General features: G+C 36.0%; 1 protein-coding gene and 1 pseudogene across 5 annotated transcripts; both read right to left on the minus strand.

Moving 5' to 3' along the window:
- Positions 1 to 43,552: 43,552 nt before the first annotated feature.
- On the minus strand, positions 43,553 to 177,094 carry Tdrd3 (tudor domain containing 3). 5 transcript variants are annotated; one of them, XR_010041798.1, is made up of 15 exons: positions 176,909 to 177,094; positions 122,756 to 122,840; positions 118,615 to 118,683; positions 109,674 to 109,834; positions 105,939 to 106,080; positions 98,601 to 98,672; positions 95,785 to 95,937; positions 89,926 to 90,066; positions 88,969 to 89,125; positions 88,072 to 88,197; positions 78,907 to 79,751; positions 73,663 to 73,788; positions 64,637 to 64,723; positions 49,078 to 49,203; positions 43,553 to 43,770 (listed from the first exon to the last, which is right to left on the minus strand). XR_010041798.1 is itself a non-coding variant. In XM_063232697.1 (14 exons), exons 1-13 carry the CDS (start codon positions 176,947 to 176,949, stop codon positions 49,087 to 49,089), a joined length of 2,232 nt encoding a protein of 743 aa, XP_063088767.1. In that variant the 5' UTR covers positions 176,950 to 177,094; the 3' UTR covers positions 43,553 to 43,770; positions 49,078 to 49,086. The 5 variants fall into 5 exon arrangements, 4 of the variants coding, with proteins under 4 accessions (XP_063088767.1, XP_063088766.1, XP_063088769.1 ...); XM_063232697.1 differs by lacking the exon at positions 64,637 to 64,723 and having other exon boundaries at positions 95,785 to 95,934; XM_063232696.1 differs by lacking the exon at positions 64,637 to 64,723.
- Positions 97,515 to 97,659, minus strand: LOC111753752 (small nucleolar RNA SNORA40; annotated as a pseudogene).
- Positions 177,095 to 288,358: the final 111,264 nt, after the last annotated feature.

Here is a 288,358-nt window from a genome sequence, read left to right on the forward strand (position 1 = left end):
TATTTCACTTATGAGTGTGGTCTCAAGTTGAACCTATTTACCTATGAAAGGCTGAATGTGATCCCTCTTTGTAGCACAGTAGTACTGCATTGTATAAAAATACCACATCTTTTTTAATCATTCCTCAGTTGGTGGGCATTTAGGTTGTTTCTAAGATTTGGATATTACAAACTGTGCTACCATAAACATAGGAGCACATAAATCACTGTGGTATGATGTTTTCAATTCTTCTGGGAATATGTCTGGAAGTGGAATAGCTGGAACAAATGGGACCTCCAATCCCTGCTTTTTGAGAAATCTCCAGACTGATCTCCACAGTGGTTGCACCAGTCCACACTCGCACAAACAGTGCAGGAGAGTTCCTTTTTCCCCACAGCTGCTCCAGGATTTGTTATTGTGGTTTTCTTGATCCTGGCCACTCTTTCTGGAGGGAGTAGTTTTAATTTGCATTTCTCTAATGATCACTGATGCTGAACATATTATCCTTATTTGCCATTTGTATTTCTTCAACTGAGAAATGTATATTCATCTCAGATGTCCTTTTTTTGGAATTGGTCTTTGAATTTTGGGGGTCTAATTTTTTTTTTTTTTTTTTTTTTTTTTTTTTTTTTTTTAGTTCTTTGTATGTTCTAGATAGGAATCCTTTGTCTGAGGGACAGTTGACTTTTTCCCAATTTGTGGGTTTTCTTTTCACTCTGTTAGAAATTTCTATTGAAATGTAAAAACTTTTTAATAAGATGAGGTCTCAGTTGTTGATTCTGGGAAGTATTTCCTGTATTATTTGATTTTTGTTCATGAATTCTCTGCCTACTTCTAAGTCTTCAAGATTTCTACTTACTTTGTCTTCCAGCAGATTTAGTGCTTTTGTTTGAATATTTAGATTTTTTTTATTTAAAGAAAGAGAAAAAAACAGTAAAAGGGTACAAGTAATACAGAATTTCAAAAAAAATAAACAGTAAGAAATCACTAGTTAATAGATTACATATTGTCCTCTTAGAAATAGTTGTTCAAGATACAAAATTAAAGCATACAAAGTAGACATTCAAACAGTGATACTGCAACAGTTCTGTTCAATATTCCAACAAAAACTTAGTAATATGGGCATCTGTCTTATACACATAAACACACTTGCAGTTGTATCCTTTAGAGCACTTCCTTTTCCTCTCTATTTTACAATAACAATTACACATTTTGGGTTTTATTACTCCCACAGTTCTTATTTTTTTTTTGGAAGAGAATAAAACCAAATGTGACAAAACAAAACAGAGACAGTCAAAACAAAGGATGGACATAGTACATGATGCAAAAACAGAATAAAAGGTAATCTACAATGGTTACCATAATGCCTCTTGCTACCTTAAAAAGAATTGCCTATATCATCAGGTATAATAAAATTGAACAGAACAGTACAGAACAAAATCAATAAAACTGAAACATTGGAGACATTACAGGATTTCAAAAGAAGATAATAGTCAAACCAGAATGGGTATCATAGTGAATCTTATTGTCTTCAAAGTACTTGCCTATACCCTCAAACTTGATACTATCAAACAGAACAGAACAGAGTAAAATCAGTCAAAACAAAATGGTAAGTGCAATACAGGGCTTCAAATCAAGTTAATGGGAAATCAAAAAAAATTACTGTAATATATCTTGCTAATTTTTTTGAATTTTTCCCTTAATTAAACAATAATAAATAAATAAATAAATAAATAAATAAATAAAAGGGGGAGATTGAAATAAAAGAGGACATAACAACATAACAATACAGGTCAGAACAGAACAATTTAAGAAACACAGTGTTTCACCACAAGATAACCCGACTTAATAGTAGTTACCATAGTGTCTCTTTCCTTGAAATATTTGAGTATAACTTCGTATACTATAGCATCAAACATATCAAGACAGTGTGAAACCATTCAAGTGGATGACGGTATTACAAGGTATTTAGAACCAGCTAACAGAAAACAAACAATGGTTTCTATATTATCTCTTTGCCTATAAAAATTTTTGTTTATACTATCATGTATAATAAAATCCAATAAGATACAACATGATAAAACCAATGGAGACAGAAGAACAACAGTTTGGTGGGACTTCAAAATAAGATGATATTACATCAGCACTAGCTATTATGATGTCTTGTTTCCTTCAAAATAGCTGTTTATATCATCACAGACAGTAATACCAAACAGCCCAGAATAAAACCATTCCAATTAATGAGTGAAAACTTTATAAGGCTTCAAAGCCATATAATGGGGAATCATGATTACCACATACTTTTATGTACTTACATCATTTCTTACACTAGGGAAACTATTTAGTATTCATACATGTGAGTTTGATTTATTTCACTTACAAGTATGGTCTCAAGCTGTACCCACTTATTTATAAATATCTCAATGTGATCCTTCTTTATAGCTGAGTTGTACTCCATTGTATAAAAATACCACAACTCTTTGTTCATTCCTCAGTTGATGGACACTTAGGTTGTTTCCAAGATCTGGCTATTACAAATTGTGCTGCTATAAACATGGATGCACATATATCACTGTGGTATGATGCTTTCAGTTCTTCTTGAGAATATGCCTAGAGTATTTAAATCTTTGATCCATTTTGACTTTAGTGCACAGTGATAGGCATGGGTCTAGTTTTAGTTTTCAGCACATGGAAAGCCAGTTTTTCCAGCACCACTAATCAAAAAGTCTATCTTTCTTCCAGTGAACATGTTTGGCCTCTTTGTCAAAGATGAGATGGCTGAGTATTTTGTAGTTGTGGTCATATCTTCTAATCTATTCCACTGATTTTCCAATCTGTTTTTATTCTAGTACCATGCTGATTTTATCATAGTAGCTTTGTAGTATAACTTCAAGTCAGGGATTGTTATACCTCCTTCTTTGCCTTTGTTTCCCAGAATTGTATTTGCTATTCTAGGTCTCTTCTGGTTCCAGATGAATTTTAGGAATGACTTCTCTAGATCTGAGAGTAATACAGAATTTCAAAATGGTATTTTGATTGGAATTGCATTAAATCTATATAACAATTTTGGGAGAATGGCCATTTTTGCGATGTTTGTTCTTCCTATCCATGAACAGGACATGTCTTTCCATTTTCTGAGATCCTCTTTGATGTCTTTTTTCAGAGTGTGGTAATTTTCCCTGAATATATCTTTTACTTCCTTTATTGATTCCTAAGTATTTCATTTTTTGGATGCTATTGTGAAGGGTATGTCTTCTCTTATTTCTCTCTCAGTGAGTTTGTTGTTTGTGTACAGGAATGCTGTTGTTCTTTGAGTGTGGACTTTGTATCCAGCCACATTACTGAATTTGGTTATTTTAGCTAGAAGTCTTTCAATGGAGTTGTTGGGGCTTTCTATGTAGAGTATCATGTCATTTGCAAATAATGATAATTTAACTTCTTTCTTTCCTATCCTTATTCCTTTTATTTCTCTCTCTTGTCTAACTGCTCTGGCTACTGTTTCCAGTACTATATTGAATTGGAGTGATGATAATGGGCATTATGGTCTTGTTCCTGGTTTTAAAGTGAAAGGTTTCAGTATTTGACAATTTAATATGGTGCTGGCTATTGGTTTGTCATAGATGGCTTTTATCAGATTGAGGTAAAAGCCCATCTATTCCAATTTTTTGTAGGGATCTTATCATGAATGAGTGTTGGACTTTATCAAAAGCTCTTTCTGCACCTATTGAAATGACCATGTGATTCTCATATTTGGTTCTATTAATATGGTGTATTACACTTATTGATTTGCATATGTTGAACTATCCCTGCATTCCTGGGATGAATCCCCTTGGTCATGACTTATAATCTTCTTGATGACTTGCTGCATTCTGTTTGCCAGTATTTTATTGAGGATTTTTGCATCAATGTTCATTAGGGAAACTGACCTGTAGTTTTCTTTTCTTTTTTTTTTTTTTTTTTGGGGGGGGGGTCTTTCTCTGGTTTTGGTATAGGATAGTATTTCCTTCCAGGAATGAGTTAGGGAGAATTGCTTCTCTTTCGATTTCATTGAAGAGTTTGAAGAATGTTGGGATTAAATATTTCTTGAATTTCTTTGTAGAATTCCACAGTGAATCCATTAGAACTTGGGCTTTCCTTTGTTGATGAGGTTCTAATTACATTTTCAATTTTGTTAACTGAAATTTGGTTAGTCAGCAGCTGTACATCTTCTTGACCCATCTTTGGTAATTCTTATGTATATAGGTATCTGTCCATTTCTTCTGTGTTATCAAATCTATGAGAGAAAAGGTTTTTGAAGTAGATATTGATGATGTTCTGTATTTCCTAGGGTCAGTGGTGATTTCACACTTTTCATTTCTTATTGCATGAATTTGAGGTTTTTCTTTCCTTTTCAAAATAAAGTTGGCTAGGGCCTTATCAATTTTATTTATTCTTTCAAAGAACAAACTCTGATTCAAAGAACAAATTTTGATTCATTAATTCTTTGTACTGTTTTCTTCGTTTCTATTGCATTAATTTTTGTTCTGATCATTCTAATTTCCTCCCTTCTTTGGGCTTCAGGCTTGACTTTCTCTTCTTTTTCTAGATATTTGAGGTATAGCATCAGGTTGTTTATTTGTGTTCATTCTGTTTTCTTGATGTGGGAGTTTAGTGCTATAAATTTTCCTCTGAGGACTGCTTTCACTGCATCCCACATGTTCTGGTAATTTGTATTTGTATTTTCATTTGGTTTAGATATTGTTTATTTTCTTCTTTAATTTTCTCTGTGACTGATTGATTGTTCAGGAGTGTGTTGTTTAATTTCCATGTGTTTATGGAGTTTTTGCAGTTTCTTTTGTCATTAATTTCTAGTTCCATGGCACTATGATCATATAATATGCATGGGATAATTTCAATTCTTTTGCATTTACTTAAGCATGTTCTATGGGCTAATATATAGTCTATTTTAGAGGATGTCTCATGTGCAGCTGAAAAGAATGCACATTTTGATGTTATGTGGAACACTCTGTGCACATCTATTAAGTCCATTTGTTCACAAGTTTGACTGAATTGTGTTATTTCTTTGTTGATTTTCTGTTTATTTGATCTGTCTCTTTGTGTCAGTGGGGTGTTAAGGTCTCCTGTTATAATTGTGTTATTGCTTATTTGATCTTTCATTTCTATTAATATTTGTTTTCCCTGGCTACATAGTCCCATACTTGGTGCATATATATTTAGGATTGTTATCTTTCCCTCTTGAAGTTTTCTCTTAACTAGTATGTAAAGACCTTCCTTATCTCTTCTAATTATTCTTGGTTTGAGGTTCACATTGTCAGCAAACAGAATAGTTATCCCTGTTTTTGTTTTTGCTTGGTTCCTGCTGCATGAAGTATTGTTTTCCATTCTTTGACTTTCAGTCTATGAATTTCTTTTTGGGCTAGATATATACAGCATATGGTTGGATGTTGTTTCTTGATCCATTCTGCCAGTCTGTTTCTTTTAATTGATGAATTGAGGCCATTTACATGAATAGGTATAACTGATATATATTGGTTTACTTTTGACATAGTATCTTTCTGCTGTTGGTTCTTTACCCCCCTTGTCTAAGTGTTTTCCTTGCTTAGTGGTTTTTTCTGATGGTGTTCTTGAAGTCATAGTTATTTTTATGTCTACCTAAAATTTCTTTCAGTATTCTTTGCAGGATGGGTTTGGTAGTCATGAAGTTCTTCTGTTCTTTGTCATGGAAGTACCTTATTTCCCATCAATTTTTGCATGATACATCTATCTGGATTGGAAGTCGTTTCCTTTAGGATTTGAAATATTTCACTCTGTGCTCTTCTTGACTTCAATGTTTGTTTTGAGAAGTTTGCTGTGATTTCCTTATAGGTAATCTATCTCTTTTCTCTAACAGCTTTTAATATTCTGTTCTTACGCTGAATTTCAGGAAGTTGATTATTATATATCATGGTATAGATTTATTTTGGTCATGGTTTAATGGAGCTCAATATGCCTCACTTACCTGTTTATCAGTTTCTCTTCCCTTGTTTGGGAAATTTTCGGCTGTTACTTTTTAAGTAGTCTTTTGATATCATTTGTGTTGTCACCTTTGTCTTTTATACCTTTCAATCTTATATTGTTTTTCTTTGCATTGTCTTGCAACTGTTGAATTGTTATTTCCTAATTCTTGCTATATTTAAAAGATCTTTCCTTTCTTGTTCACTAGCTAAAATATTGTCTTTAAGGTCTGAAAGTCTGTCTTCACCTTCATTCAAGTGGTTTTGCCAGTTTTGATGGAATTTTTGATTTCCTGGATATTGCTTTGAATCTGTTTCTTGTATTCTATTTCTTTCTTATATTGATCATTCACAGTTTCCATCTTTTTGCAGTGCTCCTCAATTTTTTTGACTATGTCTTCTCTAGATATGTTCAGTATTTCTTTCATTACTTTAATCATTTCTTCTTTTACCTGGGAGATTATGTCTGATCTGAGTTCCTCTGCAGCTTCATGGAGTTCTTTACTTCAGTTATTATTATTTGAGAAGTTTCCGATGTATGGCTTACACTTTCTTCTATGTTCATGTCTCCTAGGCTTGTTTGGAATGGGCTGGAGGTTTGAGACTGCCTTTTGCTCTTTTGTTTTGTCATTTTCCTGTATTTCCCTGGGAAGCTGAATGAGACGCAGTCAGTTGCTTCCTGGTTTGAGAATGTCTGTCCGTACCACATGGAGTTCCCACAGTTAAGTGGAGGTCATTAGTCAGGCCTTATCACGTCCCTAGCAGCACTCAAAGGCTCCGCAAATGGGCAGAGTACCTTCAGCATACCCCATGTGGCACTCTAAAGCTCCCTGGCTGCTTGAGGTTGCTGGGTGGGACTCTACCAGGTTCTGAGTGGTGTACCAAGGCTGACCAGCTAAATGGAGTATTCTGTGCAGACATTCAGCTCATGCCACATATCATACCAAAGCTCCCCAACTGCTTGGGGTCACTGGGTGGGGCCCTAACAGGTTCTAAGTGGGGTTCCAAGGTTGCTCAGCTAGGTGGAGTCTGCTGTATAGGCCTTCCGCTCACACCTCTCAATACAGGAGATTCCTCTGCCACTCAGGGTTACTAAGCAAGGCTAGGCCTCAGCATCTGAATATCAATAACACTGGAACTCAAGAGCAAATACTTCAAACTGACTTTTTAATTTCAATTGACAGTATTATACATATTTGTGGCATGCAGAGTGGTAATTCTGTATGTTATATGATATATGGTGATCAAACCAAGGTACTTAGCATTTTTTATCTCCTGTGCTGGAAACTATCTCAAAGGGCCAGATAGTAAACATTTTAGTCTGTGAAAGTCATCCAGTTTCTGTCAGAACTCTAAAGTGTAGCTCACAACAGCCACAAGTAAAACACAGAGAAACCTTTCACATCTCAATAAATTTTTATTTACAAAAACAAGCAGAGTATTGTCTCTTAAACTTTAATGTATACATTAATTACTTGAAGATTTTGCTGGGAAGGAGATCCAGTTCAAAGATGAGCAGTGCAGTGCAGTTCAGTGTAGCCTGAGTCTCTGGTTCTAAAGTGCTCACGTTTGGGGTCACTAGTGCAGGTTCGAGGACAACACTTTGATTTGCAAGGGAGAGTACAGATTTCATTAGCCATATAATTTATAGTGATGTACAGAACAGCCCTAACTAGAAGACAAAAACACATTATGTTCACCTATAACAAATTTACGTTAATGATAATGCTCTTTTGATAATAGCTTTTTACTTTATACCATGTTTTATGGGAACAAATTAAGGACATTAAGAGGAAAATGGAGGGTTTAAATATTTAAAAATAGTTTGCTCAAAAAAAACAATTAGCTGACTTTTCTCTAGACAAAAGTAATTTATTTCTTCATTCAATAGGCATTTATTAGTTGTCTCTAAACAGTAGATTGCCAATTGCTTGGAAGACAAGAGTAAAGAAAACACAGTTTCTGACTACAAGGAGCTCTTAATTAAATAGGAGAGACAAAGGACACAAAGAGACAGTTTTTTTATTAAAATAAATAAGTGGACCCCAAATTAGAGTTGCCTGGAAGCATCATAAAGATTTTAGATTGTAGAGGTAGATGTCATCTAACTCTTAACAAGGCACAATGGTTTTTATGCAAATATCCCCTCAAAATTTGCTATACCAAGAACATGTTATGACATAAGGCAGATTTTCAGAGTCCATGACTTGCAGTAATCATGAGTTCACATTAAGCATAATAATTCAAGTTAATAATTCCTTAACTAATATCTCTGTTTGGGTCACCAATAGACATCACAAACAACATAATCAAAACTTGTCAAGCCCTCACTTTCCTATCTCTTTAATGGCAACCTCACCCTTCCTAGTGTTTGGGTCAGCTACCTTTCACACCCACCTTGTTTTCTCTGACACAACAAATCCTGTGGGTCTTGTAAGATATATCCAGCATCTAATCACTTCTCATGACTTCTGCTACTGCCATCCAGTTCAAGTTTTTCTTTCACAACTGAACATTTTCTTAGCTAGCTTCCTAGATTCTGCACTATCCTTGCTACAGCAGAAATCTTGATAGATGATCATACAGTTTCCTACTCAAAACTTTACATTCTACTTAGAGTAAAAGTCCTAGAAGACCTTGTTACTCCCTGGCAACCTGGTCCCAGATAATTTCTCTGAACTACTCTTCTCGCTGATTCCACCCCCCCCAGCTGCCCTCGGTTCCTTAGGATTAGTCAAAGATGCCAACCACATTCCCATCTTAGGACTTCTGCTCTAGCTTTCTTTGCCTAAAGCATATTTTCTTGGATACCTGCCTGGCTTATTCTCCTAGAATCTTCTATTCTTTGTGTACATTATCACTATCTTAACATTGCCTAGTCAAAGCACCTTCTTTCTCCTTCATATTGCTAATCCATTTATTGTGCTCTACTGTTATTTTTAATTTTATGGCATGTAACATAGTAGATAATGTACTTATATAACATATTTGTTACTTATTCACCCACATACACTTTGTGTAAACTTCACAAGGGCAAGAAACTTTGTTGTATTCACTTCTGTAGCCCCAGGCCCAAAGGAGCACTGCACAGGTTTGTTAAAGATTGAATGAGTCTGCACTAAACTAAAATCAAAATGGATCAAACATCTAAATATTACAACAATAACAATAAATCTCCTGGAAGATAGAATAGGTAGAACTTTTAAAGACATAAGTGTAGGCAAAGACTTAATCAGCAAAACCCTGATCACACAGGACCTATCAAAAAGAATCAACAAGTGGGATCTGATTTTATGAAAAAGCTTTTGCACAGCAAGAGAAACCAACAAAATGAAGGGACACCCACAGTGTTGGAAAAATAATTTTGCCAGCTGTTCCTCAGAAACTGTTCCTCAGCTTCTATAATATAGAAGGAACTCCAAAAAAAATAAGACTCCCCTAAACTTAAAGATCCAATCCAAAATGGGCATCTGAAATGAATAGAAATAGAAAGTAAATATATGAAACAATGTTCAAGATCACTGATTATTTGAGAGATGCAAATTAAGACAATGCTGAGATTCCATCTCACTCCCCAAAAAATGTCTGTCATGGAGAAATCAACCAATAACAAATACTGGAGGGGCCAAAGCGAAAAAAGGAACCCTTCTCCACTGTCGGCGGGAATGTAGACTAATGCAACCACTGTGAAAATCAGTGTGGAGATTCCTCAAAAAATTAAAATTAAAGGTTCCATTTGACAGTATTCCCCTTCTTGAGATTTTCCAGAAAGAATTAAAATCATACCACAGCGATGTGTGTACACATATGTTTATAGCATACAGTTTCTAATAGTTACATATTGGAAACAACCCAAATGCCCATCAACCAATGAACGGATAAAAAAGGTACAGTTTTTTCATACAAGAGAAGTACTCTACCATAAAGAAGAATAAACTTGAGATATTTCTATGTAAATGGATACACCTTGAGAACATATGTGAAATAAATCAGACACACATGTATAACTACCACAATATTTGTCTGGTATAAGAAACCAAAAGTATAAATAAGGGCCAAAATTGTAGTAGATATTGGGAAATGAGAAGAAAGATTCAAATGAGAAGGGAGCAAGGAGGGGGAGGAAAAAAGAGACATTAAAAAAAAAAAAAACGGAATAGGGGGCTGGGGATTTAGCTCAACGGCATAAGCGCCTGCCTTGCAAGTGTGCAGTTGTGAGTTCAATCCCTGGTACCAATAAAAACAAAAACAAAATTTTTTTAAAAAGCAGAATAGAAAGAAAAAAAGGAAAACAAAGCTCTTATAAATAAAGAAGGGAAGAGTGTTGGAGGGAGGCGGGGGAATGGGAAAAAACAAGCCGGAAGATATAGCATATACAGGTTCAAATTCCCTATGATGAATGTTATCGTTGTGTATATCTAAAATGTACCAATAAAATGAAAATGAAAAAAAAAATGATTGAATGTGTCTTACCCCACTACCTGTTAGAGGGCCTTCTGCACTTCTCAGTTTTCCCTGGAATTTGAAAGAAGTTTCACTGTGTCTCCCACGAATTCCTGGATCACCTACCTGCACACATCTCTGCCTGATCAGCACATATTGCTTGCAGTGACTGTGAGGAAACCTCCCACACAAGTCGGCCACCAGACCCACGGCCGCTCTCCCTATCCCTGCGTATTCGAGGAGGAGGCTGACTGAAGTTCCAAGCAAGGAGGCTGTGCTGTATCCTGTGTCACTCACTGAGCTGAAGGCCGTGTTCTGAAAGCAGGCATGTGCATTTTCCCTACCTGTGCTGACGCCTGTCACAGACATCGTGACAAGGCTGCACACAGAAGCCTGTGGACTAGTTGCTCCTCTGACAGCCCCCAAAGGCCTGAATTGCATGAGCAGTTGCAATATAGGGTCGGTGAGGACACCCTGCAACAAAGTTAGCATTCTTCATGCTTCCAAACTGTATTGATTGGTCAGTAGACACTGTAAATTTGTTTATATTACGATATCTGTCTGGTTATTAACTGCTGTTCTTAGACATACACAAGCCATGCATAACCTAAGTGCACAGAATATTTGTAGTTCCTTGAAAGAAAGACTCTCAGTGAATAAAGAAAATCTTTCTTGTTATATATTATTTAAAGTTAATTTGAATATACATGTTGTTATACATTATTCAAGTGCAACTTTTACAACAAATATTCTAAAATACCCCAATTCCAAAGGACATGTCAATATTGAATGAAGTTCATTCAGAGTGTTCTACTTAGGAACAATTAAGGGCCAAAATCTACTACAATTATATGTTGTTGGCTTTTTTCTTTTTGAGTTACATATAAAGTCTCTTTTCCTTACACTATTCTAGCTAGAACATTGATGTTTTTGTGGGAAGTGGTATAAGCATATCAGACTAGTTCTGGCAGGCATGGGCTCTGTGACAGTGGGCACCCTGCTTCTTCTCAATTTCTGTGCCTACAAAATGCATGGCAAGAACTGATGAATTTTTGAGATGGGGACAGGCCTGCTGTGATCATGACATGGGTGTATATTTGTCTCAAACTATCACACTGTGTCCTATAAGTAGGTACAGTTATTGTGTTAATGTTTTAAAAATTAAATATATTGGAAAAAGAAAATCGTTGGGTGAAATAACTTTAATTCCTTTTCAGAAATACATTTTCATAATTTCATGCTTTAAGAAAATAAGCACCCAATTTTAAGAGTTGTAATTGACTTGCTTTTAGTATACATTTAAACTCAAAGTTGAGTAATAAATTGTTATTTCAAATCATTGTTAAGAGTTCTAAGAAAATTGTGTGTGTGTGTGTGTGTGTATAAAATCTTAAAATTCCACATGTGCCAGCATAGGGTGGTCCTTGCCTACAATCACAGCACTCAGGTGACTGAGGCAAGATCACAGCAAGTTTGATCCCAGCCTGTTCAACACAGGTAAGCCCTTTCTCAGAAAGTACAAAAGGATCAGGCATGTAACTCAATGCAAGAATCGTGGGTTGACTCACTACTATCACAACAACATTAAGTCTGTCATCAGGTAATACATTGTGGACTGATTATTTCTTTACTGGGGTGTAAACCCAAGGTCTTTTCACTGACTTATATCCCTGGCCCTTTTATAGCTGTTATTTTGAGATAGTGACTTTCTAGGTTGTCCAAGCTAGCCTTAAATTTGATATAAATAACTAGTATTGCAGGTGTGAGCCACCATGCCAACCTGGCAATAGAACTCTGTAGTATGCTACACTAAACTAATCCTTTCATTTCTATAGATTCTTTCATTTGGTTGGCATTTTTTAGCAGTTACTATTTGCCAGGTATTTTGTTAAGTTTTAAGCAAGCAAAGTTACACTGCAGTCACTGCCTTTAAGCATTTAATAAACAAATTGTACAAGGTCAGGCTCCACGTCACACACCTGTAATCCCAGCATTCTGGAAATCTAAGGCAAGAGGACCCAAAGTTTGAGCACAGCTTGGACAACTTAGCATGACTCTGTCACAAAATTACAAGTGGCTAGATATGTAACTATCTTGGTTATTTTTCTCTTGTTGCTGGGACAAAATATTCAATACTCAAAATGAAGGAAGGAAAGATTTATTTAGCATCCTATCTGTGGATGTTTCAGTCCATAATCAGTTGGCTCCAGGGCAGGGTAGCATTGAACAGGGCAGCACTTCAAGGCAGCAGCCAGCAAAAGCAACCAGAACAAAAGGAGGAAATCTCATTCCCTCTTTTATATTGTACATATGTCACTACCCATCCCACCTCCAACTCAGGGCCGGTATAACACTCATAAAATCTCCTTGTCCTCCTCTTGCTGGAGATGGGGATGTTTACAAAGTAAGAACCCTGGCTCCCTGCTGTCTCTTAGTTAAACTTCTGACCTTCTCAAGTTGACACAATGTATCAACCATAACAGTAGCTCAAAGGCCCTAGATTTAGTCCTCCATACTAAAATATTTTTTTAAAAAATGCTGCAAGTGTGGGCTAGAGTAGAGTAGGGTACAAGGTGGATACAATGGAAAGAAGTCAAGCCTATCTGAAGGGACAGGCTAAGAAAGGTTTGCTGGAGGAAATGGGGCTTGATCTGTGCCTGACAAAGAGGATAATGCTCCACACTTTGACAGGACAATAGGATACAGAAAGGTAGTACTGCACGTGGGGAAGAGAGACTTCCAAGGGTAGCACGAGCTAAGATGGATATCAGGGAATGGAAGTCATTCAGTATGGCTGGGACACAGGTGAAGAGTCAAGGGAGAGGAGATGAGGAGCTTGATCTCCCATGCCAAGGAGTTAGGCTGTGCCCAGCAGCAACAGAGTGGTTTTAGGATGTTAAGCAGAGATATATGATTATAGGGTTATATGTATGTGGTGATTATGTGCACACTGCCTGCACTTTCCTGAAAGCCTCCTTTAGCACTGCTTTGGAAGGTGAATCAGATCAAGGCAAGGAAGGCATGGGGTCATGAATTAGCCTGTGTGACTGATGTAACAAGTACCAGAGACTGAACAGCCTAGATTACAGAGTTTATTTTCTCACAGTTCTGGAGGTTGGAGGTCTGCCTCTCTCCTTGGCTTGTGGCTGGCCATCCCTTCCTGTCTTCACCTTGTCTTCCATGTGCAGATCCGCGTCCTCGCTTCCTCTTCTTTGAAGGACATCTGCCATTGGTTTTAGGGCCCAACATGACCTTCTTTTACCTTAATTACCTCTTTAATGCCCTTTCTCCAAATCTCATTCCATAGTTCAGGGATTAGGATTTCAACCCATGAATTTGGAAACATGGTTCAACCTAACTTGGGGGCATTGGGCTGGAAAGGGAAGAGGTGAGGAAAGCTCCCAGGTCTTGGTTAACTGGGGTGCTCTTCATGGAGCACAGCAGGTCTGAGGACGCAGCATAGGAGTGAAGTGTCCATATGCTTTGGTATAAAATGTCTGCACAGGTTTTTAAGAAAAATTTTACCAGGATATAATAGGTAAACCTCCCAAAGTTATTCACTGCCAAGAGGTTTACATCAAAGAGAACTGTCATTGCTTCCTCCCCCACAGGGGGAGGAATATCATCCCCAAAGGAATCCTTTTTAACTCTTAAGCTCTTTCACCCAGCAAAATCCCCCATGTTTCTAATCTTCATATTCTGCCAAAGGGGCTCAGCGCTGCTCTGCCTCTCAAGTTCAGTGTTGATCGGGAGGCGAGCATGCGAGGCCGATGAGTGGATCAGAGTATCCGCTTGACTACTGGCCAGAGTAGAAGAGCTTCCCACAAGTGCATTCAGTTTAGCATGATCAGTCAGGAAGTTTTCCATCCCACCCTCCATAAATGAATTCAAGGGCTCAAAAACAAAATCAAGTAGAATGAATTTAATGATGTTAAGGAATTATTCTTCATTTTTATATCTAATTATGGTGTTATGGTTATGCTTTTTAAAAGGTTTATTTTCTTTTAGGAAAACAAGCTAAAATAGGGTAAATTACTTAAAGGCTTGATGAAACAAGCGTACCCACAAGTTGAAATTGGATGATAGGTAACCACACCTCTATTATTAATTTTCTACTTTTATATATGTTTATAATTCCCCAGAATTGAAATTTAAGAGAGAAAACAGTTAATCAAAGATGAGTAATTACAAGAAGTAGGCAGGGCATGGTAACACACAGCAGTCACCCCAGCACGCAGGAGGCTGAGGCAGAGGCCAATAATAACAAAGCTACTAAGAAACTTTGTAAGATAAGAAGGTAAACGTGATTGTCTTTGATTATTAAGAAGTCGTTTTTGGAGGCTAGGGGTGTAGCTCAGTAGTAGATGTCTGTCTATCATTTACACAGCCAGCACCCAACAAATACACACAACAGAAGTCAGGTGTGTGCTTTTTGCACAGATGTTATATATTTGATCTCTTCTCGGGGCTGGCACACAATGGTAAACAAAATGAACAAAATCCTCCCTGAGAGGAGCCACCATGTAGTGACACAGTGGCCTTTGTCAGAATAGTTTTAGTGCAGTGGTGGAGTGTAATCTTTGAAGAGCTATAATTGATAGACTTACTGGAAGATGAAGAAGTAAATATGAAAAAGCAGAGTCAAAGTTTCAAAGGCAGTGGATGTGGTAGCAGCTAGAGGAGAACGTTTTCTTTTTTCTTAAAATCAGAGGACTTTGCAAATATAAAGGCTGATGTTGAGACAGGGAAAAGGAAGAAATTCTAAAGCAAAAGATAGATAAATTCCTGCAAAGACCAGAAAGGAATTGGATATCATGCCACAATGGAGAGATTTTATTTGGATATACGAACAAAACAGTAATAAAAATGTCTTCTGTCTAAGGTGAAAGGGAGGAGTGGAGGCGGGTTCTGACCTCAGACCCCTTAGCCTGAGGCAGGTACTCACATGGGGTAGGAACTGTGCTGTGCATGGATGGTCTGACTCCTAGACCACGTGTGATGAGCATCTTTCCCACCCGTCCCCACCGTCCATCTAATTACTGCCTATCTGCATTCCATTTACATCCTTTCAGTTCTTCCCAGACCCCATAATTTAAATGTTTCCCTGCATATAAGTTAGAAATTCACTCATCTGAAAGTATCTGAAAGAACTCGCTAACAGAAGTTTACAAATTACAAGGATGCCCCGTGATGACAGGATGAAGATCTCAGGCTTGCTTATTCCTTTTCCGCAGTGTTGTACTTGGTGTTTCACTCTCAAGGTCACAATGAGGCTGCTTTAGTACAATGTGTAGCATGATGTCCCAAGCAGGAAGAAAAGGGAGTGGTGCCCAGTGTATCTGTCTTTTTATCAGAGAAAGTAAAAGTCTTTCTTCTGAGTGCTTGAGCAGACTTCAGCTTATAAATGCTGACAACAAATATGTCACTTGGTCATTCCTACCTGCAAGAAAGTCCAGGAGCTGAGTGCTTCGGTCTTTCAGTTTGCAAAACCATATAAAAGAAACAGACAAGAAAAACAGACTGAAAAACGTAAGTAGCTAACTGAATCTGCTATATCCTGAGTTTTGTTGTTTTTTATTACTTTAATAACTTTATTGTATTATTCACATTCCATAAAATTCAGCATTTTAAAATGTACAGTTCAGTGATTTTTAATATGTTTACAATATTGTTCAGTGATCATCACTATCTAATTCCAGAATATTGGCATCACCCCCAAAAGAAACCTCTTACTCCTGGACAATGGCTCCTTGTTCTTCCCACCCAACCCTCCGCAATGCCCTTTGTACCTTCTCACCAGGCAGCAGGTTCCTTGAGAGCAGGGATTGTGCCTGTGCCTCTCGCCAGCATAAACCCATCTGACCAAGCAGGCGAGGGCTCCAAAATTGCGACAGCGCGGAATCCATCCCTTCTTTTCATAACAGATTCTTAATTTTCCTCTTGGTCTTACCCCACACATATTCAATCTCGGTACAACTGTCATCCAGGCAGCCCATTCTTCCAACCAAAGTACACAGAGGGGCTCAACTTACCTATTCCCTCGCTTCCCAGAAAGCTGACTTCTAAGGAGCAGGAAGGAGAATAACACAGATTAGAGGCAGAAAAGAGTATTGTTCCAGCAAGTGGATCCCCAGAGCTTCCTGGACTCCCATCTTGGTGCCTGCTGGTCCCTTTTCCTCCCATTCTGTTATCCCCTCCTTTGCCAGAAGTTACTTATTATTATTATGCTCTTTCTGTGACTATATCAAAGAAACTAATTGACAAAGTAATTTAATAATTACTTGTTAAATGACTGTTGTTTTAACTAAAGGTAAACTCTAAACCAGATAATCCTGAGATCAAAGTGAAGTCAGTAAGTAAACTTCCAACTTTTATTTTTGGCCAGATTTCTTAAAATCTGTAAATTTTACTTTTGACAGTACAAAATGTTTTCCTTTGTCAGTCTCCATCTCAGATGTCAGTGATTGTGGTTTTTAGGTCTGATTTGATCTCTCACAGTGTTTCTTTCCAAATTTCCGCTGCCTGCTGAGCTCATGACCCCTTTGTCCTTCTACCTTACTTCCCTTGAAAGGCGACAGTTATCTCTAGACAAGGTGCTATCAAAGGAATCTCTTTCTCACACACAGCCCTGCAGGTTGTCAGAATGACAGTCTCTGTGGGATGTTATATCACCGCCTGCAACTCTGAAGGCTACATTCCCTATTTCTTGACTTTGTCTCCTGGATTTACTGTTTGAGATCATCTTTGGAAACCTTGTGTTCAGAGCCACATTCTCACTCAATGTTCCTCAAGTTTCGAATTCAGCCTGGCATAAGGTTAGAGGACACAGGACTTTGGGAGATAATTTCTTTCAAGTCCTTCCTTTTGTGGAGGAGGACAGGAGGCCCAGTGGAACCCATGTGACTTCCAGGAGGTGCTGTACTGAGTGCTCAGCAGAGTCAACACAAGCACCAGCCCAGTGGCTCCTTAGCTGTTACTCTTTCCAGCAGACTATTCTATTTTCTTGGTTTTGAATTTACTTTAGAACCCCATACCATTTAAATATATTAAAATACTTCTGCTTATATTCTCTACCCTCGGACCCTTATTATTTCCTTAACCTCAGCTAAAAGATATAGGTAGATTTCTCCTGGAATCAAACTCTAAGATAGGACCTGGTGTACAGAGTAGCAGTTAGAGAAGGGCGTGGAGCAAAAGCAGGACCAGAACCTGAAGAGGTGAGGAGTAACAACAGGCGTGAACAGAGAGAAAGATCAAGTTGAAGAGTCCCAGAACACTGGCCAAGGCCACAGAGCTCTGGAGTAGAGTGGCCTCGAGGAGGTGCCCCAGCTAGGCACAAATGGCTGGTCATAGTCACCCCCGGAAGGGTATGACCTTGGGCTCAGAGGCAGCGCTCCACCAGTCAGGTCATGCCTGAATGAAGGGATGATCCGACTGTCTGGCTGGTGCATCCCATGCCCACCCCTGCCATGTCCTCTCTCCTCACACAGCAAACACTCTCTGACAGCCTCCTCCAGGGAGGTACTGTCTCCGAGAGTTCTCACGATCCCTGACCTTGAGAAGCTTAAAATCTAGAGGGAGACACATTAATAAATCATGACAATGATGTGAAGCACAAAATTATACACATAAAGGTGAACAGACTCACAGAAGGATATGACTATGTACAAATGTAGAGAGGCGACAAAGGCTCCCTGGGTTCAGAAGGACCCAGGGACACAGGGGAGAGGAGCTGAGTGGTCTCTGCCTTCCGTCAGCAGGAGAAATCAGTTCTGGTTTACAAGTGATTCCACCCCCCCACCCCCCACCCCCCCACCCCGCCCAGTTTTCCTTCAATGTTTCTCCTCTCCAACCTATTTTGTATGGATAGAATCCTCTTAATTTCATTTCTCCCATATTTCACACATTTTCCTTATTTCTTTTAATGTCTACAGAGGCTATTTTTCCTCTGTCTAAAAAGCTGGTCCCTTAGCCAGTTTTAACTCAAGCTTTAAAACCTAATTGTTGTGGCACGTTTTTGCACATTTACTGTGATTGCACACCTGGCAAATGGCAACCTAGGGATCTACAGACTTAATAGATTCGAGTTTCAAATATGTACATAATCAAATTTCTGATCTTAATAAAAGATGATATAAGCTAGACACTAAGAAGAAATAAAATCCTGAAAAGGGAGGGGGATGGGGAACGGAGTCTGTTAACAAGTATTTATTCCTTAGGAGATTTCTAACAGGTTATGTTGCCAGGCTTTGAAAAGTTGTGTTGCAAAATTAATAAACAGATTATAATCAGAAATGCAAAACTGGGGCTTAAATTTCTCTGTCCTAAAACAAAATCAAATAAAGAGGGAAAAAAACCAAAAGCAAGTTGCCACATTTTACCCGGAGAACTGGAGGAAAGTAACACATCACGGGACACAGGAACATAATTGCAAATCCAAAACCTCAAAGCCTGGCTGCTTTCCACGCTGATGAAGGGGTATGCCAAGCCGCTAGGGCCTGGGGGACCTTCCCACCCACGGAGAGGACCAGGGAGGACACACCTGAGCCGAGGAGCGCCGTGCTGGCACGCTGGAGAGCCAGGCGCTTTGCAGCCTGGTGGCAGCTTTTTGGCAAAAGACAAATGGAAAGCACATCCCAGCATCTGCTGTCGTGCCAAGGGCCTGTGCATTCAGAAACCGAGAGGGGTTCTCAGCCTCCAGGGCTTGGGTGGGGTATGCGGCATCACCTTGACTCAAAGACCTCCCGGACCTCCGGCAGCGGAGTCAAGCCCAAGCTGTGTTTGAAGCCTGTAAGAATTTATAGCATTCCACTGAACTTTTGGGAAACAGGAGTGAAATCTTATCCAGGTTACTAAGCCTCCCCTGGAGGGCTTGGTAGAGGCCCCGGGACATGCCAGGGCAGTTTCTGAGGGGTCTGACCTTCACATTTGGAATCCCTTGGCTCCCAAGACAAGTATGGTCTAATAGCACAACCCAAAGGTGTGGCAGGGCTCTCTAAGTCCATGAATTGTGCTTGCTCCTGAGCAGAGGAAGCAGACAATTTTGCAAGGATTTAGGTTTTGGCATCTGTCCCTATTGCTTCTCAGCTCAGAGCAATACCCTTGAAGAGGACATAGAAAACCAAAACCTTGAGTACTAAGCATCACAGTAACAGGGAGCAAGTGGATGTCTGTGTGTGTGTGACAGGAAATGTGTCGAGAAGGCCATGAAACTAATAAGTGTCACCCAAAATACAGACATTTGCATTTAAATACTGCAGCTCAAAAAGTGATTTTTAAAAACACGTTATTCATGAAAATGGCTTCTGTGCAGGTGATATTTAGTATATGTAACTTTATCTTTAAAGTTAATCATCATTTGGGACATCATCTGTATATCAGGAATTTGTCCAGTGGTAGATGATAAACACATTTAAGCCCAAAAGTATTGATATTGTAGAGAATACTGACAAATTATTGTGTTCTCCATATCAGAATGGCCACGATTACATTTTCAGTGAAAACACTATGGCATCCTGAAGTTAAGCTCAGTGGTAGGACCTTGCCTAATATGTATGAGGTCCTTAATACATACCTCAGCACTCAAGGGAAAAACAAAAGGAAAGAAAGAGAAGACAACATAAGAAAGGAAATACAAATATCTTCTTCAAAGAAAAGCACTTACATAGAGCTCTCACATCTGCTCTAGAATATCCCCAAGTAAGGTCTGTTCCCTCACTGTCTTACTGGGCCACACGGGCAACACATGTGACATTGTGATGAAAGGGGAAAGCCCCAAACCTGGTCTCTGTCACTGTTGCAATTGTCGGATGTACCCTAAGTGAAAACAGGAAACTAAGAAAGGACATGGCTGATAGGAATCCATAGAACATTTTATTTTTGCTGTTATAAATATGTGTTTTTCTAAAAAGATCTATTTCAGTACTTGCAAGAATTCTTAAGTAGTTGCTAGAATTCAAGATATTCATCCAATATCCATTAAATACTTAATATGTACAACCATGGAGCTCAATGGTTTAGATTAACTTTCTAAAATAAGAGTCAAAAGAATTCAGTGCAGTAGATATAATTATTATCCTCAGTGAGAAAACATGTCCTTAGGAAGCTTGAGCAACCTGCCCAAGGACACGGTGAAAAATAGAATGTAGATCTAGAACTGGAGACTTTCATTCTGCAGCCACCTGTAGTCAACTTGGATTTCCTTATGACATCTCACTGCCAGCCAAGAAACACATGGAAGGATTCTCTTAAAAAGATTTCTAAGACTGAGTTGACAGATTCTCTATAGGACCTGTTTACGGATTAACAGTTGCCAAGGCAACCACAAATCCATACTTTCCTGGCCCCAACTTCCAAAGCAAAGGCAGCATGTTCTTTTCTGGGCTCCTTGTACCCTTCCTGTCTTTGATTGTCCTGTAATCAATGTATTTATTTGCTGATCTTTCTTCTCTACCTAATTGTTTCGAGTTAATAGTCTTTGGCTCTCCAGCACCTATCTCTGTCAGGTATATTGTATATGTTAAGTGAATGTACAAATGGCTAAGTGAATGGAGCAGACATTTTTTAAAAACTTTAAAAATCAGAATTAAAAGAAATCAGACAGAGGAACTAAAATTGGAATCTATTGAATATTTGCTATGTCAAAATACTGTGACTTGCTTGTTTCAACGCATGCTTAGAACAAACTTGTAAAGTAATGCTGTAACATCTCCACTAATTTATAGGTAACAGAATTAAAGCCTGGATGGCCTGTAAGCTTGCTGTCCCTGACCCACACAGCTAATAGGGAATTGCACCAGAATTTGAACCAGGGATTCTGGTTTCAAGGCCCATGATTTCTTCATTTGTCCTTCTGTCTCCTTTAAAGATGATCTCTATCTTCCTAAATGCTACCTCAGGTTCAAGGAAATATCTTTCTGAGTTGTACCATATTTCGTATTTTCTCTTAAGCTTTTTAAGAGTAGATTGAGAATGCCAGTGCTTTGAGAATCCAGCAGAGCCCCAGCTTTGAGCGATTGCTATAGCTTCGACCTGGGATACTCCTCCCATAGACCCATGTGCTCGAGTCTTGGTGGGCACCCTTGCCACTATTGATAGGTGATGGAACTTTGAAGAGGTGGGGCCTAATGGGAGGAAGCCATGTCACTGGAGTGCGCCTTTGAAGGGGATTTGGGATCCCAGCCCTTGCTCTTTTGCTGTTTTCTTCCTGGCTGCCATGAGGTAAGCATGTTCCCACAGTCATGCACTGGTTTACCAGAGGCCCCAAAACAGTGTGATCAAATGGTCATGAACTGACATCTCTGAAACAATGAGCCAACATAAAAATATCCGCTTTTTTAAGTTGATTATTTCAAGTATTTTATTACTAGGGAAGCTAAAAATTAAATTAGGAGGAGGCTGAAAAATGAATAAAATGATGACAGACGGAATAAAATGATGGTGGGTGAATGAATTCACTAACATCTCTTCCTTAGTGGAAAAACTAGGAATTAAACATTTAGCAGTGTTGTTTTCTTTACTTGTTCATCTGCATCATTTTGTTTTTCTTTATCTTTCTTTCCTTCTTTTTTTTTTTTTAACCAGGAATCAAATCAAGTTTGCGCTTACCAGGCAGGCGCTGTGCTGCTGAACTATATCCCCAGCCAAATGCAACATTTTCAGTGGCATTTTTTAATTTCTATAACTGATGTTTACCTAAGCATAAAAGTAAAATGCATTTTTGTCTCTATATTTTGAAGATGTAGAATTTATAAGAAATTTAAATTGCACATTTAGCTACTTTAAACTAGCTCACTTTAAAGTTCATAATTTTAAGTGAAATTACAACTGAGTTTAATAAAAACCAAAATCGTATTTTGGTAATAAGTGCCATGTTAAATGAATTCTCAGAGAACAATAAATTGCTGTTTAATAGTAAAAAAGCATGGCAACTTCCACTCATTATTTATTAAATTGTGGTTTAGAATATATAGTACATGTTTGAAAATTTTAATTTTGGCTTGTAAAGCAGTATTAAAATTTTGTTTACTACAACTTATTAAATAAATTGTATTAGGTTTTCCTCTGATGCCCACTAGGGAAAAGATATAAAAATACTCAGTGGGATAGGCGGGGAGCTGAGTAGGCACGGTGGATGATGGAAAACTAGTTGACTATTCAGTGAGCAAAAGACTAGGAGCCCATGGTAAAGTGTGATTCTCTGTAGCATAAAGAGTGACTTTAGAGGAGACAGAGTCTCCTGATCTGTTGTCACTTCTGGGACATTACCAACTCTGCAGGCATGAGAGTTCCAGAGTAACGTTCGATTCCAGGCACTGGGTGACTAGTCTGGAGTCTTACAAGGGCAGCTACCATCCGTCGTGAATCTATGTGGAGTACAGTCCAAACTGATACCTCACCACCGCCCTGTCAGGTGTGTTCAATCCCTACTATAATCTGTGAGCTGAAGTTCACAGAGATGGAGTAAAATGACCAAAGTCTCACCAGCAAGTGGTGGATATGAAATGGAGACCTCCAACTACGAGCTCACTGCATTCCACACACCGTGATGTATTCTAGAAATCCTACCACACCACGAAGATATGGGTCAAAATTTTCACTACACCCAGTTATACCACTGCATAAAGTATCTTCTGCAAAGACCAGTTCTACTACTAAGAATCACAGGTTCTTTGAGTTTTCTTCCAGGTTGTCCAAATGGCTTACTGGAAAAAGAATGGAGGTTGACAGACGAGAGCCCACTCGAAGCCCTGCGAGAAAGCAGTTTTATTGGGCAGTGGGTGGGCTGCCTTGCAGACAGCTGTCATTTGGCTTGGGGAAAGGGATTTTAAGGGATGGGGGGGGGTTCTGCAGCAAGCTGGGTGTGAGCAGCAGGGTGTGACAGGGTGGGTGGTCACTGGGCACCCCCCTGGGCATGGCCAACCCCTGCAGTTGGAATAGGTCTGGAAGCCCCCCTTGCCACAGCCCATGTGTGAACTGGTTGACCACCTGGGAAGTCTCCCATCCTACAACCCAAGCGTGAACAGGCTCCAGAGCCAGGCCGAGCCTTCAGAGGCAAAGCAAAATATCCTGAGAAGATCCAGCCGCAAACACACTTGTGAATTTGTTCTGCCTTCTTTGGGTCTCTTTCCACTGTACTTGAATGCAGCATTTATGGTACAAGAATTATGATTCTGAAACATTTGATGAATAATAAATTGCTATGTCACATAGCAGTAGAGCATGCAAAAGAAATACTCCTAGTGTTTTTCAAAATTTTAGGAAAAACATTTACATTAATTTGCAAAAGTGCATACACATAAATGTTACTTGTCTTGGAATTTATATAAACATTTTTCCACACCTAAAAATAACTATCAAGTAATATAGATTCATGATTCCGTATCTAAAATATTATCACCAGAAGTGTTTTGAATTAAGAATTTTAAAGATTTTGGTAAAATAATAGCATTTCACATGACACCTTCAGTGTTATGTGGAGCAGCTCACAATCAAACACTAAGGTTTCACCCATGAAAAATGAATACTCACACTATGTAGATAAATTCCATGTAAAGCTTTATATCATTTCACAGCTAAATTAATTTGTCACAAATCTTGAACCTGCAGAGGTTTTAAATTTCAGAGTTACAGATAAAGGTATGCAGGTGGTAATTTCTTGGAAAATCTCTATTTCACATTCTGGCTGAGGCTTCGCCAGCTGGGCATGGTGATGAGTGCCTATCATCCGCTGATACAGAAAAAGTTTAACTGCCAACCTGTTAAATGTTAGATGCACCAACATCCTGGTCTCACAACATTGAGGAATGAAGTCAAAAACCAAGGGAGCAAGTTAGGAGAGTTTTATTGGAAATAAGGAGGTTAAGAACAGCTCCTGGGTTTCTAGGAGGGGTTCTGAGTGGATGGTCACTGAGGCTCTTTGTCAAGGAGTTAATACAACAAAAACACAATGTGGATACAATGTGGATCAAACAGCAATCAAACTACAAGGTTAAAAGTATAATCACTTAAGTAATATTGATTCAGCAGAAAAATGAATTACGTAGCATATAGGTGTGGAGAGGATAAAGACATTTTGGAGAAAGAAGGAGAGGATGGGTCTGAATGTTCTGGTCACCCACCTATGTGCTGATGCTCAGCTGGGCCCAGTAGACCAGGTGGTGTCAATTACAGTGTAATTTCAAATTGGTGTTTATCTCAAGGGAGGTTTGCAGGCCTGGCTGTTGCTTCTCCTTCCTGAGACCTGCTTCTCCTCAGATTTGCTCCCAGCCACAACCCTCATATCTTCATTTTTTGAGGTGATTTCTTGGAGCACCTAATTCCTCTCTCACTACCCAGTGATTTCTATCATAACATTGCTCTGGGAGGCTGGAGCAGGAGGTCCAAAGTACATGCCCAGGTTGGGCAATTCATTTATCTTAAAACAAAACAAGGGCTGGGAATGTAGTTCAGAGGGAAGGCCCTGGATGCCAGTCTCTGTACCACAAATAAATAATAAATAATAAATAAATAAACCTGTAAGGGGCTTATAATGAGCAAGGGTAACTTTTTTCCTTTTTAGGTGAAGGAAATCAAGGATTTGTTCCTTATATTTTTCAGTACTGGTGATTGAAACTAGGTCATCTCACTTAGCTTCATCTCCTGTTTTTTTATTTTTATTTTGAACCAAAGTCTTGCTAAGTTATCCAGGCTGGGTTCAAGTTCGTGATCCTCCTGCCTCAGCCTTTCAGTGCTAGGATTACAAGTGTGTACTACTATGAATGGCATGGAAATAAGGCAAAAAATAATGGCAAAAAATAAATTTTTTTAATATAAAAAAAGACCTTGCCATAACTGACAAGTGTGACCCAGAAAGGCAAATGGCTTAACGTGCCACACTGAGATTAGGACTTTAATGGTGAGAAGGTGAAGCAGTAATTTTTGTCCGTGTAAGTGAAAATTTTATAACCTCCTGTTCCCTTTACGTCCTGTTATGTCTGAGGCAGGGCCACCAAGATACAAAACTGTCACAGCTTGAAACACTGCCTTCTGTCTGTCCACAAGTTCTGTCCAAAAGATCGGGCCTCTTAACCAAATATATAAAAGCTGGAACCTGTGCTTTGCCTCTTACTCACTGAGTCCATATACATCTAAAAACAAAGTCCTCCTGTCCCCCCCCCCCTTGGTCTCTCCTGTCTCTAAATTCTACAACAGAGGGGACATTTCAAATCACACAGCACTGTGCTGACACCTGTCAATGATCCATCCTAAAGGAACCAGACAGTGAGAGGGATCCAACAGGCAGAGAAAAAAAGTTTACAATGTGGCGAGGCTTTAATGCACATGGAGAGAAGATTTTAAACCATGTCAACCAACAAGGCAAAGGCACAGAAAGCTCACAAAACAGTGGTCCTTCCGGGGCTGGGGGTGGGGGTAATCTTTGCAGCATTCTTCTGAGACATCTGTTCTTCACAGTCCAGATTCCAGAGCCAGCAAACAAAAAAATAGCAATGCCCTCAGAGATGATGATCAGAATGACACTGAACCAAGAGCTAAAGACAGCTGCTAGCCAGTAAGGCTCCTGGAAGGTCAGTCTGCCCACGCCTGGCACTGGCTGTGCATCTGCTGACAGAAAAGCTGGCCCTTGAACAGCACGAGTAACTCAGCACCAGGCATAGGTGAAAGGACCTGAGCCTCTGAGTCAATGGGAACCCTCAGGCTGAGCATGAGGCGCGGAGACAGTGAATAAAGCTTCCTAAAGCTGTGAATTGTGTACTAGCTCAGTGCTTCTCCCATGAAAGTGGTGATAAGAAACATTGGTACCTGTTAAGAAAACAGCAAAAAATAAAATCTCCCATCAGCCCAGAAAACCTCTCTACAACAATGGCAGACACAAGCCGAGTTAATTATTGAATAAACATTAAACGAAAATATAATGTATATCACAAGCAACCTGGTATGAGATGGCAGTGACAGACATTTCATCCTTTTAGAAAACCAAATATGGCCTCTTTTTTTTGTCTTTTTCTTTTCATCAGTACCGGGGATCGAACTCACGACTGCCTGCTTGCAAGGCAGGCGCTTATGCCACTGAGCTAAATCCCCAGCCCCACAAATATGGCTTCTTGCACACAAATTTTCAAGATTAACAACTAGCCAGGCATTGTGGTACACACCTATAATCCCAATACTTGAGAGGTTGAGGCAAAAGGATTGCACACAATTTGAATCAGCCCAGGCTACATGGTGAGTACCTGGACTACAGAGCAAAACCTGTCCAAAAAGAATCAAAAGAAGGAGGAGGAGAAGAGGAAAGGTAGATAACTAGTTCTCCAGTACTAGGATTTGGCAGTATCATATGCCACCAGTAGTTTATCCTTAATCACCTCTTAGCTAAAGATCAGTTTATTTGCTTTATCCGGAGGAAAAGCACATGTCTCAGATTGTGGGCAATTTGGAACAAGGTGCCCTGGAAGCTAGGCTCCATTGTGTTAGACGTTAGAGAATCAAAGACGCTGTCCCCTCCGGGTGTATGGTTTGAAGAGACAGAGCCCCGGGCTTGGAGAAAGACATTCCTGAGTCAGCAGGCTGACAAAAGCCTACCTAGATTTCAAAAGGACACACAGACATTTCAAAGAGAGGAAAACAAGTACTTATAATTGCAGGTTTTCTAAAGTAGACATCTAGGAAAAGAAGTGAGGGAAAAATTTCTACTCCTGTTCCAAAGGGGAGAATTGAACCTTTTCCTTTTTTTTTTACCACGACCGTTTTTATTAGTGGATGTTTGTGATACACAATAGTTACACTTGTTTTGGGAAACTGGTATACAAACAGCATTTGTTGCTCCTGTTCAATCCCTTTATTCTGCTTATTTTCCTCCCTCTCCATTTCCCTTAATTTTTACTTGCCTTCCTACATCTCACTGCAAGGTATTTGAGTTCTTGACCTATATTTTTAAAACCCTCCAGGAGCTGGGCACAGTGGTGCATACCTGGGAAGCTGAGCAGGAGTATCACAATTTTGAGAGCCCGGGCTAAGCAATTTAGTGAGAACCTGTCTCTAAAAAACAAACAACAAAGCGCAGGGTTGTGAGTTCAATCCCCGGTATTAAAAAAAAAACCTCAAAAAGGTGGGGTTTTTTGTTTGTTTGTTTTTGTGCCAGGATTATTTTTTTTTCTTTTTTTGGACTGGAATCAAATTCAGGACTTTATGCTTGCCAGGTAGGCGCTACACCACTGAGCTACATTCCCAGCCATTTTTTTTTTTTTTTTTTTTTAGTAAAGAAGTAGAACACTGTGAGACAATTAAAAAGTCATGGTAGGCTGGGGATTTAGCTCAGTGGCATAAGCACCTGCTTTCCAAGTATGCGGTCCTGAGTTCAATCCCCGTACAAAAAAAAAAAAAGAAGAAAATCACGGTGAAACATTCGGCCTTTGAATTGACAGAGCAAAGCAAGAGTAAGAAGTTCTGATTCAGTTGCTTCTTGGCACCAATTTTTGTTATTGATCTAAGGGAAGAAGTTGCAGAGAAGAAAGTTAAAACACAGCCAGTCACTTTTGTATCTCCAAGCAACTGAATTGACTCAGCCATGATATCTAGTTTCACCTGGGATGTTTTTGCAGAAGATGGAGATGTCTGTGAACCGAACAGTACTATTCTTCAGCTAGTTTTCTGCAAAAGACAAGGAAAGTGGTTTAAAATCCTTATGCTCAAGCTTTTATGGCTCTTTATCAGAAAACATCCCTCTGCAAAGGCCCAAGAGATATGCTACTGAAACCCTCACCTACCACCACTATCAAAAAGAGGAGACTGAGATCACTGATGAGCCCTTCCTCAGTCTCCCACCTGTTTGATGGAAGAAACCACACTGGGAGGCCTCTTCAACCTCTTCCTTATAATCCTCAGACCGCTGAGGATAGCTGTGGTATCTGTCCCATACCTGCAGTGACTTAGAGATCCCATCAATAACTAGCTCCCTAGAGCATCCTAGTGCTCCCCATCCCCTCCTCATGTTTCTCAGATAGCTGTAAGCCTTGTAAAACGTACTCAAGTGTATTTCTTCCTCTTCCACCTCACAGCTCATCTTGCAAGTAAGAGTAGTCCAAGCAGTAGAGGGAACCACTCGAGCCCAGGTTTGTTTATCAGTGGCAGATGTCCAACAACTTGAAGGATGTTTAGAATGATTTTTGGAAGATCCTCTAAGGTTTTCAGATGGCTTTCAAACTTCAACCATTGCTTTTACCCCTCCTTGGCAAGATGTCAAATTTGTCTTACTCACTTGCTATATCCCAGATGAAAAATAAAGGATTCTACAAGAGGCTGGAAGACATGCAAACAAACAATACGTTGCAGAAAAAGAAGGGAATCACCCAGAGAGGTTTACTGTCCTGCTGACACAATTGGGACCATCGTAATGGAGATGGACTAAACATCAGTTCTAAAATGATGACTGCTCTGATCATGAGAATACAAAGATGCACATAGGAACCCTGCTAATTGTGAAAAGGTGAGAAATGTGACACAGGATAAAGAGGAAAATCCCCCTGTCTTTCCCAGCCAATTTGTAGAAGCTTTTTATAAATATAAAAATGCAGAACCATCTTTCAAAGAGGGACATGCACTAATGGAACTGCATTTCACTAGCCAATAAGCCCCAAGTATGCAGCACAAGTTACAGAAACTTCAGATGGACCTCCAGACCCCTTTGACCTGCAGCCTTTTCTGTGTTCAACAATCAGAGTCAAGAGGAGGATGAAAAGGAGAACCGACAACAAAGACAGACCAAAATTATAGCTATTGCAATTGGCAATGCGTTAAGCACACTCAAGTTGCCCGAGGGAAATCCCAGGGCCAATCAAGGAAAGAGTTCTCATTTTAAGTACAAGAAAACTAGACACTGGGCATGCAATGGGACTAGGCCACTACTGAGGCCCAGCTCCATGTGTCAGGCTGCTGATGTAACGGATTCACAGCACTGGTGGATTGATTATCCCTGAAAAGGGCTAAGCCAGCTAAACTCATCATCTTCTACTCTGATGAACAGAAGCAAGGGAACAAAAGAGATATTAAAAGGGGCTGGAGATTTAGCTCAGTGGCATAAGTACCTGCCTTGCAAGCAGGCAGTCGTGAGTTCAATCCCTGGTACCGATAAAAACGAAAAAAAAAAAAAAAAAAAAAAAAGATATAAAGATTTATGTATCACACACATGGAACCTGCATGGTGAGTAGCAGTTTTCCTGTACCCAACAGAGCCAAAAATGGTTTATTCTGCAACCAGATTACCCGCAGACACCCTAGTGGCTCTTAATTGTCTGACTCATATTTTCAGTAAATAAATAAACACACTCGCACACACACACACACACACACGCACACACACACACACACACACACACACGCACACACACACACTGAAGAGCTGAGCCAAGGCTGAGTTGGAGGTCAACAAACTCCTTGGGACCAGAGCAAGGCCACTGTGGCAGGTGTCTGGCCTTAATGTCCCCTCCCATTAACCACCTTGCACTTCTGACTCTCCATACACGTCTCCCCTTTTTACTGTGTATAAACAAAGACACAGGCCACTCTGGGCTGTTGCTGCCTGTCCATCAGGGAGGTCAGGTCTCACCCAGTTCAGATTTCTTTTTACTATGATTCTAGTTTTCTCTTAATCCCCTGTCATCCCTTCTCAGGACCCTACTGGCTGCACATGTCATGGCACACACATACACATAGACACACACATACACACACATATAACATACATACATATATACATATATGTACATACACACACATACAATACACACATGCATGTACATGCACAACATACATACACACATGCATGAAAAAAAGAAGAGAAAAAAATCTTTTTCTAAAGGGATTTTTCTTCCTTGTTTGGCTCACCAAGAATGAGATGTGAGATGGGGAATGTAACTTGGGTCCAGGGCCCTAACCTGGGAACTGTTACCCACTCAAAGTGAAGCTGTATCCACTTCCTGTCCTCGCTGGCTAACAGGATATGGAATGCACCCTCCCCTCATGCCCTACTCTTAGCCCTTCAAGGGCCAGGTATGCTACAACAAGTGGGGAAGGGGCATTATGATGGCTCCAAGGATGACAATAGCTGATGATGCATATTTTACACTGGAAAGAGATCCCCTAAAACATGAAGAAATCTCAAAAAACGCCATCGTCATGACACAGTGGAAAGTTATCAGTCCCAGATTCACCCCAGTATGCCATAAAAGTTAGTTCACTCTTTTGTGACTGACCTCTGTCAGACCTGTGTCTCCTCAGCAATTCCAAACTAAAGCCCCTACCCATTTTTTTCTTCTCTCTCGATTAAAGATCTTCCCTCCATGTTAATTTCTGTTATTCCAAACCAAGTTTTCATGTGCATCCTGTGTCTGTCTGACAAAGAGGACTGGCTTTTGCTAAGCTATGGAAAGTGGTGAACATTGTTCAAAATCAAATGAGTTAAATCTTCAGCTCCCAAGCTTTGAGGAGAATTATAAACACATTAAAAGCACAAATCCAGCAAGGCAAGAATTATATTCTTTGCAATTTGTAAATGTCTGATAAAATTGTTCTATGTCAAATTAAAAATGTTAAAAGCTGTTTGTTTTATTTTAATGTTTAGGGAGTACATACACAAAAATGTTTTAAAATCATAGCCACAAAAAACTGAAAGGTTTTAGAATTAGTAAAACTTAGTCCCAAATGAGACAACACAGCTCACAAAAAGAATAGACCAAAAGAAGAAAACAGAAATCCCATCCACAGCACCAGTAGCAGTAGCAGCTCTGTATTTGTGGTAAAAGTAACAGGTTTGTTAAGTACCCTAGAGAAGGCATGAATGCTGGAAATCCAACATGGTCCTGAGTAGAAACCAGGAAGAGATCAATATGGAAAACAACATCAAAGGAAATTCACTCATCACTTAACAAATCTTAGTAATTTCTTAGCAATATAGGAGTGTTTAAGATTTTTTTCCATTTAATATTTTATTTATCAGGTAAGTCTATCTATCACGATTTCTCTTGGATGTATACAATTGCCATAGTTTCCTTGAAACTGCAGTGGAATTTTCACAAGATGCAAGGGAAGTAATACTTCTAGACTCAGTATTCGTGACCCCATTTAAAATTAGGCACTCGGGCTGGGGATTTAGCTCAGTGGCATAAGTGCATGCCTGACATAAGTGCATCCAAGGTTGTGAGTTCAGTCCCTAGGACCAATCAATCAGTCAATCAATGAATAAAATTAGGCACTGATGAAGAACCCAGGAAATTTTTGTCTCTTCAGTATGCCTCTTTGTCAGTATTAAATTCTTTCTTATCTATCATCATAGAAGAGCAATCTTTTTTCCCAGTCTCTGTTGCATAATTTTCCAGTAGCTTCTGAATCTCATGTATCACAGGTCTATTTGTACTCTACTGAGCTAATGGTCCAAAGTCAAAGGAATTCGGTCATATTTTACATAATATCATTGAGGTTTTTTAGGTTTCTAGTCATTGAACTTTACATTCATCTCTTTTAATCTCTTATCAGTGTCCAACTAAAGATCACTAGAAACACAATTGTGGTTGAATATACTTGGGTTTACTGGTTAGTTGCCATGAAAAAGACCACATAGCAAGAAAACTGTGGGGCATCTTCATAAAAGAATGCTAGGAAGGATTGGTAGGTGTTGTAAAATATAACTGTAATTTTTTTTTCAACGGGGAGCAAATGGAAAAGATTGCCTTTGAAAACATGGTTTGAACATACCGGCACAAGTCTGTAATCCCAGCATTTTGAGAGGCCAAGGCAGGAGGATCACAAGTTCAAATTTAGCCTGATCAATCTAGCAATTTAATGAGACTGTCTCAAAATAAAAAAGGGAGATGATGTACTTTAGTGCAAAGGCCATGGGTTCAATTCCAGGACAGAAAAGAAAAAGAAAGGAGGAGAGGGAAGGAGGGAGAGGAGGACAAAGGGAAGGAGTTACACAAAAACATAGTTTATCAGAATATCTCACAGGAGAGAGACATGTCATGGAACGCAGGGTGCCAGGAAATAACGATGACATTGGCCACTGCGACAGCACAGCAGCAGAGGGAGTCTTTACTGTGGTTTCCCCAGAAAGGAATGGGCAAGGCCAACTAAACAGGCCAACTGACCAGGTTAAAACTGGCTGCCTTTATCACTTGAGCAGGCTCCAGGTCTTAAGGCTGCCTGTAGTGGGAGGTCTGGCAACAGGAGCAAATGGTTAGCATCCCACGAGTTAAGTGTTCTTTAGACTGATCAGTTTACATATGAAAAGCAAACTCAGAAATCTTGCTAAATATTGCATGTTATCAAAACCAGGGTAATTCTATGATTGGATATCTTAATGTCTATCTAGATGTTAGGCAAAGCATAAACAAGGAAAGCCACTAAATTATTCAAAAAGGGGTCTTTGTTGTGATTTGACTTGTTTTCTTGTTTGTTTTTTGATGTTCAGACATGACTATGAGTGATTTTTGTTTTTTCTTCTTTTGTCATGGTCACAGTAACCTCGTCTGATGTTGGTGTCTAGAAATTATGTACGGGCAACAAGAGAATCAGGGCCAGGCCAGCATCTGCTTTGTCAAAGGCTGCTTCTCTCTTCCTCACTTTACCATCCTACAAGGTAAGCTCTGCTAATAGCCTGTCTTCCGAATGGGAAACCGATGTTAAAGGCTAAGCTACATAACCGACATCACAAGGCCAAGTAGAGCCCTCGTTCCCAGAGACTTCGCTGTTCTCCTTGGTCCCTGCTATGAACACTGTGCAGCCGTGGTGGTCTCCTCTGGAAAACCGGGCGCTTAAAGGTGGCGAGGCTGAGAGAAGGGAGGTGCACTACAAAAGCAGTTCGAAGGGTTTCACTAGCTTCAAACGTGTGTAAGTGATTGGTGCAATGCTTATCATGTACTCTGATATACAAACACCTTTATCATTATCTAAAGTCTAAGCATCAGATTCAGGCTTTAAACCTAGGAAATTCCAACTGAGCAAGAAGACATGACTATTGCCATGAGGACTCAAAAAATTAGGTTTCCAGAATTTGTATAAATGATACTTGAAAGAAATAATCCCTGTTTATTTGTTTCACATCAGCAGATTATTCGTAACATGTGGCACAATTATTTATATGGAATTGATCAAGTTTGTGGAGGAGATTATTTTAGGAGGTAACTGAACTGCAGTCTAGCCAGCCCAAGATCTGTTTCTACCCATGTTGTGTTTGGACAAGAAAATAGCAAGTGCCCTGAGTACCCCGAGTCTCAGCAGGACTTCCAAACATTTTAAAGAAATACAAAGAACTCGGCAGGAAGCAATTGTATACTAAGGGTATTTTTCTAGCACCATGAAAACATCAAAAATTTACTTAGATTCAATGTGATACCACAATGTTTTATATAAAAGAACCATGAAAATCTTCAACTTTATGATTATCACATTATTTGATGTCCTCTATCAAGCTTGAGTTTTAGCATAAGTCCAAAGCAATAGGTTAAGATAAAATTAACATTTATTGAATGTACTTAAACCTGAATAGAAAGAACCAAAGTGTTCCAACAGTATGTAAATATTTCTAAGTAAGTATGCATACTTTAGCAAGTTGATATTAAATAGATCAAATGTGAATAGGTTGGGGAAGTTTACTTCATGTTTGAAAAAATGCCAGTTAAAATTTAAAATAATTCAGAGTATGATGCAAATACCACAACTAGTAATCTATTAGGAATATTTTTCCCAGATATCAAAAGAATTTATGAAATTAAAAGTATCTCTTAAGTAGCAATTAGGTATCTAATTTATTTCTGTCAGTACTTAAAAACTGAACAGTTATTACAAAGAAACAAAGGGCTCAGGTAATTAGCTGTTTCCTATCAAAACCCCTAGTCCTTTCAAATAAATTTCTGGGACAACTGCTAGTCTTACTTCTAACAATAGAAAATGTAGGTGCACAATCACATACACATAAAAACCACTTACAAGTTATTGTACATGTTTTAGTTGTAACACAATTAAAATAACAATATTATAACAATTTATTTGTTCTTTAAGAATCAGGAGCTTTACAAATAACAGTAACAATTGAAAGAGTCCATGCTTCTAAAGTGATCATGAAGCTATTAATAGTTTTGATATTAATATTTCCTTACAATGACAACTGTAAGCCATCATTACATTAATACCACAACCCAGTGAAGAGTGGAAAGCTATTTTTCTTGAGAGCAGCAGTCATGTTTGACATTATTTCAGTAAGTTAGACAAAAAGAAAACATTCAAATTTATTTATAATTGCTTTTTAAAAATGTAATTGTTTAGGTACGCAACTAGCCTATAGAAAAATGCACGTCTAAAAGGTATGATTTGATAAATTTTGGCATGTATATTCTCATGAACTTATCACCCAACCTCAATAAACTACCTATTCTCCAGAGAAACTTTCCTCATACACTTTGGTAATCTCTCTTTTATATCCTGCTATTTGCAAGTGATCACCCTTTGGCCTCTGCTATTACGGATTCCTTTCCATTTTCTATAGTTTTCTGTAAATGTACTGATACATGTTTCCTAACAACTCAAAGTCCTGTCCCCTTGTGCTTAACATGATTAGTCTGAGATTCATTCATCTTGTCACATTTATCAGTAATGTTCAATCCTTTTTATTGCTTGGTAGTTTTTCATTTGTGGATATACTACAATTTACTTATCTACTCATAATGGACACTGGGTTATTTTTAGTTTAGGACTATTACAAATAAAAATGGTATGAACATCAATGCATAAATATAGAACATCTGCTTTCACTGATCATGAGTAAAGAATTAAAAATGGAATGTCTGCCCCATACTATGGCCATATGTTGTTTGACTTCTTCAGAAACATTGTACGTTCTCCACAATGTATTAGAATTCTAGTCCCTTCATATCCTCATCAATCCTTAGTCTGGTGAATCTTCTCAATGATGGTCATGGTCAGAGGTGAGTAAAATGTCTTCCTTATGTTGTGAATTTTCCTTTTCAATTATGATCATGTTAAGAGACTCCCAGAGTGTTGTAATTATAGGTGTCACCATGTTCAGTGCCAAAAATTCTTTATATTTTTTTACATACATGTCCTCCATCAGATATGCAAATATTTGCAATCATTTTTCTCCAAATATATATCTTATTTTATTTCCTTAACCATGTCATTGACAGGTTTTCAATTAAGTACAACTTGTTGATTCCTTCTTTAATGGGGATCACATTTTTAGTTTTAGATCTAAAAACTTTTAGCCTATCCCAAAGTCACAGAGAACTATTTTTGTTTCCAGGATTTTATGGTTCAGGTAATAGGAGATGTGATTGAAAAAACATGCTATTTAAATTTTGGAAAGTTATTAATAAGACACATTCCATCAATCCCCCTCAAAACATTTCCCCTCTCTTTGAACATATTTATCCCATCATCCCTGCCATTTTCTGAAGCAGTTCTGACAGTCCTCTTCCAAGTTTTTAGTCATCCTGTCATGGCTGCTTGTAGGTCCTGAATCAACTATGCATGGTCACTTTGAAAGAACCAGAAGTTAGGTCCGTGACTAAGGTTGCTGGAGAGCCTGCTATAGTATTTTTATGAGCCTGCCTTTCCACTGAGTGGTGTTTGGTAACAGTTTTTACATTTTTGATTACATAAAAGATTTTTATTTTGATCACTCCTGAAGATGAATCCTCAAACTGCTTCAGAAAAGTGGCAAGCATGTGACAGGGTAAGTGTGTTTAAAGTGAGGGGGAGTATTTTGAGGAAGATTAATTGCAAGACCTTTTACTTTTTTAAAAAAATTAACCATCATCATATAATTTGATCACCCTTGTTTGTACATTAGGTCTACCAGTCACTTTTGTGGTGGTATTCTGTGTTACAAAACTTACTTACCTTGTCTTCCCTAAATTTCTCTCTCAACTTGGCCACTTACAGACACTGCCTGGGCTCCCCTTCTACTCCTCAGCCTCAATCCTTTCTCTAAGCAGTAACCTGGACCAGCTGGGAGGCTCATTTAGTTTGCTTTCTCCATCTCCCAAGAGTCACTGTACTCTGTTGCCCTGTATCTACAATCTTGAGCTCTGAAATTCCATGTTTTGTCCAGTTCTTCAACTGTTTCAGGCAGGAAATCCATCTCCTGCTGCTGTCTCCTTATCATATGCAGAAGTTCTGTGAATGCTTAGACTTTAGCAAAGCTGCCATTCTTCAGTAATGAAGGAACAAGAGTTGCTCGCCCAAGTTACAATAGGTCATTCCATTCCTCCAGTATGCTATTTTCCTATAACTCCAAAACACTTTAACAGCCTGTGTGACTATGTATGTCTCTGTACACTTTGAGCCAGCTAACACACAAATAGGTCTTTTAAAGAAAGTTCTACCTTTTTCATGCATTTCTTCTGCAGCTCTACCTACAGCTCTTCTAAGTTTATTATTTAAAACAAACTCCCTTGACAGGGTTAGGTGGGCAGCATCTCACAGTTTTATAAATGTCTCTTTGGTTGGCCTTGGCTGTTTCTGAATCAAGTCAGTGTTATTTAGGGTCATTTCAACAACTCTAAATTGAATCAGTATATTAAGGATATCTCAACATGAAACTTATGATGTCATCATAATTTTTTCAAGTTACAATGCTACCCTGAAATATGTGTGTACTTGATAGTATCAGCAAATAATAGCTTGATATTTTGGCCTATATTGTCAGTCTAAGTATTCTAATAAGAGATAGTGTTATTTGGAAAGAAGACAAATGAAAAACAGGAAGTCGTTACCATGGTGCCCCAAAAATTCATTCTGCTGTTCAGGACACTGTTGAGAGACTCCAGACGGTGGGCCTTTATGACTTCCACCGCTGAGGTAGGTAGGAGTTACCCCTCAAGCAAGCAAGCTCCTCTCAGAATGGGAACAGAAAGATGCTCTATTCACTTTTTAAGTATTTTCCTGAGAATCTTTTTCCTTTTTGGTTTTTTAAATGTTACTTGTTTAACTTCCTACCTTCCTTTGACTGAGTTCCTGGAAACTCTATTCTATCAAGAGAAGTAGTCTGTCCCTCTTGTGAACAGGACTTATATCTGTAATAAGCAACTCCATAAACTCTGTATTTCCAAATGACAGCCCCAGTGTTTCTAGCCCAGGAGGATCCAAGTCAGGCAGCAGGCATTATGCTGCTTGTATTTCTGAGCTACGTTCTCAAAAGGCTGATGCATTTCTTTATTAACCTTGCCATTTCTCAGATTTTGAAACACTTAAGCATGAATTAGTTTTGCTTCTCTAAGGGAAGCCCAAATATAACTTTCCCAGGTCCGTGACCAATGCGGCAGATGGTAAGTGGCCCTAGTTTAAGTAACATGCCAGCCCCTCCCTCTACACTAGTTGATAAACCAGGGAAAGGCAAAGGAACCAGAGCACAGAAACTGCGTCCCTCCTAAACCAAACCTGTCTAGGGGTTAGACGGTCTGTGCGTCTCCTGCTGCTGAATTTTGCAGGAACCTCCCAAGCTCAGTCCCGGAGCCAAGCCTGTGCTGCCATCCACTTGTCGGGCACTGTGGACAGTGGGCTGGAAATGTGGAATCCATACCTCTTGCTGAATACTGACTTCTGTTGACTCAATTTTATCCTTGTTTTGTATAAAGTGTATGACACAAAACTCAAGATTTTCCTTTTGCAGTTAACGAAAAATTGAACTAGGCTTGTCTGTTTATAAAAAAACATATTTGATCTCTATGGCCTTTTTAAAAGCTAATGTATTACCTTAATGAGTATTTCACCTTCAGTATTTTACCTCAAGATCTTTGAGTGAAGACAAAATGGGAAACATACCAACATTGTATATAAACTGAACACAGATTTATAGGGCCTACCTACCTGAGAAGGGACACCAGACAAGCAAGTAGAAAGGATCCCTCAAGCCCTGACACCCCAAAGTGTTAAGACACAGCCTGAATCTTGTTTCTGCATATGCCGGTCACCGGCCTGTGCTGCCATGTCTGTGTTGCTCTGCTTGGTCGTCACGGAGCATGAATGCCTTCTAGCAGTGCTAGCCATATGCTGCTTCCTTTCTTTCCGTGTTTGTTTGCATTCAGTTGGCGTAAGGTTAGCCAGGAAGTGTTAGGAGCCACAAAGAAAGGCTCGTGAGAAAGATACTATGGAAAAGGAGCCTCGCATGAGGCTGGTGGGTGTATTTATGGCCTGCACCTGGAAGGTCGAGTGACTACAAGCTCTTCATTTCAGAGGACAAAGACTCAGTCCTACCTTCGTAACCCTAACCCAGAAGTCAACAACTTAAACTAGGAAAGTGGGGAGGAAGAGAGAGGGACAAGGACAGCAAAAGAGACAGAGATACATGCTAAGAATGGACAGCATTGTGCTGGCCACTACTTTTCTTGGAAGTGTTATTTGACAGGATCTGAAGAAGTTCTTCAAAGAAAAGGTAAACGACCTTGTCTCAACCTCCACAGAGTAAGTTTTCCAATTCTCCTCACACACACACACACACACACACACACACACACACACACACACACACAGAAAACCATTTCAGAACTAGTCCTTAGAAGGCATGTAAAGTATTTACCGGGGAGCACACAATCAGGAGGGAGTGTGGGCATTCAGATGATATGATGTATTATAGCCTGGGGCTGGACACAATTAGAAGGACTTGGGGATACAAATTGGGAATTTTTGACTCTATGAGAAGAGAGGGGTTCGATTTATAGGTGAAAATGATGGCTCTTTCTATAGATGAAGAATGAAGGTCCATAAACCGGTGGGATAGGCCACTCATAAAAAAAGAGATCCGTTTTACAGGAGAAACTGGATGGCCTATTTACAGCTGAAAAGACGCATTTACAGCTAAAAAGCACAGACCCAGGCTTATCATTTCCTAAAGGCCTTTGGAATATTTTTTAGGGAAGCTGCATTTTTCTTAAAAATACGATTTAAAATTATTTTTCTGGAGAGTTAAAAGTGGCTCACTAAAGGAGTCACATCAGAGAAACTCAAAAAGGATCCGCTGAACAGGAAGGAATCTGGAAGGTAGGAAAGCTCTTACATGGAACAGAAAATTATTTAGAAAGATCATATATGCAGATCAAGTGAAAACTGGACAACTGAAAAATAGAAGCAGTGCATAACGGTTCATCATATGCAAATCAATAAATATAATACACAACATAAAAGCAGAATAAAACCATGATTACATCAACAGATGCAGAAACGGCTTTTGACAATATCCAACATCCACTCATGATAAAAACCCTGGAGAAAGTAAGTATAGAAGGAGCATATCTGAATTTGACAAGACACTTACGATAAACCAATAATCAACATATGAAATAGGTAAAAACAGAAAACATTCCCTCAAAATCAGAACAACATAAAGATACACACTATCACCATTTCTATTCAGCATAGTACTGGGAACATTAGCCAGAGCAATCAGCAAGAAAAAGGAACCAAAGAGACATATACAGAAAAAGAACTCAAATGATCACTATTTGCAGATGACATGATCTCTACAAGGAAGACCAAAGAACTCCACCAGAACTCTTGGTATAACCAACTTCAGCAATGTGGCAGGATGCAAAATTAACACATGAAAATCAAGTCTCTGTGTATCAACAATGAGCTCAATGAAAAATTAATTATAAAAGTATCACCAATGAAAAATAAATTATAAAAGCATCAATAAAAATTAAATATCTAGGAATTAATCTAATAAAGGACGTGAAAGATCTATACAAAAAAACTATAGTAACTTGAAAAAGGAGATTAAAGAAGATGTAAGAAAATGAAAAAATGTTTCCTGCTCCTAGATAGGCAGAAGTAATATTGTTTAACACCCATACAATAACACCCATACTTCCAAAATTGTTACATGGGTTCAATGCAATCTCAATGAAAATACCAATAGCTTACTTGATATATCTAGAGAAAAGAATCCTAAAATTCATACAGAACCAGAAGAGAGACAGAATAGCAAAAGAAATCTTGGGGAACAAGAGCAAAGCAGGAAGCATAACAATACTAGACTTCAAGCTATATGACAAAGCAGCCATAATAAAAACAGCATGGTATTGCCACAAAAAGATACATGTGGATCAATGGAATAGAACAGACAATACAGAAATACCCCCAGACACATTTAGCTATTTGGTCTTTGACAAAGCAGTGAAAAAGCACAAGATGTTGAAAAAGCAACTTATTCCACAAATGGTACCAGAAACTGGGCATACGCTTACAGAAGATTGTAGCAGAATTCATACCTCTATGTATTAAAGTAAAATCAAATGCATTAAAATCTAATCCTCAAAACAAAAACAGTGAACTGTAAGACACAGTAGGTAAATGCTTGAAGTCATAAATGTAGGAAATGATTTTTTTAGTATATGTGCTATGTAAGTGAGCACAGGACAGGATTTTTAAAATAGAACCCTAAGTGCAGCAAAAATCAACAAACAGAATTACATCAAATTAAAAAGCTTCTGCACAGCAAAGAAGTCCAATTAGCAGATGAAGAGACAACCTGTAGAAGTGAAAAAATAATTTTCCTCAGAGGACTAACATTTAGAATATATAAACAAACTCAAAAAAATTAAGACCATCTAAAATGAAAGTCAATTAAACGAACAAGTGAAATGAACAGACACTTCTCAGAAGTACTATTGGCCAACAAATACATGAGAAACTGTTCAACTTCTCTGGGCATTAGAGAAATGCAAATTAAAAGAACAGCAATGATCAAGAACTCAAAGGATAACCAATGCTGGTATGGCAGCGGGCAAGAGGAATCCTGCTGCTAGAAATGCTACTCATACAACAAGTATGAAAATCAGTATGAAGATTTTTCAAAGAACCAAAATTGGAAATTCCAACTCAGGTATTCCCCTTCTAGATACCTTTCCCTAAAAGTTAAAGACACCACACAACAGCAGTGCAGGCTTACCCATGTTTACAACAGCACAATTTATAATAGTTAAAGCCTAAAAGTATACCTGTCACCAAATAAATCAATAAAGAAAATGTTTTAACTCTACTTAAGGGAATATTACCTATACATAAAGGATAAATGACACATCAGTAAGAAAATAAAAGCATCTGAAAGATACAATTTTGTGTGACATAAATCAGTCATACAGGCTTAAACTACATTGTATTTTTCATTTGAATAAGGCTAAGCACAAAAATGAAGGACACAGGGACACAAGGAGATAATTCTCTTGGAAAAAAAGGGTTTGGGAGACAAGAGGGGGGGAGGGAGGAAAAAGGGAATTAAGTAGAATTAACATAGCCATGTACAGTAACCTAGTAACCTCAGGAAGTATGAACATTATATGCCGTAAACATAAGCTAAGAATAAGAAAAACAGGGAAAGGGAATTTAGAGGTAAAGACAGTGAGGTAGGTGGGAAGGGAACAATAAAAAGAAACAAGCTGTGTTATATGTATGTCCCTACTCACGATGAATGTAAGCACCATATACTACAAAAACATGCACTAGCAAAAAACATTTTTTTAAATATGAATTTTTGTCTCCTTTCTACTTTATCTGTTCTATCCTACTTCAGAAGGGGCTCTGAGGCGTGTTTGACACCATCAACTTAAGTTTACTTTATTAGCTCTTAGTTATTTCTACTCTATCTTAAAGGGTGCAAGGCGTATGGGTAAGAAGTAAATATCAATCCTAACCATTCTTCAAGTGGTAAAAGTTTGAAGACTCAGCTTCTCCCATATTTTTAGAGGATTTCTTTAGAAAACTAATACTTATGGCCTAGAAGGGAAAAACATTGTAAAATTAGAAATTTTTAAAGAACAAAGAATAGAACATAAAACCAGTGTAAAAAACAAGTTGGTCCCTTGCTGTTCTTGATACCTTTGGTTCAATTCCATGCCACATATATCCATGTCAAATTAATCTCAGTGGCTGCTGAATAATAAATGTAAGTCAGCACTAGTGCCACCTACTGACAACCTCCTGCAGGTTTAATACTGTATTAGGGTTATTGTTCCCATTTGTCAAGCAAGAGGACCTGGACTTTAAACTGCCCTCTGAGCTCAATGGCTTTAAGTTCTACCTCTTCCCTTACTGACTGAGCCGTCAAACTTATAAACCAGTACCTAGACCTACACTGTTCCTACTTGTGATAAAAAACAAAAATACTGTTAGCCCTATTTACTAGCAACTGTGAGCTAAAAAAGAAAAACAAAACAAAAATCTCTTAAGAGTTAGTAGGTCTTGAGAGGACGCCTAAGCAAAGCACATCTGAAATTACTTTGGCCAGATAATTTTTTTCTTCCTCACTGCCCCTCCCTTTATCCTTTTTCCCATTCTAATTATTCTAGCTGTTCATTTCTGGCTTCCTAAAACTGACACAAAAGCAAGCCTATCTTTGTCTATTAAATAAAGTGCCTGTAGCTCAGACAACTGGCCTGTTCCATGGGTTTTCTCGTTGCTTCAGAACGCGTTTGCATCTGTCCTCTTAGCAAACATCCTGACTACTGGATGCACGCTCTGTGTCCTCACGGATTACCTCAGTGCTAAGGCTGGAGTACTGATCAGACTTAAAGCAATCCACAGACCTTTAATCGCTTTGCAAGTTGTTGGGAGCCACCCGGTGGCCATATGAAGCAGCCTGCCTGCCGTAGAATTAAACTGACCCAGATGCAGCAAAAGTGAACAAAGATGAGTCATTGTCAACCCTGAAAGCCACTAAATTTCTGGCAGTGAAATGAGCCAAAAACTTACCTAAATGTTTAAGAGTTAAAGGTAATTTTTCTGTTACTCACAACTAAACACATCTTAAAGATCTAATGTAGTTTAAAAGGAAGGGAACATCTATTTGTAAATTGAATTATACCCGAAAAACTATTAGAGTGCCATAAATAACATATTCAATTTTTAATACTTCTTTGTTTCATGTAACAGCTACTAATAGGCAAAAAATTGCTATTTGGCTTCAGGTTGTTTTTGTAAGAAACGTGGCTGTGTAAGTTGGTTTATTCTGCAATAATTAGGAAAAGTTTTCTGGTAGGCTGCAACTGCTATTCTACTGAGTGCAGTTAGTACAGAGTTAAAACTAGATGAATGATAAAGATAACGTTAGGCAAATAAAACACACAGTAAAAGAATTTATGTAGCACAATAGTTTTATTGATGGCAGAAGAAAAAAAAAATCTTCCTTTCACTTGTAAAAGGTTTAACTCATGTTTTCCCCATTCTTGAATTTTTTCCCCTAAAAATCTGTGTTTTGTTTCTTCAAATAATGATATCCACTGAAGGGAAAGTAGAAAGTCTATCAGGAAGTTTTGACCAGGAGGCACTGACATCTCCTTTCTTCGCAAAGACTCTATTTAAAAGAGAAAGAACAAAAAAATGAACTTGGACTTCTAAAATAATTTGTCCATACTTTTTCAAAACATAACTCATTGAAACTTATTTATAAATGTTAAGTTTTTATATCAATATGAATAGGTGTTACCCAGGGCTTTGTGCATGCTAGGCAAGAACTCTACCACTGAAATACACACCCAGGCTCTCCGCAGACCTCAAGTAGAGTAAATTGGACACTGCTATCTATCTTATAAACTTAATCTCTATAAAGCAATGTATAAAGAAAGAAACAAAACTTTAAAAAAATGTTTTTTTTTTCCTTTTAGAAATTGTTCAAGTACTTCTCTGGAATTGTTAAGATGTTTTATTGCTAACATGTTAAATTTAGGGATTTAGATGAACTGAACAGTTTGCAATAAGAAGGGACCAAAAAAAGGATGTAGTCTGCCAGGGATGGGGATTTAGCTCAGCAGCATAAATGCCTGCCTGCCAAGCACTAGGTTGTGAGTTCGATCCTTGGTATCAAAAAAAAAAAAAAAACCAAGATGTAGCCTGCCAATGAATGTGCACCCCAGCTCCCTACCACCTCTCTCTTTTAACATCCCTGAACTGGGTTAGGCCCCAGAGGTGATTTTTTTTCTGCTCTGTCCCTTTCCTCTGCTGGATATGTCTTCACTAACAAAGTATACAACAAAAACTGGTGACTAGAAGAGCTGAGACAGTGAGAAAGAACTTACTCTAATCCTATTTGCTCAGCTTCAAGCAAAAAAAAAAAAAAGGTGCTTGGGTAAGGCTGACCGTACTGCTGGCTACAAATGGCTCATGGTTTTCTGAAATAAACAGTCTCTTGATCAGAAAACAGCTCTGAGTACTGCTATCCACACATGAGGCTTCACAGGGTTCTCTAACATCTAACCTTCTGGTAATCATTTCTTTATTTCTATGTCACTGATTTGAAAAATTCTGGAAAGGAATGCTAGACCAGATTGTGAAACAAACAAACACGAAAAATGAATAGAAAAAAAAAAAGAAACAAAAACAAAATCAACATTGGTGGGGGGTTCTGGAAATCAAACTCAGGGCCTGTGCTGGCTAGGCAGCCACTTATGCCATTCAGCTATATCCCTGGCCTTGAACATTTAAAAACACATCTTTTACTATCTAAAAAATGGTGTTAAAAACTGAAACTTTGGCAGATGTAGTGTGTACTCCTGTAATCCCAGCACTTTCGAAGCTGAGCCAGGAGAACTGCCATGAGTTTGGGGTCTGTCTGGGCTACACAGTTGAGTTCAAGGCTGGCCAGAACTGCACAGCAAGACCCTATCTCAAACTAAACCAAACCAAACCAAACCAAACCAAACCAAACCAAACCAAACCAAACCAAAACCAAAAAACTGAACCTTTAAAAATTAAGTCATAATACTTATATCTATGCCTAGCTATTGTTTTTCAAAGTTTCTGGCTGACATGCAACTATGAGGATTATTCTTCCATTAAAAAAAACTAGAAATGAAATACGAAGTTACTTAACAGTTATTAAATTACTTTACATACTGGGACTTAACCTCCAGCACCAAGGAACTTCTTGCTGATCTGTATTACAACCTCCTACACATTTGCAATCTCTTTTTTAAACCCAAACAAACTATTTAGAGTGAATCAGTGCAAAAGCTTCTTAGATTTATTTTCCTCATGATGCTGTAACATATCCTACAACCAATGGCAATATTTTTTCAGCTCAATTTTGATTTTTACCACTCTCTTACTCTACCAAACACACCAAATTCAAACTCCAATTTGTTAGGAGTTGTGTATATTGTTCTGTCAGCATCACTGAGTATTTCTAGCTCCCAGTCTTGGTTCACACACATTATTGCAACCACTGAGAGTACTTCTTTGGAGTACTGCACTGCTTTGGAGTCTGTTCCTTAGCCTTTTTAAGCTTTCCTCTACCTTTGCATGTCTTTAGAAGCCTTCACCATGAATGTGGGATTTAAACTTCACTTCCAAGGGTTGGTCCTACTAGTGAGGATCTAGCTCCTAGGACCCCACTTGAGCCAGAAGCCTCTCCAAATACACAAAGTTTTAGTTTCACTGACTAGGGAACTGTGCATAATTTCTCTATTCAGTATCTGTTCACATTTCCAAGTAACAATTCTCACAGCAAGTTTAGGTTTTGAAGTCTGTCTCCTAAAGCCCCAGATGGGATTTGCCATCCTTCTCTACTTCAGACTGGGGCCTAGTACCCTACTTTGCTAAATCTCTCACCCAGTCCAGATAATCTGGCATCTCTGGCATTGTTAGTCCGTGGTATTGGCCTTAGGACCACGCTCAAGTGAAATTTAGTTCTTTCTCCACGTTAGGGAAGTAGACAGAGGGGCCAGGAAGTGGAGAGACCATGACAAAATACTTTTTAGGACAATCGAAGAATGTGTAAATTACCCAAAACTTTCAGAACATCCTTATTTGATAAACACTTAATGAACAACTACTATGTGTCATTTATCACCTACCTACTCAAAACACACTAAGACTATGACTATAAAATTATAAAGCATTCTAAAGTGTTTATTAGCCAGAATATTTTTAGATAACAAAACCTTAGAAAAATTTCAGCATCCATTAGAATCCATGTTGTTTACATTTACTAGAACTCATCAGGTGTATGTTTTTTTTTATTTAACTTAATAGAAACTAGGAATAAGGAAATAAAAAGACTTTTTTGAGGAAAATAATATATTCAGTTGTTTAACAAGAACAAATAAAAATTGACTTTCTTATTGTTGAACTCTCCATTCAAAGACAGTATTTCATAAACATTTTGCTCTACTTTATAACATTTTAAAATTAAAATGCAAAACTAAATAATTTTCTTCAGCCAAGATCATCTCTCACTTAATTTTTTAAGAGTAAATCTTGTAGTTATTTTAATGATACCATCATGAGAAACCCCTCAAAAAATTCATTTTAAATTAATGTCAGAAATCCAAAATTTCCTTGTCACCTATTTCAATGTGAACAGCACAATCCAAAACAAACACTAGGTCAAGATAAGCTTTGTTGACATTTTTGTGTGTTTGCTTTTATAATAGTTGGGATTTGGTCCTCGAGGTCGAACTCAAAGCCTTGCGTGTGCTATGCATGAGCTTTACCACTGAGTTATATTCCCAGGCTGCAAGATCAAAGTTCTGACTCAAGAAACATATGAATACTGACATATTTAAGTTGATTTGAACTGTGTGCACTGTAATATATGAAATTAAAAAGCTATAGTAATTTATTTTTAAGCAGGGTAATTTTTAATCACAGGAAAAATTTTTCCATGGAACCTTAGTATGTAAAATACATTATATGAAAGAAATTCCAGCAAGACTTAAGAGTTCCTGCCCTCATTCATTTTCCTATCCTTGCTAGGTCCCACTTACTGCCAACAGTGCTAAACTTACTGCACAACAACCACAGCCCTGGAGCAGTCAGGAAGGTGACAACTCTGGTCTTATTCTAAAACTACTCGATGTAAAAGATTTAGAGAGTTACGCTGGGACTACATTTTTACTCATTTTTTTGAAAGACATTTAATTTGAAGCACATTAAGCTTATTTAAAAATACATATTCAATTCTGTATAATGCAAAATTCCTGAGGTCCTTACACACACTTTAATTTAAAAACAGTCATGGGCACTAGCTTAAGACCCAATTCTTGCATACTACAGGAAAATGCTCAGAGTCATTTGTGTGACACATGAACAATAGGTCATGGCTGTTTAGTTGAAGGCCTTGCACTACACACAACGAAAATCCAATGATTAAAAGAAAAAGGTTGCTACACTAGCTTGCTTGGAGGATTCAGATGTCTGATTAACATTAGGCTTCTGTGCTAGTGGGGTTACCACTAAGAAGTCAAGTACTAGAAAAAGAAAAAGTTCTTTACTTGGGATAGCAGAACTAATTTCTAACCCTGGAAGGTGCTTTGAGGAAGATGTAGGGGGTACAAAATTGTAATTCAGTCTTGTATAATTAATAGAAACATCATGTAAGACATGTATGTAATTTTAAATTTTCTGGCAGCCACATTAGAATAAATAAAAATAAGTAAGTTTTAATGACACTTTATTAAATTCAACACCCTTAAAATATCATTACATCATGAAAGACTGGGGATTTAGCTCAGTGGCATAAGTGCCTGCCTGGCAAGTGCAAGGTCGTAAGTTTGATCCCTGGTATCAAAATTATATATATAATTTTATATATATATATATAATATATTATATATGTAATTACATCATGAAGTCAATGTAAAATTATTAATGATAAATCTTTTACTAAAACTTTAAAATTTGGTATGTATTTTTCCCTTATACCATATCTCAACTCAGACTGGCTGCACTTCAATAACCATTGCTGGCTTGAAAAACTGAGTCATTTCACAGAGGAAAAATATAATACAGATGACAGCCTCAGAGGGGAAAAATATCTGAAATGAGGAACTCAGAACAATTTTTTTTAAATTCTGAGTGGTTTTATACTATGAAGAGACTGAAACACACATACATGCACAAACATACACATACATGCACAAGGTTCAAAATAGTTTAGGGTAGTATGTGATACAAGATGTAATCGAAAAAGTTTTAAAAAATGCTCAAAGTACTAGCGTAATGAAAAAAATAGGAATGTTATCAAAGATAGCAAAAGTATTTTCTTTCAAAAATACATTAAAAAGTAAGGTCTTTGTTTACTGGTACAAGATGGTAGATTAGTACAATAATTTCCTGATTGTTTTCTTGGTTCTCTTTTCTCTCTCTTACTATTAAAGATGATTTTCTGATAGTGACTCTTTTTGAAACTCTAGCATGAAATCTTATGGACCAACAAGATATCAACAGCCTCAAAATTACATTTCAATAGGCAATCATGTTTTCTTCATCCAGTTCCTGAAGATACTATGAAACATTTCTTCTTTTTAAAAAGTTTGAAATAAATTAACCAATAAAAAATAAAAATAAACTCAATGATCTTGGTTAGTGATTATTTTCATTTTTATTCTTTTATGTTCTTTGTGCTTTTAAAATTAGCTTTGTTAAATTTCATATATTGCTATCACTTCAATAGAAGAAGAAAATAGGACTAGAGAAAAAAGGAGATTAGAAACAGCATTTGTGGGAAATAAAACTTTGGTGAAAAAGTAGGATGCAACTATAGTATATTTTACATAACCGAAGTTGTATCTATATTTATAGTGAAATATCAGTCAATGGATTTTACATATTCAACATAGCATATATATTTCTTCATAGAGAAACCACATCATATCAATGTTACCTTTTCCAATTAGTTTCTAGCCCGGGGAGGTTGGTAAAACTGCTGGGTTGGCCGAGTGGACCGTCTTGGCTGCCCATCACCACCTCTACGAAACTCAAGAGTTTGGTCATAGGTGCCTTCTTCTTCCTATTGCAAAGAGTAACAATTCAACATGTTCAAAATAGCTCCAAGTTTCTTAAATACACTTTATAGCCTTTATTATAACAATCCTTCTTAAACTGCCCTGGCATTCACATCTGTCAATGTTTGACAGCTCAGGCTGGCCAGGGAAGGGGAAAAAGGAGACAGGCAAGCTGTTAAAATTCTGTAGGTCCTTGGTAATAGAAGGTAATTTATAGTTATAAAATGAGAATCACATTTAATTATAGAAAGGAAAATAATTTCCAAATAATAGCATGAGTGTCTCATAAAATAACTTGATACAGTATGTTGAAAACAAAATAAACAAAATATTATAACAGTTTCCTTCCATATTTGGGTTTCTAAATATTCTTAGATATTTATCATGGAAAGGAGTTTTGCTAAGTCATGGAAAAAGGGGTTGAAAAGCCAGCCAGAGAATGTTCACCAATTGTCTGTCCTCATCTGATGGACTCTCCAACACTTTTAAGAACTTTATATCTAGAGACAGAGAAAAATAATCAATTGGAATGGGGGGAAGTATACAATTTACATATACAGAAAGCTTCATGCACAACAGAGATCACTATAGTAAAACTCAAACTACTTGAGTCTTATTTTCTTTCATATGGTATGGATCTACCAGCTTAAGGAATAGCATGAGGAAATTAGGATAAGCAGATTAAAGAGCAGAGTGCAGTTAATTACAATATTTAAAAAGGACTTAAAAAGCAACAAAATGCAGCCAAAAGACACAGTGGTTTCTTACTGAGTGCTGCCACCCTATTATTTTAATGCTTTTGAAATAATTCAGCTATAAAATATGTGCCCTATGAGATGGAAGAAATTGGCTGAGTTTTGTTAATGAAAGATTACATCTGTTTCACTAAGTAGAAATATTGACATCCAACTAAATTATCAGATCACAATAATTTGCCTGATTTTGCAAACTTGTTCTCTTTATCTCCCTTACTTTATCTTTGCGCCCTATCTCCTAAAGATCGCTTTCCTTTGACCTATTAATAAAAGAAATTATATGAAAAACTAAGTTCTATTTATATTTTTACAGATCCAACTACTGTAATTTTACTTAATGGAAACAGAAAGCTGCTAAGATGATTTGAACAAATCATGCTACCAAGGATATTTACTATTTGGTAAAAACATAACTCATTATTAAGCATCCTTTACAATACTGGTAAAAACAAACTATTTTTACTTTATATATAAGATTCTGGAGTCCAGGAAAGCTTTGTGACTTTGCCCTAACACTTTTAAGACAAACTAGGGTTTTGAATTCAAACACAGCTGTTTAAATCTTTAAGTCTCAATCTCCATGCAAAAGCAATAAACTGCCAAAAAATAATGCTCTCCTTCCTGGAACTATCATTTCTAATGAGAGATTAGAGAAATCTGACAATAACACCTGATAAATTCAATATCCATCTTTTGGAAGCAAGCTTTCTCAACACCCAATTCATTAACAATCAAAAAGTAGTTAGAAGTATCAAGTATTACATTTATAATTTAGTAAAGCAAGTAAATGCAGAAGAAAAATTCAGAGTATTCATGAAAGGTGAGAGTTTATTATTATCACAATTCTGAATGATGATGAACATTGCTAATTTTGAAAAGAAGCTATTTGATTTATGTCATGTGACATTTAAAGCTTTGTATATTAACTTAATAGGATGAAAATATACAGTATTTGGCATTGTAGATGAGGAAGTAATTATTTCATCAATTAGAATGGAAGGGTTTTTTTTTTTCACACCCAGAACTGGTTGATAAAACATCTACAAGTCTCTACTTTTCAGATAAAAGACACTGTTAGAAAAAGGACACTGAATTTGCTGAGTGAGCTGAATTTATATAATAAAAATGACACTGCTATTTGAAAAGCTGTCTCTTCTGTGTTTAAAAGATTTAGACTGTACTAACCAGAGCCAATTAGTTTTTCAGAAATGACCAAGAGATTTCACTCACATAACCTGACACCTTCCCAATCTTTTTATACAAAGTACAAGCCAATAAAATAAAAATGATTCTGACAGTTTGGTTTTTAATTATTGTCACAGGCAAAATTTTTGCTTCATTTAACTTTTAAATACTCCTACAGAGCAGCCAAGGGCAAATCTGGTTACCCACAACTGTTTCTTATAATCTATAGCCAGTAATTTTTAACACAAATGGATACGTCTTTCCACTTTATATAGCACACAGCTTAATTTAATAGATCAGTTCATTTGAGCTATCTTTGAATGAAATCTGATGGTTCTCTTCTAACATTTCTTCCTTTAGGTTTCACTATTCTGTACCAGGTTAAAAACTCAAAAAAAAAAAAAAAAAGTTCTCTAGCTTCATGAGCATATTTTCAAAATTCTGACACTACACTAGAGCTCATGCAATCTTGAAAGGTCATTTAGTTCACCATCTAGAATTTGATGGACCAATGAAAAAATCTGAGGAGATGAGGTGATTTTCCCAAGGCACAGAGCTTATTAGAGGAAGAATTGAGACTAAAGCCATTTTTTCTGACTTTTAAGCAAGGTTCCTCATACAGCTTATAACTTCCATAAAAGAGGACGTGTACAATGCCATCTTCATCTAACCATTTGAGATTTAAGAGCCTTTCATCTGAACTGAGATTTCTGCTCACTTCAGCCATGTTACCAGATAAAACCTGTTTATAAAACACTAAATATATTCAAGATGAACCGTCTGTTAACACCAATATTAACCAGTCTGTTTTTTTTTCAAAGATTAAAAAAAAATCGCTGTCAAGCAAAATGGACTGGTTACTTTAAAACAAAATAAAATGAAAGCCAATATAAAAATAAGGTATACCAGCACTGTCATTAAAACACATTAGACAAGTCAGAAATGCATCTTTCCCATATATTGTCTTTAGTTTTCCGTTAGTATACAGTGTATCTGGAATAAAAATGCAAACAACAAATTACTAGTTACAAATGAGCTGTACGAAAGCATATTATAAACAGGTTACAGACCTGCAATATATTTCAGTAAAAGGTAGAAAACACACAAGTAATCTTCAGGTTCTCTTTTCCACAAAGGTGAAGTGCAGCTAATTAAACACATAACTGCTCTATGGAAGGGGCTAGAGCAGTGGTTCTCAGTGACAGAGCACTATGCAGTGCCTCAAGAGAGTTTATACTGCACCTAGTAGGAGAGAACAGGGATGCTGCTAAATACCCTGCAATGCACAGGACAGCCCACAGCACAGCTATCCAGTCCTACTACCAACAGTGCTGACGCTAAGAAATTTGGGACTCAGCAAACAAAATCTCCTAAGAACAGGGTAGCCTGGAAAAGAATTCTACAATTTAGAAAGCTTAGATTTGTACCTTTCTTTCTGAATATTTCTTTCTGTTTTTGCCCAGGTTTAAATGCCTTCCTCTGAAGGTGGGAGCTATTTGTTGACAATACTTACAATGATTTCCTCTACATTAGCTACATGCTATCTATTTAATATATCTACTTATCTTAAATTACTATTCTTTCAGCATTTTTCCACAATCATAACTATAGGAGACAACAGCATGTAAGACCAGGAAGTGAGGGTTAATTAAAAAATTGTTAAGATGTAATTCCTGTCCTCTAATAGTTATTTTTGCACATACTCAAATTTTTTCTAGTTTGTGCTTTTTAATGAATTGTATGCTAGTCACAAAACATAAACCAGCATATGAAATTCAATGTACTCTCAACACTCATCCTTGAAATTTACAAAATTTTGAACAATAAAATGTTCATGAGTACAGAGATTCACATGAACCACTTAGTCTATGAATTTCTAGGCCACCATTCACCTGCCACATTAGCTTGTGTTTATGGAAACAGAACACATTCATATAATATAAGCAAACTATCACATTATCATCTCTTTCCCCAAACATTATAGAATGGCCTCCCAAAGTAGAACTTAAAATACCTTTAAATCATGTTTTTATAAATTATATGATATTCTATTATATTAAATTAGCAGAAAAATGTCTAAGCTGAACCAGTTCTTATTTCTGTGAAAGGCATGGATAATCTGTGTGTCTATGAGAAACCGGAACTTCGTTCATCAGTTACCCTAGTTTAGAAATATGTTCTACTTCAATATTTAAAGTTTTACCATAAAATAAACCCAAGCCTGTGGTAGCCTGGAACTATAGATGACAAGACAAAATTTTTCTAAAGAACAATCCAACTAAGAAGTTATCTGCTCAAGTAATTAGTGCCGCAACATGAGCTAGAATATGTTTTGATTCACAATTCTGGCTGCTCTTTGCTGTGCTTCTGAGAGGTAAGGAACACAGACACCACTGAACTGAAGGCAATCTAATAAAGATTTATATTTTTTATTATTTTAAAATTTATTCTGGGAGTAATGTGGAACACTTCACTCAAATAAATTTTTGAAGTTTATTATGTAAGATAGACGGCTCACAGGCTAAAGCGGGTGTCTCCCTATGTGTGAGCAGCATTCCTTGGTTTTCTCCCCCTTCGTGCCACCAAGCTTTGTAATTCCCCAACATGCAAAGATTAAAAGCCCACTTCAACCTCTTTTCTACACACTGGGAGTCAACTGGATGGGGTACTTTTTTAGAAGAAAACATAATGGAGAATCAGGTGCCCTTCCTCCTAGAGCACCTCTAAGATACCTTTTTATGTACCATGCTGGCAATATTTTATTTAAGCAGAAAAGGAAAAAAACACACACAAGAAAACACAAAAGAAAAATCATATTCAAATATAATTATCAAAGAACTGCTCCAAAATGCATGGCTGATATAATGTAATGTTTTCATACTGCATTTCATAGAATTTCAGACATGATGCACTATTTCACCAAAGTTCTGATCATTTGAGAGACTTTATTTTCTAAATTATATTAAAATTAAAATGCTGTTGATTCTATAGGGTACTATGAAATCATCTGAATATCTAGCTCAGGGGTTTAATTCTATGCTGTCAGTCAAACAAGAATCTAACTAAGACAACTTCAACACAGAAGAATAAACAGGATTTTAAAATGGCAATCAAAGCAAATAACATCATTGTTCTTACTCTACCATCAGTAAAATCTTCTAACACTTGAAAAAAAATAAAGAAATGAATGTTTATTCTACTGTATGCCTACCTTTACATGTTATCTCACTCAGTCTTTGCAGTAATGCTTTGAATTACTTAGTATTATTTTCTGTAGTCCTGAGTTATAACCCTGATCCTAATTTTGCCATTTTACAGATGTAGACACTGAGGTTCAGCGTAGTTCACTCAAAAATTTTAAGTGACCATTCTTTAATTAGACTCCTATAACCGTTTTTAAAATCACATCACATTTAAATTTGTTTTCCTTATTATTTTCCTAATAGCTTAATTTTTCCAAGTTTTTTACTTTCAATTTTTTTGCCTTTACTGAAGTAGAATTGACTAATGCAAGTTGTATATATCTAGCTTGAAGTTTTGATGTGTGTACTTTTCTCAATCATAATTAAGCTATTTAACAGATCGATCACCAAAGTTACTACTTTTTTTGTCTTTTTGTGAGGATACTCAAGATCCAATTTCTTAGCAAATTTCAAGTGTACAATATTGTACAAACTATAATCTAAATTTCAGAATTTATTTATCTTGAATAGCTAAACCTTTGTACCCTTTGAAAACCATCTTTCCATTTTCCCTATCCTTCACCCCTAGTAATCATCATCCTACTCTCTAGTACTTTCATGAACTATTTTATATTTCACATAAAAATATTCATTTTATTTTACTTTTAGCATTGTGTCCTTAAGGTTCTATGATCAATTCTGAGTAAATGGATGGCACCATCTGAATGTACAATAAGCAACATTTACTCATGACCAATAATGAGGAGGTCACTTATAAAAATGTGCACCTCTCTAAAATGCATGGCTGGTCTTAGCTAAAGGTTAAACAGATCACAGAAGCCAGAGTAGAGAAGACATTCCTACTTCAAAGGCTATCAATCCACTAGAAGATTTCCTTGACAGGTAAGATAGTCCATTAGAGCACTGACATGTAAAAGCTGTCTTTTAAACCAGGTCTGAGTCTAGGTTTAGAGTCTATCACATTCTAGGGACATGATTCAGCCTTTCTATGTCTTTGTTTTTTTAATATGAGAAGATGGTTTATTAGGATTACAAGTGTAAAGAGTGTAGCTAACCAAAAGCAGTTTATGCTGTTGGTCTAAATTGAATAAATCTATGTGAATAAAATATACTTGTTTCCCTTAATTAAACTATATAGACTTAAAGACTTGCTGAAAATCAGGAACTTAGCTCCTTGTTAAAGAGCATTGTTCAAATTGCATTCTGCAGATAAAGAGAATGTAAAAGTCTAGAGAGGAGAAATCTTCTTACAACCTGCCTTTCTTTTGTTTCTTCAGAGGTTCAAAAACTAAAAATTATTTTTGGGGGAGGGGTACTGAAGTTTGAACTCACAACCTCATGCTTGCCAGGCAGGCGCTTATGCCACTCAGCTAAAACCCAGGTCGCTAAAAATCATTATTCATTCTACTGTTGCCATTGTGTTTGCTTTTTTTAGGGATGCAACCTTTTTTTCTTTCTTTCTTTCTTTCTTTCTTTCTTTTTAACTATGGAGTAAAAAGGGGAACAGAATAAAAGAAGGAATACAATTAACAACAGAGCATGACTGAAAATAATCAAAAGTTATAGACAACCATTTACATAAATCTGAGTATTTTAATATAGTTAAAAATAAAATGCTTAACCTTTTGAACACTGCCTTAGTCCACTCTTAAAAATTTTACAGTAAATGCCATAAAAAGAAACAAGTTAAAAATATTTAAAAAGTCATAACAATAATGATTAATAACAGAAAAAAAAATATGTCCACTTAAGTCTGTTGTTATGTTTTCAGGTCAATATCCATATCCAATATCCAAAAGTAACCGTACCACCAAATGTGCTGGCTGAGTATGTATTAGAATATTTATGGTTAACATAGATGAGCAGTAATTTAAAGTGGCTATTTCACTGTCTCATCATTTGTATCATTTTTAAACCTTAAATTGGTAGGTTAACATAAAATAAGTTGATGAATTCTTTCTCTGAAAGTAAAATACACCACAATAACAGACTTTTTTACTCTAAAACAGAACAATACATTTTATGTGACAACCAACTGAGGCAGATAAGATATGGTATGCTGTAGTAATGTGTAATATAGATACTGTACAAGAAACTGAGTTAGAAGACAAAATTTCACATCAGAGTGATAAAACACACGCCAGATCTTCGCTTTAAAACGTGCTGAGGGTTGAAGTAAAGAGGGGAGAGATTATGTGAAACACTTGACATCATTAAAAGAAAAAATTATCGTACCAGAAATGAAACAATTTGCCAGTGCTTTCAATTTGTTATTGAGAATAAAGGAACATATGTGGACAGAAAAAGAAACAAAAAATTTTGACATTAGAGATAAGAGCCCCAATGTAATAAACAATATCATCATATTCAACTCCCCAGTCATGCCCAGCAGCCCACACTAACACTGTGTGTATACAAAACTAGTTTTCCTTTTCGGGGAAACAAAGAAAGTATGTCTAAAAACTCTGATCAATGTTAGGCCAGTTAAGAAATTTAGTTTTAGAAATATGAAGTACCCCTAGATGTCACTGCTCTGATTTTCTCTGCAACACAAAATTTCTCCACAGTATAATATGTAAATGGTGGTTTTGCCTCCTTCAAGTAACTCTAGCTTGGACAGCCAATTTCATTACTCAGTATCCTTCACTACAAAGTATCATGCATTTCTATAACTTCCACCTACGTTTTCTAGTTATTTATTTCCTCTACCACATAAAAGATTTTGTTTACTAGTACCGGGAATTGAACTCAGGACCTCAACCTTGTCAAGCAGATGCTGTGCCACTTAGCTGTATTTCCAGGCAGACTTTAAAATGTCTAGAAGGAAGTATTACATCTCTATTTTGTTACTAAGAATAATTTCTCAAATACCATTATTTCCAGAATCTCAACATTTTGATCATCTTTTATACAGTTTAGCATTTCCTGTTCTACATAACTTAGTACTCAACATTCCATGTACAGCTTCACTTGAACATAACACTACTGCACATTTCTCATGAGGAAGGTACTCTCCTAGACAATATATAAATCTATTAGCAATTACTTTCATGTCTTTTATCAGCTGTTCAATCACTTCTTTCATACTGACCTTGCCATCAGATGAAACCCCTACAAACTTCTGGTCTTTTTCATCATGCATTTGTAGAGAACTATTTTCCCAACTGCTATGGATTGTGTCTAAACATTCCCCTAAAGCCTCATGCAGTTATAGGCTTTTTCAGAGGTGTCTGGATCAAGAATGTGTGACTGATTCATGGTGCAGCGCTGGGATTAAGGGTGTATGATTATTAAATCCACCCATTGATTGGTTTGGCACTGCCTTAATCCTGGTAACCTAAATAAGAATACCAAAGGAGCAAAAAGACCCTGTTGTGTTCTACATTCTGCTTACCATGAATATTTCTCCTCTGCTAAGCATGTCTGCTATGCCACCCTTCCTTGGAACCAGTCAACTAAGGAGTGAAACCTCTATAACTGTGAGACAAATAAACCTTTAATTTTGAGTGTCAGTTATTTTGTCTCAGCCATCAGAAAAGTAACTAAGACACTAACTTAAATACAAAGTTCTAAATTTAAATACAGTTGAAATGTGTGCACAACTGAAAGACACTTAGCATAAGATTATTATACGCTAAATAATGTATTATGTAATACTATATTAGTATTTCTCACAAAAGTTTTGATCATTGTTAGCCTTTATATCAAGTGTGGAAATTAAGGGGTGTATCACGTAAAAAGTCATATGCAGATGGGTACTTAAAATGTAGCTTAATCTTAAAACTAGATACCAGTGAAATTTAAAGGTTAATGATAAAGTCTGAGTATTTAAACTAGCAATGTGTAGCAATGTGATAGGTAGATTAAAAATAGATCAAAAAGAAAGAAAAGAAATAAATAAGTACAAATAGTAAGAGGTAGGTTTATTTCCTATCCTATGTAAAATGCCCTCTAACTCCTTTATAAGTATCAGCTGATACCTCTACCTGCACATCTTCAGTTCTTAAAATCTGTGCTAAGATTAAGCTAAATGATTAAAAACAACTTTCCTGGAACAATTTACCACGTAAGTACAAACTTACTCCTATGATGTACCTTTTTATTTACATCACTTCATCAAGCTGACAAAAAAAAATTCTCTAGGTTGGTATCATTTACTTCCATTTTTACCTAAAATACAGATTAATGTTCACTGGTACCAGGAAGTGCTAAACCTAAATATATCTCTGCAACGTACAAGCACAGAGATTTTAGGCAAATTATTAAGTACTGAACTTGTATCTTTAGTTTTCTTTGTGTATAAAATGAGAATACTAATATTTATTTCCTAAGTGTCTGATAGACATTAAATCAATTAATGTACATCAAGTGTTACACCTGGTACATGGTACGAAGTTTCAATCATGCTAAGCAGAAGGAATTCCAGGCTTTATATTCTCAACTATTTTCACTACTTTATTTCAGTAAGTTTACAAAAAAAAGTCATATATCATGCTGTTACCTAAATACATGTGCTTAAATTTTGTATTTCCCCTCAATTTGAAAGTGTTCAATATGTGAGGTGTTAACTTTTTTTAAAGTTCAATACCTGGTACCCAAAAAAACCCAAAAAACAAAAAAAAAACCTTTGTTTTTTTAAAACAAAACTTATTTTCTTTCCAAGCCTAGGAAACTTTATTATTTTTGAAGGTTAAATGACAAAGGGGAAAAAAAGGTATCACAATAAATATAATCATTAGGTACTGTAAATATGTATTAATAAAAATTTTTTAAAGGTACCAAAGATTTTCTTCAATAATAAGGGAGCCAAACTTATTTCCATTAACTGATGCATGTCAATTATATAATAATGTATTGCCTAATAAAATTCAGGCAATTTAATGTATTTTGCTGCAATATTTTACCTTTGGGTTCATCAGAATTAAAATTATGCTTTATTTCCCTATAACTCTACAACTGGAATATCTGAGATGTTCAAGAGGCTGGGAAATCTGATTACACAGTCATTAGAGTAGTTTGCTACTCATAAAACATAAAGAACATAATAAATTTTTGATTACATTAAATGTAAATGTTATCTTCATCATATTAAATATGTTAACTTCTAGTGAAGTTATATTTCCCCTGTGCTATTCATCCAGAGCTGGACCAATGACAGCAAGAGCAAGTTAGGAAAGCACAAAGTCTGCATTACAGGGGTGAAGATTTTCTTGGGCTATTAAACTAATTAGTATGTATCTAACTGAATGAAAGGTTTTAAGATAAAATATTCAACTTATTTTATTCTAAATTCATCCATAAAAGTACTCCCCACTCTGTGCAGTATAAATGTAAGTTGTGCATGAAAAAAGACAGCAAACAGATCTTCTGGACCAGAAGGGAGGGACACCAGCAATGTTATCAATACTGTATGAAATTTGCAAGACTAAAGGTTATAAAGGCTCAGTGAAAAAATTAAAAGGTCTGAGATACTTCATGGTATTCTGATAATTTACAAATGTCTTTGTTCAGTGTGCAAAAATGTATGACACAATAGTCACATGTCACTTTCCTCATTTCTGAGTAAGGGCAAGACAGTCTTAACAGCTACACAGAACTAAAGAGGAAAAACTTGTTCAGGGTTAAACACTGATTATTCAAAACTGGCTTTGACAAGAATCCTGTCAATGTCAAGCAGCAAATACAGTGGCTGCAGGACTAACTAAAAAAGCTTTATGTCCGAGCTAAAACAGAACTTAGTGATTTATGAAGGCTATTACAAACCAAAGAGTATCAAAAGTAGGAGAAAATGATTTGCATTAAGAAAAAACTGGAAATCTATAATTTTCTAGCCAATCTATTAGCTTAAAAGAGAATAGTTCTATCACTGTACTTATTAGAGCTACTTTAAAGTGTTCCAATGTAAAGCTTCATTAACAGGGTAATAGAAAAGAACATTTTAATAGGAAAAAAAAAGGAAATGAAATTATCTTGGAGAAAAGGACAGTACAATGAAGCCACCTGGGTTTTTGTGTGAAAGGAGCAATTTAGAAGGATATCCCAACTCCTTATTTCAATCAGTTGCTGCTACTACAATTCTGGGTAAACAAACATCACTTTCAGGAAATCTACAATAAAAAAGGCTGCTCCTTCCAAAGCCTTAATGGAAAGGCTAAAGAAATGGAACCAGCATTGATTAAGAACTCACGTGCCAGGCATTTCAATCATCCAGTGATCTAACGAAATATTTACTGAGCAGTTTCTATGTTCTTCATAACAATCCTGTGATGTTATATGTTGTTACTGCTATTTTTCGGAAGAAAAAAATAACAGGTTAAATGTCATGATTTTCCATATATCACACAGGATGGCTAAAAAAAGAAAATTTAGATCAATCACAGACTTCTGTGTGGTTTATATAAAAATAAAAGATTATTTTTCATGTCACATTTTAAATGTATAATGAAACTAGTAAGACACAGTGGACATGGTATTACCCAGATGCTACAGTTCTTACTATAAAAACAAGTTATTCATAAATACTGTCTATTCTGAGTACCTTCTCCATAAACAGCTACTATACTGCTTAAACAGCTTAGAGCTAAACTTTTATATAAAGGTGTAAGTGTTCAGTAAAGTAAGATATTATTATTAGTTCCCAAATATAAATTTTCATTTGTCTTAGTTCACTTTCTCTCATGGCTGAAACAAAATATGCAATGCTCAAAATTAAGGAAGGAATCATCCAAGGCATAAATAGTCACCCATGTCTTCTATAGCCTAGGATGCAAAACTGCTGAATCACTCAATTAAACTTCTAACCATCTCAAGTTCTCATTACATCTCTCTTTATAATGACAGGCACAACACAAAATTTTTCTTTTCTTGGTGTAAGTCAAACTATGTGATTATTTATCCTACTGAATAACAGAAGTGAAGAACCTAACACAATGTCAAACTAGCTCCTATGTGACATTTTACAAAATGATTTTATAATTTATTGGTATTAACAACCAAGGATGATATAATAGAAAGACTAAGAATCTGGGTCAAGTAGTTCATTTTTCTTTAATGAAGAAAAGAACCTAAAGGCAATCTTTTTCATTGAGATTATCCTACCAGTTTATCAAATATAACAGTCATTTTTACAAAATTCACTCAAGTTAGAGGTTTTCTCTCTCTTGGTATGCGTAAGCACACAGCATTAAGTATTCCAAGAACATGATTACTAAGAAGCAAACTATAATAAAGCAATAAAATTCACAAATACAAATATTTTCACAATAAATTCTTCACAAAGTACTGTATTTGCAGATATTAATCCTCAGAAACTCAGGTGAATATTAAGTAATTCTTAAATTTAAGAATCTGTCATTATACTACATTTTAAATAAAGGACATTCATATATTTCATAATTTGGCAAATCTCATAGTAACATTTTTCTGTTTAATGAGTACTATAATGTTCAACAGCATTAACTTTGACACAAGCTATCTTCATTTACTTTCTCTGGCCTGAGGGATTATTAACTGTTTAATTCTTTTGAGAAATTACTAATATTTGGTACAGTAACAACTAAAAAGGGAGCAAATGCTCATGATGAGCTACATACATCTTATAATGACACAAGATTTTTCCATGGTAGTTTATGGTTATAATAACAAATTAATGGTATAATAATACCTGCTGTTAATAGGATTACCTAGTTTCCTATTTAGATTGTTTTATAACCCTACAGCTGTCATACAAAATTATAATGAGAATTTTTAAATTCTCATTTAAAATTATTCTGCATTATGAAAATCTCTCCTAATGCATTATGCTTTAGGTCTAAAATGCCACCCCCCAACCCTTCCACCCCCCCCCCCACAATTTTCATGTATTTGGAAGTAGAACCTGGGGGCATGACCTGAAGCAGATATTTCTGTTCCCAGTTTCTCCCTCTCAGCCTCCTGGCTGCCACAGGTGGGCATCTTTCCTATGTCATGTCCTTCTGTCATACTGTTTCTGCCTTGGAGCTGATCAACCATGGACTAAATCCACTACAACTGTGAGTCAAAATAAACCTCTCTTCCTTTAAGTTGCAGGTGTTGAACATTTTGTCCTAGTGACAAAAAAATGACTAAAACACCATGAAAATCACTAATGGACAGGTCAGTAAATTAAACCTTATGAAATTAAACAATTTTAAAAAGTAATTTCCTTACTTACTTTCTTAACTCCTCCAAAGGAACAATTTAGCAAGAATCACAACTTTTAAGCACTGATATATCTCATATGCCCATGCATGTCTACACATACTTACATACACAGAGTGACACAACGTACCTCAGATTGCTTAGGTATCTAACATTTCTATATACTAAATGTATTAATATCCAGCATAAATATGAGCTTAAGAAGTCATGAAACATTAGTTATATTTATAACACTAACAGCTTAAAACTGCTCCACAGGACATTTTCCATACTGACAACACACATACTTTTACTAGACAGACTTTCAAATACAAAGTTCCTAACGAGAATCTTTACTGAAAATCGGTTAACTAGTTAGATATCAGTTTGTGCTTAATAAATATACAAAAGCTGTCTCATTTATGTGTCAAATACTTTTCTTTCTGAAAGACTAATAACTGAACTATCAGAGGATTTTTTTTATCTTGCCTTTTTTTGACTTAAAAGTGATTATAAAATTATGAAGTGTTTATAAAACTGAATTTATCCACATAACTTTATGTCCAGGGGCTGCACACAACTTTACTATTTTAATACAACCATTACATTGAATATATTTTCATCAGGCCTATGAATTCCCCATATATTAGTCTTCCTAATGATCTCTTATCATAGCTGTGTTATATTAAAATTAGACAACTCCTTACAATTATTATTAGACATTTAGGTAGCTTCTAGTTGTTTACTATTAGAATAATGCTGCAATAAGAATCTCAGTGACTAGTTTTTTCCTTTACTGTTTCCCTAGGAGACATTAACAACTATAGGATTACTAGTTCCAAATTTATGAACATTTTTTGGTCTTGGGAAAAAAATATCAAAGAGTTCATATCAATTTATACTGCTATTAGCAATGTGTAAGAGTGCCTATATCACTACATCCTTGCCAACATGTTATTGTTTAATTTTTTCCATTAGCTGATAATGTTAAATATACGTAATTGTTTCAATTTGCATTTGATTACTACCAGAGTTCAATATTTCTAATTTTCAATTATAAAAGATGACATTGCTACTTCAGCAAGAAACCATATTGAACGTAAGTCAATGGTTCAAGGCTAATAAAGTAAAATAAAATCTTCAAAATATAATCTAATCATGACATGAGTAATTGTTATTGCACTGCATGGTAATTAGGCATTAACGGCAAGCAGTTCACATTAAGTGGCTATTATTTCTCCATAGCCAGACTGAGCATCCTTCTCCTGTAGAGGGCTGGGCGAGAGAGTCATATGCAGCCCTAAGGAGCCCTTGATGTGAATCCAGGTGTGATCCAGAAGGCAATTCATTCCCAGGTCCTGCACCCACCATATACTGAGCACCCAGGATTAGGTATGTGTTAAGTTTGGCTGAGGATGGGCCAGCATTTATTTTACTGAGATGACACCACATCAGACATGACTCAAAGATCTGAACAAAGTAGTAGCAGGAAATCCCTTTTCTCTTTCTGATTAAATGCTCTTCAGATTAAGGAACTAGGTTTCCACTGAGACATCTGAAGAACTTTGAACTATTTCCATCTCTTTTCTCACAGAGAAAATGAAAGGACCAGAGGCCCATTTTTATTCTAGTTTTCCCAGTCAACCTTACTAACAAATAAGAAGCTGGGAAACAGGACCAAAGGACTTCCATCTGCGAAAAAATTTTCCCCTAGTATTGTCTGAATCTTCATGCTTTTAGAGATTCATTGTTTGATGTTTCTAAGCACGTAAGTTCAGGAAGATTAAAGAATGACAGAGTGGGAAGGATAAGAAGGGGTAATATTAATCCACACTCTATCGTGAAGATTAATTTAATCAACCTGGTTTTACATCCTTACAATACTTAACTCTGAGGCACACAGAGAATAAGAATAATAGCTATAGTATATAGAGAGGGCATAGGAAGAAGCAAAAGGAGTTAAGTCATTCTGGATTACTTTAAATGCATGGCTGAAAACACCAGAGTACAGAAGAATAGAGGAGGATTCCAAGCGTATGGTAATAAAAATTTATATTTCTGCAGATGTTGAAATAGATTATTTAATCCTTACAACAACTTGTACTGAAACTGAGACCCAGAGATGTTAAGTAACTTACCCAAAGTCACATAGGTAGTAAGTGGCAGAGCCGGGACTCGAACCCAGGTCTTCTGATTCTTCCTGTGCATTTCCAGCTCCTCTGGAGCTGAAGCAGGGGCAAAAAGGGAGGTGGAAGTAATTTGCCCAAGACCAGCCTCACCCGCTTCCCTTCTTCCAAAGGCCAACCAGAGCAGACATTCAATTCTCTTAGTGACCCTTTTCACCAAATTCTTTCCCAATAAAGCACACAGAAGCTGAAAGTGTTTCTCAGCCTTGGTTGCAAGAATGGCAGTAAGAGCTAAACAATGTCTGAAGTTGTTTTTGTTACATCTTGCTATTTATATGAAACTCACTGGAACTTTAAAGCACAGTTAAATTAATTTTAGAGAGTAACATTTTATGATTAAAATTATTTAAATAAGATTCTTTAAATTTCTTTTATCAATTTGTTATATCTTTTAAATTACACCATTACAGAAATTATTTTTGAAACTGCCAAAGAACTAAGACAGTAATGCATCTGTAGCCCACTCTGACTACTTTCAGCCAGTTTATACTATCTCTCTTCAGTGATTAGCATCACTAAAGAATGGAAAGGAATTTACATATTCAACAAACAGGCATATAGCATCTTCTTGAGATATTTTATATTTTCTAAATAATGCCTAAAATGCTCTTAATATAGTTTTATAATTATATTTTTATACAAAATTTAGACATTCCAATCTATAGTGTTTAGAGCAATTTCGTAATTTTTCTTAAAGGAGATACATATTTTAATTTCTAATCCTACTTATTTTTTTAAGAAGTTTCAGAGACATTCAATGAGGAGTTTAATATCCTTTGCTAATTTCCTAAGAGCAGAAGAACATGATTCACATGGACCATACTCATGATAACCTTCTTGTTATTTCTAGATTTTACAGTGATGAATATCTACACATTTCAGTTTGCAGATGTCTTTTCATAAGAACAAACATCAGGAAGCAAAGTAAGCATTTACATAAATCAGGGCAAACAAAGGCCTACCCCAAGAACACAACATCTGTACTGGAGCTTTCTGAGCTGTAAAGGATATGCTACCTAACCATTCTTCACTTGAGTAGCTGTCCTGTGTAAATAGTTAAAAGTCACTTGACACCTTTCATGATAGTAAGGCAGCAAACAAATGTATAAGGGAGGAAGAGGATGAGGAGAAAGAGCTCAGATACATAAAACAAAGGAGGAAGAGGGAGAGGGGGAAGAGGTTAGATAAGGAGGAAAAGGTGGGGAAGAGAAGGTGAACAAGGAGGAGATAAAGTTTCTCCCAGAAGACAACAAATTTAAAGTACTGATTCTTTAAAGTTCTTGACATGGCTCCTTTTCTCCATTGTTTTCAGATTTAATTAAGTCTAATACTCTTTTAGATATTGATACCAATTTTAGAATTCCCTGGTAACAGTAATATTTATAGTATTTGATCATCTTATAAAAAAAGTACATTGATGTACTTTCTTCACATTATTGTAAGCCTTATTTACTTAAGTCTGTTCAAGACAAAATGCCCATCAGTGTCCTAAATTATTTTAATGATATAAAAATAACCATAACACTTTAAAAAACTATATGCCCATAAATTTCAGAATTTGAACTACACAGAACCAGAATTATACTCTTTTGATATCTTGCTCTAATAAGCTCTGTTGATCATGAGTAAGGGGGATTGACAATAATTTACTAATCACACAATCTGGCCAAGGCAATCACATTTACATATGATTAAAATGCTAAACAGGGTTTTTAAAGTTAATAAGAGTTTTGGAACATCAATGTTGGCTTCCCACATTACTTCTCTTAAACTGTCCTACTTCGGTTAACATGTCCTACTTCTGACATTTAGAAAGGATTCTTCAGTAGTAAAGATGATGTTGAAGTATATACCAATTATTTGGCAAATAATTATTGACCTCCTTTTCCTATTTTAAGTATCAACCCAGTTCATGCACTAATAAAATTCTGATGCTCTAAAAGCAATGTTATAGTACTTAGTACATACCTACTAGTTTCTTTTACTCTTTTATTTGCTGATTTTCAAAAGTAAATTCTGCCTTATCACAAAAGTATCCTGAAGGAAGAGTTTCATAAAATAATATTTTCCCCTCTACATCCATCAAATGAGCTCTGGAATTAGAGCCAATTATGGGGTCATTTAATTCAACAAACAGTATCAGGAAAATAAGAACAGAAGATCAAGAAAAATGTAGAATAAGAATTTGTTTTCTAGGAGACTAACAAGATTTTATGTAACTGAAATAATAATATTAAAAAGCTGAGAAAATACATTAGCTTATTATTAAAAGGACAATACAAAGTGGGCATGGTGGTGCATGTTTCTGATCCCAGCACTCAGGGGCTGAAGCAGAAGGTTAAAGGTCAGCTTGGGCAGTCCCTGTCCTAAAAATAACAACAAAAATTACAAACAAATGTTGGCTTAAATTTTGGACCTTTAGGAATCCTCTTTTCCATTTAAGAATGACCACATACCTAAAGAAATGATCAAAATTATCTTACTACCAGAACATATAAATATCATGTGGGTATTAGGTGAGAATTACAGAAACACAGCAGTATTGTGAAGCTGCAAGTGGAGTCCTCACAATGGCAATTTCTGGAAGCTAATACATAAAAATTTCCAGATTTAGACAAAATCAAGGTCAGTGAGTTGGTATAATTACATGTAAAACAAATCCCTTTTTTTCCTTCAATGAGGTCTCAGCATAGACTTAACAGGGACAAAAAGAAAAGATTTTCAAATAACATAAAACTTCAAGATTATATTTTATGCTCTATTCACAGAAAGTAAAATGTCTTGAGATGGTATGTGAGAAGGAATTGGTTTTTATATAGTACTTTCCATTTATAATAAAAATACCACACTAGTGTTTGGAAAACCTAAAAAAATACATCTTAAAGACAAATGTTTCATTTTACAGATGGCAAATTCGAGAAGAAGGATGTTTTTTAAGTACTTCCTATAGGCCGTTTAGAAGAGTCAATTGGGAGTGGGGTTTCAAGTAAGTCTGTAGAGTACTGTACACCCATGGAGACTTACATTGCCTATTAACTTATCACTGATTCAATAAAGTCTTGCAACCGAAAGTGTACTTAATTCTTTCATCCACCATTTTCCAGATCTGTTTAACATGACGTACAATTCATGCTCTCAAATACACTGTAGAAAATTGATGGGATTAAACAAGAAAAAATGTGTATACAAAATAAGCTGCTTGACTGGAAGTTCTTCATTATATTTACTCTTTGTAACTTATACCAGTTTTTGTTTAGGGCAAATAAAATATTCTCACTGTTAAAGTATTTCCTTTCCTTCTGAATGGAGTTTTCAGCACATGACAAGCCACTAAGGCAGTTATTTCAAACCAAGGTGTAAAATTCTTAGTAATAGTTCCTAAGGTTTAATGGAACTGAAAACTGTATATCGCTGAAGTATTTATCATAAGGAAATAGGTCACCTCTCCTTTTTTACTAGAAGTATGATTGTTAAAACCTATCATAAATTATTCTACAAGAACTATACAGATAACTGCTATTCTACACACAGATGAAAAAGATGTGGGTAATAGATGAAGATACAAAGTACACCTAATCCAATCAAATATTATCGTAACATGTCTTTTAGAGGCATTGGGCTCAATCTGTAGCACCAAAACCACAAAAGAAAACAAAAACACATATAAAGACACTATATAGAATCCTCATGGCTTGTAATTTCAAAATTATATTCTTTAATGGGGCTAAATGAGCTGTACAATTTGTTTCTGCTTTACTCTGTTTATGCTACAAAAGCAAACAAGCATTGTCAAAATGGTAACTTCGAAGATTTCTTGAAGTATGTACAGTAAAAGAAAATGTATTTCAGTATTTCAGCAACCTTAACCAAATTATGTTTTAGCACAGTAATTTAAGTATGATAAATTATATGTAATAATTTAACAACTTATCTGTAAGAATGAAAAGCCTTCTGGACTATGATCAAAAAGCTAATTATAATTTTTACTAAATACTTGTTGGCAGAGTCTCATTGTTCATATTTCTGATCTTTTTTGAAATTAATAGTTTCTATAATAATTATCCTTTTTAAATATCTATTGTGATCTTTTATATCAAATAGTCTAATTTTATCACTGTCATTAAAATTATTAACATGACTTTGTTCTAGTACATTTAAGATTCATTTGTAATATATTAATTTAAGTATCCCAACTCTCCATTTCCCTTCAAATTAAATAGGTTTGGGTTGTTCTTCCCTGTTCTATGTATCTTTTCAATACTTTTATTAGTGGAAGAATCATTTATGGCTTTTTATGACTGTTGTCTCACTTCTGAAAGATAACTTTCAAATGTGCTTCCCAGAATGCCATTATTAAAAACAAAAACAAAACTTTGTGCCATTACTTAGAAATTAAAACTTGAAATTAAAGTGATTTTTTTTAAGTATCCTAACAAGGAAAATATATTCATCATAAGGTTTTTTTTTTGGGGGGGGGGTACCTAGCTAGGCATGCGCTTGTGCCACTGAGCTAAATCCCCAGCCTTCATCATAAGTATTATGAAAAACAGAACTTGAATCCTTCAAAAAACAAATTTTACTTTTGAATAGAACAAAGCAAGGTACAGTGCTGTGCACCTGCAATTCTGACTACTAGGAAGGCTGAGGCAGGAGGATAATTTGAGCACAGGAATTCAAGATCACCCTGGACAACAACATAGTGCTACCCTTATCTCAAAACAAATACACAAGATAAAATAGGTAATTATATAAGATTTTTAAAAATATATAAAATTTGAGGCTGGGTTCAGTGGCACAAGCACCTGACTGGCAAGCGCGAGGGCATGAGTTCGATCCCCGGTACCAAAAAGAAAAGAAATTAAAAATATATAAAATTTATTGTATTGCTTTTTTCCCCAATAACTTTATCCTCAAACTGAGATAGAATAAAATAAAGATGTGTACATTTACATTACTCAGCAATGGATTTTCTTTACTAGCATATGTTTTAAAGTTCAAGAGGTAAGAATAAAGATTCCAGAGAGATATATAAGTATGTTTTATATAACTGAATTTACAACTTTCTTACCATTGCGTAGAGGGTATAGATGTTTGTTTGTTTTGTGGATTTACACATGCAACTCACCAAACAAGGTCTGACACCTAGCAGATGTACAAGGTGTATCTGCTGAATAAATACTCTACAGTAAAACACTTAGGATGATCATCTATAAGATGATAACAATCTACCTGCCACTTTCTAGAATTTACTGCCCAAGATTACATGAATGGCAAATCTGAGAACTAACCTTTATATATACAATCATAATTTTTCTAGTGAAAACAATCATTGAACAGTGGTCATATCCTGCCAACAAGAAGCAGATACTATACATTTTTTAAAAGATTACATATCAGCATGATAACATTTCTTGGGATATAAGTCTCAATAACTTTCATATTCTGAACCTACTTGGAAAGTCAGAACCTGACAGTATTTGCTCAGTTAAAAAAGCAATTCAGAAGCAACAGCAGCCAAAAAAGCACAAAAATGTTTTGCACAAGCAGCAGTGCCAAGGTTTGTATAGTGCTTCTAAGTTGCCACTGCCATCTTTTTACTAGTTTCTTGGTGTTAGTTTTAGAGTTAAAAGAAACCAATTTGGTAAAGGCCCAACGGGAACACAAACAGTAGGTTTTCACTGTCCCTACTATTTTCCCATAACATGGTGAGAAATATAATGTTTTTCAGCTTATAATTTTATAGGTAATGAGACTCTACAATGCTTCATTTGCCTTGCTTAAATAAGGAAAATCCTAAAACAAAGAACCATTATTTAAAACAAAACAAATACAAACCTAGAGCATTTATCCACTTCACAATAAACTATAAATCTCACATTATGTGTGGTGTGGTAATTAGAAAATTCACTACAATAAGGACATTAACGTAGAATATGGTACTACAGTAGAACTATTGAAATATTAGTAAGATAACAACAAAAATAAGGATAACATCAAAAGTTTTAGAAAATCATTTTGGAGAAAACAATATTTAATCATAATCAAAATATATTTTAGCCACTTAAAAAGTGTCATACCTGAATATGCTTTAGAAGTAAAAGGTATACAGATGGAAAAGAGAAATATATATTTGACCTACACACAAAAGGCTAAAAATTCCTATATTTTATGAGAACAACATTAACACTTAGATTGAAAGTATTAACTTGATTTTTATTTTAATTTTTATACAACAAACCATTAGCCACTGTCTCTTAACAGTTCATATTTTTCATTTAATGATTTACCCTTAAATGTTTTGAAAAATAATACAAGCAGTAATTTCAATAAAGGCCTTTAGTTTTTATGCAGGCATTTTTTGATTTTTTTTTCTTCTACAAACTACTTTTAAAAATATTTACTAAGTGATCACTGGTACATTTAGGAAAACTTGAGAGGTTATCCAAACTCCTGTGCCAGTAATAAACATAAACCTTAATAAAAGATGGAGCATCACTTTACAATATAAAACACTAATAATGTACATATGTAGTGCAAGAGTTAAAAAATTAAAAATTTCTCAATTGATAGTGTAAATGAATAACTGTGCAAAGGCCTCTAACAACTCCCTCCCTCTTTGCAGCCCCTTAACTTCCCTAGTATGACTAGCCATCAGAGTTATATTAGTACAGTATTTTGACTTTGATAATTATGAACATCTTTGATTAATTTAAAAGTTGTTACAGACAGTCCCTGATTACCAAAGAAAAAGTGTTTATAAACAACAATATTAATACTCTCAGAGACTAAGAGAATTTCACACTAATACTACATTACATGTTCTGTCATTGGCATAGATTGTATTACTGGACAAGATGTTTATGTTTAGATATACATACATACATCATTTTTCAGTGGAGCTAAATGAAGACATGGTTGGCTTCTATATTTCAAGAAGGAGACCAAGTTAACCATTCATGGAGATAAACAAGAAAGAGGAACTTTTCCTCAATAATAATGTACATGATCCAAAAATTTCTGTTAATTTGTGCAAAATCATAAAAAATGAAAAATTACTTGATTAAAAAAAGGAATCACCTGGTTATCTGCAATTAGGAGAAAAGAAATTATGAAAGCCTCCAAAAGAGCTGGTCATTCCTAATTTTTTCTGCAAAATATCTTAAGCATCCTGCAAAGATTTATATGCTGACTGCAGAAAAAATAAGTCTAAAAAACATCAAAATTAAGCACAGATGAGTATTCATAAACAGGCAGAAAGAGTATGAAGTGGTGTCATTTAGAACCAAATCATTAAATGTCTGGGACATCTGATGAAATTTATTATCCATCTAAAATTACACAGATCTATAAAATCAAGGCTAAAGCACTGAGAACTATTGGGGGAATGACTGAAGACAGAAATAAAAGTTACTTCTTTGGGATCAAACATTTCTGAACAGAAGTGTAACAGTGAGATGTAAGAAAAGTGCTCATCGGCTGTGGCCACCCTGGACAGTAAAAGGAAGGGAAGAAGAAAGGAAGCCAGAAACCTATGTATTTCTTTAAGGAGAGCACAATAAAATTAATCTGTTACAGTCTTTTAAAAGAATAAAAAAATCCAAGTAATATAAAATTCCTGCTTTGACTCTTTAGGAGTTACAGTGAAAAATATTTGGGAGCATATAATAAATAGTATACCAAGATTCAACTTCTGAAATATAGATTCAATAAATAAATACCTTCACTATCAAAACCAGACTAAAATGTCTTGATGGATAAAAGGGAATAAAAACTGTCATGATATGAGAATCAGAAAACTATCAGATGAGATAAATCAAATTTTGCCAGAAAAATGATATAAATTAGATATTAATGTTTCAGTCAGAACTCTACAAATCTAAACTTATAAACCAATGATATTTTACTATAAAATGTAAATTGATAAATTATCTAGGAAATGATTATTTTCTTGTACAAAAAGGCAGAAAATAAAGATTAGCGGTTTAAAAATTACTTCTATTAGGTTTTATATTGTTATTTTATTTATATTTAAGGGTAAGGGCACCAGTGAACACATGATAAAATAACTTACAAGGCCAAAACTAAAGCACTTCATGAAAAGACAATGTATGCTGCAATAAGAAAGGCTACTGTCTGGAAAAATAATTTTCTCGTACATTTTGACATTATAGGAAAATAGCAACAAATTAGGGTTATAAGTTTACCAACAGCTAATTTTGCAGCCCTTTAATTTTTCCAGTATGATTTATCAGTCAATTACCTTCTTACTGGTACATGCACTGAAGAAATAAAATTAAATAAATAAAAAATTTATGAAATTAATTCTAATATATTTTGTCTTCTTGTTTCTCCTTTAATGTGGGTGGGAATTTATCTATATAATCCTACATGCCCTTTATAAAATGGACAATGAGCTTTAAATTATACCATCAATAACAGCACATAGTTTTGGCAAATACTTGGCAATATAACTAATCAACTAATTATTAACCAGAGATATAGTAATCTGTGTATGTATGTACATATATGTGTGTGTGTATATATATATATATATATATATATGTATATATGGCAAATGAAATGTGAGTTTACATGTACAGTGTTATTAATTTTACATGTAACTAAAATAAAAAGCAATATACACATATCCAACAGGTTCAATTTGGTAACTGTTGGACATAAATTTAATAAAATTTAAAGTAACACTTTGAGAAGAACAAAATATGCATAAAATCCCATTTTACATATACAAGTTTTTTGGCAAACATGTAATAAGGGTGCTTATTTCCAAAACATGATACAAAACATTATACAAGTAATTAAATCCATTCGTTTTTATTTTAGTATAAGTATTAAAGTAAAATTTTATGTTGGGTAATCAATTTTTTGCAAATTTTGTATAATTATGACTTATCTTTTAGAGCTATATATCTTCTTCAAAATGGCTTATGCCTTTGTACAGAATTTGTATCACATACCCATGCCTCTGTCTGAATAGGCTTGATGTTGCTTAGTAGCACCTCTTCATAATTTCCATAATCAATAAATTTAACGACTGCAGTCATACCAGAAGAATGGAGAGCTTCAACTTCTGCTCGGTAAAACTGAAGAGGCAAAAGAGAGTTTTAAAAATGACAGTTAATAGTATTTATAAAGGTAATGTTTAATGGAAATACAAACTCTTGAAGTAAAACTATAACAATGTGTAAAATTTTTAAGAAAGTAAACTCCCTTTAAGGTAACTCTTTGTCTAACACTGGTAATCCTTACACAAAAAATACAAATATATGACAAGAAGGCCATTGTTTCAGTCATTACAGATGCTGGGAGCGAGGTAAGGATACTGGACACCGAGTAAGCACATGACTCCGATCTAGGATTTCTAGGGTTTGAGACCCTGCAAAATCAAAAGCTTTCATTTTACATAGTGTTATCTGGTTTGAAGACTGATGCATATTAACAAATTTACATGACACTGCTTATGTAATAACTACAATTTAAAACTTTATCTGTAAACTAAAAGTAGATTACTGAGTTAAGAGTACTTCCCCAATATAGGTCAATTTATTCAGGACCCGGATTACAGGAATAAATATGGTTTAATGAATGTGAAATGGAAACAAGAAATAACTTGCTATGAAAGCATATCTTCTTCAAACTGGCAGGCAGATGCCTGATTATAACACTATCTACTCAACAGTATTTAATAGCTCACCAGAATCAAGGAATGCTAAAGCTTAAAAGAAAAATTCATTCTCCATGTTTTTCTAAAAATAAGTTACCCTAATATACCTCAAATACAGATGGTTTTTATCTAGTATATTCATTAGTAACTATTATATTTCATATTACAAAAGTTCAAGTGACTCCATGTGTTGTTTTTCTAGGTCCGGAAGCTAACAAATATGGAGATATTATGCTGGAATTTTCTTTATCTTAGAGTTTTTGTGAATGATTCCTCTTTCTCACTTTCTCCTTTATTTTTTAGTCTCATGGTATTTCATGAAATTTTGATTATATGTTTCAACTGTAAACTTCCCAAACTATGTTAGTTCAAGTAACTTCAACAAACAATTATACAATGTCCTAGAAAACTAGTAAGTTGATGTTTTCTTAGAAAACTTAGAGCTGAGTATTTCTTAGGATGCTATGGGGTAACTGAAAGAATAGGTATCCTATGTATCTGGTTTGTACCTTTAACTTCCCACAATACAGATCTGACACCAAAATGAGTTTTAACAGTCTCATTTAAAAAACTATGCCCCAAATAAGGTTGAACAGTTAATTCCACAAAAAAAAAATCTACCTTTCATTTTAATAGAGATGATCCACATAAAAAAATAACTTCTACATAAAGCATAAAGCACTATAATAAAAAGTGTAGCCATATGGCACTTAATAAAACTGAAGGATTCATGAAGAAATTTCTGAGTAGATGGGATAGATTCAAGGATGAAAACTGTTTATCCATGTGCTAGAACTACTTAAAAATACGGTTTAAATAAAAAACATTTATTACAGTAAAAGACATATTGCCAGTAATCTCGCTCAATATACTCAGTCTCATTTCAAACAGACCCCAACATTCTTGTCATTTTCTGAAGCAATTCTTGAAGTCCTCTTTAGTGTCTTTATGAAGTGTGATTTTAAAAAAAACAAAAACCACTGCATGTTGCTGCCAAGTGCCATCCAATAGAAAGGCGGGTTGATTAAAACATACTGGTGTGTCCCCATCTACCTTGTTCACCATATCTGGTACTAACTTCTGCCTCTTTCCCAAAACCAAAATGACTATGAAAAGTAAATGTTTTGAATCAATTCATGACATCACAGTAGGCACAACAGTTCGCCCGAAGATATTTACAAAGGACTTCCAAAATTGCTTTAGAGAGTAAAAAGAATAGAGATCAGCATGTGCAAAATGAGACTAAACATTCTGATGGGATTAATGGTCATTTGTCCTTTCCTGCTGCACACTGCTTTTTCAAAAATTAAATATTCACCATACTTTTCAATCAACCCACATAAATTACTGAGAAGGATGTTCAAGGAGAAGTTACAGAAACATAAAATATGAAAAGGAGTGTTAGAAACTAAAGGTTTTTAACTTATCACACCATCGTGTGAGAAAACAGCTCAACCAAAAAGAAATTAGTGTAAGGAAGAAAGGGTCAGATGGTGGAGAATATACAGACCTGCTAGAATCTGTATTGAACTCTACAGGTGGGAGAGTTAAATTAGGAAGAAGGACAGAACTTAAAACTAAGATGACAGTGGTGGCAGTATCAATGACAAATTTAAAGGGAGATGAGGTTTAATGCAAAGTATCTGATTCAGGATTTTACAATATTCCAGGCAAGAGAAGAGAAAGACCTGCACAGGTTTGGCAGTCTAGATTGAAGAATGAGAATTGCATCAGACTCTTTTAAAATGGCAAGGTATTGTGATGAATTTTTTAAAAGAAAGTATATTAACATTATCTTTAAAATATAATTACAATGCAATTAAGATTACAGTTTAATAGTCAATTCCTTTTCTTAACTTTCTATTCTTGTCTCTAGCTAGAAAATTAGAAAGTTGCCTATCCTTGACTAATCAAATTACCTCTTAAATTAGAGGTCAGAAGGTGAATAATTTCCTCATTCACAGGGTATTTATTTGCCTCAGTTCCAATAAAGAGTCCACAAACCTCATCCTAAAGTATACGTATCTGTTTAAATCAAAGTATTTACCTAAAAGATCATCTAAGTACTCTAACACCCCAAGAGATGGAAACACTAGGTTTTGTAAGGCGCTGCATTCTAGATGCTTTTGCACTATTTGAAATATATTTAACAGAGACAATAGTTGAATTCAGTAGTACTGACAGGAACTTGTCTGCTATCTGAATACACAGACTTCTTATTCTCTGTTGTTTTGTTTTTTTCTGGTCATTCATTCAAATCATTCTTTTTCCTTCTGGCAAGCAAAAAGAGTGAAAAGGGGATATCCCTGATCTTGTTGAGGGCTAGTTTTAGGCTCTGTACGGATGAACAGTTTCACATTTGTCTTTACTACTTAGGGAACAATCCTTATAGAGTTTCAACAGTAAGCCTAAATCATTTACCAAGCCTTTTAAGCAACCACTGAACTTGAACTCCAGTCACTTGTCAGGGTCACAAACAGTCTCCCATTGTCCAACACAGAACATACGTTTTCACCTCATCTTAACCTTTCACAAAAACATCGGACACAACGTGCGTCCCTCCACAGCAGACTGCACTTCTTGATAAAGACTTAACTTCCAGCTGCTTCACTTCTTCTGGCCTCTGCAGTGAAGGGGAAGTAGCTATACAAAACATCCTTTTACCCAAATCAAACAATACTTTACTTTTGGAAAGTGGTCTGGATAAACCACTAGGAAAAGTAAGAATCTGAATAGCAAAACAAAAACAGAAAAAAACAAGAAAAACCACCACGAAGTCTGTGTTTGTTTTCCATCTCTTGCTAATAGCCAGAGAGTGGCTATGTGAAAGTTCCAATCAAGAAGACTTAAATATAGACTTGTCACTATTCCTGGGAAGGCTTCTGTTTTTCTAGGGAAAAAATAAAGAGACTTAATTTTGTCTCTTTTCTGCTTTCTATCCTTGAACAAAGAAGTTCAACAGCCAGAGTTGCTGTTTCTAAAGGAACACTATCCCACATTCATACAAAAACTTTAAAGCTTATGCCATGCAGCACTGCTATGCTGTCTTCCTCTGTGTTGCTAATGTCAGCTAATGATTAACATCCTGCTTATACCTCTTCATTTTCTAAACACAACAGGGTCTAATTCCAGGTGCTAAATCCTACACAGCATCTCTGTAATGGTTCAATCCATATTCTTTAGTCAGAATTTCAGTTCCTTGAAATTTAGTTACTTTTATCTCCACTCTCCCTTTAGTCACACACTCTCATTAACACATCCTTACCTTATCAATTAAAATTATCCTAAGAAATATTTATTTCAAATACTTTACCTTTACCTGACCCTTACATCCACCCAAATCCCTCATCGTGCAACTCTCTTGTATCTGTTTTTGCTAGTATCTAGTCCCTTCACCACTGTATTTCTTTCCTACATAAGTATCTTCTCCTAAATTAATTACCAGAGTAAATAGACAATTATGAAATTCCTATACTGTAAGAAAAATAGGGCTATGGAAGAAACCAAACATACTCCTACTTTTAAGCAACTTAACACCAAGGTATGGGAAACTGGTATCAATCCAAGAATCAAAACCAAAGATTTACAAACTGTGCTATTTTAAAAAGTAAATAAAGGGGCTGGGGCTTTAGCTCAGAGGCATAAGCGCTTGCCTTGCAAGTGCACGGTTGTGAGTTCGATCCCTGGTACCGATAAAAAGGAAAAAGACAAAAAAAAAAAAGTAAATAAAGAAGGCACTGATTGAGAAGATTCCTGTATGAAAGAAGAGACAGAAGATAAAAATGCTTGTTCTAAGAGGTGATGTTGTTCTAAGGGTCCAAGAGCCAAGCCTTTAAGGCTAAGAAGAGCAGTGCAGGACGAGCACACGGGCAAAGGGGAAACCAGCAGAGCCGTGTTCTGTGCTGCGCCTCCTCTCCTCTTCCCCGCCCTGTTCTCACTCTGTCGGTCTCCCCGCTCTGGTCAAACTCATACTGGATACACTGTGCTCTCTCAATCTCATCTTTTTTTCCTTCCCCTTTTCCCCATGACAACCTTCTTTCCCTTTGGGCCATCTCATTGGGTAGAACTAAATAATGTCTAAATTATCAATCTAATAATTGTTAAATTACTTGTTACAAGGTAAACACATTTTTAGTTTTTTTTTTAAAAGGCTGATTGTAGTATACTCTATTTAAATGATATACTGATTTGCTTTTTTGTGAATCAGTAAAATCTAACTAAAAAGAAAAGCAAACATAATTCATAAAATGGTAATTGAAATAAAGTTGGATATTTAATCACGTTTTTAATACTTTTCTGATACATAAGTTAAAACCAAACTTGTTTTAGCCAAATTTTGAGAAGATTCTACCTAAGTATTCAGGAAAAAAATATTAAATATTCTATCTCACTTTTGTAAATTATGTATCCATAACTATTTAAAGACTTTAATAGGTATAACTGTAAAATAAAATTCAGTCCCATGGTAATGACTTTCTGTGAAGTCCCACCAGAATGTGACATTTAGTAGTATTACACATGCTTCTAACATCCATACCTTGTTGTCTTCCCAATAGAGTGCAAAACATTCATCTCCAGGTTTCCACATTTTTGCAAACTCCATAGGAATAGAAGATTCTAGCACTTTTTCTGGCTTAATTGGCCCAGATCTTCTCTTGGGCCCACCACTGTAAAATACTTTATCTTCATAGGGTACAGCTGTGACAGCTCCTGCTGGCTTAATTGGTTCCACTCTTCTCCCTTTCAAGGGCGTTTCTGTCTCTCCATTTGGAACGCCAATGAAACTATTACTTCGGACAGGATTCTGGTAATCAGTATTTGCATTAAAATGTTTTTCAATTTTTACACCACCAAAAGCGTCGTTACTTATTGTTCGTGATTTCCTGTCATAAAAATTATCAGGATTACCAGTTTGGCTTTCTCTTTTCCCACGTTTTTGATGATTATAATCGATGAATTCTGGTGGATTTTCTTTTGCCTCTGCATAGGACAGACCTTTTCCTGATCTGATTTGCATAGAGTTATCTCTTTTGTTAAAAGCACCATTATTGTGCTGAGAACTTAGAGGATATGAAGTATCTTTAGTTCTGTCATATCTAGAATATGGTCTATCACATTTGATTCTCTCCTCAGCCCATACTTCAGATCCTGAAGAAATACTTGGTCTTTCAGAAACTCTATTTCTAGGCAATCCACCGCCATCCAAAATTGACTTTGAATTTTGGATATCTCTTTGAAAACGAGGAGGTTTTTCATTTCTTGGCTGTCTGGTATCATTACGAGAAAGGTATCTTGGTTGATTATTGTCTTTTACTCCATTTTGTTCACTATTTGACATTCTGTGCTGTCCCTGATGAAGCTGTTGTGGCTGTGACTTCGGTTCTGAAAGGTAAAAGTAGATCACATGCACATTAAATGAAAACTACATTACTACTTATTTTTAAACACTTAGCATTATTACATTGATACAAAATTATCAAACTACTATTTTAATATCTTCCCACTTCATTATCTTAACTCCGCTCTACTTCCTTCGTGTCCCGTATTTCTAACATACAGTTTTCCTGCTTAGGCACATTAGAGAACTAAAGCAATGATATAATCTAAGAAAAAGGTGTTGAATAATCACTCATCACTGTCACTGAATGTTTTTGCTCTTACAGCTATCTGTACGTGTGACGCTGATAATTCATTTTCCGAAGAAGTAACTGAAATGGAAACAACTATGAAACTGCACAAGTACAGTACTTTCTCACTCCCTTTCTGAATTCTGCCCTAATCTAGTAATGTATATTCTAGCCTTCACAAATTTGTCTGGATCTGGAACTACTTTTTATATTACAAACAGATACCTTTTTTTTTAAATTTTATTTAAGGAGAAAAAAGAAAAAAAAAACAGAAAAAGGGTATAAGTTATACAGAATTTCAGAAAAAATAAACAGTAGGAAATCACTAGTTACATATTGTCATCTTAGAAATAGTTGTTGAAGTTACAAAATTAAAACATATAGAGGGGACTTTCAAACAGTGAGACTGCAAACAGTTTTGTTCAATGATGCAACAAAACTCAGTAATATGGTTATCTATCTTATACAGTTAAATATATATGCAGTTATATCATTCAGAGAACTTTCTTTTCCTTTCTTTTGTACAATGACAATTACACATTTTGGGCACAAACATATCTTATTAAAGAAAAGAATTAACAGATACTACTTGGAAATAGAGGGGGAAAAAGTCATCAAAACATTACTAAGCACATTAAACAATTCCAACTTGAAACCAACAGCAGCAATACAGTAAAAGTAAAGCAATAGATGATATCTTAATGCTTCTATTTCGGATAGTAATATTCATTGTATTCCTATTATGTCATTTATAGTTTCTTCCCTCACTGTTTCACATAGACGTCTGCAATATTACGAACAATGTTTCCTTTGTCATGCACCAGAATGAACACGAAAGTTATAATTATCCTTGTATCTCCCCAGGATCTCATTTTAAAAGATAGGTACTACTAACGTTTGACTAAATATGCTCGCTGCATTGTAAGAAAACTAATATCACTGACGCTCAAACACTAAATCCCAAAACACCCTCTCCTGCATCCCTCCTAGTCATTGTAATCACTGAAACTACATGTATTCCTGAACACCCACTGGAAGCAAAAAGTTATCTCATAAATTATTTACAACATATAAGTAAAATTCCATGTTGAATCAAACCACCCACTCACTAATTGTGACAAAGAATACATTTTTCAGATATGCAAGATTTCAAACCTTAGTCGGGACCACGTAAAGAGAAACTACATGCAAGAATATATACTTTAAACATAACACAAATATCTTAACAATTGCACTCAATTTTAAATTTTTGCTTGGTAGAAAACAAATGGTCTCTTTTTATTTGTGCCAACATTGATCTGTCCATAAGATTCAGGGAAGTGGTAACAGTTACGAGCATAAGCAGGGCACAATGAATACTTTCAATAGCAAGTATGTCTTGGCCTTTTTCCCTAGATATTAGAGAATAAAAGCAATAATCTCCATTATTACACTGAGATAATACCGCAATAGTAAGCTGGGTATAGTGGCACATTTCTGTACTCCCAGCATTTGGGAAATCAACACAGGATGTTTGCAAGTTTGAGCCCAACCATGGAGAACTTGATGACTTAGCAAACTTCTGTCTTAATTTTAAAAAGAGCTGAGAATACAACTTCATGCAAAGGTCCTGGGCTCAATGTGAACTACCACAGTTTTTATCTAATTAACTGATGTTTGAACCAAGTGTCCACAGCTGTGGCCCTGTCTTGCCCTTGTAAGCATGCATTTATTATTATAATAGTGATTGTAGACCTGGCATATGTGGCTGATTAGTCCTGTGCATAGTTTATAGTCTTGATGACTTCTCAAAAAGAAGGAAAGTAAAAAAAAAGTAAAATCTATAAAGGAAGTTAATGTTTAAAATAAGAGTATTAACTAAAGACAGATAAAAATGTGCTTTTAAAAGTTAATGTTTATACTAGAGAGAGAGGTTCTTAAATGGTTTGTTCCTTTATTCCCAGATTTCCTTAAATTCAATATATTATATTTTAGGTAATTAATAAAGTAAATATTTTGAAACTGAGCTAATCTATTGAATAAATAGCAAAATGTATACATTCAGTTACTAAACTGTGAGAAAGGGTATTTTAGGTAAATTATAAAATGTCTCACAAATTAAATGGAAAGCGAACTCCTCAGTTTTGTAGTCAGAAACTAGTTCCTTTCCTTCTTTTTGAGAAGCCATCAAGACTATAAACTATGCACAGGACTAATCAGCCACATATGCCAGGTCTACAATCACTATTTTAATAATAAATGCATGCTTACAAGGGCAAGACAGGGCCACAGCTGTGGACACTTGGTTCAAACATCAGTTAATTAGATAAAAACTGCAGCTGCAGGAATTACTCCTGCCTTCTCACTTCTACCATGTCTTCATGATAAGATAGTTCTCTAAAATTGACATGATTCATTACTTGGAGACCTCCTTGAAGTGATCCCAAGGTCCTGCTCATTGCCTGTGCTTTCCTTGGTTTCCCAGCCCTTTGTTGTTGGACCTAATAAAAATGGGCAGTCCAGAGAAGTCGTCTTCTTAGTTCTCAGAGTCTCAAACTCAGCTAAAGGGTTTTGATCCTCCTGGAGCCCTAAAATCATGCCACTTATCTCATTTTATTTAAGCCTTCACTGTACACTCATTAGGGAGATTGGGGAATCTAGGTCAGGATCTGATATGCCATGTTTAAGCTTGTGTGTCTGATTTATTTCACTATTTCATTATTTTTTTAAATGCTACTTTAAATATTATTAGATAATAATCAAACTGAACATGTGGTCTGAATCATACTTCATATTTTCTTCCCCATTTGTTAATTTATCAGAAACTCAGGCAAACAGGTGGTACTCAGTAAATATTTGCTACAAGATAGAACAATAAAAACACTGGGAATGGAACCAGACTCCAAGCTCAAAATTCTATGTTTAACACTATCACCTGTGATGAGCTAAGGGTACAACATTAAAAACAAAAATGTAGTGTCCTATTTTCATTCTCTAGAAGTGTGCACCAAAGCATGTGAGGTAGATTTAGACTGAGTTCAAATGATCACAGGCAAAGACTGCCCCAATACTCACTCACACACACTCACACACACACACACACACACACACACACACAGTTAGAAAAAGTCATGTTTGATTTGCTTAAACAATACCAAGTTTGAAACCAAATAAATTGCTTTCTACACTGGGTCTCAACGTCACAAAGAATCCCAATTTGCTCATTTATAAAGTCTGGATGACGATGCTAACTATAGGATTAGCCAGAAAATTTAATCTGGAAATATATGTAGGATTACTTTCTCTTGAGTCTACACAAGGTCTGTGGAATTAGAATGGCCACTCAAACTGAGTAACAGTCCTGCCTCTGTGTAAACTTGTAAAGTTGAGATAAACATGCATAACTCTTTCTTCCTTTCAGTTACTCACTACAGTTACTAAACACCAACTATGAATGGGGTCAACAATGTCCTAGTCACTGGGTATGAAGTTGTGGGTAAATTGGACATCTCTCTATCCTATGGTACATCAGTAACAATGGGAAGAGGTAGATGACAAACTGAACAAATAATGTGGCTTAAAACTGGGATTAATACTTATGACAAAAAATTTTATTATAAAAGTTAGAGGAATGTGGAGGGTACACTGATACATGAAAAAAAAAGACTGAAGAACTGGTTATTCCAGTTGAACTCTAAAGAATGAGAAGAAATGCAGTGAAAGTAGGGAACAGTAATCCCAGAAAAGAGAACACCACCTACCAAGGCCTTAGTTCACAAATTGTGAGTAAAACTTTATTCATCATTAATTAGTAACTTCAAAGGAAAAACTGTTTCATATCCCAAAATTAATGTCTATTTGCATTGTATGCAAAGCCATCATATATAAATTTAGTTTTACTCTAATATGGAATTTTCATTAATTATTCAAAGGCAAACAGTTGTTTTCCTATTCTCCTTAAATCCTCTCACACCTGACATACTAAAATGAAGAATAAGTTTAAAATAAACATTTTTATTACATTTAGTATTCATAAGATTAATTTTTAGTATCCCAAATCCCCTAAAAAAGGAGGGGAAAGGTTAACTAAAAACATTAGGAGGTTAACTAAAAACATTAGGGTTGTGATAGTACACACCTATAATCCTAGCACTATGGGAGGCTCAGGTAGGATGATCATAATTTTGAGTCAAGGATGACCACTTTAGCAACTGTCTCCAAAAAAGGCTAAGGATGTAGCCAAAGCAGATCATTATCACTACAAATGAATAAATCACAAAACTCTAGCAATAAACCCTCAGCAACAACACAATTGCAAAGTTTCTATCCCTGTCCAACGATGCTCAAAGAGCATACAAAGTCCAAGCTGGTCCTTATAAATACAAAAGGAAAAAAAAAAAAAAAAAAAACCTAGTCCAAGAAAATTTCTCATATAGTTAAAAAAACAAAAAAGATGAGCTTACTTCAGGGTATAATTATAAAATCATCATCAAACAGATAATGAAGCTGAAGAATCTCGACCAAGGTCATTTTTTCCAGAATCATGGACTACAATAATTGTGGCTTTACTATTATCTCTGCAACCACATTACTATAATTTCACTAAGCTATAATAAGAAAAAAAGTAAAATTCTTTAATTTAGGTTGGGTATCATGGCACACCCTGCAGTTTCACTTGGGAGGCAAGAGGATTACCATAAATTAAGGCTAGCCTGGGCTACATAATGAGTCCAAGAGTACTTTTGAATAAATGGTGAGAGCCCACCTCCAAAGCCAAAATACAAAAATAACAACAAAAAAGTAAAAACATGCTAGTGAAATTTCAACTCACTTTTTCTTTAAAATGGGGATTAAAAATTAATGAAGATTGCTCAAAAGACATACCAAAGCAAAGTCAGGTATTGTGTAGAACACACTTATCCCAGTTCTCAGGACACTAAAGTAGAATCACAAATTCAAGTCCAGCCAAAAAACATTCCATGGGCTAAGAAATGGGTTATGTTAGAGTGTAAAGGCCCTGGATTTAATCCCTAGTACTGCAATAACTACAGTATCAGAGAAATATCCACTTATGGACTCGAACAGCATTCTTAAAAAGTCATGGTATTCCATGGAACAGGTTACCTACTAGTATAAAAGTCGATACAAGAACAAGAGCTGAAATCTATTGCTTTACCAATGAAAGCAAGAGAAAAATCAATTACTGAAGATATTTGTTACAAAAACACAGCACTGATTAGCATATGTTTTCATAATTTTTTTTCCTATCTCAATATTTAAACCAATGTACACATTTAAAAACATTTTTCTGACAGGCCCTGGCTAAGTAATTTAGGCCAATCTTGAACTCACTACACAAGATAGTCTGGCCTTGAACTCACAGAGATCCTCCTGGCTCAGTCTCCCAAGTGCTGGGATTACAGGCATGTACTACCATGCCTGGCCTAATTTATACATTTTTATAACTCAAAATTATGAACTAATTTTTTTCAGTTACATAAATCAAGGTTTTTGTATAAAATATCTCTGCATATTGAGTATATATACATTCTCTATAATGATCACAGAATGCTTTGGTTCTAAAATTTTGGCTAAATTTATATACTTTGTTTCTACTATTTCTTCTATAAATATATTCTTTATGATTCTGAAATTACAAAGCATACAGCTAGGGACTATTTCTCATCTCTTCAAAGTATGTATGAACATAAGTAGCTAATAAGTGATTGTATTTCCCATATCTTACAAAAATAAAATAATATTTAAAAAGATATTTTGGGATAAGCAGAAAGAGAAATAACCCATTACCTCAAACCCATATGGTAAAACTTTCATGCTACACCAAATATGTTTTTTACTAATCTTGAAAATAATAATTTCAGTATGTACATATGATTTCATCTATGTATTAGTATTCTCCATCTTGTCATCTAACCCAATTCCGGCACTCTGGGAGAATGAGTCAAAAGGATCTAGTTGGAGTGTAACTGGGGCAACTTAAGGAGATTCTGTCTCAAAAACAGTGGGACAGAATGATTGCTGGAGATGTAGCTTAACACAAAGACCCTGCATTTGTACCCCTGCATGGCAAAAACAGAAAAGCCTAAAAAAACAAAACAAAACCCAAAACAACATACGCAAATCACCTACCACAGTTCCTGGCACATTGCAGATACTCAATTAATGACATTTCCCATTTTATTTTATGGTTGAATGTTTAGATGAGTGGACAATTGAGGAGGAAAAATAGAAGCATGGCAGAAACAATAAAGAGGCTTATATATTCTAGTATTCTGAAAAAAAGCAAAATCCTTTTTTATCAAACCTAAATACCAAAGAAAATTATTTATCATGAAATAAAACAAGTTAAAATAATGTAGACTTACTACACAATCCCTATCACACATAAATTTCTTCAAATCACTAATGTTCAATTTCATCAAATATAAACACAGAAAATTTCAAAAATTTAGAACAAAGTTTTTTGGACTTTTGAAGTTAAAGTACCTCTAATACTATTTTAATAAAACTGTGGGCCAAAAGAATTCATAGAACCTAGACAATTTCTTTTCTTCACATTTTAGAAACTAATTCTGCCAAGCCAAGTCCTTTGGGTTTGGCCCCTCATAATCTTTGGAGATATTTGTGACTTAGTGCATACATTACTAATCTAAAAAAATACTCATACGTATATATAATACCTTCAGAATAATTAAAGTCTCTGAAATAATTTGGCTTAGAAATCATTAATGCCTAGGCAATCAAGTATAGTACTAACATTAGCTACCTTTTAAAATATATTGACAGAGTTCAAATATTCCACAATGACTTATAATGGAAAGTTTCTGTTACTTTTTACAAGTTTTGGTCACAAGAGACAAAGTGACAAGTTTGAAACTAGAAAGCATAAAGAAACAGCTAGCTACAAGCTGGCTAAAATTAAGAGACGTTCTTTTCAACAACAGTGGTCCTCCCTTAACCACAAGGGATTCCAAATTTTCTAGTAAATGCCTGAAGCTACAGTATAAATTGTACCAATCTCTCTACACTGCATTTTCTACATATACAAGTTTAATTTATAAAGTAAGTCATAGTAGAGGGCTGGGGATTTAGCTCAGCGGCATAAGCGCCTGCCTTGCAAGCAGGCAGTCGTGAGTTCGATCCCTGGTACCGATAAAAAAAAAAAAAAAAAAAATTAAGTCATAGTATGTGGTGGCTCACGTCTGTAATCCCAGCACTTGGGAGGCTGAAGTGGGAGGATCATTGTGAGTTCGAGACCAGCCTGCGCTACAAAGTGAGCTCAAGGCCAGCCTGAACTGCATAGCGAGACCCCGTCTCAAAAAAGACAAAAAAATAAATAAATAAGTCATAGTGAATAACAGCAACTATTATAAAACAGCAGACTGTAACAATATACTTTAATAAAATTGCCACCATCATTGTCCATGCACTTTGGAGCCATTATTAAGTAAAAAAAAAAGGTTATTTGAAGACAAGCATTGTAATAATTCAACAATAGATCTTACTACTTTAAAAAGATTTACCATGTTCTACTCTTAGAGAAAATGATACATACTCAATATACTTATTTCTCTTTTCAATATTTATGCTACTCACTGAAGTACATCCCATTAAGAAATATATTATATTGTGAAAGCATATTCTTTGTGAATATTTTCATGCAATATCTGCATATGGAAAAAGACCACTTTTACATTCAAAATACTGCACACAAGATTATACAAGTTTTCAGGCCAGGGATTTAGCTCAGCAAAAGCACCTGCCTGGCAAGTGCGAGGTTGTGATTTCAATCCCTGGTGCAAAAACAAAAAAAATGTTACACAAGTTTTATAATACAATGTGTTTATACAGCTAAACCTGTCAGCTATTATGAGTAAAGGTGGGGGAAGCATGTTGGTGATATTACTCATCACATAATTAGGGGCAAAATGTAACAAACTTTTCTACCAAATAGGAAATTCACTAAATAAATTTGTAAACACTGAGTGTACAGGTTCATGTAGTCAGTTTCTTTATTAAACATTTTTGTAGCGTGTGATCTTTCAAAAAATGAAATCTGTATTAACGTAGCCTACCTTCTACAGTTAAATTCCCCATTTTCGACTCCAAGAAATCAAATAACGTGCTTGGTGCTGAAGGCCTTGCATTTCCCAGGTCCTCTTCATCTTCCAATCTTACTCGACCCCTGCCTTTCCCTCTACCTGAAGATTTCAGAGTAACATTATATACACACACATATTCATATATATTGATGTACTTGTATGCATGCACATACATCATATGAAAAAATAAAAGAAAATACACGAAAATAAATCAGTATTAATTTTAAACAGGATTTTGCATGTATTTCTTTCATATTTTTTATATCGTCTATTCTTTTATATTAAAAAAGCTCTCAAATCATACTAAATAGCACCTCTCATTTTCTAAATGATTTATCCAGAAATTTTAACTTACTTACATAAATTATCATTCAAGTAAAAAAAAATTTATAAAATTCATCTTTTATCATTTTCAAAACACAGACTTTAGACTTAAGTCCCAATAAAATACCTCTGCCCATGCAATGATTAAAGAGTAACACCAAATAAAAGTTATTTTCTTCTTAATTTAAAGAAGTTTACAGACAGTTTAGTTATTTGTGACTAAGTGACAAAATGGCATAGTTCTAGAAATGATACAACTAGTCACTTTATGTCATACTTCCTCTAGTACTCATAACAGGTAAAGTGCTGTTAATAAGTAAAGTTAAGCAAAGTGCTGTTAGACACGATCCACATAAAAATGAAGATAGAGTCAAATATCTCTCCAGCTCAAAAACACATGGTCTTTCCACCTATCACAAAGTTATACAAAGTTATACAAAGTTACAGCCCCTACAATAATAAAACTAAGTTTCTGTCAATAACATATCTTGCTCTAAAAAGCAAATAGTATCATTTGTCAATGTATTATTGTCTCGTAAACTATACCTCTTGGAGGGGGACCTGTAACAGGTTTCTGTTTACTGCTGTTAAGCAGAACGTTCAATGCTGCTTCTAAATTGTTGCCATTATCCATAAGAGCTTGCCTGGATGCATCCTTACTGAAACCCATTTCTGTTATATGCTTCAGTGCCTTCTCATCAACCTGTAAGGAATGAAGAGAAAAATGCTGATAGTTTGTAAGAAACCTAGGTATAAGATTTAAACCTATGTGTAAGATTTTAACTATTAGTTGTCTGTTAACTAAAAATTACACCATGTATTTATAGAAAAATGTCCTATCAATACAACATTTACTTGCTGTTTGTACACACTAATAGACAAGAAGGATTCTGTATGCTACATAGATAGGACTGTGCCACGAGTATTCTTTAACTTAGCAAATTCCACTGCAAATGCAAAATACACACACACAAAATTTTATATTAGAATAAACCTTTTGAAAATTAAGTGAAGAGGAAAAACTAATGGAAATTTTCAGGGTTAAAAAAAGGGAAAGCTTCTGATATTTTTCCATTGAAGAAAGGTAGCACATCTCTAAAAATACAAAGAAAATATATGTAATGAAAAGTTTAAATTTTAAAAGGAGAACCTAGTGAAAGGATTTTGTCCTAAATGGGACACTGCAGTGGTGAGAGGCTAAGAGGTGAAACCAAAGGGCTCTATCTTGAGGTCACCTTTCCCGCCCCTAGGCAATTTACCTATGGCCCGAAATGAATTCCAATGAGCTACTTGTGCATCAGTAATGCCCCTTAGGCATCACCCCAAACCTAAGCTATATGTGTGCCCCCACACCACTCGTCTGGCAAAGAAAAAGCCAGACCTCAGTGGTCGGGAGTTCTCTCTCGGTATTCTTAAAATAAAGGCCACTTTTATTTCATATTTCTGTCTTTTTAGCCACGCCAAAAATTCTATCACCTAGTAACCGTAATTCTTTAGCCTTACCAATTCTCTATAGACGCCTTCATGCTTCCCTTCTGATTTGGTTAGCTTTTCTTTCTGTAAAACTTCTCTATTTCGGTTCCCAACAGCGTTCATACTGAGATTACTTCTGGCACCACCCCCTGCTCCTCCAAAGGTTTTAGTCTTAAAGAAAGATACAACATACCATTAAGCATACAAGTAAAGATCATTTTAAAGTAACCATAAAAATTAAGCTACTACTAAAAAAATTAGTCAAATTAATTTTCTTGATGTTTTACTTGAAAGCATGAAATAACTTGCTCCTTGTAAACAATACAGGTTACAGATATCTACTATCATAATGTCTTTTCACAGGTACAGGTCTGGCCATGGAAAAACTATACGATTTATCATCTATAATTCTCTACAAGGCAGGTCACCAAAATAAACTTAAGTGAATGTACAACAATATAAAAAAATAAGCTATATAGACATCAGTTATTTAAGTGATCCTATATATGGCAAAATATCTTACATATGTGCTGGACCTATTCGAAATCCAGCTGGAAGATTACCCTTACCAATGCAAAAAACTGTCTAAGAATCAGTTACATTATGTCCATGGTCCAGTAATGACTCCACAATCTTAGTATATACCACATAAACTTGAATTTTATTTACATTAATTGTGAAATGTCATTTCTTACAGTGACATAAATCTATTTCTTATTTTTCCTGGCTTATTTGAAAAACAGTGCATACAAATAAATTTGAAAATCTGATTTGATTTCCTTATCTTTTCAAAATATTATGAAAAGACCAGACCAAAGGACTTCAAAATGATACAAATAAATGACTAAAAGGTATCACTCAGTTATCTGTATTATATCAAATTAAATACCTGATTGTAAACTTTATAGCCTATAGGTTTTATAAAAATAGACATTAATAGGCCAGGGGTGTAGCTCAGCATCACATAGCTCAGTGATACACTGCCTACCCAGTAAGTGTGAGGTTATGAGTTCGATTCTCAATACCAAAAAAAAATTTAAAATTAAAAGAAAAATATTATAAGTTAAAGTGATTTTTTAAATTAAAGATAGTGACTAGTATTTTTAAATGTTTATGATAATAAAACATCTTCTATACACATTTATACAATATTGGGAAATTATTTTGAAGCAGGAAAAAATAAAATAGAACCTGAAAAATAGAAAGATAATGTTAGATGAACAGCAATGGACAACACATTAATATCTCCATTAAGTAGCTGATACACTACAATATTATATTTAATTAAAGTCAAAGTTAAAACTACATCTTTCAACACCAGAGATTAATTACTGGATTCATTAAATTGTTTTATGAAATCCCAGAAAAAAAACAGATTTGAAATGTCTTGGTAGTCATTACCTTTCTTCTTTTTTTTTTTTAAATTTAGACAGCCTTTACTTACTTACTTATTTTTGGTGCTGGAACTTGAACTCAAGACTTCACACTTGCCAGGCAGGCATTGTGCCACTGAGCTACATCCCAGTCCTTATATAGCACTTAGAAGTGGGAGGTACAAAGCAAGTGACAAAAACATTACATAATTGGTCACATGCATTGAGTCTTATATTATATTGACAGGCAGGCTTTTTTTTTTTTTTTTAAAACACCGGAGATTGAACTCAGAACCTTGCACTTGCCAGGCAGGCACTTATGCCACTGAGCTAAATCCCTGGCCCAGGCAGGCTAGTCTTGAACAGATTTGTTGAAACAAAGGAATTGTTTGTCATAACACAGAGACATTCCAAAAACAAGTGTCGAGGGCCCTTACAGGTGTGTCCTGGACTAGCCCAGGGGGCCCTAAGGTATACGCAATTACTCAGACTCAGTGCTCATCAGAAGTATTACCTTTCCATTGTAAAGAAAACTATACATATTATACTAATATGACACAAAGTTTTTAGATGACAGATAATCCAGCATACTTACGTACATATGCTGCAGACTAGCTAGCTTACACTGATCTTCACTGAGCTACTTACTAGCTCCTATCCTCAAGCAAATCATACAACTGTTACATTTCATGTTTTATCATTTAAAGAGGTATGAGAAAAACCAACCATGAGAGGATCAAATGATATTATCAACAGGAAATGATTAACTCAGTAAGTGGCACATGGCCCTCAATAACAGAAAAATTATGTTTTGGATAATATATTAGAGGGGCTGGGGATATAGCTCAGTGGCACAGTACCTGCCTAGCGAGCATGTGGTCGTGAGTTCAATTCCTGGTGCCAAAATAATAATAATAATAAGAGTAATAATAATATACTAGAAACCTGACTTGTTCCAAATGAAATACATTTCTGGAGTTATGGCCCCTAATTCTAAAAGTATTTTGCCTTTTGGAACCAATGAAATAGTTCTGTGCTTATCATTTTCTATTTTAAAAATTAAGAAACAGGATTAATGAAATTTTCAGAATTGCTTTTCACTGTTTTAAAGCAGTTGTTACAAAAAATATAAGTATTAAGAACCATCACAATGCAAACATTACACATGAGGTAACTACATCATGTTTTTCATTATATGTGAATTAGGCATACTGAGATCATCATGACTGAAATGCAAGTGAACTCCTGATATTATCTGGCAGTTGTACTATATAGAGAGTGATTAAAAACTACAGTGAATGTTTAATTTTTTAAAAAATTCATTAAAAATATATATTGTCAATGCTAAAAATCTTTCTTGGTTGGAACACACTTATCCTTCTAAGACTGTTCTTTTTAAAGCTGTTCTAGTTCTCTTTCATGAGTGTCTTCAATTACACTGTCATGATCCTGGATCAATGAAAAATATTTACTTTTCATGGTCATTTTCATTTGTGGGAAACGCAGAAGTTGTACAGTGCCAGATCTGGTAAATAAAGTGAATGAAAACACACTGTACTGTTTTCATGAGCCTGTCTTTGCTGGATAGCACTTGACACCGTAATTCACTTCACTGTATCATACTTCATAAAAACACTAATGAAAGAAGATTTTCAGAAGTGCTTCAGAAAATGACAAAGATGGTGGCAAGGTGTGTTCAAAGTTAGGGGGAACATTCTGAAGGGAATTAATAGCAACTCGTCTCTTATTGTAATAATTTTTCAAAATTTAAATATTCACCATGTATTTTTATCACTTCTGCATTTCTTTAATCCATTCACCCTCTCATACTTCTTGACCATTATTTCATACATTCTTACTTCCCAACCCTCCAACACCTTCTCCCCTACTCTCACTTTTAACGTTGCATATTTTTTAAAAGAAAAAAATGGAACTTGCATAGCTTTTCATCTACCAAGAATGTTGAAGGAATGATTCCACACTGTCAGTCGTCATCTCATTGCAAGACTTCTCAGTTTCCCTTTATAAGTTTTTCACTCCCTTCACCATGATACAATTCCTCCCTTACTTTGTTTCTAACAAATACTATTGATCACGCCCTAGCTGGTTCAACTTTTTTCATCCAGCCTCTAACATGCCAACGCCACATAGTTCATTCCTTGCCCTATTCTTTCTTAACACTCATTCTTTGGTGACCTGATTTGGCCTGATGATTTTAAATACCTCCATACCCCTGTAACTCTTAACTACATGCATCTCTTTCAAAGCTGTTTCCAACTACACTCCTGCATTTCACTGCCTATTAAACATTACTATATGCATGTCTAACAGGACCCTACTTCAATATTCATACTTTCAAAATGAAACATGAAATTGATCTCCTTATATATATATGCTACTCCAAACTTTCCCATTTCAGTGTCAATGTCAATTTTTCAAGGTAAAATTTCCAACTCATTCTTGACATCTCATCTTCTCTCATGCTGTATATTCAATCTTTCAGAAATCCTGATGGCTATGTTTTTCAAATTTCAGTAACTGAGAACTTCATGAGAACCCACATAGCTGTTTTCTTTGCTCAAACTACCATCTTTTTTTTTTTTTTTTTTTTTTTGGTCCTGAGTTACTTTAGTGACCTACTAATTTTTCTAATTTCATTTTCCTTTTTTTACAACTCAGTGTAAGTGCAGTAGCCAGGATTAGTCTTTTAAAATGCAAGTCAGCTGCTGTTATTAATACTCATAGATGGCAAAAACTCTCCATTTCTCTCTCAATAGAGGCCAATCTGCTACTTCTCTTCTTATAGCTAATTCCTTCAACTTTTGACTTTTCACTATCTTGGAGGCCTAATCAGATTGCTACATTTAAAATTACAACATGCAGTTAACTTATTTTGTATGTTATAATGTTTATGACATAAATCTTTTACTACACTACACATAGATTTAGTTTAACATTGTCAGGGGGTAACCAGGGAAAAATCCCAAGTTTATTTGCTAGTTTTGAGACTCTATCAACTCTCTCACATATAAACTGATAAGTTTTAAATGTTTTAGTTTTTAAAAACTCTAATTCTTAAATTATAACATATTAGTAAACAAAATATCAAGTATTACTTTAAAAATGCAGCACATTTATAATATGTTAAATATAAAAAAGAAACAGTTTTAACTACATCAAATGAACTCCTTAAGAAGTCTGAGGTACATGTGAATAAAAAGAACAAGTTTCTCACAATCACTAAGGAATATGTGTACGCATGTGTTCTAAAACTCAACATGTCAATATTTTTTGAAAAATAAAGATTTTATGTCAACTATATAAAACAATAATTAAGTAATGTTAATTTTTTAAAAGATACTTTAGAATAGAAGAGATAATAAAAAATAGCAGTAGTGTCATTTTTCAACAAAGGAAGGGCATGATCTCTGTCATGTATTATCAATTTTAATTCACACAGCAACGACAGGTGATTCTATTGTCCCCAAATGCCATGGGTGAATAAAACTGGGCACAAAGTACTAAAAAAATTGATTCAAGATGTTCAATAGGATAATCAAGCTGTCTGATTTCACATGTTGTACTTTTGGTCCCTACACTAGAATAACAATGGAAAAAAAATGCCAAATTCCAAAAAGTATTCAATTTAAACTTTGAAATTAAACAGAAAAACAGTTGTTAAACTTCATTACAGGTTTTAAATAAAGGAAACTTTTTCATCTCAAAGGTTAAGAAAAGTCTAAGCGTCTAAATCATTAACTAAAATTTCTTATCGAATCCTAAAATAATCAATAACTAAAAAAGATACCTACTCCCAAAGATCAAGAAACTCAGAACAGAAAAAGAAAGCCTCTAGCTAAAAAAACCTGTAAAATGGAAGATATATACTATACTTTTTCCTGAAGATTGAAATAATTTTTACTCTAAAAGAAAAAATGACAAAAATTATAACTGTAGTCTACTGATTTATCCTTTGATTTTTACTCTTTTCTCAGAAGTTGCTCTTCCTCAAAGGATGCTATTATAGGGAAAAACTGTTCTAAGATAGTAATAACAGCCCAACTAATCTCAGGAAACCCTCTGCTATAATAAAAAAATGTTGTGTTCCACTGTTACTTGAACAACTACTTCTGAGAGAGCAATATGTAATATATTAACTAGTGATGATTTCTTGCTATTATTGTTTTTTTGAAACAATTTTTTTCCTGTTTTGCTTTTTTAAAATAAAAAAAATTTAAAAACTGAAAAGCAGAGGGGGAACAAAAGGGTGATTTGTCAACAAGAAAAATTTACTGGAATTGTCAAAGAGATCTGAAAAAAGAACATATAAATAAAATATGCAAAATTAAGGCCCCTTGACTCAGCAGGGCACTGTTTTCACTTACAGAATATGCAAGAAAGATAATGTCAAAAGTTGAATGAATTATTTATCTTACATGAAAAGAACAATACTGACCAGATATAATCTAAATACAACATAGTAAAAACGTAAGAGAAACTTATGACAATTTCTTACTTCTTTGCTCTTTGCAACTTCCGCAATAGCAGCAGTCCTTTGCTTTTCAAATTCATCATTATCATTTGCAGGTTTGACAGGCATTGTAACTTGTAATGTCTTTCTTCGATCAAGTTCTCTGCTATCTACTTGAACATGAGATAAACACTTCTGCTAAAATAAATAAAAATATCTCAATAATTCTAAGAGGTTAGTTTTCATTATAAAGTAACATTTCTTCATAACACTATTACATAGCACAGAACCAGTTTACTATTTTTCCTTTTATTTATTATTATTTCTTTTTTTTTTTTTTTGGTGGTACCGGGGATTGAACCCACTACCTTGTGCTTGCCAGGCAGGCACTTATGCCACTGAGCTAAATATCCACCCTATAGCATTTCTTCAAAAGAAGGTTTGCAGTACTTGAAATAGCTAGGAGTTCAGTAAAATGCAATTCTATCCCAAAGATTTACAAAAGAGAAGCAGAAAACTGATTAAACTAACTTTCAAATGGATGTAGCAAATATTTCAATTGAAGTTAAAAAGCAATATAAAAATGCTGTCATCTAAACCAGTTTAGGCACATATTTGACCAAGATATATTGGACCAAGAGAGCTAAACTTCACTTATGGCAATAACTGACATAATTCTACACTTCAAATAGTCTAACGAACACAAAAAGGTAAGCATGATTTCAAACTAATGTACAAGAAGAAAGAAGTCTGTAATTAAAACATTTCCACATTATGTCACGATATCCTTATGTGAGTTGGTTAGAATAGTTACTTTAACATATAAAAAGATATTTCTGCATTTAAAAACCAACAGCTAAACCCAAAAAGCTAAACCTCTGTCCAAGTCACCTTTGAAGTTTTGCATGTGTATTGTAATTAAGACAATAAAATAATAAAAAAACTTAAACAATACCTAAAAATAAGCCCTGAATTCTGGTCTGCATTCCAATTCTACCAATAAAATCCTATAAAATGAACTTTTATATAGCTCACTAATAAGCAGAAGAGGAAAAGATCTTGCCAAACAAGTGTGTTTTATATATATATATATATATATATATATATATATATATATATATACATGGCACATTTTTAGCAATGCAAGTATCTTATTGATATGGACAAGAGGCCACCTTTATCTGTATAACCCATGTATAACACTGTAATGCGCTGCGTAAGAATTTGTCAAAATGAACTTTATAAATAATACTATAACTTTTGTTGTACTTCCTAGCCCCCAAAAATTATAAAACATACTTTGATTCTTAATAATTAGACAATAAGTCTTTCTGGAAGAAGGTTATATCTTGAGTAATGAAAGAAAATATTTATCACAAAAACATCTGAGAGTAAATTCTCAAAAGTACGTCGTTTATTATTTTCAAATAAAACTTATCAGGATATTTGTACTTTGCATTCTGAAGGTTTTTATTGGACTGAGAGAATATCATCAACATGGGTCACACCACATGAGTTCACAGTTTCATTCCAAAAGACAGAACAAAAATGCACATTTTAAAAATACTTGCAAACAGCCTTAATGAAAGAATGACTCTAATCTGTTGAAAACAGGTATTCACACCTTCCGTCAGTTTAAGCTGTATTAGGCTATCATAACGTTTCGCTTATGCTTTGTTTTCGAGGCAGAGTCTCACCGCAGTGCAGGCTTCACTCCTCTTGCCTCGGCCTCAGGAGACCCAGGATAACACGTTTGCAGTCCTGCACCTGGTAGAAATACTCCTTCTTGTATGCATCAAAACTCTTTCTGAATAATGAGCTCTGGGTTGCAAAATAGAATTTATTTCTGCACCTGTCCATTAAGTCTTGGTCCACAAGTAAAGAAAGAAAAAAAAAAAAAAACAACAACACACAAGTGCCATCTAATTTAATCTTGACTAGATCTTATAAAGAATTTTCTGAAGAGGATTCCCATCAACTGATATAACTCATTTATCTTCTGATAAAGAAGATTTTTTTATATCAAAACATTTGAAAAATATAAAATAAAACTTGCTATCAGAATTTAATCTCTACTATTTACCTTTATGTTCCCAACTGACCCTCATTCTAAGTTGGCACTTTTAAAGAAAACTAAAAAGGGAATACAAAGCAGACAATCAACAGTTTCAGTTTTATGACAGCTGCTTTTTTCAGAGATTATTTCACAGGAGTTATTTTAGAGGGGTAAATTTTGGTAACAACATGAGCAGAAGAGCAGACAGCCACCGAGATTATTCTCAGACTTGTCAGGGACAAGTCAGAGAAGGGCTGAGGACACTCTTACGAATGCAAGTCTGACACTAAGCATGATGAGGAACACACGTGACCTAGCTAGCTAAGGGACGAGCGAAGGGACGACCTGAAGATAGCACCTTGTAGCAACAGGAAGTTGAAAAGTAAGATGAAAAATCTGTGGTTTATGTCTAAGAAGCAGGATTCCCACTGTTGAAAAGGAAAAATTAACTGGAAGACAAATTAAGTCCCTGACTGAGATGGATATTCAGATCGAGGCAGTAGAACAGAATCTCAGGAAGAAATTATGGGCTATGTTTATCTTCTTGCTTTTGAATTTCCCATTAAAAACAACTTAAAACCACCGTTATCCTTTCTTGAGGAACTGTGATTTGCTTTTCAAATATGGCTCTTAATTGTTCTAATCTTTGAATGAACAGCAAAATTTAATTCCATGAAGTTAACTATTTCCATACAATTTAATGACCTCTGAACAAATAGGTCAGCACAAAACTAAGCACAGCTTAAGTATAAATAAAAACCACTTTTCCTGATTTAAATTCATCTGCTAAAATGAACATCATTACCTGTCCAAAAGGCACAAAAGGAGGTGGTCCACCTTCAGTTCCAATGTTGCTTCTACTGTGTTTTGACAAGCTCTGTGAGAAAAAAAAACAATACCCATCATTAAAACAGAAACTATAAACAAAAAATGCATTGATAATATAGCAGGAATCTATTACTTAGATTATTATAAGAAAGAGTAAAAAGCATTCTTGAACTATTTTAAACTGTAGCATATAAAATACTTTATTCTTCCTTTCAGTAACTACACACAGGCTTTCTCTAAGCTCGCCTACCAACACACATTTACATATACTTTTGAGAAATGTTTATCAACCCTTTCTCGTAAGGAGAAAGTTCTCCCCAAAAAGTAGCAAAGTCTAAGACAACAAACATTGGCAACAAGAATTTCATTAAAACACGTAACAGACAAATATAATCTTGAAGCTTCAAAGTGAAGCTTGAAACATCAAATTATTAGCAAACAACATATTCATAAATGTTATTTCTAATTATTTCAAGAGATCCTAGTTATAATACCTAAGGTGGAATTCCTTTTCAGTTTTCACTTATTATCTTAAATTATACTTTGAAATATTGAATTGTTTAATAAAAATAAGTTTCTAAACTACTAATTTCAGGGTTGTTTTCTCAAATTGTCACAGTATTAGAAAAACAAAAATGTTTCTGAAAACAGAAATATTCTTCTAGCAAAACCAAGTTCTCAGATTTGAAAGTCCTTTCAAAATGCCATAAAATTCTAGGACAATTTAAAAAAAAAAAAGAAAAAAGAGAGAAAGAGAAAGGAAAAAGATGCCATAAAGAACCTTCAACAGGTCTCTTTTACTGCACCCAATCCTTAAATGATTTGCTATATTAACATTAACGTGTATTTGTTAAGCACTTCCTATTTTTACCTCTTTCTGTACTTTTAGTAATTATTATATACTTTTGGAAAGATGCAGAATGGTAAGCAGCAGAGAAAAAGCCTCTCTAATGTTTTTTTTGGGCTGTTTGTTTTGTTTTGTTACCAGGGACTGAACTCACAAACATCGCTCTGATATTTAGAATCCAGATGCTGGACTATAGCAATGTAAAGAAGAGACAGCAGGAAGTGGAGCAAGGGTCTATAGCAAGAATTAGGCCTACAAGGGCAGTGAAGAGAGGCCGCAACACCAAAGAGGGAGGTGGCAAGCAGTGCTTTCTCCTTGAGTCCGGCCTCGTGCAGGGGAGGAGCAGTTTAAGAGGCATGCTGAGTACTGGCAACCCCCGAGGCCTCCCTGGAGAAATGCACCCGTGGAACAGAGCCGCGGAGGCTGTGGACTGCAGTGACTATTGAGTTATTCAGTTTCAGATAACCTCCCGTGAGAAAGCGGTAGCTGGTACCCATTTTGGAAAGGGGTCAACTGAAGTCAGAAACCACAAACAGTAGCAGTTGTTGGCTCCATCTAACAACTCCAAGCCAAGATGCAGAAACAACTCCAACCACACTTGGCTTCTTTAGTAAACGGAGCTGCTTGCCAAAGATAAAATTAGACCCATATCTCACCATGCATGAAACTAAAATCAGAATGTTCCAAAGCTAATCTGAGTATTACAACAGAAACACTAAACACTGGAAGATAGACAAAACTCTTGAAGACATAAGTATAGGCAAAGACTTTATGAACAAAATCTCAATTGCACAGGAAATACCACAAAGAATCAACAAGTTGGATCTCATCTCATTAAAAAGCTTTTGCACAGCAAAATAAACTATCAACAGTGAAGAAACAACTCAGAGTAGGAAAAAAATTTGCCTGGTGTTCCTCAAAGGACTACCACCTAGAACTCAAAAAAATCAGACCCCCAAATCTAAAGATCCAATCCAAAAATGGGTACCTGAAATGAACAGACACTTCTCAGTTAAAGTTGGAAGGGCCAATAAATACATGAAAAAATGTCCAACATCAGGGGTCACTCAAGAGATCACAGTAAAACAACACTAGAATTCCATCACACTCTAGAAAAAATGGCCATTATAAACAAATCAATCAATATCAAATGCTGGAGGGCTGTGGGGAAAAAGAATTCTTCTCTTCTGTTGATGGGGTACAGACTGGCGCAACACTGCATACATCAGTGTGGAAAGTCCTCAAAAAACTAAAATTAGAGGTTCCATTCAGCCTAGCTATTCCTCTTCTTGGTATCTTCCCAGAAGAATTAATATCATCATACCTCAATGAGTGTACACCTATGTTTACAGCAGCACAATTTGTAATAGCTAAATGCTGTAAACAGCCCAAAAGCCCATCAACCAATGAAGGGATGAAGAAGATGTGAGTTTTTTATACGATGGAGTACTACTGTGCCATAAAGAAGGATAAATCTGAGATATTTCTATGTAGATGGATACACCTTGAGAATATACTCTAAGTGAAAAAAAAATTGGACACACATGTAAATACTTCATTGTTTTGTTGACATGAGAAATAAAATATAAATAAGGGACAATTAAAATAGATACTGTGAAATGGGAAGAAATGTTCAAATAGAAAAGAGAAGTACGAAGGGGAGAAAGGAAGGAAGGGAAAAGGAAAAAATTGAAGAAAAAAATGAAAGCTGTGTAAATAAGGAGGAGGAAAATGGGTTGAAGGGAGAGTAAAGGAATGAGAAAACAAGAAGAAAAAGATATATCATGCACAGATATGAATTCCATATGATGTATGAAAAAGAAAGAGAAAAGAACCAGAGAACTCTTGCTTTATGTTTAAAGGCATGATGGAGACAGCATGGAAAACTGCAGAGAATATCAATCTCACGAAAAGATGTTTCACATGACTAAATATCAGAAATGCAAATGAAAACCACAATGAGATTCTATTCCACATACGACTAGAATGGCTACTACAAACACACACACACACACACACACAAAATAACAAATTTTGGTGAGGATGTGGAGAAATGGGAAGTCCTATACTTTTGATGGTGAGAACATAAAATGATATTTCTACTGTGGAAAATAGAATGACAGTTTCCCCTCTACAAAAAATTATCATATGACAGCAATTTCATTTCTGAGCATTTAATACAAAGGAAGTGAAAACACAAATTCAGACAAGTATCTGTTCATGCAGGATTATTCATAATCCAAAAAGTGGAAACACAAATGTCCACTGATGATGAAATCACAACAGTAATATATAAATGTATTGTTCGATATAATATGTATGTACATATAATGTATTGATCATACGATTCAGCCTCAAAAAGGAGGGAAATTTTGAAGCATGCTACAACATAGATGAACCCTGATGTTATTATCTTAAGTGAAATAAGCCAGACACAAAAGGGCAAATACTACATGGTCCTACTTGCATGAGGTACTCCGAACAATCCAATCATAAAGACAGAAAGTTGGGTAAGACTGCCAGGGACTGGAAAAGTGAGGAGTGGGGGGTTAGCAGACAAAAGTTTGGTTTGAGGAAATGAAAATGATGGGGAAACCGACAGTAGCAATGGTTCCACAACAATGTAAATGTAACTAATGCCACTAAGTTTCACAGTGAAAAACAGCTAAAATGTTCGATGATACGCTATGTACACTTTACTAGAATTTTTAAGAAGAAGAAAAAGATCAAACATTTGGGAGCACTAAAATGTTACAGAACTACACTATTCTGCAATACAACTAGTATAGAATTGTACAATCCTACAAATACAAAGCACTACCATTGAGGACGCTTTTCTCTTTTTCTTTACCATTTTGTAAACACCACCTGCATGCAGTTTCTCTTTCCCTAATTTACAAGATTGTTCCCTTTCCCTGTAAGAATATTTAGGACCTGCTTATATCTAAAAGTAATTCTATGATTTATGATTTTTATGCATATGTTTGTTTTTATGTGTACCACCTGCTAACTACATAACAAACTATACTCTTTATGTTTCCTTCATTTCTGTGGTCATCAAGTAAGAGCTATAGTCATAGTAAGATATTTTAAAACTAACTGAAACATACATTTTTATTATCCCTAACAAGATACTAATATAACACTGAAGTGCAGAAACACACAATAAAACACTTCAAGAACAGCTATTAAATGATTTTAAACTCTGTGTGTGTGTATGTGTGTGTGTGTGTGTGTGTGTGTGTGTGTGTGTGTGTGTGTGTTTTGAGTAGGGTGAGAATGTCCCTACAAAGTTTAAATGACTTAATCATATTAGTGAATACGTTTAAGTATTTTGGCTGGGACATGGGAAAAATATCTCAGCAGCTGGTCTGACTTGAGAACACTTTATTGCATTTTAAAGTATCTCTAATGATAACAAAAATATAATACATCAACTTATAACAGTTAATATGAAACAGTTGGGATTTCTCTAAGAAATTCAAAGTTTATAAACTCAGCTGTTTATGTAAAAACTATTAAGCCACTTCTGAATCTTTTGTAATATTTTCAATTAAACAATGCAACTGTAGAACATTATTTATACTGCACAGTACAGCAGTCCAAAATGTGGTACATTATAACTTAAGGAACAACTACTCAGAAATTAGTCCTAAACACAGGTACTTACCATTTATCTCCCAAACACAGGTACTTTCCAATTAAGAAGCAAGGACAAAGTAACATATCATAAAATACCAAAAAGGTGGAAATATTGCCAAGCCCTTGGCTAGTTCCTAAGAATACACAACACCAAAAGGTGGCATTGGAAATTCAGTTTGAAAAGCAATTAACTCTGCATGCTTTGTAATTCATTCCACAACTATTTATATGGTATCTTTTATATGTAAGACTCAGGGCTACTACTTTGGAGAGAGTATAGGCTGCTCTGAAACAATTTTAAACAGAATTTTAAATGATCGCGATGCTCCTGATTTTCTAACCTACACAAGCATTGGAAATATACCTGATGAAAAGGATTGAGGTCCTTAGTAGAAAAAGCGGAGGTTCACTAGGCCGATGGGGAGGTCTTCAATAAATGAGACCTCAGTGGAAGTCATGGATGCTGAAGGGAGCACTGTAAAGGACATAATTGTTGGGTGAAGTGATAAACACATCCATAGCCACCAGTGAGCTCAATGAAAAACACAGTGACAAAGGGTCAGGACATTAGGGTGTGTCTCTCTGAAATGGATTGTAACATCATAAGGCAATGGAGCACCACCACTTTACATATTTTGGATCTTTCCACTTGACTCTTCTGACTCTGATTTTACATTTTGTAGTGATGGTGTGCTTGTGGTTACCAGTTTACAAAGCAAGAACTCACTTTATCTGTCAGAGATGAGAGACACACTTTGGATTCTGATTTGGGGCCTGGCCACAGCCCTGTTTCTCATAGTAAGGGACTGTGAGCAAATCACTATGAAGACCAAGTGGATGTGAGTTTATAATGATAAGATGCTAGTGTTTTCTGACATTCCAACCTCAAATGCTTTAGTACTTCATGTGCCTACTTATCAAAACTTACAGTAACAACAAAATTATTGTAGATTTTGCTCAGATCTATAACTCACCCATTAGCTGTCTAATCACAAAGTAAGCTATTCAACACTTTTTAAGAGTATATTTTTTGATTATATGGAAATGATGTCTCCTTACAAAGAAGAATCAGGGAAACACAGATTCAAGAGCCCAGCACATTTACGTACTGTGTGAAGATTAATCTTTTTTATTTTTATTTCTATTTTTATTTTAGATAAAAAGGAATAAAACTACTGATGCTAACTCTCTGTTAGCATCAAAAAAATCAGTCTGGGCCAAGAATTTAGCTCAGTGGCATAAGCGCGTGCCTGGTAAATGCAAAGTCATGAGTTTGATCCCCAGTATTAAAAAAAAAAAAAATCAGTTTGAGCTTTCATTGTTTAATCTTGATTGGTAATTTGATTATATTAAGAGACAACTAGAAGATTAGTAAAGCATACTTACAGGTGTGTCTGAATAGGATAATTATCACACTATTCAACAAATATTTGTAAAATTGAACAAAGGTGAGACAAATACAAATCCTGACCCTCAAGAAAATTATAGTCTCAACACATTCTCAGTTGAGCTATAATTTGTACATCTTGTTAACTGGTGGCTTGAACCACCAGTGGTGTATTTTTGACTGCTCCATTAGCTGGCTTTTTATTAATTTATTAGTAAAAAAAAATCCATAAAGGTGATTAGATCTGTTTGTATCATCAGAGGTACAAACCACCTACTGGAATAGTCAAACTCATACTATTGGTGGTTCAACCCAACAAGAACATATTATAGGAGATGAAAAATAAAATAATTTGAGTGACAGAGTAAAACTATTATTAATATGGAAATTTTATGGAAAATATGTTTCCAAAATTCGTAAAGGAACAACTACTTGCTAAGCATTTCATCTGGGTCTAAAAAACATGGAAATAATTTGCCTAGAAATAATTAAGAGAGAGAAATCAAGATAAATGACTTAAAAGTAGGAAAATCGTCTTTGTCAAAAAAGTATAACTGAAGAAAGCCTAAAGAATCAAAGGAGAAGTATTTTGGCGATCAGAAAATCTACGTGTAAGAATTCAGAAAACTACAAAGGTAAAGGGAAACTAGGGCTCGGACACGGCAGGCCGTGAAGCTTAAATCAAGCTTCTTGGAATAAAAGCAGGATGTGACATGTTCTGAACTACGCTGAACAAAAGGTAATGTAACGAAGCCCTGAGATAAATTAAAAGATAAAGAAAGGAGATGCAGCATGACCAGGAAATAGCAATTCGTGAGTTCAGGCAAGAGCTCCTAAACATGTACACCACAAGAACAGCACTGGAAACGGACAGCAAGGATCTGATACGGGATTTGGCAGTTACAGATGGAAGAACTAGTGGGCAGAAACACAGTGAAGAAACAATTACAAGCTAACCTCCGTAACTCGCAAAAAAGGTACTCGACACATGGCTGGGGAAAAACGCCAACTAATGCAACAAGGAAAACAAGTGCAGCAAGAACCACTTCAGAATTACAGTGAGATTCGAATGTGCCTTTCTTGCATGCATGTGTGTATGCAGTAAAAACGAGCACATGCACACTGGTATATGCACAGACGTTTGTCCTTCGCAGAAAGAAATATACAGAGATATACACAGCTCATAACTGCTATCTTGGCAATTTTGAAACTTGTCTCTAAAGAAAGATTTTTTTATATGTAATAAAATGTACCACTTTAAAGGAAGGATGTATTTAGCAAAAGTAGATAATTTCTCTAAAGGTCACCATCTATTCATTGCATTCTACTCTGACAAAAGAACTAAATTTATTACTCCTCTTGGGGAGAATTCCTTCAACTAAGAACACAATAAAAATAATGTAATGTTTTCAAGTTCATTCTTCTTAGATTATACTCACTCTCTGTAACTCCCATTTCTCAACAAGGTGTTCCACTTCACCACCAAGAACTGTGGTGTTAGAGTCATTCAAGAGCAGGAATCCGTTTTTTATGTCAACATTGCCTGACAGCTTGACTTTGGTTCCAGGTGGTGTGTTTAGGCTAAAGCAAAGGGGGAAAAAAAAAAAAATTAAGGCTCCTCCACAAAAGCTAGAATTCAGTCTCATATGACTTAATCAAGTTCTTTAAAATGTATTAACAGAATAATTCTTCAGGAGATTAGCTAGTTATGTATGAACATATCACCAGGGAGGAAATTAAAAGACTCACATTTCCTAGCTCAATAATAAAAATATCACCTTTAGTTTTCACACGGTTTTAAAAAACAACGTGGGGGCCAGTCTAAATATGTCCCCTCCTCCGGCTGTTCAATCTGGAATCCTTTCCTATCACTTCTTCCCTCCCTTGATAAGGGCCAGCAAAACTAAAGTCTCAGCATTTTTGCTTACTTTCTAATTGAAGTCTTTTACTGTAACTTTTTGCTTTAATTTTGACTTTCACTATTACTAAAGGCAAAGAGCCATGCTTGCTGGCAACAAATTTTGGCATGCAACATGAGGTTGTTCCAGCCTGTTACAGTGTTCACCCAAACCTCATAATTAATGGAGCAGTCACAGTACTGAATACTGTGGATGACTGAGGCCCAGCAAGAACAGGAGCCCTATAGCTGGTCTTCCAAACCTTCTCCTTCCCCTAGATTTCACTGTTTGCATCACTTATCTAAGACCTATCTTTTCTTCAAAACCACTTTTATCCAATGATTTCTTCCAGAATTGTAAATCTGAAAAATGTGATGAGAATGTACACATACCCATGTTTATAGAGTGCAATTCATAATAGTTAAATCTTAAAAGAGCCTATGTATCGTGTCCTTCAACAGATGAATGGATTAAAAACGTGGTATTTATATGCAATGGCGTAATCATCTGCCCTGAAAAAGGGTAAATGAGTAATCTGTAGGAAAATGGATGCATCTTTAGGCTGAATGTTGATTAACTCAGACACATGAGCTTAAATATCACATGGGTTCTCTTACAGGAAGATATATGAATATTACAAAATAAAAGATAACAGGAAAACAGAAAAAGGAAAACAAAAATAATGCAATCCAGTGTGGCCAATGTACCTAAAAGTGTATCTTGATTTAATACAATTGCCCTACATGTTTTATATATTCTTCGGTCTACCAGTCTGCTTTTCAATCTGTATATATGACAATTAACTTTATAAGGTCTTATGAATAAATGAATCTGATGGTAGAAAAACAAAATGGAAGTGGCGGGAAGGGGTGAAGAAGGACACTGAGGTGTGTTATGCACATGTACCAACCCCCACAGTGAAAGCAATCATTATGTACTGCACACATGCACTAATAAAAGTTTAAAATGCAGTGACAATTACAAACATTCAAAATTAGCAAGATAGAAAACTGTGTAATTTAAGCAAATAACTTCTATGTAAAATGAATACACCATCCTCAATTCTCCCAAATAGTAAAAATATTTCACAGTGGACCTATAACTTCGTTAGGACAACTGGCAGAGTACTATAGTACTATAGTACTAGCATGTTAAATTAAATTATAATAAAAGAAAATTAAGAGGTAAAATTTTAATGTAAGTGTTTACTAAATTACTTCCAGGACCATAATTAACTCTTAGACAGCATATCGTGGTTTAACTGCTATTCTAATTGGCACCACAAGGCAACTTTACTCTTTCTCACTGCAATGAAAAACATAAAAAATACCAGTAATAAGTGGGGCAGGAGGTAGGAAAGAAAATACAAAGAAGTATCTTAGATAAATGCAATGCTTGTTTGAAGCAACACATTCCGTATCAACATCTGGTTTATCCTATTTAAGGGATTCTTTTACATGCCTTCTAAAAACCACTAACCAAATTCAGGAAATAAAGAAATTTTGTATCTTGTTCATATGCACACACAATTTTGTAAACTACCATTTTTGTGCCTCCTCCCAGAAAGAGGAGTATACTAAAGAGCAGTATATTACAATATACTGCTTCAATGATGAGTGAATTACCATACGATTTGTTTTCAGTTGTCAAACTACCATAAATCCAACAAAAGAGGACAGTGAGCACTAGTAAGCAGAATCTCCACTGCAGACTAAATCTGTGTTTTCATTTACCTCTGAAAATACATGGCTTTAGTATCAGAAAATAAGCTACTATATGGCAAGTCTTCACTGTGAACTCTCTTGTAGGGGGTCTCACTAAACTTGTCAAAGAAAGGCTATTTTTCCACAAAGGTATAAATCCTTCAACTTTTCAAAAGAAGACAACATAATACAATGTCACTAAGAAATAAGTATTTTAGAAAAATATGTATTTTCCAAGGCAGAAGGCTCCCTTATCAAAGAAAGACACCAGTTGAATGAAGACAAAATGGAAATTACTGAGGATGGAACACAAGGCCTCAACCTGCGTTTCCTCTCACATACAACCGTTCCACATTACGTATACGTGACCAGACAGAACTTCTCACTCCCTTATGGTCAGGATATTAAGTCTCCTCAGCTCTCAAAACATCTGCTTGTATTTTAAATTCAACTCCTTACTTCCCCAGGTGGAACTAATGTTCTAAGCTCCAGAAAGCTAACTGTACCCCACGCACCTATCTTGCTAGCTGGAGAGTTACTGGGAAGCGAAATCTACCTTTGTATCTCCAGCAGTACCCAGAGGAGTTCGAATATAGTAGATGCTGAATACTTGATAAACATTTGCTCAAGAGAAAAATGTGGTCTAAGAAGGAGTGTATATACAAAGTGAAAAAGCTCAAAGGACCCAGAGCAACAAACATGACAATATAAAATGACTGAGAAAAAATAGGAACAGTGATATAGTTTGCACATATCTAATGAGAGTTTTCATCTCACAAAATAGAGCTCAGCTCAGCCTAACAGGGGATAGGATAAAGGAGACAGTTTCCCTTCCTCCTCATTCCTCCAAATAGGCATGACTCTAAACGCCTCTCATAAAAATAGCCAAAAGCAGGCTGAAGATACAACTTAGGGGTAAGCGCTTGCCTAGCACGTACAGCGCCAGGTTCAAACCCCAGTACTGACTTAAAAAAAAAAAAATAGGGGGTTGAGGATTTAGCTCAGCAGCATAAGCACCTGCCTGGCAAGTGCAAAGTTGTGAGTTCGATCCCCAGTACCCAAAATAAATAAATCAATAAATAACCACAAGGACTTGAAGAACCATTGCTCAGCAGTTCTTCCTTGTCTCAGCAAGTGAGGAACATGTAAACCGCTCTAGCTTCAATCATTTCCTAAGAAAACTCATTAGACCACAAGATATTGCTAGAACACAAAATAATATCAAAGACATACTTACACACAAAAGATTAGCTACTAAGAAGCCATAATGTCTTTAAAGAAATTGTGAACAATGAATGACCTAAATTTTCTTTGAAAAAAGCAGAAAGACTCAATCTCCATATGAGGACATATTAAATATGTTTTTAATTAACCCTGAATCAAAGAGTAACTAATTCCATGCTTAGCGATTTTTTTATACAGATAAACCTAAAACACAAAGGTCTATAACTTCTTCTGAAAAATTATAACATGCATTTGAGTTCATTCCTTCTCTCCAAAGTTATTAAAATCTATTTTGAATAGCACCTTCAAATAGTCTTTTAAAAAATATGTATAGTAAAGAACCAATCACCTTATTTTTGACATATAACTAAATTCTACTGCTGTGCAACTGATATGACCATCAGTCATCTGCAAACGCAGCATCCTTGGTGCAGCCTGAGATTCTTCGTTATCCTTTGGTGCAGCAACATTGCGAATTTTTTGAATTTGCAAAACACAAGGACCTTCAAGCTGTCAAAACACAAAAGAATAAAAATCACTTCCTATGTTTTTGTTTATAGGGTTTCTCTTTTTCTTAATGATCATGCATTATGATTTATAAAAATAATTTCAATTAGTTGAAACTGAAATACTGTATAATTAGCCATTACATAAATATAGAGATCTATCAAGCAGCTTTTTGGTATTTACAGATAAATTTCAAAAGGGTTCTCTGAAGAACAATTTAAAACAAATCCTAGAGCCGGGCATGGTGGCTCACGCCTATAATCCCAGCACTCGAGAGGCTGAGGTGGGTGGATCATTGCGAGTTCGAGCCCAGCCTGGGCTACAAAGTGAGCTCAAGGTCAGCCTGAACTGCATAGCAAGACTCTGTCTCAAAAAGATTAAAAAAAAAAAAATTCCTAAATTCATTTTTAGATAGTAATAAGAAATAAAGTTATATTTTGGAATGAAATGTTTATTAATGCATGCTTTCAGTCTTAGGTGCTCTAAAGGCCCAATATATAACCTGCTCCTCAACCTCCTCTTGTTGGGGACAATAAGGGACATTATGGAAATAAAAAACTTGGAAGTTTCTTAAGGACATCTGTTCCAAAGAATGCTTTCTGTTCGGATATCAGATTGAAAGTGCACCCTCTTCTGGTATAAATGAAAAATACAATATCCCAAAGTTAAACTATAAAAAGTTCAGGCTAGGGATTTAAATGTGTGGCATAAACACTTGCCTGGCAAGTGGAAGGTCAAGAGTTCAATCCCCGGTACCAAAAAAAAAAGAAAAGAAAAACTATAAAAAGTTCAAGAAATGTGAATTATACTTGACTTATTTCCATATTTCCTTTTTAAAATGACATTAAATCTAATGCTGTATTACATGTGCTGACAGCAGGGAAAAGAAATGTTCTGTCTGGCCAAATTTCATTCAAAGACAAAAAGCAATGGGTTAATTAGCTCTAAAGTTGAAAGTTTATATAATAAAATGCTCATGACAAAGTTGAGAAATTACAGTAAACTCTACTTAAACAAATTTAACAAAAATATTTCCACATAATAAAATGTATACTTATATGGTATAATACTTTAAAGGAAGAGGCTATTTTTAATTACTCAAGTAAAACATTTTTGTGCATATTAAATTATGTTTTTAGTAAAAAGTTTGGTAAAAATTTACTTAGTTTCTTGAGCAAGCATATTCTTCAGCTGAAAAATCTTAAACCTTATTTACCAGTATTTTGTCTGCAAAAACAATTCTGTTATAAATTTAGATCTAGAGAAATATTTTTTTAAAAAAGAACCTAAAATTTCATCTTCCAATTAGGGAAAAAACTCCACGCTAAAATAAGTTCAATACTCTTAACAAGGGTAGATAAGCTGCTAATTCAGAATGAATTTTTCTTTGACTTTTGTTAATGTTATTAAAATAAGGACATTTAAGCTAAATTATAGGCAGGTTGTGGCTATCATAATGTTCAACACTCTACTTTTTTCCCAATATTCTTAACCTAGGTACTGAAAAATGTCTGGCATGTGCTGTCTAATGTCCCCACCAGTGACATATGACTACTTAAATTTTCATTTAAATTAAAATTAAATGAAATTAAAAATTCAGTTGGTCACTTGCACTAATTATATATCAAGTTCTCTGTATTTGGGTATCACTGTGAAAAGCCCACTAGTGGTGATCTAGTTTTATTAGTCCCAAAGTTGAGCTAATGTATCCTATATATACATTTTCACTGTTAAGTGGGAGAAAAACATTTGCTTCTACTTAATTCTTATTAAGAAAGAAATTAAATTTTACTAAGTCACCTGCTTGCTGCTTTGCAGAGCAACTAGGCCACCCTCACTCAGTACACAAAACATAAAAGGTCACAAGGCATCATCATACATTTTGGGAATACTATACTCTAGGGCTGTTACCATGACACCTTCACTGGTTTGTTTGCTTTTAAACTGTAACAAATTATCTCTTATTCATGAAGTTAAATAGGCTACATTATCTAATTTTAACCAATGATGTTTCACAATGTAGACACGTTATAGTACCTTAAAAGATTCTACCAAAAAAGAAAAAAAAAAACCACACAAATTAAATATATGCTAACAATGCAAAAAAGGCTAAGAATAAAACTATTTGTTAATCTACAACTGGCTGACCATCAGAATAAAAAGCTGGCAAATAAGAATCAACAAGTCCTGATGTTTCCCAGCAAGCAGTTTCTTTGTTAGTTAATCTAACTCCTGGTCTCTCCATTCCTTCTGTATTCAACACTGGTTCCTCCAAAAGATAAATTCACCTGGAACTGAGAACGTGACATCATTTGGGTAAAGGATCTTTTCAGATATAATTAAAGATCCAGAAATCCAGAGCTCAGAATATCCTGGATTAGTGTGGGCCCTAAATAAATACCCTTAAAAGGGAGAATAAACTGAAGGATAAATACGACACAAAATGGAGGTGAAAACTGAAATTACCCATCTACAAACCAAAACTGGACACCAAGTACCCAACAGCCACCAAAAGTTAGGGGAGAAGCAAGGAGCAGATTTTTCTCAGGGTCTTCCGTAGGAAACAGATCTGCTAACACCTGGATTTTAGAGCGCAAGCCTACAAAATGTGAGAAAACAGATTTCCCGTTTTAAGCCACCATGTTTGTGTTAACTTGTTTTAAAGCCTCAGCTCACTAAGATACCCACTATGGAATGACTTGTCTATAAATAACAAACTGTACATGATCTCAACCGCTTCCTCCTTCCACCTGTAAGCTAGTCAGGAGCCCTGGGGAAGGAAGCACTGACTCAGCCTTCAACAGCAAATGCCACAAATAAGTGTACAAGTCCGCCTGTTTGCGGTTCAATGAATGGGTCTCTCTTAGCCACGTCTTCCAAATAAACTATTGTTAGTAATGAAGTTGGTACTCTGGGCTACTATTGCCACTTTAACTTCCCCACTGGCTCAAAGCAGAGTAGAAAGGTAGGTACTGTTTATTAAATAGCCCCAAGAGAAACTCCCAGATTACACAAACTCTCTTGATAGTCACTTCTCAATTTGAATTATCAAGTCTTAATGTTAGTAGTTCCACAATTCAGAAATACTCTATTAAGCCATCAAATATAATAAAGTTTTCATTATTCTATTCATAATATATGGTTTATTATGCTCCACGGGCAAAACATAAGAAGTACTAGACCTAAATAAAATATAAACAATAGAATAAAACATGATGACTCTAAGACTCTAAAATCATCTAAAAGCAGCCATAAAAATAGGTGGGAGAACACAACTTGGCTACAAAAGGACAAACTTCCTACAAAGACATTTGTAGGAAAATGGAAGAACTTAGAAAATAGAATGTTGACTAAAATAAATCAGACACACAAATTTAAAATACCATGTAGTATCTCTCATCTGAGTAAGGCAGAGTATAAACTAAAAAAAGAATAAAGGAAGAATAGAACGAAAGACACGGAGATGGACCCTTGCAGACGGGAAGGGATCTAGGTGACCAACGGGGAGAGATAAAGAGAAAGGAAGGGAACGGAGTGAGGATGCACCCGACACAGGAGCTGGTAACCTCAAGGAAGGCAGACACGGTCTGCACAGGCCTGAACTAAGACTGGCAATATCAGGAAGAATGAAAAAGAGGAAAGGAAAACTACAGAGCAGGGAGGGTGGCAGACGGAAGGGCGTTAGAGAAGAAACAAGCTATATTATGTACATGTACCAACTCCACAAGACGACCAAGTTTCTAGCCTTTAGGAATTTCAAAACATTTCATAAATGCCTGGTAACTCAAATAGACAATATAATCTTGAACAAGTTTTTCCAAAGGCAAATCCTATAAAGTTAAAAGCATCCATTTACCCAGCAAAATAAAAACAGCCAACAGTTTGCTCTTGTGCAATAACTTAAGAGTAATTATAGCAAATGAAATGGTAGTGTTGCAAAAGAAGCTTCCTCCTCTCTGTCATTTGTCAATTTCCCATCTCTGTTCTTTACCTCTTTCTGTTTTCTGACAGGAAAAAATAAGGCAAAAGAGATTATCAAGAGCATCTTAGTAATATACAATGTCTTAAGTAGTCTTTTAAATTCCACAGAAGTCCTACTAATAATTATAAATCAGCAGTTATACATAAAGTATAAAACCATGTTTACTAATTCATTTTTCTGAAAATGCAAGTTCACGTTTAATGGCTCACTAAAATAGATGTTGACAAATCACAGTATTTAAAGATTAAACATAAAAACATTTAAACTAAAAATTGAGACTTTATCAAATTATTTTCTATTTTTGAAAGATCTACTTTTTAGACTCCAAGTGAGATGGCAGTAATTTCCTTTAAATTTTAAGGTGGTGTAGCCATCTTGTGGTTAATATTGATATTGCTGAGACTCAGTCACTAGTAAAATTTTGCCACCTGGTTCACATTTAAAAGAATAGAAAATCTATCACTATCAGACTTTTTAAATAATTACTTTTATTAGTACATATTTGTAGCACATAACAGTTACATTCCTCATGGGGAGTTGGTACAAGTATGTAACACACTTAATTCTTTTTATGTCCCCCCATCTCATAGGAAAAAAAATCACAATATTGAAAGCCCTTTCAGTACTGTGAAAGGGGCTCCGCAGCACCGCACAAAGGTCCTGAAGCAGTTGGACTTCTAACAAAATATTTTTATGCTAACCTGTCATTTAAAATTAATGTTTACATTTTGGCTTAACAAGCTGTCAAATAACTACAATAAAGCAATAGAGGTAAGTGTGTAAAACATTAAAATCATACCTCCTTCAAGGCATGAGTGGAAAGAAAAAGATCTGAGGAAAACTACTATATTAATTATTAAAAAATTATTTGCCATTTTATTTTCTAACAAAATAATCAGTGATAACAAAATTATTAAGACTTAGTTTCTGAACTCAAATGGCAATGTCTTTCTGAAGCTCTCACTAGAGTGGTAAATTCAGTGTATTCAGGGTTGCCTGTCTTCTAGCAAGAGTCTTACAACCTTTCTTACTTAGTCATAAATCCATCAGTTCTCCATTTTCTTTCTACTCTCAAATTTCCAAATGCTGAAAACTGTTATCTAAGGCTTACTAATTACAGAACTCATGAGACTACTTTCAGCCTTGGGGGAGAGGAATCTAGAGATTTCTCCCTATACTCTTGAACACTTGACCTGCTGTGGAGAAGCTCCAGTAATCAAGTCTGGGCCTCAGGCCCCCAGAAAGAGTTTCCAAGAGGGTCAGAAGACACATGACACACACGGGGAGGGTCTTTTGTCTTTTTCCTCTTCTTCCTCCTTTTTTGGGACAGGCACTTTCAAAAGCACTACTCAAGACTAGCAGAGGCTGTGCACTGCCTACTAAGACAACAGCCTCTTCTGCTCTCCTGCTTCTGAAATATTTGCTCCTTAAATCCTAGGGTAAATACGAAGTCTCATTCTTTCTTTGGCTTTCTCTCTCTTACTAGAAATGGTAGTATCACAGATAGGTTTGGAATTTAACAGGATCAGTCAGAGCAGAGGTTTGAGCTCACATTGATTCTATTATAGAGATCAGTCTAACACAAGCAGTAGCGTTCTGTATTAGGGTGTGAGGCCAACACCAAGGTACTAATGATGCATTCTTTTGCCTTACTTCACTCACTGAATTTCCTTGGAGATCTCTCAATAACCAGAAACCCAGCTGAGTTAATGTAGATTCATGCATTTTTTGATTTCTAGAAAAAAAACATCATCCTAAATTGCTCAGAATCCCCAAGACTTTTTCTGTCTGTTTTTCTGCACTACATTTAGACATGAACATCATCTCATTTAGCTCTCCAGTGTCACAGGGAATAATGTTTGAATAAAAAAATTAAAATCTAGAAAGACTTCACAATTTGCTAAGTCACATAAACTAATAAACAGGAGAAAACAAATTTCATTCCTGGGCAACAATGTATCTGTATCGTTCTAATTTGTTACTAATCCCTAAAACTTTATTCTTTTCCATACTCCATTTCAATCATGCCTTCTCTGACTCTAAGAATGGCTAGTCTATAGTGTATTTTAAGTTGTCTGTCTAAATTAGTTTTCAGAAAGTTTGTTTATATGCACAGGAAAGCAACTATGTAGTTCATTCTCTCTCTCTTCCTTTCCATCTTCCTGTCCTCCACCAAAAACCTCCTCCCTTCACAGTTTCATTCTTAATATAAAAAAATTAGAAAATAATATTTCAATAAAATTTGGTAGGGCCAAGAAATAAGCAATTACTATTCAAATACCCCACCAAGAGCTCTATGTACAGATTAAAAGTTATTTTACACTAGAACTATAACATATATAATTTAGTGATCGCTGATTCTGGAATCATGCCTATATAATAGTTATTAATACGATAAATGCTGACTAACAAAACATCCTCATAAGGCACAAATAAAGTACACTTACTGCACTTAGTCTTATTTTACAAAGAACTCAAAGTAATTAAATTCACACAGGAAATATATTTAACATTTATGTAGCCTAAAAGTAGTTTTACTGTTTTGTTATTTTGGTAGTAGAGAGTGAATGTAGCACTGAGGTATGTTCCTAACCACTCAGAGACAGGGTCTCATTAAGTTGCCCAGGTGAGACTTGAACTTGCTATTCGCCTGCCTCAGCCTCCTCCCAAGTGCTGAATTATAGGCATCCACCATATATATATATATACGACACTTCTTGTCACAGCAGGTAATAAAAAGAAAAGCATAATTACAGAAGAAGAGCAGAGAGAGGTAACTGACAACTGTTTCATGTGAAAACGGGCTTATTTTATAACTATTCATTTTGTGTATAAAGTCACAGCAGCATTAAAAATGTTTTAAAGGATAAAATTTGGTACAGAACAATCAGAAAGCTTGACTTTTTTATTGTAGCTAGTTACATTTGAAGGAATTCTTTAAAAGATTACAACACAAATCATTAGAAACAAAAATGCTCTGAGAAAGTGAAGGGTAGCCAGGTGTGGTGGTGCACAACTGTAATCACAGCACCTTGGAGGCTGAGGCAGGCCTGCACTAGTAGTGAGTTCAGGGCCAGCCTAAACTACCTCGAAAGACCCTGTCTCAAAAAGTCAAAAAAAAAAAAAAAAAAGAGAAAGAAAAAGAAAGAGAAAGAGAAAGAGAAAGAGAGAGAGAGAAAGAAAGAGAAAGAGAAAGAGAAAGAGAAAGAGAAAGAGAAAGAGAAAGAGAAAGAGAAAGAGAAAGAGAAAGAGAAAGAGAAAGAGAAAGAGAAAGAGAACGAGGTACTACCACCACTACCCTATGAGCTCATAGCAGAGATGGGTTCTCTAAGGCCACAGTGAACTAAAGCAGAAATCCCCAGTATTTTCTTAAGTAAACTACTATAAAGAAGTACAGCTACTATTTTGATGTTACTTACTTTTCCCATAAAGAATTACTGGACTCATCAGGCCTAAATTACAAGTGCTGCCCAGTCTAACAGTTTATAAACCACTGCTTTTTTAGGTATGCTTACCAGACCAATAAAACTTGCCCAAATGCAACTTCCTGGGATCCATCCTAATTCTACAGAAACAGAAACTCAGGCAAGGACAGGGCTGATTTGAGGTCTGGTGGTTTCTCACTGGGTGTCTGAGCAACTCTAGTGTATAAAGAAGTCTAAGTACTTTTACTAGCACTAGCGAGGACTCTGAAAAGTGTAAGAAAGATGACAGTTGAGATTGAGAATAAACAAAAGAATCAAGATACATGATTTTCGTAAAAAGACAACTGACGCAATGACATTCAGGAGTCTTCAAAGAATTATTCGAAGTGATATCACCAAATGTTCTCCATTTCCCCAGAGGAAATATAAAAATATTATAGACTTTAAAGTTATGATATAAAAAATTTAAGTTAAGACACAATTAAAGCTTGCTCACAGAGAATGTTGTTAAACATGAAAATGAATTTCTGAAGGAGGCTGTAGAAGCCTGTTCCCTGGGTATCTGCCTCCCAAAAACAGAACAGATGACCAATCCTCTTTTCGTGCTCATTACCGGTATCAACTGAAAAATGATTTAATATTTATAAAATATAAAATATTTTATTACATTAAAGGCCTTAACTATCCACAATTTAAAACATCTGAGGTTAACATATTTTAAAATGAGTGAAAGTAAAAATAGAGTACTTATTCAAACAGAAAACATACAAATTAAAATCGTTTCTTCAAATTATAGATAATAATGTTCCTTAACAATTAAAAAAAGTGACCAAGAGCAAATATTAAATTCTTAGCTTACACAATTTACATGTACTTTCAAATAAAAAAAGAAAAAGCCCAACATAAATAAATAAGAAGTAAGACTGGATGGATGATATCCCAAACATGTATTCTTGTGCTATATTTTAAAAAGAAATTACTAAAAAATATTACTTACATAAATACATTTATGTATAGTACAAAATGATGGCACATGCATTCTTACATTATTATACTAAAAAGTTCATTAAATAAAGTTAACAATAAAAAGATAAGAAGCATTTGCCTTTAGCTCTGATAACATATTAAGTCTTACATGTAAACAAGTATGCTATGTTTGTATTTACAATTCTTGAAACTAGTATGTTTACAAGTCACAAAAATTTAACTTTTAATTACATTTTTTGTGCAGAAAAAATCATCATAATGATAATCTATAGACAGGTTCACTTCCAAAATATTTTTCCAGTTTACTGAAATAAAAAATTCTAGTAATTTAATAAACGTTCGTATTTATTGTAGTTGGCAAAATTTAAGAAGCTAACAGTTTTCTTTACCTTTTCTACCTTTCCACCACTGCTGATGTCACTGGGAAGAAATTTCTTGCCAATTGTTCTCAGATCTGTCTAAAATAAAAATAGAATTAAAAATTACAGAAAAAATATAAATCTAATCTCATGAACAAAAAATGAAATTACTTAAGGTATGTGACTTTGAGACACATTCTTGTAATTGAGCTTTTCAAATAATATAATCCCATATATACATTGTTTAAAACATTTCTGTAAAATGAACAGTAACACACTGAGCCCCATACTTCTTTAGGTAACTTACTATTCTCTATTAAAATTTCACACTTCATTTTATATAAGTTGAGGTGTTACTAAAAAACTAAAGCCATAATCCAAAATCAACAGCTTTTGAATGCATAAACACAGTGCATTTTTAACAACTGAATTTCATATAACCTTTATTATGCAGAGACATAAAAATACATTATTCCAGAAAGCAACATATAAATATACCAGGGAACAGTACCACTGGTTATAGCATAGAAGTAAGACTGTATTATAATAAAAAATGACTCCATCTGCTTACACAAAACAGAAACAAGCTGGTAAACAACAAACTACATGAAAATGCATAAATATGTACAACTCAGCAAGCCAAAGGAAAACATAAGCATTAACATTAAAAAGTTGTAACATGTTTGACAAAGCAACAGAATTTTTCAGAATTAAGTCCTCCTGAAGTGAAAACCTAAAAGGGAATGGCATGAAATTCATACAAAGACAAACGAATCAGTACTCAGTACTGATGAGAAAGGTCCAATTATTTACACCAAGAAATTATCATCAGCCAGGAATGGTGACACATGCTTGTAATCCAGCACTTGGGAGGCTGAGGCAGGAAGACTGCCTCAAGTTCGAGGCTATCCTGTGCTGCACAGTGAGTTCAAGAACAGGAAGACTGATATTCACTGAATGCTTATTCTGTGCAAGTTACTGCATTTAATGCTCACATTTATTAACATTTGATCTTTAAAAAAATCCTACTGAGGGGAAGCTAGTGTAAAAAATATGTGTATCCATGTATTACTCAGCATTTTTAAAATGAAAAGGCATACAACATAACATCCAGTTAATGACTTTTTCACTTGTTAATGGTTTGAAGCTGCAGAAAAAAATCATAAACTTAAGGATTGTTACATAATTTTTTGCATTTAGCTTGCCTGGCAGTTTTATTTGGTAAGTTTTAGGTTAGGGGTCATCTTTGCATTGTAACTACATACTACACTACACTATGTAGGTTCACTACGCAGCTCAGGCTGGGCTCAAACTCATGACAACCCGCCCAAATGCTGGGATTATAGGTCTGTGCCCCCTCACTAGGCTCTCAGTGTGCTTTTACAGCAAGATAAAAATTGCATTCCAAATCCAACATCCTAAACTCAAAATTACTTTATAACAACAGCAATGTTATTATCAGATTTTCTAGGACAATGGTTGTGTCCCAATACTTTATAGTTAATACAAAAATGAACTCAGATATATAGATCTATGAAAAATATTTGTTTTAAAATATAAAAAAAAATTAAAAGTTTTGCTCATAATTTTCAAACCACCTACCTACATAAGCAACACACATACACATTGCTGACTATTCAAGTAAGTAAATTTAGGATAACGCCTCCTTGGTAAACCATTTTACATAGAATTTCTAGAGAAATAATCCCTGCTTTTACATTTTTACTTAATAAATAATGTTTACTAATGGAAGATTGTGTTATCTTCTGAGTAATTCACATTTGAACCAAAACCAAATGCAGACTTCATATCATTTCTTAATATTCTCATTCTTTAAAATGCAGGTAAAAAATTACGAACCTCCTTTTCCTTTTTTTTTTTTCTTTTTAATCGGTATCGGGGATTGAACTCACGACCATCTGCTTACAAGGCAGGTGCTTATGCTGCTGAGCTAAATCCCCAGCCCCCGAACCTCCTTTTCAATTAAAAATCTAAGCATAAAAGAATCATAAGAAAAAAAGGTCGTAAGGCAGATTTAATGTAGTTTTGTATACAAAAAGCCTCCATACAGTGGTAAACCTAAACTGGTCCTGGGAACTTTGTACTCCAACCATTCTCTAACTGAAAATGTGATTCACTGCCAGGACTCTTGATATAAATACCTATACACAGTGAATACCTACTTTGGGTGTAAGGAAGAAACTGTGTGTTTTAAGGAGAGAAAGGGGCTTATGATCTGGAATTCTGGTACTCCCTAAGCAGAGGGTTCCTTTTAATAAGCAGCACAAAAAGCTTTGGGCATTAGACACTGTGCATGTGTTATTCAATTGTTCACTGCTTGATAAAGGAACAAGTGTCCAACAGAGGAACAAAAGATAAGAAAACTTCTCCATGGAGTATTCTTCAGTATAAAATATGAAAAGCACATGTGTGTGCGTGTATACAGAACAATCAGTAAGACATCTTTCTCAACTAGTGGTTAGTATCTCTATCTTTCAAAAGTTGAAAATCAATTCAACTGGATACTATAAAGGATGGAATCTTATTAAAAGTGATAATATTGAAAAGTAAATTTGTCTGGTATAGGTTTCATTCTGATAATTTTTTTTCTCTTTCTATTATCATACAGCATGATACTTCTAGAGTACAATGTCATGTATTTCAGAGGAAATGATAAACACAAATTAATGCATTCAGATAACGATCATCAAGTTCTTATGTATATGACCCAAACATTTAATTTTGCTTTTTTTATTTTAAGTTCACACCAATTATACACAGTTCATTTGTTATTTTCCACAAGTAAATAAAAAATAAATAAATAAATAAATAAAAGAACAGGGGATGATGGTGCCTGCCTGGACAGTATAAAGTTCTGAGTTCAATTCTTGGTCCAAAAAACAAAAAGAAAAAGAAAATCAGTTGTCATAAAATCCTATATCATCTTTAGAAAGCTCTTAGCTAGGCATGGTAGCACACTTCTGTAATCCCAGCACTTGGGAGGCTGAGGCAGGACAATCATTGCAAGTTTGAGACCAGCCTGGGCAACAAAGTGAGCCCACAGCCAGCCCAAACTGCATAGCCAGACTCTGTCTCAAAAAGACAGGGGGGAAAAAAAGCTCTTCTTAAATACATAAGAAATAAATTTATTTACACTTGAATTCACTAATTTGGGGGTGCAAATCAAAGTTAAGAGTTTCTTGAGATTTCTGCCATTGTAGTAATAGATAATATAGTTTATAACCAATGTTTACTACAGAAAATCTGTCTTTTGTTTGTTAAACATTTCGATTCAGAAATAAAAAGATTTTATCTGAATCTCACTGAATAAAAATCAAAGCTATAAAAAATGACTTTGGAGTTCAGAACATAAATCTTATGTTTAAACAAGCATAATTCTAAAAATATTAATTTATAATTTGTATATTTTAATTATAAAAGAAAATGTTAGTTATACATTTATTGATATTTTAGTATTTTTATTATACAGTATTTCTGCTGTTAATATGAATGTTGCTGGAATCTGATGATTTCTCAGACAATAGTTCTTTTACAAACCTCATTGGTCGTCTATCACAATGTATAAATTGGATTGTTAATAACATTTATTGTAGAAAACTACCAGAAGAGTAACTACCAGAATTCAGTATCTGCATACTTATATTTTTATTTTAATTTCTAAAAGCTGTATCTTAAGTTTCCATTCAAATTAAACAGCAGTTTGTTTTAATAAATGGTTCTATTACTAAGCAGCTACTATAATGTTACAAAATTCTATAACTAAATATTAGGTGAAAAAAGTACTGACTGAATTTTTCCTTTTTTCATCGTATTCTTTACAACAGATGTTAATAATTGGCTAATATGAAATTATCAAATTCAAAAAATATCACTACAACTTAAAATGGATCAAAAACTGGGCATGGCTATGCATGCCTGCAAGCTCAGTGCTCAGGAGGCTGAGGCAGGAGGATCTCTGCAAGCTGAAGGCCAGCCTGAACTACACAGCAAGAACATGTGTTAAAAAACCAAACCAAACAAAAAGGGTAGGGGATCGAAAACAGATGTTGTCCATACTCTTTATCCTAAAATCAAGTTTATCCTATGAAATGTTTTTCATAAATATGACTTTTAGATTTAACATGTTTATAAGTTAACAAACATAACCTACATTGAGAGCAATGAGAATGATGTCATTTATATTGACTTTGTCAGGAGAACTTGCACAAGCTTCAATGCCTTCATCTGAAAGATACCTGTTAAAATAAATGAACAACAAAATAAATGAACAACAATACTTAAATTAAATGTAACCTACACAACGAATATATATATACTTTTTTTCTCTTATAAAATGTTTCTACTACATATACAAGGAAAGACTGCTGCCCAAGACTCCTAGTTTGTTTATTATTTCTAAAAGAAAAGAAAGGGCAATTTGTACTTTTCTTTGTATTCTTAAAGGTATACTCTTTCAATACAATTATTCACATCCTTTCTGAGAAAAGCTATTTAAATATCGACATACTTAAGGAATGTATGAGCTATTCTTTGCTATTATAAATACCTAATAATCTGAACTAGTAAATATTTTGTAAAAGAGATACTCTTGAGAGAGACTGAGAAAGCAGCAAAAACAGCATTCAAGCCCACACAGCTGTGAACAGCCCTGTTGACACTCCTACTGAGCCACTGTCACATGTCTTCTTCTCAGGTTCCTTTTCTCAACACAACGTTCTCAAGGATTATTCAATAAACATCACGGACTCCAAATTACCTATCACTTTCTGTTTTTATTTGATGTCTTATTTTGTCTTTGTTCTTTTATCTAGTCCAAACAATCCTGCAACCATCAGAAACAATTATTAATTCAAAGTACAGAGATTACTGAACCCAAAACTAGGTGGGGGGATCATCTTTACCTATCCACCCAAAAACTACATGACATGCTGAAATGTTTGGTTAATTCTGCAATTCAAGTTAAATATACCAAGCTCACCTACAAAAATGTCCATTTTTTAAATAGCATAAACCTGTTTAGTCAAGGTGTGACAGCCACCATGACCGTTATAGACATTCTCCTGCTGCCGACACACCTGGCACTGTTAGTCTAACAGCACTATCTCAGGCTAATTCCTGACAGTCAGTCAGTCCACCTCCAACACCAAACTGATGACGAGACACCTGACAATGTAAACCCTGCAGAACACGCAACCAAAAAACATGTGCTACAGGAAAACAGTGAAAGATTTCTTGAAACAAACAAAAAAGCAATGAAAACAAACATGAATAGTTAGAACCATACTAAAGCTCAGAAGACTGAAGTCAATAAGCCTATGAGCAAAATCAAGAAGATAAACTTCAAAAAGGATATACTATATAAATCAAAGCAAGAATGTTAATATTGGGTACTACTAAACACTTAAGACTACAGCAGCACTTTAGTGATTAATAAACACAAGTAAATATATAATACAAAGTAAATAGGATACTAAGCATCTACATGAGTCATAATACTAAGCAGGCATGTTAGTCAGCAAGAAGGAAGAGATGCAACTAGAAGGACAGTAACGAAGGGACCGTGGAACAGATGTTTGCAGTTGACTTAGTTAAAGCACTGCTTTAATTCAAAATGGCTCTAGTAATTTCCTTATTATTAGGTTAATTTTTCTCTATTCATTGTCATAACTGTATCTGAAATTCTAAGTGGTAATCTCCAAATTAAGTTTTATAAATATTAATTACATAAAAATTATTATAGGAGTCAGCAATAAGATTAGAAAAATAATGAAAATTATATATATGCCTTTAAGAATTTTATAGTCTCCTATACAATGTAACACATCAACAGCCCAAATAATTATTAATGAAATGTGGGGCTCAAAGTGACTTGGATATAAGAAAATGTATACAGAAAGGGAGTAATACAAACAAAAATATGAACATAAAGAAAAAGAGTGAAATAAATTCTAGAGATAATGCCTTGGGGGCATTCTGGTTTAAAAATGAAGAAAGATTAAGCATAAATTGAGTCCAATTTTCAAAGGCAACAACGCAGAAAAGGATACAAATGATATCTTAAATGCAGATTGAATGACTAAAAAAAAAATATTCAAACTCCTAAAAAAAAAAAAAAAAAAAAACTCCTGCACAAAGGAAGAAATTACAAAATTCCTAATACAATTTTGTTTTCTAGAAAGGCAATTCTTTCAAACTAAAAGATCACATGATGTCAGAAGAATTGCAGTAGACATTTAAAAATAAAGTTCACATCTTCAACTTCATAGAGGACAGAAAAGAATCCTAGAAATGTTAATATACTTGCTCCAAAATACAAACTTTGGTGATGCAAAGTTTAAAACAAAAATGTCTCCTAAATCCTAGTTCAGTGGACTTTACGCTACCATATAACACTTGTATTTATCAAATAAACTAGTACTAGGAATATAGTCTTCTCATAAATCAAAGCAAATATCCATATAAACCATTTTCCTTATCAATCTAATCCTTCACTGACACACACATACAAAGAGAGAGAGAGCCAGAGCACAAATTTATAGTCAATGAGCTCCAAAGTACATTAAACAAAGTCTAATATCATAGTAAAAGTTCTAAGAACTAATGATTAGACTCAAAAGTTGTCAGACAGTAAAAATATCCACCCCTACCAAATATAAAAAAGGGAAAATCTAACACAAATTTTAAAGTCAGAGCAGTAGGGAGATAGGAATGTGTCATTATACGCATAGAAGTCAAATATGATGTGTCTTCTTTCAAATAATACCTGTATAAGACCTTCTGAATATAATAAATTAGAAACATGATTCAATGTCAGTTTTCAAGTATCACAAGCTCTCCTCTTGCACATTTTTCATATTTAAAAAAAAAAAAACCTAAGTACTGAAGTTACATAGTTTTTTTTAAGTTATATAACATCTCCCAACGTAATGAAAGTGGTTGGATCTTGGGACAGAGGTAAACACCTACTGTTAGCCACACCCATAGGGCATCACTGAAAACCGCACTAACTAAAGAAATATACATATTAGCAAAAAAACGTTTTTCTACTATAATTGGCCCAGGAACCTTGGGAGTGGGGGTGACAGCAATGAGGCAAGAAGACAACAAAACACCTCCAAAAACTGACAACTCCTTCAAAACTGATGCATGGGCATCAATGGGAAGAAAATTACAAGCCACCCGGAAGAATTACTCAAAATGATAAAAGAGGAGGTTTTAAAAAAACACATCAATAAAGTGCTCAGCAAGCTCAAACAAAATATAACTAAACAAATAACAAAATGATACAGAACCTGAGTATCAGTTGAGTCCATGAAAAGGTAGCAAACAAAAAGCCAAGAGATTAAAAATCTGACTGATACCATGGGTAACAGTGTTACAGAAAATGGAACCACATGGGAAGATCAGGCACCAAAGCTCAGAAGACAGTTTATCTATTGCATGGGTAGCCTGCCTGGGATTCTCTTCCAGAGAGTCAAGCATGCCACCTGGCAGTGTTTCAGGGCTTTTAAGGGGAAAACAAGAAAAAGGTACAAAAAGGCAAATTTGACACACTGTGATTAGAGGGTTGTTGAAAGAATTTAAGATTCTCAAGCTACAAGGCCATCAGTTACACAAAGGCAACAAATAAATTTCAAGTTATACTGCAAGGCCATCAGCTACACAAGGGCAGTAGGGATCACAAAAAGGAAGGAATGTCATCAGGCTTGCCTGGACATGTCTGCTGGGTTTTGGCAGGCATTCTTGGCAGGTTTTCTCAGCAAGCTTTTGTTTGAAATTTTAAATTCTCTTTCATAGTGACTAGTGTGAGATGGACTTAGAGATCAGCACATCAGCAGCCTCACTCCCTCATGGCTTCACTGACCTAGGATTGAATGGAACATCAGCCTCCTCCCCTCCTTGCTCCAGGAGCCCACAGAAAACTAGGGACCATTTGTACCACCTGCAGAATCTTGGTGAGCTGGTGGGGGGTGCCTCAGCAACCCCTCACCCACACAGAGGCCCTCAGGGGGCTTGCAACAGTGCAGTGAGTTTTCCCCTCAAATAGAGGACCTCAGTAGGTAAACAGGAGCAGCAGTGAACTCCTCCTCAACTGTAGGACTTCAGCCAGTCTGGCAAGAGTGTGGGTGAGTCCTTCCATACAGAAAACACCAAGTGGGTTGAAAAGAGTGCCGACAAGGCCTCCCCTAACACGGAGGTAGCAAAAGGGCCTATGAGACACCCAGTGGCATACTAGGGTCCCAGCTGAAGTGCACACTATCGCCAGGTAGACCTGACAGGCTGGAACAACCTGAAGCTACAGTAACAATAGGAACTAAGGGTTGACTTACATCAATACTCCTAGGTTAGTCATCCTAGGAAGAATACAGGACCCATCCAACCGGCCCTGCAGGAGGAACTCAGGTGACTGGCCCCTCCCCTTCGTTGTGGGACCCAGCAATTGGACAAACATCAACCACACAGTAGGACCCTAAGAAACACATGATAGACAGTTGAGACTAGTGGTATTGAAAAGACCGAGATATTAACCCAAGAGGCAAAAATGACAAAATGAAAAAGCAAAATAGAATGTCAAATGTCTAGTCCATCAGGAACAAATAAAGGCAACATCAAAATAGAGGACATTAGCAGTCATACACCTGAAATTTCTGAAAACATAGCAAGTGAAATAAACATAGATGAGGCTAGAGGAAGTCACATTAGAAACAATCTTTCACATAAAGAAATGAAAACCTTGATAAAGGAGTTGCTCATCATAAGTAATGATATAGATTTTAAAAAATATATAAGAGGATGGGAAGATGATGAAAATCTTGAATGAGCAATACAGAAAATAAGTAGAATGCATGAAACAAATTCAAAGAGATATCCAAGAAATAAAAAATTCTACTGAAAGCTGGTGAAACCATTCAAATGAAGCTGAGAATAGAATTTCAGACCTTGAGGACAGGAGCACAGCTAGTGATCATGAAAAGAAAGAACTTTTAAAATTACCAAGACAGCATGAAATGACAATTCAACAGCATCAAGATGATGCAGAGAAACAATGTAAAGCTAGTAGGCATCAACGAAGATGAAGGAGTAAACACAAATGACTATTCACAAAAATAATAGCAGAAAATTTCCCAAAGATGGGAAAAGAAGCAGATATACAGATCAGTGAGACATATAGAAAGCCAGTCGTAAGCAAAATAAATCTACATTCAAACAATATAATAATTAAGATACCAGAAATTCAGAATAAAAACAGAATACTAAAAGCTGTTAGCGAAAAGACACAACTCACTTATCAAGGAAAGCATAAACCCTCAACCTAAGATGAGCTTGGAGTCAAATGTTTCAAACTCTGAAAGAAAACAACTTTCAACCCAGATTGATCTACCCTGCAAAACTTTCTCTGAAAATTAATGGAGATATAAGATACTTGTATGACAAAGAATAACAGAAGAAATTTATGTCCACCAAACCAACATTAGAAAGAGTACTGAAAATCATTACTAGATAGAGATAAAAATGACTACAATTTCCAGAACAACAACAGAAAGAAACCACTAGACAGGGCAAGCAATTAAACAATAGAAGAAAACAGAAAATCAACAGCAGGAAAATAACATGACAAAGTTAAGCCAGTACATATCAGTTATACCCATCAATGTAAATGGCCTCAATTCATCAATTAAAAGAAATAGGTTGACAGAATTAATCAAGAAACAGGATCTAACAATATACTGTATACAAGAAACACATCTGACTCAAATGAAACTCATAAAAGTCAAAGGATGGAAATCAATATTCCATGCAACAGGAACCCAGAACATTCTTAACCCAGGACTAGCTATTCTGTTTGCAGACAATGTAAATTTCAAACCAAAAATGATCAAAAAGGTTTTTAAAAAGGTCACTACATACTTGTTCAGGAAATAATTCAACACGAAGAACTAACAATTATAAATATATATGCACCAAATAAATATAGGAGCACCCAACTATGTAAGACAAATACTAATAGACATAAAAAACCAAATACACAAGTACACAATTGTAATAGGGGACCTTAATACCCCATTGTAACAAAGAAGTAGATCAACTACACAAAAAGTCGACAAAGAAATAACAGAACTGAATCAAACTTATGAACAAATGGATTTAGCAGACATTTACAGTGTTCCACCCAATCACATCAGAAAACACATTCTTCTCAGCTGCACATAGACTATTCTCTAAAATAGACCATATACTAACCCACAGAATATATTCTTAAGTAAATGGCACAGGGACCGAAATTATCCCCTGCATATTATCTGACCATAGTGCACTGAAATTGGAAATTAATGACAAAAGAAACTATAAAGCCTACATAAATACATGGAAATTAAATAATAACCTCTTTAACAAGCAATGGATTACAGGTGAAATTAAAGAAGAAATTAAACAATACCTACAATTCAAGGGAAATGCAGACACAACATTCCAAAACCCATGGGAGGCAAAGAAAGTGGAACTAAAAGGGAAATATATAGCAATGAATTGTCACATCAGGAAAACAGAATGCACACAGATAAACAACCTAATGCTACATCTCAAGCTTCTAGAAAAAGAACAAGTCAAGCCCAAAGCTCATAGAAGACAGAAAATTATAAAGATCAGAGCAAAAATTAAGGCAACTGAGACCAAGAAAACATAAAAAATAATGAATCAAAGAGCTGGTTCTTTGAGAGAATAAACAAAAATTGATAAACCTCTAGCCTACCTTATCAAGAAAAAGAAAAAACTCAAATTTATGCAATAAGAAATGAAAAGGGGAAAATTACTACAGGGAAATTCAGAAGATCATGAATATCTACTTTGAAAACCTTTACTCACAAAAGGTGGGAAACACAGAGGAAATGGACAGATTTCTAGAAATGTATGAATTACCAAAGCTGAATCAAGATACAACAATTTTGAATAACCCAATATCAGCTACTGAAATTGAGAATGTGATTAAAAATCTACCAACAAAGAAAACCCCAGGTCCTGATGGATTTACAGCTCAATTCTATAAGAAATTTAGGGAGAATTTAACACCAATACTCCTTGAATCTTTCAATGAAATTGAAAGAGAAGCAATTCTTCCCAACTCATTCCTGGAAGTAGGCATTACTCGGACATAAAAACCAGAGAAAGACCCACCTAAAAAGAAGACATATAGGCCAACCTCTCTAATAAACACTGATGCAAAATTTTTCAATAAAATATTGGCAAATGGAATGCAGCAAATCATCAAGATTATGCATCATGACCAAGTGGGATTTATTCCAGGAATGCAGGGATGGTTTATACACAAATCAATAAATGTAATATACCACATCAACAGAGCCAAAGACAAAAATCACATGATTATCTCAATAGACGCAGAAAAAGCTTTTGATAAAGTCCAACATTTGTTCATGATAAAAATCCCACAGAAACTTGGAATAGACAGTATCGCCTCAATCTGATAAAAGCCATCTATGCAAATCAACAGCCAACATTATACAAAATTGACAAAAACAAAGTTTTCATGCTAAACTTAGGCATAAGACAAGGATATTCACTATCACCACTCCACTCAATATAGTTCTGGAATCATTAGCTGTTGGAGATCACTAGGAAGCAGCTCTGAGCAGGATGTTAAATTAATGAATTGGCTTTCTATGTTTATCTGTGAGTCTGTCCTAGGCCTAGGCCCCTTGCTTGGTGATGGGAGCTGATTCATAGTAAGTGAACCTCTATGAATCACTGGCCTGGCTGAGGCCTGTAGTGGCCTGTGAGGCCAGAGGTACCTCAAAGGGCAGGATAAGGCCACAACTGCGGACACTTGGCTCAAACATCAATTAAGAGACAGAGACTGCAGCTGCAGGAATTACTCCTACCTTCTCACTTCTACTATGTCTTCATGATAAGACAGTTCTCTAAAATTGACATGATTCATTACTTGGTGACATCCTTGAAGTGATCCCAAGGTCCTGCTCATTTCCTGTGCTTTCCTCAGTTTCCCCGCCCTCTGTTGTTGGACCTAAAATGGACAGTCCAGAGAAGTCTTTGTCCTACCCTTAGAGTCTTGAGCTCAGCTAAAGAGGTTTCACCCTCCTAGATCCCTAAAATCATAACACTTGTCTCATTTACTTAAGCCTTCACTCTATACTCATTTAGGAGACTAAGGATCTAGGCCAGTTCTCCCAATAGTGCTGGAAAAATTGCTTTCCACATGCTGAACGCTGAAACTAGACCCATGTTTATCACTATGCATTAAATTCAAAATGGATCAAAGATCTAAATATTAAAATAGAAACACTAAATCTACTGGAAGACAAAGTAGGTAGAAATCTTGAAGGCATAAGGGTAGGCAAAGAACTCATGAACAAAACACAAACTGCACAGGAAGTACTTCCCAGAATCAACAACTGGAATCTCTTCTTATTAAAAGGTTTTTGTACTTCAAAAGAAATTACCAACACAGTGAAGAGAAATCCCACAGAATGGGAAAGAATTTTAGCCAGTTATACCTCAGACAAAGACCCAGTCCAAAAACAGGCATCTGAAATGAACATACATTTCTCAGATGAAGAAATATAAATGGCAAATGCATGAAGACATGCTCAACATCACTAGTCATTCAAGAAATGCAAATGAAAACAACATTGAGTTTCCATCTCACTCGAAACAGAAAGGCTGCTATCAAGAAGTCAATGAATACCAAATGTTGGTAAAAGCTGTGGGAAAAAAACAGTTTTCCACTGCTGATGGGAGTGTAGACTGGTGTAACCACTTCGGAAATCAGTGTGGAGATTCAAAAAAAAAAAAACCCTGCAAGTCCCATTTAATCCAGCTACTCCCCTTCTGGGTATTTTCCCAGAAAAACTGAAAATGTCATGCCACAAGAGATATACTGGCACCCATGTTTACAGCAGCACAATTGTAATAGCTAAGTCTTGGAAACAACCAAAATGCTCATCAACCACACAATGGATAAAAAAGATGTGGTATTTTTATATAATGGAATATACTCAGCTATAAAAATGGATAATCCTGAGGCTTTTATAGGTAAATGGAGGCAACTTGAGACCATACTCATCAGTGATATAAATCAAACTTACATTTATAAATATCGTAGTCTCCCCTATTATAAAAAAATAAAAATCTGAAAGACTACTAAGATCCAAAATATACAATAGATATTGTAATAAAGGGAAAGAAAGTGCTCAAAAGGACAGAACTACTGGGATAAGGGAAAGGAAAAAAGGATGAAAGGAAAAGATTGTATGTGTGTAGGTAACCATATATATATAAATATATGTATGTATATGGATGCTAGACAAATAAGTACACTACTAATCTCTCTTAGTTCATCAAAAAGAACAGTTTGTGCTGTCATTGATTGATCACTTTTGTGTCTAGATGTGATAACCTAACAACTAGTTCTGAGACAACAATATACAATATATTAACCAGTGTTAATTCCCTACTTTTTTCTTTTTTGAAATTCTGTATCATTTCTACTCTTTATTGCTGTTTTGCTTTTTAAAATAAAAAAATAACTAAATAAATAATGAAAAAACTTAGGACAGAAAGTCACAATTAGAAAACAGAGCTGATATCTGTGACTGATTATTCAGAGATACCTTAAAAACAAGAAACCATTAAAAATGGACCCAACAGCTTCCTGGTGACACAAACAAGGCTAATCCAATAGCTGGAATTACTGACAACTCAGGAAACAGTACAAACAGCATTAAATAAAACCTGTTTACAGAACTTGTAGCAGAAAACTTTCAAACTATGGCAAAAGACTTTTATATACAGATAAGCATATAAAATCACAAACAGCCACAATCACAAAAGAATTTCTCCATAACACATCATAGTGACACATCATAGTGAAAATCCCAGAAGTCCAACACAGGACAGAATCTTAAAAATCGTCAGAGAAAAGTAACAAATTCGTAAACCTTCAAGAATTACAGCAGACTTTTTAACACAAACCTTAAAGGCCAGAAGAGTTTGGAGTGAAGTGTTTCAAACATTAAAGTAACTGATGAATCCTGCAAAATATCTTTCAAAATTGATGGAGTAAATAAGGACTTTCAGTGACAAGAGTATCTTAAGAAATTCATGACTGTCTTGGTTACTTTTCTCCCACTGCTGAGACCAAAACACCGGCTGCACAAAATAAAGTATGGAAAGGTTTATTTAGTTTATAGTGTTTGGAGGTTTCCGTCCACACTCAACTGGTTCCAAGGCAGAGTGGCATGGCTAGTGAGCAGCTGTTCATGCAGCCGCAAATGACAAGAGTGACAAGAGTGAAAAAGGGAAAAGTATCCATCCTTCCCTCCCTTATATTGTATGCTGGCTACTTGCCGCTGGGCAGGTGCAGCACTCACAACACCAATCCCAGCACTACACAACAAACCAGTCACAAACGCTAGGCACCCAAAGCTAAAACGGAAAGGTATGTTTAACTCACAGTTTGTGGAAGTGTCAGTGTGTAATCAGCTGACTCCAAGGCAGGGTGGCATATGACAGAAGGTACCATTCACAGTAGCGGAAGACAACAAAAACAACAACACAGAAAGGGAGGGATATAAACCTCTTTCTGTCACTTAAAATATATGCAGGCTAATTGAATGAATACCTCAGGCAAACCATGTAGTTAAAAAGAAGTGGAATATTTTAAAAGCACCAGCAAACCCAACTTCATAAAATGTACAAGTAACATAAAAGTTAGATTCGCATCAACATAATTACAGTGGGGTCATCAATATCCTACTGTAATAATCAACAGTTCAACTAAACAAAAAAAAAATCAACAAAGAAGAAACAGTTAAATCACATCTTCAAAGAACTAAACATAATAGGTATCTACAGTATTCCACTCAACAGCGGAATATACATTCTTTTCAGCAGCATATAGAACTGTTTCCAAAATAGAACATATACCAGTTGATCAAGTATGCTTAAATACAAAGGATTCAATTTGCACTGTGTATACTATCAGATCATAGTACAATGAAACTAGAAATAAATACCTAAAGAAACCTCAGAAATTATGCAAACACACAGAAATTTAAATTTAAAAATACCATCTTAAATAATCCATGGGTTATATAATAAATCAAACAGTTCCTGGAGTCAAACAATAATTCCAGTAAAACATTCCAGAAACTATGGGACACAATGAAAGCAGTCCTAAGAAGGAAGTTTATAGCTGTGAAAGCAGACGTCATAAGAAGAGCAAGCCCTAAAAAACAAGAGCAATTCAAATCCAAAGCCAGTGCAAGGGGATAAAATTATAAAGAACAAAACAGAAGTTAATAAAATTGATACCAAAAGAAAAAATACAAAGAATCAATGAACCCAAATGCCGTTTCTTTGAAAGAATAAACAAAATAGACAAACCCTTAGCCAATCTCACCACACAAAAGAAAAACTCAAAGTACTTAGAAATGAAAAAGGTAAAATCACTACAGACACCACCAAAATCCAGAAACTTACTAACAGCTTTGAAAATCTATATTCCAAACATTAAAAAATCCAGATGAAATGAATATGTCCCTAGACAAATATGAATTACCAAAACTGAACTAAGAGGATATAAAACCCTGAATAGTCCAATAACAGGCAATAAAGTTGAAAAAAGTAATTTAAAAAAACTACCAACTAAGAAAAGTGCAGGACTCAATGGACTTACTGCTGAATTCTACAAGAACCTTGGGAAAGATCTAACACTAACACTTCTCAAATTCTTTAATGTAACTGAAAGGGAAGAAATATTCCTAAAGTCATCCTGGAAGCAGCTTTAATTCCAAAGATAGACAAACACGCAACTTGAAAGAAAAGCTACAGGTCTATCTCTTTAGTGAACACAGACACAAAGATCAGAGAGCTGAATGTGCTTATGGTTGTTTGTACATCCTCTGTTCTCAACAAAATCCTAGCAAACAGAATGCAAAAATCATGAGAACAATCATAAACAAGTAGATTTCATCCCAGAGATGCAAGAATGGTTTTATATATGCATATCAATAAATGTAATTCGTCACATAATCAGAAACAAGGACCAAAATCAGAGTCACCTCAACAGACACAGAAAAAATAACAAAATTCAGTATCTTTCATGATAAAAAAAATTAAGGGAAATAGGTATCTCAAAGAAATAAAAACTCCGGGCAACTTATTCACCCGTCCTCTCGGTAAGCCTCTGCGACGCAGGCCAGGAGAACAGAGCTCCAGAGTTCCGGCCATGGAGGGATTTGGGCAGCTTTTTCACCTGCCCTCTTGATAAGCACCTGCAGTTTGGGCCTGGAGGAGAACCATTACCTGTGAGCCAACTTCAAGCACCCTTCTTCCACCTGCCCCCTCCCCCCTTACCTACTGGGGATAGATATTTCAACATCTCTTGAGAGGATGACCATATGCAGTATAGCAAATACGGGGGATTTCCTTCTATCTTCTGTTTGAAGGCATAGGTTGTTTTTACTTTTTGTTATATTTCTTTTGCTCTATTCAGTATTCTCAATTCGTTTTACAATGTTCTATTTTTGGTTTGATTTAACAATACGTAGTTGACTGGATAGCTATTGTTAAATTAAAGAGATATACCATAGTACTTAGTACTACTATCCCAGTATCCTACTGTAAATCGTGTACCAATTTTACAGCATTGTCTCGATTGGCTTTGTTCTGTCTTACGCTGTTGCACAATTGCTACTTTCAAAATTTAAAGAAAAAAAAATACATGTTAAGACCCATGCATGTGTAGAATCTATGAACAGTTTATGAGAACTGATCTTATGACAACTGATGAAATGAACAGATACTCTGAAGAAAAGGAGACACTAAAATACCCAGTGCTGATCCTGGAGTGTCATAATGTGAAACCCAGCAACAGTGTTATTGTTTGTTCAAAGTGATATTAGCCTGCTTGGGTTTATTGAAAGTCAACATAATTGAAGATATAGGTAACTGCATATATGTTTAAGTGTAGAGGATTGATAACCATATTTCTAAGTTTTTGTTGGATAGTTGAACAGAACTGGTTGCAGTCTCACTGTTTGAATCCCCACTTTATATGCTCCAATTTAGTATCTTGAATAACTATTTGTAAGAAGACAACCTGTAATCATCAACTAGTGATTTCTTACTGTTTATTTTTCTTTGAAAATATGCATTATTACTACCCGTTTTCTGTTTTTTTAGTCTTTCTTTAAATTCAGTTTTAAAAAGAAGACACTACAGTACCCAGTGCTGATCATGGAGTGTCATGAAGTGAAATCCAGCAATACTATTATTCTTTGTTCAAAATGATTTTAGCCTGCTTTAGTTTGTTTAATCTAAATATAAATGAAGATATGGATAACTGCATGTATGTTTAAATGTATAGGATTGACAACCATGTTACTAAGTTTTTGTTGGACAGTTGATTAGAACTTTTTGCAGTCTCTCTGTTTGAATTCCCACTTTACATGTGCCATTTTTGTACCTTGAACAACTATTTGTAAAACGACAACATCAACTAGTGATTTCTTACTTTTTTTTCCTCTGAATGTATATACTATTTCTACCTATTTTGTTTTGTTTAATCTTTCTTTAAATAAAAAAAAAAAGAAAAACTCACTTAAAACAGACATACTGCTAGGATCATATTAAATAGGGGCAAAACTTAAAAGTTTTCCCTCAAAAATCAACAATACAGAGATGTCCACTATTACCAATATGAGTCAAAAATAATACTTGAAACATTATCCAGAGCAATCAGGCAAGATAAACAAATAAAGAGGATACATATATGTAGGCATAAAGTTAAACATCATTATTTACAAGACAACATGATTTCTTGCATAGAGCACCCAAGAAAATTCACCAAAAGACTCCTAGGATGAATAACCAAATTTAGCAAAGGAGCAGTATACAATATCAATACACAAAAACTGACATCATTCCTGAATACCAACAGTGAACTCACCGAGAAAAAAATAAAAGAACAATAACATTAATGATATCATCAATAAAAATAAAATACATTACTTAGGAATTAACCTAACCAAGGAAGTAAAAAATCCCCTATAACAAAAACTGCAGTACTCTGAAAAAAGAGATAGAAAAGGACATCAGAAATGAAAAGCTACTCCTTAGTCCTGGATAGGAGGCAAAATGACTGCTACACAGATTTAGTGTCATCTCAATCAAAATACCAACAGCATTGCTCACTACAGAAAACAGTCCTAAAATTTATATGGATTCCCAAAGAGACTCACAATAGCAAAAGCATTCTTGGGTAACAAGAGCAAAGCAGGAACTAACATAATGCTAGACTTCAAGTTATATCACAAAGCTGCAATGATTTAAGAAAGAAAGAAAGAAAGAAAAGAAAAGAAAAAGAAACCAACACCACAAAAAAAAAAAAAAAAAAAAAAAAAAAACATGTGGATCAACGGACAGAACAGAGGATGTACAAACAACCATAAGCACATTCAGCTCTCTGATCTTTGACAGGGGGCCAAAAGCATACACTGAAGGAAAGATAGCCTCTTTACCAAACGGTGCTGGGAAAGTTGGTTATCCATATCAGAAAATTGAATCTAGACTCGTATTTCTCTTGTACTAAACTAAAATAGAAATGGATCAAAGATCTAAATATCAAAACAGAAACAAACTAACAGAAGATAAGACAGGTAAAACTCTTGAAAATATAGGCATAGGCAAGGACTGCATGAACAGAATCCCAATTGCACAAGAAATAGCAGGAAGAATCACCAAATGTGATCAAATCAAATTAAAAAGACTTCCACAATGCTAAGGAAACAACCAACCAATGAAGAGACAACTTGTAGAATGAGAAAATATTTTTCCCAAATATCCCTCTGATGCAGGCCTAATATACAGAATATATAAATACCTTTTAAAAAATTAGACTCTCTAAAACAAAAGATCCAATCAAAATATAGATAACTGAAAAGAATATACTTTTCAGAAAAAGTAAAATGTCTAATAAATACAAAAAATGTTCAACATCCCTGGCCATTAGAGAAATGCAAATTAAAAGAACACTAAGATTCCATCTTACTCCAGGAAAATAAGACTATCATCAAGAAATTAAATAATAAATAGTGGTGAGAAGCTGTGACAAAAAGGGAACCCTTCTACACTGTTGGTGAGAATGTCAACTACAACTACGAATACTGAAATCAACATGAAGATTTCTCAAAAATCTTAAAACAGAAATTCTGTTCAACCCAGTCATAGACTTCCTAGGTATCTTCTTGAGTTAAAGCATCATATTCCAGTGACACAGACATTCTCATATTTATAGCAGCATAGTTCATAATATAATAAATCTTGGAAGTGGTCTATATGTCCATCAACAGAAGAATAAAGACACTGTGGTACTCTTTATAATGTAAATACTCTTTATATACTATTCCACTGTGTACAGAGAATAAATTTGAGACATTGTAGGAAACTGAATGTACTTTCAGACTATAATGTGAAATAAATGAGATAAAAACTTAAATAGCACACGGTTTTTCTTACATGTGAAACTCAAAGTATAACTAAACAGCGAAATACAAGATTGGTTATAGAAAACAGATATATCCTTTATAAAATGGGAAGGGACCAAGAGATAGAGGGAGAAGGAAAAAAGCCTGGGGATGAAAAAACAAGTAAGGTGTGTTATGCACATGTACCCACTCCTCACAGTGCATGTAGTCAGTACTGCAAAGACATATCAATAAAAAATGAAACAAAAATTTAATTCTCAGAAAAAAAAAAACCAAAACAAGATTCATCAGCCTTACTTGTAGTCACTAGGAAAGAAAGGAATTGAAAATGAGAGAAGACACAGCACATGTGGCCTCTGCAAACACTTGCCCAGTGGACCTCAAGAGGAGAGAACTACAGTTGGTTTCCATGTGCCATACTTGAGTTAATAATACTGAAGGGTATGGACACTAAAAAAGAAATAGACCCCAGGGAACTACTGTTTATTAAAAACCCAGAAAAAAAACAAAATTCTTCTCTCTCTAGCACAGGTTTATCAGTATTATAAAAACTTTCAATATTATTTTGAACTATTAAAAACCCATCCAGATACATTTTTCTTAAAACAAGACATTAAGGGGGTACATTCCTGTATAATATAGAACAGGTTAATATTTCTAATTTTACCCTCAAATAATGCAATTTGAAATCACCAGAATTTATTAAGTGTCACAATTTTTTAAAGGTAATTTTAGAATATGCTTCCTCTTCTCATAAATAGAAAATCTCAAAAATTCTTAGAGTCATTTAATTAATAAGCCCAGACAACTTTAACCTCAGAAATAATAGCTTTAAAATTAATCCACCACTGGCCCCTCCTATTGTGCTCTCGGAATTCAAGTGAACAGCACCATGGGAAGGCTTGGAGACTGGCAGCTCCTGGGATCCAGGTGAACAGCACCTTGCCAAGCCCAGAGCAAGACTGGTGGCTGCTGGGATCCAGGGGAACAGCACCACAGGAAGGCACAGACCAGTCCCACCCACTGTGGCTGCTGGGATCCAGGTGAATGTCAGGGAACACACAGAGACTGGAGGGAACCTTAGCCATACAGTGGGCCTCAAAGGCAGAGTGCACAGGCTAGACAGGTGGGGCTAGCAGTTTGAAATTGTGAGAAGCAAGAGTAACAATATGAGCCAATAGATGGATCTGGGATATACACAAACCAAGAACCTCCTACCTACAGGAGACATCCATGAAGAACAAACCTTACTTAGAGAGGCCTTGATACTAGTGATAAAACTTATCAGCATCAACACAGAAAACAAAATGAAAATTGTTGAAATAAAAAATGACAAGATGCAGAAGCAAAATGAAACCTCAGACATCTATTCCACAAAGAACAAGTCCAGGAGACAACAAGAGAAGAGGAAAATGGAACACACACACCTGGTATTTCTGAAATGAAACCAACCAAACTAAAGAAACAAATCCATGAAGATATAGCAGAAATCAGATCAGAAACAATCTCTCAACTAAAAAAAAAAAAGTCATTTCTAAAGGAATTGCTTAGCAAATCTGGAATAGAGATGCATTAAAAAATACATGTCAATAGGAAGAGGATGGAAATCGTGAATGATCAATATAGGAAAGAAATAGAATGCATGAAATGGATTCAGACAGATATCCAGAAACCTAAAAATTCCACTGCACACTGGCAAAACTGCTTGAATGAAACTGAAGACAGACTTTCAGACTTTTAAGACAGAATCTCAGCTAGGGATCATGAAAGGAATCTCTTGAAAATAACAAAAGATCAGGAAATAATATTCAACAGCTGTAAGATGACTTGAAGGAAAAAAATATAAGAATTACTGGTGTCAATGAAAAGCAGGAATCGACACAAATGAAATTTTAAAAATATTATTTGCAGAAGTAGCAGCAGAAGATTTCCCAAGCAGGAAAAAAGAAGCTGACATACCAAAGTGAGACACATACAATTCCAATTAGCCATAACAAAATAAACCTACACCCAGACATACAATAATCAAGATCCCAAAGATTCATCACAAGAACAGAATTATTAAACGCTGTAAAAGAAAAAGAAAAATCTCTGATAAATAAAAGCCCCTCAGAATCATTGCAGACTTCTCATCACAAACGCTCAAGGCAAGAAGAGCTTGGAGTGAAGTATTTCAAGCACTGAAAGTCCTGAAAGAAAACAACTTCCAACTTATATTGATGAACCCTGCCAAATTGTCTTTCAAAATTCATGGAGAAATAAGATACTTCTTATATTTCTTTTGACAAAGAACAAAAAAGAAATCTCTGATCATGAAACAAACACTACAAAGGATACTAACAGATATTCTAGACAGAGATAAAAATGATCACAATTCAAAGAACAAGAGCAGAAAAAAACCACCAACCAGGGCAAGCATTAAACAGAGGGCAAAAGTAGGGAAGAAACACCAGGAAAATAACATGATAAAAATAAGCCAGTGCACATCAGTTATATCCATCAATGTAAATGGTCTCAATTCACCAATCAAAAGAAACGCACTAGCAGAATGGATCAAGAAACGAAATTCAACAATATGCTGTATATAAGAAACACATTTAACTCAAAAAGAAATTCACACACTGAAAGTCAAACTATGGAAAACAATATTCCACATGACAGGAACCCCGAAAAAAGCAGGAGCAGCTATTGTTTGCAGACAATGTGAACTTCAAACCAAGAATGATCCAAAGAGATAAAAAAGGTCACTACATATTTGTTAGGGGAAAACTTCAAGAAGAGGAGTTATCATAATGCACCAAATCATATACACCAAATACGGGAGTACTCAGCTATATAAAACAATTATTATTGAAAAATCAAAGAGCAATAACACAATTGTAATGAGGGAATTTAATACCCCACTGTCACAAATAGATCAACCAGACAAAAGAATCAACAAGGAAATTATCAGAACTGAACTAAACCTGTGAACAAATGGACTTACTAGACGCTTACAGTGTGTTCTATCCAAAAGCATCAGAATACACATTCTTCTCAGTTGCACATCTATGTGCATCTATGACAGACTTACAGCCAACATCATACTAAATGGACAAAAACTTAAAGCTTTTACTCTAAAATCAGGAACAAGACAAGGATATCCATTATCATCACTCCTACTCAATATATTTGTGGAAACATTAGTCACAGCAATTAGACAAGAGAGAGAAATAAAAGAAATAGAGATAGGAAAGGAAAATGACAAACTCATTATTCGCAGATGACATGATACGCTACATCAAGTTCCCCATGACTATTAGATTTAATAACCAAATTCAGTAGCATAGCCAGATACAAAGGCAGCACCGAAAAATCAATAGCATTCCTGTACATGAGCAACAAACTAAGTGGGAGAAAAATTAAGGAAACCACAACCTTCACAATAACATCCAAAAAAAGAGAAATACTTAGGTATCAATCTAACGATGGAAGTAAAGAATCTATATATTGAAAATTACAGTACTCTGAAAAAGGAGATCAAGGAGGATATCAGAAAATGGAAAGATATTCCTTGCTCATCTATAGGAAGAACCCACAGTGAAAATGGCCATAGTACCAAAATTGTTATATAGATTTAATACAGTCCTGATCAAAATACCATTAGCATACCTCACAAAACTAGAGAAAACATTCCTAAAATCATCTAAAACCAGGAGACAGCACAGCAAAGACAATCCTGGGCAACAAAGGCAAAGGAGGAGACATCACTACTCCTTACTTGAAATTATACTGCAAAGCTGCTATAAACATCAGTGTAGTATTGGGGAAAAAAAACCAGACCTGAGGATCAGCTGAACAGATTAGAAGATGTAGACACAACTACAAACACACGCAGCCACCTTAATTCTGACAAAGGAGCAAAATATGTTTACTGGAAGAAAAATAGCCTCTTTTTAAAAGGTTGCTGGAAAAACTAGCTCTCTACATGCCAAAGACTAAAACTAGACCCGTGTTTATCACCATGCACTAAACTAAAGTCAAAATGGATCAAGGATCTAAATATTAAAACAGAAACACTATATCTACTGGAAGAGATAATAGGTAGAAATATTGAAGACATAGGTATAGAGAGTTTATGAACAAAACCTACACTGCATGAGAAATATTTCAAAGAATCAACAATTAGGATATCATGTTATTAAAAAGCTTTTGCACAGGAAAAGAAATCACCAACAAAATGAAAAGACAATCCACAGAGTGGGAAAAGTTTTAGCCAACTGTCCCTCAAAGGACTTCTGTCCAGAACATATAAAGAATTGAAAAGAATCAGACTCCCCAAATTCAAAGACCTAATCTAAAAATGGGCATCAGAAATTCTCACATTTCTCAGATGAAAAAATAAAAAATGGCAAATACATGAAAAAATATTCATCATCATTAGTCATTAGAAAAATGCAAATTAAAATCACACTGAGATTCCATCTCACCCCATAAAGAATGGCTAGCATCAAAACAATCAACTAATAACACACACTGAAGGGGTTGTCAGGAAAAAGGTTCCTTCCTCCACTGCTGGTGGGAGTAGACTCATACAATCACTGTGCAAATTAGTATCCTCAAAAAACTAGGACTACAGTATCTATTTTAGCCAGCTATTCTCCTCTGGGTATCTTCCCAAAAGAATTAAAAAATCACACCACCACAATATATGTGCACCCATGTTTATAGCAGCACAATTTGTAATAACTAAATCCTAGAAACAACCCAAATGCCCATCAACCAACGAATGGATTAAAACGTGGTAGTTTTATACAATAGAGTACTACTCAGCCATAAACAAGGATAAACTTTAGACTTCTATAGGTATATGGATGCAACTTGAGACCTCACTCATAAGTGAAATAAATGAGACTCACATGTGTAAATACTACTGTTTCCCTGGTGTGAGAAACTGAAAGAGTAAAATAATGTCTAAAATGTACAAAAGATATTGTGAAATGGGAAGAAACTGTTCAAAATGGAAAAAAACCAGGATGGGTCAAAGGGGAAAAGACAGTAAGGAAAAGGGAAAAAAATGCAAGTGCTTCTTAAATCATCGAAAAGAAGGTTTGCAATAACATCGGTTGCAGACCCTGAGTAACTACTTTAAAGATAACAACATGTGGGGGCCAAGGATAAGTGGCATAAGTGCCTGCCAGTCTAGTACAAGATCCTAGTTCAATTTATGGTACCAAAAAAAAAAAAAAAAGCTAACAACATGGAATGTATTAATTATTGACTTCAACAAGGTAAGTTACATAATCCAAGTCCCACTTGTAGAACTGTCTGTAACTTTAAGTCACTTGGCATATAAAACAGATCACAAATCACAGGTAATGAATCTTAGGCAACAGAAAACTGTGATCACTGCTGTCATTTTGATTTCATGTATTGGTTCCAGAGAGAACTACCTACTACCATCATAAGGAAAAAAACCCAATTTACATTTGATCCCTTCCTTGGAAAACAGGTACAGCCCTGAGGTCATATTTATTCACAGGGCATGACACATGCTATGGCACAGTAAAATACAAACTCCAGCCGAGAGACATCCAGAACTACATTCATTGGCTGTCAGCATGAGGATGGGAACAGCAGTTATTATCAGATTTGATTTCCAGCTTTCAGAATTCTGCATTGTAAGTTACAAGCCAAATAAAATATATTTCAGTCTACATGTGGTACGTATAGTTTGTACTTACTAAGTGCATTGGTTTAAGTTATCTGAATATTTGCTTCTGTTCACTTTCAAGTTGTTTCTGATAATAAGCACTGTATCTAAGTATCTCTTAAATGATACAACATCTGTAGCTAACACCTCTTTCAGGCAAAAGAGAAGTAAGACATCTTTTAGGACACTCTGTAGACAATGGGACTGGGAAAGCAAACACAATTATCCCCATAACAAATGTCCATACAGCAGCTGTCTACATCAGACTAAACACTGTCAAGTCATTTGGGTTAGCTTTTGCCCAAAGTATTATACATACTGAACATACATTGAAAATGTATTCTTACTTCTAACTTCCAAAACTGAGCATAAAAGCAAACATTAAAATAAGTCTTCTCTTCTAAGAAATTCCACTCACAGAAATAACAAAAGCACATGCAAAACCGAACTAAGATTGGAATTTCCAAAATAATCAAAGACAGAAGTAATCCATTTTACACACTGATGTAAAAGAGCAGATGACACACAAAAACTCTTACAATGCCAATGAAAAAAGCCATTAAAACGTTCTTCCAAAATGAACTGTAACTTATCAAATAAGAGGATTATGCAAACAATAACATGGTAGTCTTAATTTTCTCTGAATAAAACATACATCAAATGATTTCATGTGGCTATTTGCCACCACACTACGTTTACTAGCCCCTATGTGATATTCAAACATTAAAAGAGAATTTACTACGTGAATTTTTTTCTTATTTCCAAGGAAAGTAACTCATTATGAATTACCCAGCTAACATGGGGACAGAAGAAAATAAAACAGACCAAAAAAAAATCACTATGTTAAAAAGGTAATATTTTATTTTAGCAAATATGGAAGTTGTGTTATCCTGCAAACTGCCAAAATATTTAAAAGTATCTAATTACCTAAAGATTTCTCTTTTCCCTCAATTGTTTCCATCTCCACTGTTAAAATGTTTTGTAACACAACTGCCAAAAATTTGCTTTTTCTATTATTTTTCTAGGCTGCTGCTGTAGGAAGTTAAAGAAACTTAAATAATTAACTTGTGGTTCCCTCCTCTAGGGTAGAAAGAAATGGCTTAAAAGTTCCTGTTTTGAATATAACTTGAGAAAAATATAGTACTCGGTTATATTGAGTAACAAGACTAGCAAGGTAATGTGGCTAGTAAGAATCAGGGGACAAAATAAGCTTTATGTAACATGAGACTGAAGAAATAAATGCATTTAATACTGATTACAGATACAGATAACACAAATGGGTGTGCCAGCAGCAATTTCAATGAACACAGAGAATTTCATGGCCAAAGTTTCTAGTACGCCTTAAAAAATGGAGCAGAATTCTATAAAAAGTAATTCAAAGGAGTAGTACTATGACAAATGGTGAAAAGGAGAAAAGACCCAGGTCTTTTCCGCAGCAACCAAGTACTTCTTCTACCACTCCATTTTCATATTCACATGTACTAGCTATCCAGGATCCTGAAAAATGTCATCATCTTTAACTCAACAATTACTGTAAGAATCTCAGCCAATGCTAGCTCAAAATCTTTCTAAGGTATAAGATCAAAAGTATTTATTATTTAAAGTACTTATGAGAACTTGGTGTTGATCTCAGTCTAGTAAGCTACAAACAAGAATCAGATTTTATCTATAATAAACTCTCTTTAAAAATGTATTATTTTTCAGTGTTTAGGTTCCATGATTTCCTCTAATATACAAATCTATTTTATTTTTACCATCTGTCTAATCTATGACACTGATTTTTCTGCATATACATACCATAGTTGTTAAACTTAATTATTTCAAGTTTGACTGTCTTGGGAACTGCCTAAGTAAAGGACCTGTATGGGTGGACTATCCAGGTGTGACCCTGGGTACTCTATGCCCCCCTCCTCCCGAACATTACTCTCTAGCATTATTCCTGGCCACCATAATAAGCTTCTTTCACCTACCACATCTTTGCACTATAATGCTTCTGCCTTGCTGCCAGCTAACTATAAAGTGAATCCCCTAAGACCACAAACCAAATTAGGTTGCTATCTTCCCCTTTAAAATGTGGGTGTTGGGTACTGTACCTCAGCTACAAGAAAACTAATACAAACCAGTCGTGGTGGTGCAGGCCTGTAATCTCACTGAGGCAGGAGGATCATTGCAAGTTCAAGACCAGCCTGGATACAAGTGAACTCAAGACCAGCCTGAACTGCATAGTGAGATCCTGTCTCAAAAAGACCCCCCCCCAAAAAAAGAAACAAAGAAAACTAAGACACATACATACATGAATCAGAAAATCTATTTTAATTTCTTGTACCCTAGTTCTTCAGATTATCATATTACAAAAACAAAAACACCAAAATCAAAGACAAAATAATTATAAAAATATTAACACTACAGAAACACCTTTTATCCTGAGTAAACAATTTCTGGATATAAGATACAATATGAAATGTCTTCCTATACATAAAATGATTAATATCCACACCAGTTAACTTTCCACACTTCAGCATACAGACTAAAAAAAAAAAAATTAAAGATGGAAAGAAATTAGGAACAGTCCTTGGGAAGATCTCTGTAAAACTATTATCTAATTTAATAACATTCAGAGAATTTAAATTTAAAAACACCTACATTTGTTTTTCTTTCGCATTTTTTATAAAGATAAAATTAGCTAACTCTAAAAGATGTAATACTTGAAAACACCACTAGATGACAGCCATGTTTCACAAAATACCTTCAGAAGCCAAGACTGAAAAATGTACTAAAATAACGTTCTAAAGGTTTCTGTTACTTGTTTGTTGTTGTTGAGTGGTACGAATAATAAAATAGATTACGATAATTTATGCATTGTGTTTAATAAAAAAATCATTTAGGGTTTAAAAAAAAACTTACTCAGTAAGCATTTAAAAGATACTGCCCCATAAAGGAAAAAAAATGAAGTATACTAAAAGACAATAGGGCCGGGAATTAGCTCAGTGGCACAAGCACTTGCCTGGCAAGTGCGAGGTCGTGAGTTTGATTCTCAGTACCAAAAAAAATAAATAAATAAAAGACAATACGACTGGGGATATAGCTCAGTGACACAGTGCCTCCCTGACAAGTGCCAGGTCTTGAGTTCAATTCCCAACACCAAAAAAATTAAAAAAGAAAATTTTCTCTCCTTTCCTACATCCATCCTTTGAAAATATGAAAATATAAAATAAAGTACTACACACATTATTTACTAATTCCTTTCTGTTGGCAAACAGTTAAAACTTTCAGTATTATTTCAACAGTAGCTTTTCTCTAAACAGCATGACAATTGTAGGATAACAGCTACACAAAGATAAATAACAAATCATAAACTTCTATTTTTTGGCCCATATACAAAATATTTTCCAATGCAAAATACACTATCATCATTTTTGCCCAATTTATGTCAAGGCTTAAAACAGTGATTCCAAGAAACACATACAGGGAAATATATATAAAATTACATAGTATAGGGAAAAATAAGACATTGTACAGTCCATGCTTAGTTTAGTAAAACTAAAGTCATTCACTGAAAACTGTAAAACTGGAAAACTACAATTCATTTACTATAGCCAATTATGACAAATATCATTTTGGGGGGAGTAAGGAGGTCTGGGAAATCACATATTCATCTAATAGCATAAAAATGCTTTATAAGTTAAAATGAAATAAAAATGAAAGAGGTATGTAAAAACGATGTCATTTAAATATAATTAGTTAAACAGGTAAATATTAAACAGATAAATTTTTGTCAAATAGATAAAATAGCCCTACATATAAAATCTACATATAGATTTTATGCTACAAATAAACATAATTTTAAATTCCATTCTTTTCAAATATATCTTAAATAAGAAATGCTCAGTATTAATTAAATTTTGAAGTTGAAACGGTTCAAGTGGTACATTTGTAGCTTAGCAAACATAATTTAGCTATGCTCCTGTATGTCTTTGTAGAAGCCAGAATAGTAGCCCACACAAAAAAAATACAGATTCTTCCAATGTTAGTTTATTTGAAAAAAAAAAAAAAAGTCTTTACAAATCTAAATAGCATCTTGAGATAAGGAAATCATCCTTGGTCCTTAAATCCAAATGTCATTATAAGCAAGAGACAAAAGGAGTTTTCAGACAGACACAAAGAGAAAAGAGACACATACAAGTGGGAAATGTCATATGATAGTTTAGCAGAAATTACAGTAATGAAGTCTCAAGCCAAAGAATGCCAGTAACCACTAGAAGCTGAAAGTAAGTCACTGAATTCTGCCCCAGAGTCACTGAAGGAAGGACAGCTCTGCAGGTACCTTAATTTCACACCTCTGATTTCCAGAATTGTAAGAATAAATCCGTGTTGCTTTCAGCCCCCCAGTTCATGGTATTACATCAGCCTTAGGAAATTAATATGCCACTATGAATTATTTGAGAAGTATTGATTCAATTAAATAAACATTTTTTATAAAGGCCCACCACCCCTTTGTTTAAACTCTATGGAGGACATTTTCTATTCAGTGTAAAATGACTTGATACTTAAATGAAGGCTTTCATTGAACTGACTGGTTGGCTTAAGTCGATAAATGATAAAATACAAACTACATAAAGGTATAATAAAAGTGACAGTGTTATTATACAGAGAAGGCGAGTGAGTAAATGGGAGGCACTGGAGAGTCTGAAGAATCATGGCAAAAGAACCAGACAGGGCATCCTACAGCTATCTATTCAGGTCTTTAACTGACCTTTATATGACACATGTGCAGGAAAAACTAAAAACATTATAGCTGAAGACAAAAGATGTGAACAAAGAACAGAGCTGTTTACAGGGTAGGAATCTACAGCTCAAAGCAAGCAAGGGAAATAAAACAGTGCTTCTGTAACAAGTAAACATTCATCAGTGAAAATGAGTCTAACTTCTACAATTTAATTCTCATACCACCCAGAACATGACTCAAATCCCAGCATACACAGGACCAAAAAATAGAACACAATCTCTAGGAAAAAGAAAATCAAAACTGATCCCAGGGTATCAAATGCTAGAAGAAAAATGTTTTAAAGTGGATGTTGTAACTATTTGCAATTAACAAAAAAAAAACCATTTTCAATACATAAGAGCTGAGCAGAAAAACAAATTTCAGCAGAGAGAGTCAACTTTATAAAATTTAGTAGAAATTCTACAGTAGAAATGTATGATAGAAGCAATGGTAGAATGATCGTAATAAAGAGATGCTTAAATACTTCTCTTTCACATTTTAGGTAGTACATTATTAACAATAAACACAAAATATAAATGATAAAATGATCAGGATAATAAAGATCCACAAGAGTAAATTAGCAAGAAATAAACGTGCTAATGATGCACATGCGTAAACAAGAAGACTGCTGCTCCATAAAACAGAAAGCCAGGTAGAAAAAAGGCAATATTGGATGCTGAACTATTTCTATCACATTATACTACAGTGTTTTGTTACTTGTGCAGTCTGGGTGATTTCTCTGAACCTCTGATTTTTTTGATTAATCATAAAATGAGTATCACAGTACCTTCCACAATGGGTTACAGTTGAGGAATAAATACCATGACATATAGGAAATGGTCACAATAGTACCTAGACGATAGGAGAACTTAAAAATTAATCTTTAGGGCTGCAGATTTAGCTCAATGGCATAAGCGCCTGCCTTGCAAGCGCATGGTCGTGAGTTTAATCCCTGGTACCAAAAAAATAAATAAACCAAAAAATAAATTAAATAAAAATTAATCTTTAAATATAAATGCATAAAAGTAGGCCTGCGAAAAAATCTGGGGCCAAGTTACAAAGAATACATGCTCTTCCACCACATTCTAAAGTGTGAACTAAAAACCAAATGCCATGGACAACTAAGAAAAACTTACAAGATAAAAGAGAGATCAAGAATAAAAAGGAGAAAATGCCACTAAACGAAAAAAGAGATAATTTGCAGAGCAGAAGAACTCGACTTTCTTCAGAGACTCATAAAGATAAAAGAAAAACAGCATCATCAAAAATATTAAAGAAAGAGGGTTTCTAGAAATTTAAAAAATTTGAAAAGATTAAGGAATTCTTTCGGAAGATTAATGGAGATAGAGAACATGATAAACAAGTAAAAAAGCCACTGATAAACAAGTGGTCTAAAAATGGTTCATGTTATATTACATAAAATTTTCCTTGGTAAATGTTTTTTAAGTGGGAGTAATCAGCTCATATAACTTAAAAATCAAAAGGTAGCTCTTTCAACGATTAAACAGGAATGGATCCCAGGGCCTTAGATTATTTTGAAAATTGAGAAAAATAAAATTATTGGTTCCAAAATGTACAACACATAAAAAATGGAAAAAGTTATAAACTCTTAAAACCACAATTTTAAAAACAGAAATTTCAAGGACTAACTTGGTCATATCTAGATAAATTTTTTTCTTTCTTTTTTATTTAAAGAAAAGGAAACAAAAAAATACATGGAGATAAAAAAGGGTAGAAATAATACAAAATTACAGAAAAACAAACGGTAAGAAGTCGCTGGTTGATAAGTTACATATTGTCATCTTAGAAATAGCTGTTCAGGTTACAAAATTAAAGTATTTAGAATGACACTCAAAAAGGGACACTACAAACTGTTCTACTCAATGATCGAACAAAAACTCAGTAATATGGTTATCAGTCCTATACACTTGTTTTACATCTCAAAGAGGGTAAGATTAAACATATCAAAACAAAACAAAACAGTTAAAAAAACAATTTAAAGAAATACAGATTTCAACGCAAGTCCACTGGAGATCTTCACTGTCTATCTAACTGTCTCTAGTTTCTTACAAATAGTTGTCCCCATCTTCACCCACTTTATATACTTATTGCATATTATAGAACTAATCAAATCATTACAGGATGATGAAGGCTTTTTAGGTCTTCAAGACCCAACATTAGGGAAGACAATAATAACTACCATCGCATCTCTCATTCTCTTCGTGGTAGCCGTCCCCATTTCTACATACGCTGAAATTGAACTCAAGAGACCAGACCAATGTCATTCTAATCAGCGAACAATAGTATTGCTAGAATTTATATCATAATGCTACAAAATTAGCCTCGGGTTTCTTAGCGTCTCTTCTTCAGAGTATCTGTTCATTACATCTTGCATTATATAATCTGTTCCCATAAATAATTTTTTTAAAAGAAACTCATGTGTGAATTTCTACATATATATCTATCCTCTCTGTATTATAGGGAAAACCAAGTCGTAACAAGACAGCAAAACAAATTCCTAGAAAAACATGCAATGGATAAGACATATAAGACTACAATATAGGTGATCTTCCGTAGTTACTCTGTTTTCTCTTGTTATTTTCAATAGATTTGTCCACATCACCTGCTTAATATAGTTAAACACAGTATTACCTATTTTTATAAAAACACACTTTGAAAGCATTGTAGGATTTGAGAGCTGTTAATAGTTAATACTAGTATGGATATCCTTTACATCTTGTCATCTTCAGAGTAGTTGCCTCTACTTTTAGGGTTGATACTAACAAGCACACCAAATTCAAATAAAATCAGCTGAGGCCAACCCATGGTCTTATGATTCAGATTCAATTAAGATCAGTCATAGTAAGACAATGTAAGTAATACAAGATTTCAGTTTAAGTTAATAGGAAAGTAAGGATAGTTACCATGGTATAACCTGCTATTTTTGGGTCAGATGTCTGTGCCCTCAAATCTGACATGAGTGGACAGACCAGAATAAATCAAATTCAAACTATGGCGATAAGACTACTGTGTCTTTTAAATCCTGATACACTTTTAACAATGACCTCTGCCTTTTTTAATGTTTCAGAGCTGTCTATACTAAAGACTACAGCTTGCCGTCTCTGCCTCATGTCTGCTACCCCACTTTTCTGCTATAATTTGTCCACCTTATTCCCTCATTCCACGGTCTACCCCGTTCATTGAGGCCTCTCTGTCACTGTTGCTGGAATCCTGGTATCCCTTCCTCTCTTTCTCTGGAATGTCCTTCAGCACTCTCTGTAGGGTTGGATCGGTGGCCACGAACTCCCACATTTCCTCCTTGTCTTGGAAGCATCTTATTTCTCCATTAATTTTGAGAGAGAGTTTTGACGGGTATATGAGCCTTGGTTGCATATTATTTTCTTTCAGAACTTGGAATATTTCTCCCCATTCCCTTCTTAAGAGTTTGTGTTGATAAGACTGTTGTTATTTTGATAATTTTCCAGTTGTAGGTAGTCTGCTTCTTTTCTCTGGCTGCTTTTAATATTCTGTTCTTTTGGTGGATTTCTGGAATCTTGATTATTATATGTCTAGGCGTAGATCTGTTTTGGTTGTAGGTAGCTGGTGTTCTGTATGCCTCTTTTATCTGGACATCATTTCTTTTCGCTATACATGGGAAATTTTGCTTTAATATATCTGTGAATATTCTTTGTATTTCATTTTTGGTTGCTCCTGCTTCCTCACTCACATTCTTTATTCTAAAGTTATGTATCTTTTTGTCATCTTCTAGCCTTTGAATTGTTTCTTTCTGGTTCCTTGTTATTTTTAAGAGGCTTTTTCTTTCACGATCATATGCCATAAATCTCTCTTCAAGTTTCAGAAGGCTGTCTTTAGTTTCTATCAGGATATTTTGCCAGTGTTCAATGGAGTTTTTAGTTTCCTGGTAATCTCTTTAGATCTGTTTCATGTATTCTAAGTTATGTTTAAATTCTTCTTCAGAAGTTTCTCTTTCTTTTCTGATTTCCTCAGTTCTTCCATCTGTGTTCTCTTGGGAGGAGCTTGTCATTTCTTTAATTAATCTCTTTATATCTTGCCTCACTTGGATCAGGAGTACAGCTTTAAATTCATCTATGAGGTCATGGAGGTATTTTTTAATTTCGGCTGATGCTGTGTCCAGTATTGGATGGCTACTGTGATTGTTCTCTTCAGTGTTTATTTCTCCTGGGCTTAGTTTCTCATGTTGGGCAGCTGGAGATTTTTTTTTATTTTTATCTCTTGTCATGTTTCTGGATTCGTTCAGACTGGAGTGTCCTGGGGGTCTCTGGCCCTCTCCGTATTGCTTAGGGCCTTTCAGGAGCGTGCTGACTTGAGTTTTTGCTGTCCTCCCCAATTTGCTGTTATCTGGGGTAGGTTGGGATGCAAGGGTGGTACAGGCTAGCCTCCAGCCTCTGTGCCAGTCAATCCGTAAATTAGGCTGTACTTTCTGGATGTCACTGAGTTGTGACTATTTTGTATCTGCTTATTGAGCCCCAAGCAGAGGCTTGGTTCAGCCCCAGCAGATCCTGCCAGTTCTCTCTGTGCCAGAAGCAGCTGACTAATGTCACCGTGGCACAGGGTTCTGCCCAAATCCCAGCTGTTCTCTTCCAGACCTCTCTGTGACAGGATCACCAGGACAGCGGGTCTGCCCAATTCCAAGATGTCTTCCACTAGTTCTCTGTATGATGCTGAAGCCAACACGGCATTAGGCTCTGCCCAATTTCAAGATGTCCTCCACCAGACCTCTCTACAGGGGCGACTCGGTGATGTCACTGAGCCGCAGGTTCTGCTCAACTCTAAGATGTCTTCCGCCAGACTCTCTTTGCTATTGATGTCCCCATGGTGGCGGGCTCTGCCCAATTCTAAGATGTCCTCTGGCCAACCACAGCAGCCATGAGACCCAATCCCTAGTACTCACTGGGATTCAGTGCAGGTCTTCCTCTTGAGTCTACTGCACACCACGCCGCATCCCCTCACTGTGCTCCCGGCACAGCATGGAATGGTCAGAAAACTGCACAGAGTTCGGCTTTGGAGCTCCAGAGCCTTTCACAATCTCCTCTGGTGCAGTGGGGCAGTCCTGGCTGCTTCTCGGGGTACCGGGTCTCAATTTCCAGCAATCACCAAAAGCCAACACAGCTTTTCCTGTTGGGTCCACTGGTCAGTTTGTTGCATTAAAGACGCGGGATTTGCAGCCTCCCGTGATATCAGCCTTCGCAGTCTCAGCACGACTTTAAATCCTCCAGCTGCACGGTCTTGGTTAATAAGAATCGTTATCCATTCGTCTGGCCCTCTCCATGTTGTCACATTCTAGCATCTAATATGATTTCTCCAGAGAGACTCTCCGCCCGATCCCCTAGCAAGCCGCCATTTTAGGATCTCCCATATCTAGATAAATTTTAACGTTCCTTATAACCCAGCAATTTCAACTCTAGGTACCTGATAAAGTTTCAAACACAGAAGACAAATATAAAAATGTTCCAAAGATTTTTTAAAATAAGAAGCATGAAATAAGAAATAACCTAAACTTCCAACCTGTAGGGCAGTGAATAAATAAAATGTGATAGGTGGCACAATCATATATGGTTACATGTCACACAATACGAGTAATACATCATGAGAAACACATTTTTAGATGATCCACATGTTACGTGAAAACAATATAAAGTATACTTATGGAGATGTAGGTACAACTACTATACAAACAGGCTGCAAACAGGTATGTGTGTGAGTGAATGTATGTACATTATATATATATAGTATGTGTGTACACATATTATACACACATACACATAGCAGTATATACAAGTATACGTATATACATATATATTCTTACAAACTCACATACAGTATAACCTAGCACAAACAGGCTGATTTCCAAAATGTTAAGGCCTGTCCTGACACAGATCCCTGTGAGATATCCCAATAGTAATAATATCTTAGGGCAATGATAAACAAAACAATGTAAGATTAAATCAAGGATAAGAAAAAAACTGATACTATCAACAGACAGTAAACACAAAATGTATGAAGTTGCTCTCCTTGTAAAATACCATACTGTTATGTAAACTTTTTAAAAATCAATACACATTAAAATAATGAAAAATGTAGAACACAGTAAATATATAAACTAGTAATATGTTCGTTTATTATCAAGCTTATGTTTTCTACATAGCTGTACATGTTATACTTTCATAGACAAGGAGGGGCACAGCAGGTTTATTAGTATCAGCATCATCACAAACATTTGAGTAATACAATGTAGTATGAATGTTTACAATGACCAATTGTCACTAACAGATAAGAATTTTTCAATCTAGTATACATTTAAAGAACCATCATCGTATATGTAATCTATGAATGATCAAAATGTTACATGGTACATGAATGTACTTGAATACTAGATAGTTAAAATAAACCATATTAATTTGTTTAAGAAATATGTATGAAGTGGCTAATATGGTATAACAAATACTGTTCTGTTTGCCAGGGATTTCACAATGAGCAAGATAAAATTCCTGCATGCAGGGACCAACAGATCTGCATACACAACCATGAAAAGAGGGCAAACATAATGTTATTGAGGAGAAAAAGTATGGAATGAAATAGTAAATAGAAATAGTAAATGAAGTAGTAAATTCTTAAATTATCTTCCAAATAATCCTACATAACATTTATGTATACATAGAGGTTAAATTTAGAGATGAAATGCAAAAACCATAATGGGAATATGATCAGGAAAAGAAAGGGAAAAAAAGACTAAAGATGTGAATTAATGAGCCAGGCATGGTGGTATACGCTTTCAATCCCAGGACTCAGAGTCTAAGGTAAGAGGTTAGCGAATCGGAGCCCAATTTAGGCAGCTTAATGACAGCAGAATCCTGTTGAATTAAAAAGGAATTGGAGTATCTCAATGCAACAGCCTTTGTTTCAATCCACAGTACTGCGTGAAATAGGAAAAAAAAGTGTGTCAAATGGTAACTTACAAATTTTAATTGTAACTTTAAACTTCTACTTGCAAGTTATTAATTAGAAAAAAGATAAAATATCAATTACCATAATGTTAATTTTTTTTTTTTACCGGTACCGGGGATCGAACTCACGACCACCTGCTCACAAGGCAGGTGCTTATGCCGCTGAGCTAAATCCCCAGCCCTTTTTTAAATTTTTTTTAATTGCCATAATATTAATAACTGTCAACTGTGGGTATTTGAAAACCTGTAATTTATTATATAAATCTATGTTTTTTTTCTTTTGGTACTGGGAATCAAACTTGTGCTTGCCACACAGGTCCCGTGCCACTATATCCCTGGCTTACACTTCATTTTTTGCCAACAATAAACTTTATTAGAATTTAAGAAATAATCTAGAGACTATTAATTCAAAAGACAGAAAATAATATAGAGAAGAAATGAGCAAGCAAAAATATAAAAGTATTTTCCAAAGCTAAAATAGGAAATTGGTAACATTACTTGTCATACCCATCTGGAAAATTCACAAAATAAATGGAAGGAGGGCAACAGAATACCCAGGTAAGCATCTGATAATTTTCAGAATACCAAGGATGTACAATAAAGTTTCCACAGAGAAAAAAAAGACTGCTAAGAAAGAAGAAGTCTGGCACCAGACTTTTTATGGTTAAATCTGTCAAATTGTGAAAGAAAATTATTTTCTCTTATAATTCTATAGCCATCCAAATTATCACTCAGATGTGAAGGAAAAGTAACCAGTTTTAGATACGGAATGTCTCATACATTTACTTATATCCACTCATTCATAGAAAATTAAATTACCTGAGGATGTGATCTAACAAGGAAATGAAATAAACCAAGAAAGAAAATGGAACTAGAAAATGGATCCAACCCAAATGAGTAATAAACTGAAATTCTAAAAGAGATCTGCACAGAACTGAATAATCACTTCACAATGGAAAAAAGAAAGGAGTATTTCAAAGGGAAACGTCAGAAAAAGCTAAGGAAGATTGAATTCTACATGTGACAATTTGTTTTTAACCTTGGTACATTAACATTTGGAGCTGGATAATTCTGACACACCACATTATTTAGATCAATAATGTCCCCCCAACACTCATGTACTAAGAAGTGAGTGGATCTTGGTGGCAGTACTCATCAGTGGATACGTGTATGAGCTCAAATCTAAATGTATTGTTAGGAAATGTGGCTGGAAGACCTGAGAGCATATAATCTTCCTCCCCAGCTCCTTTCTTCTCTCTCTTTTCTGGTCTCCAAGATATGAAAAGCTTCCACCAAGCTGTTTTCCTCTGGGAACCATGGGATTGCAGACTGTAACCACAAGCCAAAATAAACCTGTCTCCTCATTTTAGTTGTGAGTGTCTGGTTATTGTGACCCAGCAAAGAGGAACATGACTAAGATATTACTGAAGGCTTTTCTGTGCATATCTAGCAGCATTTCTGGTCTTTAAATCTAGATGCCAATGGCACTTCTCAAATATGACCACCAAAAACGTCTCTAGACATTACTCCCATGGGACATTTGCCACCAATGGAGAATGTCTGCCTTTGAAGAACTGAAGGATATAATAAAGAATACAACACAAGGAAAAAAAGTGGCAATTAGAATCAGCACACTAAACTGGATAAGGAAATGAAAAAGACCTTATTTAAAGAAAATCGAAAGTTAATGTAACAGAAATATTGTAAATTTCGTATGTCGTAAGTTGACTGTATCGTTAACCAATAAGAAGATATAACACGGTTTTACTCTATAAAAGTCCCTGGAAAAGCCAGAGTCATTGGCAACCTGCTCGGGACCCCTTCTGTCTCTCTGACAAAAGCTTTCTTTTTCTCAATAAATATATTCTACTCTTAAAAAAAAAAAGGAGATATAAAATAATTACAGCCACATGACAGAATGCATACATCATTCACTTTGGCACTGGAAAAATACAAATAAATAGGGAATGCAAATGAGCTGCTAAAAAATAATGTAATTTATTAGAAAGGACAGAGCATAGAACAAAACTAAATTAAGGCTTATAAAATCAAGCCAGGCTGATAAGAAGACATTATTTGGAAAAGGAAGATCACCATCAGAAATATTTCAATATTAAAAGTAGGAAGGATAAGTGAGAGACAGGTACAGTAGGTACTGTAGATTTTATTATGTCTTTCAGAACAAGTTTTTTAAACTATAAACATAACATTAGTTTGATATAAATTTTAAGTCATTTTTTAAAATATTAGTGACTGTCATTACAAAAAAGAAAAAAACTCATTAGCTACCTAAGTGAAAACAGTATAACTAACCAAGAATACAATGGAATGTCACTGTACACTAATGTTACAAAAGAAAGACACCAACTCAGTTAATTCAAAAGTATCGAGGAAAACCCAAGCATGATAGTGCATGCCTCTAATACAATGCTCAGAAGGCTGAGGCAGGAGGATCACTGTTTGAGGCCAACTATATACTGAAGGCTGCTCTGAACTACATACTCTGTATTTTAAAAAAAAAAAAAGGATGAAAGAAAGACAAATGAAAAATCCTTAGGAAAAAGAAACCTATTACAAATTTTGAATGGAAAGGGAATCTGGAGAAAAGGGAAGTGGTGAGGGCAGTGGGAGGAATTACAAAATGATTAAATGTGCTATATATCGGTCTTTATATATGTATATACATATAAATATACTAATTCCCCCAGATGATTAGTTATTGTGTATTGTGAACATGTCCCCCAAATTTTTTAAACATTTCAGTCAATTCTCTATAAAGATTTCACTGAGTAGGCAAGAGAACTTAATTTCCAAGCAAGGTTGTGAACAGTGGAGAAATACAATGGAGAGTGTCCTGACTTAAAATTCTAGTTTAGGTAAACTAGTCTGGAAAGTATGAATTAAACAGAAATTAGGGTAGATGCGTCAGTTAGGAAGCCGTAAGTTTCAAGTGCAAAGTAATGAATAGTACACAGAATATGGTGACAGAATGAACCAGAGAGGATTTTGGGATGGGGATGATGCTGATATAATGACAAGGGTAACAGCAAATATTTACAGTACCTTTAAATGCAAGATAATTCTCTAAATATTTGATTAAGTATTTCATTTATTCTTCATGGTAACCCTAAAAAGAAAGTATTATTTTACCTTCTTTTTATATAAAAAAAAAATTCATATAACTAACATACTGAAAGTTACACAGTTGAACAGTTAGAAAGAAATGGCAAACCTGTACAAATGAATGATTAAAGAAAACACTGAACACAGCTATATTAACATGCCTTAGAAACAATATAGAGCTCCAAGCACTGACCAAATCTCACCCCTCTTCAGACCATAAAGGAAGAAAGGAAAAAAGAAATAAAGCAGAGAGCTGAAGATAGAAGGAAACAGGAAATTTTAACTCTCATAAGTACATTTATGCCAGATTTTTTAAAAATGCGTACTGTAAAATTCCTTATAAAAGGAACAAGAGACCATAATTATCTGTGAGCACTTATATCCAGATCACTATTTCTTAAAAAAGAATGGGGAAAAAAAAAATCCAACGGGTGTATTTTCTTTAGACTAAATAATAATACATACCTTCTACTAGATTTAATAAAATTCAGCTTTTAATTGAAAAACATGCTAATGGAAATATCCTTTTATGTTTTAAACCCCTGAATTTAGCACCCTATCAGGTAGAAAGGCTTGTATCTCTCAACAGCCTAAAAATTATCTGCACTCTTCCTCCTCCTAATCATTTATTAAAATGTTAAACAAACATGTTGTCACCTACTTGTGGGAGACTGTACCTTATACTTTTATGTTTCACCACCTAAACTAGTGGCGGTTATTTTCTAACTACTTGTTACAAGCTGAAATGAGAGTTAGCTTATTTCTATAGTTAAAAGAAACAGTTATTTGCATTAGAATTTTATAGTTTAAAAAATTGAAGTTTAAGAATATATTGTTGCAAAACATAATTTAAATACTGAAAACTACTAATCTACTTTAAATAAATCACTAGATTCACAATATTAAAAACAGCTTTAGTTAATGTCAATGTAACACATTAAATCCATTTATACCTATAATGCAATTTGTTACAGAAGAAACAAATACAAATAATTAGCACCCCAGAGAAATAATCTGAATTTTTAAACATTTTAAAATTCAAATTAAAGCCTGAAAAAAAAAATAATATAACCACCACAGACTAAAAATTATAAAGTGGAAATCTAAAGCATAAAAAAATTATGCTAGAAAACAAATGAAAATGCAATTATTGCTGATAACTACAAAGTATAATGAATCTCATTATGGCCAATTAGAACACAATAATATTTCCCATCAGTAGGAGGCCTGGATTTCATGAGTACAGCTCCATGTCACAATGCTCAAGAGGTACATTGAAAAGAACCTTCACTCAGTGATAAAAGGTAAATTTTATTACAAACAGGAGACATGGTCATTTTCTACCCCACTATAAAAATGATAGTATTTTAAAAGATTCAAAGAAAGATTATCTTTTTTACTTTTAAGAGGAAAGGTTCTACAAAATTAGAAACATTAAGAGAAACATGGAGATCTAGAAAAAAGAGTATCACAAACAAGAATCAGATTTTTAAACATGTAAGAGAGCTGAGAACACTGAAACATGTATGAACTAAACTCTGGCGATGATAGGCCTTTCACAGAGAGCAGACAGTCACAGCTCCTCATCTCTGCAAAAGTAAGCAGTGGCTACCAGCAGTGGCTACCACAGCATAAAGGAAAATCAACCAGGCAGTGTAGTTTGACAGGGCAGAATCCCAAGGATTTCCTGTAACAAGCAAGTCTGCAAATATCTGCCAACTCTCACACAGGCCTTCAAGTACTCAGGTGGTGTATGCCAAAAGCTGACATCAGGAGAGAGAGAGAGAGAGAGAGAGAGAGAGAGAGAGAGAGTGTCAGTCAAGGCAAGGAGTCAAAGTTCCCTTTGATAAACAAGGTTTTCAGCTATTAATGACTGAAACAAACTCACCATCTCTCTCCATTCTCCACACTCCTGTATTTCCAAGCACACTAGACTTTCAACTTTCAAAACCAGGTAGGAAAACTTACATAGACCTTTCTAAGTATCTTAATGTTTCAATAAGCAAGGTTCTCCTAACAGCACTGAGAGAAACCACACTGAGGTACTTCAGGCTTTAACAGAGGAAATAGGTGAATGGGGTTGAAGATCTCGAGGCTCAGAAAGCAGAAAAAGAACCATGCACCTAGTAGTTTAGTAATAAAACTGAGAAAAATAGATCCCTCAGTTTCAAAGTTGGCAGCTTACCTCTGGGATCTACCAATACTTAAAGAAAATAACCACAAATCTAGCTGATTCGGTTCTTCTCCCCTCTCTATATAGCTCTTTTGTATAAAACGTCTCCTAGCATACAATAAAAATTAAATCAACACTGCATGAAGATTCACACAACAATCAAGAAAAGAAATATTTGACAGAAGAAAGCTCAGAATGAGTCAAATTTTGAAACTGACAGGCACTTAAAAAAATCATGGTATAAATAAAAAAGACTTCAGGGAAGAACTAGACAGCAAACAAACATGAAAAATTTCAAAAGGTACAAGAACTATAAAAAATAGAAATACTAAAAATGGAAACTAGACGATCAGAAATAACTTCATATCTAGGATTTACAGTAGGTCAGATAAAAAAGGAAAGGCTTAGTAAGCTTGAAGATAAACAAAAAGTGGAAAATTAACAGAATTTGTAGGATAAAAAAGCCAACAATAAAGTATTATTACAGCCAAGAAAAAGAAGAAATCAGATAAAATAAGAATGAAAAAGTGGACAAAAGATAGCACATTATAAGCACAGCCATAAAAAGCAGAAAATGGTGGGATGAGTATGTGACAATAGCAAAATTAATGATCAGACAGGAATGAATAGAATAAGAATTCTTCAGTATTAGAGACAGAGAAGGAATAGAGAATTTCAATAATGAATACAGGCCAGGCATGGCATGCATGCCTGTACCCTAGCATTCTGGGAGGCTGACACAAGAAGACTGCCAGTTCCAGCCCAGCCGGGCAACCTAAAAACTCAATGAAATCCCATGTCCCCACCCCAATATTTTTTAAAGGCCTTGGGTTCTATTCAAGTACTGCCAAAAAAAAAAAAAAAAAATGTAAGTTAACTTACAGATGGAAAAACTGTCCAGTGTAGCAAAAAGGTCAGCAAAGAAAGGCCTAAAGGCTATGTCACAATTGGGAGGTCACTGCATACTACGGCAAAAGCATTTCAGTAGTGTAAAAAAGTAAAGTAGTGTTAAAAAAGTACAGCAGACAGGAAGGAGAAAAGCAGGGCTACAAAAGACAAAAAACACGATGCAAATACTAATACAAAAAATATATACACACAATGTATGATCAATGTTTAACTTGTAAAAAGCTTATTGCAGCAAAAGACATTTTCATTAATCTTGCTCAAAATCCTCCCTCAGTGGAAGCACACATATCCTGTTGTTCTTCCCAAGTTCTGCAGCAGCTCTGGAAGTCCTCTTTTGTATGCTTTTACCAGGCATGCTCAAAACTATGGTGAATGTAGCTGTCAAGTGTCATGGAAAGGAAGAGCAGGCTTATAAAATCGTGGTGTCCTCATCCATGTTACTCTCCACTTCTGGTGCCATGAACTTCCAAAGCCAAGACAAGCTTGAATGGTGAACATTTTGATTTGATTCAGAACATCAAGGCAGCCACAAGAGTGCAACTAAAGACACAAGGGAGGACTTCAAGAACTGATTCAAGGAGTGGCAAGAGTGATGGAATGAGTGTTTTCAACAGCAGGTAGAACATTTTGAAGGCAATGGCAGTGTGTCGTTGGCTGCAGAATTTTAAAATCTAAACATTTACTATATTTTTTCAATCATACAAACACAATGATACTGGTTCTCAACATTAAAACAGCAACTCTCACATCGAAGAAAAAATCTTTACCAGGGAAAAAGCCACAAAATATTTCCTAAAAAAGAAGTTAAGATTTTGAAGGTGGTGTGTATCTACTTGTTAAATCAATGTTTTAAATACATCTTCACTCACATACTTGTTTGGAAATAACATTAAATAACACTAAAATAAAACTGCAATTAATAATTGATCATATTAGCTCAGTGATGGGAAAGGTGAGAACAAGTATTCTCATCTGTCAGTAATCACTGTTTTGTAAATACGTTGTTAAAACTAGTTAAAAAAAAAAAATCCCTGCAACTCCTTAGAAATCTGTAACAGAACTATATAATCCTCATCTTCCTTTAAAAATCTTTTGGACAAAGATACTGAGAAAGATTAAAGTCAGTAAAAGCATAGATTATTTTTGATGTGATGTTACATTAAGTCAACTTATAAAGCACAATTTATTTTTCCTTTTTGAGACAGGGTCTCACTATGCACTTCAGGTTAGCCTTGAATTCATCACATAGCTCAGGCTGGCCTCGACTCAGTGATCCTCCTGTCTCAGCCTCCTGAGTGCCGGGATTATAGGCATTAACCACCACACTGGGTTTATAAATTTCAATTCTGAGATATTCACTACAGTTGATTCTTAAGTAAAAGGACACTGAGAAATAACCAGCACTAACACTAAAAAAATAAACATTATCAATTTGTTTTATTTTTGAAGAGTTAGAAGAGCCGGGGCTGGAGATTTAGCTCAGCAACATAAACTCCTGCCTTGCAAGCAGGCAGTTGTGAGTTCGATCCCCGGTACTGATAAAAAGGAAAAAGACAAAAAAAAGAGAGAAGAGCCAACTCATAATTGCTGAATACCAGAGTTCTTTATTCAATTTTACTTTGCAAAAAAATTGAAGTGTATTTTTTTAAACTGTCTCTGCCTAAGTCTTGACTGAAAGGGTTTTGGCCCAGACAGGACATTGTAGCCAGAAAAGCCTCAACGGGAAGCAGGAAGCCTCTATCTCCCCTGCCCCTAGAAATTTACCTGTGACGCCATCTTCCTGCCCCTAGAAAATTTACATATGGCGCCAAACCTAGGACCAATGGGCTATCTGTGCATCCCTAAGACCCGCCTTAGGTTCCACCCCAAACAGAAGCTATTTACATACCCCCACTCCACGTGTCTGCCAGAGAGATCGCTGGACGCCAGCGGTGGGGGTGCCCATCATCTCTCTCCATGTTCTCAGAATAAAGGCCGCTTTTTATTTTATACTTCTTATCTTTTGGAAATATTTTTCATCTTTTGGAAGTAATCCTAGCATTGACCTAATAGTCCATCCCTGAAGAGCCAGTGTGAATCTTTATAAACTCAACAAATCTTTTTTTTAATATTACTGATTTAAAACTTTAAATGATTACAGGTTAAGGTGACTCCCAGGGGATTCATCAAGTTACAAGTTGGCTATCTGAGAAAAGCAACAATTTTATTTGCATATATCTCACAATTTAGTAAGTAAAATTAATAAAAAATTTTACAGAAAAACTACTATTCTTCACACTTCTCTTAATCATTGCATTAACTTAGCAAAAATTTAGTACATACTTATAGAATTAGGCTGTTACTATTTACACTTGTAAAACAAAAATGTTATCACTATTTTAACTATAGTCCCAATACACTAAAGTAGTTAAGTATAAAAATTCTGATGAAATAATAATGCAATTTTTATAATCAGAATAACATTGAAAATGGAAATTGTTCAAGTGGATCCCAGTAATATGAATTTACATGGTGAAATGGTAGCTCTACAAATTTGGCACACGTGCAAAAAAGGTGAAAGCATGAGTAAGAGCACAACAATGGCTATGAAGAACTGTTTTTAGACCCTTTGTGCTAGAACCTGAACAGTTACAAAATGTCATCGACCTCTGTCATAATACGTCAAACTGAGACTTCTTTTTCAGTAAGTGAAATTTCTAGAGAAAATAAGCCAATCCCTAAATCTCGTATTAATCTAAACATAAGTGGCTACCAAATGTATTTTGTTATTTAAAAACAAACTCCTAAATTTTATTCAGGATTGATATTAACAGGCTTTTCAACTCACAAGTACTTTTATCTTACTTTAAGTACTGATTTGGTTTTTAAAAACAAAACTATCGTCCACATTTTCTATAAAATCCAAAAGTTGTCCAACTGGCTGACAGAAATGCTCAGCCAAAGTCAATAAAGGATTTCTATCTGCCCCAGAGCATAATGGAAAAGTTCCATTAAAATCAGTAGACTATTTCAAAAATACTTGTCGTTTGTATTCAATAGAGAGCCCCCACTGCAAATACTGGTGCATTTCTATCAAGTAGGATTAACTCATCTGTGAGGCACTCCCATTCAGAGCAGTCAGTGCAAAGAAGGATTAGAACAAAGACTGTCACTGTTCTGGCAAGTTATCTTTGACAAATACTGGAATATGCAGCATGTCCTACTTGTTTCAATCTCTCTCCCTCCCTCCCTCTCTCTCTCTAAGTAATAACGCACTAACACATTTATGTCATTAATTAGGGCTAAGATCAACCAACTTTCTCAGTTCAGAGCCACAGAGTAAAACTTGTAGGCTTTCCAGACCATACGATCTCTGTCACATATACTCAATTTTATTTCTTTAGCAGAAAAACAGCCATACATAGTAATTGTATGAATAGTTCTTCTTGTATCCCAATTAAATCTTATGTACAAAAACACAAGCAGCAGGCCAGATTTCACCCACTGGTCATATTTTGCCAACTCCTCACTTAGAGTTAACTTAAGTAATCCATCTTTCTTCAAAACTTAGACTCAAAAGATACATCCTTTCCTCTCAAAAAAGGGAGGAATAAAGATAAAAATCTTATTAGTCTTAATAAAACTAATATTGTCCCATAACACTATATATTGTATATTTTGTTATGCTCAAATAATTTAATTTTAGAGGACATTCCATTACTCGAGCAAAATATTTATATACAAAACTAAAAGGCAAATATTAATAACAATGCAACACCTCCAATGAGAGTGTGAAACTAGCCACCTTTAGCTTGAGTCTTATTAATTCATGCCCACATTAAAACACTAAATATTAAGGCTTTTTCTGAAATTTTCTTTTCTTGTACAAATGAAATAATATAATATGAAATATTCAATGTTCCTGCATTACTTTCATCTTTAACTTGAGAGATTACCAAATCCCAATAGCAAAATACACTTTCATTAAGAGATGTCATGAGGTAACAAGAAAGTATATCTTTTTCTCAGTTTCAAACACAAGTTGATTCAAGCCTTCAAGCCCATTTCTCAGTGATAGTTTCACAATGCTAATTTATTACTGGCCCATTTGTTCATAGGTACTGGGTACTTGGTAGGAAAAGAAGAAAGAAAATTGCAGAAAATAATACTGCATGAGAATATTAGGCAGGGTATAATGGCAACAAGCAAGATGAATGCTAAGAAAAACATTCAGGCACTAGCCTATTTTTCATTTTGAAAGTACAAGTCTTAGATTACATAAAGATACATAATCGCATATTTTTACATATACTTTTGCTTAAAACATTAATAATAACTATAAAGAATTCAATTTCCACATAAAAAGCATTGTTAATAAGGCAAAACATTTTAAAGGAACACAATAGCCCAATTTCATTTTCCATGAAAACATGCCGAAGCAGAAATAATTCAAGTCAAGTAGTAAGCCAATATGATGACACAAATAAGTTTTGTAATTCCAGATTAAATGAGTATTAATTCATAACTAAAAGAATCAGGTACTTAGGAAACAATGTACAAAAACACTATCATAACAAATGTGACTATTCTTTGATGTGTCATGCTAGGTGTAAGCAATATGATTAAACCACCAAGGCTTGCAGTTCTTTATTATAAGCAAATATATGCTAGTTATTATGCAATGCTATAGGGAAAAGGGCTTTGCAAGATGAGAAGCCCTTACAAATATAAGATTATCACTAAAAGTACTTTTAAAGTAGACTAAGTAAATTAACTGAAACAGTATTAAAGGTCAATAAATAGAGCTTCATTTATTCATACCAGTTTACTCAAAGTTAGCAGAATTCCAAGAGTGTCAATGAATGAAAAAAACAATGTTCAAGAAAAACAGAATTCTTCAAGCATCTGCGAATACAAATTCATGTCAATCTACAAGCTTCATTATTGCTGCAAATGGGATGAGTATAGAAACTGCGTATTTAGAAACTTTCATAATATGATACTACCACAGGTTTTATATTTTACAATAGTTTATGACAAACTGGAAAATTTTTTAAATAGCATACAGGATGAAAATCACTGAGCTATACCAAAGTACTTAGAATCTCTTTCAGGGAGATGTGAGACCAAAAATATGATAAAAGACACCATTGCCATCAGTGATTTGACATGATAACTCTCTGATGTCCTCTCTCCAGCAAGCTAAACCCCAGATGTGGAATGAACATGTATACTATTAACATGAAGAATGACATGCTCTGAACATGAAGATAATGACTATGCCCTAAAGTAGTGCTTTTCAAACTTGAACGTGCAAAAAAAAAAAAAAAAAAAAAAAAAAATCACTGAAGAAAACTTCTTATAGTACAAAAACTGTTTTATTAAATCTCTGATGAAGACTGATTCTTTGTGTTTCTAATAAACTACCAGGTGATGACAATTTTTGTGTTACATAGCTCATACTTGGAAATGAAAAGACCAAAAACCAAAAAACAAAAAAAAAACCAGTAAAAAGCAACACAGGTCCCTAAATAACAACATAAAGCAAAACCAACACTGAAGTGGTTTATGACAGAGGAGGAAAAAAAGACTATGTAAATCAGGCCTGTATAAAGTGAGGTCTCACCCAGCCTTCAACCTAATAAACATAGAGCATTTTTAAAAATATCAAATAAATGTATCTCAGGCCAGTTTCTATACTCTGACTAAAATAACAGCAGTGAAAATGCTTATTTATAGACGTTTAAACTGGTAAAAATTTCAAGGAACTGTTGCCATTTCAATGCAACCAGACTAGACAATTTTTTGCTTATCTTTTAACTATTTGGTCCATTTTTCACTATCCTGTACTTGTTAAAGATAATGACACTGTACTCTTTTCCATGATATGAAATCAAAATTTCAACTTAAACTCTCAACCTGATTAAGGAACTATATAAAGGTATCTTTAAATCACGAATTATCACTGCAAAAGAAGTCTTCATAAGCGTTAGAAAACTTAATGAGTACAACAGCAACTGTTTTTGTACACAAAGAACAATTAAAGATATGTTTACCAACAAAGATAAAAGTCATTTTTGGGTAGTCACTATATACAAATAAGGATTTAAACAGACACAAAAATGGGCACTGACATTTCATGGTTCTCGTGTTTTTTTAAATTTTGTTTTGTTTTGTTTTGTTTTGTCTTTTTCCTTTTTATCGGTACTGGGGATCAAACTCAGGACTGCCTGCTTGCAATGCAGGCGCTTACGCCGCTGAGCTAAACCTCCAGCCCCAGTTATCATGTTTTTTAATACATGTAATATGAAAACTTTCATTCTGCATCAATCTTTAATTAAAAACCTAATTAATACACGCTTCCAAAGATTTCTGATGAATGTGTAATTAATTACATTAACAAGGAAGAAAAGTAAAAGCAGAGCAATAAAATAAAATCAGAAAACTCAGTGAAAAAAAAAAATGTATGAGCAGCAACCAAAATAAGGGAATAGGGACCTTCTGATTTTGCTCAACTTCAAATTGTACCAAAGTAATTTCAGTGAGGCCTCAACATCATCCATCCTAAAGAAGCAAGACTGAGCAAAGAAGTCAAATCAACATAATCCTGCAGACAGCTCATTTGCTTTGACTGGAATGCAGTTCATCTGGGAAACTCCTGTGGAGTTTAGTCCCGGTTGTGAGGTATTAAAGAGGGTAGATATTTAATCCTAAATATAGTGTTTAGGTATGAAGCCTTTGGGAAGATATTAGGATTAGATAAGGTTATCAGGGTGGAGCTCTAATGATTAATATTGGTGGCCTTATAGGAAGAAAAAAAAAAAAAACAGAAAGACCCACAGGAACAGTTACACACATGCTCCCTGTCTTTTTGAATGTGTGGTAGCTCATACCTAAATGTCTTTTCAGAAGCCTCATGTGTTCATAGATGAGGCTTTGGGGAGGCCACTCAATCATTGGTGTGATACTCAACCAGTCCACTGATGGGTTTATAATTAGACAAGATGTTGGGAACTGAAGCCTGGTGAGAAGAGGAGGGTCCCTGTGGGCACGGCCTGGAAAGGTGTTCAGTACACATCCTTTCTCTTCCTGTAACGGCTCCCTACTTTCTCCCTACCATGCCATGAGCTCTTTCTCCTACGCCATGCCACCATGAAATCAGGGTGGACCGAAACCTCTACAAACTGTGAGGTAAAACAATCCTTTTCTTCCTTTCCTTTGTGGGAGTCTGATATTTTGTCTCACCAATGATAAAGTAATCTAGACAGATTTTAGTACCAGGGTGGGGTCACTGCTATAACTGTATCTCCTAACTCCTAATTCAGATCCCACAATTAAAGCAAGTCTGAATTATAAATTAAATGAATAGATGCTTTGCAGTATATCTCATAAAACAAATGTGTAAAGAAAAGAAGTTAATTCTAAATCCATTATAAAATATTTAGCAAATGTTTCCATCAATATCTGTTTTATTTTTTTGTTGCTGGGATAAAATACCCAATATCCACAGCTTAGAGGGGAAAAGGTTTATTTTTTGTTTACAGTTTGTAAAGTTTTCAGTTCACAATTAGCTGGCTCCAACCAGGCAGCACAGCAGAGGGACAGGACAGAAAATAATCAGTCCACAACAGTAGAGGCAGGCAGAAGAATGGCAGCGACGGTGGTGGCGGCAGCAGGCCCCCCTTTTTATATTCCATTTAGGCTGCAAGCCTGGCGGTTGGGTGGGCTGCGGTCTGCACTGAATCTGTTCAGTCACACCCAGAACTACCTTACTACAAGTCACTGCTCTGGTTCGGTTATCAGCACACCTTCACAAGCGTCACATTCCTATTACCCAGCTACATGGGGCTTTGGGAGCAGGGAATAGCACAAGCAGTAACAAATTTAGTATTTCATATTAGATATTTACAAAATCCACCTTTATTAACATTCTAACTCTATCTGGTTCAACTTAGCTAAATAAAAACATTTTTTCTTAATTCTGCATTGAGTACCCATGACAGACTACTGTATAAAAACCTGCAGTTGATTTTTTGAGTTTTATATTTAGAGGAATGGGGAGGTAAATCTTCAAATATCTAAATTTATAATGAATGATTTCAAATCTCTCTTTAATATCAGCAAATCAATAAACTAATATTGATCTAATCACATGGTCTTAGTGAAGAACTCTTAAAAGATAATCCTGTTTTTTTCTTTAAAAAGTCAATGACTTTCAGGGATTGAATTTACGACTTCATTTGCCAGCCAGGTGCTTGTGCTGCTGGGATAAATCCCTGGCCCACTCAATGACTTTTTAATGCATTCTAAGTTTTTCCCCATCTGATGCTTCTTTAATAATAATTCTCTACAAAATGCTTATTATTTAAACCTATTCTTTTACTCAAAATTTGATCCTTGGACCAATAATATACATCAGAAAAACAATAAGACGTATGGAAGTCAATTTTAAATTTCTGGCTGCCACATTTTTTAAAAAAAGGAAAATTCAGAAATATATTTTAACACAATACGTTGAAAATATTATTTCAATATATACTTGATACAAAAATTGAGACCTCTGCATTTTTTTTGATATTAAGTCTTCCAAACCCAATATATATTGGATATATAAGCACATATGAACTTGGACTACACACATTAGGTGTTCAGTAGCCAAATGCAGGCATACAGCCTTAGATGACTTCATTCATGCATTGTTTGAATCACTAGCTATACCCAAGTGACTCCAAATTTATACTTCCATATACCCTGGTATCTTCTTAGGATTCATATATACTAATGCCTAGTTGGCATCTTATTTTAGATGACTCAGACACCCCAACTTAAATACCCAACTTCAATTCATGATGTAAAATGTGATCCCTTTTTGGGAATGTGGTCACAGGTATACAAATGTAAGACCTGGAAATCAACCCCTTCACACCCCTGTCACTCCCATACCCAATTCATCCAAAAGTTCTGTCCATTTACCTCTTTCAAAGCAATCTACTTTCTCTTTCTCAACCATCACCATTTACTTTTGCCCAGTTCCAATTTTCAAAAAAAGATACCTCAAAGCTAGCTATGTCATCCCTACCTTAACTATCCTATCTCCTGATTAAAACTTCATTTTTATAGAAAAAAAAATTGATTTTCTACAGGATAAGAACAAAATATAGTAATCGAGGTCCAGCCTACATGACCCAGCCCTTGTTTCCCACCACTCTGCCCCTCTTTCTTTCCCTAGAGTCACTCTAATCCCTCACGCGTTTGTATGAACCATGCTCTCTCTGACCATGTAACCTCTGCAGATGCTGTTCTCCCCTTAGGCTAACCGTTCCCCCTCACCCCTAGATCTTAGGGATGCATTTTTTGCCATAAAGAAGCCAAACTCCCTCTCAAGCACATCTGAAGCAATTAGTGTGCTTCACTAGATATAATACCTATGGACATGTAATGACTTTCCCTCTCTAAGACTACATCAGATTACACGAATGAAAGTACCACGACGCAATGTTCAATACTTACTTTTTAATAGGCACATTGATGAACTTGCCTTGTTTTTTTCCTAGACAAAAACTACATGAAATATTAAGAGAAGATATATACAACAAACCCTGTTTATACATTACACTGGAAAGCTTTCCAGATTTCCCAAGTCTGAGTTAACAGCTCTCAAATGTGTTTCAAAAGTGCCTCACCAGTAAAATACCAGTTTATAAATATGTTTAAATTCTCTTCATCACTCATCGCTACATCCCAGTAATAAACAAAGTGCACTGTATACAGGAGGCATATTTAACAAATGTATTTCAGAACACACATGATTGAATAGGTTTATATATTTCTTTGCATTGATTACTATAAAGATACACATTGAGGAGCACTATACTAAAATAAAAGTAGCTATTTGTCTTTCCTTTAAAGGCCATAGAAGTATAATATATGTGAGAAGGCTGCACAAACATATGCACACACATACACTAGAAACATGTTCAAGTATATGAGTGAAACCTGAAAACATTACAGGTACTAAAGGATAAGGAAGGCTCTCTGTCCAGCCTTTAACTCCTTATTTTCCATCACCAGTGTTTTGGGTTTTTTTTGGTTTTTGTCTTGTTTTTCTGTTATCAGTGGCTGATTTTACACCCTTTTTAATTTGTTACATTATTCCACACATTTTTGACCCTTCATCTCTACTTTTGTTTGCTGTTCAATGGATTTATAAGTGCTTTTTCAAATTTTTACATTAAAATATTATTAGAAGCATAGTTTATTTCTTCCAAAAAGTTATCTAGAAGTAAAATGCTGTTCAATTACTTCCAGATCCTAGACTTTTCAAAAAGTAAAAACTTGTAGATTGGTAGGACTTAACAGTAACATGATAAATCACAATGTCAATATTCTTCTTTTCACAAAAGGAGAAAACATAGGCTAAAACAAGTTGATGCAGTCATATTTTTGTAGTTCTTGGAATGTTACTATGCGATTTTTAGTTGATTTAGCAAATGCTGCTGTGTAAAAGAAAAAAATTATTTTCAACTTGCTGAGGTAGCAAGTTTCTTTTTATACCTTCTTTATGCTTGAGGCAGTCAAGTCTAGAGGCAGTTGAAACTAGATTTATAGGTTAGTTACCAAAAAAAAATCACTGCAGACAGAACCTTCAAACTGAAGAGTTTAACAAACTAGAGTACCCAGTCATTTTTAGTTTACAGTATCAACAGAGGCAGCAAGGCAATGTGTAACATTATTTTGAGACAGAAGGTCTACAAAAGCACACTATTTTGATCATTTTAATTTTGCAAATAATATAAATGAAAGAGATATCTACAAATGTTCATTGAAGGAGGAGGAAATACTTCAAAATAAAATATGCCTCCCTGAAAGCCAAGTAAAAAGCAAATGGTTTCTTCTCACTTTCTTCAGCATCTAAAATGTTATTATAGTTCTGATTCTTTCCCAAAAAAAGGTGTATTAAGAATATTTATATTAAAATAATAGTGAAAAGATATTTTATAATGCTAGATAAAAAAATCTTGGACTACACAACCTTAAAAGAACTACCAATATTATTTACAAATATACCTACTCCTAAAGGGGTATGCTCTAGTATGAGGGAACAAAAGTTCTTTTATTCTTCACATAAACTTTTATTACCTAATGATTACCTTATCTTGTAAGAAGGTACAGTCACATTGATGTTTCTGCAAAGGTTAGTGTTGCTGCTGTCGCTGCTACAAAAATGTTGGTTTTTATCTGAAGATTAAGATCTAAACAAGACAAGCACAAGCAACTGGACTGCAGAACAGGAATCTAATTTTCATGGTTTGTTCATGAGTTTTTCTAGGAAGAAGCCAGTGTGTAGTGCAATGTGAAAGTAACACCTCCAATCACTGGGTAAGTCAAAAGCTAAGAATTAGAACTTCCAGCAAAATTGTCATAAATTTGTTACCCTTCTTTCCAGTGGCTACCTCAAGGCAACACTTGGATTAAGATATACTCTTTCAAACAAGAAAGCAATCATCCCTTGATAATACACACAGCTGTGTTTATTTTCTCAACTTCTCCCATCTGGTCTTCTCCAGTACTACTTTTAAGATTCTGATAAACTACAGTTTTCTTAGATGTTTAAAGGTGAAATGAAGGGAGTAAGTACAGTGCAGTGATACAAAAACTGTCAGTACAGTGTCAGCACCAGTAATAACCTCAAAAAAAGTAACCCGTGTTGTGTTCAATCATTCTATCTCTCTTTCCTCCACCCTCTTCACAAAAACAAAACACAAAAACCTAGAGCACTCTGTGGTAAACCTTGGTTATTGGAATAGTAGAGTTTCTCAGAAAATAATTTTTCAAAAATAAAATGACACTATAACACTACTTACAATGTCTTTAGTTCAAACTGCTAAATAAAGCAAAAACATACCATACAGCACCTTACTTTTTCAGATACTCCTAGCTTCAAAAAAAAAAAAAAAATAAGACTAATCAACTAGGTGTAAAAAACACAAGTTTCTTTGATCCTAATACTATGACCTCAAAATAAGTTTATCTATTCCAAATAAAAAAAAGTAAATTTACACAAGATGTTTTAATCTAATTCCCCATCTTTTTTTTTTTTTGGTCTTTTTCCTTTTTATCAGTACCGGGGATTGAACACACGACTGCCTGCTTGCAAGGCAGGCACTTATGCCGCTGAGTTAAATCCCCAGCCCCCTAATTCCCCATCTTATAATGTATTCTTTTTGATCAACAATTTAAATTAAAACCAAAGCTCGCTGAAAATGAGTATTGAATCTTTACTACAAATATTGGGCTCTAGTCTTGTTTCCGCCACTTATAACTGAGCTGAATACTGATATTCCAAGCTGTGGGTCTCCTTGTCTGCACACAAAAGGAATTAAACTATGCAACACTAACTTCAAGAACAACACCTTTCCAAAAGCATAAACACAACTCACTAGGTCTTTTTGACCTGAACTGTATAAGAAAAAAAAAAAAAGCGGATAAACTGTTCTGACCACCTTTACTAGAAATTGACAAGTCCCCCTAAAAAAGTAATAAAGAAAACCAAAACTGCACAGTAATGCTGCCATCTAAACAAATACTGTCAAATGTGTATGAAGTTATTCTGCGGACACAAGCATAGTAAAGTGCCATTTAGTGAGTGCTTTAAACATTACCACTACATCGCAGATGTCGCCAAAACACTTAGGTTCAAGACAGCAAATCTTAATCTTTTGTGGGCTACTGGCCATTAAGGGTAAAACAAATTATAAAGGTAAAACAAATGCTGACCTGGTTATTGTTGAGGTTATATTTTAAAATATTAATTTTTGTAATGGTTAGACATTAAACACTAGTGAAAAAGTAAGTACTCAAACTCAGATGGGTCTTTTGTATGCTGTCAAAAATATTTTCAGAAGCACAAGCTTTTCAGCACTAAATATTTCTTTACTCTTTCATAAATGAACCTGACAGAATAATTTGCTAATACTGCAGGTGTTTTAGCAATTGCTTTTAGGCCCTACAACCACAGTAATTAAGTATATAGAAGACTTGAGTACTACAAAAATTTTAACAAACGTTTAGGGGTGGTGGGGAACGTGCTTTGTTAGAGACAATAACAGAATCCAAACAAAAAAGAGAAAATTCAGGATATCAGAATTGAAATGATCAAAAACCTACTACCTTTCAGTCAACCATACAGAGGCAGCAGAGATTGTTACAAGAAAGAAACATGTTAACTTGCAATCTAAAGTGGCAAATAACATTTCTAGAGATTAACAGTCTAACAAAGCAAGGGAAAACTAACATTCTGTAGTCTTCTTTAGGAAATTCTGGCAGCCAGGGGCTTACCAAGGTCTCATGTTATCAGCCTTTACAGAGACTCTACAATGTATAGTACTCTCCTTAGCATTACAGATAGAAAGAAAAATAAGGTAAGGTTCCCTGACCTTAAAGAGCCTAAGAATCCAAAGAACTCAAATTCAGCATGTGTTTGTAATCCAAATAATACTGTTTGTAAAGGAGATGGGGTGATGCTAGAAATGCAGCAAAAAAACTAATTTTATAAATGAAATCATATTACTAGTTTGAAGACCTAAGGCTCCGCCTAAGAATGAGAGAAATCCAAAATAGATGATCAAAGATTATTCAAAAGTCCTGGGAAGACACTGAAGCAAGAGATTCCTTTGAAAAAAAAGTGAATCTGAATAAGGTGACTTTTAAACTGAAAGACTGGGGATTGAACCCAGTCCTCACACTGCGCTACACCTCCATTCCTTCAATTTGTTTTTCAAACATGTTCTCACTAAATTGCTGCTTTTGCAGTCCTCATGCTCCCAAAGATGTGGTTACAGGTTTGCGCCTTGTTACACTTTGTTGCGCCAAGGGGTGCGGGGGTGCATAAAGATTATTAAAAGCACAAAGTCTGGGACCAAATTCTCTATATTCAACTCTGAATTCCATCATTTTCTAGTCACTTTATTAGGAGAAATTACCACTTAGTTCTCTTAATCTCTACACATGTGAAAGGGAGTGAATAAGTGAAAATAAAACCAGGAGTATCTCCAAAACAGGTATGATTTTTATCGCTGTATTCAACAAAAACTTCATTTTCAAAAATCAAATTCACATCCTCTAGATAGTGGCAATGTGTGGAGTTTATCTTTCTTTCTGGCCTTAATTCCAATTCAACATCCTACTTTCACGAACCATGATCTTGTATCAGTTCTACAAAACAATATGCACTTCACTGTCAAGAAGCCTTGCTCACCACCTCTCAAGCTCTCTGCTCAACTCCATAGTTTACCACACTACTTGTGTTTGGTCTTTCAATGTCTCCCTCTCGCTTCTCATTACGGTAGTAATTTCAGAATTGGGATCATCTTAGTCCTCCTTCCTATTCACCAGCCCAGACAGGGCGGGGGTATGGAAGGTTGGGGAAAACTTTGAATTAAATTGAATGTTTACAACTATAATGGCCTCAGTTCCAAAAACTGCTTAATATTACACCATGTTAGTAGCTTTGGGATCCTAAAATCTTGATACCAAAAGCCTGTAAAAGTCAAGACGACGCTATCCTTTCAAGAAAAGTTCTATGGAGCACCCCCGCGGGCTCCGCGCCTCCAGTTGACCATGCGGTCATCTTAGCTTCCCAAGTTGTATGTACGCTGCGGGGAGGGCAGCTACACATCGGCTGGTGCTGAACTTTGAAATAAGGACAGAGGCGGCGGCTCCGCTCAACTTCCTGCGGCCCAGCCGCGCTCGCCCCTCCGCCTCCACCCCGTCCAGCCGCAGCGCCCCAAGGCCAGGTGCTCCGCACGCGGGGCTCTGGCCTACGCCGGCACCAGGGCGCCCCGCTGTCGGGCCGCCTGCCCGCGGCCCCGGGTCTCGGCCGGGCCCTCCGCTCGCCGCCCGGCCCAGTCCGCGGTAGCCGATGCCGCCTGAGTGGAGTGGGGGACTCGCTGGGCCCCGCGAGGCGCCGGGGGCGGAGCCGGCTCGAGGCCCCAGGAGGTGCCGCGGGCAGGCGGCGGCCTCCGCCCACCCTGAGGCGGAACCCCCGCCACCCCGTCCCAACCCCGACCACCCCATCCCGAGACCCGGCCCGGGACCAGGCCTGGCCCGGCCCTGTCCGGCCCGACCTGGCCTGGCCCGCCGGGACGCACCACTTACCAACCCGCCTGGGACAGCAGCACGCCGGGGCCCTCGGCCATCGCAGCTGCCTCGGCTTCAGGGGACGGAGGCCGGGGTGGGTGGGAGGGAAGCCGCTTACTTAAGATCAAAAACGGAAGAAAAAAGAAAAAAAGAAAAGAAAAGAAAACTCCTGCGGTCGGCCCTACGACTGGGCATGCTCAGTGCGGCGGGCGCTTCCGCGTGCAGGTTCCGCTCGCCGCGTTTTGCGAGCGGCCGCGGGGGCCGGGCCGGGGCCGGGGCGCAGTGGAGTGGAGCGGAGCGGAGCGGAGTGGAGGCCGCGCCGCCCGGAGCGCCTTTTGGTCCGGCTCGCTTGGGATCGCGCGCGTCACTGTTCTTGGTCGCACAGCTCGGAAACCGGCGGAGGCGCTTAGTGCAGCACCAAGTGCAGCCGCGCTTCCGCCGGTCCCCGGGATGGCGCGACAGGCCGCGTCTGTGAAGCGAAACGTGAGGACGGCCGGGCCGGACCCACTCTCAGAGGAGGGAAGCCCGTCGCCAGCCCAAGACTCGCGCCATTCACCTCGCCTGGCGCCCCGCGGGGCCTTGAAAGCGTACAGCTCGGGCTTTGGAGCCCCGCTGAGGGATACCAGTGAGAGTGAATGGGCCACCGAAAAACACCTGCACTTAGAAAACGTGTGGACATCGGGCATTTGGGTCAGCGCGTTTTTCTTTGCCCCTCTGGGAGCGTCCACATCACTGCGCAACCCTGGGACCTGGGCACGGGCCCCACTAGACAAGATGCCCTCAACCCGCCGGCCACTAGGCGGAAAGACCGGAGCGCCGCCTCGTGCGTCCCGAGTGGGCATGCGCGGGGACGCTTGCGGGAGCGCGAAGGACGCTCCGGCACGATTGGGCGGCAGCGCTCACGCCGGCCAATCAGGGAAGCGCAGCCTAAGGGTACGTGGTGCCGCAGTCTGTGTTTAGGGGCCCCAAGAAAAAAGTCTTCTGTCTGTAAGTGGCACTGTCCCAAGCTGACGCGTCTGTGTGACGGACTGCTTAGAACTTGCAGTCCATCGCTGCTGTTCGCCGTGGCTGAAGCCTTCGTCACAAACAGTCTTGGAGCAGAAGCTGCAGAGCAGGCAGAGCCTTTCTTGGAAATAAGTTGGCTGTTAGAGAAGAAAAGGGAAATTATTTTTTTGGTCTTTTTCCTTTTTATCGGTACTGGGGATCGAACCCACGACTGCCTGCTTGCAAGGCAGGCGCTTATGCCGCTGAGCTAAATCCCCAGCCGAAAAGGGAGATTATTAACCGAAATAAAGCTAACATTCTACAACTTAAAGTTTTCTAATTTTAACTGAGGTATTCTCTTGAACCTTTGACATGGTGTACAATCGCAACTTCTTTAGGTTGCCCGATTTGAAATGTGTTTCCTGTTTTCAAAAATCACGCATAATTCGTTGGATGTGGTGGTGCACGACTGTAATGCTAGCACTCGAGAGGTTGAGGCAGGAGGATCACCGTGAGCTCAAGACCAACCTGGGCTACAAATGAGTTCAAGCCTAGCCTGAACTGCATAGTGAGACCCTGTCTCAGAAAGAGATACATACACACACACACACCAGATATAATTCTATCTTTATCCCTGCATTTTACAGGTGTATATATGCTACAAGTATAATTCAGTGGATAGGCACCAATCATTGTATTCAGGAACCAGGAAAACAAATTTAGAAATAAAGAGAAGACTTAAAGTTAGTTTGCTAATATTTGTAGCTAATTAAATAGAATATCCTGATGATTATTTGTATTTTGAAATTAGTATAACTTGTTAACTGTGAAAATGATGTGCCAATTTCTCAAATGAAAAGCCTTTGCACATTTGTTCTCAAGTGCAATTAAATGCAATAAAAACATTACATGGTCTTATAAATTCTATAAAATGCCCATAAAATACTAATTTTCCTTAACTTTTTAAAATTTCCCTAACTTAAAGAACTTTCTACTGGAGAAATTTGACACAATGTGCATCAGAAACATTAATGACAATAATTGACACCACACATTGAATTTTTAATGTCTTGAGTTCAAAATGACATACACACAACCAAGGGAGGGAGATTGAACACACCCTCTCCCACTACTAAAATATAAACCTTTAAAAAATAATAGAAAACTCATAGTTTTTCATTTGTAATTGATTTAGGCAAAGTTCACCAAAGGATACTAAAAACTACTGAGTGAAAAGTTGAAAGAGTATGGGATGCTTACATAGTTTCAAAGAATCAAGCATCAGGTATTACAAAAAGAAAAATGTGCCTTTGGCATTTAAAAAAAAGCCTTTGGCATCAAAGCTAGAATCTGAATAGGACAATCCAATGTCCTGTTCTTACTCATGTAGTACAGTGAGATGTAAACTTCATTTAAGAAATATTTTTGCCAAAATTACTTAACAGCAATCAAACTTCCCAACACTGACTCCCGCCGCAGGCTGGAACCTCAGCTCCCAGCCCGATTAGCAATGTCTGGAGACATTTAGCTTGTCCCAACCTGAAAAGGATAGATGTCAATTGTATCTGATAGAGGTCAGGGAAGCTGCCATACAACCTACAATGCTCAGGACAGTTCTGCAAACCCAACAAAGACTTATTTGGCACAAAATGTCAACAGTGACAAAGTTGAGGAACTTATATCTAGATGGAAACACATTTAAAGGACGTATAGGGCAGACATACCAGAACAAGATGGACATGGCATAAGTCCAGAACATGGCATATTCTATAATGTAACATGGAGTATAGCAATAAATACAAAGGAGAGGAAAGAAAAAAATTTCCATATTTTAAAAAAAAGTAAAATTGGGCATCATAGGTGCTGAATAAGTTATTTGTGAAGTAAATGTACTAAACTAAATATAGTTTTCTTTTGAAAGATGAAAGAAACATGATAATGAAATTCCTGAATCTAAGAATCAAAGGACAATTATTTGTGGCCAATTGCAGAAATTTGAATGTGGACTGGACACTGGGTAATGGAATGGAATTATAGTGTGATAGTGCTATTATCATTAGAAATGATAATAGTTTGTTTTTATTCATGAAAATTTCATACCAAAGCATTATGGATGAGGAAATGTGTCTACAGCTTACTTGCAAATGATCCAAAGGGGGGAATTGTGTATGTATTGTGTATATGTATGAACATGTGTAAAAATATACATTTAATGTATGAATGAGAAGAAAAATATGGCAAAATATTAAGAATGAATCAAGTGCAGATTCTGGTACTCATTTTTCTAAAACTTCTCTAGGTTTGACATGGCTCAAAACAAAAGCTAAAGAAAAATATAGGTTTACTATTTCTCATCAAAAATTTTAAATTGACATACTGTTCTGTGTAGATAAATAGTGCTGTGGAAAATGATAACAGCCAAGTAGATGAAAATGTTTATTTCCATCTTTAATTAAATAAATCATTAATATACAGAAAATACAAAGTGTACAATGATTTGAAATCAAAAGAAATCCTAAGAATAGCAAAAGAGTGTTGTTAGGTTTAAGAAACTGAAGAGGAGGAATTAAATATATTTGGAGTCAGTGGTGTAAGTTAGATTGAACATCTGTTCACATCTGTTTTGCCTGTATCATTTTCTGTTACAGAAAAGTTTCTCAAAATGAAAAGAACAGAAGGATATAAGTTAGTAGGAATCGAAGCTACAATTTAAAAGAACAAGACGATCTGAGGCAACTAAATCTTTGAACCTTAATTCATTTATTTATCTAGAGAATATTACAGTTACCTGTGAATGATACATACACATATACACACACACATTTCCAATAAACTGCAGTAATGGAAATTTTCTACATCTGTACTGTCCAATATGATACCTACTGTTTATTTGTGGATAAATCCTGGACATAGCAGCACAAATATATTTCCTTGTATGCCTGGATGTGCAGATACATACATTTGTATATAGAAGTGAATATATATATTGAGAGCTGCAAAACAAACACAGAGCACTGGTTGATTTTGTGCAAGTAAAGACAAGAAAAATCTGAATATATTTATCAAAGAGAATGTTTTGTTTTATCCTTAAAGCTTATTTCTTTAAAACATTAAAGCCCTATGATAATAGTTCTTATTGCGAATATGGATGTTTTATATCATTATTTTTTGTGCTGTATTTCAGAAAAGCAAGTTGCAACATTTGTATTATATTGTATTATACACTTTTATAATACCGTACCATATTTTCTACAATATATCCTGTTACATTGCTAATATAATCACTATAACAAAAGAGAAAGAAAAAATAAAGTGACAGGAAAAGTACTATAATAGTACTTTCATAAATTTGAGACTCATGTGGAAGGAAATTTCAACTTGTACTTGTCAGTGTCAGTGTAGTCGTAGAACTAAGGCAGAGAGGAAGTCCATTTGTATAATAATGAATGTTACTCTTGGAACAGTCCAACAAGTAAACAGGCAGTCAGTCTTAGAACTGAATGAGTTCAGAGTTGAAGGTATTCAGGCACCAGTTAGAGGTTCAATTGGCATGAACATGATAAAAAGGAATCCAAATGGTTAAACCAGTTCAGTGGCTTTCAAAGGGATTTTTTAAGAGTTCCAGGGGCTCCAGTACAAGGGACCTCCAGGAGGGCAGTAGAGGCAAGGAGAAAGGTCAGCAAGCTGCCTTCTGGCCTCCTAAGTGCCACTCAGAGTAGTCCAGGACTTTTTTTTATTCGCTGCATTTTTATGAAAGCACTTTGACGTACAATTCTACGAAAAAATATTAAGAATAGGAGGCTAGATGAACGAACCAGTCCTTCATCCTGCAGAGATTTATTGAGCCAACACTGTAAGGTAGTCCTGGGCCCTGCCACTTCAGAGTGGTAAGACCAGCAATCATGATCTCTCAGGACAAAAATATTAAAATATTTTATGCACAGTTTGTTGATTGCAATTGCAGTAAATGCTAAGAGATCCAATTAAACTTGGGATTGTATCATAGTGTTAATTCATGTTTTCCTTACTAAAATGACAAATTTTTCACTACCTTGATTTTTTGCCATGTATTTTATGCATGTCCTTCAAGGAGTCTATTGTCTTTTTTTTTTTTTTTTTTAATAGGATCTCATTATGTAGTTTAGACTTGCCCTGCACTCACTGTATAGCTCAGGCTGGTCTCAGACTTGCTGCTTCATCCTCCCAGGTGCTGGTATTACAGGTGTGTACCACCATGGCCGGCTCAAATATCATTTTCTTTTTCTTTTTTTTTTTTTTTTTTTCTGTCTTTTTCCTTTTTATCGGTACCAGGGATAGAACTCACGACCGCCTGCTTGCAAGGAAGGTGCTTATGCCGCTGAGCTAAATCCTCAGTCCCTCAAATATCATTTTAATAAAAATGTATTTACTTAGGCTCTAAACATGGAGAAATAGCAGTGAAGAAAATAATCTAGATCTTTACACTGACAGATTTAATTCTAATATTTAGGAAAGAAACTTACTTAGTAAATTGAATATGACTTAGCAGTTATTAAGCCGTATAACAGTATATGAGAATAATGGGCAATAAACACAACAAAATGAACTCTAAGTGAAAAAAAAGACTGGAAGGAGATGTATATATAACTAGTGTAGATCTCTGGGTGGTGGCAGAAATGATTTCATTTTCCTCCTTAAATGTGTGATGGTTAATTTTGTTTGTCAGCTCAACTGGCTTAAAGAATGCCCAAATATCCAGTAAAACATGATTTCTGCTTGTGTTTCTGAACGTATTTCTGGAAGACATAGCATTTAAATCAATAGATTAACTAAAGAATATGGGTGAGAGTTACTCAGTTTGTTGAGCAGTGAAATGTAAAAATGGAGAACATGTGAATCTTTCTCTCACTGAAGCAGTACATCATCTGCTTATGCCCAGGAACATCAGAATTTTTAATTCTCTACCCTTTAGATTTAGACTGAATTACATCACTGGCTTTTCTGACTCCACCTTGAATCTTGTTGGTTCTGTTTCTCTGGAGAAACCTAATACAAAATACTTGTTTTTCAAAATTAGTATTTATTGCTTATAAAAATATAAAACTATTAAGAATATGGTAGGGTACATTTATATGGCACACTACACTGTCTGAAACCTTTGTTTCACATATATAAATTAATATGATTGGCAGTTGTATGAATTTGACAATTCCTTTATCCTTTTAAAAAAAGTAATATTTGATCTAAGGACTGGTGATTTAGCTCAGTGGCATAAGTGCCTGCCTGGCAAGTGTGAGGTTTTGAGTTCAATCCCAGGCACCACAAAAAAAAAAAAAAAAAAATTATCTACTATAATACAACACTTTTCATGGTACATATTTTATATTTCTTATTGTAATTTGTTTGGATGTCATGAGTTATATATTTGAAAAACTATTTCTCTAATTTGATAGCTAATCTAGATAGTCTGTGTATCCTTTTTACTAATCATTCTGACTAGTCACTGATTCAGATACCTTTTATGGTTCATAAAGCATTTCTAAATCTGAACAAATATTGTTTTGTTATATCAAATTGAAGTTTAGCAGACTTTAGACATATAATCTCTGATTTCAGTAACACCTAATTTAAGCAAAGATAAATAAAACATCTAAAAATACAGGCGATTCCATGGAATTCAAGAGTACAAAAAGTACTACACCTAAGAGATGTAGCTGAAAATCACTTGATTGACCCAGGCAAAAATCCACATCTATGTCTCTACTATTTCCTTCCACATCCTGTTCATTCTTTCTTCTTATGTCATAATTTGCGTGGAATATATGTCCTTGACTCCTGAACTTTTATATCACAGTTCAAACCCCCAGAGAGAGTAACACTCCCCTTGACAGTATGATATGAGTAAGGCGCCTACCCCATATTCAAGCAATGTGGTTAGAAGGTGGGGTCACATTTTATATAAAACCTACCATTCTGTGTAAAAGAAACAGGCAGTCAAGGGAATAATTTACCCTGCCTTACCTCAAAAGCTAGTCACTTTGGATGGAATCCTTTTAAAGGTATGTGAACCAAAAGATTTTAATAGTATATTTTATGTTGCTTGAAGGACCTAGTCACACACTCATAAAATGTCATGGAAGCATCTTACTTCTCCATCAATGTTAAAGGATAGTTTTTCAGGGTACATCAGTCTGGGTTGGAAGTTGTTTTCCTTTAGGATTTCACTCCATGCTTTTCTTGACTTCACTGTTTGTGTTGAGAAGTCTGCTGTAATTCTGATAAGCTTTCCTTTATAGGTAATCTGTCTCTTCTCTTACAGCTTTTAATATTCTGTTCTTATGTGAATTTCTGGGATGTTGATTATTACATGTCTAGGTATAGATTTATTTTGGTTATGGCTAATTGGAGCTCTGTATGCTTCACTTATCTGTGTATTGGTTTCCTTTCCCATGTTTGGGAAATTTATTGCTATTATTTCTGTAAATAGTTTTTTTTTATATCATTGTGTTGTCACCTTCTTTTCATTTACACCTATCAATCCTATATTATTTTTCTTTGCATCATCTTGCAACTGTTGAATTGTTATATCCTGATTCTTTGTTATTTTTAAAAGATCTTGGGGCTGGGGATTTAGCTCAGCGGCATAAGCACCTGCCTTGCAAGCAGGTGGTCATGAGTTCGATCTTCAGTACCAATTAAAAAACAAAAAGATCTTTCCTTTCTTGTTCACTAGCTGCAATCTTGTCTTCTAGATCTGCAAGTCTATCTTCACATTCACTGAGGTGGTTTTCCCAGCTTTCAATGGAATTTTGGATGTCTTGGATATCTCCTTGAATCTGTTTCATGCATATTATTGCTTTTTTTTATATTGTTCCTGCAAGGTTTCCATCTTTTTGCGGTGCTCCTCAATTTTTTTTTTTAACTGTGTCTTCTTTAGATGTGTTCAGCATTTCTTTTATTATGCCTATCATTTCTTCTTTTACCTAGGGGATTATTTCTGTCCTGAGTTCCTTTACAGCTTCATGGAGTTGCTTCTTTACTTCAGTTATTATTATTCAGAAGTTTCAGATTTATGGCTTACACATTCTTCTAGGTCCATGTCTCCTAGGCTTGTTGAGGGGGGGCTGGAGGTTTGAGATTGCATTTTGCTCTCTTTTTTTGTCATTTTCCTTTTTTCCCATGTTCCCAGTGGCACATAGAGGCTCCCCGGATGGGGATGTACACTGTGTGGACTTTCAGCACTCCCCATATGGCAGGCCCTTACCAGGTTCTGAGTGGCATACTAAGGCTGAATGGTATATGGAGTACACCGGTCACGCCTTCAACTCATGTCACGTGGCACACCAAAGCTCCCCAGCTTCTTGCAGTCTCTCGGTGAGGCCCTACGAGTTTCCAAGCAAAGACCCGTAGCTGAACAACTAGGTAGAGTTTGCTGTGGTAGGCTTCAGCTCACATGCTGTGACCTCTGGCTACCTGGAGCTTACTAGGCAGGGCCCAGCCAGAACCTCAGTGACAATCCAAAGGTCCTGGACTGTTTGAGGATGCTGGGTGGGGGCCTACTGGGTTCTGATCAAAGACCTGTGACTGTAGCTAGGTAGGGATTGCCATGGCAAGCTTTAGCTCACACACGGTGGCTCCCAGCTCCACACTCTTGTAAAGTGAATCACCACAATTTAATGTATTTTCTGGGCTTATTTCAATTTCCTGTATTAACTTTTATTTAAATGAAAATCACTCACTCTACAACCTGCCTTTTCAAAATTAGGTGCATATTATAAGGCTGTATACATTTTAGTTATTCATTTCAAGCACTGAACTATGTTCTTTTCCTGAGAGTCATTTAACTAACCCTTTCAACTACTTAGCACAGAGATCAAGTCCATTTTTTGTTCACAAAATGATCTAATACATTGAATAGGATAACCTGTTTCTAAAGAGAAGGGAAAAATGGCCTCAAAAAATTTTGCAGACTTTTGCTGAAATATTTGTAATTAATGAAATTAGCAAAATTAATTCTGTAATTTCCTCTCTTTGTCCAATATTACCACAGTCCAATTGTTTTACAAATCAAGTTTACTCTTCAGAGTTTACATTAATGCCTGCCCTATCTTGCAACTGCCTCTTTACGCCTTACCAAAAACTCAACGACTGTCATTCATCCTGGCTGTTTGGTTCTTAGCTGCCTTTCAATACACTGTTCAAGCTCTTATCAAACTATTTTGAGTTCATTTTAGAATTAATGTTTCAGAAGAAACCACACAAAAGAAAATACGAATATGCTTTATTGTGTGCCTTCTTTTTTTAACTAATATTAACTTCCAAAAATATAATATCTACATTTTATTGTGGTCTATTTCATCTACTCTCCAGTTTTCTTGAAGTATTAGGAAGTTAGAGCTACATGTAAATAATCTTGTTGCTGAATCATTTTTCATTAAATTGAGAAATGATAGAGCCAAGATTCCAGATTATTCTGACTACAAAACATCTGCATTTTAGTTCCTACATTCACAAGAAACTGAAAGAATGGTGAGCTTGTTAACAAGAAGAAGATGAATGTGTTGGTTTTAAATTTAAATCTAAATCTACAGTGACAAGACATGCCAATTATCAAGTAGTTTCTCCATAAGCAGATGAAGGGCAGACTTGGAGATACTGGGGTTTTTTTTAATCATCTTACAAAACATTGCTATAACCTTAAAAATGAATAGGCTTCTAAAAAATAGTTTAACAACTGAAAAAAAGCTTTAAAGATTGAGCCTAAAAAACATTCACTATAAATAATAAGGAATAAGTTGCAAAGCATATAAAAAGTCATGGGCAGCCCATTAGAAGAACTGTGATGCTAAAAGAAAAAATAATAAGCGAATTACTAAAATGAATAAAATAAAACTAAGCTAAATGTATTTGCTTCACTACCTGTAGACTAGCCTTAATAAAATACATGTATCTGTATATTCATCTCCCTTCCTTATCCCATCTTATATATCAATATTCATATTACCAAATTTTATCATCATCCCAACAATATTTATTAAATATATTAAATAGTTTCTAAATAAAAAGAAATAAGATCATAAAGGTAAAATTACCTTTTCAAAGTAGCTAGGCCATTAAATGATGAAGTTGAGATTTAATTATATGTCTGTCCAACACTCAGACCATCCTGTTAACCAGTATGTTAATCCTAAAATAGAAAACAGGTACAGATAGAGATCATTTATAGATTTGTGGATGTGATCTTAAGTAACACTCACTCAACAAATATTTGTTAAATTTATCTCACAGTGAGAGTTACTCTTCTTTCCAATTCTTAAGTTTGTTTAATGACCTCAAAAAGGTTTCAGTTTGAAGAAATTATTGCTAACAAACCTCTAACACTTGCCAAGCTCCATTTAAAAAAAAAAAAAAAGGCCTGGGATCAAAATCTTCCATAGACGTATAATTTAAAAACATAACTTCATTTTGTTCTATTTGTTTTTTAGCATTACTTTCTACTTATAACAAAATTATTTTGATTTTCCACTTATAGTAATGAATAAAATTTCTGGTTTAAATATATATATTAGATTTTTGTTAGAAACATATACTAAGTAAAAAATAACATAGGAAGTATGTGTATGTTCCAAAATTTTGAGATAGGCTATAAGTAGTTAAATTTAGGGAAAACTACATTATGTTAAATATCTTTGCTCATACCATACGTGCTGGTGATCAGTTATTTATTTTCCTCTCTCCACTTCTGTATCTATAGCATGGACCTAACCAGTAGCTTCGAGGTGATTTTCTGCCCATTTACTTACCTTCCTTTTTTCTTTCCTCATTTCCTTCCTTCTTTCTTCCTTTCTTTTCTTGTTTTCCTTCTTTGGTTTTTTTTTCTTCTTCACTCTGTCAGAGCTGTGCTTCCACGGGATGTTTATAGGCCAAAACAATGTTGAGCTAGACCTAAAACCAGCTCACACAATCCAACTATGTCCATTGGCTTTCCAGGGCTAAAAATATGAACAGTTACAAAATGTCATCGACCTCTGACACCAGCCAGGAGTCATCTCTACTAAAGGAACCGATCTCATGACCTCACACTTACCAGGCAAGCACTTGAACCACTGGGCTAAATCCCTATCCCTGGAAGCCACCTACCTAATTTTTCTTTTAATTACTTATGAGTGAAATGTTCTACACTTGTAAGAAATAAAGCAGGGTACTTGCATTAAAAAAAAAAAAAACCTCAGTGATAAAAGACGACTGTTACTTTTCAAAGCTTGTGTTGTGTCATGATTTATGTTGGTGGCCTCCAGGCCTCATGCATTTGCACTATGCATTTGTGATTGGTTCATTGTTTAGCACTTGGATTGGGGGTGTGAGTGCTACACTGGCCTAGAGGCTGAGCCAGGATATGATGTAATGGCAGGAAGAAGGTGTGTCTCACTCTTTTGCCCGTGTTTGCCTTGCTGTTTGTGGCTGCCATGAACTGTGGCCCAGCCATGCCACCCTGCTTTGGAGCCAACTGAGTGTGGACTGAAACCTCTAAAAACTGTAAGAAATAAACCTTTCCTTTCCCAACTTTGGGCTTCAGGTATTTTGTCTCAGCAACCAGTAAAAAGTAACTACGACATGTTTTGTTTTGTTTTGTTTTAAACTTCTCTGCTCTTTTAAAGCTACACAATAGCATGTATGTTGCACTTCTCAAGAAACATGCAGATCAGCTCCTCCAGAAGAGTATCGAGTGAGCAAGGATTAAAGGAAGCATGGAAAAGAGGTGTCACTATCCAGTTAGTACTACTGAAGGAAAAACTTGACTCATAAGTCTGCTATGACCCAAATAATGACTGTTACAAAAGCTTTGCACCTTTCAATATATTACCTCATGAAATCATAACTATGAAGTTACTACCAGGTGCATTGGTTGTGACAGGATCTGTGGATGTGCACCTGAAATCCTCATTTTGCAGATAAAGAAACTTAAGGCTCAAATTTGCATATTTATTCAGTGGCAGAGCAGAAATTTGTAATTAAACTGCTGATAAGATTTTGTCCACCCTCTATCACCTACTAAGTCCACTCCACTTGCACAAACTTTCAAACTGTACTTTTGTGACATTTGTAAATTTTCAAAGCCACCATGGATTTTAGGTGGCAGGAGACTTGAAATTTTTAAGATGGTAATAATCTGGGAATATCAAACAATAAAATAGTAAATAGGGCATCCAGACCAAAAAAGTCATAGACCTTTGAATTCTAGCAACAACAACAAAACACCTACAAAGATGTTTTCAAATAGATGCATGCACAAAAGCTTTTGTAAAAGGGTGAAAACTGGAGAAATTTTATAGGGTTTCTGATTGACTTACTGCAAGGAAAAGAAACTTGCAATTCCGTTTTTTTAGACAAAAATTATCCCAACAATTCCTACAAATATCCTTCAAAATTCTAAAAAATCAAATAACATCATTGCTAATTAAATGTTAATTATAGATAATTTATTAGTCTGATCAAAATGTTCACAGGCCTATCTGCCTGCAGGTTCAAATGAGGCTTCATTAACATTTATACCCAGATTTTACTGTCACTCTTCACAATGTAACCGCAGGATTTAAGCATCACTTTCCTAATATCCCCTGCCAGGCAGTAATTCACTGCAGTTTAGCAAGGATTCCTCAGGAGCTGTGTAACGACACACGGGCAGCAATACTTCACGCCTTTCTCTTCTGGCCTTTGCTCCTAGTCACTGCTCACAACCCACTAGAGGAAAGTACCTGGGTATTACAATCGCTGAGGTGACTTCTTTGGAAATGTTTCTCTGCTTCGGAGACTGTGTATTATTACCTCCCAAACCTGCATGGCTTCCATTTGTCAAATTGCCTTGTGCTTCCTCCATTGTGTCTGTACATTCAATGGGGCTCCTCTCCAAATTCCAGTTGTGCTTGGATCACCTGCACAACTGGAATTGGACCCAAAGCAGCTCTAATCACACCGTGGTCTCATGAATTCTTTTTGAAACAGCTTTTGCTTCAGCTCTCTGGTTCATGGCAGCTCAACTAAGAAGCTGCAGCGTTGAGGAACAGGCACCACACTGTCTTGCTGGAGCTGCCCCATACATAGCTCTCACACAAGCAAATGTCGGGGAGCTCACAAACCAGTCTGGTTTTGTTAGTTTTAATAATTCAAATTTTTTTAATATATAAGAATTGTTTTGTTGAATGCAGAGGGAGAGTTTAAGTATAATGAGCCTCTTTCTTTTTATAGATGGTGCTTTGCTGTATTGCCCAGACTTCTTAAACTCACTATCCTGTGGCCTCATCCTGCCAAGTAGCTGGGATTATAAGCATGCACCACTGTGCCTGACTTAAGCCTCTTTTCTAATCAATGATCAAACAAGGACACATTTTGTAAGATAAATTGATTTGGAATGGAGATTCAGCAAACTTATTTTCAGCTCTTGACAATGAAGGAACTAATTGAATGGCCCCACTCAGATAATTTATTTATCTGGCACTGTATTTTATTCAAAGGATCGCCTTTCTTGAATACATAAATTAAAAATTGTCTAGAACCTCCTACTTTCACAATTTCAAATGAAACTTTATTATTTAAAATCATTGATGGGTTGGCTAACTGTGCTTTCCCAAGATAACAGCACCAGCACATAGCGCATCTCATCCTCCTCCATCAGTGTGGCATTCCACAATAGGTGAAGTTCAGATTTCCTCCTTTTGGGTCTGTAATTTTGTGCTCGCTTCAGAAGCACATATACTAAAAAAAATGGATTTGCAATTTTTTTGACTGTTTGAAAGTGGCAGAAGTATGATTTCAGACGGCTTAACTTCTTTTTTTTAAATTTTTTTTATTTAAAGAGAAGGAAAAAAAGAAAAAAGAAATGACATAAAAAAAACAATGCTGTAAAAGGGTACAAATAATACAGTATTTCTAGAAAAAAATATATACAGTACGAAATCAACAGTTAATAGGTTACATATTATCTTCCCAGAAACAGTTGTCCATATCACTAAATTAAAACATATAAAGTGGACATTCATACAGTGAAATTGGAGACAGTTCCATTCAATGATCCAACAAAAGCTCAGTTATATGGTTTTCCGTCCTACACTCTCGAACATACCTGCTGTTATATCCCTTAGTCCACCTTATTTTCCTCTCTTTTTTACAGTAACAATTAGACTTTTAGGGTTTTATTACTCTCACGGTTCTTATTACTTTTTTGAAGAGAATAAAACCAAATGTGACTAAGCAAAACAGAGTCAGTTAGAACAGAAGGGTGGGCATAGCACGTGATGCAAAAATAGAATACCAGGTGATCATAAGTGGTTACCATTGTGCCTCTTGCTATTTTTAAATTGAGTTGTCTATATCACCAGGTATAATAGAATTGATCAAAACAGTACAGAACAAAACCAATAAAACCTACACTGAGGACCTTATAGGACTTCAAAAAAAAAAAAAAGGATAATAGTCAATCCATATTGGGCATCATAGTATATCTTATTGCCTTCAAAGTGATTGCCTCTACCCTCAAACTTGATACTATCAAAAAAATAGAATATATAATAATCAGACAGAACAAGATGGGGAGAGCAATACTGGGGTTCAAGTCAGGTTAATAGGACAACAAAAAGTTACTATAATATCAGACTGCTTAACTTCTGAGGCTGCATCATAAAAGGAAACACTGCTGTGTAGTCTGTCTCTCTCTCCTCCTCCTCTCCATCTTTCTCCTTCTTGCCTTCATCCCTGGCCTCTCTCAGCAGGTATCCATCTGTCTTCTATCCCGCTTTTTCACTACTTACTCTTAGAACCCAAACTGCATATTGTGAGAAAGCTTACGTGACACTGAGGCCATCTGGAGGTGTTAACAGACCACAGCTTGAGTTAAAGCCCCAGTTAGGCCAGATGTATGAGTGAGTGAACCTTCGATGATTCAGCCTCCAATCTACGAAACTTTCAGCTGAAATTTCGATACCAAGGAGTGGAGAAAAGCTGAGCCTATTGTTTTCCGTCTAGTTTCCTGATGCACAAGAGCCATGTAACAGAATAAGTAATTATTATTGCTTTAAAACACTAAGTTTAGGGCAATTTCTTAGGTCACCAAAGTAACCTGATACTATGTAGGTTGCCTGCTCTATGCCAGGCTCTGATGCAGGGCCCCAAATTTGTAACATTTTCCTTAGTCCACACTATACCTCAATATTTGCTTATATGCTATATTCTTGGATATGTATGTGATTTAACTTATACCAAGTTTCAGTAATGCAACTCCCAGATATCATTGGCCCTTGAGGAAAAACAAGTACTATTTTGAGATGTTCCATTTCCAGAAATGCCCAGTGATATCTGACCGATACAAATGGAAAACTACCATGAGGTAATGCAAATCTATTTTAGGGTTGATGATCAGAGTGAAATGGTTTGATAATCTTTAGATCAGTTTTTAAATGCTTAGAATTAAACTCTCAACTGCCTCCTATCTATAAGGTTTAATTCTATAAATTTTTTTCAAGTTCTGCTTTATAAAAAGAATTCTAGTTACTATTTAAAAGTATTTATTCTTTTGTCATAACTAATACCTATTTTTCTTAAACATTGTTGCAAGTAAGTATAAGGGAAAAGTGGTCAAATTAAATAGAAGAAGTTAGTCTTTTAATTTTTAAAAAAATACTTTATACCAGATTCTAATTTGCTACAGAAATTTAGCTAGAGTTTACAGTCAGTATTTAAGTAAGAAATCTATTTCCCCTAGTCAATTTCTGTTATGCAAAAATTTAAACAGCAATATGGAAACATAGTGAAGTTTTGTGCATTCACCTAGATAATGCTTTCTATCCTTAATTTTATGCACTAATTATGATTGGTGCCAGTTAATGTCAAACAAATATTATTTATAATACATATCATAAAAGGTATGCAAATACTATTATTATTATTGAAATATTTAGGTCGCAAATTCTACCCATACTGAGTTCTAGTCAGCAATTCAAACTGCTTTGTTTTATCGGCCATCAACAAATGCAACAGATGCAGTATTTTGTTGACAGATAACATTCACTGGTATATTGGATCTTGAGCTAGAAACACTGGTGAATATTAAAGTCATAAATAATTCAATCCTTTGTAGCATCAGTGTATAACCTCAAAATGACCCTATTCAATCTGAAGCCATTGTAATGGCCCAAAGTTCAGCAAGGCCAAATCATACCCTGCCATATATAGTAACACACTATAATATAGAGTTTCAACAAAGAAAATACAGTTAGCATAATAATGAGGCATTAGCTGAAATGCACACAGAGTTGTTGACCTGAAACAAAAATTCCACAGAAAGGATTTGTTCTGAAGGATGCTGACAAAGTAATTAAAATAACTAGAGAAATAGACCTAGCTTAAAACTTAGCAAGTCGTAAGTCCTGTCTTAGTCACTTAACCTCTAACTTATGCTCTCTGATCCTTATAGGCTATTTTATTATTCTGTTATTCAACAGAGTAAATTCAAAGCATTGCTGTATTTAATTCCAGTGCCCCTGTCACAAGCACCTCTACCCCATTGTCAGACTTTGCATGATTTCCATAATGCATTAATATCGTCTTCTCTTTGGTGGCTCTTTCTCTACTGTGCTGCCAGCCTGAAAAATCTCTCTCTCTTTCTGTCTCTGTCTCTCTCTTTTTTCCTGCCTCAGATATCACTTCTGTAACCCCTTGTCTGTTTTACATAAACTGCTTCTTCTGCCTCTGTTCACATGCCCATTATACAGATCCACTTTCTGAGGTGGATACTATGTACATTGACATAATTTATGTTTGTGCATTGATTTCTGAAGTATGAACTGCTCAACGTCAGAGACCATTATTTTACCCTTGCATTCCCCAGCATAGTCAAATAATTCGGTGTGGCCTTGGAAATTAGACATCCAAGTTTGAATATCAACTCTGTCTTTCATTGCCAGTGTGGAAGAGCTACTTAACTTTCTTAAACTTCATTATCTTTTAATGGACACTCTAGATAAGATTACTCTGGGGATTAAATAGATAAATACAGGTATTGAACCCATATAAAAGTTTACTTGATTAATTACTAAATTTAATGTGTTTGTCCTAATATGATTGAGATTTTAAGATTAGATCAGTCCAAAATTAGTGTAGTGATAGCATTCATCCTTTGTAGATTAAAAGAACTTCAGGTACTTATGTATATCCAACAAACATTTAAAGCTTCATAGAAAGTAATACAAATAAATCTCTAATAATTTTGAGTCATTGCCTTTGATGTTGCAAGATATTCTTAAAATGACAAAATGATCATCATCATCATCAAAATAATAATGAATTATACCACATTCACTCCTTTATGATTTTTCTCTACTAATTATGGGAGTGTATTTGTTAATTAAATGCATATCAATTAATACGCTACAATATAAATATGAAAATGGATACATGTCTACCACTATAGTGCTGCTGTATCTTATGCATGAAAGATCCAAAATTAACAGTTAATATATTCAACAGTTAATAATGATAAAGAAATGGAAACTATGGCAGAATAGTTTTAAATTGCATTTTCTTACAAAATAACATTGCTGTTATGCTTTGCCCTATATCAAACATGAAAGTCACCATTCCAAAATATATATGTGTAGGCTCGCATTAAATGTAATTACACAGCAAAGGGCACAGACCAGAATGTGAACTGTCCCCTGCCCAGCAGGCCAAGTGAACTTGGTGTGAAACTTCACTGGGCCCCTGGTAGAGGTCTAGGAACTTGAAACATTTTGCATTTTTCAGCATGAAACTTTTACTGAGAAGAAATTTCATCTGGATAATTGACCAGTAATAAGTTAACCTTATTCATAGCCCTGGACAGTAATAATAATGAGCTGCCAACTGCCTGCAGCCATAGTTCTGAATGCAGGACGGGGGCTGAAAGAAGGGGAATTGTCTGTGCAGGGTCAGAAGTCCTTTCTTGGGGAACTGGAGAGTGTTTCAGAAATAGAGCAGCAATGAACGTTGTCTCTCCCATCCACGCCAACCTCTTTGTCTGATGGGGTCTAAAGATATTTCTCTCCTCCCCATTAGAAAAGAGGGCGTGCAGGAGGTGGAGTGTGGGAGCTGAGCTGAATAATAACCCTATCAGCATCCCTCCATTACCACTGCCTTTCATTTCCTCTTACAATCAGCTCCTTTTAGAAATGTCAAACTCATAGCCAGTACGGTGTTAGCTCAAAATGCTCATCCTATGTACGGTAGTAGGGAATTTTGACCCTTATTATGTATAAACTGTAAGACTTAAAATTCAGGACTCTGGAAAGCTGAAGTAAATTCATTCATTCTGAAATATAGGTCTTCTGGCAAATAACAGCTTAAAAATTATCTTGTCTTTAACAAAGAAAAATGACATTTGCAAGTAAATAATAGTAAGTAGAATTAAATATAAAAATGTAAACATTAATAAGGCCTTGATTTTATATCATCAAGACTCAAACTGTTTTTTCTTTATAAGCAGCATCATTATCTTAATTTTATTAATAAAAATATACATCCATACATATAGGAGAGGGGAGTAAGGTAACGATCTCTTGGTGATTCTGAATAAGTTAAAAGGAGAACTCAGAGATACTGAGCAATTCAAGCCACCAAAAATATTAGCTGTCATAAATTCTCAGCTACTACTGGCTACAAAGTTATTTCTAAATTTTTACTTCTTTGCTTGTTTATTTTAGCTCACCATGGCGACAGTCTAGGTGATTGTGGGTGACGTGAAGTTAGGGCTCCCAAGAGTAGATTACTGTAATTGCAGGAATGTGGGGTATAAATCACTTTTCTCCATGGGGAAAATATATTCACAGACATGAAGTCAAAAACTTATCAGGAGTAGAAATAATAGTGCGAAGTGTTTTTCACAGCAAAACCTCATTGAACACTTGCTCAATTCTCCTCCATCCTCACTTGTCTCTCCCATTTTGCCTGATTCATTATAACTTCTCTTATCAAAGTTATTACAAACTGCATATTGCCAAATCTAGTGCTCAGTCTTTCCTTACTGTTTTTGATGTGTCAGTTATCAAGGAGCACAACAAAATGCCTTTTCTTCCCTGATACACACTCTTCACTCACTTGTGAGATACCATTTTTTAATTTTAATTTTTACTTTCTGGTATCAGGAATCAAAGTCAAGACCTGGAGCTTGTCAGGCAGATATTTAATACTGCTGAGCTATATCCTTGTCCTGAGATGCCATATTCTTACAATTTTTCTCATACAAAACGGAAGCTTCATAGAAACTGATCTGTTAAAAAAATATTTGCAAATATATATCTATTCTCAGGAAGTTATTCTTTGCTAATGTCCTAAATTCCAAGAAATCTCACAATCAGTGATGTAAAGATTTGCAAAATTATAAAAATAAAATTATCTGCATCAAGCTAAAGAAATATGAACAAAACAGGAGGTAGGAAACCTACCATACAATGAAATTACCACTTAGAAGAAAGCTGATGGTCAGGCTCCTACTTAGAATCTCTTGTTATGGCTTCTCTTTCTACAAAATGGGATCATTATCTTAACTGCAGATACTCACTGAACATAGCTCTTGCCTCTTCACCTGCAGACCATGTTCACTGTGCTGTAAAATAAAGGCCAAGATGAGGGCCTTGAAACTGAGGACTGGAAAAATAAAATGGAAACTAAAGTAATTGCTAAGAAGTACAAATTCTGAGGTTCTAAGTTAAAAGACTTTAATTTAACAAGATCACCAGAGTCTTTGGTTAATCCTAGAATTACAAAGTCAGAACCAATTAAAGTCTTAAGAAAATTGCGTAGCTGAAAGTATCTTCAACTTAGTAAACAAAAACTGGCACTTATTTAACCTCAAAGACCTAAGTAATCCCTAAGCTACCTTTTAGTGATGTCCTAGTATCTTGGTTGCATTTTTCTTGTTGCTGAGACAAAATACCTGGTGCCCAAAATGAAGGAAAGATTTATTTGGCTTACAGTATTTTGAGGTTTCAGTCCATAGTCAGCTGGCTGCAAGGCAGAGTGGCCTGGCACTGGGGCAACACTTCAAAGCAGCAGCCAGAGCAAAAGGGGTAAAAAGGGGAAAGCTTGTCTCCTTCCCTTCCTTATACTGTTTGCTGGTTCCCTACCAGCAACACTCACCCAGTGAGTGCTGGGTGGGTATAGCACTCACACTGCCAATCACAGCCCTAGACAACAAACCAATCACGAACACTAGATCCAGCCACCTCCATGACTGCATGGGATTTGAGGGGCTATCCAAACATAAACCATAACACCTAGTAACTGCATTTTGAGTATATGGAGAATTATTAAATTTATCATTTATTCTTATGTTTTAGAAACAGAGTTTCCAGACATGGTGGGGCATGCCTGTAATCCCAGCACTTGGAAGGCTGAAGCAGGAGTATTGCTGTGAATTTAAGGCCAGCCTGGGCTATATAGTGAGTCCAAAGCCAGCCTGAATTACACAGCAACACACTGTTTCAAGCAAACAAACAAAAATAAAGTAAAATGCACACATCTTTGAAAACATGTATAATGCAGATACCCTAGATCTACACTTAGATGCAGTAACTGTATTAAATGCAGTTGTCTCTGTTGTGAGAGGCATGAGTACACATGGAAGTATGTCTTTATGTGCCAAATTAAGGCAAGTTTGGGGTTTTATACAGGTCAAAAAAGTGCATTGGTGTTCAGTTAATGAAAAGGTAGATTTCAACTGATTTTTGTCTAGCAGTTGCCTCTATTATGTTAAAAATATTGTATTTTGATTTATTTGGGGATACCATTTCTCTCCCATTCTCTCCATAAGGTTCAAGTACAGTTTCATCCCAAAGTATATGACTCAGACTTGCCAGTCAGGCAATTGATTTCCTTTAGAGCAATTTGATCTAGGGTGAACAGAGGATACCAGCTAGTGTAGTAACAATTGGAGTTGGGATTCCTAGAGTGATTGGTAAGAAATATTTTCTATTTATCCCTAGGCTTGAGTCTCAGAAGATATAAGCCTGCAGATGACAGAGCCACTAATTGAAATCTTAAAGGGATGGCCCACCATAGACAGCATGATTGAAAAAGACAAATTAATGTATTTTGGCCCCTGGATCAAGCCAAACCTGAAGACATCAGATCATATTAGCCAGTAAGTCCTTCAGAATATGTAGACTGGATTTTCTACCTCTTCCAACTATTGTAAGTACTTTTCTTAGCATACTTCAAATTGAAGTAAAAAAATTTCACTTGATTATAGAAGTTGTATATTTTAATATATATACTCCAGCATACTCCCTCAGCCACAATCTGCTTCTTTAATTAAATGGAATGCTATCATTTCATAGAAAATCAAATCACATTTAGGAAAGTGAATACTGATTACTTTATTCCCAATCGATACCTTTTCAAAAGCTAGAGAAAATTAATGTGTAAAACAAACATTGGCATATTTTGTGTTTACCAAATTAAATTGAAAAGCTGAAATTTCCCTAGTAGCTGATCTCTCTGACATTATCCCAGCTCTGTCATTTTATGATGAAAATGTCTACTGCCATCAGAAGTTTGTCTCTGCTGTGTTCAACCTGATTTCATAGACCCTCAGACCTGTTAGTTTTTTGTCAATACAGAAATAAAGCTGATAGATATTTTATATAATTAAATAATTTACATTATCATAAAAGGAGGATGTGCTATACTAAAATGTTCCCTTTTTGCCATGACATAGAGAATATTTTGGATCAAGCTGATCTGTTCGTGCCCCTCCAATCAAAATTGCACTGGAAACTAACACTTTGTAGAGTTATTGCAATAATACTCATGATTTCTTTTTAAACAAGTTAGAAATATGTTTTAAAAGAGCATAGGATTTTAATTATGACAAATCTTTGCTTATATTAAAGATGATTAAGTGTCATGTGATATAGGTATATTGTAATGCATACATAAATTAGTATATTTATTTTTAACATAACATAAAATAATCCATGACATAAAATAACATAACATCTATAACATAATGTTTGACCTTCATTGTACAAGGGTGCTACATGTTCTATTTCTGCTTTTGAAAATACATTTATGTAACATTTCATGTTTCCATTAAATTCACAAAAAGTGCTTTGTTACCCCTGCTGCATGAGGTTCGGTTACTTTTCAAAGTTGGGTCTTGAAGCACTGTACCAGAATTCAGTTGGTAATTTCAGAAACACAATAATTAAATGGAAGAAAGCAGAGAATTTGGCAAATAAGAAAGAAAGGAATTGGACACCAAACATATCTTAAGAAAACTATTGGGCTGAGGGTATCACTCAGTGGTAGAGTGCTTGCCTAACATGTGCAGACCTTAAGTTTAATCCCCAACACCACAAAAACAAAATAGAGCAAAAAGATAGAAGGGAAAATATTTAGGCATTTAATGGGATGTAGAAATACAGGGAACTTTACTCATTTTTGCTGTTTTTTTTTAAGAATATACTTACAATGTATAATAAACACATTCTTCATGAGGAGGTGTTACATACACAGATCACAGCCTGATCCTTTTTACTCCCCCTTTGTCTCTTTCCCATCTCCCTGTCTCACCAGATCCCTTTTCCATTTTCACTATGCCTATCTCCCTGTTTCCTATCATCTAGCTTTCATTTTGCTCTTTAAATTATTTGTACTTTCTATTTATTATAAGAGAAACCATGTGACTTTTAGCCTTCTGTGTCTGATTTATTTCACGTAGCCTTATGGTCTCAAAATGCACACATTTTCCCATAAATAACTCAAATTTATTCTTCTTTATGACTAAGCAATACTCCATTGTGCATTTATGGCAGAGACCTTTATTTTTAACCTGCTGCACTATGGCTTGACAAGCATTCATTTAGAGCTTAGAGGATACTTCCCAACAAATAGATAAAATGTCTCAAATTTCTTTTCCTTGATATAGAAGTGGATTTGTTATTCATTTTATAAAATTTGTAAAAGTGGGATATTCTAATCACTATTACCTAAAATCAATGTCTCTTTCTACTCATGACTGGAACTGTTGTTATTTTGAGGATTCTCCAAAGGAGAACTATGTTGGGATATAATTAGTTAAGGTTTGGTGGCACATACAATATTTATGTGGCCTTTGGGTACTTCCCTACATAGCTGTCACAGTTCTCTGCATCAGTGTAGAGTGACTTCCAGGAATCTTCTGCACTTCACTGTGCAGATCTACCCTAAACTTAACCCAAGGACATCAGTGACAAATTGGTTAATGAATGTTACCTGAAAAAGAGAGCTAAACATGTTTTAAAATCTTATACCTCATACATGGAAGAACCTGGACAAAGGCTTCCTAAACTTACCTAACTTCCTAACCTAAAATTACATATTGATCTATGAACAAGAATGGTGAATCTGAAATTTCTAAACATTCAATAAGAATTAATAGGTTTAATTGGGAGCTAAAGATGGGGGATCAGTAAGCAGCAAAATACAGAGCCTCCCTGAGAGAAACAAATCAGATGCTGAAACAAAACATCCTGGAGAGGACCAGACAGAGGGAGATGGATCCTCTCAATGCAGGAAGAAACTAAAGGGAAAAGAGCTGGTCAAACAAATGGTCCCAGGGCTACCATCAGAGCAGCTAAGATTAGTGGCCACAGCGCTTTTGCTGGAGCTGCCCAAACTCGCAGTGCTGCAACAGTTTGGAGCCGCAGTCATGCTGAAGTTGGGGGTTGGCAAGCCCAACAGAGAATGGAGCCAGCATGGAGACCTGCACTAACCCACAGTGAGTGCTCAGAGTAAGACCCTCCAACAGGAAAGGGGCAACCAACTGGACAACATGTTGGAATCGGTCAAGATGGGCATGAGCAAGGAATGGCAGTGACTTCAGTTGGTTGCTCCCTATCCAGAGCAGATTGGTGGGATCTGCTTGGCCTGGGTCACTATCTGGGACCCAATAAATTGTACCAAACCAATCATGTACACATGGCACACACTAACATGGTACAGACCCTTACAGGTTGACTGACTCACAGGGGAGGGGCCAGCATATGCCACCCCTGCTTGCCCCTCAATGACCAACAGCAAACTGGAGAGGGCAGAAATCCCTAGCTAGCAGGCTTCAGAAGACCCATAACCAACAAAGAAAGGGGCAGGGACCTCTACTATATACCTGCATGGGAGAAACCAAAAACATGAAAAGAGAAAGAAATAAGAAAAAGTCCCAAACCTCCAACCTGGCAAATACTCATCCAGGAGAGGTAAATTCAGAAGAGATTGAGGGCAGCAAACATGCAATATCAGATATGGCATCGGCAGACATAAAGAGATATTTTTGTGACATAATAGACGAGCTCAAAACTGAAATATTAATTCAAGTAAATCAAGATATAACAAGATTAATAAAAGAAATGCTAAGCACCTCTGAAGCAGACACAGATGGAAGAATGGAAGAACACAAAAGAAGGAGAGAAATGTTCAATGAATAATATAAAGAAAATCTAGAATACTTGAAAAAGATTCAAAGAGATTACCAGGAAATTAAAAACTCCATTGAAAGCTGGAAAAATTGTCTGACAGAAACTAAAGATAGACTAACAAAAGCTGAAGATAGGTTTGCAATGTCTGATCATGTAAGGAAAGATCTCTTAAAAATAACAAAGAAACAGGCAGTAACAAGACAAAGTGTAGAAGACGACAAGATCTATAACTTAAGGAAAAAAAAATGTGAGTGAAGAAGCAGGGGTAAACCCAAAGGAAATACAAAGGGTATTCACAGAAATAATTAAGGAAAACTTCACAAGCATAGGAAAAGGAAATGATATTCAGATGTATGAGGCATATAAAACTTCAGCCACCTACACCCAAAACAGAGCTACAACCTGACATATGGTAATCAAAATCCCAGAAATTCGTCACAAGGACAGAATATTAAAAGCCATCAGAGAAAAGAAACAAGATCATCTATAAAGGAAAATCCATCAAAATCACAGTAAACTTCTCGACACAAACCATCAAATCAAAGAAGAGCTTGGAGAGAAGTATTCCAAGCCCTGAAAGAAAATGACCTTCAGCCCAGATTGATGTACCCTGAAAAACTATCTCTCAAAATTAATGGAGAAACAAAATGCTTCTATGACAAAGAGGAACTGGGGGGATTCGTAACCACTAATCCAACCTTACAAAAAATACAGAAGGGCATCCTAGAGAGAAAGAAAAAAAATACCAGAATTACAGGAACAGTGGCAAAGAAGCTTCAGTGAACAGGGAAGACAGTGGAATAAAGGAGAAAAGTAGACAACCAATGGCAGAAAAATAGCATAGCAGAGATGAGGCAGAGAAGGTTGGCTATAATCTCTAACACAGATGGCCTTGATACACTAACAAAAAGAAACACAGGCAGAGTACCAGGAGGTAGGGTGCATTGCAATGATCTGTATAGGAAATATAATTAACCTGAAAGAGGGTTTATGGACCAAAAATTAAATGTAAGAAAACAATGCTCTATGTGACAGGGAACCAGAGAGAAACAGGGGCAACTTGACCAACACCTGCAAATAGGTTGGAAGACATGATAATTTTGTGCAGCAGAGAATTACACAGCTATACGGAAGGAAAACCCTGAGGCTTTCACAGGTTAAGGAATACAACTTGAGATCAAGTCCAGGAGAGAGAAGATTCAGAACCACTTAGGTAAATATTAGATTGCCCACCCCCACCGTCTAAAAACTGAGAGAGCTGGTGGGACTCAAAATGTGCAGCATCCTGTGGGAGTGAAAGGGGAGGAATAGTCTTAAAAATGAAGGCAAAGGATATTGTTAATAGTGCATCAGGATTTAAAACCCCACATTACTCTGTTTAGATGTACTATATTCTGTTCCAGTTTGTCTACTTGTACTAGATTTGAGGGCACAGACAGCTATCCAAAAAATAACAGGATATAGTACAATAATCATCCTTAATTTCCTATTAACTTAATCTGAAGCCCTGTATAACTTACACTGTTTTATCATGACTGATTTTAGTTGAATTTGGTTTGTTAGATTGCTGTTTTGTATTGTTTGATTTTATTCAAATCTGTTATGATAGATAGTATCAAGTCTGAAAGTATAGGCAATTACACTGAAAATTACAAGATTCACTAGGATACCCACTTTGATTTGACTATTACCTGCTTTTGAAGTCTTGCAATGTCTCCAGTGTTTCATTTTTATTAATATTATTATGTACTGCTATATTCAATTATACTATGCCTGATGATATAGACAATTCTGTTGAAGATAACAAGAGAAATCATAGTAACCATTGTAGATCACCTTGTATTGCGGTTTTATATGACTTTTTCATTTCACGTTTTTCTACAAATTTGTTGTGTTTTGTCTTGCTTTGTTTTGTTTTCCCCTCTAATACAGAAAGGATAGATATACATGTAGGGACTCATGCATGCATAGAACTGATTATATAATGCATGATAAAATGAATAACTACTTTGAAGAAAAAGAGACACTATAGTACCCAGTGCTGATTCCATAGCATCATGATGTGAAATCCAGCAATACTATTATTCTTTGTTCAGTGATTTTAGCCTATTTTGTTTTGTTTAATTTCAACATACATGAAGGTATGGACAGCTATTTTGAAGAGAATGAGAGACACTATGAGAGCCATTGTTCACTTCCCTAATGTCTGGTTTTAAAGACCTAAAATGCCTTCATTATCCTGTTTGGATCAGTTTTATATTATGTTGTTTTGTATGAATTCACTGTATGTGAAAATACTGGCAACTATTTGGAAGAAAACAAGAGACAATATGATAGACAATGAGGATCTCTGTCTTGCTTTGAAATTTATGTCTTTATTGCTTTCTTATGTTCTGTTTTGTTGTGTTTAATTTTACCCTTGTTAAAATTTTTTAAAAATGTAATACATTTATTAAAAATTAAAAAAGAATTAACAAGCTTAAATCAATTATGTTAGAAGAGAGACTGGATTATCTGTCTTTTCTTGGGATAAAAAATAGTCTAAAATTTTGTTATAGAAAAAGACAATTCATAACTACCTAAAAAGCATAAGAAAAAATTATTGCAGAGATTTATTAGGAATTCATTGATTTAAAATAGTTTATTAATTTTCTAGAGTTTAAGATCTTTGTGGTATTTTTAGTACTGTATTTTGAAATTTATAATTAGTTGTGATTTTCCTTACCAAATATTGCATGCATAATTTTGTATTCCTTATTCAAAAGAAGCTTTTCTTCTTTTAATCTCTAACTTGTATATTCTGTGGTGCAAATAAACTCTGGATCTATATATACCTTCAAGATAAATACAATATGATGTATCTGAATGCAAAATGAAAAAGTATGTCTATTATTCAAGAGTTTCCAAATATCAACATGTTTGGCTGATCTTTTAAAAAGTCTTATCAAAATGTTTAGCATCAGGTACCACAATCAATGGCTGGTATTCTAGGAACAAACACAAGAATGATTTATAACCCCTGTCAGTTTCCCAGAATGTGAAACTTCATTTGTTTGAAGTTCAGTCTCACTAAAAAGTAAAAAACATTGGAATTACTCTGGTTATTATGGAAGATCATTTCTGGTTCTTGCTTCCTTGTCACATGGTTCCTCTCATCTAAACACATCAAGTTCCTCTTTTACATTTTTATTCAGTATCTTTTGGCTAAGCATAAAACAGTATCAATTTCTCACCAGCTCCTGAACATTCCTAAGTTGAAATTATTTTAAAGTAGTTATTCATGGGGCTTGCAAGTCAAAATGAAAAAGCACTGAAAATCAATTCATTACAAGCTTTGAAAAAAGGATGTTGCATCAAAAACCTTGACTGGTTGGTAGGTGGTATTTATTTATTTTATTTTGGAATGCTACAGCACAGCAACTTTTAAACCAGTGAAAAACCCATCTGGTGATTTTCTGAATGCATTCCCTGTACATAATCAGGGAAGTCTCAGCTTGACTGGGTGTTTGCACAGAATTCAATGAAAAGAATACATCTGTATTATTTCATGGCAGTGACTTCATTTATAACATTATGCACTTCTGTTCTCATAGTGACTGCTTTAGTTAACGATCCTGTTCCATAGCAGGTTGAATATCTTCCCTGGTGGGTATCAAAATAGTGAGACTAACAAATGGTTCTCAAAACCCTGAGGACAGTTCAAAAATCAAAGCTTACAGTATTTAATGGGCCAAAAACCTGAGGCTTTAAATCCTAGCATACATAAGCAATGCAGTGTGCAGAATAGCAATCAGCATTCAGAAATGTTTAAACACTAAAGTATCGGTAGCATACTGAGAGAAAAGAGAGCTCTTCTCCAGCCCTGTTCACTCCAACTAGTAAAAAGAATCAGGGATGAAATGGAGTCCCAAGTATACTCAGCCCAGTTCTTGGTAGCAGGAGGATGTTTTAGTGGAAATTTCAGATGCAGTCCATAGAATTCTAATAAGACCACGAGCCTTACTTCTTAGGATTTAAGCTGGTTTCCTTTGTTCTCCTCACTGTGACTAGGGGGAACTAGCCATGTGGAACTTCCTATATAGGAACACCACCTCACCTGTTATGGATTGCATTCCAAATGTCTCCCAAAAGGCTCATGTATTTATGGGAAGTTTTTGGGATGTGACTGGATCGTGAAGTCACTAACTGGATTCATTAGTCGGTTCATAGCTGAATGGGCTGCCAGGAGGTAGGGACTACTTAGTAGATCACTGGTGGTCTTTCTTTAAAGGTGTATCTATTTTTTTTAACTTACTGAGGATTTAACCAGATCCTTCACACGTGAGCTACTGCCTCAGCTCTTTTTTAACTTTTAATTTTTTATTTTGAAACTGGATTTTACTAAGTTTTTAAGTTGCCTGGTTAGGCTCAAACTGAAAGCCCTCCTACATCAGCTCTTAGGGTGCCGGCATTATAACAGGCACCATCACATTTGGCTTTTACAATTACCTTAAAATAATCAAGAAGAGCTTGAGTGAAGTATTTCAAACCCTAAAGGAAAATAAGTCTTCAACCCAGATTGATGTACCCTACGAAGCTATCTTTCAAAATTTGGAGAAATTGTTCAAAATTGATGGAGAAGCTGTTCAAAACGGATGAACTAACTATTTATTCAAAAGAAAAAACAAACTGTAGTGGGGGAAGGAGAAAAGAAAGAAAGGATAAAAGAAAAATACATTATGTATATGCAAGATAGTTAAAATAGTTATACTGCTAGTTTCTCTTAGTTCATCAAAAAGAAAATTTTGTGCTAATATTTTTGGACATGATATCTTGACTATATCTTGTACTCTAAAGAACTACTTTGAAGGTAATATGCAATATATCAATATAACAACTATCGTAACTGTCTACTAACCTGTTTGAAACTCAGTTTCATTGTTATATCTATCTTTTCTTTTTCTTTAAAAATAAAAATAAGAGAGGGAAAGGTAGGTAGCTCCATATCAAATACTGAAAACATCATCTAACCTCAGGTTAATAGTAGTTAAGTAGCTAATGATGTCATTTTTCAGAATCTACATCTTATTGCTTCTATCCAGTACCTACCTTTTTAATCTTTGCATCTATATACCTATAAAACATAATAGGCATTTAAAGAATACTTACTTATTTATAGAAAAAATGTGAGGATGAGGGAGTGGAAGCCAGAACATAAAGGAAATACCAGATTAAAGACTATACTCAGGAGATAGTACAACCTAGTAATCAAATATGTGGACACTGGTCTTAGACTGTGTGGGTTCAAATCTTGGCTCTGTCCTTAACTAGCTGGGCAAGTTATTCAATCTTCCTACTACTTAGGTTCTTTCCTTGAAATGAAGATGATGACAATGTCCTACCTCAAAGGATTTTTAATATAAAAAGCATAATGTAACAAGAACTCACTAACAAAGAGCTTGGTGGACAGCAATGCTACTATTCATAACAAAAATATCAGTGGTGTTATTCTCACAAATCTCTATGGTACCATGTTTTGAGAATTCCAGGCCAGTAATCTTTATACTACTAAGTCATGTTGTTAAATGTAGAATAGTAATTGCTATCAACTAAAATTAACAGAACAAATGCAAGAGCATAATTCTCACAAATGTTTGGAGTTCTTCATAAATAGAGTTGTTTGTTAAATACTTAGTAAATACCAGATTCTTTATGGAGCACTTAATTTGCATGCACATTTTACATGTGCAAAGACAAAACATAAGGAAGAAAGAAAAAAGAATTCAAATAATTTGTCCAAAATCAAACAATTTAAACTTGAAGAAATCAAATTTTGACTTGAGGTGCTACCTCAAGAGCCCATGCTTTGATGTGCATATGACAGTTGCTCGTTTTGAGGAAATACATAAAGATAAAAGTCTGAACAAGGACCTGAATACCAAAGACTGTATGCAGGTTACTCAACAGTACGCATTTTATCAGGCAATAGAAGCCAAAAAGTATGAGGAGGAGCCTCGAATATTAAGATAAATTTTTTATAATGACTATCTTATTGGTTGAGATACAGTTTTATAAATAAAAATACATTTAGATTAACTTTTAAATGACCAAACTGCTTTTCAGAACAATAAACAAAATGAAGAGAGAACCAATGATTTTTTGCCTGTGAAAGAATGTAACTAGTGGAGACTTGTCACTAGATACCCTTTTGGCTCTTCTTCTTCTTCTTCTTCTTCTTCTTCTTCTTCTTCCTCTTCTTCTTCTTCTTCCTCTTCTTCTTCCTCTTTCTACTTTCTTCTTCCTTCTTCTTCTTCTTCTTCTTCTTCTTCTTCTTCTTCTTCTTCTTCTTCTTCTTCTTCCTTCTTCTTCTTCTTAACCATGTATGTGTTTGCAAAAAACAAGTGATTTGAAATGTTGCATGACCAGGACTTGAAGAACATACTTAAATACCTAGCTTGATATCAGAAGTTAGAATCTCACACTATCTCATGACACAAACCAAAATGACTTGTTTTCTCTTAAATTGAATGGTATTAGTTTATTAACTCTCAGCTGTACATAATCTCACTGCTAACTTTCTTAATAACTTTTCTATCTGTACAGTTTAAGTCCTTTGGAATCAAGGCTTCATAAGCATTTTAAAGTCTAGTCTGAGTGATATTTCTTTACTTACTTGATATAACAGTGATGGATGCTGTGAGATGCTGAGTAACGTTGCTCCTGAAGATGTCCATGGTGTAGTCCCCAGAACCTGTGAACATCTTACCATGTAAGCAAGAGAGATTTGGCTGATGATCAAATTAAGGATTTTGAGATGAAAGTCTCTCTTGTGTTATTCAGATGGACACAGTGTAATCACAAATGTTCTTCTGAGAGGAAAGCATAATAGAAGATGTGAAGGTTGAAACGAAGTACAAAGTACAATATAACGACAAGCCAGGGAATATAAGCAGCCTCTGGACGCTGCACAAAGTGAAGCACAGATTTTCTCCTAAAGTCTCTAGAAAGAAAGTAGTCTGACCAACACCTGAGCCCACTGAGACTCATCTCAGATAGACAGCCACCAGGACTGTGAGAGAAGTTTGTGTTGTTTTAAGCTTTATGGTGATTTGTTATAGTACTTACAGGAAACTAATAAAGCTGCTATCCTTTTAGTTATTCAAATATTGTAGATAAGAACAAATAAATGCAGTACTACAACTAAAGATTTTATAGAAAGAGAAATGGGTCCACAGTTTCCAAAAAAACTACACTTAGGTTTTTTGGTTTTGTTTTGTTTTGTTTTTTTCTTGAGATGGAGTCTCACTATGTAGTCCAAGTTGTCCTTTAATTCACTATGCTTACTATGTAGCCTAGGCTGGCCTTGAACTTGTGGCAGTCCTCCTGCCTCAGCCCCCCACATGCTGGGATTATAGATGTGTGCCCTCACTCAGCTTCCCACATTTTTATAACAGGAGGATATAATCAGTGAAACTAGTTATAAGATTATAAGTAAACATTAAATAATCTTGGAAGTAGAAACATTATTAAAATTAAATCATATTAAACAGATACTGACTTTACCTGGGTTGTCACTCAGAGTCTGAGCTACAGGCAAGGTGATCCAAAGCCATGATGCCAAGTGGAGAGCAAGAGGGATGGATTCGACGGGTCTGCCAGGAAGTCACGATGGACAGGGGTGTTGAAGGAGGCAGTGCATGGAGAGCAGCCCCAACAGAATCAGGTGTGATGGGGGATCTTCTGTGAGAGGGGAGGAAGCCCACTCCTGTTTCTCAACCTGACCTGTTCCTGTAGGGAAGGACAGTATTACTAGGACTTTGCTAAACAACTAGCATGGCCACGGTGATGTGCTCCTTAATCATCTCTACAAGACCAATCTACTATTCCCTTTCAAGTTCATAGTATAATACTAACCGATCCCCATAGCAGCCATAACGTACCTACACAAGGGTGGGGAACTCCTGTTCCATCACGTGGCTTCATAAAGTGATAAAATAATTTTGACAGCTTAGATTTCTATGTCCCTTCCTGCTTCCTTTCACCTACTGTCAGTAAGATCATAAGCCCAATAGAGAGACTGTGAAACATTTAGTCTTAGCTTTAACTTTCTTTATTATGGATTTTGTGAATATGAAAAATAAAAATTCCAAAAGTTGTGTTTATTTTAGAGCAACTTAGTAGTAGTTTTGTACTCTTAGCAGTTAAAAATGGGAACACATTGCTCAGTAGAATAGCAATTCATTGTTAAAACACAACATTTTAAAGTCTACATATGAAGAGTTAAATTTCACACAGACTGACTAATATAATCACTTCTATTTCACTTTCTTGACTTCTACAACAAATTTACCTAACGTATAAAATAAGTTGGAAAAGTTAGTGGTCTTAATTCATTTAACCTAGGTTAAATATTCTATGATTAAATAGGATACACCTAACTCTTCCTTAAGAGATAATTCACAGAAATACTTATGTGTACTAGGGAACCATTAAGCTTAACTTGTACTTAGTGATCAAATTAATCACCCTATTATCTTCACCTTACAATTCTCTACACTTAGTTAAACACACGGTTTATAATATATTAAAGGATGACACTCCAAAATAAGAATTAGATAAGCTTATGATATGATCAGGAAATCAAATTAACTTGACTTCAGATTAAAGATAATAGGAGAAAAACTATTTTCACAAAACGATGATGAAACAAGAATGTTAAGTATTTAATACTTTCTGTATTGTCATTTATACAGTATTTGTACCTCATGAGTAAGACTGACATTGAGCCTTGACCTTGAATCTAGATAGTTATTACCCAAAGTTTTGCTCCCCTTGATGTATGTTAAAAATAAAGAAAAGTTTAAGCATCTTGTTTACAGGCTTCTCACCATGAACTGACTTCCCTAGAGACTGAGATGCAGCCAGGTGTGAGCACTCAGCCTAAGCTGGAAAATTTGTGCTCGATGGTCAAGCTAGCAGTTGCTTGTCTTTATGTCTCAATAACAGTCAAAGAAGCTGATCCCATATTCTTGCAGTTGACAACTTTCTTCTCTTTGAAGCTCTTCCTGGCTTCTGTGGTATCATATCCCTTTGGTTTTCTCTGACAACATTGGCCATTTCTTCTTAAACCTCTTTGCTGACTCTTCACATAAATGTTGATGTACTCTAAGGTTTTAGTTTCCCAGGCAACTTCCTTTTTCTAGCTGTACGTTTGCCGTGGAAGTACTTAACTAGAGCCTAAACTTTATAATGACATCCAAATATCAATTCCAAACATACCCTCTCATTTCTGCCTATTGGACCTACCTCTTTGGAGGGTTTTAGAATCTCAAATATACTGCGGTGGATAATTCATGATTCTAAAATTTTACCCGCCTGCCTTTCATCCTAAATTATCTGTTTCCCTCTCAGTATTTTCCATTTGAATAAGTATCACCACCATACACGTCCTAGACCCACAGGGTAGCCTCAAAACTAGTGGCATTATCCCTCAGTCTATCTCCAAAATGTACTCTAGGTTACTCCGCTGTACCTCCATGACTGCCACCCTGGTGAAAGACACCAGCATCTTTTGCCTTGACTACCGCGGTCCCTTCCCAATCAGTCACCCAGCTTCCCCTGTCATACACAGCCCTCTCTTGCCTCAGCATATCTGGCTTCTTGTCATTCAGATTGTTTAACTTCCACCTCCTCAGAGGCATTTTCTATGACCACTCATTGTCAAGGAGTCACCCCATTCGATTCTCATTCTTTGGGCCAGATCTTCTCTCTCCTCTGTCTTACTCTCTAATTTGTAGTTTCCCATAATTGGAACTCCTGATTTATATCTTAGTATTGCGCCCGGAGAAGCTAGTACAGACCAGATAAACATTTATTGAATGACTAACTGAAAAAGTAATTTTGCATCCTGGAGGTTCACTGAATAATTTCAAATTTCCTGGCAACTTACACCATGTGTCTCACAGTGGTTCTCTATACTTCTACATGAAGACATCAATGTTGGCCCTATCATAATCTTACTGAGCCATTCTTAAAAATCAATGACATTTATAAAACTCAGGACTTCGTTTCCCATTCAAAGCATAATGTTTTATCATTCATTTTCAAATTATGTTTAATCTATATTAGCTCTTCTTTTCTATTTTTCCCATTCTTATTAAACTTATTATACTTAATTCATATATTTGGTATCATTTTTGAATAGCATCTCCTTTCTAAATTGTTACTTCTTAGAATTTTACCACAATTTAAAAATTTTTCTCTGAATGTGTGGTCAGTCTTTCCCAATGATTTCATATTTCTTTTCTCTTTTTGTTATTGGTCAGAATTGTCTGGTATTTGTCTGTGCTACTAACCCTCTTTTAAATGTCAATTTTAATTTTACATTTATCTTTTGTTACTATCTTAAAGTTTTATTTTATGTATTTTTTTATTAATTCTTCTTGCTTTCTTTTTTGTTTGTAATTTTGGAAGGTCTTTAAAAATAACTTTTAAGTCATCTACATTATCCATTTAAAATATAGCTTTGGTTATAGCCCATGGAATTATTTTTTAGTTATTCTTTTTAATTTTTATTGATTCTGGACTAGAAAGGAAAATACTCCCACTGAAAACAAGACATTAAAAATGTACATGAAAGATTATTAATTAAATAATGAATATCCCACATATATTCACTTGTATCCCTCCTATTTGATGGCTCCAGTTTTTATATTTTATTCTGTCATCTTTTTGGAACTCAGCTTAGGTGTATATTTGTTTCTTCAGGCTGTGTAACAAATTGCCACAACCTACCTGACTTAAAACAACATACATTTATTATCTTACAATCCTCTTTGGCCAAGAGGCTATGCATGGCTTAGGTGGATCCTCTTTTTAGTCACAGGCTAAAACTGGGTATTGATCAAGCTGTGCTCCCTTCTATAGATTTGGATTCTCCTCTAAGATTACATGGTTGTTAATAGAATTAACTTTCTTGTGATTTTAGTATCCTCTTTCTTGCAGATTACAGCCAAAGATCATTTTCAGTGCTGGGAGGTGACCCATAATCTGTGCCATGTGATCCCTTATGACACAGAACTTTGCTTCTTCCAGAGCAACAGAAAATCTCAGACATTTAAACTCTCTATTAGGAGTCATCTAATTAAATTAGGCTCGCCAAGATTACATCCCTTTGATTAAAATATATACAAAATAATCTCTTCATTTCTTCCATATGGCATAATCTAATTGTATCAGTGATATATCTTCATAGTTCCAATCCATATCAAGTGAAAGGGATGGTACAGGGCATGCACACAAAAAAGCAGGAATCTTGGGAAAATATTGGAATTCTGTCTTCCATAGGTGCTATGGTTTGGATGGGATTTGTTTCTAAAGGGTTCATATGTTGGGAGCTTACTCAGCAGTATGGCAGTGTTAAGAGCCAGTGAAACCTTAAAAGGTGAGGCCTAGTTGGAAGTCCTGAAGTCTCTAGAGGTGCTTTCTATCAAATGGTCTGATAGGATAAACCTAGGAGGCTGCTTGATGTCAAAACTGTGAGATAAATAAACCTATTAACTTTTTAAAGCACCTAGCCTCAAGCATTTTGCTATAGCAATGGAAAAGAGATTAATATACAAGTGTGAAAATCACCTAAATTATTTTTTCCATAAAGCTCCCAACATTTTCAGCACCACTAGGCTTAGTCCATTTCTCAACAGGTTTCAGATACTGCATTTAACATATATCAGCTTACAGTATGAATGTCAGTATGCACTTGGCTGTATCTCTGCAATTTTGAGCCTTATCTATTCACGTATCTGAGGCCTTATAATATTTTAATATCTGGTAGAGTTAGTTATACCTCATTATTGTTTTATTTCTTTTTAAAGACTCTTCATGTTTAATTCTTCCTTTTATTTTTCTATGTGCAGTTTAGGAGCAATTTGACTAGGTGAAATAAAGCTGTTGTATTTTCTTTTTTTTTTTTTTTTTTTCCTTTTTATCGGTACCAGGGATCGAACTCACGACTGCCTGCTTGCAAGGCAGGCGCTTATGCCGCTGAGCTAAATCCCCAGCCCCAAAGCTGTTGTATTTTCATTGAGACCACATCAAATTAGCAAGATAACTTAGAGAAAATTGATTTAAATACTTATCAAGCACATGACATACCCTTCTATCGTTTAAGATATTCTATATGTGTTCTTCCTTTGTGTTTTAATATTTCTTTATATAAAACTTACACATTTATGAAAAAACAAAGATTTGGACCTTTAATTTTTCCCATGCTTGGAACTGTTCCAAAGGTATTGGAGTCGACTTTTTTGGAATTCATTCAGAAATTGCTGTAAACATATCTAGGGCTGGTAATATTTTTAAGAAGATTACTATTTGACAACACCTATTTCTTCTTAGAAATTGATTTATTTACATTTTCTATCTTTTTATGGTAATTTATTTGTTTGATCCAGGTTTTTTATTTATTTTCATAGAGTCAAGCAGAGTAATTTCAGAATTCTTTGAATGTCCTCTTCTGGGGTTACTTTCTTATATTAATTTGTGTAGTTACACTTATCCTGCTTTTTCCTTTATTAAGCTATCTAGTTTTTTGTGCTCCTTTTTTTAATTTTCAAAGACTCAGATTTTGGAATTATTTATCAGTTCTATTTTTCAGTAAAATTTCTGATTATTCTGTTTTTCATTTTATTAGCACTTCCCTTTGTTGTTTTCTTATCAAATTTGTTGCATATTTTAACTTTTTATTTCTTTTTTCTTTTCAAATTTTTTGAGTATTTTAACTATTTTTATTTCTTTTTTAAAGTAATATAAAGATGCATGGCTATGATCTCTTCTTTAGCAGAATTTTTATAGTTATTATCATTGTTTAATATCTTTTTTAAGAAATTCTGTAATTTCAATTTCAGACTCATATCTCAGAACTTTCAAGTATCATATGAAAAATCTTTGTTATTTTGTAACATGTGTCTTTGATTGTGACCACAAAATTATTTTGTTATGATATTATATGTTCATGGAGGATAATACAGTGCTCTAAAATATGACCAGATTTCATGACTTGCTCTATAAATATTTGAAAAAATGTATATATTTTTGTTTTCAGGAACAAAGTTTAATGTGTATCAAATTGATTTCTTGTAGTAAAGCTATTTGGAAGAAATGGTGTTCACCAAACTTTAGGGTAGTTGAGGGGGATGTTGCTTAAAGGCCATAGTAATTTTAGTTAGAAGCAATAAACTTCTAAACGTCTTAATAATTATAGTTATACAAAAGAAATAAACTTCAAAAGGCCCCTTATAAAGCAAACTGACCATACTTGACATTTTTAATCTTGAAAACTGCAGAGTGGATGTTATCTGCTCATCACAAAAATAACTATGTGGAATAATATACTTGTTAATCAGCTAGATATAAGCATTCAACTATATATTAACATATATTTAAAACATTATATACACAATAAAAATATACAATATTAGTCAATTTTTAAAAATTAAAAAAAGAAATAAAGGAAGAAAGAGACCAAATTTAGTTGTTTAGGTCTCTTAAAAACTAATCTTCTACACTAATGTATTTTTTGTCCAATTCTTCTTATAATTTCTATCATTTCTGCTTTGTGGATGTTATGGCTGCTTTGACTAGTGCATAGATTTTCATGACTTTTACATCTACACTGTTAATTGTCCCCCGTGGCATTATAAAGGGCATTTTTTATAAACTACTTTTAATCCTAAATTCTAATTTCCCTGATACCAACATCTCAAGAACAACTTTAATTTTAACTCTTCGGAAAGTTTTAGACATGTATTCTGTATACATAACAAAGTAAATTTTTCTTTTAGTCTCCATTTTGAAAAATTTTCTTTTTTTCTTATAGGTGAGTCAAACTCATTTACATTTATCAACAGTATAGATATATCTGGCCTTAGGTCTATCCTATTTTATGTAATGTTACCTGTTAATAGTTGTTTTAAAAATTCTTTCCACAATTCTTTGTTTGTTTTTGTGTTCATATGACTTTTTAACCTTTAGGAAGGCTTACTTTTTAATATTTTTATTTATCTTTATTTTTCAGGTATTAGTAGTTTCATAGGAGGGCCATTGACAGTATTGGAATATTTTCTCCACTTTCTGGTTTTCTTTATTCCCTTCATTATTAGTTGGTAATATTGTATTTGTCAGTATTTTTTAAGTTTTCTTTTACTTCCAGTATGTGTCTATAAATTTGAAGTAATAAGCATGACTTTCAGATATTATAGATGAGACACTATAGAGTATACCCTGCCTTATACCCTCCCAAGTTGTTAGCTAGTTAATTTCTAAATTGTCAGCACAGGCAAGATTTTCTCCTTTTTATTTTATTTTATTTATATCTTCTCTTTCCTAATCTCCTTACTTATTTTAACCCTTTTGTATTGTGAACTTTGTGTATTTTGTACGCATGCTCTTGTTTTTATTCTTATCCTATCAATATCTTATGAACTAGATAGGGCAGTTATTGTATGTATTCCTTCAGAGAAGATTTAGAATCAAATATATTCTAAAACTTCACTAGCGAGTATGTAATTAGAACGCAGTCTCCGAATCTAAGCTTCACTAAGCCTATGGAAACTAATTCTTCTCTTTGTAGTTAGCATAGTCATCTTTCTTTCGGGTGCTTCCAGCCCATCTTAAAATTGGCAGTGAGTTCTGTTGTTCTGGTGATGGTTATGAAATGACTAGCTAAAGAATAAAATTATTTTTCATTTCTGTCTTAATTTGAAATTTAAATTAAATAAAATTTGGAGTGATCAGAAGGAAATATTGTGCCTGTTTTCTGTTCTACGGGTAACCAACTAACTAGCCAGCTAATCATTTAACCTGCTGCACCCAGGTCAGTGATGGCGAACCTTTTAGAGACCAAATGCCCTGATTACAACCCCCACACACACACTTATTTATCACAAAGTGCTAACACTGCAATTACACCTGAATTCTGAGATGTCAATTTACAACTCATACATTAATATCTTTTTTCTTAAAAGAAAAAGAAAAACACATCTGCTGTGAGTTCACCACCACTGGGCTAGATTTAAACTTAGATATGTAAAACTATTATTCAAAGAGACTAACTCCCGGTATCTATCGAACTGAACCAAGATCATGACACTTTGAACTAAACGACAAATTGAATCATAAGGTGAAATTCTCGTACCTTACCTCTCTGCAGAAAAGATGAGAACAGTTTCCTTACCAAAGGAGAGAAAATAAAAAAGACAGCAGGCCGTTTACAGACCCTCGCATATGTCACTTAAGCCTTTGCTCTTCTCCAGTTCAGTTCTATCCAGTACTCTGAGGCAAGACAAATGAATACTAATGCCTGAGATAATTCCATAGCACAGAGAGCTGACAGGGCTCTTGTTTCTTTTTTTTAATGCCTTGCTCCCATTTCTCTCCTCGCTGTCTCTCTTTGAAGTGACATTGACTACAATTGTACTTCTTTGACTTAGTAAACACATGGCTTGTGCTGAATGCACGCCAACCTGGAGTTAGTGTTGAGAGATAATTATTGAACGTTATAAAATCTTGATCTATTCTTGGGGAGGGAACTAAAGAAATTCAATCAATATAGTAAAGAGGCTGTTGTGCGAAAGTTTATTGTTGTCACTGAAAATGTAGCAACAAACATACTTTGTGGCTTGCACAGTTTTTGTTTATTATACATCACTTCCTCCTTCATCCAGATTTGTGGCTTATAAAAATAACCAAATATTTGCTTACAAATTGTTATAATGAAAATCTGTAGCTTGCTGCAGTAAGATTCATGGTCACGATAACTTTGAAAGCATTTGTTTGCATTTGGAGTGTGGAGGAATAATTTAAATTTTAAATTTTTGCATAAATTATTTATGTGTTGAGTCCAAGATGCAGCGCAATTACTATAACATTTTTTAGAATCAAGGCGGAAGTTTAAAATTTATAAATACCTCCTCACATTTTAGCGCACTAGATACAGTTTTCTAGGAAGCTGTATTTTTTGTTGTTTGAATAGCAGTTAGCTGTTTCCCCTCTCTCTAACAGATGGAACCAAGGCATTGTGAACATTTTTATTAAAACAGCAAATGAAGCTATGAAAGAAGTGTCACATTGCCAAGTATTCATCTTGTAAATTAAATTCTACATCTTAGCAGGTGGTTTAAGTTCCCTTTAGAAATTTAAAATCAGCTTATTTCATTTCTCTGTGTTTTAACAGAGACTCAGGTTCACTGCTGCATTCACTTACACAGAATCTGTTTGCATGTTTCTTGGAACCAACAGTTGGGAAAATATTTGCTAACTCTCACTCAAAACAGCTCATGATTGCCATATTCAGATGGTTAAATCTTCAATTCCCTTTACTATTAATTTCTACCATTTGTCTACCAAATCTGTTTGTAGGGCCCTAAATGAATCCACAGACTTAAAGCACACATGCAGTATGGTTTGTTTTTCCATTTTGATATACCATTTCACCCACTGTACTGGCACACTGGTACCCAGTATAGTAAACACCAATATTAAGCTAGTCTACTTGTAGTTTAGAGCATGACAGTGAAATAGACTCACCTTTCGATATCTGATGGAACGAGTCTAGGTCCCCCTGAAGACCTCAAAGTTTATGGATGCTCAAGTCCCTTATCTAAATGGAACAGTATTTGCCTGTAACCTAGACACATCCTCTTGTATATTTTAAATAATGTTTCTTTAAGTAGTTATACAACGTAAAATGCTATGTAAATGGTTGTTGTATTGTTTAAGGACTAGTAAAGAAAAAACTCTACATATGTTTAGTATCGACAGTTTTTAAACATATTTTTGATCTGAGGTTGGTTGTAGAACCTTCAGATACACAGGAACAACTGTAATGAGCATTTCTAGATCTCTACAGACGGTACTGACGAGTTAAGGTGATCAGACACATTAAAGAGCTACTTTTAAAGGCCATTTGAGAGGTGAGGAAGTTAACTTACCTTCATCGCTTCTGTCTCAATACCATAAGATTAGCTTAACAAACCATCATTTTTCCTGCCCAAAAATTTTCACTATTTTTCCACTATCTCCGGAATAACACTTAGGCTCTTCGTTTCAGACTTCTTCAATTTAGCTCCCAAACTGTTTAAATTACTTCTCAGCAGATCCTCTTGTTCGAGGTAAACCAATCAATTTATTCATTGTCTCCCCAGGAAGATGGGATTTCTTTGCTTACTTCATTATTCACATGTACCAATGCCCCTTTCTTTTCCTCTTTGATTACCTAAGTTCTTATTCTTCCTACAGACATAGTCACAGTACAGTGAAGCCCTTCTTAGTTATCCTAGATTCCTCTAGTTTCTTCTGTTTTAATCCTCTCCGGCACACTTATTATATGGTAGCTTGTCGAGTTCTTTCTTTTACATGTATATATTCTGTGTCTCCAGCTAAAGTGTAAGATCCTGATAGTAGAAATCCCATTATACATTCTGAATCACTAGCACTCCAGTAGCCAGGACAGAGTATTTAGACATGTGACTGACTTTGGAAAGTAACCAAGATTTTCCCAGGCTACTTCCAGAAATAAAAAACTCTAATGGGTCACCTTTAGGGTTTAATAGTATAGCTAAAATTTTCCTTGTCTAGCACACTTTCTCATTTTCTGTCCTTTTTCTGGATTTCATTTTCCTTCTGTGGTGTGGTTAATTATAGTGCTACCTTTGACAGGATAGGCTAGTACATAGTCTCTGTATGTTGAAAAGTTCAAACAAAATTTTAATCCTTATTTATGCTGCATGCTTAGAGTGCTTTGGCTTAGAACGCTTCTCCATGTTAGCATCTCTCTGGAACCCAGACTAAGATGTCAACCTCGTTTGAGAGAATTGCCAGTGAACATGCTGAGGGTGAAAACATGATAAATCATCCACTGGCTCTTAAAAGATGAAAAAAAAATTTTTGTTGTTGTACTGGAGATCAAACCCTGGGCTTCACACATGCTAGTCAAACATTCTACTACTGAACTTCCTCCACAGCCCTAGCTCTTAAAACTTCCACATAAAAATGACACTCAAGTAGTGACACAAAGCTAGACATATAGATCCATGAAGCAGAACTGAGATCTCAGAAGTAAATCCTTACATAATTGATTAACCAGTTTTTTTTTTTTTTCATCTTTTTCCTTTTTATCGGTACCAGGGATCGAACTCACGACTGCCTGCTTGCAAGGCAGGTGCTTATGCCGCTGAGCTAAATCCCCAGCCCCCAACTAGTTCTTGAAAACAGTACCAAGATCATTCTGTGAGGAAAGAAAAGTCTCCTCAATAATTGGAGTTGGGACTAGATATGCATATGAAGAAGGAAGTTGAATCACTACTTCATATCGTATGCAAAATTAACTCAAAATGGATCGTAAATCTGTGAAAACAAAGTAAAATGCAAATGTACACTAAGCGTAAAATCTAAAATTATAAAACCCTCAGCATGGGAATGAATAAATCTCAATAGCTTCAGGTTTCTTCTTTTCATTTTTTTGTTTTTTGAGACTGAGTCTTGCTTGCTGTGTTGCTTAGGCTGGCCTTGTACTCACTATGTAACCCAGGCTGGCTTCAAACTCACAACAATCCTTCTGCCTCAACCTCCCAAGTGCTGTGATTACAGGTATGCACCACCACATCTAGCTCAGATTTCTTATATACAATGAAAAATGATTGCTTATATGTAGTACAAACAACAAAAAATCTATAAATTGTACTTCATCGAATTTTAACAATTTGAGCTTTAGGGGATAGTATTAAGAAAGTAAGATAAGCAAAGAAATGAGAGGAAAGATTTGCAAATCATATATCTGACAAATTACTCAAATCCAGAACATATTAAGGACTCTTACATTAAATCCAGAACATATTAAGGACTCTTACATTAAATCCAGGACATATTAAGGACTGTTACCTTAATTAAAAGGCAATATAGTTAAAAACTGAGGAAAGGAATTGAATAGGCATTTCTCTACTGAAGATTTACAAGTGGTAATTAAGGAGGTGAAAATATGTTCAACATCATTAGTCATTAGGGAAATGCAAAACAAAAGCATAAGAGACTACAAAAGACAGCTAATCTAGAAGACAGAAAATAAGTAATATTGGTAGAGAAATTAGCAACAAACATTATTGGTGGGAATGTAAAATGAAGTGTTTTGGAAACTATTTCATTGGTAGCTCTCCCAAAAGAACCCAGAAATTCAGTGATTTCTTCAGAAAAAGCCTAGACCTAGAATCACATTCCTGCACATATAGCCATGAGAAATAAAACATATGTCCACCTGAAAATGTCTTTAAAAATGATCATGACAGCATTTGTCATAATAGCCCCAAAGCAGAAATGATCCAAATGTCCATGAATTGATAAGTAAACATGATGTGGGACACCATACAATAGAATATTTTAATCAGAAAGAGGAATGGAGGTGCCAATATGTGAACAAAATGTGTGAATCTTGAAACATTATGTGAAAGGAGCCAATATCATATGAATTTTCCAGAATAATCAAGTCCATAGAAACAGAAAATACACTAGCAGCAGCCAGAGGAGGACAGGAGAGAGAAATAGAAAGTGATTCCTAAGGTATGTGGGATTTTGCGGGGAAGGAGTGTGATTAAAATAGTCTAGAATTAATGATAGCTGCACAAATTTGTGAATATACAAAACACTATTGAATTTTACAATTAAAGAAGGTGAATTATATGATATATAAAAGAAAGATGAATAAAGCTGTTCTTAAAAAGTGACACCCATTATTTCTCACTTTTATTAGTCAAAGAAAGGCTCATGGCTCTGTTACTTCCTAGGACTGGGAAGTACAATCTTTCCATGTACCTGTTCGAAAATGTTAATAGTACTACCTAGGAAAATAGGGCTGTCAGTCTTAGTCACACAAGTGGGCGTGAGTCTCAGGGTGGGCCAACTGTGACACTGTGCCTTCCTGGATATAATTATTGGTTTGGTAGCTGGCATGCCAACCAGCTCTTTTCTAGAACTAACATGTTACAGGCAGAAAAATGTCGTCATTACTCAGTAGGAGAATGAGAATCTGGAACCATCAGAAATTATCTTACCAGCCTTATGGAGAGAGCCTGAATCCCAACTGTGACTGTTTAACCCCAAGATGCAGAATTCTGATTAATAAGTTATTAGCATCAAAGCAAAATTCTAATATAATAATTTTTGCCTTGGCAGATGTTACACATATTTCCAGAGAAATCCTAGCAGTATTGCTTGTTTCCTGTCTTCTAGAGTCTGCTCTCTTTCCTACACTATTTTCAGTATCTAAGTGGAAGAATTCCCCTTCTCAGCCTTTCATATTCCCTCTTTTTTGATAACCTCAGACTCGGTTTGTAACGTTGCCCTCAAATTGAGACAGATTTCTAATGGGTCTTATTTTCTCTGTGTTTTATGGCTAGTGGTTTGTGCTATCTTCCAAGTTGATTCTCAATAATTTCCACCTGTTCACATGACTGTGTTATCCTCTGCTTTTAAAAATGGTCTGGAATAGTGACTGGCTGCTAACCAATAGAACACAGCAAAATCATGGGACCACATTTCCAATACTAGGTTGCAAAAAGGCTCTGATTTCTGATTTACTCACCCTCAGATGGCCACCCCTTACCATATTATGAGCCACCTATGGAGACACCCACCTTGTAAGGAGCTAAAGGCAGCCCCAGGCCAACAATCCATGAGAAAGCTAAACTCTGCCAACAACTGTCTGAGTGCATGAGGAAGTGGATATTACCCCAGAGGAACCTCGAGGTTTCTACAGTTCAGTGGATGCCTTAATTGCAGCCTGTGAGAAACCCTGAAGCAGAAGATCCAGCTAAGGCATTCCCAGATTTCTGACTCTAACTGAACTATGAAATAGATACTATGGCTTTAAATCACTAACTATTGAAGTAATTTGTTATGCAACAATAGATAGCCGTTGCACCCCCTTCCCTCCAAATCTCGACACAATCTTTCTACAGGTCTAAGTTGAGAGTCATTACGGGTAAATTTGTTCTAAACTGCTTTAAAGAATGATTCATCCTTGCTCACTCCCTTTCCAGGGCCTGAACGAAGCAGATTCATCTCAGTTCTCTTCCTTTCATTAAACTGATTCCTCGTCCCAGTATTCATTCTGGCAAGGTTAAAATGCAGTGCATGCTTCTCTTGTCTTAGCCCGAGTTTCAGTCCAATGTTCCCAGCGTTTTCCACTCCAGACGACAGTGCTGGTCGTGTATTACCAAAACCTTATTCCTTCTGGACACTCTCCAACACATTACAATTTGCAGTATGTAGTTAATCACTCACTAATCTCATTTAGTTAAGTTATAGGACTGAATGAGAATGAATAGGGTGGCAAGTAAACTGTACAATGGCCATAAAATAGCCTGTTTATGTAAGGAAGTGGTGGTTCTCCAACAAGCACCTTATCCTGTCACATCTATTTTTGATTGTCTGATAACAAGGGTCTATGTATATTACATTCCTTCAAAATGCTAAGATTTCTGACCCCCTCCATCTTTGGTCTCCTTTCCTAAGAACACTCACTCTGGTTGCCTTCATGCATCACAATGTCACTCATCCAAGGGCTCCTGCGCTCCCTGTTTTTCCCTTACATCTCTCCCCTGAAACCTAGAAATATTGTGAAATATGGTCATTTAAAGGCATTTTATTGATCACTATGAGAGGACCTTTTTCTAGAGCTGAAAAATGAGGTCAAAATATGAGTCTGTTTCACAAACAGTTTTGTTGGTTCCCTCATTTGCTGCTGGCAGGTGCAGGAGGCTTGGAGATGCCCCAGAACTCTGGACCTGGGAGGGCTTGAGGGAAGTTCTCTTCTTGGATGAGAGTCAGGGTGAAGCACAGAGCAGAGAAGGCAAAAAAGGTTTTAGGGCTACATTTTTTCCTAGGCATTTTCATTTGCATAATTCCAGTGGTCTGTCCTAACATTTACTTCAACAGGATTACAGCCAAGCTGACCATTCATTCTGTGCATACATTTACCTGAAGGACTTTGAAACCAGAATCCCTGGTTTAAAAAGAATTTGGTTATCAGGATTCCCTGCACCAGTATCTGCTTCTCTATGTATGAATGTATATTGACATCCCATTGACATAACCTTTACTCCAGGAGAGTAGCTTAGCTCCCAGGCTGAGTTGAATATCCTCTCTAGGAGCCCATCAGACAGTTTTTGCAACTAACAGAGCATATCAGGCTCAAAATTGTCCTTTAATTCATGTATTTCTCCCCCATTCGGGAGCCTTCTCTACAACATTAATTCCTCTTTGTTCCTCCATAACTAGATTGGTTCTTTCCCCATATGACTTTACATTTATTTACTGTCTGAACCAACGCCCTGATTTTTATCCAATTATTGTCACATAATGATATTTGATCATATATTTTCATGACTGATTCTGTAATGAGTTGTCATTCATAACTCTCATCTCCCTCTTCAGAAATTTTACACTGTCCTTTTTGATACTGATTCCTTCTCTAGTCTTATCCCTTTTCCAGATTTTGTCAGTGACCCCGTCACCTATAGGTTGCTCTGCTTTTCCTCAAAACTGAGTGAGAAGGTAGTGAATCTGCATATCAACTTTCTCATCCAAGAAACCAATAGGATATGAAATATTCAAACCTGAGATAAAATCACTAAGTGAACCATGAATCCACCTAGATAAAGCCCGTAAATAACTCCAATGGAGATATGTGGCATCTGTATGGATATTTAGGATTCCTCTGCCCTGTCCACCCACACATGCACACACACAGATGTACAACAGATGCACACACACACACACACACACACACACACACACTGGATCAGGTCCTGATTCCCTGTGGGACCTCAGTCCATGTCTCCTGTCAGCACCTAGGGTACACCCATCACCTTTTGTTTACCAACCCCTTTCCCAAGGATTAGGCCAAGTCCTTGACCTGTTGATGTGGTAACACTAAAGTTAAAAAATATAAAAGATCATAGGCAGTGCCTGAAATATAATGATCAGTGTCTTGGTTACTTTTCTTTCATTGCTGAGACAAATTATCCAATGCCCAAAACTAAGGAAGGAAAGATTTATTTAAATCACAGTTTATGGAGGTTTCATCCACCATAACCAGCTGGGTCCAAGGCAGAGGGCAACAGTCCATTGTGGCAGACAACAGCAAAAGCAAAAAAGAGGGAGGAGTATAGAGATTTTCTGTCCCTTATACTGTATACAGGCAATCCGCCCCAGGGCAGGTGAGCACTCACACGCATAACCCAGCACTAGACTACGAATCAATCACAAACGCTAGATTTAACCACCACTTTGACACAAAAGGTTTTGGGGGGCAAAAAGAAACAAACTATAACAGTCAGTACATTTTTCATGTCAGGTCAGATAGAAGTTCCTGATCCATTCTGTGGCCCTCCAGAGTCCTTTCTGGTTTCCCACAGCTCTCTGGGAAAACACTCATTTTTATTATATTGTAAACATTCATCTCTACCTTTATATCAGTTTCTATAAGAATTCCAACCAAATTTGGCATTTTGTAATTTTTTGTGTTTGTATTCTAGTTGAGATGCTTGAGAAGCAAAGGGGTAATTAGTGTTTCCAAAATAACTTCTATGATCTTAACTCTACTAACTCTGCTAATCACAGACCTCAGGTACGTGTGTCTAGTCTTCTGAAGGTTTAGTTAAAGGTGTTTTCTTTCTCATAACCTTATTTCAGATGCAGTTTCTAATATGATTGGAATAACAGGCTCCTTCCCTGGGACTCCTCGACTTGTACCTGTTTGACTATTGCCCAATAACAACACCCATTTTTTTTTTCTATGCTTACTCTAGAATAGGATTACCTGCTAAGCCTTAGATGTGTTAGCCTGCACCTGAAAGTTTGGTTTGCCTCCCCCACTTGATCCTGCATTATTTAACATTAGATTTCTTCTTTGGGAAAATTCTAACAGTCTCCTGAAACAGCAAAGCATTTTTCTTTTCATGGATGTGTGTGCTGAGCCTGAGGCAGTGTTTTCTCCTGAATCTGCACTTGAGGAAGCAGATTAATCAAAAGATCTTAAGCAGGCACTGTTTGTTTTGCATGAACAAACAGCAATTGCTCTTTGTTTAAATTTAATAGTTAAAAATGAACAGTTCTGGTGATAATTACCACATATTTATATTGGCATTTTACCTTTTAAGTTCTAGAATAACTGCCGTTTAGCTCAACTGAATCATATTTATCAAGTCAAAGGTTAAGTACTGCTGCCTGTAAAAATTACAGAAGACATGACAGGAGTTTTACAAAGAAAATGCCCTGAATTAATAGCCATGTAAATATATACATCTTTCATTGGGGGAGGGTGGGGGAGGGTGGGGAAGAGAGAACTAAGAGGAACAGTAGATCAGAGGAAGTGAGTATAACATTCATTCATTAATTTGGGGAAGGTTCATGGAACATAGTACAATACTGCTGGTCACCTTTGTGCGTGCAGCTTTGGGCACTGTACCAACATAGCAAGCTTGCCATAGAAGATAGTACATCACAGACCACATTCTATAAACTTCATGCCACAAAACTAATCCTCTTGATGAAGCACACACCCCAGTATAAGTGAAAATATCAACAATAGCGCTTTTAATAAGAATGTTGTTCACGATAATCTCACGGGTTATGCAATGCATTGCTGGTTTAAGAATCATGCTTAATTGTAATCCTATTCTAATCACCACAAGAGGAAATTTTCTTTCTCATTGTGACAATCTATTTGCACCTCTCTTTGAAACATGGTTTTAGTGCATGGTATGCAAGTATTTTAATTAAAACATCTATATAGAAGCTTCCCACTTGCTCCTAGTAAATAAATCTAAGAGAACTGTTTGAAAAGGGACTAAGATATGAATTGCAAGCACTTATCAACTTGGAATTGGAAATAGAGTACATTACATATAATATAAAATGTGCCTATAGGTATTTTTACCTTAGAAGCTTAAGTATAATTCAAATTTTAGAACTGCAAAACTGGAAGAACCTTACAGGTTACTCATTCCTCCTTACTTTGCTAGATAAAGTAACAAAACTTTAATTATGTAACGGAGACTACAGAACTGGCAAGGATGAAACTGATAAATACAGCTTTTGATTGCTAGATTAATATTGCTTCCACCACCTCAATGTTCCAGTAGTAAATATTACTACTGAAGTACAAAGCATCATTGTACTTTAACAGATCAATTTTCTAAATAAGATTAAGAGACCAATATTTTAGCTGGTCAAACCATTGACTTCTGTGGGCATATTTTTGTTTGTAGTATTTTGCATATTTAATATTCAAGATGCTCTTCCCATGGATCTAACTTTCAGTCATTGTAATTACTCAAGGTTGAGGGAAGGATCAGACACAGACTTTCAATATTTGCATTTTAATTCCAAATGAGAATTCAAAAAATTCGTTTCAGTGAGGCTTTAATATGAAAATATGACTTGAATTATAGGAGAATATATTAATGGGAGCTATATATTCATCTTCAGATAAGTAAAATGCTTAATCCATTATTCCTAAAGTGATTTTTTGTTGTTGTCTTATAAGATTAGGTTGCTGATTCCATTTTATTAGAAAAGTGCTTTCCAACACTGGTTGAACAATACTTCATACAAATAATCTTTCTTGAGAACTTGCAATAAATTGGTGACTCTCTAACAATTAAAAAATAGAAGCAGCCTTCATATATCACTGTATCAGATAAGATGTTTCCAGCTGTAAGTAACAAAACTCCTAAATTAAACTGACTAAACAAAAAGCAAATGTATTAACTCACATAACAGAAAGTTTAGTTTGGTAGATTTGGCATCTTAGCCATGTCATCAAGGGCTTTGTTTCCTTTAATCTTTTTTGCATTGGTCTCCAAAGTGTCAGTTTCATGCTTTCCCAAGGTACTAATATTATCTCTATTTTACAAATGAAGACACTTATAATCTTAAAACTAGTGTTATCTCTATTCTACAAATGAAGACACAGTCTTAAAATGGTTCTCCCATGATCCCTTTGTGGTCCTAAAACAGCCATTGGTAATACATTAGTTCTCCTTCCCTACGGCACTGCTTTAGAGTTTCAGTTACATTCAACTGTAGTCCAAAAGTATTAAGCGGAAACTCCAAGAAATAATTCATAGTTGTAAGTTGTGTATCATTTTGAATGGCATGATAAAATATTGCACAGTCACCCTCTGTCCTGTCTGCGACAAGTTATTTCTTTATCCCCTTTGTCCATGGTGTATATGCTACTCATTCATTGTCACATAGTAAGCATACTGGCTGTCAGAGCAATTGTCAAGGTATCACAATGCTTGCATTCAGGTAAACCGTACCCATCACAATCCCCTTGTCATTCACCTCACTTTGTCTCATCATATAGGAATTGTATTATCTCATCTATCAGAAGAAGAGTGAATACATAGGAAGACTTTTTGAGAGGCACATTCACATAACTTTATTACAGTGTTACAATAGTTCTATTTTATTATGGCCTTTGTTAATCTCTTCCTATGCCTACAAATTAAACCTCATCATAGGTATATATGTAGAGAAAAATTGACATATATACATGTATCTGTGGTTTCAGAGACCCACTGAAGGTCTTGGATGTATAAGGAAGGAAACTTTATTCAAGACCATATTATTTGTACCCAAGGGAGACACAGACATTGACTTCTGGTAGTTCTACATTAAACAAAAAGGAAGAACTTTCACAGAAGTCTCTTAACACACTTCCCATTATTTCTTATAGGCTGAAATTGGACATGGTATTTATTCCTGGACCAACCATTGGCAAGGAGGGGGTCACTTTTACTCCATCAGACCCACCCAGGAGTCAGAATCAGTTCTCCTAAAATGCATTTATGTTACTCAGAGAGGAGAGGAGAATCGCTGTGCTCAGCAGAAGGAGCCCAATCTCTTGCCCTGAAATACTAACCTTTTACCTGTATAGCATCACACTCTTTGCTTTCCATTCCTCTTGATATCGCTTCTCAGTTTCCTTTGCAGACTTCTCCTTCATTCCTCTCTCGAATTAGTGGAGTTAGCCATACTTTAATACTAGGTTCTCTTTCCTTTCTTTTCCTGTCTCCCTACTGGCTTTACTCATTCCTGTGGCTTTAAATGTTTGAAATTTTCTCTCCCAAACTTTCTCCAAAACTCCACATTTACAGATCCAGCTTTGCTCCACATGGACATCCAAGCACACCAGTTTCTCTCATTTTGTTTCTCCTCCTCCTCCTACTCCTCTTCAGTCTCCTCCTCCTCCCTCACTTCCTTCCCCTCCTTCTAGTACATTTGTTCTCAAACTTGAGTATGCCCCAGCATAACCTGAAAGGTTTGTCTAAATTTGCATTTCTCATTTCAAGGCCCCACCTCTGAGCTACTCATTCAGCAGGTCTGGGTGGGGCTCAAGAGTCTGTTTCTTGCACATTTTAGTGGTAAGTTCATTGCTTCTGATCTGGAGCGATATTAGAAACGGTGTCCTAGAGTGTTTCATTCAACAAAAATCCAAAACTGAGTCATTGCCATACAATGAAGCCAGTGGGAAAGGGGTAAAGAGCATAAGAAGGGCACATCCATTGTCTGAGGCATGACTCCAAACATTACCCTCACTGACATTCTCTGGGATCCTTCTTAATGAAGGGAGCCCGGAGAATATCGCGTAGCTGGACACCCGTTTACCTGCTCTATTCCAGTGTCATAGAAGAGGGGAATGAGCTTTTGTGGACGCAGGAAGTCTGCACCTGTCTTCAGACTTGTCCTAATAACTAATTAGCAACCACTGAGTTCCTTTATTTTCTCCAGCACTCCCCCACTTCATTATACTTGCTTTTACACTGTCCTCTCCATTGTACACATGGCTGATTCACTCTCAATCTTTGGTCTCTGTTTAAGTGTCACTCCATAGAGAAGTCATGGCCTGCCTTAGTCAGACATCAGTCTACTTCACAGTTTTGGCTTCTTTCCTGTTGTATCACTCATCAAACTGTATAAACTTAAAAAACCGTAATAGCTGTCTCCCTTCCTAGGAGTCAGCTTCCACAAGCGCTGGAACCATGCCTTTTTTTTTTCAGGAATGTGTTACTCAACTGGGAGACCATTTAAGTCGATGAGTGAAAACTCATTTCTTTCTTTCTTACTGGCAGAATCTCAATTTAGATCACATATGAGGAAATTCAGTATCTGACAGGATGGGGCTAGTGGTCTGAAGCAAGCATGTAATCAAATTCTGGCCATTGAAATGGAACCAGATATCTGGAAAATCTTCTGGGAGAGCCGTTTCTTCCTGATAATAAAGAGGTGATGAAAAGAACTCTGTCTTGCTTTTTCCGTTTTCCCACCTCTGAATGTTTGTGTGGCGTTGTGGCAACCACACTTCAACCAAGAAACAATCAAGAGAACTGCAGAGACACAACCCTCAGACCTGAGTCATTATACTGCTCCCCGCACCTACCCATGACCTGCCAACTGTTACAGAGATAACAAAACACCCTGCAAGTTTAACACATACGAGCAGTTGATTCAGGTATTTGCTGTGGTTGAGAGAATAAATTGCATAGATAAAGGTAAAATGGGAAAGCTTGAAGCAGATAACTAGGTGACCTAATCAACATAGAAAACACAATTTTGCATATTAGGGTCAAATTTGAAAAATAAAGAGATATGAGAAAGAAAGTGGTATAGGACACATATTATAGACTGGCTATCTCTACTTCCCAAATTTTGCAAATAGGTTTTTTTTTAAAATAAAAATGTAATAAGGACTTTACAAGATATTACATGAAAGAAACAGCATATATTTTAAAAATACAGAATTTGGGTTTTGATTTAAGGCATATCACCAATCCTTCCTTGATTCGTTTACTCTTTTTAAAAAGAAAAAATATTTACATCTTTACATTCAGTGTGATGAAAACATGAGATTATACAGGTAAAATGTCAATGTAAACATACCTCGCAGTGATAAACTGTCAATAAGTAGTCTCATAATTGTATTATTATTAAGCATTTTGTGTAAAGTGGGACATAAAGGTGAAAGTTACCGTCTGTAACTAAAATATCATACAATATGTAAGTAATGCAAACAATAAGAATGTGAAGGAATAAAAGGTCTTTCTACCATGGAGAATTAGATGGTATTAAGGAGAAAAGAGATAGTTGGTGGACTCTGAAGGAAATTTCATAAGTAGAAATGACCAGAGCAGTATCTGTGAATGGTAGCTGGAAGAGGGAGAAATGAGAACTGTATTATAGGAAACGAAACATTAAGAAAGGGATAAAGACTGTAGTCTGGTCCTGTTGCTATGACAAACTACCCCAGACTGGGTGATTTACAAATAGTGGAAATGTATTTCTTATAGGACTGGAGGGCGGCAAGTCCAAGATTAAGGTGCTGTCAGTTTCACTGTCTGTGAGTGTCCAGGACTCTGTTTCCAGCACGGCACCCTGAGTGCAGCTTTGCCCAGAGTGGAGGAACACTCTTTCCGTATGGGGCAGAGCGGGTGGGGAAGCAAAAAGGGGCTTGGGTGCTCCCATCAGCCTCCCCTATGGATTTACCAACTCATTTGTGAAGGTTCCGATTATGGGAAAATTTAGACAAGAATATAGAGTATACAGAAAGAGAAAGGATGAAAGATGATTTTTATAAAACTAAGTTAAAACACAACATGATTTTTAAAGGACGTCTAGGGAATGAATATTTTAAATTTGTATTTTAAGCCAACACTTCAAAGTCATTGTCATCTTACCCAATGAAGTAGAATCTACTCCAAAATGGGTATTATGATTATTACTTGTGTATGTACCAATTTGTGTGTGCATCTAAAAGTGTAGTCCAGGAGGCAGAGACCTCTTCTACTTAATCCTTTTGCAATTTAAGATCCTTGAGCTGATTCTCTAAACAAAGTTCCCTAATAACCCCACCCGACTCCCAGAAGCGGGGTAGGATTGCCTGCTCTTCCAGTCAGGACTCTCCCATTGTCAGACATAGTTTCCCTCACTTAGGGGACAAAGAATGATTTGCCTTAAGAACTCGACATATTGTACTGCTAGGAGAGGCGTTTCATTAAATACATATATTCTGGATCTCCATGAGCTACACTTCATTCCTGCATTACACTGGCTCCAATCCTTAATCACTTTGTTCCCTCTGCTTAACTTCTGTCCCTTGCCCAGTGCAGATGATTTTTCTTAGTTTCTGTAATCACTGTAGAGGTTTAGCTCTAGGTCATGACTTCGGTGTTAGAAAGATATTACCTTTTTCATCTCTACCTGGAGCTCAATTGATGGCCTCCACGGATTGAAACTAATTCAATGAACTTCCATTAAACATTGACTAAATGCCAGGCACACCATGCTAAATGCTGAAGGCCTACAAAAGTGGGGCTTCTCAAACTGTAAGGTGTATAAGAATCACCTAAGCATCTTACTAAAAATGCAGATATGAATGGCAGAGGCCTAGGGTGGGGCTAAAGACTGGGTCCCTGGTGAATCCTAAGCTTCTAAAGACTACATTTTGAGTAACAATAGAAGAAGATGGAAATATCAGCAATTAAGCTCAATAAAGAAGTATAGATGCCATGGTAAAATATTAGGAAACTGAGAACAGAAGAAGGAAGTATCTCCCAAATCTGTTCTATGCTGACTCCTCAGGGCCAATTCCCTCAATTCCCAGTCTGCTCCACATTAATTTCAGTATCTCTGAGTCTGTTCAAGCCTCTGCCATCTTCTTCTACTCTAAAAATGTACTAAGCACCTTGTAATGACTGGTAGTTCTCTCTCCACACCATAAAAGCATCTCTCTGCTCTATTATTTCCCTCCTTTGATTTGCTTCTTCTTTGCTTGACTGAAACCTTGATAGAACTCTTTCACTGTGGCTTTTACCATGTCATTCTCGGTCATAATCACCCTTTGAAAAGCTCCATCTTCCAGGCATACAATATTGAGTTTTATGCTTTCATCTCTATGGACACTAGAAAATATGCATGCAAATATACATATTTATATATTGAGTCTTTATATACAATAATAATAGCTAACATTTATGGGAAGCTTTAAATATGTTGAGCACCACTATTTCATACAAGCCTATAGTATATATACTGCTACCACCACATTTTGTGAAGTTACAGTATTTGGGATACAGAGGTTATTCTGTATAGTTGTAATGCATAGTATACCATGATTGACTATAGACATATAGGTCTTCAGACAGTGGTGCCTTTTAAGGTAAATCAAGTTGAGAATATAATCATCTCATCTGGTATGCAAGTTAACCATTCCTGTGGCCTGGGAAACTTCTTCAGGATGTAAAAAAAACTGGATATTTTCTCCTCTGCTGAGGAATGAAAGAATATTTGGGGAGATCTGGTATCTAACAATCATGCTTTCACACTTGTTTAAATGTGTGGGCCATGGTAACTTATTTCCCCAAAAGAGTTTCTGAACTCTTAATTCAACCCTGCCTTGTTTAAATGAGAGATTCTCTTTTATTTGATGCTTTAGGTTCTGATCAAGCCTCTCAGTCAAGTGACTCAAAATGCAAATACAAATTTTGGTTTTATAAAACATCTGGGTTTAGCAGTAAATCTGATCTCAATAGAGAATTGTATCATATTGGGTTCCTTTTATGCTGTCAGTATAATTGAATTGCCTTTTCACCAAAAGGATTATTTTGAACTCATGGAAAACTTCTTTAAAAAATGACAATGAAAGCTCAAAGGACATTCAATATGAAACCAAATTATTATGGCATTAAAGGATCTAAGTTAAATCCATGAAGGCAAGAAAATTCAAAGCAAGGTTTTAGGAGTAAAACTTCTTCAGTCTCATGCCTCACTGCACGTGCATGACCGCTTCTTTAACTATATAGGAAGGAGTAGAAGTAATTAAATTACATAGTGATAGCAACTCTTAGGCACTGTCCCATCAGCCAAGAAACTCAAAATACTGTTAGTGAGAGCAGGTCATAAAAGAATGATTCAGCCTTTCTTTTGTTTTGCTTTGAGATTTTTTTTCCCCAGGGAAGCCTTTCACTATTACTGTTTTTCCCTCTTTTCTTTGTGCTTAGTGCTTTCTTCAGTATACTTCCTGGAAGTTATCTTTTTGGCCATCAAAATTATACCAGAAAAAGGAAAGTTCTATTTCATGTGCTATAACCATCCCTCACCCAACCCAATCACCTCACACTCACAAGTCTCTGCTTCTCAATTCTGTTTCCTCATCTTCATTTTCTTTCTAGTAAACCATTCTAATGGAATGATCTTTCTTTACTAGCTGATGATGATTCGCAGATGTTATCAGCATCCGTGTGGGGGGCGGGGTTCTGGTATGATTAACAGGACCAGTTGGCAAGTAGCATCTTGTGTTCACCTTTATCACAACATTCAATGTACTTTGAATTTACCTGCAAAATGATTCACATTGTGCCTGAAAACAAATATTTCCTATATCTTCATATAGCAAAGTAAAAATGTAGGAGTCTAATCATTTTCATTAATAAGGGGTAACTCTTGTCTACAAGTTATAACCTCGGTTAGTTCCCCCAATTGTGAGAACTAGAGACCTGCTTCCTATAGGTGCTGGGGTCTGTACTCAGGGTTGGGAAAATTTCCCTCTTCTGAGTCAGATTTAGCTACATCTTTGGTTCAGTCATATACACCTTGAAATTCAGAGCATTACTCCTAATTTTTTCTTCCTCTCCTTCCCTTAGGGATCAAAACATTCTAGAATTTGATAATTTCAATTCAATATATTATCCTTTCCTTTCCAACTGTTATTCATACCACGGAAATATCTTGGACATCTAGATTTTATCTTTCTACATTAAACCTAGCTAGGTTAACAGAAATATGACTATAATCTTCATTAGGTACTCATTTTAACTCTGTATCCCTTCTTTCAAATATATTCTTTAACATAATGCAGTTCTGTATCTTTTTCACAAGATGGCACTGCAAGTTCCTGTATGAGGTATCAAGCAGGAAAATGCAAAAGAATTTTAAAATTTGTAGTTTAAATTACATAAATTGTAGTTGAATATTAAAGGGAATATAATAGCACAAAACTATATGATGATCTAATTTTCTTTAAGGTATTTTAACTCCCTTTTAAAAAGTAATAACTGAAAATCAAAATGAACTCAAGGAAAATTGTGTTTTTATTTCTTCCTTGTTTTTAATATGTATGGAAACCTTTTCTCCTTAGAAAATTATGACATATTATTTTCAGTGGTACAAAGATGCCAGTCCTCTATGTAGCTTTTTTTCTTGATCCAATCTTTCCAATACTGTAATGCATACTCACATGGAGAAAAACAGTTCCATTGTTATTAATGTATAAATATGTCATAATCTGGTTTTTTTTTTTTACAAAAATTTAATTTGGAGAAACCATAGAACTATGGATTCAAATTGAGTTCTTAGGACCATCTATGAACATAACTCCCTAAAGAATAAACATTTTGGGGGGAGGAGGAGCAAAGATGGTGGATAGATAACAGCTGACTACAGAGGCTACCTGAGATAGTCAACTTAGAATTCAACATAATACAGCGTGGGGAATCCTGAACAGAGGGAGATGAATTCATTCATCCCAAGAAGAAACTAAGGTGAAAAGAACCAACCAAACATACAGTCCCGGTGCTACTATTAGAACAGCTAACGGTTCAGTGCTCCCGCATCAGCACCTGAACCTGAGTGGTGATGACTTACCCAGCCATCCAAAATCCTGCTACTTTGGCTCACTGGAAATGCAGTCACACTGAAGTTGAGGGTTGGCAAGCCAAACAGAGAGCTGAGCAAGCAGGGAGCCTGCATCAACCTGTGGTGAGTGATGGGAATAAAACCATTCCACAGAGAAGGGGGCTCAACAGATGACATTCTGAGACTGGGCAGGACTGGCAGGAACAAGGGGCAGCAGTGACTTCAGTCAGTTGTTCCTTTCCAGAATGAGATTGGTGGAGTGAGCTTGGCCTGGTCATGTGACCTGGCTGAAACCCAACAGGTTATCCGAAAAACAATTCCCTATAACAGCGGCACACACTAATGCAGTGAAGGCCTCAGCAGGTTGACTGACTTAGAGGGGAGGGACCAGCATATGCTGCCCCTGTTTGCAACTCACTAGCACACTGCAGTGGGAAGAGTCACATAGCTAGCGTGCATCAGAAGAATTGTAGCCATCAAAGAAAGAAACCGGTGCCTCCTGGAAGAAACAAAAAAGATAGGAAGAGGAAGGAACAAGAAAAAGTCCCCATGTCCCAACCTTGAGAACATTGACCCAGGACAGGTAAATACAAAGGAGAATGAGGACAGCAAACGTACAATATAAGACATGGCACCAGTGGACATAAAGATAAATCTTTGGTACCTCATAGATGAGTTCAAAAGTGAAATATTTAGCCCAGTAAAGCAAGATATAAGAAGATTAATAAAAGAGATGCTAAGCACCCTTGAGAAGACACAGACAGAAGAATGGAAGAACTCAAACAAAGGAGAATTTGATGAAGAATATAAAGAAAATATAGACTACATGAAGCAGATTAAAAGAGATTACCAGGAAATTAAAAACTCTATGGAAAGCTGGCAAATCTGCTTGAAAGAAACTAAGGATAGATTATCCAAACTGGAGGACAGGTTTGCAATGTGGGATTATTAAAGGGAAAACTTTTTAAAAGTAACAAGGAAACAAGCAGTAACAATACAAAGGCTAGAAGATGACAAGAGGATCTATAACTTGAGAATAAAGAATCTGAATGAAGAAGCAGGGGTACAAACAAAGGAACTACAAAGATTATTCATAGAAATAATTAAGGAAAACTTCCTAAACAAAGGAAAAGGGAATGATATTCAGATGTATGAGGCATACAGAAGTCCAGTCACCTACAACCAAAACAGAGCTACACCCAGGCATATAATAATCAAGATCCCAGAAATTCAATATAAGAACAAAATATTAAATGCTGTTAGAGACAAGAAACTGATCACCTATAAAGCAAGACCCATCAGAATCATGGCAGACTTCTTGACACAAACCATCAAGTCAAGAAGAGCCTGGAGCAAAATATTCCAAGCCCTGAAAGAAAATAACCTCCAGCCAAGATTGAAATACCCTGAAAATCTGTCTCTAGAAATTAATGGAGAAACAAGATGCTTCCAAGACAAAGAGGAATTGGGGAAATTCATGACCACCAATCCAGCTCTACAGAGAATACTGCAGGGCATTCTAGAGAGAGAGAAAAGTACTAGGATTCCAGGAACAATGGTAGAGAAGCCTCAATGAATGGAGCAGAAAACAGAATGAAGAAGATGAGCAGACAACTGATGGCAAAAAAAAGAGCATAACAGAAATGAGGCAGAGAAAGTTGGTTATAATCTCTAATATAGATGGCCTTGGTACACTAAATTAAAAAGAAAAGAACCACACATAGAGTAGATCAGGAGGTAGGGTCTACTGAGATGCTATTTATAGGAAATATAATTAACATGAAAAAGAGTACATGGACTGAAAATCAAATATGAGAAAACAATGCTCTGTGTGACAGAGAGTACTAGGGGCAACTAGACCAATATTTGTGGATAGGTCAGAAAGACAGGCTTTAATAGGTAAAGGAATACAATTAGAGATCAAGTCCAGGAGAGAGAAGGTTCGGAACCACTTAGGTAAATAGCTGATTATCCCTCCCCCCCCATTTAAAACCAAAGGTCTTGGTGAGACACAAAAATACACAGTGTATCCTGGGGAAGTGAAAAGGGAGAGAGAGTCTTTAAAAAAATGGCAGAAGATATTGTTAATAGTGTATCAGGATTTAAAACCCACATTATTCACACCACTCTGCTTATATTTTATTCAGTCCCAGTTTGTCTACTTGCATTAGATTTGGGGGCACAGACAGCTATCCCCAAAACATCAGGATATAGCACAGTAATCATCTTTAATTTCCTATTAACTTAATCTGGAGCCCTGCATGACTTATATTGTTTATCATGACTGATATTAGTGAAATCTGGTTTGTTTTATTGCTGTTTGGTATAGACAGATTTTATTCAAAACTGATATGATTGATAGTATCAAGTCTGGAGAGTATAGGCAACTACACTGAAGACGATATGACTCACTACGATACACATTCTGGTTTGATTACTGCCTATTTTTGAAATTTTATACTATATACAAAGTTGTGTTTTTATTAATACTGTTATATACTGATATATTTAATTATACTATGTCTGATGATATAGCCAATTCTATTGAAGATAACAAGAGACAACACAGGAACTATGGTAGAACTCCTTGTACAATGATCTTACATGTCTTTTTCATTTCATGTGTTTATACGAATGTGTTGTTTTGCCTTGTTTTGTTTTGTTTCTCTCTCTAATATAGAAAGGATAGAAATACATGTTAAGACTCATGCATGTGTAGAACCTATAAACAGTTTATGAGAACTGATCTTACGACATACAATGAAATGAACAAATAGTTTGAAGAAAAAGAGATACTAAAGTACCCAGTGCTGATCCTGGAGTGACATACTGTGATACCCAGCAATAGTATTATTCATTGTTCAGAGTGATATTAGCCTGCTTGGGTTTGTTCAATCTCAACGTAACTGAAGATATGGATAACTGCATGTATGTTTAAGTGTATAGGATTATAACCATATTTCAAAGTTTTTGTTGGATAGTTGAACAGAACTGGTTGCAGTATCACTGTTTGAATCTTTATATGCTCCACTTTAGTGTATTGAATAATTATTTGTAGGAGGACAATCTGTAATCATCAACTAGTGATTTCTTACTGTCTGTTTTTTTCTTTGAAAGTATGTATTATTTCTACCCGTTTTCTGTTTTGTTTAGTCTTTCTTTAGATAAAATTTTTTAAAAATTAAAAAAAGAATAAACATTTTTCAAAAATGATATAAATAATAAAATGATGGAGATAAAATATAACAAGAAAATATAATTATTTACATTCTGTGTCTAGACACTGAGATTTGCATTTACCTACATCTACAGATTAGTAATAGTTAACATTTATTGAGCTCTTATTCTATCCTGGATATCATGCTCAATTCTTTTATGGAGAGGAGTCCTGTCAAGTGGTCACCCTATGTTACTACATTCTACATGGTGGAAACTATTCTTAACAAGATTATTTATTCATTCATCCCTTCAACAACTAATTACTGAGTGACTATTGTGTGTGGCAGAGTTGGAATCTAGATAATCTATTGATACCAAAGCCCAGTGCTTTCTGGCTTCATTACAGAACTTTAGTTATTAACCTGGATGAAGAAACACTTAACCACTAGTAAACACTTAAACTAGTAAAGCAAGCTCCTGAGTGTCTAGGTGGATCACCAAGGTATAACCTTGGTTACTGCATGTGACCACTGTCCTACTATTTGTCACTCTTCCCCTGCTCTGCTTCCAGTCATCATGAACTAAGCAACTTTATGTCTATCCACCATGATGTCTCTTCCTTGGAGTCTGTTACGGTTTGCTTCTATATGTCTCCCACTCTCAAGCCTCATATAGTGATAGGTGGGGCTTTTTCAGAGGTGGTTGAATTTTCTAGAGCTGGTTTATGGTATAGCATTAGGATGAAATGTGGGTGATTACTAAAATCAGTCCAGTGATTGGTTTGGCACCACCCTAATCCCCAGTAACATAGATAGAATATAAAAGGGTCAGAAAAACTTTATAAGGTTATCTTTTGCTTGCTTTTTTTACCTTCTGCCCACCATGAACTCCTGGTTCACTGCAATGCTTATATGCCACGCCAACCTGCCTTGGAGCTAGCTGATTATGAGCTGAAACCTCAACAAACTGTAAGCCAAATAAACCTTTTATTTAACTTTGGGTGTCAGGTACTTTATTCCAGCAATTAGCAAAGTAACTAAAACAGAGCCAATCATGGACTAAAACTGAGAAAAATGAACCTCTCCTTTAAGGTGTAAGAATTGGGTCTCTTATATCAGTGACAAGAAAGCCCTCTAATACAGAAAATTGGTACTGAAGAAGTGAGATTATGGCTGTAATTGTACCTGACTATCAAATTTAAAAGGCTCTGTAACTAGTTTGTGAAACGAGTTTGAAAAAGTTTGGAAATATGGACAAGAGTACCTCTCAAATAGTACAAACACAGCTTGATGGATAGTTCCGGTCAGAGTGCAAAAGACCAAGATGGAGAGAAGAACATGAACAATAAAGTCCAGTCTTAGGAGGTTTCATTTGGGAATAAGTACTATAATAGTAGTTGGGCTGTAGGCCATGCGCGTAACACTCTGGCAGAAAATTTGCCTACATTTTCTTGCATATTGAAACTATATAGGATACTAATATTAATGGTAGTGAAATGATTAATCTGGCATAAGAAAGAAATTTTAAGACACCTCAACATTTACTGTGACATGGTACTTCTGGCTGCTTTTAGCCAGATTTATAGTGAGAATTGGGAACAAAAGGCAAAGCAGAAAAATTTGAAGAAGTTAAATTTTGGCATGAAATGCCTCAAGTTAACTTGGGTGAAAGGAAGTGTGGCTAAAGATATTAATGCCATTAAAAAGAAACTAAGTACTATCTATGCAGACAAAAAGATAGATGCCTTACGAGCATTTCAAAAATCATCAAGACTATCCATTGCATAGTCAAGAGTGTAAAATTGTCATTGTTTCACTTGAGAAGAAAGTCCCTGGGGCTACCACAAGAATTGCTTCCCTTGGATTTACTTCATCATGCTCAGACATCTAGGCGCTCATAGGCCACTGCAGCCATGGTCCAAGTGGGTCTGGCTATTGCTTCTACTTACAGCAGAATTTGGTAACATTTATGGGACAATAATTTTATTGTCATGCAGCGTGTATGAGCTGTAGTGACCAAGGATTTCACTGAGATTTTAAAAGAACTTCCAGTAGACCCAGCAAGGAACCACTGGCAAGGTTAGTGCATGAAACTATAGAAATGAAACCAAAAGTACTTTGGAGATACCAAGAAGTTGAAGATGCCAGGAACATAGAGAGAATGGAGGCAGTACAAGGTAGAGGTTGTATTGGCTATAAGCACAAAGCCCATAGGGGTGGGTTCACCCAAACCCTCATGATTTATATCTCACCACTCTTACCCTGGATGCCAGACATGGAATATAGGATTTGATGTTTGCTTTGCAAGTTTTCAATCTTGCTTTAGTCTAATTCTTTATAATCCCTTCATATTCCTCTTTAGAAGAGCAATGTTTACTCAGTCTTTATTTGTCTTTAGTTGGGATAATTTACTACTGCTTTTTATTTTTGGAAATTAATTATGATTCAAGGAGAAATTTGCCTTTGAAGGTGACAAAGGGTAGATTGTGACCATTAATCCTGATTCATTAGTTTAATTGGCTTAAGAAACGCCTCGTAGATTATTAAATCCTACCCTTGCATGTGTCTGGGTGGGTCATTGAGGCATTACCTTGGTTACATATCTGATCCCTAACCCTGACTCTCTGGGGCACTCTTCCTTTGCTCTCCTTTCCTGGCTACCATGAACTAAACAGCTTTGCTCTGCCACATCTCCCACCAGGATATCTCCACTTCAGAGCCAGCCTACCTTGAATTGAACCTACTGAAAATGTAAGCCAAAATGAACCTCTCTCTTTTAAAATTGTGGCTGCTGTTTATTATATCTTGGTGGTGAGAAAGACAATTCATACAAGAACTATGAAGAATCAGTTTCTCAGACTAGTCTAAGGGGTAACTACATTGTGAAAACAAGAAAATATCCAGTATAAAAGAGTAAGTAAATTGACACATGCCTCCAAAATTATGTTAGTCATCTTGTTCTATGTATTTTCCAAAAAGGGTTACATAAAGCTTCTTTTTTTTTTCAAGCACTAGGGGCCTAAGCACAGAGCCTTTACACTGAGTTATGTCTCCAGCCTGTCCCCTACTCCACTCAACTTTTCCTTTACTTTTTGAGATAGGGTCCATTGAGTTGCTTATGTGCCTAGGCTGGGCTCCAACTTGTTATTGTCCTGTCTCAGCTTCCTGGAATGCTAGGATTATAGATGTGCTTTACCATGCCTGGCTAGTTAAAGTTTGTTTATACAAAAATTAACTTGTCTGAAATATAAGTGTACTTTAATTATATGTCAATTCAACAGCCATTTCTTGAACACTTTATGTGTACCAGAGTGAAAATATTTTTGTGATAAAAATCTAAAAGGCCCAGAATAACTTCTAGTTCGGATGATAGGCAAAGCAGAACAAAGCCTCTCTACCCCTCTATAGTGGAAACACAAATATTTCAATGGAAGATTTTAAATTATTTTACTAGCACATAGCTAAGTTCAACACTACAAAAATGCCTAGGTAAGTGAAGAAATATCAGAATAAGAAGGAATTAAAGCTCAGTGATCACAAGGTAATAGCTATCGTAATTGGGACATTAATATACTGTAGAGCTAAGATACCAGGTTCAAGGCTTTACATAGGTATAACTCAGTTGCCTGCCTAGAGAAACCAAGAGATCTTCTGTAATGAGGTTAAGAAATTTAAATGGAGCACAGAGCCAGCCATCTGTCTGGAGGTATAGAAGAAATAGTCTATAATGCATGGAGAATTCAAATATGCAAGCAGGTATTACCTAAATTTGCTTGACCCCCATAATGTAGACATGTCAAACTAAAAACGAACCCTCCCCACCAAAAGAAACATTCAAAAAATAAAAAATAAAAAACCCTGATAATTGAGAACCTCATAGAAAACTTTTTGGGAAATCACTCCTAAAAGAAAAGTCCAGGCCTTACTGATAATGCTAGCAAGGTGATTCTTGCAGAAGATAAACGCACAAGCAGGAATGATATGAATATATTTAGAGGCAAATGAGACACTGACAAAATGAAATTTTCACAGCAGAGATAATAGAGCCATCGGAAGAGACTTTCATACAAACATATTTAAAATACTCAGAGAGGTGGGATATTTTTTAAATGAGTGCAGCATTAAAGTTGAGAGGGCCATTTGTAAACCACAGAAAAGAAACTAAGTTACTAGAAAAAATGTACTCTCCATACTCTTGTTAAATAATTGTTTAGGTACAGCAGAAAAAAAATTATTGACTTGAAAGACGAATCTATGGAAACAACCCAGAACACAAAATAGAAATACAAGATAGAAATTGCTTTTTAAAAAGATAGATTGAGAAGATCTAGATATGAAAAGACAGTGACTAAGAGATTTCCTAAAGAATAAAGAAATGAGACCTCAGGCTAAAGAAAGACAGCTTATTCTGAGCATGGTAAATCAAAGCCATCTTCAGAGTTTAAAAATCAAAACAAAATACTGGAAGTAATCAAAGATAGATTAACTTCCAGAATATACAGTTAATATGGGCATTGACCTTTCATCATAGAGATGTGTTTTTTAATGCACTAAGAGTAATATATATTATAAACTAAACTTCATTCTGAAGTGAAAGATCCTTTATTTCCAGATACAGATACTTCCACGTGTACATATCACATCTAAAAGAACTGTAAGCTAGCGCACATTTTCCTCCAGCATAAGTTAGTTTTGAATAGAAAAATCACCCAAAGGGGAGGTGAAAACTAATCGGTGTAGAGAACCCCAACTATACTGGGGGAAATCTAACAAGTCAGATGGTGAAAAGAACCTTCTTCTTACTATCTCCCCTATTAAAATGACTGTTAGTTTCTTTCATAAGGAAATCCCTCTTATGTAAAACAAAACAAAACAAAAAGAGGTGTAAGAAACAACTTTTATTTTTGTGTAAAAGAGAATGAGGGATGGGGCTGTATAATTTCAGTCATCAAAATGGGGATGATGACTGAAGGTTTGCCTTTAATAGCTTTACATACCATATAACTATAAACCACAAACCAACAATAGAGACCTTTGGAGACCAAGCGCCCATGCTGCAACCCCAAAGCCACTTGTTATCACAAAGTGCCAACTTCTTCACTTAAACCTGAATGTTCAGCTGCTGGGTGATGTGGCTCACGTGCAGACGGAGAGCGCTCTCTGTGCTGCTGAGGCATAGGTTCGCCACCACTGTCCCAAACATTGCTTTTTATCTAGCCTTCACGTATGTCCTTGGGGTAGGGCAGATTAGGAGAGTGAAACTTTGGCCTTTTATCTTTCAAACAAGCCACTTCCTTTTTTCATTACAGGGAGTTCAGTGCTTTTGGTCTCTACCCATGAATTTTCAGTAGTGAATCACCTGCATTAATTATTATTGACAACTACAAGTTCCCCCATATTTTTCAAAGCACAATCCCACTTCACTGCAGACTAATTGCTTTTTTAGTCACCACCAGAACCACCAATGTTATGGTGCTAATCTACAGGAAGTGTTTATCACCTTCATCACCTATCTTCTCATTACCTAGACATTTAAACAAAGCTGGCTGAACCAGAAGAGCAGTTCTATTCTGATTGATGCTAATTCCCAATCCCTATCCAATTATGGCCAATGCAGTCTACAAAACATAAATAATGTTCCCTAATTAATCAATTATATTAAAGTCCATTCACGTTATGAAAACTCATGTTGTACCAGAGAAAACTGCACTCCTGAGACATCCCACCACCGCCAGTTTCTACGCCCCTGCCCATTAGCAAGTCCTTCAGCAATTCTTAACTCAGAGCCTCAATCAAGTGATACAGAGGAATGCTGAGCCCTATGAGAATTTAGAGGAAAACAGAACTATTTCCTGGGATTACAGAAGAAGCTAGCTATATAAAAGCCACAAAGCTAACAGACTGGGCCTTTAAAGGGTGAGTAGAAAAGCTAAGACATATTTAGGGAAGAAAAGCTGAATTATAGCAACTGTGACTGGCACATGGTTCGTATCTTGCTTGTCTATGGGAGAGGGCAAAATGTGAGTCTACCCAACTCGTGGAAAAGGCCTAGATCCGTGCCATGTAAGGAATCTTGATTTTAGATTGTAAGAAATTCAGAGAAAGTAAATAACTAATCCTGGTGAGGATACAGAGAATAGGAAACTCTTATATACTGCTTGTACAATTAATTCTGCTATTATGAAAATGGTATGGTATTTCCTCACAATACCAGAAATATAACTATCATATAATCCAACAATTCCTCTCCTGGTTATATATTCAAAGAATTGAAATCAGTATGGCAAAGAGACATGTTCACTTGTGTGCTTATTGCAGCACTATTCACAATAGCCACAAAATGGAAACAACCTCAGTATTCATCACCTGACTACTAACTAAAGAGAATGTAGTACATATACACAAGCAGACACTGATCAGCCATAAAAATATAAAAATCTTGTCACTTATGATAATATGGATGACACTTTGGATCATTATGTTAAATGAAATAAGTCAGGCACAGAAACACAAATACCATCTGTCTCGGTCTTGGTTATGGGACAAAATACTTGATGCCCACAATGAAGGAAGGAAAGGTTTATTTATTCTATAGTTTTGGAAGTTTCAGTCTGTACTCAGCTGGCGCCAAGGCAGGGTGGCATGCAAGCTACAAGAGTGAAAGGAGCATAAAGGGAGAACAGCCCTCTTCCCTCCCTTATACTGTATGCCAGCTCTGCCCCTCGGTGGGTGCAGCACTCACACTGCCAATCCCAGTGCTAGACAACAAATCAATCACTAATGCTAGATTTACCTGCTTGCATGACTGTATGAGGCTTGGAAGGCCACCTAGGCACAAACCGTAACATTCCACCACTGATTCCCCCAAAGACTCACGTACATCCTTTATGCACAAGATGTTTAGTCCATCTCCAAGAGTTTCCAAAGTCTTAACAGTTTCATCATTGCTGAAAAGTCCAAGCCCACGTCTCCTCTGAGATCCAAGGCAAATTCTTAGCTGTGAACTCCTGTACAAATGAAAACAAAGTTAAACACTTCCAACATACAATGGCACAAGATAAACCTTACCATTCCAAAGGGTATAAATGGGATATAAAAGATTGAGACCAAAGGAAATCCAAAATCCAGCAGGGCAAAAATGAAGTCCTGGAGTTCCATGCTCAGCTCCTGAAACAATCTGGTTGCAAGCTCCAAAAGCCATAAATGACTCCACTCTCATGGATTTTTTGGTGTTTTCAACTCCCAGAGCTTCTTTCTTGGGCTGGCTTTGCTCTTTTCTTTCAGCTTTCCTTAGAGGATCCATGTTCCTGGCTTTTCCAAACTTCTGGGTTATCTTTTGCACCTTTAGCTTCATCCTCACAGCTTCACTCCTGCCCTCTCCGGGACACAGTGCCTGGCCTCCCAGGCTTTCTGAAATCAGGTGGAATCTGCATTAATCTCAGAACTCATAATTCTCCATGCACTTAAAACCAGTGCCACATGGATGCTGCCAAGATCTGCTGCCAGCTGGAGCAGTAACCAGTTTTCCTCTCGGCTATAGGGGATGAGTGTCTGGATCACTGAGCATGCTGAACCTGATTGTGAGAAACAGATTTTCTATTTTCTGGAATCTTGTGTGGCCACCACCATTTTGGAACCTCTGTAGGCTCCACTGCCATTCTGGAACATGGCACTGTGCAGCTTTCTCCTCTAAGCAAAGTCTTTCACTTTTGCAATTTTGAGACCATACAGGGTAGAGACCTACTGCTTCCCAGGATGCCCACAGGCCATCTTTTTTATTTCTCTGTTCCTTCTAAGCAATCAAAGTCTCATCTCTCTCTTTGTAGTCCACAGCTATCTGGTCAAACTCAAACATTTTGAATCATCCTACTGAGCTCTTTGCTCGGATTTGCAACATAAATCTGGCTAAGAGCCCCCAACAATAGCCATGCTACTGCCACAATATTTGACTGTCTTGAAATTTCTTTTGCCAGCTGAATCAGTCTATTGCCCTTAGTCTCAGTCTCAAGCAAAGTCTCTGGACATGAGCAGAATGCAGACAAACTTTCTGCCAAGCCATAACACACATGGCGGGGAGTCCAACAACTAATGCAGTCCTCCTTCCCAGCAGACACATCCCAAGCCTGGTCTTTACCATCGGGCTTTCTACCACCTTTCTGGGTTCCTGAGCTCCGACCAGAATCTCCCCTACTGAACAGCCTAAGCTGTTTCAGCTCTTATGCATTCAGGAAGCATCTCCAAACCTTTCCAAACTCTTCCCACAAGCCATTCCAAAAGGCTTTTGAGCTACATAGTCAGGTACAGTCACAGGAACAACCCCACTCCACTATTACAAAATTCTGTCTTGGTTACTTTTTTTCTCATTGCTGACATAAAATATCTGACACTCAAAATTAAGAAAGGAAAGGTTTATTTACCTTACAATTTTAGAGGTTTCAGTCCATAATCAGTTGGCTCCAAGATAGGGTGGTATGGCTGAGGGGCAGCCATTCATGATTGCCACAAGCTACAAGGGCAAAAGGGGCAAAAGGGGGAAACAGCCCTCTTCCCTCCCTTATGTTGTATGCCAGCTCCACCCCTGGGCGAGTGCAGCACTCACACCACCAGGCCCAGTGCTAGACAATGAACTATTCACAAACACTAGACTTAGCCACTTACATGACTGCATGAGGCTTGGGGGGCACCTAGACACCAACCATAACACCATCTATTCTCCCTTACATATGAGGAAACTAAAACTTGATCTCATAGAATTTTGGAGGGAGGTGTGTCCCAAAACCTGAGAAGAGTGTTGTAGAAAATGAATGGAGAGAACTTTGCTAACAGGTACAGGGTTGCAACTAAATAGAAGAAATAACTTCACAAGTCCAAAGCAGAGTAGGTTATCTATGGTTGACTATAGTTAATTGACCATTATGAGAAAAGATAAATGTCAGAGGTTAAAAATATGTCAATTACCCTGACATGATCATTACACATTGTATATATGTACTGAAGTGTTACACTTACCCTATAAGTATGTACAGTTAATATATGTCAGCTAAAAATAGATATATATTATTTTAAAAGAAAGTAAAGGATTTTAAGCATGAAAAAATGCTATGATCTCCGTATTTGCATCCACTTAAAATTCATTTGTTGAAACTTAATTCCCAATGCAATAAGATTAAGAGATGGTACCTAGGAGGCAATAGACTATAAGGACTCAATGTTTACACATGCAATTAGTGTCTATATAAAAGAGGTCTTTGGGAGCATGTTCACATCTTCTTCCATCATTTAAGGATGCATAGAAGTCTCCTTCTATAAGGAATGGACCTCACCAAAAGCCAATCTTCAGGCACAACAAATCTGATCAAGTATCTTAATCTTGGATTTCTTAGCTACCTAAACTGTAAACAATAGATGTATATTGTTTATAAATTACTATCAAAAGTATTTTATTATAATTGCTTAAACAGATTTAAGACCCAAATATAGTGATACCTGTTAATGAAATACTCAGCAACTATTCCCAACATTCTCAACTAATTTTTTTGCATATCATTATCTCTAGAAGCTGAACACACACACATGTATTACATAGAGTTTTAATCTGTGAACTTTTAGCAAAATAGGGAACAAGCATGTGAAAGAAGCTCTTTCACTACCTTAGCTACTGCTTGCTTCTCATCTTTTAAGTTCTGAGGCCTAGCAATGTGAAGCCTGGTGCTACAGGCAAGGTCAAGAGAAGCACAGGGACACCTACCAAGTGCCCTAAAATTTGAAACTATTGAACTAATCTCAAATCAATATGCTTCCCAGTTTCTGTTACAGAAGCAATATTCTTTAAGCTGAGTTATTATCAGCTAGAGTCTTCTGTTACACAGAGCCTGAAACATTCCTGTTAAAATTACTAATGTGGTATTAATAGATAAATAAAACTTCTTGAATTTATTGGTCACTTTAAATTAGTATTCTGGGGTTTATTGAAAAAGTCTGAAAAGTACTATTCATTCACTGAAGATATTTGAAATTTCTCCATTTTCTGAAAGTACTCTTTATTATTAGTATATTAACAATGTTATGTTACTTTGGTTATAATCTGGTTTACCAATAGTCTTACTCTTTAATTATATGAGGTGCTTGCTTTACCATTTTCAAATTAGTTTTTCTTCGTCCTCTCTGCCTAAGCTTATATGTTCTCTTATTTTCATTTAGCATATAATTTTTTTAAATACTAGATTTTAATTTATGCACACACTGGGATCTAAGAATTCAACCATGTTGCTACTGATAAAGCAGTAACTCACCAAAACTGGTTTGCGTGTGGGCATAGGCTATCAGTTTTAACATTTACAGCATGAAATCAGGGTATCATATTATTTCTAGGTTAAGATTATATAGGAATAATGCTCATATTATCTTCATCAAATATAAACACTTTATGTGTGGTCTAGGATACAACTGTTTACTAGTTACCTATTTTTTTCCTTTCAGAGAACATTCACCGTTCTCTAATGGTCACCAGGTTTGGGCCTTATTTTCTTTATAATGCTCCTCTAAGATTCTCCTTGGAGACTGCTCAACAGCACTGCTAATCACCACATGGATCGTCCCAGGGCCAGTCAATAAGCTGATGCCATCTTCTCTGAGCCTACCATGCTCTTTCTGTCTCTTCAAAGAAACACATCACAGTGTGCAGGTGCATGAAAATTTCACTCCTGGAGCTCTATCAGGGTGAAAGATAAATTTCTAGCTAACATAAAAGTTTTATTTTGGCATCAAAAGGAAAGGAAGAGACTTCTATCTTTACAAGGAGGTCAGTCTCCCTCCCAGCTGCCTTCCTCACCTAGAGAGTGAGTCCAGCCCTGGTCTTCAGTTCTCCCCATCTGGAACTCTACTCTCATCTGTGAACACCCCACATCTTTGCACAATAAGAGACCATTTCCTAGTTTTTATCCTCTTCCTATCATACAGTACCCCAAATATAAACTGCCATTGAGTGATTAGGGTTAAGTTCTATTTCCATGTGCAAAACTAGATATAGATTTTCTATTCGGAGTTCTTGGTCTATTTTCCCAGGAGTTTTCTCACCTATAACATGCAGATAGTAATAGCTTATAACAGAGTAAGGCACATAGAAATTGCTACAAAGGATTCTAAAACTATGTGGCATTACTTTGTTTTTTTTTAATTTTTATTTAAAAGGAAAAAGAGAAAAAAACAAAACAGTGTAAGGGTACAAGTATTACAGAACTACAAAAAAAAAAAAAAACAGTAAGAAATCACCAGTTAATAGATTACACATTATCATCTTAGAGATAGTTGCTCAAGTCATAGGATCAAAGCATACAAAGTGGACATTTAAACAGTGAGACTACAAACAGTTGTGTTCAATGATCCAACCAAAAACAATATGGTCATCTATTTAATACCCCTAAACACACGTGCAGTTGTATCCTTTAGAGTACTTTTTTCCCTCTCTTATTTACAACAAAATTTACACATTTTGGGTTTTATTACTCCATAGTTCTTATTACTTTTTTTTTGGAAGAGAATAAAGTCAAATATGGCAAAACAAAGCTGTCAGTCAAAACCAATGATAGACATATCACATGATGTAAAAACAGGGTATAAGGTTATCAACAACGGTTACCATAATTGTAACATTACTCTGACTGACGTAACTAAGACAGTTGTCTCTCTCAATGACAACTACAATTTTTTTTTTGGTTATATGGTGGCCAATCCCTGGAGCTGTTAAAATGCTTAAAAAGATGAATATAAAGAGGTTCAACTTTACCCCATTCATAAGATCAAAAATAGAAATACAAGGAGGAAAACACAGACTAGAAAAGGATGTTAGATTATTTAGTAATACAACATAAAGAGAACATAAAATGGAAAAATAAATAAAATGGGAAATACAATAAGAAAATAAATGTCAAGAAAAAACAAATGGAAAAGAGGAAGAAAACCAAGTTGTTTGTTTCATTAAGCAAGTCCCAGAGTTAATGAATTTAGTTTTCTATGGCTTATGGCCAGAAGAATATTAACAGTTTAGGTACAAACCAATGCTCATTGGATGTAGAGGTTCAGAAAATGCCAAGGCAATAGCATCTATTTATGACATTGCAAGAATAAGGGATATTGGGAATTTCTCTTTATTAAGAAGCTGAGACAGTTGCAGAATGCCATCAAACGGTAGAGGTAAGGAACAAATCATGTCCAAAACCCAGCAGAAACTGTTAGTAGCAATATAAATGAAAGGATGCACTGCCTGTTGGTTTCACTTCATACAAGAGATGTAAAAACGGTAAAAAAAAAAAATAGGGGAACTAAAAGAGATACAAAAGGAGATGCTCTGGGGTTCATAGTCTCTACAAAGCTGAGAAACGGCTTTTAGTACCAAAAGAAAACTTGGCTTTGAGTTCTAACTGTATGTCACTGGATAAGTTACTTAAACACCCCAAGCCTCAGCCTCCTCACCTGCAGAAAGGAGGTGATTTTAGAGGATTCTTCAAGCCTAAGAGAAATAATGTGTTGGGTCTCCTGTTTTACAGTAAGTGTACCTCATAAATTTTAGACTTGCTTCATTTTCTATAGTGAAATAAAAAATTCCTTTTTTATTTAGAATTAGAACACTCAAAACTTTAAAATAATCCAAACAAAACCACAAAAAAATTAAATCATATTGTTTGTGTTGGGACTGCAAAGTGAAAAATAATTGAAAGGCACCTGCAATTAATTTTGGTTCTCTAAAAACCAAAGGATTAAGTTACATGATCTGCCATGATATATTTTTCATATATTTAGGCTAACCATACAGTAATATATATTTATATATATACAAAGTAGATGTAATATGTGTTAAGTTTAAATGAGGCTTACACCACAATTTAATTTTCTAAATTATGTTTTCCTGACCTATCTCGTAAGCATCTCAATCTTTGTATGTTCAAACCCATTCTCTTGAGTCTGTCACCAGACAGGTCTTTGCAGGAATTCTCAGTACAATATAGGACAATATTCACACACCAAACCCCAGATTCAAGAGTTGTCCTTGGTTCACTCACATATTCTTTCAGCCTCCACATCTAGTTCCCCTTCAAGTCCTTCTCATACTGAAATCTATGTTTTTCACGACTTTCCTCTCTAAGCTGTTGTTATCTCTAGCTTGTAATATTGTAATTGCTTTCTCCTGAGCTTCTCAAGTCCACTTTGGTTTATTATCTATTCTTTATATAGCCATGATAGTAATCTTTTAAAAACATAAACCGGAGAACATCATTTGAACCCTAAATGGCTCTACGAATTCTTCTTAAAGTAAAATGGCACTCCTTTTAACAGACAGGGCTCTGAATGACCAAGCAATCATTACCACCTCCATCTCACATCACTCTCCACTAGATGCCACAAACATTGACAATCTAGAACATTCCACATTCTTTCTTATTTTGGGATTTCATGTTTGCTATTCTCTTTTTCTAAAAATTCTCTCCTAGGTTATGACACAGCTTACCTCTCTCTTCCTTCAGTTCTCAGGCAAGTGTTTTCTGAGCATCTAATGCAAACAATTCTCCCTTTTTATTTCCAATCTCTTCACAACCTGTAATTATTTATTGCTTTGGCTTTTGGGTATCTTTTCCCTCTAAGTAAAATATTAGCTATATTAGGATAGCGACTATGTTCATCTTATTTTGTACTATAACCTTTGCATTTAAAATTTGCCTGGCACATATTAGATACTTAATAACAATGTGAAAATTAATAAATGTATTATATTAGTATATTTTCTTTGTTTCTCTTTCTGTTAATACATACCTGTGTAGGTATATGCACACTTACACATATAGTCAGTGTCAAAAAAAATGTAAGTCCTTCTGAGATTGTAAAAGTTTTTGTTCCTTTAATTTTTCCATAATTTTTAAAATATTTGCATTTTGTTGTTTCTGAGTTATTCAAGCCAAACATGAAGATTACTTTCTCCCACAGTAATTAGCTCCTTCTGGGAAAACTTTTTAGAAAAATTCTTTGTGGTCTTGCCCAATCTGAGCTCTGGTCTTATGTTAATTTTTTAAAAATTTGATCCCTTATATTACATCTCAACTGGCAGAAATACTGATTGACAGCCTAAAGTGCATGTCCTTCTCTTGGAGCAGAATTAATACAGGGATTAGGAAACCCCAGCACAGGGTAAGAAATCCAACCAGTGCTACAAATCTGAAGTCCTAAAGAACACCCAGGGCAGATGGTTTAAACATGCCTCTTTACTAATAGTTTAGTATAAAGAAGAAAATATCTCCCTTGCTAGGTGCCATGTTTCAAATGATTTTAGAGATGGGAATTGAAGTAATGAAAAACAGGTGAATAAATACCAATTTTTCTTGTTGAAAATGCAGGTGATACTTTCAAGTACAGCTGTTCTGCTTTGGGGGAAGATAATAGAAATCTATTTTCCTAATTTTACTATTTTGAAACTTGACCTTTCTTTAGAAAGCTTTAAAATGTTACATAAATGCAAGATACTATGATAGCTGATATTAAGGTTTCCCACTGTCACTTGTGTTAGTTACCTTTTGCTGTGTAAAAACACCCCTAAAACAATCATTTTTGGAAGTAGGAATCTGTGCTTAACCTAATTAGATCAGAGACTCTCAGGCTAAAATCAAGATGTCAGCTGGTCAGCAGGAATCTCAAGGCTTAAAGGGGAAGGACCTATTTACATTAGGAGCCCAGCAACCTAATGTTGAGACAGTCAATGGCAAGACTGATGTGTGGGTAGATCCCTGTTCTGCCATGTACTAGTTGGGTGAGCCTCAGCATGTGACTATCTTTTGTGTGTGTGTATGTGTGTGTGTGTGTATAAAGTGTTGAGGAAATGTCATATTGTATTGTACAACACAGACAGTGAAGGCAGAAGAAATCTGAGGCTTATATATTGGCCATGTGGCTGGACAAGTCACTCACCTGCTCTAAACTTCTATTTCTCAATCTCTAAAATTTGCACTTACTAAGAGAAAATTAAATGAGATCCCAAAGTTTAGCACTTAGCATATAGCTTAGTACATTGTGAGTGCTCAATTCCTGTTATCAAATACTATCAGTATGGCATGAGAGTATGCAAATGACAACATTGTCAATATCTAGAAAGGATCTTATATGATTAATCCAAGACCTGGGATGATGATGAAGATCTCAGTGTGAGCCACAATGACACGGAGATAAATATCCATCATTAGATCCTATGCATTCTACTCCAAAATATCCCTTCAATGTATTTTCTTCTCTGTCCTTGAATATATTCTTTTGCCTATACAAATGCAACTCTTTCCTAATTCATCTAATTCCTTTCTTTAAAACCTCTCCTGACTTAATATCTTCCTTTCTTTTTTTAAAAATTTTTTTGGCATTGAGGATTGAATTTAGGGTCCTCGTAGCAAGCTATATCCTTGACCATTTTTATTGTTTTCATATTTTGAGACAGAGTCTTGCTAAGTTGTTAAATGGTCCAGACTGGGTTCCTATTTGAAATTCTCTTACCTCAGAGTCCATGCTGCAGGGATTACAGGCATGTGCCATGATGCTTTGTTGATTTATTACTTTTCAGTGATTTGTGTTTTATATAACATTCAGGTATCTCAACATAGTCTATAAGGCTCGGCCTATCTTTCCGGTCTCATCTCATCCTACCTCACACTGCCCTTTTGTCATGGTTTATATCTAGACGTTCCCCCTAAAACTTCATGTGATCATAGGCAAGACCTTTGGAAGGTGATTGGATTACAGGGCATTATGACTGATCGCTATTAGGAGGTGCGGCCTGGTCAGAAAAGTCAGGTCACTGTGGGTGCATCCCTTCCTGGCTCCTGCCTTACCTCTCTGCTTCCTGTCTGCCATTCCAGAAGCAACTGTCCTCCACCATGCCCCTCTCCTGTGTGTCCTGCCTTGGAACCAATGGACTATGGACAGAAACTACTACAAACTGTGAGTCAAAACAAATCTTTCCTCCTTTAATTTGTCAGCCAATGTGCCTCAGCAAGGAGAAAAGTAACTAAGACATCTTACACTCATCCGTGTCTACTTTTCCTTTGGTCCTTGAGCTCATCAGATTCTTGCAGGCCTCAGGCCTTTGCACATTCTGTTTTCTCTGCTGAATCTGTCTTACTCAAACACCTCATCTGGATTTCAGGTCACAGCACATAATGCTCACTATGAGCTTCTATTACCTCTCTCTTCAGTTGCAATGAAGCTTTCTTATTGTTCTTATAGTATCTTGTTCTTTTCTTTCACAGTTTCTAATTTTATATTTTGGGTAAATTATATGTTTGACTCAAACTGTGAAAGGGCTGGACTGCATCTCTATTATTTACTACTTTATATTTAATCCTAACACAATGTCTGACACATACCGAGTCAGAAACAAATGAGAAAAGGAAGGAATCTCTAAGCTCGAATCGCAGCACATACCCTATTATTGACCTTCTTACTTGTAACACCGCATCTTATTTTCAGTAGTCCATGCCCTGCTAGAAGAAGCCCCTAGATTTCTACATTTCAGGAATTTCTACATCTTGAAGCTATTTGAAAATAGCTTTCACTCCATGTCATTCTAAATTAAAGGAAAAATTTCTGGTATTTTAAGATAGAGACTGAGGATAGTCTTTTTAATTTCATTTTTTCCAGTTGAAATAATATTAAAGTTTTAATAAAACCACCACCTTCTAGAGAGACAGATACAGCACTTACAGATGAAATGATATATGGTCTAGGACTTGCTTTAAATAATTTGGGGCATTTGTTAGGACCACAAGTTTAGATGAAAAAACACAAGTTTTGAAGCTGATAGTGGACATATGGGCATTCAATACACTGTTCTGTTTATTTTTATTTAAGTTTGAAATTTTTAATAAAAAATTTGGAAAACTTTTGGGAAACTTTTATAGCATTTTAAGGTGAAGTAAATTCTTTATACCCTCTTTGCTTCTCCTTACCCCATCCTAGTTGTGATTCTCACTGTACTGATTTTAGAACCCTACTGATCGACTGTGGTCCACTTCAGACTGCCTGAGTTTGAATCCCAGCCCTGCTACTTAGTAGCAAGCATGACTAACACCTGCGGGGAGAAGCAGCATCATCTATATGTGACTCAGTTTCCCCTTCTATAGAGCAAAGATAAAAATTCCAGTCTCAAACTATTATGACAATATAATGAAATAATGATTGTAAAATGAATGTACTTTGGCATATAAGAAGTGTTAATAATGACAATCATTTGTAAGTGAACTGAATCAGTTATTTATGGAATACCTACTCTGTGGGAAACTTCTAAAAGTATCTTTTATTATTCCCAGATTTCACTATCAATATAAAATGCTCAGGAAAACCAACAAAAAGAAAAGTGTGCAGAAGCTGAAGAGTTGGAATTGAAAGAGGAAGGACATTGAAGACTGAAAATAAAGAAAAAGGAAATAAAGCCAGGGTGCTGGCTTGCCTAGCTTTTCTCCTTTGTCTCTGTCCTCTTTGTGCAAGGGGGGAGAGAGAAGAGAATGTCTTTGGTTTCTGAAGGACACAGACCCTGGGCAGAAGATACATTCTGAGGGTCTTCCTTACAATGCATGAGAACACAATTGGCTGGTTAATAATAATTAAAAAAAAATCTATGTGCTGAGAACGTTTACTCATTTAGTAACCAAAATCCCAGGAGAACTTTTATCGCAAATTCAAACCTCAGGGGAAAAGATTCACTGGGATTTGATGAGCATTTCTTTTCCAAGATACATCTAAAAGGGAAAAAGTCCTTCATCTCAGTCACAAGATTTGTGTTTCTTATTTAGCTCATAGCCATTCAGAAAGACCCAGAAGCAGGGGCAGGCAGAAATTTTTTGTGAAGATAAAGCTTTCATGACATTGTGAGTGTCCCGATGTCTCCTTCTGCAGCTGCCTGGTCCTCTCCCTGCCTACGAATCTCCCGCAGCCTGTCCCTCTGATCGGGGCCTCGGGCTCCCTGGTGTCTGAGTCCTGGTGAGATCCCCTTCATCGCCCACCCTCTACTCCTGCCCATCCACTGGGCCACGTGCCCAGGCTGTGCTGCCCTCCTGGCCAGGTGCTGTCCACCTCTGCTCTCTGGGTCAGCGGCTTTGTGAACTTGCTGCTAAACTGTATCTTGGTGCTGTCAGGAGAAAGAATGAACAAGAATTATGACCTTGGTACTTAAGACTCTTAACAAGTGCAGAATTATGGAGAGTTTTACAGATAAGGAAGGAGAAAAGTTGGAAAGAAACTTCTTTTGCTTTTCTTTTTTAAAAGCATACCTGTTTCTTAAAACATCAAAGTTTTCAGGATTTTTTAGAGTATATTTGAAAGACTTAGAAACATAAAAGCATTTACCTACATCTCAATTACGTGATATAATTCAATGTGAACACAAAATGACTGCTTTTGTTGGGAAGTTGGGTTTCTTCCTGAACTTGTGGGATATAAAAAAATAAATTGGCTACTTACCACGTTCTTCTCAAAGTCATTTCCTAGCTGAGGGTCCAGCACTCTGCAGGCTGAGGCAAGAGGATCACTGTGAGTTCAAGGCCAGTCTGGACTAGGCAGTGACACTGTCTCAAAAAAGAAAGAGAGACAAAGACAGAGACAGAGAGATAGAAAGGAAAGAAAGGAGATAAAGGAAAAAGCCATCTTCCAAAGTAAGTTTCTTCTCCTTCATTTCTTAAGTATCAGCTACGGAGAAGAGAATTGTCCCATAGTATCTACTAGTGAGGATTGTGGTGATTAAAAAGAATCTAAAACTCAGTCTGCCTGATACAATCTTTAAAAATTGCTCAAAATTTTGGAATGAGTATGGTGGTACAGTCAGAAGACTGAGGCAAAAGAGTCACAAGTTTGAAGACAGTCTCGGCTACATCATGAGTTCAAAACCAGCCTGAACTACATAATGAGACCTTGTTTCAAAAAACAAAACGAAAAATATTGGTATGAACTTTATAAAATATATAATTCTTTCTTTCTCTTTGTCATTTCTGCTCTTGGTACAGTGATGGGCTGGGACTTGATAGAATGCTGACTTTTAGGGCTCTGGGGGAGAAATTAACAGACTTCAGTTATCTGTGTGCTCAATGTATCTGCCCTTCCCATGTTGGCTTCTTGTTGATGTCACCACAGCAGCCATGTAGACACTTCTCATTCTCAAAGCATCCAAGCTGCCCCTACCCCATCCACTCTCTGTTACTAATATCATTTCCTCTCTTTGGAGACCATCCAGGTTGTTGCCCGTGAGCTTCTTCAATGTTCCTTCCTTCATTCTGATTCCCAGCATCTGTGTAGTCTCGATGAAAATTAAGGGGGGAAAAAGAAACCATTTATTTCACAAGTAACCAAAGAAATTGTTAGTTAGTTTGTTTATTCCTTTCTGTATCTCTTCTCTTTACCTCTGCTGACAAGCCCTTCATTTGCTAAAAGAACACCAAAATCAATTTTAGAGTTAGAGAAGGAAAAAAAGAGAAAGAAAGAAATCACAGACTTGTTTTGAAGACTTCAAAAGAAAGTTTTCCCTTCAGTCCAGTTTTGTCTGTGCTAACAAGACTACATCCCTTCCGTAATTATCCCTCACGTTGGCCTGGTTCCTGCCGGTTGCAGACTCTCTCATAAAGTGACACACCTAACACAGTTCATTTCCCGTCATCTTAGACCCTCCTGTGTCACACAGAATTCCCAATCCATGATCAGAAAACCCAGGGCTCCAGCTTCCTGAATTCAGTTTAAATCTGGCTGTTTGCGGGACACAGATCCCTGGCAGCCAGGATAAATAAACCCTGTTTATTTCAAATTTAGAAGTGCTGAATATTCATTTCCGTACCCAAGCCATTTCCTTCAAAGTTCCAGACACTCTGCATCTCCAGATTTCTTTTTGCATCATTTTCTTCCCTTTTTTTGGCTGTTGTCTCCTGACCCTTTTCCTAGACTTCTTTCTTCCAAGATTTTTCTGTCTTTCTTTCCATCCAGTGATGTGTCACATTTTCAGTGACTTTCGACTTCCAAATATACACGTCACATCCTGGCCTCTGTGTTCTTGGTGTCCCCAGCGCTCATCAGCTTTTCCTCGGATCACCTCCGCTCTCCACTGTGTCATTACCAGTAATGCCACGTCCCTGAAATGGCACATTTCATATGCTACCTTTTCAATATCACCTCTTGGCTTTCCAGCTCGCTTGTTCTGCTCCACACACTGTAATCATTCTTTGGTCCCCTTGACGTATAAAAGTGACCACTTTCCACTGTTTATCATTCCTTTTTTGTTTTTACATTCCTGCTTCCCAGTTTAGATTTCATGGTCCATCACTCCCATGAACACCCACAACAAATTTTCCCTCTTTTTATACTGTCCTCACCTGTCAAAAACCCATCTTGCCTGAACACGCATCGACATCAAAGTTGCTAACCTTTGCTAAGAAAATGACACCCAGGACCTGTGCGATGGCTGGATGCACTCAAAATCATGATTAAAACCCTTGAATGAGCATCCAACAGTACTCAACAATCCCTTTCTACTTCCTTGTGAGTTCTTTCCCATGCTAAGTCATTCTTTTACATTTTATCCGTGTTTCCCATGCTTCCAAATTGTCTGCAGCTGAACCTTTATGTGTATCCACATTTGGAGCCCTCTCTTCTTCCTCCAACCAAGTAGGAAAACCTACTTACTTCTCAGGTTCCCTGCCTTCTTATATCCCTTCTGCATCTTGTTATTGTCCTCTCCCTGTGTCTTGAATCCCACCTCCTGTCTCCTGCTCAAGGACTTCATTTTTTTTTTTTTTGGATCATTTCTTCTCCTTTTCTATTGGGTCATCCATTCAACACAACAAATACACTGCTGTGTCCTATTTGAACACCACCACTTTATTTATTCTTTATTTTTCCACATCTCTCTTTTCCTTCTTTGCAAGATACCATCACACTGGTTCTATATTGCTGGCTTCACTCTCCCCACCATTCTTTCTTCAGATGATATCACTTTGGCTTCTGGATCTACCATTCTATGGAAATGCTCCTCTTGGGTCACTGAATAAAATATTTCTATGTCCTCACTGTAGCCCTCCTGTAGTTTTTAACACGATTGATAAATTTCTCTTTTTCAGGAAATAATTCCATTCTGCGCAGCTTCGTTCCTACCCTTTAGAACTCTTGTTCTCAGTCTCTTTTGTTGGATCTCCCCTCTGACCTCCAGTTGAGTAAGTACGGGAGGACTTCAGCCCTTTATTCATTTCTGTCATTTTCACCTACGCTAGGCTTTCCACATGCAGTCTCATCCCTTTCGTGGATTTGAATCCTGCCCCATCTCCAGACTCATAAATCCAACTGCCCTCACCTGTCCAGAGCACATCTACAAATTGACTTGCTGAAAGCCTTCCTTGACTCTCAAAATGACCTGCCTTCCAATCTTCTGCAAGTTTGATAAGGGAACTGCAATCCACACAGATTATCAAGCCATAATTCTAGGGGACGTTTTGCTTCATCTTGTTTCTTCCTCCTTACTCATAATCCATTGGCAAATCCTGTTGTTCTTTCCTTAAAATATTCTAGAATCTTCCCATTTCTCTTTCTAACTCTAATTATCTCTCTTCCCGTGCACTGCAATAGGCTCTTTGAGAGGTTTATACTTTACTCTTGCCTCTCTTTGACTCACTTTGCAGAAAACAAAGGAGAATAATCCATCTAAATGCAGATTTAGGAACTCTTAAATAGCATCACAACACACAGAGTACACCCCAAATCATCTGAGTCCTACCTTTTTCCTCAGTTGCTTTCTCCAGATACCCTGTTTTTTACCACATCTACAAATACGAATCCATTACCAATCATGAGCCACAGAATGGTTTTCGTATCTTCTTCCCGTAGACCTACAGCTCCTCCATAGCACTATTACAACCCTATTTCCTTATGTTTCTTTGTTGTCTGCCTCTTTAATTATGCTTCAAATTACAACATAAATTTAAGAGGTTTTGGAGCAGGGAATATGCCTACTGTGCTCATCACTGTATCTAAGGAGGGACCTAGCCGAGTGTCTAGCAGATAACTAATTATAATACAACTAGATGAATGCCTCTCCCTACCTGTGCATCTCTTCCCTGTAGGCCAATCAGAGTTTACAGTTAAGATTGCTCTGGTAGAGCCTTCTACCAGGTGATAAATAATTTTGTTACTAAGAATTTTCAGTCAATACACTTTTTGACCCTTATTTGATGAACACAAGGCAAATAAGATAAGCAAACAGCTTTTTAGCCTGTAGAAGATTCAGAGACATGAAAGGATTCTGTGAGTTATTATATCCTATAATACCAGTTGCCATAATTACATGTGGAGTGGTGATAAATATTCAGAACCTTTGGGCCTCTATGAGTAGCCCAAAGATAAAGCTCAAGGACCAGACTCTAGGTAAGATAATCAGTGAGAAAAATAAAATTATAGTCACAGCGAGGTGAAGAAACTTTCAGCTTAACAGTTTTCTTCAACATGTAGATAAAAATGAATCCAAAGCTCAATGTATGTTTCATTTGAGTCCTTTGAATGTTTTTCAAAATACCTATAATAAATAATAAAATTTAAAAGTCCATTGTTTTTATTAATTTATTCAATAAATAGTTCAGACCTTCTATAGGTGAGGCCTTTAATGAAACTGCAGAAGTAAGTCAGAGTAAAAGACCTCAAGGGTAGTTGATAGGGAGATTCATGTTTAACAGCCAAATTATACAGCCTAATTTTAGCTCAGATTGTGACCAGTGCTATACTAAGAAGTGAGGGAAAAACATCCATGTGTGTCTGCCTCTTTCTTTGCCCTGTGCAGTGGGAGGCTGACCTCTCTAGGCTACATGGCTGGGAAATCTCTTATGCTCTGGTTTTCTTTGGGATTGAGGGCTGGTGGGGGGATGCAAGTCAGCAGAATTACTGTCAATCTGAATCAGACACTATCAGAATATTGATCCAAAAAATATTGATATGTATTTGGGAATAGCAGAGCTTTTCAATAGAAAACTGTGGGCATTATTTGAGTGGGTCAGTAGGTGCAATCCTCTCCTCGGTTTCTGGAACTACCTCTTCTTTGAAGTTCAGACTTAGAGGCAGTCACAGTTCCCGCAAGCCAGACTCACAGACCTCATCATCCTATTGATTTCCTTACACCTTACACACACCTTAACGGGCCATCTTCTTGTCACACTCATCAGTGTCCTAGTTTGAGTGTGCCACCCAGTTCCTGTTGGGATCCTAACTCAGAGCAACTAGCTGAGGATGCTGACCTAATTTAACAGAGAGGGTGTAGTCCAAGATTTTCTTGGCAAAGCCATATTGAGCCTGCGTGCTGAAGGAGATTGCTCCAATTAGCCCTCGTTCAGCCTCTTTTCCTCTGCCTCGCCCTGCACGCATCATCTTCTTCAAGAGAAGAGTAGGGCATCCTTCTTTGTTGTTCTCTTGTATTCTTTTCTTCCATGGCTGACTTGCCAGCTCCAGCAGTAAATGCTTCACTCTGGCCTCCATAGAATGGCTCCCTCTGCCCTCTGAGAACTTTCCTCCTGCTTCCTCTTCCTTCTGACCTTTCATGTCCTGTCAGTATCCCTCAAATATTACAGTCCCTCCGGACTACTGCCCACATGACCAGCATGGTCCTTAGCTCTCCCTGCCCTTATATATCCAGCCACATTAGGCTGCTGACTGTGCCCATGCCTTTGTTCACATCATTTTGTTCCCTCCTAGATCCTCCTAACCTTACCCGTCCCTTCTGTTGAAATCCTACACAGTTTAAATGCCACTACTTTAAAGATTTCCTAAAGGTCTCAGCAGGAAGTCTTCATTTCCATTATTTTGTTGTTCCCATAAATACTTTTATTTAACCTTTCTTGCACCTCTTACACATGTTATAGTTTTTGATATTTGCAAAAATGTCTTATTTCCTCCCATTATTGTTAGCTTCGAGAAGGCAGGGGACCATTTGTCTTTGGAATATCTGTAACACTTAACAAAGTACCCTACACATGGTAGGAATACCCTGGCTTTTATGTCAGTTTATACAAAAGTTATCTTCCAAGTTGTAAAAAAATCATTCTAAAGTTATTCCCTCATACAGTGAAATGAATGAAAACATTATTAAGCTCTTTCTCTATGTGGTCCTTGGCATGGTTATTTTCATAATGTGCATTTTTATTGTAGTATAATTAAATTGTATAGTTAGATTCAATATAAGTAGGAGAAATAGAGCTAAAAATATTTTCTCCAGTTTAATCTTAGGAGGTCTGATTTTATTCCTCCATTTCCAGTCTCTACATCTGAGAATCAGTGATGCCAAGTATTTGTCATTTCATCAAAAATAAAATAAAAATCTTTGAAGGGCCTACTGATACCACTACAGAAAGCTGGAGAAGAAGAAATGAGACATGGACAGATTAATTGAGAGAGAAGTAGAAATATGCTTCTCTTTTAGCTTCATGCTCTACACTTCGAATTGGGTTGTCTAAAATTTCTCCTCCAGGAGGCTTTTGTGAGAGCTACTGTTTGGTTTTGATAATATTGGGAGACGATGAATTTGAGAATTTTAACTTTCCCAAAATTTTTCAAATTAATGTGAAATTAAATTGAATTTGGTTTTACAGCAATATTTTAAAGATATATTATAATAATATTTATCATTTATTAATTGTCTAATAATTCTTTGAATCTTTATGCCAACTCAACATAGATAGTATTTCTTTCTTTTTTTTTTTCTTCTTGAGACAGGGTCTCACTATGCAGTTCAGGCTGTGCTTGAGTTCACCTTTGTAGCCCACGTTGCCCTTGGACTTGCAACCATCCTCCTGCCTCAGCCTCCTGAGTACTAGTATTACAGGCGAGCACTACCATGCCAAGCAGTATTGCCTTCATTTCCTAGATAAGCCAATAGACACTCAACGTATCGGTTGCTTTATTCTAGGGTACAGCTTTAGTGTGACTGCCCTTCCTCGGTCAGATGCTCATGTTCCTAAAGCTGCTGTTCCAGAGCACACGCCTTTGCTCTCCACTGTGTGTGCAGCAAATTTCTAAAGCCTCTAAAACCTGTGCTGTGTCACAGTACTCTTCCTCAGGAGGGAACTAGAAAAGAACTGAAGGAGATAGGGGCTGGCCGGAAACGTGGTTGGACAATGGGGCAGGTAGCAGGTACTAAGAGAGGACCAACTCCATTCAGTAACCTACTACTGCAACAACTTTAAACCAGCAACCACTGGAAATGAGCCTGTTAATCTGCCGGGAATGAGAGTCTGGAAGGACAAAAGAAGGACTTTCTAGCCTGCGCACAAAAGCCAGAGCATATATCATCATCTGTTTCAAAAATCACTCCTGTTTAAGGGGATTGGGGCTAGATGTTTCACATTGCTTTCTATGCATATTTAAATACATTTTTGTCAGTTGTTACATAAGTTGTTTAAACATCAAAAGGCTCAAAGACATAGAAACATGGAAATTTTTTTGTATTGAATCAAAGCTATATTTTTTAATCAAGAAAGCAGCCTTCTTAATGGTTTTTCCTATTTTCTAGCTCACATATAACAAAACACCTCAATAGTAACATGAGAGAAGTATTCAGAAAGCAATTCCAAGCACATTAAAAGTGCTGCTTTGGAAAAATGAGTCCAGTGAGTTTTTTCCCTTTAAAAGCTACAAAAAAGAAACACCCTTTTTATAGGGCAATAGGTTGAAAAAGGGATAAGAAGGCAAACACAATATCTCATCTAAAATCTTGCAGGCAAAAACGTTTATTATTGCAGGAAGCAGAAGGTGAGCCTGGCTTATAAATGAGATCCCGCAGACGAGGGAGATGTATTTTGCTGAAGTATTACTGTACAGAATGAACCTTTAAAGCTTCGGTGCTGAAGGCATAAACCATTGTCAAATAAATCCAAACTGATGTATTCACTTTTAATAAAAGAAAATGTGACATAGCGTGGCCTCGATAATCTGTAACTTCATCCTTGCATTTCAATTTTCAAGGATTATTTAATTTTCCTTAAAACATTATACAATAAACTGCAGGAGGTTAGATGAAAATAAATACTCTTAGCTAAAATGGTATTAATTTCATCAACATTTTCCCTGACATTGAGAAACAATAGTACAGTACTTAAGTATGAAGAGCCATCTCTGGTTTATTTATTTAATAATTTTAAATACCCAGATTGGCATACAAACCAAAAAAAAGAAAGCTATTTTTCTTATAATTAATCTTTTATTTAGACACTTAAATTTTTAACACTTAAGTTTCCTAGAGAAAGGTAACACCTACAAGAAAAACATAAATATTAATTGTGAGAAATAAAAATAACTCAGTAAACATGATTACTTTATTGAAAATAGTCCTTAATATGAACAATCAAGAGTTAATTGCTGCCCTGCATCTGAATGTCTAGTAATGTTGATTGTCAGAGATGTTGTCCTTGATGTTACAGTAGGCTACTGACTTCAACATTTTTTCTCTTTTCTTTTTCTTCTGTTTTGCTTCCTTGCATTCCATTTGTGTTATTATAACTAAGCTAAATCTTACTTTGAAAATAACACAGGGAAGTAAACGAAATAAAAAGGGAAGCTGCTTGAAATTAATGACTTTACTGCACTTCTCTAGGAGGGTTCCTTATAGAAGATTTCATGTGTCCATGATAACTCAACTGAGTGAGTTTTGGGGCGATCCTGACTGAAGTTAGGTCTTTCTCAATGACTTGAGTCACTGGTTACTTCCTTTTCTTCAATAACTAACATATCAGAGAAACTTCGTGTTTCTATTAAGTAACTGTATTTGCCAATTTAATGTACTCTTCTCTTGAAGCTTGCCTCATTCAAAGGAACAGATATAGTTTATTAAATTATTGATGATTTGGATTTTAAAAATCTGTGTGCGAATGTAAGCCTTAGTCAGTTTCTCACTGTTGACACTCAGTACTCACCACCCACAGTTTGAAAGAGGAGAGCTGTATTTTGGCTCATGGTGATAGCCTCTGGTCAGCTGCCTCCAAGCAAAAATGGCATGATGGAAGGGCCTGAGTAGAGGAAAGCTGCTCACATAATGGTGTACAGGAAGTAGAGAAAGAAGCAACCAGGAAAGGAAATACACTTTCCAAGTCATGAACCCAGTGACCTGGCTGCAACCAAGCCCCACCTCCTGACACTAAGTCAGTTATGAAATTATCAATGAGTTAATTTACTAATCCATTGATGAATACACTGCTTTCATGATCCAATCACCTTCTAAACACATGAGGGATTTGAGGGACAGCTCAGATTAAACCATAACATTGTAATTCAAGGGATATTGAGTTTTAGGGATTATCTAAAAGTTTAGCTTTTAATATCCTTTAAAAGTTAAGAAAAATAAGTTGGCAGTTCCTTAAAATGTTAAACTCAGAATTACCATGTCACACAGCAACAACTTTAGACATACACCCTAGAGTTGAAAACAGGTATTCAAAGAAACACGTGCACATGTATGTTAGTAGCATCACTATCCATGATGGTCAAAAAGTACATGACCCAAACATCTTCCAATGGATGAGTTGACAAACTGAGGTATATAAATACAACTGACTATTATTCAGACATAAGGTCATGAATTACAGATGCATCAGAACAATGGAGAAGCCTTAAAAACATTATGCCAAGAGAAAAAGTCAAATACAAAAAGTTACATACACTATAATTTCATTTGAGAGTGATGCAGGCTTATGGTTGCCATGTGCTAGAAATGGGAAGAAACTGCTAAATGAATACCAGATAATGAAAATATTCTGGAACTAGATAAAAATGGTGGGTTTCACAATATTGTGAATTAACTAAATGCCACTCAGGTACTCACGTTAAAGTGCATAGTGATATATTTTGTGAATTTCATCTAAACACAATAGCAACAAATATCTTTCAGGAAAAAAGAGGTTGAAGTATGAAGACTTAAAATATGCCTCAGAGCCAGGTGTGGTGTCACACACCTATGATCCCCGCACTCAGGAAGCTGAGACAGGAGGATCACTGTGAGTTTGAGGACAGCCTGGGTTTCAAGGTGAGTTCAAGACCAGGCTGAAATGCACAGCAAAACCTTGCCTCTGATATACATATCAGAAAAAATATGAACAGAAGGTATTAAGCAATCAGAATTTGATTGTAAAAATGAACAAGTGGGGGCTGGGGATTTAGCTCAGCAGCATAAACGCCTGCCTTGCAAGCAGGCAGTCGTGAGTTCGATCCCCGGTACCGATAAAAAGGAAAAAGACAAAAAAAAAAAAAAAAAAAACAAGTGATAAAAGCAGATGCAGAGAAGTGAGCCCCAAAAACAAATATGACAACAACATACTTCCACAGAAGGATGAGTCCAACAAAACAAACTTAGAAGGAGCTCTTTGAAATGAAAGAAATATAAATAGCAGATTTTGAAAAAATTTTTTTGTTTGAACTGATTACCTAGTAAAGGTCCTAAGTCTATGTTTTGTTAATAGTAGATAACTCATTTATGATCAGTGAAATTATAGAATTATACTGTGTAGTATAATTCAAGTTTAATTATGTTTCTTTGTTTAGAGTGGAGCTTTGCTTTACAGGCATTTTCAGAGAGTGATTCAAAGGAAATTTTCAGCCTATCTTTGGTCTATTGTCAAAAAATTTCATGTACATCAGGTTTAAGTATACTTAGCACACAAAACAAAGAACTGCATCCGAATAAGGGATGTGAAGCCACTCTTTCAAAAGGAGAACTACAGGAGTTCACCTATCGGTTCTGAGTTATAGAGATGGCATGATACAGTTACTTCAAATAATTTTAATGATTAGGGTAAGTTAATTTAAAAAAAGAAGAAAAGAAATTTGAAAAAAAGTGGAGACTGTGCTGAGCACAATACGGAGGGATAAGAAAGCAAATAGGGAAAGAAATGAAATGTGTTCAGGAAGCAATTACTGGCTCTCCCAGGGTTCTGTGAATGATCTAACAGTAGGTGCCCCAGGAGTGGAAAGGGGCCACTGCAGTGAATAGGACCCGAGGGAAGTAATCAGAGATAAGAATAACTCGCATCAGAGGCACACTATACAGAAGAGGGAGAGAGAGGATGACAAAGTTTACAGCCTGAACTTCAAAGACATTACACAATGAGAAAGCAAGCTAAAGCTGAGAATTAAATGAAGGGTCTGCTCAGAAATATTACAAAACTGCAAGATGATGGAGTACGAGCTCACTGAAGGAGGCAGTAAGGGCATCAGAGGAGACTCAGGAATGGTGTGCAAAAGAGCACCATAGGCATCAAAGGCATGCATTAATTTTAGCCTTCATACTCAAATGTGTTTATAGGAAAGTTGAATAGGTACTGTGATTCTGAATATAACCCTTCACAGAAGGCATCTCGGCAAATCACAGTTTTATCTAAACTAAAAAATAGAAAATTTGTCAGTAGAAAGTACTGGAGCCAGTTTTTCTTCTAGAAGTTTCGAGATGCGGTTAAAGGAAAGTGATACAGATAAGCTGAGAGTCTTTCCCAAAGGCGGATTGTATATTTAGGGAAATAGTAAAAATAATAGCACAAAGTAAATAGTGGGAAGGAAATAACTAATGAAAATAATACAAGAAAAAATGTCTTACACTTTATTACATTTGTAAGCAAAAGTAAAAATTGAAGAGCATAGTTAATTAATTGAATTATGCTAGAAATAGCTCTATCATTTGAATAGTCCCCAAACATATTTACTTATATTTATGTACACGTACAACATCAAGCCAAGTAGTTTATCTTTTACTATTGTGTTAAATGGCAAACGACATATCTTTATAAACAACCTTGGCTTTTTCTGATTGCAACACTTAATATTCCTAATTTCCTCATCTGTAGAAAGAAGGTAAAGTCACTCGCAGGATGCCATGCATGTCTGTAGTCCAAAAGACGTGAGACCAAGTGGTGATGCACTCTGCAATTTGTATCACATTACATTGGCATTAATTTCATCATCATTAGTAATTTTACTAATATTCATCACTATCAAATTGCCAACATATATCAGTCAAATAACATTAAGAGGACAAAAGCATTTTTTGACAAAAAGTATAGAACATTTTTTTGGTATGGGTTTACCTTGAGGCAAAATGAAATAATGAATTCATTTTTCTATAGAATCTAAAAAATTAAATACTACAATTTATTAAACAAATTTTGCTAAAGAAGAGGAAATATGCACATTAAGAAAGGCTTCAAACAGAAATTAGTACATTATAATTGGTGTGAATTATCGAAACACCAGTATATATGTGTCCTATTATTTTAAAAAGCAGGTGCTTAAACAAGATAAAACTACCTTCTGAATTACCAGGGAATTCGAGTCAAGTTATGCTATTTAAATATAGAAAAGATTGCTCCTAATTACTTTTCCATACATACCAAGTTTGTACATTTCATTAAATTGTTTCAAAAGGAAATTATTGATGTGTTGAGGACATTTGCATGCACTCTATCCCCTCTCAATGTATCTTTGGCCCTACCTATGAGAAGGAATTTAAACATCAAACTAGTATAAAATACTGGCTGAGAAAAGGCAAACCAAAGTGGAAGGAAAACCGTTTCTCCCTCAGTCTTGACTTAAGCATAAGGCATTTTGCACGCATTTTGAATCCTGGGAGGGCACATACGGATAGAACAAGGTTCTGAAAGAGGCGGAAAGTGCCTGGCTGCAGTGTGGCTCTGGTCAGCAGAAGCGAACACCAGAGTCCCTGAGGTGGGGGAAGAAGAACAGAGTACAGAGAGAAGTGCACATGTTTTATAGCTAAAGGGTTATAATTTAAGAAGGTCGTGCTCAAAGGCTTGAGTCTGACTAACCGAGAGGCAAATTTGTCTGCTGCTAGGGTGGGCAGGTTCATGTGGGGAGCTAAATCTAAAACCAAAACCAATGAAGCATTAATTATTGTCACTGACTCCAGGCCCGGGACTAACCCTAAGAAAATGTTGCACAGAAAATCATAATCTAGAGTCATAAATTTTTATTAGCCCGTTGGATTATCTTTTAATTTCCCATGTAGCTTTCACACTTTTCCCTATAAATATTGTTCACTAAACTATAGAATATACATATATGTTTTGCTCTGAGTGAAAAGCCAGAGCTTGAATCTACTATTCTCCCAGGATATCCGGCCTTGCAAAAACTGTTTTCCTGTAGATTGATAAAAGAAGTCATTTTCTGGACACCAAAAATGCATGAGGCTGTCTGATAACAATAACGTCATTAGGAAACCTTGGTTTCTACTGAATATCTTAGTCTCTGAGGATAATATCATGGGGAAAATCATTTCAATTAATTGCTAAAATGGTCCTAGGAAACTCTGCTTGAGAGCAAAGCCAATGTACCTTGCTTCTTCAGTTTGCCAGAAAACAATTTCTGTATCTATCCCAAAAAAGTCAGATAAAGAAAAATTTTGAGTATCTTGCCAGCAAAACTCACCTGTCTGATTAGCACTAAGTGTCTTTTCACACCTGAAGCATCAGCAGTGAGATGTGGACTTAGCAAGGGAACTTGAGCCTCTGTCCACATAACATCAATTTGTCAAAGTACAATGAAGTGGAACCCATAACACTGTGGAAGCTAGTAAAATAATTGTCTTACATGTGGTGTATCTAAGATGATTGTGTCAGTTTGTGTTTGAGATCCAGTCAAGCAAGATGTAGCGCCTACAGAGGTCCACTGTCACTTCCCCCACCCCCACCTCCGCACCATATCTTTTCTTAATCTTCACAAAATGATGGTGCTAGAAAGATTTTGGACTCCTAGGGCTGGAATGCACATGAAATTATTAAACTCAAATACTGTACACAAGGGAAGAAGACAGAAAAATATGTAGCACCAGAGCCTGACCCATACTGAAAGCACGGTTTCATCACCCATCTCCACCTGCAGCCAATTCACATAGAAAATCAATTTCTAGGTTCTGTAGACTGCAATAATAAAGCCCTAGATGGGCGGCTAGGATAAAGGAAATGATAAAGCTGCATGATGTTCTAGAAATAGCTGGGACTGATTCAAAGAGATGGAAGCTTGATTAGTTAGAGCACAGCCTGTCCTCTTACTAACAATCAGCAGGTGCAAAGCTGTTCCTGTGGCTGGCCTCCACCCATCTAAGCCCTGGGAATCTGCACTATACTAACTGCATTGACTTGGAAGTCCCACGTCTCAGAGATGAGCAAACACCCAGGAACCAACCAGATGTGAACAATCAAGGAGAGGCAAAACTGGATGACATGACTGGATGTCAGCATACTTGATCACTCACTGTTCAATCAATTCTTAATAATCCTGGTGCATCTGTCAGAGAAAAATGCAAAAGAGGGGGCTACTGCTACAAATGGCTGTGCTGCCCTACACAAAAACCAGTGTAATTGAAGGTACAGAGTTCAGATACTTCACTCTGCTAATAGGAATATATCACTGTTGATTTCCTGATTTTAATATGTTCTGATTATGGAACAGGCTATTATTGGGTGAGAAATATACAGGAACTCTTTTGTAATTTGTGAGTTTTTATACAAAAGTTTTTCAAAATCAATCAGAGCAATACATAAATATTCTTCTGCATTCAAATTGGTCTCAATATTCCCAGTGACCTATGTGTCAGAAAAAGATGATCCCTATGTTTTCCAGAAAGAGCAGTCCCTTTTTCCTCGTTATAGGAGATTTCTACGTTACTCATTGCTCTAAGGTCAAGAAGGTTCGAAGAACAAGCTTTCTATGTAAGTGCCATACTGGGGCACATGTGTTTCAGAAGAGAGTTTGTGGATACCTCACTCTGCTTTCTATTACATAATAGAATATCTGAGACAGTAATTTATGAAGGAAAGACATTTATTTTAGCTCACAGTTAAGATCTGGCAGCTTCACTTGGTAACAACATCAGGCTGCTTCAACTCATAGAAAGTAGCAGGGTGAGCGGCACCTGTGAAAAGGGAGAGCCCAGGAGTGGCTGTATCCTCTCAGTGCCTTTCTCATGGTAATGAACCTGGCTCCTCTGGTGAGAAACATGAATCTACTGGCCCTGGAACTCAGACACCCACTTCCAACACTGTCACTTGGAGGGAGTGAAGTCTCAACGTGAGTTTTGGTGTAGACAAACTATATTTAAACGATGGCAATGTATCTGTCTTCTATGGGGAACAAAGTCCAGAAAACCCATAGATTGTGAGGAATTACTGTAGACAGGTCCAGGCTGAGAAGACCCGGGCACCCCAATTATGTCCCTTTCCTGAAGTGAGCTGCTGGCTGGCCCAAGCACCCGCATCTTTCTCTAAGGTGAGAGGTAGAGCAGGGAATCACCTTTTGGCCCCTCTGCTTTCTGTAGTCATGTCCTCATCACCCCTTCTCCACCCCTGCCAGCTAGACCAACTAGCCCATGCCACACTGGCTCACCCCTCCAGCCAGAGACTGACTAGAAAGTGTCTGTCTTTGCACTGGAAAGTGAAAACCTGCTGTGCGCTTAGGTGATACCCATCACTCAGATCTCCACCCTCCCTCCTACCCAATGGCCACGTCCTTCTCAGAAGCTCAATCTCCAGTTTCCTACCAGGTCAAGGCAAGTCCCTGTTATTGGACGATGTCTAACCATACCTTTAACTTTTTAATTTGTCTATTCTACTTGTGATTATTGCACTTTGAGTGATCACAGCACAGCTTGGATCACCTGTTACACACAATCAGTCGAGTATATGTACAAAGCAGCATTAGCACAGTATTTGTTAGGTGGCTATGTCCTTCAGCCAATTTTGACACTGGTTCTGACTCTCCAGAAGTATGTATAAGAGATGTAAGTGTCCTCATGCATCTGAATCTCAGTGTTTCCACTGTTGAGAGCGCAGGTGTGGTGGGGGTGGGGCAGATCTCAGACAGGCTGTGAATAAACCACTGGGATATGACACTGTCCACGCCGGGTCATCACATTGGCAGTGGCTTAACAAATGTTGCGGTGTGAGGAATATAAATCAGAGCTGATCTGAGGTGTGAGAAGATGGGGGAGACAAAAGGCAACAGAAGGTAAATGCAGACATATTAAGTGATTAAACCCTGTAAAATGATCATTTGTATAGATAAAAAATGAAATGTCAGCAATTTCATAGTGTTTAGTCTAATAAAACAAGACTTGAGATGCACCTGCAGAAATGAGCTAAGCCATATCATTAGTTTACTGATTCATTTACTCATTTATTTACTTATCTTATAGCCTGCTCCCCCTATGACTTATTGAGCATCTGTTGTGTCAGTCAGTGTTCTAAGCACTGATATTCAGCAGTAAGCAAGATATCCAAAAATCTATGTAATATACAAATAAGACACATATGCAGTATTATAGTATATACATAAACGTATAGTGTGACTATCAGTGTTACATAGATGGATACACATAGTTACATAATAATACGCATTAGGAAGAAAAATAAATTGGAGTGAGGTACAGTGGTACACACCTGTCTTCTCAACACTCAAGAGGCTGAGACAGGAACACTGCGTGTTGAAGGCCAGTCGGAACCACACAGTGAAACACTTCAAAGAAAGAAAGAAAGAGAGTATATTGTACAATTTTAAGTAAGGTGATTAAGAAAGTCTGAAACAGTAAGTTAGCCTTTAAGCAAAGACATAAAGGAGAAAATGGAGCAAGCCAGGAGGATATTGTGAGACATAAGAGCGGGGAAGAGCACAACATCAAGGTGACAGCATTGGGATGGGCAAAGGGGAGAGTAATAAGTGAAGTACAAGGTATAAAGTTCTTGGCTTTTATACTGAGGGGTAAGGAAAGCCACTGCAGGGCTATTAGAAGAGAATTGTGCTTTGACTCACATCTTTAAAGAATTACTCAGCTATTCTGTTGAGAACAGACTATGTAGGAGCAACTGTGAAAGCAGGGGACCCAGTTAGACAAGTAATATGGTAATTCAGAGACCAAAGCGCTCTAGTGATGGTCATGGTGAGAAGTGGTCAGATTTGAGGCACATTTTGAGAGCAGACTAGGCAACGTTTGCTGGAAGATTGAATGATGCATGTGAGAAAAACAGAAAGATCCTGGAATACTCTGATAGTTTTAGACAAAATGACTAGAAGAATAAAACTGAAAGTATTAAATACGGGATACTAGCTGGGTACAGCGGTACATGCTGTAATCTCAGCATGCTGGGAGGCTGATACAGGTGAATCACAAGTTCAAGCCCAATGAGGCGTTAGCAATTTAGCAACATTGGCTCTCAAAACAAAAAATGCAAAAGCGCAGGGGGCTGTCCCTCAGTGCAAAGGCACTGTGTTCAATGCCAGTTCTGCAATGTGTCAAGTTGGCCCAAATGTTAACATATTTATATCTTAAACGAACAGGAATTATAACAACTGACCATAAAGCATTGGATAAGAATAAACAAAGGTAAAATTTGACCCAACTCACTTTGCATATTGATGACACAATTTGGAAACCATTGCATTTTAAAAAACTATAAACACATTATTCATTTTCTCCTCATGTATATGATAAATAAAACGACTTATTTCTAATTTTTTAAAATTCATAAGCTGACATGTGCTCAGTCATGCAGGACTGTAATTTGCTACTCTTATTTTCTCTTCACTTTTTAAAATTTCAGCTTCTCCCACGGTGAATGTCATCACTACGTACTGCAAACATGTACTCCTTCTAATAATTATTTTTCAAAAAGACAAAGTTCAAGGTCTTTGACTCTGATGTCAGAAATAAAATATGGCCACAGTCTTCCAGATGTGTTTATGTCAGCCTTTTCATTTCACAGAGTCTCATCTCAGAGTAGTCAAGATCTATGCCTGGAACATCCAGAATGCAAGTTGTGATTAAGTGGTGTTCAACAAAAAGTGTGGGAGATTGTTGTTCTGGATTGAGCTCCTACCAGATCTGACCAAAACAAAATGGACTTACTCATGCTAAATAGTGCAGAATCAATGTGGATTCTGATACTTTAAGGAAGCAGGTATCTCTCAAAACAGACCTGTTTTTCCTGAAAACAGCTCATTTCAGGCTACCTAAATTGAAAAGATTTTGGCCCAGACAGGACACTGTAGCCAGGAAAGCCTCAGGAAGCAGGAAGCCCCTATCTCCCCCTCCCCTGGAAATTTACATATGGCGCCAAACCTAGGACCAATGGGCTACCTGTGCATCCCTAATGTCCTCCTTAGGCTCCACCCCAAACCGAGGCTATTTACATACCCCCACGCCAGGTGTGCGCTGGAGAGATTGCTGGTTGCCAGATGGGGGGGTGCAGGTCATCTCTCTACTTGTTCTCAGAATAAAGGCCGCTTTTTATGTTATACTTATCTTTTAGAAATATTTTTCATCTTTTGGAAATAATCCTATCATAAATCACTGTTATAAGGAAGTTTTCTTGGCTTTACCCCTCCCCCAAAAAGTAATACAAACTAAATTGATGTTAATCAGTTGGTTATTTTCCTCCATTGTTCTGTTCAATTGTTCGCATCTTACAAAACCTGCCATTATGCTATTGCCTGTTGAGAGCTCCCATCCTATTTTGTAGAGTGGAGGCCACTCTGATTCATAAATCACAAATAAAAGTCAATGTAAACCAAACTAAATTAGTTGTAATTTTATCTTCTAAAAGTGGGTCATGGCAATCATTATTCCTGTGACTCGGGAAGAGTGAATATGCAAAGTGAAAATATAGCTAGATGGTGTGTGCTTATTTCTGGGACTGAACTGGGCAATCAGCATTTTATTACATCTATCATTCGTTTCAGCAACCTTCAAGTAAGCAATAAAAAGACGTGGGATTTCAATTAACAGAAGTTCTTTTGTGACCAAAAGAACAAAATAGGAATGAGGGAAAGGATACAGTTCAGAATAAGGATGACATTCTTTGAAAACGGGGCAAGGAAAAGACAAACAAAGCATGGCTCCCTCCCCCAGCTTGGCTTTTTGTTGATTATATTTTCTCTGACATCTCATTTTATAGTCACTCTTAAGCTGGATGCTTTTCAGAGTCAGATCAGACTGACTGTGTTTCTGTCCCTTCGTCCCTCTCCCCATCCTAGTTTCCCCTTCCTCCTACCCTGAAGAAAGCATTGAAAGAAATGGGAGACCAGGGGTTGGGGATTTAGCTCAGTGGCATTAGCGCCTGCCTTGTAAGCAGGCAGTCACGAGTTCAATACCTGGTATCAGACATACCCTAAACATATAATTTTGATCTAAGTAGAAAGCCGAAAGAAGTAACTGGTAGTACAATTAATAAGGTGCTGCATTTCCACCTCCAGGATACGAGGCATTCATTCCCTACAACTCCTGAAAATCACACAAAGTCTTCCTATTCAGCTAGAACTACAAAAAAGGAAAAACTCAGTCTTGGGCCTGATTTTGTAGGAGAGAATAAAATGCTTGAATAGGGAAAGTTACAGACTGGTTTTTTAAATTAAGTTATCCAAATGATTATGCAATTCCTTATAGCATTCCACTAATGCGCATATAGACTGAGCTACACAGACTGTCAACAATCCTAACTTTTTATTCTGCTTGGTATGACCCCTAAGTTTTCCTGTTCTTTTTTAGTTGCTAGTTTTGAAAGAAAAGTAAGCAAAGGGGGGAGGGGGGGGGAGTCTGGAAAGAGGGAGGAAAGATGAGTGATTTGATCATTACAAACCCCAGAGTCCTGTTAAAAAGTATTTGTAGTTTAAAAAATCTTTTTTGCTGAAAGCTTTTTCAGGAGAAATAAATTATACTGACTCTATATAAATAAAAGCAGAAAGAGCAAAGACGAACATGAACATATATTACCAATGTCATTCATCAAATATAGTTGACACTTCAATCTAATCCGGCAAATGGAAATACAGAAGTTTATGGAGTTATAGGACGTAAGCAATTTAAACATACCAGGGCACAAGGTCATCTAACAACACAAGGAAGATGTTCCTTTTTCTCTTCTCTTTTTGTCTTTTATCCTTTTGAAGCTCTCAAATACTGATTGATAATCCATCTTTCTCACAGTGTGAAGTGATCTTTAAATCAGATAATTAATAGCAGCAGTCTAAATGTTCCTTACCAAGTCCACCTTCCTCTCCTGTCATAAAATAAAAGGACACTTCATGCATTTCATACTATCGTTATGGTGCAAGGTTTCTCTTTCCATAATAAAGTAATACATTTCTTAGCTAATTAGTTCATTAATTTTAAATGTGATTCCCAGTTTTAAAAAACTCTTTGACACAGATAATCTTCTTAAAAGAGTGAGAGACTGTTAAAAACACTTCTCACAGCACTGTTACCACCAATCGTGAATGGACTGGATGGACAAGGAAATACAGAGCTGCAAAAACACATCTCATTTGTTTTTTAAAGCAAACCTCGAAGGCCGCTTTATAGCCAGAAATCATATCAGTGTCATGCAGGTGCTGCGGTAAACTTTACGGTTCCAATTAGGACTGCGCAGTATTCAATGCACTGCTCAAACACTTTGCTAGTCTATATGTAAATACTTCACTAAAACCACTGAACAGTGATGGAGTTCAATATTAATACCGCAAATTAAAGATGACATCTAAAAGCCTACTATCCAGAAGAGTGATCAGAGCTCATGGCAACGCAATCATCAGCGGCTTAAGCAACTTTCAAGCACCATGGGAAGAAAACAAATGTGATGGAGCTTGGAAATTTCACTGGTGCATGAAGAACATTCCATATTAAAGAGCAACTGCTGATTGACCTGCTGATGAAGTGGAGGATATGACCATATGCTTCCAGAAAGGACATTTGGAAATGGCTTCAAGATTATTCCCTGAGAGCTCGTGACTATTACCTGGTGTATTCCCATTAATTGACAATGTAAACTTTATTTGCAGCAGTGAAATAAGCTGTCAAAATAACGGCTTGTCCTCCTGGGAGGAAAAAATTACCTGAATAATTATCACACCAAGCCTATTTTCCAGACAGAAATATCAAAGGGTTTCACTGGCAGGATTTCCCTTATGTATTGTAGTCACTGCCTTGGAAAGAGGAATCGTTTTGACTTCTTTGCTCTGATCATTTGCATGGGAAAAATAGATATGTTAAAGTAGGAATAAGAATATAAAGTAACAGAGGTAAAGATGAATTAATGAAAACTTTGTAAGCTCAGCACACAGCCTTTTGACATAAACTACAATATTTTATTTTATTTTATTTTATTTTTGGTACCGAGGATTGAACTCCTGACCTTGTGCTTCCCAGGCAGATGCTTGTGCCACTGAACTAAACCCCTAGCCTGCTAAGAAGTTATCCTAGACCTACTACTTGCTTTGGTAAATCATGTTTTTATTCATATAAATCAATCATGAAAAGCCTGTAAGGGAAGGAGCCCCAGGCATGATGCTCAAATCCCAGCATCTTTTTAAAGGAAGCTATGCAGTTCCCAGGGCACTACACTATTCTTTCTTTCTTTCTGTCAAGCAAATGGCAAGCAGCCAAGTATGAGTATAAATGTCAATACTGTCATTTCCCCATAGCAGTAAGTCTAGTGGTCACAAAAGCAGGTTGTGGGACATGATTGCTGGAGTTTGTGTCTCAACCTGCTACCTTACAGCTGTGTGGCCAAAGGCAGATTGCTTCATCTATCTGCACTTAGCTTTCCCGTGTAAAACCTGTGCATATCCCAAGTTAGGGCCCAGGATGCTGAATCCTTCGTGTCTACTGCCTCTTATTATTGACTTCCTGGCCCTAAAATAGCCTATGCATGTGTTTGTGGAGCAAATTAAGAGTCCATTTGTTGTTCTGCTCCCAGTTCATCAAGTTTCCTCTCTGGTTTAAAAAACGAGAAAGGGAATTTGAGACTTTCCTATAATTCCTGTTGGCTGCATCTGTCCCAGCTGCATGGAGTAATTCACATCCTGGGTTTCTGCCCCGGGTGAAACTGGGTACAGGCAGAGATGTCACTCATTGGCACATTCTACACCTGGGAAAGAGACCCAGCAAGCAGGCCAGAGCCAACATACCTTTTGTCTCTCCTGTCTTTCTTATATTTCATCTTCTCACAAATTGCTCTACTACTAAACATGGGGAGACAGACCGAGAACCATGCAGCCCATGGACGTCTGTCCCCCTGTACCCCATAACTATGAAAAACACAAGATCTGACAGCAGAGAGCCACATTTCCCTGACCTCCCTGGATCAACTCCTGAGTAAACAATTTGCCCTGGGATCTTGGCTTGGGGTCTGCTTCTGGAGAAACCCAAACTAAAATACTGAGTTGTCATTTTTCCTAGAGGTATTAGCATGTGGTTTCCCATAAGTAAAGGGACTCAGGTGGTTACAGCTGTGTCAGCAGCAGCACAAAGGTGAACACCTGTGAGCAGACCCATAAAATGAGACACGACCATCAACATTCCCATCATACAATAACCTCTGTGACTTTTTTGGGCCATCTCTTTTTCTGAATATTCTTTTGTTCCAGGAGGTATTAAACTAGGAATATGAGAAGAAAAGGAAGCTGCTCCAAAGAGATGCTGCTTAGCTTGTAATTGCTGGAGAGAGGCCTGTGATGAGTAGGTGCCACATCAGCCTGAGATTTTTCTCACCTGCACGTTTTCCAGGAGGCTGGCACAATGGAGGGATGTGACACGACAGCAATCTCCCTGTGACAATCATCCTCACAACTGCACGATCCGTAACAGCAGTCATAGAAGAAGCAGCAGTAATAACGGCACAAATCCTTAACTCTGTGAGATCACACAGTGCTCCGTTGACGAAGGGCACACTTTAATGTGTCCTGAAAATCCATATTTCTGGATATCGCTGAACTACCAAGTCTTTTCCTGAGGTAAGGTTAAAAAAATAATTGTGGTTGGGGCGTCTGTTTCAAAAGAAGAACAAACTGTTATTTAAGTTCTGTGAGAGAACAACAGAGATACTTAATATAGACAGTGTGTCTGACCCACTGTACAACAGAAGAAAACTAAGCTGGGGCTGTCCATTAAAACCCTGCCCTGAATACGGGAGTGGTTGGAGTGGGGAGGACAGGCAGGAGGCATTATTACTTTTTAATGGCTACTTCAACCGAGATGTTCATGCTAGCATTGTTCTTGGGGCAAAAGCGTCCATTCTGTAAGACATTTGCCACGTTCCAATTAAAAACACAATTCATTGTGAAGAGATAGTGGAATATCAGTTTCCTTCCATTTTGCCTATTGTTAAAAAGCTTCCATAAAGAAAAAGTTCGAGGCTGAGGAGAGCTTTCTATAAGCTCAGAGGGAGGATTATTGCCACTTTAAAAAATACTATTTCTGAAAGAAAGCAGAGGTGTCAGAGACAAAGAGAAAAAGAGGAGGGAGATGTGTCAGTCAGTCAATAGCATTTATCGAACACTCACTGTGTGGGGAGATCACGAAGGGGATAACACACTTAGTTCTTACTGTCTGGAAGCTTGAACGCTAATGAACAGCCACATTAACACAAGTGACACTTTGAAAGCAGATGTGCATAGGAAACCACATGACTAATTGCAACTTGAAAGAATTACGTGTGAGAGGTGAGTGTGAGCGTGTGTGCGCTAAGAAAGAGCTTAAAAGCAAGAAACAGCTACGGTATTGAAATCTGAGAATAAATGTCGTTGAACATAGGAGAAATGATATAAGAATGCAAATTATCCTATAGCAATTTTGTCTTTCAGTTGACTCTTCTCTGAGTGTAAATCAAAAGTGGAAATATAACACAGGATACCTTTGCTGTCACTGGGAAGTCAGGAAACTGGTGTTTCACCATGTCTGATAGCCAGCACTACAAAGATATGTATCACATGTGTTCCTGTTGCAGCTCTCGGCAGTGACTGGACTTGAAAATGCATTGACAAGGAGCCATATTGGGCAACAGAAACTGTTCACATAATTGCTTGGTCTGTTGGTGAATCTGGGCCTTCATTTAGGATTCATTATTTTATAAACCGCACAAAGGGATTTCCAAGTTATCAAGCTTGGTTTGTAAAAAATAAAATAAGAAGATACGATAAAATGTCTGGCACAAGCTTTTCTGACTTTAATTTTTTTACCTCCATCCTATTCATCTTTCTAGTCATAGCGGGTACTCCATCAGCTGTGATAGCTGCTATTTTCTCTGGATTTAGATCAAACAACCTCAGAACATCCATCAGGGCCATTTTTACATCCTTTCTCCTTTGATGCCAAACCCCAAAGATTCCCCATCATGTACAGCCTGCAAGTTGTTGGACTGACAAGTGTTAGTAACCTTGGAATGTCACCCAGACACCAGCTTTCATCCTGGAGGAGGCTAATGAATTTTGCTGCAACCAACTTGGTCTTGAAATGATTTTTCTTCAGGTCACCTTTTATAGTTAAAACAGTTTGCTTTCTTATAGTTTACTTTCTGTCTGCTGAGTTAAAGTGGCAGAGAGAATGGAGCCCAAGGACAAGAGTTGAGTATAAAAATTTTTAAGACCATACACTTTTTAATTATCTGGACAAAACTGTGATTTCTCAATATCCTCACCTGTTGAACATGAGTCTAAAAGTATATCCACAACTTGGAGTTTTCAACTTTTTAAGCATATGAGCACACTTTTAAGCATGTCATATATTTACTATATACATATACTACACACAGATTCCTATTTGGAATTAATTGTACACCTAAAATGTGCATGTTAAAAGGTACATGTTAAAAGGTGCATATGTAGAATGACATCAAGATAACTAATAAAATTTCAAGCAAGTTTGCATATGATTTAGGACAATAACAACTCTACATGCTCTTTAACAGGATTAGTATAGACAAATGAGAAATATGAAGTGTAGTTTTGTTTGCATAAAATATGCTTGTTTTTTGACATACCTGAGTTCTGCATAGGTGCCACAGACCTGGGAGCCTTTGATCTAGGTGGGTTGTAAGGCATAGTAACTTCTCTGGTCTATGATTTTTCATGTAGAGAAGAATGATAATATAATCCAAATTGAGTGTTCAAACCCAGGATTCACACACTTAGGTAACTGAATCTGTTAAAGACTAACCACATGCATATCACCCTTGCTTATAAAGCCATTGCTTGGAGCAAGGTAAACTTTCCAAATTTCTAATAAAAATAAATAAATGGCCTAAGTTTTCCTTCTTCCTTTCCAGTCCATACTTACTGATAATCAATTATGTAATTCATACACACTTTCCTTGATTCCTGCACCCACCAGCCTATTGCAGGCCTTTAGCCCCTGAGAGCCCAACAAGGTGTGTTTGCTTGTTCTGTTTGTGTCTTTGTAACATACCTCTCCTGGACAGAATCCACAGACGCACCTGAGAGCACCAGCGCCCTGCAGGAGAAAGCACCATCTCCCTGGGGTTCCAACACACCCATCTGGTGGTTCAGAGGATTGTCACACTCTGTGGTGGCTACTCATAGATACGTCACCATGTGAGTCACAGGAGAGGATGGAGTGTCCTCCTTCCTACCTTATGCCGCAGGTGTCCACAGTTTGCTTCAAGCTGTCCGAGCCAGTCCCTGCCTCCTGCACCCCCCACCTCTCATGCCCAAGTGCAGCTGTGCTTCTTGACCTTGACTACACATCTCAATCACCTGGGGATCATGCAAACATGCAGACTCTGATTCATCAAGGCTGACTTGGGGCTCTGTAATTTTGGATTTATCAGAGCAGGAGTAGAGACAAAAATTAAGTATTCAATTAATATTATAATGCCATATTTTAAAAATTTCAACTTGAAAAATTCAAATTTCGTTAGTAGCAAAATACCCAAATTTTAAATGCAGAATTAAAGATCCCAACCGATGTTAAACAGAGACCACATTTTGAGTAGCAAATTTTCATAGTTATAAAATTTTAATTGATTCCAAGTGGTCCTGCCCTTCCCCCCATTTTACCAATTATGTGCTAATCTGTTACACTTAGTGTATGTCAAGACATTTGTGTGTGTGTACAATATGTTATCCTTGCAATAATAATATAAACTTAGCAATATAACCGTAAAATTAGCCAAGAAAATTTACACTGTGAAGTAACTGATCCCTTCTGGAAGGCAGGTAGGTACTTTTGTACACTTGGGGAGATTTAGCAATGCCTGAAGACTTTTTTGGTGGTCACAAAATCTGAGGGGTCTTCTGACATCTACTGGATGGGTCAATGTGTTATTAAACAGAAGACAATGCTCAAGATAACTTCTCAGAAGAAAGAATTATTTGGCCTAAAGTGTCAAGAGTAGAAAATCCTACATAAAATATATAGTATATATAATTATATCATACACAACAGATGTCATAACAGAATGTGAACAGAAGTTTTTCTAATTCTTAATTTTTTCCCACTCATTATCATCTCTCACCAGAAAGAAAGCTGTTTTACTTCTAACTTTGGGCACTGACTTAGTTACAGTAAATAAATGATGCTTCTTTATGTGTAAGGGTACAATATAGGAAAATTAATATTATGGAAAGTTTTTCAAAAGGTCATTGAGTGACTAATTGAAAATGTTAGGAAGAGTTGCTATGTTACTAATTAAGCACCACTGTGAGTTTGTAAAAACTTGGCTTGAACAAACTTTAATGACAGTAGATCTGGAATTATATTCTCTGTTATGGAATTTGGTAAATTTATTTTATCCTGAAATTTTGTAACTCCTTAGATTTAAAGCCAGTAGCAACATTCTCAAAGTTTCTCATAGATTTCCCCAAATTTTTGTATCTGTCAGTTGAATTATAGTATTGACTTCCACCCAAAAACAGCTTAGGAAGATCTTTTGGATTAAATGTGAGACAATATCTACTAATAAAATAATATAATATTTTCATTTTATATTTTAGAGGTATTACTATTAATGTGATGCAACCTTACTCTGAACTTTTATGATTGCTAAGTTCCAAGTTATAAAACTGTGAAATGACCTAAAACTATGATTTTGGAGTGTGTTATGGCTTACATCTAGATGTCTCCCCAAAGCCTCATGTGTTCATAGGTAGGACTTTTGGTGGCTAGATCTCCAGTATGTGATGCTGGGTCAGGATGTGTGATTAGTAAATTTGCAAATCAAATCAGCACGGTACTGAGCATAGTTGCAGCATAAGTAGAGACGTGGAGAAGATGAGCTAGGTTGTAGCTTCTCCTACATGTTGTTTGAGGCATTGGTTCTCCTTGAGAAGTGCATCATGACTAGCTTCCCCAGTGTGAGCTCGACCACTGTCATCAGAGGAGCTTGGGACCTTTTGGTGACAGTGGCCGTGGTTCACTTTGGGGGAGCTCTGGTCCTTACATCGAGCATCACTTCCTGGCTCCAGGGTGAAGACATATGCACTTAATCTCCAAGACAAACTCATCACGCTGGCTTCCTGGCATGCATGTACTCCACTGTTCTTATCATCAGAGGAGCTTGGCACCTCCATGTCTCTTGAGGATGGCTGTGGTGCTTTTCAGGATAGCCCTGGTTCTTGTTATGAGCGTGATTTCTCAGCTCTAGCATAGAACCCTCAGCCTACCAGCACAGCTCTTTCACCCCGCTGGCATGGACTTTCTGGCTTCCACCACTGACCATTGGGCCTTCCCAGCACAGATCCATAAAAGAGACTGGTGTGAGTCCCTCTAGTGGGCTCTAGAACTTCAGCTGGACTCATGGGAGGCATTGTTATGGGCTCCACGTTTTCATCTGGACTCATGTGGGACATTGCTGTTAGATCCAGGCCTTTGGCTGAATATTCTGAATCTTTACTATTGTGGACAGATTTCCTGCACTTTCTTGTGTTAAACTCTGGGTGACCATCATAAAATAGCATTATAAATTCTGTGTCCTGATTCTAATTGTTCTCCTCTCAAACCCTGATTACAACGCTGCCTTTTTGCCTTCTGTCTGCCATGAAGTGTTTGTCCTCGGCCACGCCACCCTCTACCTTGAAACCACAAACTGGTCTGAATCCTCTATAAACTGCAAGCTACACTAAACCTTTCCTCCTGTAACTTTGGATGTCAGGCATTTTGTCTCAACAAGGAGAAAACAATAAAATTTGCCCACTCTGTACAAAATTGAAGCATAGTTCTACTGTATTAGTAATTATTCAGCAAGTGTAGTTTGGTGATTCACGTAGCCTTTCAGCTCTACCTTTCTGGGGTCGCTGTGCGTTGCTGGTCCTGTAATTCTGTAAACTAACTTTCTGCTGCCTTCTCTTAGGCTCTATAACGGGAGGTACAGACAGAAGAGTGGAAACAGAAAAAAAGGGGAAGCCTTTTCTGTCACGTTCTCCCATCCCTAAACAGCCACCGCTCTGGTCCCCAGGTTCTCTTGTCACTGCCAACACCAGCACAGGCTCTCCCTGCTCAGGGTGCCAGCATCAGCATGGATGAGGCAGGGCCCCTTCTGAGCTCCTGGGTTGGAATAATCTTATCTCTTTTGTTCCCCCAGGCCCAAGTGTTGCAGCTGCTCTGGACATTCGCTTGGTTGATTAATTGTATATGCCACCTTGCTTCAGCTAAAGAAGCCAAGGTAGGTGGGAAAGCATTATTTCCAGGAATATCTGTGAAGTTGTTTGTGCAAGATGTGAGTATTTGCATTGTTAGACTAAATAAAGAAGATTTGCTCTTATCAGTGCAGTTGAGAACCATGTAATCGTGTAATCTATTGTTTGAACAGAAGTACTCAGAAGTCTCTCTCTCTCTCTCTCTTACTCTCTCTCTCTGTCTCTCTCTCTCTGTCTCTCTCTCTCTCTCTCTGTCTGTCTCTCTCTCCTTCTCTCCTTGAACTGAGACATCGCTCTCCACCTGCCCTCACATCTCACATGCAGGTGCTTCTGGTTCTCAGGTCTTTAGCTTTGGACAGGACCTATACCAGCAGCTTTCCTGGACTTCAGCTTAGCTACTAACAGGTCACAGGAATTCTTAGCCTCCCTCATTGTGTGAGACAGTCTATCAGATTAAATCTCTTTCTATTTCTATAATCTTGCTATCTAGACAGATAGATATTTTATTTGTTCTAATTCTCAGGTAAACCTTAATACAAGACTACTTTAGCATTCTTTCCCTCCTCTTTTAGCCTTCAAAATCTTGTTCAAATAATTCCCTGTGAGAAATTCCCGCTACTTAAAATGTCTATTTTCCTGCTTAGAACCTAAATTATGTAGAGTGCTGTAACAACAAAAGTACAGGATACAGCAGTAAAAAGCATGCAAGCAAGCAGCTACCTTTTTGTATGCAATTTATCAATCTACAATTCTCCATGACCCTACTTAGGAAACATACATGAAATATTACATAGCATGCCTGGAACAGAATAGGGAATTACAAAGAGGATATGTTTCTCTGTCATTCACAATTTCCACAACCAGGGAAAGCTGCATATGAGGCACATTAAAATTATTTCCTTTAAAAAAAGATTCTAGCTTTTTGACCAAAAGGAGCAATGTCTGGAATGTATTTCAATAATGCATTACAACCAGATGCTAACTAGAGTTTTCTCCTTTTTAAAAAGGAATGAAGCCTGTACAAGAAAAACACTTTAATCATCCCATTCTCCCAGTGGGGCTGGAAAATTGCCACTTGCAAATGCTTTAGGCTTAACTGATCATGAATGAGTGGTTTATGTAACGGTGTATGACTTCTAGCTTGCCTGTTCATTTTAAACAAATACTTCTCTGTTTTTCTATGCATCCTGGATGTTCTTGTCTTAAACTTGCATATTTTGGCAGCCTGGCTTCTGTCACTTAAATTACACTATGGCATAACTGTGAATGTTTTTCCTAAAACACAGAATCCTAGGAATGATAAAATTTTCTGAGTATTCTGACAATCATTTTATTTTATACAAACACAGAAGTTAGTTATTTTATATTAATTTCATTGACAATTGATAGTTTGGTAGAAGATAAATAAATATGTACGTCTCTACAAATCCAGTTAGACATCTTATAAAATACAAGGTGTGATCAAACATACAGTGAATGTTTAAATTGAAATAAAGTTATGGTAAAAGACATATTGTCATTAAGCACTCTCAAAATATTCCACCTCACCTCAGACACAATTATCCCATCATTCTTTCCACATTTTGAAGCATCTCTGGAGTCTTCTTTCATGAATGCCTTCAGTTGAGCTATTATGATGGCCTTGATATCTAGAACCAATTCAAAAACATATACCTTTCATGGTCATTTTGACCTTGGGAAAGAGCAGAAAGTTACATGGTATCAGATCTGGTAAATAAGGTAGATGAGGACACAATATAATGTTTTTATTTGACAGAAATTGCCATAAACATTTGAATCAATTCAGGACCTATGGGTGGACACTCATGAAAGAGAACCTCCAGAACTGCTCCATAAAGTGACAAGCATGATGGCAGAAGTATGTCTGAAAAGGGGGCAACTATTGGGGGATTAATGGCAATGTGTCAGTTATTGCATGTTATAGTTTGTGTCTAGATGTCACTCCAAAGCCTCATGTTGTTTTGGGGGGCGGGTTCAGAAATGGCTGAATCTAGAGTTTGTGATTGCTTCATGGACCAATGCTGGGATTAAGTGTGGGTGCTACACCTGTTTTAGGGCAAGTAGTCTGCATACAATACAAAGGACAGAAAGAGGTTTGTCCTCTCTCACTCTCTCTTGTTGCTTTTGCTGTCTTCTGCTGCTATGAACTGTTGCCCATTTGCCAGGTGCCACCCTTTCTTGGAGAAAGCCAATTATGGACTGAAACTCCCCCAAACTGTGAGCCAAATAAACCTTTTCCACTTTAATGTTTTCCCCTCTCATCTGACATATTTTTAATTGCTGAGCATTTGACTTTATCAACAAGAGAAAAGTAACTAAGACACTAATAGTACATTTTTAAAACTTATTATACACCATATTTTTTATAAACCTTTGTATAATACCTTGTTGTTTAGAATGTTAGAGGAAAATATTTCTTGAATTAATTTGCATGAATTTATCGAGTGAAGTCTGTAGCTGAATAGAGCCATTTAAATGGACACTTTTTGCACACAGTACCAGTGGTCCAACTCCAGGGACTTTTCAGCAAATTTGAGATAACGTTCTGGATGCTGATGGGAGGAACCAGAGAACGGAAAGTATGGGCCCTACTTTATTAATTAATAGTCTGTGTAGGAAAGTGATGGGCTAATCCCATGTATCTTTATATCAGTGTGATCAGCTTCACAAATGTATCACATATACAGGACTCTGAGATGCACTGAAACATATTTAAGTAGTAGATGATTCGCGGTAGAACTTAAGAGAATGATTACCGTGACCTGTGCTATGAGTCTGTTGTCTTTCTCCTGAGAAAACAAAGCCTGAGACTTGAGGTTTTAAATAAGTAGTTTATTTTGGAATGCAACCCCAGGGAACAGAAATAAAAAACTAGGGAGAAGGGAATTAGAGAGGAGGAGAAGGCAAACCAAGAGGGTATTGTTGAGTTGGTCACCACCGTGAGCCAGTGGAGCTTTACCCACCGCTACCTGGACTGTCAGAGCAGGATAGTGCGCCCAAAGAATTAACAAGAAAAACAGTCATCTTCTAGATATCCTTTGGGAGAGTCAAAGTTGCTTATTGGAAAGTGAGTCCCTCCAAAACCCAGGCTCACAAAAAGTCCTAAAGAGACCAGAGAAGATGCTTAAATTAATGCTCTCAGCATCAAATAAGCCAAAACTTACACAAAGCTGTCTACAGGAGTCATGACCATAAGATATTGGCCTGAGGAAGAATCAGGAGGGGCTGAAAGTGAGTTTGAGCAAGAAAGTCTTCCACAGAAGAGATTTGTTTTGATTTTTTTCCTGAGATAGGGTCTTCTGTGTAGCTCAGGCTGGCCTGGAACTCACAACACAGGCCAGGCTGACCTTGGACTCCTGGCAATCCTCTTGCTTCAGCCTCCTGAGTGCTAGGATTACAGGCATAAACTACCATGCCCAGTGTCATAGAAAAGATTTGGTCCTTTCTGTTACTATAAATGTTTTAAAAGGAACATAAGAATATATTCTTGTTTATGTTTTTACTCCTTCTTTTTCTCTTCTTTTTCATGAACCATCTCATTTTTGACTAATTAATACCAATTTACCTCTTGGTCTTTATATAAGTGATATAAAGTCAATTTGAAGCAAAGAAAACTTTTTTGTCTTATTTTAATCTGACAAGATTTTAGTTCTTAGCCACGCATGGTGACACAT

The sequence above is a fragment of the Cavia porcellus genome, unplaced genomic scaffold, assembly GCF_034190915.1.
Source record: "Cavia porcellus strain 051 isolate PalLab524CR breed Dunkin Hartley unplaced genomic scaffold, mCavPor4.1 scaffold_21, whole genome shotgun sequence".
Lineage (NCBI taxonomy): Eukaryota > Metazoa > Chordata > Mammalia > Rodentia > Caviidae > Cavia > Cavia porcellus.

Coding starts and splice junctions, on each gene's coding strand:
- Tdrd3 (XM_063232696.1), bottom strand. CDS start 176,949: ATGGCCGAGGGCCCCGGCGTGCTGCTGTCCCAGGCGGGTTG. Junction 89,126..89,925: donor AAGGCGTCTATAGAGAATTG/GTAAGGCTAAAG, acceptor CATTCCTTACAG/GTTGATGAGAAGGCACTGAA. Junction 73,789..78,906: donor TCTATTGGGAAGACAACAAG/GTATGGATGTTA, acceptor TTGCCTCTTCAG/TTTTACCGAGCAGAAGTTGA.